Consider the following 240,520-nt stretch of genomic DNA (forward strand, 5'->3'; position numbering starts at 1 on the left):
TCCGAGCCTCGAGTTTAACAAACGCTTATCCGTTTATAATTGAGGCATGTTTCCTCAACCAGTCTTTCAATAATTAAGGAATGCGTCCTGTCGCGCCCTCGCGCGCCTTTCGTTTTTACAAATCTGTTTTTTCGGATAGTTGTTTTCAGCATGTTACCCATTTGAATGTTGTAATATATCATTTTCAAATCAGTGATTTCACAACTTGCTGTTTGTATTTGGCTTTCTATTTGGCTATCTACAAGGAAGTTACATTTAAATTTTCACCCAGACAATATTTATTCAAACTGATATTGATACGTAATGGCACGTACACAAAAACAGCGAAACAGAACTTACTGAATTTCGACTTTATACGCCCCTTTATCGATTCGCCTTTCCACTGAAATTATTGTCATCTAATTGTTAGACAATTATAGTCTAAAACTGAGGTCGTTATACAGGGGTATATAATCCGAAAGCAAATAAAAATCGCTCATTACCAGAACTCAGATTGCCCGATATAAGATCATAATCTTATTATATGAAATAAATAAATGTTCTGATTGTCATCGTAAATGTAGCCTTCCTTAAAAATTGAGCTTGTTGGCGGACAAAGGCGTTTAGTATAGCTAAAACACTATATTCTGCACTATATATATATATATAGTTGCTAGGGTAACCGCACGCCTCTTGGGGCCCTTTCTTTTACACAATTATAGGCTAATAATATCGAATTCTTCTTGTACATGAAATGTTAAAAGAGATAAACATCTACGAAATCAACAACAGTCAATAACATCTTCTATAGCATATGTAAATTGAATTTTTTTCCAAATAATTATCAACAATGTTATTGTATGGGTTTCTCGTTTTTTTTTTTAATATAAATTTATAATGTTAATAAGAACAAAAATATTTTTCATCTATAATAACTTTGCAGCATTCAAAAGTCTTGACTTCCATGTTTTTTTTTTTGTTTTAATATAATATGCTTCAGGCACTTTTGTCCTGAGATCTCATAGTAAATTTAAGAACACATCCGATCATTTTCTTATCAATTCTTAATTACTATCATAGGCTGCGTTCACATGAAAAATCTATTTTCCAAAAATCTAAAAATCTATTTGCGGTATCTTGTGATCACGGTCTGTGCCCTGAATATCCCACGGCGTAATTACGAGCAGCGCGAGCTAGTTACTTCCAAAGCTGTAATTAATTCTCGGCGCTGCCAGTAATTACGCCACAGGGTATTCAGGGCACAGACCGTGATCACAAGATACCGCAAATAGATTTTTAGAAAATAGATTTTTCATGTGAACGCAGCCATAGTTTTTCTCCAAATGTTAAACGGATCATTATTACCTCTTAATCCCGGCGACGTAGCTTGCACCGCATTTTCATCATAAGGGAGAATGCCTTTTTATACTTTCTGTCCATAAAAGCGTAGACGAGCGGGTTAACGGCTGACGAAGCACCGACCAAAATGCCACAAAAAGTTTGAATTATCGCAGCCACCTTGGACAAGTTGTCTACGTTCAGTCGTGCTGCAACTAACTGACAAATGAAATAGGGTCCCCACAAAACGCAAAACATCATCAAAGTCACAAACGCCATTTTTGCTACCTGAACATGAAGTTTCAGTCTCGCTGTCCATCCTACCGATGGTACTTTAGCTACATTTAAATTTGGTAGCACTCTTTTGGCTTCTTCTGATACTTTTTCTGCTGCGTTTGGAGTCTGGTGTTTTTCCAAAGTCGAATGTTGGTGTGACATGCAGTCCCCTTTTTTTGCCCGTTGATTTTGTCGAAGATGATTCTTTTTTGTCGAAATTGGATGGTTCAGTGTTGCCTTGTTTGGACGTTCCTTCTGCTTGCTGGCAATTTGTTCGCAGGGGATAAGTTCGAGACCATCCGAGATACGTTTTTTTCTTACATACGAAGGAGTAATTTTTGTTAGAGATGCTGCTCTCTTGTCCAAAGTGGATGTTTCCTTGTTGTCTTCATTTGTCTTTCCTTCTGATTCTACTGTCACTTGTTCGTAGGGCAAAAGTTCGGGACCATCCGAGATGGTACATATTGCTCTACCATACGAAGGAGCTTTTTTCATCGGAGATGATTCTTTCTTATTGAAATGTGATGGTTCCGTGTTGTCTTGTTTTGACTTTCCCTCTGATTGAGAGGAGCATACATGTAGTTTGAGCCCATCCGAGATGCGTTTTGCACTTACATTCGAAGGAGCCTCTTTTATCAGGGATGCCCATTTCTTTTCGAAATTAGATGGTTCCGAGTTGTCTTGTTTTGACGTTCCTTCTGATTCTACTGCCAGTTGTTCATATGAGATAATTTCGAGACCTTCCGAGCTGCGCTTTGCACTCTCTTGCGAAGTTGAGTTCTCTATATGGGATGATTGATCTCGCCTCTCTTGGACAAGCATTGTCTCCTCACAAACCGCAGCTGAGATACAATCTTCTTTTGCTTCTCTTTGTATTGCTGGATTTCTTTGCTCGTGTTGCTCGATGCGCGGCATCTCAACGTCAAGTTTAACTACGCCCCGTCCTTCTACAATGGGCTTATCTTGTACGTTTTTATGGCGTCTACCTTGGGCAGAGGGTTTGGTGCTCCAGACACTGACCTGACGGTCATGTTTTCGGGCGTGAAGAAAGATTGCAAGATAGCACGCGCAGGCTGATAGAAAACAGAGGGGAAAATGCACTATGCGAATCCATCGAATAGACCTCAGAAACACTTCCTCTGGTCTACACCATTTGTCTGGTGTCCAAGTGTTAGTTCCCACTAGCAGCAATGCCAATACTGACATGTACGCCCAAGAGAGCACTATATAAACGTTCAGCTTTCTTTGGCTAAATATTGCGGGATACACGTTGCCCCTACATATCTTTGTGTACCGTTCGAACGCAATCAGCATTAGGTGCATGAGGGATACGGAAACCAGCCATGAGTAGAGTGACAGTCTCCAAATGCAAAAATATTTCGTCGACAGGAGCTCTTCTAGGTAAACTATTATATAACTGTTTGGAGCACATTTTAAAAAAAGTGGCGGTAAACTTACCCCAGTTAGAGCATCTGCAATAGCCAAACTGAAGAAAATTGTATTTGTGCGGGTCTTCAGCCATTTGAACTTGACGTAGGAGATGATGACGAGTAGATTGAGGACTATTGCAGTCAAAGAAATCAAATTTCCAATCGTAGAGAAGGTGACACAAAACCAACTCCTTTCAAAGGAATTGGAAAATGAAACATTGTCATTCTCAAAAATTCCCGAATCATTCGTCACATTCTCCATATATTTATCCGTTTATATAAAACATAAAAGATCATCTATAGACGAATTGTCACCCGTTTAGAAAAAAAATATTCAGGATATACAAGTATCCGGTTGTTTTCTGATGTCTCTCCAAGACTACCAGTGCTTTTCTTTGCAATTCTCTCTTAACGCTAAGAGTGACGGACTTTTGCCATTGCTCTGAACGGCTGGCCAATGAAAAATCATGATGCAGCCATAGTTCTTGCGTCACAATAGTATAATCCTCTCTGTAGGCCGTTGGTTGTCATTCAAGTCGACTTCAGAGCTAGCTAGGGTATCGTCATTATTACTCTTATTATTATCACGAATAAGCCAGCTCATGTTGCAAATGCTCTTTACTTTTGACTTAATCCAATCCCGGATTACCGGGGTATGTCCTCAAACTTTTCAGAAGGCTTTAAACTTGATTAATCATTACACTTGGTTTTGTTCTAGAACCGCGTTTAAACTTTTTTAAACAAAGCCCATTGGGTCATTTCAAATTTTTGATTAAAATTATTTCAAAATTATTAAATTTGACTGCAACGTCGGTTAGTTGCTAAATGTATATTCCTGTATCAGAGTTATTCATATTTATCATTCTTATTGTACTGGATGGTTAACAATATTTACTCAAATGGAATTTAAATATCATGTTGAAGGGTGGTGACAGAAATGTCCAGACCCGTGGACTGTTTACCACTGAGATGTAGTATTTAAAACTCTTGATTGAATATTACCTCCCCCAAGGAGGTTATGTTTTCACCCCTGTTTGTATGTCTGTCATCAACATACCTCAAAAAGTTATGGACCGATTTTGATCAATTTTCAGGAACTGTCAGAAGTGGGCCAAGAAACAGATGATTAGTTCTTGGTGGTGATCCGGATCAATAATCAATCAGTAATCAATAATAATTTAAAAAAATTGCTGCCTTGGAGGAAGTCTGCGCTCTCGGTGTGCTTTTCTAGTTTTAACTTACATTCAATTTTAAACGAGACTAAGATTGTTTTTTTTTTTTTTTTTTTTTTTTTTTTTTTTTTTTTTTTTTTTTTTCAGTTAAGGATTAATTTAGTCTATTCGAAATATAACAAAATGACTTTTTATTTATAAGAACCTCCACGACTGAACACTAGAATGAAAGCTTGCCCTATTTTGTATGTTGTATTTAATTGGCTGTTAATTTTGCCACTTGCTCAGCAGAATAACACTTCATTGTTGATAATATTTTTCTGTGACGGACCCCATAAATTAATTGCACCTTCATATGCCGGGTTCATCAACCACGAATCGGAAATAATCATTAAATTTACACCCAACAAATGACGCAGGTCTTTGCTCTTTAACGCATAATTGTTTCCTCCGTACATTTAAGCTCTTTAGCACCTAGCTTGTGTTATATCGTCATATCCTCTCCATGATTATATTCTATTTCATCTTAACTGGACACTGTGCAGAACACGCCTGCTCAAGCCGTTTTTAGCCTGCTTTTGACAACCAGGGTATATACACTTTAAATAAAGTATCCCTTCTCTCCATCAAGTGATTGTAATTAAACCAGGAGATTTTTTTTTTTTTTTGAGATCTTTTTGGACTCCGCGCTGTCACGTTGTGCAGTCGTTATCCCTGGTGCCTGTTTCACAATAAACAAATAAATAAATAAATAAATAAATAAATAAATAAATAAATGAACTTAAGTCAGGTTCCCTGGAGAACAACTTAATTACCAACGTTACACGGTCACATGCGCGCATTTCAGTGGCGGATTTATGGGGGCTTTAGGGGGGTCCTGACCCCCCCCTCTTCGATTTCTGTTAACAATCACACCAATGTTCCCCCCTTAGAAATTTTGATTAGCTGAATCATAGTTCTTAACCGTACCAAATAGCACCGTTCGCCTTTTAAGATACCAAATTTTTTCGGGGCTCGCTGAAGGGCCCCGCACTCCACGCCAAAGGGAGGGGGGGCGAATGTCGGCTTCGCCGTCCGTCATTCCTAAAAACCGCGCCCCCCCCTTTCAAATAATCCTGGATCCGCCCCTGCACCTACTCTATCAGGAACAGTGTTACAACATTCTCATGGAAGTTGTAGTCAACTGAGTCAGGAGTTTTTTTTTTTTTTTTTTTTTTTTTTTTTTTTTTTTTTTTTTTTTTCTATGTGAAACTGTGGCCTGTTTTTCACACAAGGCACTCATATTCGAAATCCGTCTAATAATTGACTGATATGTTACTTTTAGATCTTGAACGACCAGAGTGCATATTGCATCAAGCACAATGAAAGCCCGATTTTCTGCCCTGTCGTAAGTCACGGCATCGTCCAGTATAATGTTGAAAAATTATCCGTTAAAAGAGTGACTAACTCTCTGTCTTAAAAGAGAGACCAAATCTATATCTTACATTTGAAGATATCTCAAAATGTACAGTAGTATAAAAACGCCACTTTATTTTAAATTGATCTATATTGTAGTAAAATAATCAGTGAAGAAAATTCTCGTCTTGAATAAAATATAAACCATATTCATTACTAACACAAAATTGAAACAAAATTTACATACAGCGTTAACTTTTTCTAAATGTGAATTCATCATAAATTTAGAGCAATCTAACAATATCCACCAAAAACATGAAACAAGCCATGTATATACAATAGTATTTTATTGAGCAAAATGTTTTTATAAAAACGAGAAAATTTATCAAACAAAATCCGAAGAAGCTCCACATCTTTTGCCAGACCTCCTCCATCCAATAACCATACACTACCCTGAGTGTGATAATATGGATATCTTCCTATAAGAGAAATATCTGAATGCACATCAATGGATGCTTATTAACTTTATACCAAGCAGGTGGCACATATGACAAGGTGTGACAGAACGGAATTAACACTAAAAGCAACATCTGGTGTATGATCAATCCAACTAAAATTACATTTTTTCCCTAGCATACAAACCAGAGGTCTGTAAGCTAACCTTTCCTATTGTCTCCCACGATTTGCCTGGTGTAGATGAGGCAGAAACTGAACTATTTTTCAATTATTGTATAATTTCGATATCATGAGATACGTGTAAGATACCCAACGTCTTGTGTGATTACACTAATTTTTGTACGGAATTCTGGCACCAAGGTGGAATAAAGCAAGAATCACTGAAGAAACGACAAATAATAAAAATCACCAATCACGTAATCATTATGATTTAGTTCCGCTTACAAAGGAGGTTAGTTTTCCTCAAGTCGACACAACAGAGAAAGCGCATACTTGACACATTTGTTGATTTTTTCTCAGAGGTACATGTGTACTAAACGACATCGTCATCATTGACTTTTCACAGAGTATGCGTCCCTTTGTACGGCCCAGTAAACATTATGACATTACACGTAGGGCGGTCTGTCATTTGTTCCGACATTTGAGAAATCAGTTTTGATTTTCATTTTACATCTCTCCCCCCCCCCCCCACCCCCCGCCCAATCTTCCCCCATGCTTGGCGTCTTGTGGTACAAAAATGTCGCTACATTCGAGTAACAATTTCATGGAGGTAAAAAGGCCAAAAAAAACTTAAGGTGTTTTTTAACCAAGTCATGACAGCCGTAACAGATTTTAACAGAAAGCAACGCTTTTCAGAAATCACTAAAATTGGGGTAAAATAGGCCAAAATTTCTTTTTTAATTATCAATTATGTTGAACAATTAATAAGATATTTTTTCTGTTTCTGTTCGTCTTTAGGAGTGAATTAAAGAGTTAAGTTTTTTAATATCTATCTTACCAAAAATGACAAATCGATTTTCATCTTACACAAAACGGTTTTTAGGGTCCACACACCGCATCAAGTTCTATCATTAATGTCTTAAATAAGTCCCCTATAAAAAAAGAACCCAGATAATAAATAAGCCATTGCTTTCCACGCCTTTTTGAACCCAGATTTTTTTCTTTTCGTCTCAAGTCACTGACAGTATATGTGACAGTCGTCTTTTACGGTACAACGCGAACAAGGTAGCCAGAATTAGTGTGCCACAGATATAGGGGTTTGACTTCAAGTCCAATATCATCAGCCGGAATAAAGGGGATCCCTGTTTTAGGACGAACTTTAGACTCTTTCTTTTCTTCTTCCCTCATGGCGGCCAGTTGTGAGGCACTCTGTGATCTCCTAGCCTTTTGTTCCGCGATCAGTTTGCCGTAGCCGTAATCTAGGCTTTCGTATAAAAGTTTTCTAGCTTGGTCGCTAAAGTAATCGCTGGTCGGAGCCTTGCGTTGCGATGTAGCGAACATGTCCAAACCTTTCCTAGGGTTCGCCCCGTCAAAGTACGGTGGTGAAGAAGACCAGTAAGTGCTGTCGTTAAGGGGTTTTCTGGCGTCCCCACGGGCGCCGACGGCGGGAGGGAGAATGAGGCGATCGCTGCTCTGTTTTTTGCTCCTTTTAACCACTACTTTTCTGTACGTCAGGTCCGGCATTGGTTTGTTTATAACCATGTATTTTCCCTTAGCTGAGTAACCGACGGGGTCGGGGTACTCGTGGAGATGCCAGCCGTACGTTTGGTTGGTAGTGACGGGGCTGTCTTCGCTCCAATAGTGGGGGCGTTGAAGAGGCATCGTGGCTTAGGTACTCTGGGAATGGCCGGAACTTTGAATATCACAGGCGCGAATATTAGCTACGGAGGGCCTACGACTGAACGCAGCACTGCACTCCGCAAATCTTACAACCTAAAAATAGAAAAAGAAAAAAAAGATTAACATAAAGCTAGTAAGAGTCAACTACTGAAGAGGCAATGCTTAAAAAATTGGAAGGACCTAAGTGCAAGTGTAATCTCTGCAACGTATATGGATAATGATAAATTTAAACTGAAATGATGGCCTTATTTTCCTGTTGTAATTTCAATCAACAGAAGTAGTTAGAAATAGTAGTGCTAAACATTGTATCATCATCTAACTGATTCTGTCGGTGAATAGCTACTCAGCTAATGTTTGTACTTTCATTCTTTCCGACATGAAATAAACTTTATTGTATTGTATTGTATTGTATTGTATTGTATTGTATTGTATTGTATTGTAAGAGACATCTTGCTCTAATAACTTTATGTTATTGACCTAAAATAATCCCATACAGCTTTAGCAGAGTGTTGACGGCTACTACATGTATTTCAAGGGAGGCATTCTGTTACAACTCCCATGGCTACATCATAATCGAATTTCTCGTTTTAATCAATACGGATTTGGATTCCCTGAAAGACATTACCTTAAATCACCACACAATGACCCTATGTTACATTGTGAAAAGTGCGAATCGGCTGTTTTTACCAGCAAGACTTCGACCACTTTATTAAAGTAATGATAAACCAGCCCAGAACTAATGAGCCTGATAAACATTGGCCTACGAATGTAAAACAAGGCTATTGACAGCGACATGCCCTAAGTTCTAGCACATGTAGCTGTGCAGGTGTGACAGGAATGGTAGTCCTAGGAATAAGAGTTCGGTGTCCCAGATGACAAGTACAGGTCAGACCCGTGGCCAGGAATTTCAAAAGGGGGACTTTTTTTCTGAAAAATTGGACCTTTTACCATGAAACCTTCACGTACCTAGATAAAATTTTACCCAGAGGAGACCTTTTTACATCAAAAGGTTTTTTTTTTCGAATCCCCCCCCCCCCGGCTACGGGCCGGACAGGTTAGTGTTAGTCTGAGTATTGGGGTTAGTATATGGGACGAATGTCACCTGTACAAAGTAATGGGAAGCTGACTACGGTTCCTAGCGGACTACCATTCCTGTTACACCGGTGCAGCTAACAATATGAAATCACATTAACCATAAATACAAGTTTGAGTGGCTGGTGGGCTTCTGCCTACACAGTTAAGCGTAATTGTCAGAGAGCTGAAGACGAGTCTCCTTCTACGGGACCTACATGTATCATGACCCCTCCCCCCCTCCCCCCCCTCCCCCCCCCCCCCCCCCCCCCCCCCCAATAAATAGGCCTGTGTTTGTTAAAGCATATCAGTGACATAAGAGCGATATTAGTTGGCTGATATTAATGTCACCCTGAAATCTCGGGCACACGCAGTGACAAGTGACATCAATTATAAATAAATATTGAGGAAGACCTCCCGTACGGGGGTAGAGGGGGGGCATCTGTAACGAGTAGGCCTACCTGTACAATGCCTGGAGCAGTGGTCTGAGCCTTGTAATTACCACAGTAATATGCAGTGTTTTCAAAGACTTAATGTTTGACTTGGACAAGGTTGAGAACCAGTAGGCCCTATATATTGTAGTCGGACACCAAGCCCGGCTGTTCTTACAGCGTTCTTATAACTCCAGTACAATATTATCCCAGCATGTTTACACAAGTCATGTATCTGTTTGGATGTCGGATGACCGTGAGTCTACCTGAATGTAACGAACCAATGTTTATAGTTATTTAACATTCTGTGTCCTTATACAGCTAGCACGGTAACATATATTATACCAAAGTTTTCACAGAGTTGTTTTTTTTACCTTATATGATGACGGACTTCTCAAGTTGACTTGTAGCGGCTGCTGCGTGTTGGATGGTCGTGCGGTTTCTAATTACGCCAAAAGGTATTAGGCAATTATTGGATTATAATGTTTAAATATTAAAAGGCTCTAACTTTTTTCATTACTATACTGTATAATAATGTGTATTTCAAACATTTTTATTGTTTACGTAAGGATATGTTGTAATTGAGATACACAACCATTTATATGTATTACAATATCAAAAATATTTATATTTTAAGACCTGTGGTAGTTAAAGACATATTACGCATGCGCTGGGGTTACTACCAACACAGAAGTTCCGCAGCATTCATTGCAGCTTTAAATAGGCTATTAAAATGTTTACTTAACGCTCGGGCTAAGCGAAAAGGGGGCCACTTTAACAATAACCATTAACTGTATATCTGTGACTTTTATACAAACTTAATACACTATTATGAAACAGCTACAAGTGTAGGAAAAACAAACCTCTCAGAAAAATCAAGCCGGACAGAGCGCACTGTTAGGCTATTCTGTATTTGCCAAGAAATCAATTTAAAATTCATGTACTTAAAAATTACTTGTTGTTATGGATAACTCTTAACAAACTCAAGGTTCGATCCAGAGGTGTGGCTCTGTTGAAATATTCCAATAAAGAGTATGTTAAGTGAATATAACATGACTCGGCCTACTAAATAGCGTAACGCCGTTTATCCCTTTTCATAAAACAACGTATCGGTTCACAGAGCAGCCCATTGGGAGTTGGGGGGGGGGGGGGGGTAGTGATTACAGTCTACGGGACATAAAATCATCAAACTACAAACGACCTTAAATAAAAATATTTATACATGTCTCACTGAAAAAGAGAGTCTGGCGAGTTGAACACCACGAATCACAGAGTAGCCTATAGGCCTAGGCCTAATGATTTCGTTTCATGAAGGACGAGGAAAAATCCTCATTCACAAGTCACGAGAATAGACACACCGAATGGAAAGCTTCACGTGTCACGCTAAATAATATCATGGTTTTCGTGGCTTTCACTGGTAACAAAAATACCTAATGGGACCCTCTTCATCAACTCCATTTAGCTAACTCGCTCTTTTATACCCATACAACTGTTACATTTATTTCTGCTGCAGAGTTCTGAATGTGCCTTCATAGGCCTACTACCTCTGCACCGTGTGTGAAAGGCCGTCAGTCTGGAAACGTTGCAGCACTTTTTGACTTCCCTCACAGGCGCGTCATGCAGGTGTATCCTCCAATCCAAAGGATACTGTACAAAATACTAAAACGGGGCTTTAATTTTTTTTTACTATATTTGATATTTTTAATAATTCATTGGTTGCACAATCAGCAAATTTTTGTGAAAAAAAATCCTCTTAGAAGTCGAATAAAAAGCATCGGTTCATGACATTATTATCTGTATCACTTTATGCATTGCAGGAATGACACTATTTTTGCCAGGAGAGTATACAATACTAATAAGGCATATAAGATATTTATCGATAGTGATTCCTACAGTAAGGGATATTATAACCCATTAACATACATGTGCTGGTACATTTACTAAGGATCTTTAACACATATAAACTGATGACAATTTTAATCAAAGCAAGGTGAAGTAAAGCAATTGTTAGAAAACAATACTTTTATTTTAACTGAAAGTGCCCATTACAATATGATTATGGCTCTTTCTAATTGATAACATATCTTTTAATTACCTCCTCCAAGAAGGTTATGTTTTCACTCCTGTTTGTTTGTTTGTGTGTTTTTCTGTCATCAACATAACTCAAAAAGTTATGGACCGATTTTGATGAAATTTTCAGGAACTGTCAGAAGTGGGCTAAGGAACAGATGATTAGTTTTTGGTGGTGATCCGGATCAATAATCAATCAAAAATCAATAATAATAAAAAATTGCTGCCTTGGCGGAGGTCTGCGCTCTCGGAGTGCTTTTCTAGTTCAGGTAATATGATTCTAACTCAGAATCCTAAATAACTGTACCAAATTTTGACATACCAGTTCAAAGTTGACAATAAAAACGCTTTGAATTGCAATTTTGTCGTGAAATCCCCATTATTATCATACACATAATTTAGCAAAAATTACATTTGAGTCTCTTACGAGATGCAAGATACAAATGTGTAATGATATATGTTGCTCCGATCTAGATTTGTTTCTGGACATGCAGTTGCTATTAAACTCGGTCTAAAATACGTGTTAAATGGATATTCACATGTACAATTACAAGTAATCACCAAATCACTGTCACCGGATACAAATGAGTAGGCCTATTGATGTATGTCGCTTCCGTTCGGTTGATTTAAAGAAAGATTTGTTTCTGGACACAGAAAGAAATAGGTTTTATAAAAGTCGAGCAAAATGCGTGTTGTGTGTGAGGTAAATGTAATACGCTGTCGCCTGAGCGATAAAGGCTAGTAGGCCCTATACAGTAGGCCTATAAGTCAAGCGAGTTTTTCTTTACATAGAACTGACGTCATCACTGAGTTTTCTGGAAGAGTAGGCCTATAGGGTTGCATTCACAACTAAAGTTGAACCGCGGACTAACAGATCCGCGGATATAATATGGCCGACCCACTTGAAAGCTTCCCGCGAAATCCCCACGATGTGTCTATTCAGGGTCTATTAGAATTTTATGCGGCAGGCTTTTAAGTGGGCCGACCATATTTGATCCTCGGATCTGTTAGTACGCGGATCAATTTGCTTTGAATGCACCCTAGGGCAACCATGCATAGGCTTTTTCATGTGATATTCTCTAAATTGAACAGAATAAAGTAATACATGTAATATAGAATAGTACTGTATAATGAGAGTATCAGTAAATTCCTATGGGGGTTATACTATTATATCGAGATCTAAAGACAACCAATGTTGACAATATAATATTCATTTTCACTTGTCACTGCATACAGTGCTCATATTTTAAGATATTTACAATACACACACGCACACGCACACGCACACACACGCACGCACACACACACACGGGCAAAGCTAAAAATGAAGACATCATCAAAGAAGTAACGGAAGAATCGGGGTATTTGGTATTGGCCCACGTTGTCTCGAAGGAAAAGATAACCTGTGCCCGAATGCTAATTAACTATTTAGTTGAAAATAAAAGATCGGAAGTGACCTCTTCATCAAGACTTTCTGAAGCGTGCCTTTCCGCGGGGTCAGGTTATTCGGAAGTCTCTCTCTCTCTTCTCTCTCTCTCTATCTCTCTCTCGTTTTGATATATATAAGAAGGGGAAATGCTGTAGCTGTGCCCAAGATATGGTAGAGACAACTAACGCATTCGTGGGACTCGGGGGGGGGGGGGGGGGGGGATATGTAGAATGTTGAACTTCCATAGGCAAAGATAACTTCAAAAATTAAAGTTAAAGGTTTCGAAGCACTGGGGGCAATATCATGGCGTGCAATACTCTTTTACAGCGGATTTTGATAGCATTTTCAACACTGTTTTTTATTTATCTTTGATCAGTGAATTTTTGTATATATCTTGCTAATTGTGTTTTAAGTGTTTTCATTATATTTGTGTAAAATCTACTAAATATGTCAAATGAAATTGAACTTTAAATGAATTCATTTTCTTAATTATTATTATAACAAATAGGAAAATATGATAAGAAACTGATTGTTCACCCAAACCCAATACAGAGGTGCATTTCACGAGTTCAAGTCTCAAAAAATGAAATTGAATGAATTTGAAGTAGTATCCAATTTTTTAAAACTTATATGTGAATAGAACAAAAATCCACGAATCCATATATTTAGAAACATGTCTGTGACCTCATTTGCACCTCTAAATTGGGTGTGTTACATCCACCTAACCGTAAAATCTATGCATTTTAATGTAACCATCTTTTAGCATAAGTTCCTATTAACATACGTAAACAAAAGACATGTTCATATATAAGGTGTGCAGGTGCAATGAACGTGAATGAATTTCTAATGCTTATTTCTTTTATTTAACAAATCACGCAAGGCTGCACTTCACTGCGCAAAAAGAACAGATCATGCGTCATCTTTAGCAGCGGTATTTGCTTTTCATTGAGGCAAGCAAGCATACTGAACGAGGGTTGGAAGGTGTACACTGTACATGAAATCCTCCAAAGAATAAATCTACTTATCATTTAATACAGCAATATGTTACCCTCTACCAGGGCGAGTGATAGATTTTTTACAGATATTCACAGATATGTCAGTTGAGTTGAGCCCTAAATGACCATCTATCTAGCTAGAGACATATCTGTGAATATCTGTAAAAAAATCTATCACTCGCCCTGGTAGAGGGTAGCCATATGTCACTGAAAAAGATTCTTATGACCTGTATATTTTAAAGTAATATATGAAAAACGTTTAATGACCCTTTTCCATTCAGAAAATATCAGTTTTTTACTCCCAAAAAGTACAACACGCCCGAGAAAGATAAAATTAAAAGAAAAATCGTGTTGCAAACCACACCGCAATCTTATTCACGAACACGTGCTCTCATAGAAGTAACAGGCGACAGACATTAATAGATACCAGTATGATACACTGGCGTGTCATTGAGTGCATTTACATATACCAGATGAGATGTTAGTTATGGGGTTTTATGTGATTTTTATTCACCGGGCTTTATACCATTACTGATGACAGGACAGCGCCACGCTCTGATACTAGTACAGTACGTCTATGCACGACTAATAGTACAAAATATATATATCTGATATTAGACCCCCTACAGGCCATTAGCCAGGGGGTATGAGAGGTTCGAAAGAACCTCCCTTTTTGTCAGGAAAAGGTTCATTCTTGGTAAAATTTGATCTAGGAACAGATAGGTTTCATTGTAAAAGGTTCACTTTTTCAGAAAAAGACACCCCCTTTTGAATTTGTTGGCTACGGGTCTGACCTAAAATACTATACAAAATCGCTTTCAACATTTTTGCATCAGACTACTACTATGCTAGTGCACCCTGTGGTCAGACAGTACAAAAAAGGCACAGAAAGACAGGCTGCTTATATGGAAGTTTTACGAGCACAGAAATATGGCACAACAATAAAAAATTGAAGGGCGAAAAATTCCACTATTATGCTCTGCAGAAAAGGATAAGGATTGGTCTATGCAGACTGTTCAGTAAGGAAATTGATCCCACTTGTCGTATCAGATAAAAATGTCATGTAGGGATTATCTTTTATATCACATGTTTTTAACATGCTGGTGTGAAAAAACATGACCTTTTCCTTTCTTCCCGTATAGTCTAGTAGAGAAAGCACTGTTGAATGAGAAGACGTGTCCCCGTGGTGCGTAAAGCATACAAAAAATTTTCAATTTTTCAAATGTGAACAGTAGTTGTGGGCATGAACAAAGTCTTGACAACATCGCAAAAATGCCTATGCCTATGACAAAATTTAATTTAATTTTTTTTCTCAACGATTTCTAAAATTTTGACATTACATATGTAATAACAGGGATATGGTAAGACAACAAAGTTCGACATGTAGCCTTAAATTCTCATTATTCTTATTTTAACATTTTCACCATGTCATATTTTGTCTGCCCACACATTTTCTTAGCTCTACATGTAGGCTATGTAGTTCTTCTAAAACATCTCCCTAAATGCTGCTCACACTTTATCTTTGATTAAAAAAAAGGGTCAATGGGTTTTGTCTTGAAGCATTTAAACACCACTTTATGCGTTTCAACTTCAAAAAAATGATAAAAATAATTTCTTGCACGAAATCAACGAATCGGTGCTACATTACGTACTTGACAATGAAACGGGTCGCACACGACTTGCTTCATTAGATATATGCACACGGGCACAATGTTTATGGTCAGAATGCGAAGTACACTGAACAATATACACAATGCAAGGTGGGCGAAATGGGGCACAGGCTACGGGGGCAGTTATTGTCCAGAACCGACCGCGCCGTTGGGGTTTTCTGCTCCTATTTTCCCGCTGGCTATTTTAGGGGAGGGTGATGTTAATGTTGGTTCAAGCTAAGATTGTTATAACACAAAGGAGTGAAATTGTGCATATTTATAGGTCCAATTTTACAGCGATTTTGAAATGGCTATTGTTGTGAAAAATGTCTGTGTGATTGCGGTAATTGATATGCAGTAGTTTGATATTACACTCTGCTGGATGATTTTTAGCTGTCGTTTGTGTTTCTGTCTTCTCATTCATCCCCCCCCCCCCCCCCCCCCCACACACACACCCAAACAAAATTTAAACTGGGAAAAGACGAGGAACCAGACACTGATAACTTATTTTCTTTTTCGTCATCAGGCTTCAGTTACGCTCCATCCGGCTAACGGGAAACAAGTTATACAAAAGCTTTAAAAAGCTAAAAAAAATCTTTATTTATTTATTAATTTTTCCATTCATATGTCAATCTCACAATCTGCTGCGTAAAATTCTAATAAACCGATTCATTAAATTAAGTTAATACTAATTTACATTATTGAACTTGACAGCTCCTAAGGCGCGGCTTTCTCTATGACATCATATAGTTACAAAGACTTCAACTTGAGACCAAACACGCATTTAAATCAACAAATCCAGATTAGCCAAAAGCAACATTACGCAAATAAATTCATTCCGTAATGTCCGCTGACCCAAATCAGGTACAATGATATTGGTCCAATACAATGGATATTGGTTTATATAAATAAAAGAAATAGTAAGGAGAGTTGTAATCATCTTCAATAGTTCATAACACACAAATATAGCTGTTGAACCCAGCGTATAAGTGAAAAGGAGGCCCGCTTAGGGGATGTGAGATTCCATTAAAATTGAGTTGAAGTTCTAAATAAAAACGCGCTTTATGTTTACGTTTTGTGCGTTTACGTTTAAATATGTATTTTGTTCTGTGTGATGATGATGTTAAGAATACTGGTATTAAATGTATAACTTAGCTTGGGTTTGCTTGGGTTTACCTTCATGAGATTACATACACCTGTCTGCGTTGAATGGACGGATATTATACAATATTCATATCAGTGACAAGTAACAATGCACTTACTTTTTTATGTGCTCAAGAAGAAATCTAGAGGGTATATAAATAAGGATGGAAAATGACAGCTGACATGAAAGGAAGAGTCTTTTGAAATTAAGTCGTGACCATAGCGTCTCTTATTTGCCCAATACACTGAGCCTCCAAAAGCTGACCCCGGGGGCACTACCACGCGCGGACCAAAGCCCGATAAGAAAACTGTGAAAACTTTGAGCCCAGTGTACGGAAACAAATGGTCCACACCGCTGATTGTATTTATATGTTGAATGTACACACGCTAGGGTCGGGGGCACCTCATTCTGATTCAAACCTGGTAACTTGCAGTCACAAGTACACTGTAGATCAGACCCGCCACTATATTGGGACCAAACGCGTCCTCATCGGTGGTCTTCAGCCTCGCTCAGCCCTCTTATCTGTCGAGAAAGACCTCCCAGCTGTTACGTACAGCTTCGCTGAGAGAACTCAATAATACACGTACCAGTGACCTGTCGTAATACGTGGAGAAAAAATGGCGCGCCGGAGCAGAGTGAGACTAACTTCGACTTTGCTTGTACTCCAAGCTCTCTTCATCATTCTATTCGCCGTGTTTGTTGATTATGACATTGATGCCGACGCTAAGTACCACCCCTACGTTAGCGACCCCTCGCTGTTTCATTTAAGCGACGCCAGTGCAGCGGCAAGAGATGGTGGCGGAAGTTCTCAAAATGACGGAGACAGCGTTACGTATAATGGTAAGAAGTCAAAAACTGGTTGGCATATACGGATGGTGTCGAACAGTGACGTTGCTGCCCCACCTACGTCCAACGCTGGCACGTCAAACGCAGGCGACGCGGCAACGGCGGAAACCGAAGACCGCGGTGTTAACGGCAGCGGCAGTGATGGAGAAAGGAAACGGCGGCAAATTAGTGCGCCTACATTCAAAAACGCAACGGCAAATGAAAGTGTTCCCTTGACAACAGAAAGTAAGAATTTTTATTTATTCATTCCTTAATAGCGCTTTATAAAAATCCTAACCAATTCTCTTCGGCGGATCATTAAAGATGTGTATGCATGGATTATTAAATCTGTGACCCACATGGAAAACGCCTAAAATAACAGCTTGAATATAGCTTAAAGCCAATCGCAATATGCATGAATAGATTAAATTGCCTGTCCTAATTTTTTAACGGCCTATAATATATGATACTCATCACTGTATTAATGCAGTGATACATAATAAAATTCTCTCTCTCTCTCTCTCTCTCTCTCTCTCTCTCTCTCTCTCTCTCTCTCTCTCTCTCTCTCTCTCTCTCTCTGGTCCTGTCCCATCGCCTTCTTCCATTTTCAGCCTATCCCCAACCTTCTTCCGTAGCTCCAACCTTCTTCCGTTTATACCACGAAGGAGCACACACACACACACACACACACACACACACACACACGCATCGAAGCAAACACAAATATTACATACAGACTGTAATTATTTCAAATACATGAAATCACACACGCACGCCCATCTATATGGTACGTAATATCAGCAAGGTGTGAAGTGTCCCCTAAGTTCTCCGCTAAGGTGACACATACTTGTGTTCACATGATCGATCAAGGATGACCAGAAACACATCATCGTACATGTACGAGCGAATAACAGTGAGGCAAGGGTACTCTTTACAAGAAGTTTAATGACGTGGTTTTTGTGCAAATATCATCACAGAATACGAACATGTACACAGCTCACGGATTGCCAGAGAAATAGTTGTGAAAATCTTATTAAAATCCCTCTGTCGTCTTAGTAGAAGTGAAGGCATTGGTTGAATGAAGACGGAAATGAGCACTATCTGATGTTTAAAACAGAGCCATCTAAACAGTGCCTTGGAAAAACATGTTTCCAGCAAACAATTTGGACAAAAAAAGAAAGAAAAAACTGGGGGGGGGGGTCTTGAGATAGAACCAGGATCAAGTGCACGGTGCGCCTGTTTATTTAATCCTTCAAGAGCATCTCCACTGCAGAGATAAGTGTACGTGAATATGCCTACTTACCCTTATTTGATAAGGACGGTTTGTGTAATAGATTAAAACACTCCAGGGCCGCTTTTCCGGCGAACACAGGGCTCATTCCCATTAAAACTGTCAGTCTAAGTAGATCGATCCAGCTCCGCCGGCACTTTTGCTGAATGCAATCAGTTTAGCAGATTGACACACCTCTTTTCGTTTCCAACGTTCTCGTATAATCGCTAGCTTTTCTGTATTCCACTCAGGCGTTTTAGCCTGTTAAACTGATTGCATTCAGTCAAAATACTCCTCGGAGTTGGATCGATCTACGTACACCGACAGTTTCAATGTGAATGAGCCCCTAGACCCGCTTTTCCTCAGCCACGCAAGTGATTACATTTCTCCAGACATTGATAAATCTAACGGCACGCGACTTGCCTGAATTAAAGTGACAGGTGAGGGAAAGACGGGAATTAGATTGTTTGCCTATGACAAAAACAGTACTGGAGCTGTCGCATTTGATGTGTAGGACCACTGAATAAGCTTCTTTCCCCTCCAGCTTAATACATGGTATGCCCATGTAATATATGAGGCCGACTGTACTGCTTTAGAGCTTTAGAAAACCATTCTCAGGGGGAGCAGTCAAAAGATGGGACAGACAAATGGCAGATCCGACTGTGGGGACGATAGGACACGTCCCTTCCCTCCTCACCAGGACTCAGCTCGAAAAAAAAAGAAAGTAAAAGAAAAACAGTTTTTCAAGTAAACAATACAAAAGCAATGTTTTTTATCTTTGTGACCCATATATTAAAGTCACAATATCCTTGTCTACTAATATTATATTTTCCTCGCCTTGTTTGGTTAAAATCCGTGCCCTTGTTCCCCTGCTCCCTTGTGCATGTGTGGGGATTTCTTTCATTCCTGTCCATTCGAGGATGTGCCAGATAAAATTGTGTTCTTCTGCTCATCTAACGCAATGACATTTACCTTCAGGTACCACTACAGACTGGAGGCAGTGGGTGTACTCTGACCCGAAAGCAAACAAGTTGAAGTCTTATTATCCAAGTAAGTCTGTAGCATGCTATGTTGATTGATATGTTATGAAGCTGTAGAGAAAGGGACGCATAAGTGATTGCAACAGATAAGTGGATACGGTAGCCTTTATTTATTTCATGTTTCCCAAGAAGACGACAATGTCATATCTTTATAGCCGAATAACTAAATTAAACGGACAAATAAAATTAAATTAAATTAAAAAACAAAAATAGAATGAAATAAAATAATACAATTGCAGCGTACATCCTATTGTATGCCCCCAAGTTTAACAACTTGATAATAACACTCAAAATGAAAAAAAAAATGAAATCACAGGTAGACATTTAAAGTATGTACATAAAAGTGTGACTACCCCCGTGGACGTCCTAGCGGACAAACTGCATGCACTGTATAAAAAGTGAAGATCATATATCAGGTACTATTCCTCGAGTCCATAGCGGGATTTTCTTATAACATTTGGTTAGATTCCAATGCACAGTGTGGGCCAGGATTCAGGAGTCAGTTTTATTATCAGATGAAAGTACTGTAGGGTTTCTTTACGGGGATTCAAAAAGCACTCGCCACTGTTGAAAAAAATTCCTTTCAGTTTCTGTGATATTGCAAATGTCAATAGGCATATTTTTGTCAATGATTTTGACCCCGTTTTTCATAAATAAATACGGGGTCAAAATCATTATGATTAAGTCAGAAAATTTGCACAGACACACCAAGCGTTGCCATGCAAATCATTTCGTTTTTGCTATCTTAAACGCCTTCAGTATAAGACACCTTGTCTATGAAATTCATAATTGTATAAAACCAGCCGTTCGGTTGTCCTTTGTGTTGATGCGGTCTAAACAGATTGGTCGTCGACCCTGGGTCTGGGGGTGAAAGATATTCGAAGAACTGGTGTCGATTGTAATAACGCCTAACACCTATAAAAAAGCGGTATTTTGGGCCGGCTCTATCGTGTCTTCATGTGTCTTGAGGCAAACTGCAATTATGATACTTCACTGATTTACTTCAGGCAGTATATGTAGGCGTTATAGTAAGAATACACGTGAACACACAATGGGAGTAATGAGACTTTGCATGTTTAACAGAGAAAGCATTGTAACGAACAAGTCAGATTGTGTCACAAAGGTGATATAAATGTCAGAGCAGTGCCGGTATGTCACACAAATACAACAATGTCACAGCTGAGAAATTATGATATAGAAAAAATACAGTTTTTTTCATTTTTGGGGGGCCAACCATGATATTATTTTAAATAAATTTAGTGTATTTTTCACGGAATATAATCGAAAATCCTCTGCGAGTTAAAGTCACCTGTATGTACAAATCTTCTGTATCAATTGTAAACGCACCATTGCTCTGGCAACCCGTCTTGCAAGTGACAAGACACTCATGGATATTTAGCAGTTTATGTAACTTCCGGTAACTCCGGAAGTCACATGGTGAATTTTATATTCATTCACTGTGTGTGCAGAGACCAAGAGGCACGTGTGTTGTGTGCGGTTGTGTGCTCTAGGCGTTGTCCGAAGTTGTCTGTCAGGGGGCCTTATATATGCCGTCTTCTTACATATGCTTCTTTTTATATACCTTATTATGCCACCGTCAGGCCGTTAAATGACTTTATATGCCACAATTGAACTGAATAAACTTTTGGAAAACTAATCATCTTTGTCATTGTTGCCATGCTATGAAAATATAAACAGTCGGTTACACATACTTTTATTAAACTGAGGTAAACAATGCGTGTTACCTTTACAAGTCCTATCTTAATCGTCCACATAACTGGAACTTCCTTTACCTCTTAACTGGAGGGTTAAGTGGCCTTCAACTCTCCTGCAGCCTTTGTCTTGAGAGTATCGAACGCACTCTCGCTGGCGATATTTATCTCAGGTAAAAACTCTACCTGTGCGTTATTTTCAAAGAGCAGCTCCTGCAGATCTGGGGGCACTAGATATAATCTTGACATCAGGTTTATAAAGGAGCTAGAGAAACAAAGGAAGAATTTTTCCTGCAAAGCTTTATAGAAATTTTAACACGGACTTGATCAAGCTTAGACCTCCAAACTAACAGGGTGACAAGGGCAATTTTCACAAACCCCGGTGTGAAAGGTGTATTAATGTGATCATATGTGTGGACAGACAGGTAAACCCCGCGACCACAGAGACATGAACACACAATGGGATGTAATGAGACTTTGCGTGTATAACAGAGAAACCATTGTAACGAACAAGTCAGATCGTGTTTTCCTTCGTCCAGAACAATGACAAGTCTCTTATTTGATCACGGATGACAGCAAAACAACATTGCGTTATAATATTTCATTTTGATTTACTTTTTTCAGTAGTTCTTACACAACACGTACATAACTTGGTACTTATGAAACCGGGAGATACCCACTTCTTTTAAGCATAAGGCTACAATTTTTTAATATTGATTTAAATCTCCTCCTTGAAAAATTGTATTATAACAGCGTGCTATAAAGATCTACTAAACAAAAATTTGATTGGCTAATTTGAGTACGGAATGAACTGGAGGCACTTGGCTTGTCATTAATTTTTCTCGAAAATATATCCGATAATTTGATACCGTCCTTGATAGAGTAAAGATTGAAAAATAATTTCACACAAACATTGACTGGAGAAATATCCACAAGGAGTAAAGGGCTTTGTACCAACATCTTGTTGATAATTTTACAGTGCAATTCTGTCTAAATAAGCTAATTTCACAGAAATAAAAGGAATTAATTGCCAAATTTAGAGTTTCATCACATAACCTAGCTGTAGAAACTGGAAGGTAAATAGACACAAATAAAAACTAAGAACCTCTAAACTTTGTATCTTAGATGACATCGAGGATGAATTTCATTTTATTCTTTTAAGAATTTAAAAATGTCTTTGCTACAGAACGACTAGGCAGAAATACATTAAAAAACTAATTACACAAAGCAAGGTGTTTTCAAGCTAATTAAATTGTTATCACTTAATGTTTCACAATTAAACAACCTACGAAAGAACTTAAAATGTGCATCGGAGCTAAGATTAACGATGAGTTTTTATCATTACTACTAGTAGTTGTATTGTTGTTGTTTTATGACTTTATATTTTTAAGGCATTTCATTCTAACGAGCCGTCGGGCGAAAGGGTTTAATAAATTGAATTGAATTGAATCTCACAAATAACATGGACCTCATATCGAATGATCAAATGTACACTCAAGTCATTCGAATTCACTATTTTATACTAGTTGGGATAACCATAATTAATGGTAGTTAAAGAATTGAACAGACTGGAAAATGGCTTCACACGGCTTCACGAGGATTTAGACCCCTCGGGTAAGAGATTTGAATGAGTATGAACTCAGGAGTCAGAAAAGTCATCTTACAGGTAGACAATGCAGTTCAGTTTGACAGCTTAACTCACTGCTTGGCTCTCTCCTCTGGTGGCTCGATTGTCGTCGTCGGACCACGTGACCACGTAGCTCATTAACTCCCAGGACGATGAAAAAGGACGTTTTTTAAAGCCCAAAATTTACAAAATGAGCTTTTAATTTGTGTATTTGGATAAAGTTATCGTTAGTTGGGCATGTTTTCTGAAGAATATGCTCCGTTCAGGGCATTCTGACGATCTGACGAGAAACCCCTAACCAACCCGTGAACGTTTTTGGCTGTTTTCACAGCTTTCTAGATTGACGAGATAAGTGAATCGCTTTCAAGTATATCTCACTCTCTGAGCAACTGATCGTTACGGAAATTCCACTAATTGTTGTTGGGAATGTGGACTACAGACGGATATCAGGGATTTTAGAGGAAATTGTTTGTTTAAAAGTTATCGTCTTTTGAAGTGAAAAACCCATTGAAATATGGGGTAATTTAACGTAAAAGACGATAAAATCAAAAGTAAATAGTTTAAAAGACAACTCCTGGGTATCCGATTGTAGTGCTTTCACCCGGCTTTATGAGGCAGTTTGAATCACTTGAATAGCTGTCTTGGTTATAGAGAAAATCTCAAAACCGAAAACGCCCTCCCCCCCAAACTGGCGGTATAGCGTCATCCGTTGGACACTGCACTCAATCTCTGTCTTTAATTGGCCTTTTATAAAAAATTATGAGCACAGGGCATTGTATCTATGCCTTTGGTCGTTTTACTACTAGTGGCCTTAAATGTCAACAGTTTTCACAAAATCATGAAATCCCCCAATTATTATGCAGTCTTTAACTTGTGGCACACGCACTATAGAATGCGATTTTAATAATAGTAACGATGATTTGAATAATAATACAATTTAAGTTCCTTTAGAAATGGACATAGTTTGAATTGATTGAAAATGAAGCAATAATATGTGCTCCTCATTGCATGATATTTTTGCAAGGGTTTTCTAAATTTGGCCTCAAATTTATATCGAAAATGAGCAAGCATTAAGTCAGTAAGTGACCCATCTCTTTTCCGCAGAAAATACAAGATTTTAGAAATGTTTTCTGGCTTCCTACATGTATATTGTTGCCATAGCAGAGAGTCAATTTATGGTATATGTTTCTAAAAACAATCCCAATTCACACTTCAAAAAGTCACTCGCCAAATAATCAAATTAGTGGTCGTGTAATAAATAACAACCGGTTCTTCAGTACAGCTGTTATTTTATTCTCAGTCGCTATAATGATAACTCAGTGGCAAATAATGTTCGCTCTGTTGATTTAAGAGCCCAGATTGAGTCCAGAGAGATTACACAGAAACAAATGCTATTACCATCAGGACTACGCAAGGAATATAACACATGTGTTCACTGGAATACGCAGCATTTGTTTTGGCTTCTAGCGTGTCGTTTCCAGGCGATCGTGAAGTAGGGATGGCTGACTCTCTGGAAATCCCGGATGTCCGATTGCGCACGACAAAAACATCAAAGCTGATGCCATCTACGAAAACGGGAGGCGGGTGTTTCTGAAGAAAAGCTGCAATTTCATCCTCAAAGTGCTCAAACAAACGTAAACCATCACTTAATCGGGGGACAGATTTTTTCAGTATAATTGGTAACATAACAGTTGTGTAATCTGCTTCTGCAGACGGTAGGACGCAATGTTCGCTACCGCCAATGACGTATTCCCAATCACCTCGCTGAAGCATATTGGGAATATCTGTCTCTTTGAACAACACGGCCATCACGTTGCAAACTTTGTTTACATCAAAACAACCCTCAATTCGTTGCTTAGGAATCATTTTTATAGTCAAATAGAACTGTAGGTTGACGAATTCAGTCAGGGGCAGAAAACCCCACACGTCATCGCCATGGCATTGCAACGATTGGCAGGATTTCTGAAATAAAAACAAATAAGGTACTTATCACTCATGGTGACTATATCCATTGCTTCTGTGAGGGTTTGGAAGTAAATACAAGTAGTAAACACTGGCGAAAACACAAGGGTTAAGCACATATATCTTACGTCTAATTTAGTTAAAACAATATATGGATTGAATATAGTATCCGACATCTCCCAATTTTTGTGTATGAAGGACAGTAATTGTATGTTTAATATGTCATATTACCTCATCCCAGCTTCCTTGGCAACATGATTCTCTCTTGAAATCTATAATGGCGGAGAATCCGATAGGTTCAAATGACTTACTGATTTTGACATCTAAAAAAATTAAGAAAACAAACAAATTGCCCCTGTTTCACAAGCTGTGATAATGCATAAACATGTGCCACGTAGAATAACATTACTGGAACACTGCGTTTCTTATATTGCCACGTTTCTTATGTTGGTAAGAGCCTTGTTTATTATGGGTTAAATAGGATCCCAATATAACATCCAGTTAAAAAGTCCATTTTTTGCTTGCCGTAAATTATATATTTGTCATTTCCCGTTAACCCTCATAAAATGGAAAAACATTTCTCAAAAGACCAAAAACCTTAAAACAGTTGCATGTGTAAAATATCGAAATTACCTACCTTTATCATCACACCTTTCGAATGTGATTGGAAAGTTGGACCGCGTTCGACACAACCAGCAGTATATGTTTCGTCCGAAATGCTCCCCCATGCTGTTCCGGTAATACGTCATAGACACTGGACCTGTGTGGCACAAATCTGACAGGTCGGCGTCGGCACCAGGAGGACATTTTTCGTCGTCGAAGACAGTCATGGGGTTATGACGCCCCCCGGGGCCAAAACATGGACGCCCCGGATAACGCTCGGGATTATCGAAGAATATCATGCAATCGGACGTCATCTGAATTTGGTTTAGAATTTCTGTAGTTGTTTTTGCATTCTGGAACGCTTCAGCTTGGTTACTGTCGCAAGCAATTTTCGGCGTCCATGCTTGATGGCTTTCGGCACGATGGCATACTGCACAGTACGCGTTCTTGAATGTCAAATTGGCCTTTGTTGACGAGACAGGGAGAAGAAGGCTCATGTCATTAGTGCTTCCTTTGAATTCACATTTATCCCGAACGGTCTTATCCGGCCATTGACTGGGACAAGTGGATATAACCCAATAATATTTACTGTAAACGTCCCAAACATCTCTAGTTCCCTGTAGCCAACATTCTGTATCATTTGGCTGCAGGTTAAGTCCTGTGACCTTGGTCTCATTGCAATAAAAACTGTAGGGAGAACAGCAATCGCCAAATATGTCACAAACATCGTCACAAAAACAAGTCACCTGAATGACACTGTCAGAGAACATATTCCCTGTTGTGGTGCAAAATGGCCTATTGACGGGGACAGGAAACAGAAAGTATTCTTTCACAGGACTTGCCATTGTTGATGAACCTTCCTCAATAAATGGTAAATCAGTTGTTATGTTGCGCAGAGGAAAATTGTTAATAACAGTTTGGGTACTTGGGAAATGGTTACTATCATTTGTTGCTTTTGTTACTGTGGTGGGTTCTCCACTTTTGTCCTTAGTGACTGTTCCATTCTCGAACTGTCCACTGACGTTGGTAAAATTTGTAGGGAGAAATAAATATGGAAACGCGACAGCAGTCGCGTTATTTACTCCTACAGTTACATTTAAGGTCTCCCTTTCCACGTCAATTTCAGATACTTTCCCCTGCGGAGAAACCCCTAAAGATGTGTTTAAATTAACAGCCCTCGTTTTTCTTGAAATTGCCACCGGCTTGCAAAATGCTGCATGATTCTTGAATCTTCTGGGTTGTAGGATATGCTGATCCCAATTAAGAAGCAAAAACACAAACAGTATTGATGAGGCGATCATGTTTGAATGCGTCTTCACTTTCTTGTATTCCTTGATGATTTTTGGGTGATCTTATATATTAACTCAGCATTTTCAGCAAACCAATCAGAAAACGACAGAGACCAAAGTTACTTGAACTTAATCGCTAACAAAGGCTTTGCGATTTCAGAGAACCGTTACTAGCATAAAAGAATGCTTAAAACCTGCAGTATAATTGAAACCCTTTTTGTTTGTACTCGCTTACATTAAGGTCATGCAGATTACACACTGATTTGCAGCATTTACTGATGCTCCAACAGGTGCACAGCTTGCGAAATACACTGTGTATTCTGTGTACTTATATATACAAAAAAATTAACCATTTGTAAAAATATATTTATACCGCATGAAAATTTGCAAATAAGTTCGATTTCAAAAACGCATTGAAATTTGTGGTTATAAATGTTTTAGAAGTGAATATTTTCAGATAATTTTGGAATAAAATGTTATTTCTTTGACAGCTAGCGGCCAAATTGGATCTGTCAAAACTACCAAACAGTAAAGGGATTTCGATTACCACATTTCTTTTGCATGGTTGGGCTGATAAACAGTTATCAACCAAGATCAAGGCCTTTTATATGCAAGTGTGTGTATTGGAATTGGCGGCCATCTTGTATATTTATATATACCCAAGGCTGCCAAAATGAAAACCAAGCTTAATTTGCTCTAGGGTCTCATTTGAGCCAGTCTATCTTCCGCTGGTGCCGGTGTAACGAAACTGGGGGTCTGTGTAACAGAAAGTTTGCCCTCCATTTAGTTATAATAGTTAGGGTTAGCCTGAGCTAAGTCGGTCAGAATGATAGGGCGATGCTTACCTGTACAAATGAAGGGGAAGCGGACTCTCTGTCATGGAGGACTCTCTGTTACGTAACACCGGTTTGCAGAACGATATTTTGCTGTTGTATATGTCCATAATAACGCAGCTTTTGTTGACATATCTTTCAACAGTCATCTCTGTACTTTCAATTTCTGAAAAACTCTCATTTGATAGCATTTAATTCCAAAGAAAACTTGTGAAAAAAAAAAAAAAAAACGTCCAAAACCCCTTTTAGTATGGGTATGCAGTACCTGTCCCGCACAGTGGCAGTGAGATATTCCTCTTCCAAAATGGCATGTTAAAGCAATGTATTCATGTATCATATCCTGGTCCCATAGCAATATGCTTAAGAGAATCGGTTGTTACATGCATGTATAGTGCATATATCTAGAAACAACCCCTTGAAGACCAAAAAAAATTCAGTTACTTTCTAATAAAAAATAAGAGGTCGTTTAGAGTGATAGTACAGTTAGGCTACATGGATATTGCCTTCCATGGAAAAAAAGATTTCCATAGTTTGTTGGATATCTGGAAACTGAATACTTGAAATGACCAATTTCAACTTCTTAATGTGTTTTTGTCCTAAGCTTGAGTCATAAAGACAAACAAAATCAACATTTTGGACACGCTGAGTTACGTTCTGAATGATTCGCCGGAATTGCTATTTGAGCTCTATCACCTGATGGTTAAAAAAACTAATTAGGAGAAAAGGAATACAATACAAAACAGCAAATATTAATATAAATATTTGGAAATAAACATTTGGAAATAAGCTATACCCCTGTATTTGATCTGCTGGTCTGTTAGTCTGTGGATTTTGAATGCAGCCTATGTGACCCCTTACTTTGATCCAAGTCAAGGGGAGAATGTAGGTTGGAGATTTTCTCTTAAAATAAAGGTCTTAGCTTTTTATTTCTATCACATTCATTTAATGTATCTTCAAAACATCTAATTATGCTTGAAACACAGCTCCAACTTCATCGTGTGACGTAATATTGGGGTTTTGGGGAGAAAAACACCATTTTAAACGTATGATATTTTCAGGTATGGTATTATAACACTTGAACAAAGTACTACAAAAGGGAGTCAGGGATTTTTCTTAAAGCCCCCGTCACACTTATTCGAAATCAGCATGAATCAAGCAGAACCAGCCGGAATGACTAAATTTAAAGATTCGTACTACATTCGGAAAGAAATTTCAAATTGACCTAAATTCTTGTAAGAATGTAGTTGGAATACTCAGAATGCGCTTGAATCCGCCTCAGAAAAATCCTCAGAAAAAACATTTTTTGTTCAAAATGTAAAAAGGTTATTCCGTTAAACGTTAGATACACATTTAATTAATAATTAGACATAAAAAAACCCAAATGATGTTTTTTAGAGATATTTAGGTACATTCCCCCCTTAAAGCTCATTAAGATTGGAAAGCACAGTATTGCATATGTTGATTGTGTTTGTTGCGCATTATAATAATGATTGTGACATCCCATTGTGTCCCCCAACAAACACGTTCTGCTGCCAAATCCGTCTGTATATGTTTAGTGTACTTACCTGTACATGTGTTGGTGTCTCTTTCCCCGGAATGCCCCTTGCATGATCTGAAACTAAATCTAAAAAATCAGCTCTGTGTGTGCGCGAGTGTGTGTGTGGTTCTGTGTGTGTGTTTGTGTGTCTGAGTGTGTGTGTGCGCTCGGGCGCGCGTGTGTGTGTGTGGAGCGTGTGTGTGAAGCGTGTGTGCACGCACGTGCGTGTGTGTATATGTGCATTGTGTGTGTGTGTGTGTGTGTGTGTGTGTTTACAAGGAAATGGAGTAATATGTGTATGTTCTGGACAAACATGGAATATAATAAAAAAATAACGTTCTGTGGTGGCTGGGGCTGGACCTTGTGCAATAATATCCATATACAGACACTTATTAACTGTTACTTTTCTCGGTGCTGCTACCTAATCGCCCGTACGTAATCGCATGTTTTATCATTTTCTTAAAATGAAGACACTGCAAGTTGTCATAAAAAGTTTCGCGGCATTTTAAATGGACCTGTTAGTCGAACATTGATATCTCTGGTGTGATTGTGATGTCAATGAGCGTTTCGGCTCGACCGGTCGTCTCATGACGTCAGGTAGACTATTTCAGGGTCTAGTAAGGTTCTGAAGGCGTCTCTGGTGAAAAAAGGACAACTCTTCGTGTTGTCAGTTCTGCTTGAGTAATAGTAAATCATCAGTGTTGTGTTTCATTCTTTAAAAAATAGGAATAATATCATAATGACGGCGTCTCTTAAATGTCAACAGCTTTCTCTAAATCATGAAATCACGCACTCATTAAGCAATCTTTAACTTGGGGCAGCTGCACTATACAATGCGATTTTAATAACAAAATACGAAATCGAAGACCTGTCAGGGAATTTGAATTGTGTCTGTCTGAATGTTTGCCAAGGTGATTTTATTTTATTTATTTACATCCATAAGTGACCTCTGCTCATGAGTTTTTAATTACTAGACAGTAGTGAGAACACAGTTGAGGCCATAGCAAATGTTTGGAAACTCACTTAAAAACACAGACAAAATAGACTGAATCAAAATCAAAATCCAGTATGTGATTTATTATGGTTACTTTGGAAAACCTTAGCAACAAGTACAGCTGTAGTTCCTTTAGAGATGGATGCAGTTTGAATTGATTGAGAAATCCAGCAATACTATGCGCTACTCATTGCTTGATTTGTTTTCCCCCTCATTATTCTTTTCTCTTTTTGCAAAAGGTTTCTACATTTTGCCTTGGATTTGCAACGGAAATGAGCAAGCCTTGAGACTGTAAGTGATCCATCTCTTTCCACAGAAAATGCCAGGTTTAGAATTGTTGTTGCCATTGAAACAAACGATATAGAGCCAATCAATAGTATATCTTTCAAAAAACAATCCATACTAAAAACAAAGAGTAACACTTTCTCGCCCCCCCCCCCAAAAAAAAAAAATTAGTGGCCTCTGCAATTTTATTCTCAGTCATTATAATGATAACTCGATGGCAAATTACGTTCATTCTGTTGCTATAAGAATCAGATTGAGTGCGGCAAAATTACACACACATAAATGCTAGTACCATCAGGATTACGAAGGGAATATGATACATGTATTCACTGGAATAGGCAGCATTTGTTTTGACTTCTAGCGTGTCCTTTCCAGGCGATTGTGAAGTAGGGATGGCTGACTCTCTAGAAATCCCGGATGTCCGATTGCTCACAACAAAAACGTCAAAACCGATACCGCTTACGAAAACAGGAGGAGGGTGTTTTTGAAGAAAAGCTGCAACTTCATCCTCAAAGTGCTCAAACAAACGTAAACCATCACTTAGTCGGGTGACAGGTTTTTTCAGTCTAATTGGTATCATAATAGCTGTGTAATTTAATCCCGCAGACGGCAGAACACAATGGAAGGAACCTCCAATGACGTATTCCCATGCCCTTTGCTGAAGCATCTTGGGGATATCTTTCTCTTTAAACAACACGTCGAACACGTAGCAAAGTTGACGTGCATCAAAAGAACCATCAATGTGTTGCTTAGGAATCAGTTTGATGGTCAAAAAGTACTGCAGATTGACGATTTCAGTCAGAGGCAGAAAACCCCACACATCGTTGCCATGGCATTGAAAAGATTGGCAGGATTTCTGAAATAAAAACAAATAAGGGGTTTGTCACTCACGGTGTCTGTTACAGTAGTTTCTGTACAGGGTTTGGTATTACGTACAAGCAAGGAGTTATAACAGATTTGATACAAGTAGTAAACACTGGCAAATACGCAAGGGTTAAGTATATAAATGTACGTCTTTTCTGATAGTTTCACATAATAGGATAACAACTGTTCACTTTGGCCAAAAAAAAAAAACAATTCCTGGGGAAAACAACAATTTTCCCATATTTACCAATGGTTCATTAATCCATTACTACATTCAAAGTTAGTGCCTGGTTTTTTTGTTTTTTTTTCTTTTTGTAATAATCTCTTAAGACAAGCACAGATTTCAGAATAACTGCTATAACTACCGTTTTTACTATAACAAGATACATTCACCATCCAGCGGATAGTTTGTTTATACCTATGTCATCAATGTCACGAGTATTGTCTCTAAAAACAATTTCCACACACATCAAAACCCGTATTTTTAATGTGCACCATTGATTTAATTTTGATTTTATATTATTGAATAATTTTTTTCTACAGGTGATATCAACTTCCATTTTATACCTGTATTATTGTAAATTTGAAACATAGATTATTATTATTATTTTTTTTATTATAATTATTATTATATCAACACATAAAATTCGATCGTTTGAATTTGAAACAAACATACTGAAGGTTTATTTAAATTAGTATATGGATTCATCATGGTATCTGACATCTTCAACTTAATTGCTGGTGAACTCCAATGCACTTCAAACAACAAAATTCAAGAATCAAAAATCACCAGAAGGACAGTTTGTATCTTTCATGTTCATATTACCTCATCCCAGCTTCCTTGGCAACATGATTCTCTCTTGAAATCTATAATGGCGGAGAAACCGGTCGGTTCAAATGATTTTCTCATTTTGTCATCTTAAAAAAAAGGGAAAAAAAGAAAAATAGTTCTTGTTACAGTAGCTGTGGATATACATGTACATGTACATGTTTCACGTACAATAACATAGGTAGAAAACTGCGTTTCCTATCATACCACGTGAGACAATATCCCATACACTTAATCGGTTTATTATGGAAACAACTTTCGCTGAGTGCAATCAGCTTGACTGAATGACACGAGCCCTCCTGGCGTTAAGAAGAAACAGAAAAAAACATCTCTTAAAAGAGTAATAAAACTTGACTAACAGTTGTAAAGGTAAAATATCAAAATGCCCCACCTTTATCATCACACCTTCGCAATCTAATCGGAGAACTGGACCGCGCTCGACACAACCAGCAGAATATATTGCGTCCGTAACGGTCCCCGACGCTGTTACGGTAATACGTCACAGATACTGGACCTGTGTGGCACAAATCAGTCAGTTTGACGTCGGCACCACGAGGGCACTTTCCGTCGTCGAGGCCAGTCATGGGGTCATGACTCCCCCCAGGGCCAATGCATGGACGCCCCGGATAACGCTTGGGATTATCAAAGAATATCATGCAATCGGACGTCATTTGAATTTGGTTTAGAATTTCTGTAGTTGTTTTTGCATTCTGGAACGCTTCAGCTTGGGTACTTTCGCAAGCAATTTTCGGTGTCCATGCTTGATGGCCTTCGACACGATGACATACTGCACAGTACGCGTTCTTAAATGTTAAATTGGCCTTTGTCGACGAGACAGGGAGAAGAAGGCTCATGTCATAAGTGCTCCCTCTGAATTCACATTTTTCCCGAACGGTCTTATCTGGCCATTGACTGGGACAAGTGGATATAACCCAATAGTATTTACTGTAAACGTCCCAAACATCTCTAGTTCCCTGTAACCAACATTCTGAATCATTTGGGTGCAGGGTAAGTCCTGTGACCTTGGTCTCATTGCAATAAAAACTGTAGGGAGAACAGCAATCGCCAAACACGTCACATACATCGTCACAAAAACAAGTAACTTGAATGACACTGTTAGACAACATATTCCCTGTTCTGGTGCAAAATGGTCTATTAACGGGGACAGGAAACAGAAAGTATTCTTTCATAGGACTTGCCATTGTTGATGAATCTGCCTCAATAAATGGTAAATCAAGTGTTATGTTGCGCAGAGGAAAATTGTTAGCAACAGTTTGGTTGCTTGGGAAATGGTTGCTATCATTTGTCGCTTTTGTTCCTGTGGTGGGTTCTCCAGTTTCGTTCTTCGTATCTGTCCTATTCTCGAACTGTCCACTGACGTTGGTAACATTTTTAGGGGGAAATAAAGATGGACACGCGGTAGTAGTCGCGTTTTTTACTCCTACATTTTCGTTTAGGGTCTCCTTTTCCACCTCGATTTCAGTTACTTTCCCCTGCGGTGAAGCCCCAAAAGATATGTTTGAATTAACAGCCCTCGTTTTTCTCGAAATTGCCAACAGCTTGCAAAATGCCGCATGATTCTTGAATCGTCTGGGTTGTAGGATATGCTGATCCCAATTAAGAAGTAAAAACACAAACAGCATTGATAAGGCGATCATGTTTGAATGCCTCGTCACTTTCTTGTATTCCTTGATGATTTTTGGATGATCTTATATGTTAACTCAGCTTTTTCAGCAAACCAATCAGAAAACGACAGACACCAAAGTTTCCTGAATCTAGTCACTAACAAATAGACTTTGTGGCTTCAGAGAAAGGTAACTGATATGAAAGTATGCTTAAAACCTGTAGCATAATTGAAACCTTTTTTGTTTGTGCTTTGTTACATAAATTCATTACATAATTCTTATTGATCTGCTGGTGCCGGCTTGAAGAACAGCTTTTTTTATTGGAGTCATGCCGTTGTATATGCCTTAAAGGTATACTGTGATGAAAAAAAGGGTTAAAACTGTCCATTAGGTGCCCAAAAGTCATTTTTGAGTAATGAAAAAAAAAGTTCTTACGTTTATTTAGTTTTTAAAGCCGATTTTATGCAGGTGTGAATGTAGTTTACGATACTCCCGCGTGGTGGCGCTTTGAGGCGAGTGACGTCACATGCGTCGAGGCTCAGAAAGCCATATTCGATTCAGCTATCCGCTTACCGTGTACTTACATTTACTCGATCGCTTTGTCTGAACTATTTTGTTAAAATGAACAGAGAACGAATTGAAGGATAGATACACAAAAGAAGATGAATTCCCTACGTGGTTATCATTTATTAACCAACAAAATACACCAAAACTATGTTAACAGTAAAGGTTTGGAAGCAGGGCAGCGAACATAGTTTTTCACACATGCCCATCTGTCGTGCGGCTGAACGTTCTTATCCCGACTGATAAGAGAAAGTTACCTAATACATGCAGGTGTGACAGCTAACATTATTTTTCACACCCGTGTAGTTTACCAGTGTCATTCCGGGAGAGCCAGGTCAGTGGACAAAAGGCCAAAGATATCGGACTGATAGCATCGGACACTACATTTCACACCTCTGCAACTTACCTCGCTACTTCCGCCTTACACGTGATCAGTGCAGCAGTATGTCGAGTAAAAATTTGATTCCACTATCATGTTAATATTAAAGTTTTCACTAACATAACCAAAAAATTCGACAACGTACCTCTGCTACGAACTTTTTTTGGGCTCTAGAAGCTACTCTCTTCTTCCTTTCGACGGCCGCATCATGCACACATCCTACAGGTAAGACTCTCGTCGGCAGCGCTCTGGCATTTACTGTCGCATTTTGGTACTCCGAAAAATCGAATATACTGGGTACAGCATCATCTTTTAGTTTTCTCCGTGCTTTTCCACCGCACAATTCAGCTCGCAGGTCACGTACGAAGCATCCCGGCTCGAAGTGGTCGCTACAGATTCTCGCGTGTTTTGACACTGTGCTGGGATTTTTTAACTTCAGAGAATTGAGCCAAATTTTACGTTTTGCGGCATCCGCAGGCAGGATATGATAGCACATGTCTTTCTTATCGTAACCTACATTACGGCACCCGGGAGCAACACAACTTTGCGGCATTTTGTTTTTCTGACACCTGGATGTTTAGTCACCTACTGCATAGTATATACTATTACTAGTACAGCTGTGGGAAGCTACTACCCAGGTTACGTCACTAGAAACTGACCAATCAGAATTTTCTCATCTAAATCTCATCTTTTCTCTCTAAAACTTAAAAAGAACAATTTTTTGACGTCGATTTATAGTTTTTATACTGTAAAAAAAGCAGTGAATGCTCTGTGTTCCTAGAGCACAGTAGGCCTTTAAAGTACGCAGCTTTCTTTGACTTATGTCTTTCAACAGCCATCTCTGAACTTTCAATTTCTGAAGAACTCTCTCATTTGAAAGCAAGGACCGGTATGTTTATGCACTGAGAATAAAATTGGAGTCATTTGACTCTCTAGTCAGAGTCCAGCACCCCTTGACTCTCACGGAGTTAAATTTACTCCTATATAAGGGTAAAATTACCCCACTGCCAGAGTCTTTAGACTCTCTTATCAGAGTCAATCACCCCCTGGCTCTCATGGAGTCAATCTGACTCTAAAATCAGAGTCAGACGGCGTGGAGAGAACAGTTTCATCATCCTCTATCAGTATAAACATTACTTTATTGGCCATAGTTGGTTTTATGCATGAACAAGTGGTTTTCTGTGTGTTTCTGCATACAGAACTCGTGCACTTATTACTGGCCCGGGCTTTCAGTTGCCCACACCCTTTATGTGATATGTTGGTATACAGGTCAGCAGGTTTTGTTTCCATGTTGTAGGTTTGACCCGCCAATGCATGTCACTGGGAGGCATGCTCACTCACTGATATATATATATATATATATGTCATGCTGTTTATTACCAGATTTGCAAATTGTTTGTTATTGCTCTGTTAACTTTTTGTGCGACCGGATGGCCTTCTGGTTAGAGTGCCCGCCTCTGGATCGGGAGGACGTGGGTTCTAATCCCACCGGCGGCAAACCGGTCTTTAATGTATGGTGCCTGCTGTCTCCCTGCTTGGCAATGTTGTTGCTGTTCTTTTTTTCATAATGAGCCAAGGAGTCAAAAATACTTTAATATGGGGTCATAGTGACTCTTTTGTAGAGATAAATCAAGGGATGAAGGGATGTGTGAATGGAGTCAATTGTGATCCTTCTGTGGGGTCTGAAATGGCGTTACTCCATCGGAGTCAACTTGACTCCTATTGGGAGTTATTTTAGGCACCACTGCTGGACTCCAAGTTTGGAGTCACCTGGACTCCGATTTTATTCTCAGTGTGTGATTCTCCGCTCAAAACCCTTTTTGCTAGTAATTTTTGCAGTTATGGTCACGAAGACAATCGCTGTTTTTATAATTAAAATTAAAATTGTCGCACTAAGTTATCCTCTTTCAAAAATAGCATTTTTATGAATGCATTCATCCAACACACCCTGTTCCCACAGGACTTTTATCTTAAAAGCGGTATTTGTTAAATATCGTGCATATATCTAAAAACAATCTCCTTAAATACAAAGTAAAAACAAATAAAATAAAAATTCATCGCAGAGATTTACATTTTGAATGATTCGCCTGAATTGCTATTTGAGCTTCTTTACCTGGGAGTAAAAAAGAACTGATTAGATGAAAATTTTAGGATAAACGAGAGACAAGACTGTTTATTGTACCAAAGTAACTTGCCTGTTGCATCCTATCGCACTTTAACCAGAACAATGGCGAGTTTTTGCCAATAAATCGCTTGATTGCACTCTGACTTGGATTTTAACACTTCACTTCTTCAAATTAAAGTGATATGCTTCCTTCTTTACACGAAAGAGGTTAAACACGAGCACTGCTTTCATAGGGGTTATACGCTTGAATTGTTGCCACCCTTTTGTGTCACAACCAAACTTGCTAACTTGATTGGGATTCGCCGAGACCACCCAAAGCCAAAGTGTAAAATTAATCTAAGTTTTGTGGAAGGGGAGTGGGATTTCACCGCTGTTTTCGTCTTATACGACGTCACGCAATTCTGACAGCTTCGTTTTAGGATGATTTCAGCGACCCCTCTTTCCAGACCCGCTCATATTTCGAGCTGAAATGGCACGATTCTCTAAGTAAAAGCTCTGGGCCGCGGATCATCTATACTGACTGCGCTCTCTGTTCTGAATGCGGCCTGAGTGACCGCTTAGCCTGATCCAAGTCAAAGCTCACTATGACTGAAAAACGCAAGAATCTAATTGTTGATTGTGTTGATTGCGCATCATAATAATGATTGTGACATCCCATTGTGTCCCCCAATACGCTCTCCTGCCAAAGCCGTCATGTTTTGTGTAATTACATGTGCTGGTGTCTCTTGTCTCTTTGCCCTTGCATGATCTGAAAATCTAAAAACATCAGGTGTCTTTGGTGAAAAGAGTAGGAGTAAATCATCAGCGTTGTGTTTCATTCTTTAAAAAAAGTAATGATATCATAATGACGGCGTCTCTTAAATGTCAACAGTTTTCTCAAAATCATGAAATCACGCATTCATTAAGCAATCTTTAACTTGGGGCAGATGCACTGAACAATGCGATTTTGATAACAAAATACAAAATCGAGGGTGATCTTTTTTTTATTTATTTACAACCATAAGTGACCTCTGCTTATGCGTTTTTAATTACTAGACGGAAGTGAGAACACAGTTGAGGCCATAGAACCCCATTTCCATAGATTTTTAGATCGATCCATCCCTGTGGGGAGTCTCACTAGATTACTGTCAGCTTGGCCGGCTTAAGCGTCTGTCCCGCCTACTAAAAGCTGTAAGGGGGTAATTAGCTATGGTGCCCGCTCGGCTGACTGCAATTTAGCGTGAACCCCCAGGGAGTTAGGTCGATCTAAATCTTAATCTCTAGATCGATCTAAAACTCTGGGAAAGCACCCATAAAAATTATTTTGAAACTCACTAAAAAGTCCTTTTTTGGCTGACGCAAATTACATATTCCAGTTAACCCTTATAAAATGTAAAAAAATAACATCTCTCAAATGACCAAAACCCTAAGGCAGTTACATGTGTAAAATATCAAAATGACCCACCTTCATCATCACACCTTTGGAATCTGATTGGAAAGTTCCCAGCGGGCAAATTATGTTGTTTTAACGTTGAAACAACGTTGAACCATAACGTTGATAATACGTTGGATTAACATTGGATTTGAAAGTTGACTCAACCTCAGATAACAACGTTGTATCAACGTCAGATAATAACATTGTATCAACCCCAGTTGTTAGACAACATTTTTGCATGAAAAGACATTAAAATGACCTGAAATGTTTTTATTTTTGGTACAAAACACAGGTACACAATTATAACGTACACCGTAAAAACATCCAAGTGCCTGCTTTGTCTGATTTTTTCAACGCATTTAGCTCCTAAGCATGTTTTGCACCTAAGCGTGGTACACCCTTTTAGCCTGGATGTGTTTAGCAGTAGGACATGTTTGGTGGCTAAATATATGTAGGGTATATACCTGTATGTATGGCCTTTAAGTTAAAATTTCCAAGGGTTTTATATATATATATATATATATATATATATATATATATATATATATATATATATATATATATATATATATATACACACACTGGACAAAAGAAGTGTCACCACCTAACTCAGAGTAATAAAAGTAGGCAGATCTTGGGTACTTATAATGCCTGGTCTACTTATAATGTGACTAATGAGTATAAAACCGCTATACCATGGAATTGTATTGTTGGTCTTGTACATGTACAGCAAATGTTATTCCTGTCTTCCTCCAATATGGCAAGATACAGGCAATTATCTAACGGTTATAGGTGCAAGTTATTAACCTGAAGAGGCGGAATATAAGCAATGTCAGAATATCGTTACAATTGAATTGTTCAGTCAGAACCGTGCAGAGGGTCTGATCTCGGTATAGAAACACTGGATCAAGAGACAAATTGCCTCTGATGGGTCGTCCAAGAAAAAATACTGGCCGTGAAGACCGACGACTGATTTTGATGTCCAGGTTGTCAAAGTTCGACACTGTTTGTCAGTTGACAACACAGTGGAACAATTTCACATATAAGAATGTGGCTAGGCGTCGGTTACATGCTCAGAGAGTGTACAGCAGGGTAGCAAGACTGAAACCTCTTATATCGTTACAAAACAGGCAACGTAGAGTTAACTAGGGTCAACAGGATCTTGAACTGGACAGTTCATGACAATTGGTCCTATATATATATTTTTTCTGATGAGTGTCGCTTTGGTCTGACCTCTGATGACAGACGGGTACTATGCTGGCAACGTGCTGGTAAAGCATTTGAACCACATGCACTTAATTTTCGAACCCGGAGCAGCATATTCGTCATGGTGTGGGGCTGCATCAGCATCCATGGCTTGGGCGAATTGATAGTGGTTAATGGAAACATGAATCACTAGAAATATATCGATGTTTTGGAGTCAGGCTTGCTACCATCTATTACTAACATGTTTGGTGACAGGAATTATCCATTTGTTGACCAGGATGACAATGCTCCTTGTCACAGGCCCAGAGCAGTTGATGATTGGTTTGACCAACAGGACATTCGCAGGGTGATGTGGCCTGCCCAGAGTCCGGATGCAAACATAATAGAAAATGTGTGGAATGATATGTCAAAACTTTTTACAAATGCCCGTCTAACCAGCAGAGAAACTCTGTTATATTCAGTGTTTCATGCTTGGGCCAGCATTAGCCATGAACGCATCAGACAATTATATGAAACCTTGCTTCGTAGACTGGCACCTATTATTAGGTCACGTGGCTATGCCACTAAGTACTAATTTTGGACTTGAAACTGCATATTTTGGTAGAATGTATATTTTGTTCTCATTTTGTGATTTTTTGTGAAATTTGATGTTAATAAAATGATACCAGGAGCATATCATTCCGCAGTCATTTATCTCCCCCATAGTATTGGCTCAGTAGGGGTGACACTTCTTTTGTCCAGTGTGTGTATATATATATAACAAAGTCACAGTCGTTGCTTAGCTATATATATATATATATAACAAAGTCACAGTCACCTCAACCTGTCTATCTATAACAGGGTACCGAGAACTGTCAACTTTATTAACTGCATTCCATCACATTTACAGCAAAGTATTCATCCTAGTGTTAGCTGACCTTGCAAGGAAATCAGTTTATTGGAATGTACAGGGTTGCTACTTAATATGGAATATTTTTTATCATTGTTATTTTTGGGTGCTGATTAATTTTTTGGCTTGAGTCATTAAAAAAATATGTCACTGAGTGATAAAAACATCCAGTCTTCTGTTGTGAGATATTTTGGTCAATGATATCAAATCTGACATAAGATGCCATTCAAAAGAAAGGAACACCCCCAGAAAACCATATCAACAGTTTGATGTCAGTATTAACTTTAAGATAAGATATTAAAGAAAATGATAGCCTCCGGACAGTGATATGTTACACAGTCAAAGAACTCACTACAGTAAATCATGAAAAGTCAGTAACTGCGAGTATGACCTCCAGCAGCCGCTTGCAGCGCCCTCATCCTACATGGCATACCCTGTGACACGTTTTTTAGAGTTTGGATGGGGATATCATTCCACGCAGTGATATTTGCCTGTTGCAGTTCATCACTATTTACCGGCCGATGACTATAGCTATTAATTCTGTGCGTTATTGTTGTCCCAAGTTTTTCAATTGGGTTCATATCTGGAGAGTTTGCAGGCCAGGGCAGTTGCTGAACCCATTGGTTTTGAAGAAAAACAGTGATTCTGCGGCCTCGATGTGGGGTTGCCCAGTCGTCCTGGTACACAAAGTTGTTCCTGAAGATGACTCTTACCAATCGAGGCATTGTTTGCCGTAGTATGTCTCTGTAGGAATCCTGGATGAGGTTGCCTCCTAGAAAAACCAACTGGTTCTGGACACCGACATGAAATGCGCCCCAAACTGAGACGTTACCATCCCCTGCTTGCACCCTAGGCAGTACACAATCATCGTTTTATGCCCGTCGTACACGTCGGTGGACACGGATTCGACCATCAACCCTAAAAAATCCATATCTGGCCTCATCACTGAAAACGACGTGATTCCAAGGTTTTGGCTGCAAATGCACGTGGTTCCCAGCCCATTGCAGACGTCGCTGTATATGACCTGCTGTTAACAGTGGTTTCCCTACTGGCCTTCGTGCAAAATAACCGGCTTTCAGTAATCTCTTGTTCACGAGGGACCTTGAAACGGGCGTTTGAATGACATTCTGCCTCTCTTTTCTGAGGACACTGGTTGTCTTTGTACGACCAGCACGGCGTCCTCTAAGGAGAAGGCGATCCTGTCTTTTTGGTGTGATACGCGGGCACCCTGGTCGAGGTATTGGAGAAGGTGCCCCTGTTGCAGCATTTCTTTGGAGGACTTTACAAACGGTTCCTGATAAATCTTGAATTACCTGGCAATGACTGTCCGTTTCTGGCCATTTTCTCTGAGAGCGAGAATCCCATAGTAAGCTGCGTTGCTTAGCTATCGAACCATATCTTCACTAAGGTACCTGTCAAGTTTCAGAGCGATCCCTTTGTTGCTTCTCTAAATACACTCCAAAATTTGACCAAACCCATGCGTTTTTATACTAGGGCAGAAATTGCCGAAAAGACCACCCCTCACATTTCTGACCACAGAACATGCAGCTGCATGCATCAATTGTTTCGAGAGTTGTGTGGTAATTAGGTAACACACCTGGCTACACATGGAGTGACACCTCAGTTTTGGATTTAAAGTAGTTAGAGAGAAATTAAATATTTTGAAGAAAATTTACTCGCCAAAAAATAATATTTCATATTAAGTGGTAACCCTGTATTTCTGAATAACAAGTTAAGAAAATTCACTAGTTCACTAAAGACACAAAACAACTGTCACATTTGCTTTAAACACTTTTTTATTATTTTGATAAAGTTAGTTACAGTATTGATAAACAAAGTATCACGTTTTCAACAATTAATATTTTAAATTACAATCCATGTCTGCAAGGTTGAGTCAATGACCAAAATACAACGTTGAGTCAACGTCACATTATGACGGTGTTTCGACATGGCTGGATCGACGTTGATTTTACGTTGAATTTAGGTAGATCAACGGCAATTCAACGTATCAACCTGTTTTCAACGTTGATCCAACGCGACTATGCCTGCTTGGAACAGACACCAAAGTTACTTGAACCTAATCGCTAACAAAGAAGCTTTGTGGCTTTAGAGAACCGTAATTAGCATAAAAGAACGCTTGGAACCTGCAGTATAATTGAAACCCCTTTTGTTCGTGCTTTCGTGCATAAAGTCATTCTATAATACTTATTGATTTGCAGTATTTACTGGTGCACCAACAAACGCAAAATGCGCAGCTTGACAAGTACAGTGTATATTATGTGTACTTGTATATCCAAAAAACTATATATGAATATATATTGATACCGCGTGATGTTCACTTGCAAATAGGTTCGATTTCAAAATGCATTGAAATTTGTGGTTATAAATTGTCTTAGATGTGAAATGATTCGATGTTTTTGGACAATTTTAGAACATAATGTTATTTTTTAGCGGCCAAATTGGATCTGTCAAAAGGTACCAAACAGTAAAAGGATTTGCATTAACACATTTCTTGTGCATGGTTGGCCTGATATAGAGGTATCAACAAATATCAAGGACCTTTTTTTTGCGAGCGCGTGTATTGAAATTGGCGGCCATCTTGTATATTTATATTTAACCAAGGCTGCCAAAATGAAAACCAAGCTTAATTTGCTCTAGGGTCCCATTTGAGCCAGTCTATCTTCCGCTGGTGCCGGTGTAACGAAACTGGGGGTCTGTGTAACAGAAAGTTTGTCCTCCATTTAGTTATAATAGTTAGGGTTAGCCTGACCTAAGTCGGTCAAAATGATAGGGCGATGCTTACCTGTACAAATGAATGGGAAGTGGACTCTATCATGGAGGACTCTCTGTCACCTTACACCTGCTTGCAGAGCGGTATTTTGAATGGAGTCATACCGTTGTATATGCCCATAATAACGCAGATTTCGTTGACATATCTTTCAACAGCAATCTCTGAACTTTCAATTTCTGAACACTCTCTCATTTGGGCGTTTCAATCCAAGGAAAACATGTTGATGGAAAAGATGTCGACCACCCCTTTTGATAGGTATTCAGTTGCTGACTTTTATTGCCCCACAGTGACAGTGAGATATCCCTCTTCCATTATTAAAAAGCATGTTAAAGCAATGTATTCATGTAACCTATCCTGGTCCCATATCAGTATGCTTAAGAGAGGCGATTGTTACATGCATGTATAGTGCATATCTCTAAAAACAACCCTTTGAAGACAAAAAGAAACACAGTTACTTTCAAATAAAAAATAGGCGGCCGTTTAGAGTGATTGTAAAGTTAGGCTAGATGAATATTGCCTTTCATGGAAAAAAAAAGATTTCCATAGTTTGTTGGATATCTGGGAACTGAGTTCTTGCAACGACCAATTTCCAATTCTAAAGGTGTTTGTTGTTCTAAGCTTGACACGTCAAAACAAAAAAAAAAATCAATTTTTTGACACACTGAGTTACGTTCAAAATGATTCGCCGGGATTGTTATTTAAGCTTCTTCGCCTGCTGGTAAAAAAGAACTAATAAGATTAGACTCTTAGGAGAAAACGAAACACGTCAATACAGGTAATGAGGCCTGTGGTATATTACAAAGCTGCACGCGGAGTTGTGTATTGGACCAAAGTAGCTAACATGCTGGATCCCATTGCACTTTAGCCAGAACAATGGCAGGTTTTAACCAATAAGTCACTTGATTGCACTCTGGCTTGGCTTTTAACACTTAACTTCTTGAAAGTCAAGTGATATGCTTTCTTCTTTTCACGAACATGAGCTGCGCAGTCAGAGGGCCTATACGCTTGAATATTATTGCCACTCGCATTGTGCCATGACCAACCTTGTTAACTTGTTTGGTCATACATCGTAGACAACCCAAAGTCAAAGTGTAAAGTTAATAAAGTTTTGTGGGATTTGAGGGAGAGTGTGATCTCACCCTTGTTCTCGTCTTATATGATGCCACGCAATTCTGTCAGCAACAAATTGGAAATCACACACTAGGATTCAAGTCTCATTTAATATTAAAAATTGAAAAAATAAGGAAAATTGAGTGACATATTATGGCCATTGATATCATACATATCAATATAAATATATTGTTGTTCGAAATAAAACAAAACACAGGAAGTAGCGGAATAATCGAATGTAGCAGCCGAGATGGCCCTCCTCCTCCTCCCGACTCCTCTGTCTTTTTCTCGACAACTGTTATAATCTCATCTTTTCTTTTTTTTCCGTCCCTGTATATGTACATGGAAGTTTTGCCGGCGTCCTGGTCGAAGTTTTCATCAAACCGGGCGTTCTTCCTGTTCACTACAACTTCATCGTGGCTGTAGAGGATGCTGTTCCTTATTTTAAAAGTAACAAAGAAATCAGTATTAAAGCATTCATCTTTTCCTTGCTGAATAGCTGTTCTCGTTTTGCTCCTCATTCAGTACAATAGGCCTATGTACAAATCACTCGATCATCTGGACCTAACATGACAATGATATTTCACACTGACGTGTGTTTCCGGCAGTTCATAAGCATTCAACTATATTCAACTTTGGTTAAGCGAAGTCAAAGATAAGACTAGGAACAGAAAGGGACCACTTCTTAATTGTGTTAGTTGCGAATTGACATTGCATTGTGTCAGCCAACACGCTCTGCTGTCAAGGCCGTCTTTGTATGTTAAGTGTACTTTCATGTGTCCGTGTTTCATTCACCAAAATTTACCCAGTCTTGTCCCCATATTGTTCAGCAACGAAATCTCCCATTCATATATATGAGCAGTGTGTGTGTGTGTGTGTGTGTGTGTGTGTGTGTGTGTTTACCAAGATATGGACAAGTGTTGTGAGTGTTATGGAAATGTGAGACATAAACAACCATAAAGAGAGATTCATCATCTTGTGGAGATATTTTCAAGAACAGGTATTTGGACATGACCTTGACCTCCAATTGACCTTGACCTCCACCCAGCTTCAGGTTTCACTTAGGGTCGTGTATCCCAAAGACTGAATTTGTTGATGCCATTGGACGACCATTTATTCTATTTTATTTATTTATTTATTTATTTATTTATTTATTTATTTATTTATTTATTAGTTAGGCATATTTATCTATTACTTCATTTATTCACTGATTTAGGCCCACTGAGTAGTTATGTAGTATTTTGGATATGGCTGGATTTAGAATTGTTCTTTGACATTGAGTAACTGTTTATTTAAAGATGCATACAAAGTCAATTTTTTGCCACAAAAATCAAACAAATGCCGGCATATAGTTTCAAACAGTATAATTAAGAGAATTACCAAAAGACGTTGTTAAATTTTTCCCGAAAAATGATAATTGAATGGATTTTTCTGCTAGCTTACTATCCTGTATATACATGGGGCAGAAAAGTAGGTCACATAGTACCGGTAGGTTAAATTTCTGACCACAAATGCAAAGAAAGGAGCAGTCTTAAGCTCTTTTATGGCTGATCAAGTGATTTATTCGGTTTATCCTTGGCATGTCGACTTTATTTGAGTAGTATAAGAATCTAGTAGAAGTGGTTTATATGTATTACTGGGAATCCACGCTCTACTGATGCTCGGTTCATATGTACCTTTAAGTTTCCAATTTTTGTAAAAGGGATTCTGTCCTATATATTTATGTCATCAATACATAGAGTGTGTCCACATAGTATAATTTATCATTCTTAAAAATAGGCCCTAATGTAGGCATTAAATTTGCCCTTTTCCTGTAGCGCAAAAAGAACACGAAACCTAGCAAAAAGGCTTAGATAACTTAGATAATATGTACTCTTTGTAGCGGGTGCAAAGGTTGTTGATCTAGTTTAACACGCCCCAATTCATTGCACATACACGTATTTGGGGTGATATGATACTTAATGAAACGGGCATAATTATAATAGACCTTGAAACTGAGACTTCTGCAAATGATCTCTCTCAGTCACGTTATATATGTGAAAAAGAACATTTAACTATAGTGGGGCACCTAAGGGTCAAAAATGATAAAACAAAAACTTAGCAGTATGGGCATGAAGTATTGACGACGATGATGGGAACAAGGTGCCCTTGAAAGCTCTGTCTATGGTCGCATCAAATTGGCATCTTGACGAGAGACAGAGAGAGAGAGAGAGAGAGAGGTAGAGGTTGAAAGAATAAGTCTTTTCAAATATTTTAAATATGATCGATATTCCTATAAGACTGTATTTTGTTAATTAAGTTAGATATGATTACAGCGAAAGGAGAACAGAGTAATTAACATATACATAAAAGATCGCATAAATTCCACAAAGATCATATTTTTATTATAAAATGTCAACCCGAATGCAATTTGCGGGTTCAGTGCCCATTCCTTGCACGTACCTACAACTGCTCATCAATCAAACAACACACATTTAGAAAACGATCCTTCTTGTCTTTCGCTGTCACCTGATATGCGATTGTGTCAAAGAAGAAAAAACTTTATTAACAAATCGGAAACTTATCGCACTAATACTCCAGTGCCTCACGTCTGTTTGGCTCGGACTTTGACCTGGATTCCGAGATACTTAGAATCTATTTATCATCGTACATGTCACTTCCATTGCTTATATTATCATCGAGGCGACTTTCTAGTAATCTTCACATCCCAGAATGGTCGAGAACCGATCTACAAAGTTCACAAAACGCAAATAATAACACTTCCCATCTTTGTGTTCTTCCAGCGCAGCATGATCTCCCACGTGTGAACCCATTCAAGGTAAATAAGTCCCGGATCAAATCACAATAATAGATTGCATAAGACAGATATCAATACACAACCGCTGTGTTAAGTTTTACATAAGCGATCAGGTTTTTAAAAAAGGCATTTATGTAATAAAGTACATGAAAATGATTGATGTGAAGGTTTATTTATGGGGGAATTACATAAAATACAAAATTTAGTAAAGAGGGATTTTTGTAGCAGGTGTGCAAAGACGTGATTTATGAGCACACACTTATTTTGTACCAATTGTTCATTGCCCCACCCCCCGACCTGCGGTAAATCTGGAACCTCTATAACATTCCCTTTTCATCGCATCATTTCTTATGTGCAGCATTTTAATTCTTACAGGCTAATTGAGCTCTTGACCAAATATAGTGATACGAGCCAATGCATAACAAGAAAGCGCATGTTTTTACAAGCATTACATCTTGAGTTATAATATCTGTAGTCCAATGGGGTTCTGTGCTATACGGGTCATTTCGCTAGCTTGATCCCGCTTTCCTCTCTAGAGGCGTGCAGGGAGAGGGCGTGTGCTAAAATACCGTGTTCTGATTGGTGAGACAAAGAAGGCGTGGGGTTGAATGTCGATTTTGATTGGACGTTACCGTGAGCGATTGGAGGGTGTGTCTCTTCCCTGCAAGGGTGCTGTAGAAAATGTCAACATAGGGCCTACGTGCACTTGGAGGAGTACGAGTGTAGTTTAGGTGGATGCCAATGTCAAACACGCACTGTTTCAAATACACATAAACCTCATTAAAATTAAATGAACATTCTGTGCACTAAATCGATCTTTCAGTTAACATTCGACCGGCATGTTAACAGTTTACATTGCACTGGCTGTGCAACCACCTTCATATCTGAGACTTCATCAATATGAACTCAGCTGTCAATCAGCACGTTTTAAATATATTTGTCTCGGGGTTATCAAAAAGAACGGCCTTCTCTGAACAGCAACAGACTAACAGGTGTTTGCTGGCATATATTACAGAACGTGCACTTTTATTCCAACACCCTCGACCTTAACATTCGTTAATCGAACAGTTGATGAATATTTGGCATTTTGGGTGTTATACTCATCTGACAGGCAAAAAGTGAGAAGAAATATAAACATATAACGGAGCGCCCGCACGCCGATCGCTTCCAGAGTTTCACCGCAACGTAGCTGCTTTCAAGGAGTACTGTTGTCGTACTTGATCCAAAAACGTAAACCAGGGTTACAAACAGACATGGGTGACAGTCAGCTGACAAGGGTCAAGCTGACCAGTGTCCTGCTGGTCTTGCAGGCTGTCTTCATTGTGTTGTTTGGAATATTTGTGGACTACGGCGATGATGCGAACGCAGTGATGTCAACCGGGAATGAAAACACGCCGAATTCTGTTAAGAGCTACTATCCAAGTAAGCGAGTTTTGATATTGAGGCTGTGGTTGTACGTGACATGAGTAGGGTTTATTTTCGACTAAAATGACGCAGGCATTGTTTGTACTTTTAATACTTAAGATGGTGGCGGTCACTTTTTTAGGCTGGTTGCAAAGACGATATTGTAGTGATCAGTTGATAATTAGATATCCTTCCCAGAGACTATCGTACTAACTTTGAATCAAACTATCTCCGATGGGATTCTCGCTTAATTGCAATTAACTCGGGCGGCTTAGACGTCTGTCACGCCTGTTGAGGCTGATAGGCGTAATTAACTATCGTTTATTGCGAGTATCTTATGCTTAAAATTCAATTTCTATACAAGGAACCGTCTGAAAGGTACCTGGATACGTCAGATTACGAGGACACCTTAAAACCTTCACACAATGCACAGTAGACGCCATTTTAGTGACTTTTAGGTGCATCTCATTTTACTAAGTCTACAGATAAGGTAATGCTATGGAAGTAGATAAGTTTTTTTAAGAAAATACTGATTAGCTAGGGTTTAAAACTTTGTATTTTTGGTGGGGGTCTGTCACCTTTATTTTTGCTGTACAATTATTTCTCATTCTCAATATTCGTCACGAGGTTAAATTAATGAAAATGGTGTTAAAAATACATGATTTATTTTTATACCTGCTTTTGCTATCTAAAGCACTCAGTTACTCCCTTGTTAATTACATAGTCATCTGTACATTAAGCCAATATGTATTATATTAGTCTTTCAGCTTATTAACAATTGCGGTATTCGTTTTTTCACAAGTATTTGATGCCTGTTCAACATGACAGTCTTTTTTAAATGGGAGGGCAGCAGCTGAAAGAACAAGTTTAACTCATTGATTGCAAGAGAAATTTGAAAATTGTCGTAAATTAGTTTGAACCTTTTTAATACAGACACAACCTAGTACGGGAACGCGTGGTGTAATAAACTATTAAATTATTGTTGAACTGTAATATATAAGATCTACGCCTTATGGTTATGTAATCAAGTTTTGCTCCGTTATACGCGCTATTACACACGGTATCGTTTACTAATGGTCCATTATAGTGAGTGAGAATGATCTCACCTTTTAGTACCTTGGTAATATCTCTATTAATATCATCCAATTAAATAAACAAAATGTGAACCATATACCAGAAAACGTAGTACTACTATACTCAACTGTTTGCATAGTATAGTAGCGACATTATACCCGCATGTGTTTGTCATTTAATATAATGCCGGTGGATATATGTAATTTGTTACTATGAGTTCACCCAGCATATTGCTGTATATTATATGAGAGTGTTTTTTATATGAAAATGAAGAAGACCAAAACTGTTAAGCTGATGAAATACAACGTTCAAGAGCGGAGTTCACGTGCAGAGGTCACTAGAGTTAACTTTGAATTCTACAGAAACTGATGAAAAAAATCTCATGAAAAAATCTCATTAGTGTTGAACGCGAGAAAGGGAGATCTGATTTCATTTTACACAGGAACAACCCTTGACTTGACACCTTTTGACACGGCACATGTACTCTATAAAGACAAACTTTCTGGTTTTATAAAGCGTTGTCGAGCTTCATTTTGCTTCCAAATATTTTGCAACCAAAGAAACCATGAATACGAATTTTGCAACCAAAATTCTGTATTGTATGTGTGTTGAATAAAAAATAATTTCCCGACTGTTAAGTAACTCAAATTTAAAGCGATTAGTTATGGAATATTTCATTTAATAACTTCAAAATTATGTTAAGATGGTTTCATGTTAAAAGGTGTCGTTATTTGTGAAATGCAGAGCGCCTTCAATGTGTTTCCATCTTCTTTTTTAACCTCTATTTTATCGTCCACACAAAAGTATTATTTCTGACCTCTTACGTGTGTATCAGCGGCAAAGGTATCAATCCTCGTGAGATCTGATATAAAAAGTAAGTTAAAAAGAGATTCGTATACGGACTTGCTTTTCAAAAAAGCTAGTTTGATGAATAGATGGTAACTGATCAGTTTGTTTGTGTGGACGAGCACAAGAGCAACAAAAGCTTGGAAATAACCCTCATCTAGAATTTCACGATGTCCTTTGTTGGACAAAGGTATAGTGTGTTTCCGTTCTTCTCTTCGAGGCCCCTCTATCGAATTTCTCATGTACTCTTTTTTTAACTGTGACATGTCGTACGCTCGTATTTTGGGATCTTAGTTGCGCTCAGTCCTTAAAACTTAATAACCTCTAACTTAATAAAAAACACCATGCACCTGCACGTTTTTTTTTTTTTTTTTTTTTTTTTTTTTTTTTTTACGGAACAATTATTTCTAACACTTTATCTTTTGCTCATTCGGCTACTTAATACTGCAGCAACAGTCTTTGTAGGTGAAACCACATTGTAAATAAGGACATGGCCCAAAAGTTCTGTAATGCAATACTATTCTAATCTACAAAATCTCTAAGTAAGACGACCTTCACAATCATAATACAAGTAGTAGTAAGTATTTAAAACTGCAGATCATCTAACACTGACGTAATTTTAAAATGCAAACAAATAACCATCACAATATCGTACTCAGGGCTTGCGATCTTCATTCGTGTGCTTGGTAATAACCGTTTCTTTAAGCCCCGCCAAACTCAGGGTGCTGCTGTCTTTCTAACGCTTACACCAACAGGGTACACTTACACGGGTATTTGTTCTTTTTAAAAAACGAGTATACCTCCTCAGCCACGCGGAGATCATTATCGTCATCATTATTATTATTATTATCCATATTTCGGCCCTATGGCATATAATATCTTCACCGTTTTATCGTTAAAGCTGCAGTGAGACCAGTACTTTGACACTGACCGTGAGTTGACCTACGCAAACTGCTTGCAAGGAAAACCCATTGCGAATGAAGCAATCTGGTTATTTGGTGACAAGCTTCCTACATGAATGAAAACTTGATCTAAAATGGTCGTGATGTGAATGCAGCCAAATGCAACATCCATGGAGAGAGTTGTAATATTGCTGTATTTTATTTTTATTTACTGTTGTGGTCTCCCAACCCCCACTTACTATACGCTGTAATATAAAAAATGCACTGAAACAAACAGGTCACCCCGCATTTTATTTATATTTTATTATTCTGCCAAGAATTTAGCTTTGATCTCTTGCGGAGAATCGAGTTGCCATTCACTAATGTCTTGACCTGGCGAATAAGTCAAATGACAAACAGACTCTATTAAATGGCATTGCGTTGCCAGGGAGGACAGCGAGTGAAAACGCTCAGTTTACTCTGAGGACAGTCAGGGAGACAAATTGTCACCACAAATATGTCCATAGATTTTAACGGAAAATTGTTTGGACATTCTTTCTCAGTCAATGTAGAAATTGAGAGAGCCGTGAAATGGGGACCGATGTCACAGTCAAAGGTCTTAGGTTTAAAACTCTTTGCGACTGGACCAATTAAATGATAGGCAAACCCAAGGGCACGTGCGAGCTAACGAGCCCAACCGCCAGCTTTACAGCTTTACAGGAGACTTTGCATAAGGCTTTGAATAGAACAGTTTCCGAACAAAATCAGTTTATAAAATAGATTTGTGATAGCCACGTTTGCAACATATAAAAACGCGTTAATCTGAACGCATGTCTGTTAATTAATTTTATAGGGCTGTTTTTAAAGAGCGTTCAAAAAGCGTATAACATTATCGATTCACAGTCTGTTGACTAAATTAACCACAGCATACATAGTGATGTCTCGCACTCCGTTGGCTTAAGTTTGTCATCTACACTCTGTTACTTTCCTATTAATCAAATGTCCTTCTGCTGAGCTGGTCACTTCCTTATATAATCCAGTTAACAATTTAACCCCGTTTATGTTCGTTATCCATTGAGCTCGTCGCTCTACATACATAAATAACCCTCATAACAACAACACAACTTTGTTGAGTTAAAGGGATAACAACTGTTCGTATGAGATTCACATTCCACAATAAATACAAATAAACAAATCACAGAAATATAATAAATTCTATTTTACCAGAAGAACGGCGGTTATAGATCGCAATTGTTTTGCTATCTGTGCTTGCCATCGGGCCAGATGACCTCCATAGATGGCTACCCTTTGTAATGATCTCCTTTTTGGTCAAAATGAACAGTTGTTATCTCTTTAAGCTTTGTTTTCTACAAAATCTTGTGTCGCGTTCCACGGTTTTAATGTAGTCACGACTAACACTTCAAGCACTGGACAGTTCGAGATCAGTGTCAGTAAATATATATAAATAATAATCATTATTAAGTATTACTGAAAACCGCTGTACAAAAACGTTTCAGTGCTGTTTTCTAATACTATTACATAAAAACCTAATTGAAAACTAAGTATAAGGAATAAACGCTTAAAGAGACAAAAATAGCCACAAATGTCTTTAATTCTTAAAATTATCATAATGCTTGATATGTTGTGAGAAAAAAAAATTGGTGCTGCGATTCTCTGTGCACATAACTTACTGGTAATTTGACGTAAATGACTGCACAAAGCTGGAGCCAAAAAAACATGTTTTTAATTCTTTTATGTAGAGAAAAAAGTGCCGCCTTTAAATGCTAAAAAAATTAGGTTTTATTGGGTGCCATCGCAGACGAAGCACTACGTAATCCTTTCTCCCCATTGCACAACTATTTGACATTTAAGTGGTGGGTTTCGTTTTCTTTTTTCACATTTATGGGTGTCGCATTCTGCCGCTAGTGGATCTAATGTCTCATTATATTTTGTCCTAATGCATACCATCGCTCTCTTTATTACTGAAGACGTCTTGTTGAATAGCATGGGTAATAGGGTGTATTTTAAATGGATGTACAAACTGTATAGCACTTAACATACACTGTTACATAAAGCTATGTAAAATGTTCTGTTCGACACGAACTACATGTATATAAATAAATAGTGATAAATTTTTGGCATTCATTTTGTTTAGACTTGTAAATATCATACAAAACTGCTTTCTGAATGGAGATTTAATTAATATTTTGTAATGTTAATACATAAATCAAAACACCAAAAATCAACACAAATACCAACTGTTTTTACTACATGTAGCTTCACATTATGTTAAAAGCTTTAAAACTGAATAAGAAAAATATAAATTCAGCACACGTCTTAAAATCTATGCCGAAATACATTTTGGCAAAATATGCGATCCACATGTACATTGCAAGACTTTAAACAGTGTTTTGACATTTAACGTGAAGTGTGTCACTTCCATGGGCTTACGGTTATCTAACATGGCATTTCCACTCTCATTTTCCATTCCCCATCTTACTGGTATGTCTGACTCCGCCCTCAAACGTGTAACTATATGCTGGCTCCACCGTTGCTGCTCTTCTCCATGTTAGTGCTAGCCTCCCAAACCCCTTTGTCCATAAAAAAACACGCAACATGAAGCTTGTATTATTATTATTATTGTTGTTGTTGTTGTTGTTATTATTATTGTTATTATACACGAGCCAAAAAACCCTCCGACAAAAAGTCTTCTACCCACACAAAGCTGTTTAATCACTTTCCCAGGCATAACCCTTCATACTGTTCACCTTGTCCTGATTTTCCCACTTGTTGGAGAAAGGTTGGATTGGGTTGAAATGCGTTAATTACGTGTAAAAGATAGATGCTTTGATCATGCTCCCCTTCAACCTCCAGATCTGGGCTAATGATGTTAAGACATTTTGTTTTTGTGGTGCTACTTCTAATTGAAACAGTAAGTTTAAACGTCTGCTATTTGCATCGCTTTGAAAACGTTTTTTCCTCCTCGTTTCACTTCGTATACAGCATGCTAGGTTTGCAAATGTCACAAATGTTTTTTAGTCGTCAGATGGACTAATACAGACAAAAACAGTGTTGCTTAATGAAATACAATATTTGGCAAATGCACATTTAATTCATTTCTTTTTCTTATTATCTTTCTCTTATTCCTTTTCTCTGATACTTTTATCTTCTCGGCAGATGGGTCTCTAATATGTTTGAATAAAAAGTGACACACAGTGTTTTGGAGTCATACTTCACTGAAAATTAACCATCATATAAAACTCACTATCCTGTTGAATCTCTGAGCGCTCCATATATCACTTCATGTCATTTACAGTGTCTGTTCTGAAGAGCGGGTGTTTTTTTAGGTGAAGAGTAAAATGAGAACGTTACTCGCAACTCGATCATCTTTCTCCTGAGTCGGGACAAAAAGAGCGGTGGCCCATGTGGAATATGTCTATTTGAAGAGACATTTCTTATATCGATGAAAAAAGGAAGGAATTTCAATGTGCCATTATAATCCCCTACAAGTCACGCTACGCATGAAGCATTTAACAAAAGAAAAATAATGTAATATGGCAACATGAAATTAAGTCAACATACGGCATCGTTGAAAACAAAATTGACCTCAAAATTAGGTGAGGGTAAAAGAGACCCAAGTATGATAGATCTATCCATTCCGTGCTCCTCTCCGTGACTCTCCCATTAAAATGAGACTTGTACTATTTCCATCCACTACCTTAAATATACTTTAAAATTCTCACTAATTTAATTTTTTTTTCTCTCTTTTCAGTGTTCCAGGATGTCCACGTTATGATTTTTGTGGGGTTTGGTTTTCTTATGACGTTTCTGAAGCGTTATGGTTTCGGTAGTATGGGCTTCAACTTCCTCCTCTCCGCCCTTGTGGTGCAGTGGCAGATTCTCATGGCGGGTTTCTTGCACATGGAGCATGGAAAAATCAAGATAGATGTAACAAGGTAAGGCTAAGGCCAGCCGGAGCGTCTCGGGTCAATACGCATCTGGCTGATAATTTGAGATTCAATCAACCTAGGTGGTCTAAATAAGAGCAGAACAATTGTGTCAGAGAAGACAGAAACGCATTCGATGAAGCTAAACGTACAATGATAAACGCAACTAACGCGATAAATAGTGTTATGGGTTGTGCTAATTGCATCTACCTGTTGGCTAAAGCGTGACTTTTTCTGAAACTGGAAATGTTACCAAAAGCATTATGAAACCAAAAACGTATGAAACCAGTTAGTGTATTTTGTTACTCGGATGGAATGGTGCGTCTAAATGCAATTATTGTATTTTACTTTTTGTCTCTGCAAATTTGTTTCTCTTTGTTTATCTGGCTATCTGGATTCTAAGACTAAAACCTAATGCACTGTATTGTAACCATTATATTATAAAGAGTACCAAATAATTTTCTCATTTCATCATTTTGCTCATCTTTCTCCTTTTTTTTACAAGTATGATAGCTGCAGACTTTGGTGCCGGCGCAGTACTTATTTCTTTTGGAGCAGTGCTGGGAAAAACAAGCCCTCTCCAGCTCGTCATCATGGCTTTCTTTGAGATCATCTTCTACTGCGTCAATGAAATGATCGGACTCACCTACTTCAAGGTAAAGACGATATCATTTTATGTATAACGTTTTCGAAAAAGATACTGTAATAATGTATCCTAATTAGCCGCTGCAGGGGATCCGCTTAAAAAATTACTAGTGAAATGAAATGTTTAAGTACATGCAAACTACTTGCTTATGCCTGCCAAAGTATCATCTCCGACCAGGAAGCATGCTTTTGAATTTGATCCCCTATCTAGCTATACAGTAAATTTAGTTAATAGAATTTCTGTAGTGTTAATTGGTTTTACAGGGAGTTACCGTTTGTTTCAAGGCATAACTGTAGAACTGCATGGGTCGTCATGGGCTAAAATTGTTTATTCTTGGAAATCTAACAATATCTTTTCTTTTTAATGGAAAGAATGTACAATAATACCTTTAAGACCGTGTAGACAGGCGAGCTAACTGCGAGGAAGTCAGTTTCACGTTAAATGCCTTTGAACTTCAAGGAGCACAGTGCGCGGTAGCAATTTTTTTCTTTATTAGAAATTCTATCCAATTTCGTTGGGGGGATTTACATTCCATAATTCCATTTTCTAGAACTTAATTTAAATCCTATATTAACACGTGTTCCAGGCGGTGGATATTGGAGGATCCATGTTCATCCATGCATTCGGAGCGTACTTTGGTTTGGCTGTGGCAAGGGTCTTATGGCGGGAAGACATAGAGGAGAGCGATAAGGAGGGATCCGTCTACCACTCAGATCTGTTCTCCATGATAGGTGAGTTTGGTGTCGTTCTGGTAGAGAGGAAGCTCCGTGGATAGTTTCTAATTTTACCGCCGCGGCGCCACAGTGCAATGATCATTGTAACACAAGTGCGCCCTCGCTTGAAAGAAAATATCATTAAAGCTCGCCGGTTGTTGTCCTTAATTCTTACATTAGTCCCCGCCTTCACATCTCCGATAATTCTCCTTGACCATGGCTACGTTCATGTATTATTTCTCCTTTTTAGTTTTCTGAATGGTGCATAATTTGATTTGTCATCATTCCTAAAACGGCCATCGTCTAAACACACGGTGGTACTAATCCATGCATCTTGTTTCTTCCAGGAACCATATTCCTGTGGATGTACTGGCCCAGTTTCAACGGCGCTCTGGCTCCAGGGGACGACCAACACCGCGCTGTGATCAACACATACCTCTCCCTGGCGGCCTGCTGTGTTGTCACTTTCGCCATATCCTCGGCGTTAGACGCTAAGGGGCGGATTAACATGGTGAGTGCGTACCAAAATTTTGCGTCGATGACGTGAAGAGGTAAAGTTGGATACGTTCCATATACACAAAGTCAAATCAGTTCTTAACGTCAAGGCAAAGTACAATGTCACAAACGCAGCTTTGGTTCAGCTTTGTGAAGGTCACTCTGTCAGAACTAGCAGGCTAGCAGAAATTTTAATTTTTTAAAATTTAATGAATACATTTGAAAGAACTTGATTTATTTAAAATGTATTTATTTACTGTGATGGCGAGATTAAGACTTCAACTTGTTTGCATTTAATCTTAATGTTTGACCGTATTTCTTCATTTTTTTAAATTAAAATTGCTTAGTTTGGTTTTTTTTTCCAAATTAGCCAGATTTATATATGGCTCTTTCCATTTGCAGTAAGATACAATCAATAACGAATTATCAAATCAGACTTGAAAGCAGGTTTTAATATTGTTACATTTTTGATAAAATAGAACTTCATATATAAAATCCACAGTAAGAAAATTGAACAAATCCTCAATATAGACAAATACATGCAGTCCTTAATTTGACAACTACAGGTGCACGTACAGAACGCTACTTTGGCGGGAGGTGTTGCCATAGGAACAAGTGCTGACCTTATGATTCGACCTTGGGGTGCAATGCTGGTGGGGACCTCTGCCGCCCTGATCTCAACTCTTGGCTTTACGTACCTCACGGTAGGTGAACTATTCCCGCCAGCAGTCCCTCTCTCTCTCTCTCTCTCTTTCTCTCTCTCTCTCTCTCTTCGAAGAGGAAGTTGTGAACGATACTAGGATACGTTTTGTTTATCTGAGTGCAGCACTGCATTGTTGATATTATAACATTTTCTCGGCCCAAGAATCCCACAAGACTAGCCAATCAATTAGAAGAAAATCAAGATTGGTTAAAGTAATCTCCATTGCAGCTTCTGTTAGGTCACAAAGAGAAAACAAACGGCACATAAAATGGCAACAATAGTATGTGCTAATAAATGTGGTAAAAGTGGCAAAACGTTTTTGCTGCATAGGTAAGATTTTTGCTCCAAAGAAACAAAACGGAATCCAATAAAAACATGTTTCAGTGAATATGTAATGTATGTCCATATTTGATATAAACCTCTCCTATACCAGCCGCTGTTGAGCTCCAAGGCTAAGGTTCACGACACATGTGGTGTGAACAACCTCCATGGGATGCCGGGAATATTGGCGGCCATTGCTGGGGCTATTCTAGCCGCCATTGCCAGCACCGATATCTACGGGCTCAGGTATGTAGTTCTCTCTCTCTCTCTCTCTCTCACTCTGCACCGAAAAAATAGACGAAAACCAATTTATTGTTTGGAAAATCCATCTTAAAATCTTATGGACCAAAAATGTGAAGTTCTACATTGTATGCCCTTGACGGTCTTTCTGCACACTTCAAATAGTAATTTAGTCATATCAAATGATGACCTCATTTTTAAGTTTTAGAAATGAATGTCGCACGATACAACAACGCTGTAATGACATTTTTCTTAAAAACAGAGGGCGTCGAATAAGTCTACTGATAACTAAAGACAGAATGATGCTACATGTACATGTAGAAAATGGGAATGATGCAGTAGCTTACCTAATCTGTATCCATTTACTCAAATACACTTCCAGTCTGTACCAGGTTTTCCCAGCCCGTTCCCCTGTAGAAAACTCCACCATGTTACAGGAGCTACAGGCGAGATTCAGCGAGATCGAAGCTGGTCTCGGTCGCACGGCAGGCGAGCAGGCCGGCTACCAGATGGCGACACTGGGCGTGACTTTGGGCATTGCTTTACTGGGAGGGACAATTACTGGTGAGTGCAATCTGAATCTGTGTCAAGTATATCATCTGTGTCAAAAAATCGTTTTATTATAATATTGTGGGCTGCCAGCAGCTGCATCATTGGTCAGCGTGGTTTCCTGATAGTGTTTTCATATCCGGAAAGGTCTATACCATCCCCACATACATCATAAGCCTAGCATGTCCAACAGTCTGAATTTGGAGTAGTTAATAGCAAATAATAGAATACTTTAAATATATTAAAAGAATGAATGCTGTCCATAAACGCCGCCCATTATAACCCTGTGGCTAAGAAGATCCGCCCTTCTATTTCGTTAAGAATTTTTGATACAACTACGTAAAGTCGCCATAAATATATATATATATATATATATATATATATATATATATATATTACAAGTACATGTACACAACTTTGATGCACCGATTACTGAAAATGGCGTAACGCGACTGTTATGACATTTTAACAAACCCCTCTCTCTTATTCATCCCGCAGGTTTTCTCCTACTGATCCCCTGTTTGGACCGCCCTGAGGGCGACCAACTGTTTGATGACGAGAAGTTCTGGGAAGTGCCAGAGGAGGGTTTCCAGAAATTGCCACTGTTTGACCCCAATTCCTCACACGGCGTCAACAGAGAGGAGCCAGCCATCAAGAACGGGGCAACAGAGGATACAAAGTTTTAGCTGAAAAGTTGTACATAATACTAAAAAACATCCGCTAACATGCATGTGTCAGTCTTGAGGCAGGAGGAAGGATGTTTCCAATCTTTGACCCCAATACCTCAAAGGGCGTCACCAAGAAAGACTCGATCACCAAGAACGATTCAACTGAATACATGGTTTTAGCTCGAAAGATAATCCATGAATATGGCGTTAAAATATACACGAGGACAAGTTACTTATCGCGATCGTGTTATTAATAATAAATAATCCACGAAAACCAAAGTAGTGAGTTTACGAAGAACGTGTTACATCTCAGAGATGCAGTGCATGGGGGATTAAAAAGGCACAGAACAGCTGAATTTTGTTCAACCCAATAACCGTGAATGCCCCTAAGAGCTTTTCATTAGAATACAAGCAGCTTATGTACATGCTTTCTATTATCATTAAACATTTATTTATGTATATACATGATATTGGTGTGAGGAAATGTTTTTAAAAACAATGAAATTGTATATTACAGACATATACAATTAAATGTCTGAAAACGCTTACTTGTATCGAATTTTTTTTTTTTTACAGGAATTTGATAGACTCAGAATCTACAATAATACAATGTAGAAATACTATGTTAACGGTTATGTTATTTGCATATAATGTATATACCACGTGCACAATAAATCATAAATATATAAATAAACCAGTATGAATCCAATAAACATGAATGTATTATTTTACATTTCTTACGTATTTTTAGAAAATTGGAACAAATAAAGCCGCAATGGTAAATTATAAATTATATACGGTACTATGACTAAGTCTCTTCGTTGCTTTTTGGTCAAATTTAGCCCCCTTCCCTGTTCTAACGTGAAAAACCTATTTAGCGGTAGTATTTCTAGTCTTTTGCCGTCGTTCTATGTCTGTCTAACAAAATAATAAAACGGTGTGGCATTTACTAAATTCTGAAAATTTTCCGAAATTTTAAGATTTATGAGAAAAGTATTGAAATACATATATTAATATATGTAAAAGCAATTCAAAACTGAAATATAAATCTTATTAATTATGCAATGAATATGCCTACATCCGTGTAATAGTTATGATGCATGCCATCTTCTTTACAATTTCTGTACGTTTACTGCCTATAACTTGGTTACCACGAGCCACATTCATGATATATACTAGGAATTTATTCTGTGATTTATAAAGGGTGTTATTTTTATCATCTTGTTTTTGTGAAAGCAACGCATACATCAGTACCCAGCGTATTCCATATACTTGTACTTACGACTAGCTGGTAACACAAATGAGTGAATGTCCAACGGACAATGTTGCTAATTATTCTATCTTGAAGGCTTACCTGTACGTTTTAGAAATGTGTAAATAATATCAGAATGTTTGGTAATTACACGAAATGGGCGTTTACGAACTCGAGCCTCTAGTTTGTGAGCACAAATAAATGCCCAAATTAACGATTCGAGCAACAAATTAGAATTAGTAGCCACGAGCACATATTGTTTGTGTGGTCCAACGCTGTGTTTATGGCTACTAATTTTACATTGAGGTTTTTAATTCGTGGCTGGAGTCGTTGATTTGGGCATTTGTGCTCCCAAATCTAAGGATCGCGTTTACCAAGCGACAATTATCGTTTGTGAGGCCTGCTGCACAAGGCACTGGAAGGTGACAGCTGCCCCCGGAACCTTAGACCCCATTCACACAGCTTTTAATCCGATCTATGAGGGGAGTCTCACTAGATTACTGTCAGCTTAGCCGGCTTAAGCGTCTGTCCCGCCTACTAAAAGCTGTAAGGGGGTAATTAACTACCGTGCGCGCTCGGCTGACATCAATTTGATGTGAACCCCCAGGGAATAAGGTCGATCTAGATGGATCGATCTAAATCTATGGGAATGCAGACTTAATGTCTCGGGTTGCACTGTGAGGCAAAGCACGTTCCCCGGTTTGATGGAAGGTGGGGCTGAAATGGTGTCACTCTTAACCAACAAAGATGTTCAGGCCCCCTATATACTCCATTCCGTATCTGCCACAACGCACGTCTCTATAGAACTACTTGAAAAACAGAGTGGGAAAACCTGTAATACGCCTCTAAATTAAAAGTATATATGTACTTAATTTAATTTGCTTTCCGCCCCTCCTACATAGTTTTTAAGTACTGCTGTGCATAAGACAAACAAAAAGTGAATATTTTGAAAGAGGAAATATTGTTACAATGATAATAAAAATATGTTGCTTGCAGTTAACAGTTTAGGAAAATGACATTTTGAGTCCTTGTGTATATCAGTATGGTACGTGTTATCAAGGTCCGTATTTTTACCTTCCCACTTATCCAGATGGGCTCTTTTGAAAATCTTCGTTCCTGTTTAGAACATCCTTATATCTTTGTTCAATCATTATTTCCGGAACTGTGTTATCTATTACATTTAGCCCATAGCTGCACAATTGGTATTTTAAAATATTTTTTAAATCTCTCTTAAAAGAGAGATCGAGATGAAATTGTGGGGAGGGACTTAGATGGAAAGATGAAAAGAGTGATTACATAATCTATTCATACGTTTCAGGTTAAAGCATTTAATTATAATTCAAATAATAGCTTTCACTAATTAATGCGACAGGTGTCAACGGCAGCATTGTTTGACTCGGTAAAAATCCCCATGGCTTAAAAGGAATACCTGATTATTATCTGGTACAAACTGTTTTTAAATACCGTCGTCTTCATTATGGGTGTCTAGATTCAAGTATTTTGGTCAAATAAAACTTACCCTGGAAAGAAAACACCTAGAGTCAAATACAACGATTGGTTCATAACAGCAATAAATCGTAATAAATGCAAAGTCTGTGTTAGTAAGTGCAAGTGACTGCTTTGTATAAATATCGGCCTAGACGACGGTGTCTCTCTGTTAAAAAAAAAAAACAAGTCTCTCCGCTTCCGCCGTCTCCGCTTGGACCAAATTCCTGACGTCACCGAAGATGAAGTTAACCACGTTGGTGCTGCTGGTCGCTGTTGGAATGGTCTTCAATGGTTTGGACTCCGTGGCTCTCACACCTGAAGGTATCATACAAGCTCTGATGGGCAAAACTCCCTACTGGAATGTAATGTTTGCTTTAGACAGCAGTGGCAGCATTGACTTCAGAGAATGGGAGTACGCAAAAGCAGCGGCAAGGGTGAGATTCACTGGTTTGGGTCATAAACGCAGCACTTAATTGCGTCGCCTGATTGTATATTAATAAATAAATTTACCATTTGCTCAGTACGTCATATGCTTTTTTTCAAGTAATTACTTTTTTAAAAATGCCAGGTGATAAAAACAAATATAGTTTAAATAGTCGAGCAATATAGAAGAATAGCTTTGCATTATCAAATTTGTATATGAAATGAGATTAAAGTGAATGAGTTTCGTGAAATGCATGTTCATTATATTAGAATTGACCAACATATGATATTTGACGTTCTTGTGCAATTCGCAAGAAAATAATTTTACTTAAATTTACAAAATTAAATCTTATTTCAGTACATCCTTGCCATCATCAACAACGTCCCAAAACCGAACAGTATAGACACAAACAAACACAAGTTTGGTCTGGTACGCTTCTCCAGCACGGAAACGACTACAGTCATCGTCAATCTGGGGAAACACCCGACGTTCGCCATGAACGATAAAAGTATTGCCGACCTAGCGAAAGTCGGTAAGTTGGACACATATAGGCCTAAATCCATGTAGCTCATGGCATGTACTTCACTATGAACTTGTTACACGCTTGCGTTTTCAAATACACATGTAGCCGCTTACAGATTCATTTATTTATACACAAAATCGTGGTGACATGGACGATGTAGAAACACACATGGACGAGAACACACACGCATTAACACGCGCTCAGGCACACGTACTCATACAGGCACATGAACTCGCGGAGACGCAAGCGCAGAAACACACTCAATTGTACAGACACACGCCCACAGACACAAACACATTTGCAGACACAATCACACATATATTCACGTGCAGACACGTATATACTATTTACATATAAATGACCAAACTTTTTTCATTGGAAATGATACCTACTACAAGATATGATATCGTGTTAAACGCCTTCCACCATCATTGTAGTCCTTTTTTTTCTGTTGGTGGATTCCGGTGGAAAATCATCTAGGCTACATTAGACCATCGATGGACCAACTTCAGTTAAGAAACCTTTGACATTTTTTTTAAACCCAAGTCATTTAATCACTGGACTAGTACCGCAAATCTGACATCAGTTTCAGAATACATTTTAGTAAACGCTTTCGTCGTGCAGACGTAGACAGCTTTACTGCTACTCCAGGATTTTATAAATTATGTATTTTCATTATATTATCAGGTTATTTGACGGATACATTCGAAGCTTTGACACTGTGTGAAACAGAGCTTGGTAACGAAGACCCACGGCTAGTCTGGCTGTTCACTGACGGATTATATACACAAGGGGGTAATGCGGGAGCAAAAGCGGGAGCCATGAAGGGAAAAGGTATGTGCTAAAACTAGGGTGAGACGAAGCCCTTGAATAACAAGACTAATGTGACATTGAAGCGGCATGATAGAGATTCGTTTATTTTAAAGTTATTTTGCTTTTGTGTATTTTTTTTAAAGTTATTTTGTTATTTTTGTTGTTATTTTAATTTTTGCTATTTGTATATCTATTTTCTACTGCATGAACAAACATCTGCGTTTCTATTTCAGGAATTGTCATTTGTGTGGCTGCCGTTGGCCTCCGTGCCCACATGGAAGTAATCAACAAAATGGCTTCGCCGATTAAAATCAACAACGCGACACAAAAATGCGTTCTAAATTACCAATCCTTTGCAGATTTGAAGTATGACGCGTAGAGTGCCCTGCAGAAAGTTTTATCATAATTACACCCCCCCCTGTGATTTCTAAATATGCAAATGCAATTGTTGTAAATTAGAATGCGTATTAATGTATGTAACTGTATATTGATGGTATAGATATGAACTTAAAATAAATGTTTTTTTTCGTATACACATCAGACCATGCAGAATTAAATAAAAACGGTTTTCGCATGGCTTTTCTTATTATGATATAATAAAAGGATTTTGATATCGGGGTTTGTTTTTGATTTTTTTTTTCGTACTTACTTTTCTTCTCTGGTCTTTTATTCTTTTTTTCATTCCTTTTTTTAAATTGTGTTATATTAGCAAGAATAAGTATAAGAATGGACCCTGCACAAACAATGGGCCCTGAGGCAAAGCAAAGCATAGTTCCAAGATGAAGATTTCACCCCAAAGACCTGGTTGAAAATTTTTAGATTTTTTCTATTGGTGATTTATCTTGGAATATAATACATATGCTCATCTAGACTAAGTGCGGGATTATCTAGAACCGATGAAGATCAAATTAAATGTCAGAAAGTCTAAAACAATTTTGCAGCAATAGCTATTTTGTGAAACTATAAAACAAGACACTCGAGTTGTATCTATTATTATTGCAATAAACAGTATGTACCACACTGATAACAAACGAATACAGAAATAAAATCTTTGTTAAGTCAAAGTTATGAAAACTTACATTTATTTCTAAAAACTTCTTACTGCACGTACCACAAATATGACTAAGATGACCCAGCGACTAATGGGCAAAGACTGAAATGGAGCACGAACACCAGTAAGTAATGCGAAACTTAGTGTGGCATGGTTACATCTCAAAATCTTGTTAGCTTTCACATCAATTGGCTATCAAAATTATACGGACTGACATGGAAATAATACTTACTTTTGACTTTTTTGTCTTATCCCTTTCTTTAACTTTAATTTTTCTTTTTTTTTTTTTTTTTGAAAAATGGTGAAAATACTACAATAAAATAAGCACGAAAGAATACACTTTCTTTGGATGCCTATATCAAATATACTAATGCAGAAATTAAGTATTTTATGAAATAATACCCTATTCATTTAAAAAGACTATAAAAACAATTGGATACATGTATAATCAATATACATGTAAAAATATGATTTTAACAAACAAGAAAATCTTGGACAGGGGCATGCTGAATACAAATTTTCTGCCAAAATGCAATTATTAACCTTCTCTCGGCTCCCTACTTAGATTAGTTTAACTGCCTGAAAAAAATATGCAGCAAGCATCATTTTCTGCAGGATGACCATTTTCCAACAATAACACTCAATTGCCTAATGGACTGTAGCTCAGCACAAAACACAACCAATACAAATCTGGACTGCTGCTTCTGTGTTACAAATCACCTGATGACACTTCATTCTGACACTAGAATGTGAAAAAGTTGTATGAAAAATACAATAAATAAATAAATAAATAAAAACTTTTGACTCAGACAAAACTGCCAGACAATATCTTATACCGATCCCAATTTTGAACTCTCAACTTATTGTGCAAAAGAGGGCAGCACTTGTCAAGACACAACCAGTTCTATCCCTGTCTACATCATCTAGTCCTCAGCTGCCATCAAACTTTGTATGTCTGTGACGGTCTGCTTTTGCTTCCGACACTGTTGGATTTTCCACTGTAGTATAAGAATGAGGAGGGGAAGTATGCAAATGCCACTGATTCCAGCCATAACGTAGGCCACGATGACCATAGGGGGCGTACCTGCTTCAGGTTTCACATACTGGCACTGTTGTGTGTTGGCTGAAATTGAATTGAAAAAATAATATGTATTAATTGAAATACATATCTTGTAGGTTATATTGTAACACGACATGAGAAAAATGTTTTACTAAATCTGTAAACAGTACAACAACAATTTTTTGGGGGATCCTTTTTTAATGGTTTTTGTCTAAATCTATAGACTTGCTCACAGCTGAACCTTTGAAGGAAGTATGGACCTTATTTTCATGAATATTCTTCAATATAAAAACTGACTGATAAATAACATGGCAAGGAATCCATGAAAATCTTACATCTTTTACTTCCTATAACAAATAAATACCAACACACCTGTGTTCACTGGACCATGTACTTTAGAAGGTGGAATTTCCTTAGTTCTTGGGTTGCATGTGGTTTCAGCAAACCCAACAGATTTATTTTCCCTGTCAAACACAATATAGTAGCCTTCTAATACCACAGCACCCAATACACTGCCTGAAAAGTTCATTGAGCAAATGGTTAATATCGTATAAAGTAAATTTGAAAAGAGGAAAAAAAATTTGTTCATTTTTTGTCAAACATTATGTAATTATTTTCAAATCTTTTTGTACCAAACACTATACAAAAGCAAAATAAATAAATAAATAAATAAAAGTCAGTTTAAACAGTGCAAATCCAGGATAAAAAGTCATCATCCCTGATAACCTTTAAAACATACCGGTGTTAGAGGGCGCCACTGAGAACTTGTAACATCCATCGCCTGGCAGGTTGTCAACTGCTCTTAGGTACATCTGGAATTAAGTAAAGATACTTTAGTATTTCAATGAACCTACATTTATACAGACCTAACATGGGGGAACTGCCAAACTTGCAGAACAGAGGGGAAAAAGTCTGCATGTCCACAGACCAAGTTATATCAAATTATCCAGGGCATGAAACAAAGCTTCCCAGTTGTAAAATTATTTTCGATGCAACAGATCCTACCTCACAAAAACCACGGTCCAATTTTCAATTAAACAATCAATTCACTGGGATTATCCTTCAAATTAAAAGATTTCTGGACAACTGAACCTGGCTAATTTAATTCCAATTAAAATTTTTGGGGTTACTAATTATTTTACTCAGATAAACGCTTTAAGTTTTAAATTCATTTCAATTAAAAATTTTGAGCTGCTAATTTTTTACCCGAACGAACAATGTAAGTTTTAAATTCAATGTATTCCTTTGAATATTACACAATTTTTAAGTTACCTGTGGTGAAATTGTCAGTACAATGGAGGAGTCCTGAGAATTGGCCAGAGCTAACGAGATAACAGGAAAAGATGACCAGGGCACCTGGTCATCAGTCCAGCACAACATTTTCTGGCCTGTCCAAAAATCTGGTGGAGGGAGGGGGTCTATGGGCTGAAAGAAAATTAACAAATTAGCATAGTTGAGTGAATGTTTTTAGTCATCCAGTTAAATTAGAATGAGAAATATGTATAACTCTGATACCAGGAAGTTGTTCATCAAGAAGTTGAGGGGAAAAAAAGACTGTCATTGTTTAGCCACATGAGCTTTTTAAGGACTGGATGTTTTATGACTGTAGTTTAGGCCACACTTAGAATCATATTTCCCTTTCATCATAAGTTTGACTACATCAACCAACATACTAAACACTTGGATAAAAAAAAAGGACACAATTTTTAGCTGTATGTTAGAAGAAAGAAACCTACTCAAGTTCCAAAAGTGGAGGCAGACAAAGGGAGATGCTCCAGTTTCCAACAGGTGGCTTCACTTACCTTCAGTTGTTCACTGATGACTTTCACCAGCTGGTGGTACACCTTGGTCGGGAGTCGAAGGTTGGTGGTCCCACTGTCTACTATAGTCTTATCCGTGTTATACTGGAATACAGAGAGAATTGGTAGATAGGAAAAATATCTCATAATAGACTTCTTTATTATAAAATAAACCAGGAAATTCAACAGCGTACACTGTATATGCTTAATGTCGTCTTAACTGTATTGTATTAAATAACACAGAGTAAAGGTTGAAAAATGAAAGAGGAAAAAACAGGAACTTAAGTTTTATCTATCATAAAGTTAACATAACTTAAAATGAACAATAAAAGAAATGAAATGATATAAAAATTAAACAAACATAAAAGAAAGAAATAAACATCTCGTAAAATGACCACCCATCAAGCTCCCCCCTACCTCCACACAAGCCATGCCCAGACTGGCGTTGTTGACCATGACGTCTGTGATGACCACTTCGTAGTACCACTCTCTGTGCATAGGAGCCCAGTAGAACTCTCCCCTGTACAGACCGTCGTCCACTCCACCTATAATCTAGGACCAAACATAAAAGTATGAAAAATACTCGAACATTTTAACTGGGAAAAAATTATCAATTTTTCAGATATATAATTTTGGAATCTTTAAAAATATATTTCTATGTAGCATTTTGTTGCTTTTACTGTATTGAATAGAAATACTTGGTACTAGTAGTCTGTTTTCACTTAATAAGAATGCAATAATTTTAAGAATTTAATATTAATTTGTTTGTGAAGCAAACAGCTGTGAAGTCAATTATCATTCTTTTAAACAGCAGAAAAACTTCTCGTGTCAATTCAACAAATTATTAGCCAAAAATTCTTTAAGAAAAAGAAAATGCACCATATGGAGTAAATTGATAACAGCAATGATTTATCCATTAAAAACAATATGAAAATCATTGTGCTATGAAAGACAAAATATAGTGAAAAAAGAGGGGGGGGGGGGGTGAGCAAAGAAATGCTGTTGCTGTTGTTAACATTCCTTCCATAACCAGTGTAAATAACTGGCTTCAAAAAATTGCAAAATGTCAATACATTTTGCTTGTTACCCAACTTAGACAATATCATATTTTAAGTTAGCCAATTATAACATTTTTGTCCTAAAGTAGGTTTGTCACAGAAACAGCTTTATAGAATAATGAGCATAATCAGACCTCATAAACGATAATTGCCATTTTTTAACATGAGCCTTAAATTTGGGAACACAAGGCACATATTAACAACTCTGGCTATGTATCAACTACCCCAACAAAGGCTTACTTGTCACAAGCTTATAATTAGTGTTTCATTACACAAACAATTTGGCCAGCTTCCACTGGAGTCTCTGACTGTATACATAGGCCCCCTACCAGTTCTTTTTATGTGTTTTCGATAATCTCTGGCTCAAACAGAATGTACGTTATAGGTAGATAAGCAGATAAACAGCTCGTAAAATGAAACGATGTGCTTGTGACAAATAATTTTATGTTGGGATATATATTTATGGCTGGTGTCGTTAATTTGGGCATTTGTGCATACAAATCTGAGTCTCAAGTAAGAAAATGTCTCAGTAATTTTCAAGGCCTGATACTAACCAGTGTTCCTCCCATTCCTTTCTCTTCTGTATCTTTGGACTCTATAGTGCTACACAGCTGCAGGGAGAACAGGTTCTGGATGCTGGCAGTGTTCTGCAGGATTAGGGAGTCAAAGAAGGGCTGCACTGAAGCATCAGGCTGAAAAATAAAATAAAAATTAAAAATAAATAAATAAATAAATAAATAAATAAATAAATAAATAAATAAATAAATAAATAATACAATTCATACACATAAATAATACAATTCATACACAATCATCTTTGCCTTTAGTATTCTGTCATCATAATGATTTTTTATTGAAGTATTAATTCATTACTTCTACTAAAATCAGATACTCTGAAGTCTGAACTGAGAAATAAGAAACATGATTCAAAACATGTAAACACCAATCACAAAAACTCATTTCAGCTTTCTCAACATTCAAGTTTCATCAATATACAAAAAAGATTATTAAGCATCCCTGAAATTCCGGCTTGCTACAGAACACATACCCGTGCTATATCTGCGTAAGCTAATCCCAGAATTCCCTGCCAGTTGGAGTCATTGATGAAGAATTTGTTGGAGTTGGTAATGAGAGCAAGGTTGGCTCTGGCTGTAATATTTGGCATACTTGGAAACTTGATGATGTCATTTCCCAGTGGCCCTCTCCAATGTCCCTGTGTATAGGGCACATAGACCTCTGTGCCATTCTCTTGATATGTGGAGGAACTGAAAAATTACATTTCATTTTATTGATTATAGGGCATTAGAGATGATGTTTTTACAAAGACTTTTGCTGGGAGCAAAAGATGTTGTTACTGTTATGCATCCACTGTAGATACTGTAACATTAATCATAGTTTGAACAATAAAATAAGGCTTGAATCACGACGACTAGAATTCTTTTTACGAAAAGCAACAGTTTATCCTTTATTTTGATTTGGAATCATTTTGATGACAGTCTCCCAGGAGATAATTTGCTTTTCTTTCTTTAACTCATTTTAAGCTGAGAACATCGGACTTTTTGAACGCAAATATGTATATGTTGACATACCAACCATGGTTTTCTAGAAATCATACCTTACCTTAATTTATCAAAATATTTGCTGATATCCGGGTGGGGAGCTGCTGCCACTGCAAAGTTACTGCTTCCTGTGTCTACCAACACATTTAACTAGAAACAAGTCAGCAAAACTGCCAAATGTACAGACAATAAACCATAAAATGAAGGACTGGCATACTATCCAATCAAAAAATTAAGAACTTACTTTGAGAAAGAGTCCATTCATTTTATTTAAAAACAAGGCAGCAAAGCTGTCAAATGTACAGACAAAAAGCAGGAAATAACAAAAAAGGCTACTGTCAATTCTGATGCAAAAGTACATAATGTTAAACTGCAAATTCAACATCAAATTTTAATTATGCTCAACAGGTAAAATACATCTGTGTCTGTACATAAAAACGGCATTTCTTTAAAATAATGGCCCGATTATGCTGATTTTTGAACTCAACCTGCGATTTTGCAGGAATGACCACTCCTGTGAGTTTAATGACAATTGGCCTATCTGTTTTTCTTATATTGTGTTTACAGTGTTGCATATATGCTGAAAAGTGAAAAAAAAGCATAACTACTTAAATAGTGGCCCGATCATGCCGATTTTTTAACTTGACCTGCATTATAGTAAGATCGATTACTCCTGTGAGTTTCATGACAACAGGCCCATCGGTTTTCCTTAAAATGTGTTTACAGTGTTGCATATATGCTGAAAAGTGAAAAAACAGCATAACTTCTACAATAATGGCCCGATCATGCTGATTTTTGAACTTGACCTGCATTTAATGAATATTCATCAGCTCTGTAAATAAACAGCCAAAAAGTAAAACTGCCTTCCACTTATCATGTTTATAATGAAAGTGCACGGTGTCGGCGCTGGCGACGACGGCGACGACAGACACAGGTGATGGCAATATGTACAGACACATCTGTACATATTTACTGTACTGTTTGAGAACAGTAAGTGACATGGTTTTTCTTAAATGGTCATCATGGGAGCAGTGCCCAAAATAGTTTTTTTTTCAAATTTTGATGCAATATTACATAATGTTTAACAGCATAATGATCATCAATTTTTAATAATAAAATATTAGTATCATGGATATTCAGAAAATGTGACTAGCAAAGGTCTTCAGGCCCATGGAACTTCCAAGTCACAACTTGAAAATGCCAGAATGTAAACAAGACAGCACTGTTCTGAAATGTTTTTTCTTTTTCGTTTTTAACAATTTTTTAAACATAAAACAAAATTAACAGGTTACTGCCATTTTTATACGGTCAACTAAGAAAATTGATGAGATGGGAAAAATATCAATACAACAGTGTTAAATGTCCAATTTCCTCCATTCTGAGATTCTGAACATAGTGAATGATTGAATCTGACAAACTGCAATGATATGAGTTTATTTCCATTTTTGACACTTTATTACACAATACACGATAACAAGTTTACCATCATTTTTACATAATCAAATAATAATAATGTTGTAAAGATGCAGGAAATGTCAACCAATCACTTTTACATGTCTTATTAGTAAAATAATGAGACTGTTAACATGCCTAAGAATTGAATCTGAGGAAATGTGATTACTCCTGTGAGTTTCATGACAACAGGCCTAATGGTTTTCCTTAAAATGTGTTTACAGAGTTGCATATATGCTGAAAAGTGAAAAAACAGCATAACTTCCACAATAATGGCCCGATCATGCTGATTTTCGAACTTGACCTGCGTTTTCTGAATATTCATCAGCTCTGTAAATAAAAAGCCAAAAGGTAAAACTGCCCTCCACTTATCGTGTTTACAAGGAAAGTGCACGGCGCCGGCGCCCGCGACGGCATCGGCATCGGCGACGACAGACGCAGGTGATGGCAATATGTACAGACACATCTGTGTCTGTACATAAAAAAAAAGAGTCTGATATTGCCCATCTATTCAAATTACTGTATTAATCAACATTTCTAAGACATAAAATTTGAACTTAGATCAACACTGCCCTACAGGGAGGAAAAAGTTAATTCAAACATACTGAAATAGAAGAGATAGATATATAATTGATTAACAAGTGGAGGTTTGTAAGTGAGTAGAATACTGAACTTACTTGCTGTGGTGGGGACCCAATGCTGACCTCTATATAGTACCCCTGGCCAGGTTGACCGGCTAAGTTATGGTCACTTGTTGTTCTGCCCACTACATTGCTCTCCCTCACTGCTTCATTCACAAGATGTCTACTTTTCCACAACTGAAGTTTAAATCCTTGTCCTGAGCTGCTGTGTCTTTTAACCAAAGATGATTCATCTTCAAATTCATTAGCTGGCTGAGAAATACTTGAGGAAATGTTTTCTGTGTGTACTAGCTTGATTTCATGCCATTTACTGTTAGCAGGTGAAATACTTTTCTTTGGTCTTTCAAGTTCTGTATCACCATGAAAATGTGAAATTTTGTCCTTCTTTGAGAAATACCTGCTGTCCGCGTTTGATTGAATGTCTTTAGATGAAGGTCTAGTTCTGTCTCCAATAGCTTCAAAGTGTTGTCTAAGTTGAGTTTTCATTAATGGACCATAGCTATTTTTATGCTTAAAATGAATTTGATGGCGATTATGCTTCTGATTATATAAAAACAATGAAAGACCGTCATGATATTGCAGCACCTGTTCAGAATTGACGTCTAATTCTTTTCTGTCAACATCAGCACCTGTATGAGCCATTATAGTGGGTTTATGTATTTTTTGCCTGTCATGTGTACTAGTATGGCGATGAGCTGCTTGAAATGAGTCCTGGGTGAACATAGGATGTAGAGATTCTTTGAACTTCACTGACTTTGAATTTCTTAAAAGAACCTGCTCAGAGTTGGTATCTGTCAGTGCTACAACTACTGTGTATAGTAAACATAAATACAAGCTCACAACATTTATCGTCCAGTGCCAGCGATCCATAGTGAATTTCAGTCCCATCAAAGTTGAACTTTTTTCATAAAATTATCACTTAATATTCCACACTGAACTTCACATTATAAACAGTATAAAAATTTGTACAGTTAATTATTAACTTTCCTATGTACAAGTAGAACGGTGTCTGCTTTCTTCCTTTCTTTGCCTAGAGTGTCTCGTTGCGCCAGTTCTCAGATTAAGTCCCACAGCATTGCCTAAAACAAAACTACATATTGTACTTGTCTAATAAACTTGCCTACACACTCTATGAATTACTTAGATCATGCTAATACTTCTGACACGTTTCTGCACAGAATGTAATAACTAAACTGATAAATTAATCATAAATTCATTCGTAATGTTTACAGTATGCTGAGCAATATGGTCAATATTTTAGTAGTAAGTTTATAGCTAAACGCTCACGTGAAGGGTGTACACAGAACTTAAGTCATGACTAAGAGCATTTGGAATAGACATTGACCTAGATGAGAATAACCCATTAAACCCGATATCAAACAGAATGTCGGGCAGTGATAACCATCTGCATTTCAGTGGCAACTTGACAATGTCGCCTTTCAGTGATCACGTTTAAGAAAAATCCCCTGACCACAGAATCAAAGATGTACATCTCACATCCATCTAAAACCCACATAATATTTAACTTACAAATACATCAAGCTATCGCGTTCTACGATAACAACTACGGATCACCTTTTATCAAATGACACCAGACTGCCGTCTCATCCTCTTTCATCTTTCGCTTGACACTACAAGGTTTAGGTCAAGGTCAAGGTTACACAGGTGCGCCGGAAAGACAAAAGAAAAATAAAATGAGAATTACTAATACCTAATTGGTATGATACCATCTCCATATTTTACTACATATATTGAGTGTGTATAAAGAAAATGGGTATTTTTGCTTTATAAATAAAAATAGAATGGATCTCTTTACAACGTGATCATGCAAATTAGAAAAGGTAGCAACAAGACAACAATATGGCGGACGGAGGGAATGCTACTGAATTCAAACAAATCAAGTAAACAAAAAGGTGGTATATTCATGCGCTGTATTTATGGTGTTAGCGCTTAACCACACAAATAATTTTATTAAACCGGAGCTCACTAAACAGGTTTGTACTAAGGTTTTACAGTTCTTAGAGTGAAATTTATAATGATGTTGGTCGTCTGCACTGTCGGTACTCTCTCCTGCAGAGCCAGCAGGTGTCTCCTGCTAACTCTCTCTCTCTCTCTGGAAATTCACTACCCGTGTATGATAAACTGCTGGGTAATATCAGCTTAAAATAACCTGGTGTAAAGTTAGGTTAAGTTAAGTATACTTTTCTATGTATTGAAAATTATCTTTCACACGGGAGAAATTAGTTGTCTTATTGTTTTTAATACACCTGGGTATCATAAGTCGATATTGTAGCAGTAGCAACTGGTATTGTAATAGCATTTGTTGCCCCAGAAGAGAAAATGTGAGTTAAATAGACTGCTGGGAAACTTGTTTTATTTACTAGTATGTAAGTTTCATTTATGAAAAATATCTCTATGGTCTTTCTATCTGTGTACAGTAATTGCATGTACATACAGTAGCTCATTATTAATGTTAAACCAGTCAACCTGTGCATTTACCCTGTAAAAGTTGTGTGACATAGAAGATCATTGGGTGAAATATTGAAACTACTTTACTTTGGCCAAAGAAAATGGAGTACTTGATTTTTTTAAATACCATTTTACTAGCTTATAACATATTCTGAGAAATAAAAGATTGAATCTCATTTCAGTGATTGAAGCAATAAAAGATGGCCTCTGCCACCATGGATGAGAGGCTGAAATGGTTGGAGACCCGCATTAACTCCTCACTCCGTCCTAAAAATGAAGATGTTAAGAATATGTTCATGAATGATGAAAACAGGTAAAAAGAGAATGTTGATGCCATGTGCACTAGATAGCATATGAATTGTGGAGTTATTCTCTTAATGTGTGAAATGTTGAGTTGTTTTGATTTTGAATTATCACTTTTTTAAATAGAATTTTTTATGCTGATGCATGAAGATTAACAGTGATATTGAAATATTTATTATTTTTTTACCCAGGCTTGCCTTCCATGAATTTATCAACAACGAAGATGTGAAGAGGTTATTTGTATTTGTGCGACCTCCTCGTCAGATTATCGCCTCCCTCCTGCCCCCACAGACTATGCACAACAAGTCCATTTTCTTCCTCAAAGCAGAGGGAGCCAAGCTCACCAAGGACAACATAAGTATGTACACTAGCTTTTAGACTTAATTTGATAAATAAAAAATTCTATTAAGCTTTGACTACAATTGGAAGCAATTGAATGACAATTAATTTGAATTTATTCTGACCCTTTTGTTTCAAGCATAGTACTAAGAAGTGTCCTACCTTGTCTTTTCTAGTCCTCCCCTAGGGCACCTATACTAGTAAAGGAATTTCCATCTCAATCTCTTTGGTTTCAGGGTCAGAAGTGTCCTACCTACATTGTTCTAGTCTTCCCTTAGAATGAATGGTGGAAGCAATTATAAAAGAACCCCTCTCGTCTCAGTCATTTTGTTTAAGGCACAGAGATGCCCTACCTGGACTGTTCTAGTCTGCTCATTACTTTGTTTTTAAATCTGTTGAACCCTATCTCACTGCTATTTGGTTGGGTTTCTTGTAAAACGGCACTTATAGGTTTATTATGGACAGCATTGACAAGGTGTTGGTGGAAGCAATTATTACCATAAAAGAATTCCTCTCATCTCCACCCCTTTGTTTCAGGCACAGAAGTGTCGTACCTGGACTGTTCCAGTCTGCCCCTAGAACACCTGGACATGACCATCAGAGAGGTCTACCTGCCCTTGCTGTGTGCTGACCAGACCCACGCCACGGCCAGTGGGGTCAGTGCGGACAAACTGATGGACATACTGCACAGACTGATGAACGCTGTGGAGGTGTCACAGGGACATGTGGATGTAGGCTTTATAGTGTGAATTGATGAATGTAAAGTTTTAATGGAGTTAATTTTTTGTGATTTAAAATTGTCGTCATGGCATTAAAATTACTAGATATCAACCTGGATATGGGAGAACACTGAAAACTCATAACTCATATTTTAACTACATGCAGCAGTGTATCTCTGCCATCCAGTAGCTAGAAATACTGGCAAATCATGCTGAGAGTAGAAAGTTGAGATTAAAAAATGCAATATGAGAAGCAGTTGAAAATTATAAAGCATTTCTATATACTCCTGTCTTCTGTTTAGTCTAACCAACTTCACTTATATTTAGGGAAAAATCGTCCTCCCTCTCCCGTCTATTGAAGTTCTGGCTGAGGCAGCAGCTAACCCCACCCGTAGAGGGGCAGTGCTCCATGTGCTAGAGTCCACTGTCATAGGATGGATAAAACAGATCAAGGTACAGTGGGAATCAGGCCATTTTATGTTAATTCAATGTATCTTACTCATTTGAAGCAACTGTGGTAAGGTCATAGGTGTTAAGATACTAGTGGGTAAGCACTTTGTAAATGATGCTGGGAGTATTTTCTTGTTATTTTACTGATCTCTGTTAGGTCATATTTATGGGGCTCTCTGTATAGTGTTAGACTGTGCTTAAGTACCTTCTACCAGGGCGACAGATAGATTTTTTACAGATGTTCACAGATATGTCTCTAGATAGATAGATAGATGGTTATTTTGGTCTGACTACGGGGGGGGGGGGGGGGGGGGGGGGGGGGGGGGGGGGGTCTGTCAGAGATATTTTCTGAAGTCTTCCAAATTATCTCTGCTGATCCAGTCTCCTTTTTTAACCGTCCTCCAACTAAAAAATTGTATATCTGTCAATGTAAAATTGTAGATTCTGACTGTTTTCTGGAAGACCCAGCAGGTGGTTTCCATCCCCCCCTGAAAACTAACCTCTCTGTATAATTCTAGGGTGTGCTAAAACACGATGCCATAGGTGATCTGAACAGACAGTATGGCAGCCAGCCAGGGCCACTGGACGAGGTGGACATGTGGAATAAAAGACTGGACAAACTGAAGTCCATCAACAATCAGCTGGACTCTCCTGTTGCCATAGATATTCTTCTGAATCTGGAGGAAGCAAACAGCACCTATGCACACTCATTTCATGGCGTCAGGAAGGAGATTTCAAAGGTATCGTCTTCAGAATTGTTGGAGGGAAATTAAATTATGTAATATTGTATTTGTATATATTTATGTCATTCTTAAATGTTGGACACTAAAAAAATGTTGTAAGTATAATGTGTATCAGAATTTAAGATTTTTAATAAATATAAAAATTTTCTGTTTAAATATTTGGTTGAAGAACACCATGGAAGACAACTTGAACTTTTGGCCATAGTTGGGATTTTTTCATTGCATAGATGAAAAAAAGATTTTTTTTGTGAAACAAATAAATTCTAAAATTACTTTCAGTAGGTTTACTACTTATAATAATTAAATTCTTAGTAAAAAGGACCTTCTCTGATTGTTGAGGGTGATTAAAAATTTAGCATTTTACGTCTTTATGAAATATGTTTTACAAAAGTTCTTTGTATCCCATTTCAGGCCCTGATAGACACAGAAGAAAATTTGATGTTTTTGAAGACTCTGACTCCTTGGTTTGAGGCACTTCATGAGGCTGTGGACCCCAAGGAGATGCTGAAGTTATTTCCTCCCCTCATCCACACCTTAATGCTAGTGTGGCAGAATTCAAGGTATGTGGAAGTTTGAAATCAATATGTTTAAAGCTTACCTGAAGAAAAATTACAAAGCTGACTTTTTTATCTATTTTATTCTAGCATTTACTTATTTATCATATTACCATTTCATATTTCAGTAGCAATTTCAATGGAACCGTTCTACAAACTATCTGTTAGGAAGCAAGATTCATAATTTTTGGACCCATACCTTTCTTCACTTACTGTTAACAACTAATCTGATACGAAATGGGAAATTTGAGAAAGTAAGGTTTTTAAACTGTCAACAGTTTGTGAAAAAAAGGTATGGATGTGAACTTATGTATCATATTTCTTTATAATATTGAAGGTTCAATGAAATTATTAAAATTATGCAATACCTGTCAATGTATTTTTGTTCAGTACTGGAACATTTTATTCTTTCCTGTAGGTATTACCATGCAGAAGACAAGTACCATAATATGCTGCGTCTGATCTCTAATGAAGTAGTTCACAGAGCCATGGCTATGGTGGGAGCTGATGTGCTACGGGAACCCTTGGAGGTCAGTTACACTGATGTACACTAACAGTAGTAGGTGTTTGTATTGATCTGTAACATTGCAGGTGTCTGTCAGTCAGGGATGAGGTTTTTCCAACTATTGGCGGATTTCCCACTTTTTGACTGCCAAAAATATCATATTTGAGGTCAGTGTAGATCTGCCATAAAAACTGGCAGTGGTGGTGGTGGTGGTAGTAGGGTTGGAAGGGGGGGGGGTTACGGGTACAGGGGGTAGGGGTAGGTCTGGACCCCACACCATACCATTTCACTTTCTCATCCTGGTCAGTGGCAGATCAGAGAAGGTACAGTGTCCCCTTCCACTTAGCTTCAGAGGTCCCCCTTGTCCATCCTATTCTGAAAAACAGTATAGCAAGTTAAACTAGAAAAAACTAAGTAAATTTTCTAACTGATGGCCCATGCATCACTAACAGTATCATTGTCCTTGTCTTATGTTTGACTTACTTTGCATAGCAAACATTGTTTAATGTCATTGAGCCCCCCACCCAAGTTATACAATTCCTTATGGCAAGTGATTTTCAAGAAACATACTAACTAGAGTGATTCTTCAGAATTATGATGTATTTCTAATATTTGTCAACTTATTTTCAGTCGTATTCCAAGCTTAAAGAAGCTCTACGTGTCTGTGCTGCCTACAGAGGAACTTATCTTGACTACAAAGACAAAGCAGATGAGATTAACACTAGGAATGTGGCTGAAAATGCTGAGAAAATGTAAGTGGTTCTCTTCTGGACTTTCTGTAAACTTAAATGGGTCATTTGAAATATCAAGTAATATAAGTGTATGTTGTGCGTAAGTCATTAGTCGTGATTCACATTGATAATTGTGGTCTGGAATTAAAATCCCCAAATGTTTTGATCTTCTTTCATTCAAATTGTTTTTTTTTTTTTACTTTTGTCCCATGGTATGAGTTCAGTAGTATTGGGAACAAAGAAACTGAAAATATAAGAATTGAATATTGGTATAAGATTGTTAAATTTCCCCTTGTCAGGATGTTTTATTAACTACATTTCATTGTTGTTTTATTCATTTTACTTTGATATTAGTTTCAACATATACTGTTCAATTAATACTAATCAATTTTAGAAGCATTGCAATTGTAAATAATTATTTACACATCACAAATACCACCTCAGTTGTGTGTGACTGATAACATTTAATGTCATATATTTCATGCATGTGTACAAATGTAAGTTGTTCATACATTATTATCACGTGTCACCACCCTGCCTATGTGTTGTTTCAGTATATGATCATTTTAAATATGCTGATCCTGTTGCTAAAAGTAAATGTTGTATGCTATTATCATAATTTTACAATAGGAAAAAAGAAGAGTGAGTAACTGTAATCATAGTAGATTTGAAGCTAACTGGATGGATTTGTGATCTTCTTTTTCTTGTTTGTCCCAAAGTGTACTTATGTTTTATCTTATATTTTTCTCTGTAAGTTCTATATTAAAATTCAGGGTACACTTTAGAATGACAACTGAGACTGTATCATTTATGTTTTAAAGTGTTTGTTGTTTGTCTTTCTGGAATTGTGTACAAGTGCAGTCTGAACTGGTTGGTGAATTGCAGAGTTTTTATGTTTTCTTTTGTGTTTGATCTGTTGAATATGTATAAGATATGGTAGTCATGATCAATTTTTATTCAGTTGATTTGATAATTTGCTTTAAAAATGGAAAAGGCCTACAATAGAGATATATCAGTGCATATCTTAGGAAAGGAATGCATTCAAGCATTCTCACACACACACACTCACACACATTGATAAATATTATTGATTTTACATCAGAAGTACGTCATTAACAAATCGTAATAAAACTTTAGGTACGTTCAGCATACTTAGTTATTGCACATACAGTTGTATGTACCATTTTCAGTATAAAGTAAATTGTCTCTTACAAGACTGATCATTTTCTTATATCCCAGATGCTTTCACCCTTCCTCAAATTGCTTTGGCAAGATGGCTGACTTGTCATAGGTTTGGCGAAGTATCAATCGATTGAAATTTTATACCTCACAGGTGGAAAAAAGTTTGGTTTCTTTAGAAACAATTAGCTCATTTAATCACCATTACTCCAGAGGCAATAAAAAGCCTATTTTAGAACAACATTTCTTATTTTATTTACTGAATATTACAGGATCAGACGGCCGACAGGAGAGATCTGGACCACCAAGCTGTACGGGCCGCATGCATACCAGCCCAAGTACGGACTGAGGCGACAGGAGACAGATGTCAGCACAGACGCCCCAGGGGAGGAGGAACTGTTCCTCAATTCACCCTGGCCACCTAGGAATGCGCCCTGTTTTGACTTATTGAATAGCTTCATGGAGAGGTATGGCTGTTGTGTGCTGTAACCTTAAAACTCACAAGTGCAGGTTAATCAGATATCTTCAGCATGACGGTAAAAAAGGAATTTAGTTGTTGGAGATTTAAATCTATTTCAGACATGCACAATTTTTTATCATTGAAAGTGTAGTTTGCAATATTTTTTACATCTTGTTGATTTTCTTAATATTTATCTTACTCTTCCCATTGGAAAAACCTATAAGGACCATTCTGCAAAATATTGTAATATTTCCCATTGATTTTCTCAAAGATTGTCAACTCAATAAAGTGTTGAAAAAATTAACAAAAAACCTCTTGATACCACTCACTTCTCTAGTCTAGAATTCATTTTTTTTAACCAAAGACTCATTCTTTTGGCTTTTACAGAATGCTTTGAAGTTCACAAAATTTGTGGGCCAACATCTTTTATATGACCAGTTGTCATAATATAGTATAAACCATACTGTTGATTTCAGATGCAATGATGTCCTCGAACTTGTTCAAACCACCAGACACTTTCGCCTCCTTGCTGATGCTGCAGAGATAGGGGGCGCTGGCAGTCACAGTCTTGATGCCCTTGTGCGCGAGATCCACTCAAACTACGCACGAGCGATGGACGATTTCTTTGCACATGTAGGGAATGTGCTGAGCGTGGATGGCACGCAGGCATTTGAGAAGGCTTTCTTTACATTTAGGACTGTTGTCAAGGTATTGTATGATATTTTCTCAGAGAATTCATACAAAAGTAATGGATTATAAAAATCAGTAGGCTTTGTATTTGTTATAATTTTCTTTTAGATTTAAAAGGTGAGTTGGTTGTGAATTTAAAATATTTTTTCTTGTTCAGTAATTAACTTTTTTTTCAGTAAATAACTGAGGGATAGAATGAAAGAAAGAGAGAGGGAACACCTTACACAGACAGGCCCGTTTTGAACAATAAAATAATAAGATGGTAATTAAGTAAAATATTTCAAAATTATTAATATTAAGTAGATTAATTTTATTATTTGTATATTTTAGGACTTAGAGAGAAAAATAGCTGGTATTCTGAGAATGAGTTTTCAGCAGTGTCCCACCATTGGGTCACAGCTGCGCCTCCTGGAGGTGTTTGAGGGAATTAGCTCCAGGGAGCTGGTACAGGTAGGTCAAAGGTCAAAGGTCAGGTGGGAAAGGTCATTCAGTACAAGTCTAATCCACAGACGTATGTCAAATTACCAAAGTGAGTTTTAGACACACTTGAATTAAATCCCTTTAAATTATTTGCCAGATTGTGTTTTCTTCTTGGTGTTAAGGAGTACTGTAGAGTCTTGTTATTTAGAAATTAGATTCAAATGTAGTCATTTAATATATTTATCTGTCTAGAAAAAATTGTAACAGTCTGAGAAGTCTGTAAATTGCAGAAAATTGATTGAGGGTCAGCTGAAAGATTTTCAAATTGAATTAAAACATGGAAGAGAAACTTATAAAGCCAATTTCTTAGCTTTTAGAATTTTGAGCATTGCAATTTCAATTTCAAATAAGTGCATTCTTACCTTGCTTTTTTATCTAGGCCAACTTAAAGGATAAGGACCAGCGTTTGGTACGATCCTTCACAGAGGAATTAATCCAAGTGCGGACTTTGTTTCAATTGAATGAGCGCAAGGCTCCATTACACAAGAACTTCCCGCCTGTGGTCAGTAAGCTGTTGTGGGTCTACGGTCTGAAGCAGAGGATACAGGTAATGGCTGGTCTGCCCTGGGTTGGATTTTATTGACCTGCTGAGCCACGCTCTCACGCTTATGCCGCTCTCTGCTCTTGCTGCCGCATTATTTTTTTTGTTTGTTTGTTTCAGTCTCAGTCAAATTGTCTTAATTTTTGCCAAACTTGAGTTCAATTTCTGTGTTAAGTGATCAGACATGGTTTTTTTGTCCAGTGCATATGAAAATTTGTTGACTGAAATTTTGATGCTTTTTTCAGCTTTGTTTATTTTTATCAGACCAGATGAAGATAAAGCTGGGTGGCTGAAACAAGTCATATGCACATATGTAATCAAATGTTTTGTGTTTGTGTATGTGCCCGTACATTGTGTGTGTGTGTGTGTGTGTGTGTGTGTGTGTGTGTGTGTGTGTGTGTGTGTGTGTGTGTGTGTGTGTGTGTGTGTGTGGATGTGTGTGTGTGTGTGTGTGTTTGTGTTATTGTCCATGTGTGTGTGCGTATGAGTGTGGATACAAATCATAATCTGGCCACATATTCGCATGTATATTTACTATGGAAATTAATGTCCCTGTTAAGCATGTTCTGTCTTTTAAAACTGTACTATGTCCATTATGTTCCATTGACTTCAGCGCTCCATTAATACCACGCTGCTTATGCTTGTATTGTCTACTAAACTCAACTTCATTGCTGTTCTATAATATTGGTTTCAATTTAGGGGCCTATGGATAAGATGAAGGAATTTGGTCTCAGTAGATTATCTGGGTCTGCCCTAGGATCTCTGGAACTGATCAATGTAAAACTATAGCTGGATGAAATGATTTTAAATTAACATTAATGTGACACTTTGTTTCATTTGGATAGAAACAAGCTATGGATTTATAATAGACTTTTTGTTTACTAGCATGTCACGCTGTGATCCTTAGGATATTAAACAAACAGAATCGTATCTTTGCATGTTATTTACTTTTACTGCTCTTAATTTGAGTAAAGTACTTACTGTACTTTATAGGCTAGGTGTTGAATTTAATCAAATATAGGTAGATATGAGCATGCTTACTAAAGTTGTTAAGGTACTAAAATTTACTCTGACTCACTAACACTGCTACACGGTTTTAACATGATTTTCAAGATTTTGATTGCACATATTTTAAAACAATGCATGGTTAGCCTATTGAATTTCGTTTCATCCTGGCAACATAGCACAAGACTTGTTTTTCTGTTGTTTTTTCATCATTGATATAATTCACACAATGCTGCAAATACCACATTTTACCTACAATGAAATGTTTTTAAAAGTAACAAATTTCATCTTTTAAAACAGTCACAGAATTTTAAATGGAATTGTCAGCACTTTTGCTGTATGCAGTGTTTTCAGTTTGGTTGAAGTATGTCTGTGAATGCACATTGCACTGTGTGTAGATGTCTATAATAAGGCCTATTCCTTAATAAGGTGTATTCATATGGGCTGAAATATAACATAACTTGGTAATAGTAGTCGTATTTCTACCAACCAATCTGTCCACTCAGGTGGTGTATTGCTGGGCTGGAGACAATCTGTTCACTACTGATTCCAACTGATCTTTTGTGTCAGATTGAATGGTACAGATCTACTATTATATTTCTGTCTATATGAGTACACTTTAGGAGTATATGTCACAGTTAAGCACAATGTTTCACATTAAAGCAATGTATTACCATATCAGCTTTCTATCTTCTGATCAAGGCATAAACATGTACACACACACACACACACACACACACACACACACACACACACACACACACACACACACACACACACGCAATCGTGAATGCACGCACACACACTCACACATCAGTGTTCACACATATGAGTCTTCACAGTTAAAAGGAGTGTGATGCAGTATCCACAGTGACTTGTATTTCATGCATTCACCAAATTTCGTGAAATCATTTTGAAAACTAAAATGATAAAAATTATGAGTCAACCTGTAATTTTCATTTATGGTATCCCCAGAGAATTCATAGCTGCCTTTTTATTTTTAGGATCCAATGGACAAAATGAAGCGTGTCAGTCCCCATTCTCTGCAGGGAGATGCAGGTTGGCAGCTAAGGGATGCCTTTTCCGAGGCCATGGGAGACCTTCAGAGGTGGGTTAGAGGCTATGCTGACAAGATAGGAGAGTTAGAAGCTATGAGAGAATGTGTAATAATAATAATTGCTGAAATACTTTAGCCAATGTTAATTTCATACTCGTCTATCTATTCCACAGTGCTGGTACTGGTATATTCTTAACAAAATTTGGAGGATGAAAAAGCTTCCTTTGTTACTATTACATCTTTACATGCACACATAAATTTAACACCTGCATTTCAGTCTAAATGTTAACACCACCAATGACAGAGTATTTTATAAATTGTTCAGTGTGATATTTTTTTGTGTGTAAATGTCTCTGATTTCATCATTAGGTTTGAGACGAAGATTGTTAAGGACTGGCAGGAAAACATAGCTGCAGAATTGACGGCAAGACTTAAACAGCCTCTCTTGGTAAGCCTGTTTAACTTTATACTTGTGTCAATCTGGATTGTCATAAAAATAATACTATAGGCACAAAGTAAGCATTAGAAACAAAATTGTAAAAACTTTCATTGTTTGCCTAGAAAAGTGGTAGAAGTTTAGAAATAAAAGAGAAGTGCATTGAAAATTTTGATCTCCCATTGAAAATGTTATTATTAGTACTGAATTTAAAATGCTATAATTCATTTTATAAACAGGTAGCAGAAGAATACGATGAAGAAACAGAAATCCGTCCTCAAGTTGTCCATGTTAACCTTGACCCCAAACTGCTTCTGCTGCTGCGCGAGATACATTACCTATCCCAGGAGCCTTTTCATCTCAAACTGCCTGCTCCTGCACGGGAACTTCTTAGAAATACCAACTCCAAGGAGCTCCGCGTGATTGCCACTAGACTGGAGACTATTGTGTCCAACTACAACACCGTCATGAAAAATATCACTGACTTTGAGAAGCCATTGTTTGAGAGGAAACTGGCCAAGATTGACAGTGTAAGTACCTGATGTAGTAACTGACTTAAATTTTTTGAATCTGCATCAATTTTCTTTTTTTTTTCCTTTTTAGTTTTCTGCACTTTTCTAATTATTTTTACCTTGAAACCAGTCTCTTTTTTAAAACTTAAATATGCATAGTTAAGTGTAAACAAAAGCCTTCTGAAGGCTTTAATAATAATAATAATTTTTTTTTCTTTTTTTTTTTTTTGAAAGATTTGCAAATAATTTTTAAAATTTTTAATTTCAATTATTTATTGATAGTTAGTGCTGAATATTTGATAATGCATATTTTTCCTCCAGTTATTTGAACAGGGTCTCTACCATTATACCTGGAAGACAGAGGAATCAGCAGACTTCATAGAGCAGGCCACAGCTCTGGTTTGCATGGACGTCCACCAGAACCTGGACATTGTCCAGACAAATTGCCACGATATTGCCACCATCACGAGTTCTTGGTCGCAAGGTGTTGTGGATGTGTTTGGATCACGTGATCCTGCGCGGAGTTATCACATGCATGAGCTGATTAGCATGCAGAAGTAAGGCTTGTTAGATATTTTTTTACAATTGAATTATATTTAGGTCATTTAGTATTTTAATTGTCTGCACAAAGTACTAGAGTAAATTAGATTGCAAATAAACAAATTCTTTTATTTAAGTCCATTTTTATTGAATGATGTCCTTTGTGTCAAAGGATGGACTTTATATTCTTTTAAATCAGCTTTAATTGAATTCACTTTTATTGGTTTAATTCCGTGGTAAAATCCCTCATTTGAATTTGATTTCATTTTATTGATATATTTAATTTTCTTGATATTAACTTTCAGTAAACTCATTGAAGACTTTGAGAGCCATGTCACCCCAGGAGGAAACAGAGTTCACAGCTTGCTGGAATCTTCATTTGTGGTACATACTTATACATATACATATACATATACATATACATATACATATATACATGTACATGTATATGACACACATGCAGGTCTTCTGGAAGACAGTCAGACTTTTTAAGTTTACATAGATGGGCATCAAATTTTTTCTGTTGCAAGATGGTAAAAAGTGGAGGATGGATCAACAAAGATAATTTGGAAGACTGTCAGAAAATATCTCTTGAACCGCTCCTGAATATTAAGCTGTTGATTGAAGAAAATTATTCTAATAATGTAACACAGCTGATGAAATTCTTCTCTAAAGAATTTGAATTTTAAAGTATTGTGTCTATTTCACTCCAGGCCGTGGAGATCAGTCAGGCGTCCCCAGCCTGGGAGGACTATGTTGACTATATTGATGCTATAGTCCTGGATGGTCTGAAGCAGTCCACACTGACTAGTCTACGCTCCATGCTGAATACCATTGTACAGGCCAATCTGTGTGAGGTATGCCACTCTCTCTCTCTCTCTCATTTTACTACTATAAAATTTTGTTTAAAAATCTTATCAGGTTTTGCTATAAATATAAGAAGACTCTCTAAATCAGTTGATGGTATTATTTTCTAGGGAGATGACATTGTGATTCCCATCCTCACCATCAGACTAGAGTTAATAGACAATGCAGTGGCATACAAACCTCCTCTTGACCAAACCACCTCTGATATCAGTGTACAGGAAACAGTGGAGAAGTGGTTGAATAGTTTCCTGGAGAGAGGCAAACTTGTCACCATGATGGGACCCAAGGTAAGGACTAGGTACCCTTCTGATATCAGGGGCCTCTAAAATAGTATACAAAATTAAAGTTAAGGCCCCTGTAGGATCTCACCTCTTCAGAAATATAACGTACTTTAGAAAAAAAATAAATTAGAGCAGTTTTGAATAGTTTTGACTTAGCCAATTTAAATTTTTATAAAAAATATTAAAGTATTTTTTATAAAAGTGAGATTCAGCACATGCTGTGATGTGTACTGTTGTATTTCAGGGCACATATCAGGACTACATAGAGGCTGATGTGGAGGTCCAACAACTGGTAGATGAGATCATCAAGGTCGTCAAGGACAATGCTGAGGAGTGCAAGGTGGGTTAAAGGTCAAGCTGACCATGTGTAGGGGGCCATGTTTGTACTTACAAAGGTTCTGTCTGAAATATGGCTTGTCACTGAGTCATGAGAGAGGGAATATTACGACAAGTTTGAAGGTTTCTCAGAACTTTATTTCTGTCTTACATCATTCTGGCAAGTTCGCCAATATGTGGAAGTGTGTGTGTGTGTATGTGTGAGTACATGTGTCAGAGGTTTTTTTAATCTTTATTTTAATTGGTATTGGGTAAGTGTAATACATGAATTTTAAACTGGATAATGTTGTGGAAAGTTATAAATCCTGTAGGGTTGTTTAAAAAAGTTTGAATTCAATTTTGATGCCTCTTTATTTTTGTCTTTACAGAAATTATACGAGCTATTTCAAGAATATGAATTCCTGTGGATCCAAGATGTGAACCAGACATTCCAAGATTTCTTGAGTGGAAAAATGTCACCCAATCCACTGAGAACATCTGCCAAAACTGAGGCAGCACGGCTCCGTGATGTGGCCAGCGCGAGGTCCAGTGCCTCAAGGTTGGTGACATCTGAAATAATCTCTGCGTACATGAATATGCACAAAGTTCAGAAGAAAGTGGAAGTCCTTTTGTTACTAAAACTACAGATTATATTTTTTCAGTTTTACTGAAGGTGTTTGTTATATGGTTTCTATTGAACTGAGAAAATGAAAAATTTGGCCATAAATGAAATAAATGAATAAATGTTGGTGAGCCAAGATATATGTGAATGTTTCAACAAGTTTGAGCATGCCAAGTCTTTTCAAGACCACGTGGTCTATTTATTACCTGACATAAATCTCACTATTTCATTACAACATTTTCAAAGGCAGTGATGAAGTATTTATCTTGTATCATGGTGTATTGCAGAGTGTCGTCAGCTAAGAGCAGCATTGAGGAGGCAGGTTTGATGGGCACAGCAGAGAAGACCTTCCTCACTCCCAAACAGACGCGAGAATCTGATCGCAAAGTGCCCTCTATTGATGAGTTTGATTCTGAGATAGATATTTATAGGGTGAGTTTATTTATAGTGTTGAGAGTTCAGTAAACTTCAGTCATGCCAACTATTCTGACTCTTTGAGGATGGTCATTATCTTTGGTATATTTACTCTATTTTGACTGAAATCTGTGTAATTTCTTTCATTTATTTCTAATCATCATTTAATTCTTTTTCCACAGAGTCAGTTCAAATTCATCATTGATAGTTCTTGTCATTTTATTTTATGAATTTAAAATGGACTCGTTATCTTACAAGTACATTCTATTTGATTTATAATGACCTCATACTATTATGAATCAATTTTATTTAATTTATTATTGTCTCATCCTCTTACAAGTCCCATTCTATTTGATATCTAGTGTGTGAGAGAGGAGATAAGCCAGCTTTTCTATTCTATTTGACTTCTCATTAACCTCATTCTATTTGCTCTGTAGCGTGCGCGGGACGAGATCAGCGAGCTCCAGGGTCACCAGGACGTGGGCTGGCTGAGGGTGGACCTGAAGCCCATCAAACAGGTCCTGACCACCTACGCCAGTAAGTGGATGTGGACCTTCACAAAGTACCTGTCTGACCAGGTGAGTGTTTTCAATGGGATTAGGATTGGTTAACTGATTTGAATAATATGAGTGAATGATTTTACCAAAACACATGATGGTATTTGTTGGGTATACTTAAAAGTATATTTGAAAGGTTTTAAAAAGTTATTTGGCTGGTTGTCAGATAATACATTTGTGTGAGGGGCAAACTGTGATGAATTTTTAAACAGTAATATCTAAAATAATTTTAAAAGTATAATTTTAAGAGATAACTACAGCAATTAGACATTGCATTATACTGGAAATTTTAAAAATCAGAAGAATGTAATTTTTTCAATTTCTGTTTCTTTGAAGTTCTTTATCTCTGACTTGACTATCTTGACTTGCTGCCTTTTGATAATTATATCCTGTCCAGCTTGAGATAATATATACTTATGATTTTTCCCTGGTGGAGAGGAAGGTCACAGTATAATCACTATACCTTGACTGTGTTTCCAGGTGACCAACATGTTGGAAGGACTGGACCAGTTCCTGAGGAGGACAGAGCCTGAGATTGAGAGCATCACTGGAGAGGAGAGAGATACTGCCTCCTTCATGAAAATGATGAGATTATTTAATGAGGTGTGTGTGTGTGTGTGTGTGTGTGTGTGTGTGTGACTCTGTGTGTGTGTGTGTGTGTGTGTGTGTGCATGCCCAGGCATGAGCAGAGACGAAGTATTAGAATATTATAGGAAATAAGATAGAGATACAGAGGTTTAAGTCTCTTAGAAATCTTATGTAAAATGTGTAACCTTGCACTTTTGAATAAGATGATTTGCAGGTCTGTTGCCAGAAATTTCACAAGGGGTGAGGGGGGAGGATATCTTTTATTTTGGAAAAAAATGGACCTTTTTAGTCTTAAATTGACCCAAGAAGAGACATTGCATAGAACTTCGATAAAATATTTGGATTGAAAGAGGGCCTTTTCAAGTCAAAAGAACAGCTCCTTCAACCTTCCTGTACCTAAATATACCCTATCTATGCACCTGCCATGCTTTATTATTTTATAACCAAACATCATTTCCTATGTTCAGGTGTCAGCCCAGCAACAGGAGATGGATGGGAAGTTTGCTGCCATGCACAGGACAGTGCTGCTGTTGAAGAAATATGGCCAGAAGCTGCCTGAGTCCACTCAGCTACTGTTCAATGCTGCCCCAGGCAGGTGGAACAACCTCAAGACTAAGGTGTCCCTGGCCAAACAGAGACTGGGTCCCAGGATTCAAGAGGAGTCAGAGAGGATTACCAAGGTTAGTTGTCCAGGCCCCAGTTTGACAAAAAAAAAAAAAAAAAAAAAAAAACTCAAGCCAGGTTCCCTGGCCAAGAACTTAATTACCAATGTAACATGGTCACATGTGCACATCTTGACCTATCAGGAACAGTGTTACAGCACTCGAGACTCATACATAAGAGCATATACTATCAAATAATAATTATCTTTAAAAAATAGCTCTTCTTATTTAACCATATATTACATTCATTTTACATAAAATAATATTAATGTATGTTCATGTTTCTTACAGGACCTTGCTGCATTTGGAGAGCGAGTAATGATGTTGAATGGAGAGCTGGAGAGTTCTGATGTCTACCAGAGAGACTGCAGTATAGGGGATGCCTGGACCATCATAGACAACTTTGTGAAGAGGCTTACTGTACTGGAGAATGAGGCACAGGTAAGATAGACAGCTATGTCAAGAGACTTACTGTACTAGAAAATGAGGCAAAGAATAAATAAAAGATAATTTGTTTTGTATGATGACTTGACAAAATGCTTCCTCTAAACTTGTTTGTTTGTTCTGTTATTTTTGTATCATTGCCAGCTGTCATTCTGGGAACATTTTAGAGTCTTGTGAAGTTAATTGCATATTATTCATAAAAACAAAATTGATTTTTGTTGCCTTGGATAGAACTGTTTTTTTTTTCTAATTCAATTATTAAAATATGTTCACAGGATCTGATTGAGTTACAAGACTTACTAGAGACATCAGTGGTCAACTTCTCAGTTCTTCCTCAGTGCCGGCATGAACTCAATAACCTCAAACATGTCTGGGAGACTGTCAGGTAGGGTTTTTAAGGCTCTAGTTTGGGTAAAGGTGATTATTTTGACTCTTGATTGAATTAAAAATGCTGGCACAACATGATATAACTTGCTGATTGTTTGATAAAATTTATGGAAAGAATCTTCTCATATATCAATATGAAAATTATTTTGCATTCAATTTCAGATTTATTATTTTATCCCTCCACCTCATTCTCCTTAATTCAACTTTAAATTTGAACAAATTAAAAAAATTGAAAGTCAAATTAGTTAAAAATACCACTTTTTTCTAATCTTTCAGAATCATAGATGAGCAGCAGAGTGACTGGAAGCGTCACAGATGGCAGAAGATGAACACTAAGTTCCTGAGAGAGGAGACAGGCAAGCAGATTGAGGTGGTCCGCGCCCTGCCAGAGGATATACAACCCTGGGATGTGTTCATGGGACTCCATGAGAGCATCACTACCATACAGGTCAGTTTTTACTTCACAATAATGGGGTATTACTTAGGCTATGTTCAGGTTAAAAGTTATCCTATTGGCAGAATCGATCTATCTCAGCAGGGATTCTTGCTGAGTTGCAGTCAGTGTAAACAGCTTAATTGTCTTGCATGAGAGCATCACCACCACTCAAGTGGTCTAGTATGTTTGATACATATTTAGTCCACAATAATGGGATATTTCTTAGCCTTGTCAGTAAACTATAACTGCTGATGCTTTGCTTGTATCATTAAGTTTCTAATAGTTAAGTGATCACATTCCAGGCATGTTTGCCCCTGATAGATGACCTCAGTAACCCCGCCATGAGGACGCGGCACTGGAAACAGCTGGTCCGCGTCACAGGAGGTGCCATCGCCATTGACAACGACACACTGAAGAGAATGACACTGGGGGAACTGCTGGGGCTGGGATTACAGAGTATGTGATAATAATAATAATAATAATAATAATGATAATAATAATAATAATAACAACAACAACAACAACATCAACAACAACAACAACAACAACATAGTAATGGTACTGGGAGAGCTGCCTCAACTATGGTTGCAGAGTACGTACAAACAATAATAAATTATAATTATAATAGTCTAAGATTTCATAGAAAACATAAACAGGATTCCAGAAGAGAGGTGTTTGCAAATTCAAAGTAAACCTCCACTGTTTTCAGAGCATGTTGATGATGTCCGTGCCATAGTCCAGAGAGCAGTGAAGGATCTCAGCATAGAGCAGTCACTGAAGACATATGAGGAGGTGTGGCTTAGCAAGCTGTTTGAACTACGGGCACATGTTCGTAACAAGACAGCAAGCACAGGGCAGGGGCAGGAGAAAGCTGAGGTAAAAGTTCTTGGTGCACAAATGATTGAGGTTGTGTAGATTCTGCCCTTGGATATATTTACTTTCATGTGTTTGAACTTGTAAGTTTTGTTCTTGTGCTTCTGTAATTCTAAGCTAGTGGCTGTGGGTTTTAACATTGTATATTTGTACTGAGTCACGTATTTGCTTGTTATTAAGGTTTGAATGTTAATTAGCTATGTGTGAAACTCATTTATAACATGTTATTTTTACAAATATTAGTAATCAACACTTATCCAACATCAAAAGTGTTATAAAATGTGCCTTAGCATTAGGCTAAAGTGAAGATGGTTAATGTGAAAAGTCTCATTTGAATGCAGTATATTATTTCATTTTCAGGACAACCACAGTGAGACTGCCTCTCAGGCAGAAACTGGCTCCCAGGCGCAGGGTCCCACCACCCTGGCCAGTAGAGGGCAGCAGGTGAGGGCCAACAGCAGAATCTCCAACCCCAGTACCTATGGCAAGAACAGAAGAGCAAGTGTTGGCTCACTGCCAGCATCCTTGGTCAATTTGGGAGAGGTATGTGCAGTTAATATGGAATGGCACTTAGTGCAATTTTTGAGTATGTATGTGAGTGAATCCAAACAAAAAATAGACAGACTTTAGAGGACTTTTTTTATCTCAACCTTCAACATTCAACTGAAATTTATTTTTTCAATGCTGTTTAATTGCTGTTTAAAGATAAATTTGTCGCTTGACTTAATCCCAACTTCTGTATTTATTGTGTCACTTTGAACTAGCTTTGAATATACGGTGTAAGAAAAAAATGTTCAGTAGCTACTATATTTGAATATCTTTATCCTCTAGGACACGGGTGTTCTTTACCTCCTCACCAACACCGATCCTATATTTGAGGAGCTGGAGGTTCACCAGGTGGCGCTGCAGACTATGCAGGGGAGCAGCGCGGCTGGCTCCTTCCTGGACGAGGTGATGAAGTGGCAGAAACGGCTACAGACCATCGAGGCGGTGCTGACCACATGGCTGGAAGTGCAGGAGAAATGGGTGGAATTAGAGGAGGTATGGAGATCATTTTATGTATTAGCCAATATTTTATTACGACCAACAGAGTTTTGTAAATAGCTTGAGAAATTTACCAGCCAATATTTGGTCTGCTGAAAGTACAGAATGATTGCATTTTTATGCTGCGGAAAATTAGATTTGGCATGAATACCCTGTATGGAATACCTTTAGATAAAGATTATTATTATTATTATTATTATTATTATTATTATTATTATTATTATTATTATTATTATTATTTATCCAGATCTACTCAGGAGCTGATATTAAGACCACTCTGTCCAATGATGCCTCTATGTTCTCAATCACAGACAGAGATTTCAGACTGTTGATGAGAGCCACTGAGAAAAACCCGAATGTACTGCAGTGCAGCTCTAGAAAAAGTAAGTGCATATATTTATGCTTGAGTAGGGGTGGAACATATGATTTTTACAGAGAGAGAGAGAGAGAGAGAGAGAGAGAGAGAGAGAGAGAGAGAGAGAGAGAGAGATAAAGAGAGAAAGAGAGAGGGGGGGGAAGCTGTTGAAATAAACTTTTTGCTGGTATGAAACATGTCGGTATAGCTTGGATACAAAGATAGCCATGATCCTGCCACCTCCCCTCTCTGTATCTTTAACTGATGAGGGCTTTGAAGAATAACCCAGGAACTAGAATATAATAAGTCATTAGTAAATAATAACATGGTATAATATGTGGCTAAACAGTTCATGAAAATGGCTGTGAACAGGGAGGAAACCATAGGTGCCTGCAACTTTTTAAAATCTAAAAAAAAAAAAAGAAACGCCTTGTGTTTAGACATTGATTTCATTCGTAAGTGTATAATTTTACAACTCCTCTGTGGTTACTTTGTTCTAGATATCCTGAGCATCTTAGAGAGAATGAATGGCAGTTTGGAGCACTGCAGGCGCTCTCTTCTTAACCACTTGGAGAGGAGACGACAGAAATTCCCAAGATTCTACTTCCTGTCCATGGAAGACGTCTTACACATTGTCTGCAATGGTAGGTGAAACTTTTTTATGACTTTACATTTCCAATTTTTCCTTTTGATATAGAAACTGAGGAAAATGTAGTAAAGTGTGTTAGTGAATTTTAATAAAAGTCTTTTGAAGATGATATTTCATTGTTGGAGTAGCATATTCCTCTGCTTTTCTACATTCATTTATTGATATACAAGTCAGTATGAATAAAAATATTCATCTCTTTTATAGGTTATGATATTAACCAAGTGAACCTGTATATCAACAAGTTGTTTGAGAATGTGGGCAGTCTGATGTTTGAGGAGGTGGAGGACAATGAAAAGTACAACTTCCAGATCACTGGACTGCAAAGTCTTCTGGGAGAGAAGCTGCCATTCAAACAGGTATGATCATACTGGACAGGTGGAAAATCCAAATAATTGTGTAATTTTAGGCAGTCAATCAGAGGAAATAAATTGGTGTGAAATGTGACTGAAAAGCTGTCAACTGTAACTGTTACAGTTCAGGATTGGATCATCTCATAATGGAACAAATCCATTAAGACCAGTCATGCATTGAACAGACCAATAAAGCCCAGGCATAAATTGAACAGATCCATGAAAACTAGGCATAAATTGAACAGATCATAAAGACCACTCACATTGTAAATTTAGCTGAGCAAATTAGCTGATCTTCTTTTCCAGCCCATCCATTGTGAAGGTCAGATAGAGAGCTGGTTGCCCAGCTTCCTGCAGGCCATCAAGACGGCCCTCCAGTACCAGATGGCACTGGCAACAGGGGTGGAAAAACCTCCCAAGGTGCGGGAGATACACAGCGCTGGAGCCAGGAGGGTCACTCTCCCGTCCAGAGATAAGGGGTCCAGAGGGAAAGGTAAGAGATTTAGGGAAAAAGGGATGGGGATAAGCTTTGTACCACACCCACACCTTTACTTTTTGTGGGAGATGTACTAAGCTATATCTAATAAAGTCATTCTAATGTCTATATGGAAGGGTAACAAAGATGAACTTTGGGGTGGGAGGAGTTTGGAAATGAAGGGTCCATGAGAGTCATACCACCACACTTAGACTCAAGGCAAAAGATTTTCACTTGAGCATGAGCAGCTTTTTATTAATTCCTGTAATCATAATTTCTGATGAGTTATATAACAGATACTGAGATTATTATACACTGTTTTTGTTCTGATTATAAAGTAAAAGCATCACTATAACTTCCTTGCTTGTTGTCTTGCAAATCACAGAAAAGCCCCCAAGCAGAAGCAACAGCCGCCAAGCCAGTCGCCAGGACAGTAAACATGGCACCAGACAGCATGAGGAGCACCATCATCACCGTGACAATCACCATGGTGACCAGCACCACCATGAGGGTGCCCACTCCAGGATCCTGGACCATGTGGCGGAGGTGGTTCATCTACTGACACAAACACAGCTCACTCAGCAGGTGGAGGAGGCACTGAAGGGGTTTGATGGAGGAAATAAACAGGCACTACAGGTGAGATGGCTACTAGTGCAACATTAATTACTTCATGGCTTAAAAAGATGTATTTTTCCCTCTATTTCTTGGGGGATGGTCAGTTGAGAGTCTCTTCAGTTATATGTGTTTTGAAGATGTGTATGCATAACATATGTATATATAAGTGGAAGAAAAATATGTAGAGAGAGAGAGAAAGCTATGATATGCTGTCCTCATGATAAAACTGACTACTGTACATTACAGGCCAGCCTGGATAAAGTGAACAGCAGTCTACAAGCCACCGTGATCATGTTGAAAGGAATAGAAGACGAGAAGGAAAAGCAGGCGAGAAAAGACAAATTTTCTGAAAGTGAAAGTAAGTTACATTCAATGCATTGACAGATAAAACTGAAAAGTATTTGTAATGGATATTTCTGTCTTGATCAGTGCAGCCAATAAACATGCTTTTGTTGATTCAGGTAACATTTACTGCTAAAGTAATGTTGGAGTATTGTAATTGCGCAGTAAATTCAAATGGCATGATTTGAATATTTCCTCAAAAAATTTTATAAGCTATATCCTTGAATATGTTGTTTCAAAAGATTTCAAAAGTTACATGTCAGAAAGCACATCTTTGTGAGTTTATTAACATCTTTTAGAAAAAAAATCTTAGAAAAAAAGAGGCATTTGAAAAGTTCAAGTAATCAAAATTACATCCAGTAGGCACAGGCTGTAAATAAGTATAATATAATATTTGCCAAATTTCCAGAACTTTCCCTCAGCCAGCGTGATAACAAAGAGAAGAGTGAGACAATGTCAGAGACCATGTCCTATCTGGGGAAAGGCAGCCTGGGTCACTCCTCTCTGAGAGGATCAAAGTATGACCTCAACATTGATAACCCCCAGACCCCTATCCCTGAGGAAGGAGGGGAGCACAGTGAAACAGCTGAGGGTAAGAAATGGCAGCATTTTTTGGATGATGTTCAGACTGCAGGCCTGTTTACACAAGGACTGGTTTGGACTGAATATGGACCTAACCACCACAGGATTTGACACAAATTGAATGAGTAGCTTTGTTATCGTTCAATTTATTCTAATTTTTTCAAACAGTAATGCACTTTTTTCTTGTTGAAGTAGAACTTGTTTTAACCTTGTTCTTTTGATACATGTGGATTTAGCTATAAATATTTGAGTTTATAGTACCTGAGGGTAATTAGTTGACATGATTTTGGCCTTGGTTTCAGTCCCCGTTGAGCCCCATACAGATGCACCAGTGGACACAATGAACTTGACTAACATGGACCTGATCATAGTGAAGAAGGAACAGGAGGAGGCTATAGAGGAGGAGATTGACCCCACTGAGCTGAAACTGATGCTGTTTCCAAGTCAGATACAGAAGATTAGCAGTCTCATCTCTCTCCTGGCAAGACAGAGGGATCTGTTAGAAAGGTGAGAGCCTTTCAGATTCAAACATCGTACCAGCTGGATTGATCCAAGTGATTGCACTTTGTGAGAATCTCCAGAAGAGTTAGATCGATCCAGCTAGAATGATGGATTTATCTGAACCCTCCCAAGCTCCAAAGGATCAACTGACCCTGAGAGTTGCTAATCTCATGCTATTAGCTTGAAAATTACTTTAGGATACTCTTAAGTTTTATTTCATTACTCTGATTGACAATTACAACACTGGTTGGGAGTTTCAACATTGATAAAGCTGGAAAACCTAGTGAAAATAGCTATCGCTGTGTTTGAATTAATTGCTTTTTTTCCCTCTTCTCCAGATTATCCAAGAAGGCTGAGAGCAGTAACACCAACATGATGGACAGCTTTGACTGGCAGTCCCAGCTGAGGTACACTTTTGAGGCAGAGGGAAGAAACATCAAAATACAGGTGAAAATCAAAGATATTTGAATAATAGAAGCTGTTCAGAAAAGGAAACAAATCATTGGGATGCAAAATGACTTTCAAATTGATTTTTTTAATATGTTTTAAGCTTACAATGGCTGACATCTAGTCTGTTTTATTAGCTAAGAGCTTTAGAATGATTTTTAAGAAAAAAATATATATTGTTATGTGAAACAGTTGAGGTCTTTCTTCTTGCCTGTAATCTTTGCCATAAAATGGAAAAATTATAAAATTGTGATTATTTGCATACATGGGATCCAACCATACAAAAGTTTTCATACTCAACAATCACGAAGCTTCCTTTTATCAACTTTTCACTGGCACAGGTCTGTTAAATCAATTCTAAGTAGTGTGCAACAGGTTTTATACTTTGAAGTCATTCACCACCATGCCTGTTAAATTTCCATGAATAAGTAAACAACTAACTAATTATTATATATTATTATTTTTCACCACTGGGTATCATATCAGCTCTGTTCCAAAAAATTTTGTAAGCTATATCAGCTCTATCTCTTATAACCTGATAATTTGCTGTTAACCATTCATTTGTTCCTTCCAGTGTCTTGACAGTGACTTTGAGTATGGCTATGAATACATGGGGTCAGCTCAGAGAGAGGTGGTCACCCCACTGTGTGAGAAAGCTTTCTTTACACTCAGTCAGGCAGTCAAAGCCAACATGGGGGGACTCTGCATGGGACCTGCAGTAAGTTATCATAATAATAATAATAATAATAATAATAATAATAACCACATTTAATAGTACAAGTACACTGGTTACAGAGGCTTTTTAACATTATATAGTAACAAGTATAATGCATGTGTTACAGATTTTTATGTACAGACACACTATGTACAATTAACTCCACCTTTCTCATGATCCTCCTATAACTGTATATAAATCTGTGTTTAGGCTAGTGGTAAACTAGAGACAGTTCATGAACTCAGCAGGTCACTGGGCAGACCTCTGTATACATTTAACTGTACAGCAGCCATGGACAGCTTCATGCTTCATGATATCTTCAGGGGATTTGCCACAACAGGTAAGTGAATGTGAATGTTAATGTGAAAAGGGCCCCAGTGGCAACACTTAGTAAAGGTGACATTGAGATTATTGGTCTGTTTACACAAGGACTAATTTGGATGGAAAATGGTCCTAACTATCACACAATCTACATTTTAGGAACATCATAACTGCAAGAATGATATTGATAATAATAATAATTGTATTGGTGTTTCAGGCTCTTGGATCTGTTTCAACAAGCTGACCATGTTGGACCCCACAGTACTAAGTGTGTGTGCCCAACTTCTCACCGCAGTCCATGATGCTCTGAGAGCCCAGAAAACAACCATCAACTTAGGGGCGGAGGAACTGCCACTCAATCCACAGGGGGCATGTTTTGCCTTGATTGACAGCTCCATCAAGGCAACAGCTGGTGTCCCGGAGAAGTTGATGTTGTTTAATTCAGCAGTGTCGGCATTGCCCAATGAGCTCCTGGATCAGTTCCGCACTGTGACCTTGACCAAGCCTGACCTGCGACTGGTTGTAGAGGTCATGCTCATCAGTCAAGGTGAATGGATGATGATCTCTCTGAACTTAATGCTGTTTTATGCTGTAGGAAATCATCTCTAATTCAGAAGTTTTGAAGTTAATGGCAGATATACAATATATTTTTTTCAATCTGGCAACTAAAATTACATAAGATAATTGAGTAGAAAGGAAAAAATAATATATGAAGTACTACCATATTACCAATGCGTAGGAGGTAAACCATTTGCTGAAATAAATGTGATTCTTACCTTATCCAGTGTATCACCTTACTAAATGTTCATATTAATACTAAATATTACCTTTCTTTCTGGTTCTTCCCCAGGTTTCACTCGAGCCAGAGAGCTGGCCCATAAGACAGTGCTGCTCTATGAGATGTGCAGCAAGCTGGTCGGCACCAACACCCCCATTAAAGACAACATCAAACTAGGTCAGTACAGGCCTGTCCAGACTGGGGATTACTTGGAACAGTTAATGGTCCAAAATGGGGTGTCAGATAAATGAAACTATGTGGAGTCCAATCATATGCCTTTGTTAGGCAATAAAAAAGTCAAATAAATAAATAAAATAGATAAATAATGAGTTCTGAAATTGCATCCATTTCTATGTAAAAGGTACCACACATAACCTTGTAGCCCCATTCTCTGATGAAGGAGACTTGGCATACATTGAAATATTATTATTAGTCGTAATACTTATTGTAACCGAGCATACAAAAATTATTGTTGGGATTCAGGGAGCTTTTTTGAATGGTTAAGAAAAAAAAGTCAGTCAATATAATACATTCTGTGTTTTAGGTACTGATGCCAATGAGGGCTCACATGGCTGGAGTTTGCAGACTTTGAAATATGTCGCCTCAGAAGCTGGAGCCATTCTAGACACCATGACTTGTATAGAGATGGAGGAAGAAGGTAGGGTGGATTTTCTAATTTTTAAAATTTTTTTCTTTTTCACATAAATAAAGGATTTTGTTTGTATTTTTATTAGTATTATCATGCAGTTGATACAAGTTATAAAGGTTATGTGCTCAGAAATTAAGATTGTAATGGCCTTGTTTTCAATATAGTTGTGTGCTGTATATATAGTGAATGTAGCAACTTAAAAAGTTGATTTTACATATAAAGATACGGAGAAAATTTGAAAATGATTGTTTTGAATTTTTATATTTCAGACAAGAAAAAATTTTTTGTCACTGGTAAATTATGTGTGCAGTAGGACTTTATTGTTTTAATTTTCAGTTTATTTTTTATTTACAAGTTTTGATTAGACCAAAGTGTGTAGTACATTTTAAGTTAACCTCTGATTATATCATATTTAGGTAAAGAGCACTGATGACTAAGAACAAAGACATTTTGTTTTAGAATTATAGCTGTGACAGTGTGTCTTAGTAATAAAGAATTAAGTCCTGTTCACATTTTGTTAAACGATTAACCTAGGAGTTACTTATTTAATTTGTCATGTGATACTTTAGACATCCTAATTGACCTTTGTGATATACTTCTATATCCTGCATTATTATAATTATTGTTATTTTAATCTTTGGGCACATAAATTTAATTCATTATTGTTTTAACATCTCAGTCCATAACCTTAGTTATCCTTCTTCCTGGCACTTACTGGTTTCCCTAATGAAAGTGATGAAAATGTGTTCAACTTGGGGTTTTGTTTAAAACCTGAAAACAAAATTAATAAATCTTAATGGAGCAGAGCACATGTTTATTTGTAGAATTAGTAGCACTGCACCAATAGAAATCATTTTTATGTGAAATGATGGTTATTGCAAATATGATTAAAGAACCATGCCACTTTGTTATGCTGTGGGATGTTTTGTAAAACATAGTAGTTTTAGATATGGACATTCCAAATATGTGAAGCCAAGCAGAATACGTTAGATATTTCTTTGAGATAGTTAGATAAATGATTTTTTCTCTCACTGGGGTTGTTTTTTGTTTCAATTAACAGAAAGAAATGAGGCAGAGCTTGCAGCAGAAGAGGTAGAACCTGAGAAACATGAAAAAGAGCAACAAGAAAAATGTAAGTCAAAAATTCTTGAGAGCATTTTTTGCAATAAATTAACATTTCTTTTTTCTATATATTTTTCGTTTTGTTCACTAGTAGATAATCTAGCAAAATTGCACTTTTTTAAACATGTCACTTTCATGTTTTTTTTGTTCAAATTTTATGCTTAAAAAAATAAGTTCCCTCTCATGTGTTTGAGTTCTACCCCCAAAAAAATTGTTCTTAAAATGTTTGAGTTTAAAGCTACAAGTCAGTGTCATCTTGTCAAGGCCATGTGATAAGAATCAAATTGCCATACCTCATAACTATACAACACATTTAGTCTCTAGAAACAATTTATTTTTCAGCACCATTTTACAATAGAAAATAGAAAATTCATGTGTCAATTTCATGTGTCTTCATTTAGCTCAAAAAGGTCAACTAGAAGTCCCGCAGAACTTGCGTAAAGATGAAGATGAGGCTCTGGTTACGTCCCTGCGCAATACGTTCATGCCAAGACTGCTCCAAAAAGATGCCAGCGTTTTCACAACTCTGGTGATTGATCTCTGGCCTAATGTTGACATCCCAATGGAATTCGGAGGATTGAGTAAAGCTGAGAGTGAAGCTGAACTGATGACATCACAGCAGGCACTGGCAGACTCGGTGCTGCCATCTAGGGCAGAGTCCAGGAAATCAGGGATCAAGTCGGCCCCAGGGTCTAAGCCAGCTTCCAGGGGTGGCAAGAAGAGTAGAGGAGACTCGTATAAGGAGTCAGGAGCCAAAGGTAGGAGTTCTGTCAGATATAATCACTGATTTTAATTGCAGCTCATTCAAGTCATAGTTGCTATGATTTGTAGAAAACAGTCGTAGTATAAAATTGTTTATGTTCGTTGGTTCAAAATTGAACATTATGATTTAAGAATTTTTGAAGGTTTATGGCAGAGAGTGTCCATTTTCTGATCAATGTCATGTTCAGTAGTTCTGAAAAAAAAAAAAAGATGAGAACTCTGACATACAAAAAATGATTTTTTTAAAGATGAGTAGTTACAACACAAATACATAACTGTTAGAAAAGACAAAGCAAATTGGTTCATGCTATTTTCCAGCATGAAAGACATAATGATTAAAACTATTTGGATGTTTGATTACATTACGACAAGTAGATTTCAGTCTAAATGGCAGAAAGCTTTTTCCGCCCACAATTTATTTATGCTTATCATAAAATCTTGGGCATGCTATAGATAAGTGTTTTTTATCAATCAGAAAGATTACCATTTTGATTACTATGTACTATTAGTAAAGCCATAATTATCTCATTTGAGTTTGGCATAAATGAAAGTGGCTTAAATGGCCAAATATCAATTATCCTAAATGTGTGTTTATATGGTGTACGCTGTATGCATATTGCATGTGTCCCCAATATCTCTAATGATTCTCTTACTACTTGGGTTAAAGAAGATACAAGTATTACAATGACACCTGTTTTTTTCTCTTTTTAATTTACACAACAATTGATGGTGAGTAAATGTGGAATGTGGTTATTTTATTTGGGATGTTTTTCTTTTCTTGTTATGTATATGATTTTTGAATATGTATGCATTTGTTGAAGGCTTATTTTTGGCATTGAATACTTACCTTTGTTATCTGTGAATATTATTGTAACAGTTGTTATATGTTCTGAGTATTATGTAGTTGTATTTTGTTTTCCCCGTTTTGAAATGAATGATTTTTATTTTTCAATAAAATCCATTCGAAAGCAGTATTTTGAATATTCATAACAATGCTTGATGTTGTTAAATTTGAAAGGGCATAGATAAAAACCAAACAAATTAATTTAGAGCTTTTTGTTTTTGTTGAAGAATTATATTATTGTGATATTTGCTATACTGGGTAGATTAGAGTTGAGATGCTTCAGAAAATATTAAGGCATAGCATTTCATAGTTGTTACCATAATATTGAATAGTTTTGTTGTTCATGTGAAAAATTAAGCATGACAGTAAAAATGTGTTGTTTGCATGGTGATAAAGTGCATGTAACTGACTTTTTGTCATGCTAAAATGATTTTTTTCTTAACCCCAAAGCAATTTTTAATTGAAGTTCCAAATAAGTGACAGTTTATTTATTTATTTATTTATTTATTTATTTATTTATTTATTTATTTATTTGACTGATAATTGTAGCTATGTTTGCATTTATATCAGGATGTTGGATGTTGGTCTTTTTTTTAATGTGTAATTTATAGTCATCATATTTTAGTTGATTCCATTTTTAATAGCTTTAGGGCATGTAAAATGATTATTATTATAATTGTTCCTAAATTATCCTGAAGTCACAAATTGTGAAAAGATGTATTTATTTTAACACAAGGTAACTGAGACAGAAAAAAGTCACCTGGTAAATTTGTTAGGAAGAATTCCTGAATTGGAATGGAAGCTTCGTAGTTTTAAAAAAAATCTATTTTGTTTATAACAGTTGCATAAAATGTACTTGAACAGTTTTGAATATCTGCAGCATTTCATCTTCTCACTGGCATACACATACTGTTATTTCAGACTCTGTCCCCATGAACACTCCTGTTGTTGGTATGGCCTCTGCTCTGGTGGGTAACTTTGCCTCCCTGTCTGAACCTGTAGAGAAGCAGCCATTGGAGGATATCAATGATGCCATTGCCGTGGCAACAGGGGATCTTGGCTTGATGCCAGGAACAGCGTTTCAAGCAAGAGTGGTGCAACTTTCTCACCTAAACACTGCACACCAAACGGTTAGTTTCTGAAATTGGGAAAGAAAGTGTCCGATAGAATTTTTTTTTCTGAGAATATCTTTAATTTACTTTGAATATGAAATTTAATGCATCTTGACTCATTGCTTTAACTTTGTATTTGCTAGGTTTGAAAATGAGTATGTACATATATTGTTGAATGCTAAATATTATTTGTGTTAGAAAAATGATCTTTATTCTAACAATCAAATTATTGAATGATACCTTTTTTTTTGCATTGACACAGTTGAATTTCTGTAATTTCTATTCTTTAGAGATAATGTATGGAGAGTCCAGGTTTCTCCAATATATCATGACAACATTATGATTCCAGATTATAGTGACAGGGCCTGCAGGTTGTGGTAAATCAGAATGTATCAAAACCTTTGCTGTGGCAGAGAGAGAACGAGGCAAGACCATCAGTATTCAGAGTATCTTTACCAAAGCTCTGGAATCTGAGGAGTTGCTGGGTTATGTGGACCCATACACCAAGTAAGAGCTGTGTTATAATACTGAAATAAAACATTATCTTAATTAATCATACACCACTAAAGTAAGTGTTCTGTTACAACTCTTAAATTTAAATTAAAATATGTTATAAAAATCCTATCCTTGCACTCATTTATTTATTTATTTATATATATATATATATATATATATATATATATATATATATATATATATATATATATATATATATATATATATATATATATATATATTTATTTATTTATTTATTTATTTATATCATTAGGGAGTGGAGAGATGGTCTTCTCCCAAGTCTCCTCAGGAAGTTCTGTATCCAATCTGCAGCCATGAATTACGACATGAACACCAAGCCAGTGATGAAGATGCTGCAGTTAGATGGAGAGGTGGGCAGTTTACATTAATTTTAGCCAAATGCTAAACATGTGCTTGTGACCAAAAAAATCTAATTTTTATTTATTTCTGATCGGATTTCGGATTTGATTTCCTAAGAAATGACCAAATGTAGGGTTTTATTCTGCATAAGATCTGAGCACAATCAATTTTTTTTAAATTTATTAAATCTTATCAACAGATCATATTAAATTTCATTTTATACTTTAAATTTGTACGTTTTATAATGACGATAAAATTATGATAATAATTATTGTTATAATATCTTCTGAACAGCTTGACCCAGTCCAGTTGGAGCTGATGGAAAGTATCCTGCACAATGATGGCGCCATTGTCCTGGGAAACAACGAGAGGGTCATCATGCCTGATAACCTTAGATTTATGTGGGAGGTAAGCTGTTAGGGTAATTACTATATATTTTAGTGGGGGAAAATTGTGAATTTTGCTGATACTGTATTTGTTTTATTTCTTTAAATTACAAGAATCCTATAGAGTGGTAGCATCAAAATTCAATGGCAGGACTCTCTATAGTTCTGTTAACTCATAGGTGGCATTTTTTTTTCAGTAGTTTGTGATAAAGATTTTTGCAGATGAAGGGGTTTTATTTGCTGTGTAAGGGTTTGATGACCTTGAATGCTTTTAGGGGGAAAATGTAGTCACATTTAACTAGGATAACTCAACAATATAATTTTTGGTTCATTTCCCTTCTAGGTTGACTCTCTCCATAATGTGAGCCCTAGCATTCTAGCCACTGTTGGGATATTGTGTATGACCAACCAGGACGTCGGCTGGAAGCTCATTCTGGCACAGTGGTTAGAGCACAGACCAGAAACGGATCGGGACTTGATCAAGAACTTCTGCGACAACTACATTCCTAAAATTCTGGAGTACTTGGGGCAGTGTACGAGTGCTCCCATGGAAGGGAAGAACGAGACAGGGATGCACTACACCAGGATGATTAGACAGACTGATGATAACATGATTACTACTTTGACAGGGTTGTTTGAGGTCAGTCTTAGGTCGCATTCAGATCAGTGGACTAACAAATCCATGAATCAAATATGGTCGACCTACTTTAAGTATTGTTGTGTAATTCAGTATTCAGTGTCTATTTGATGTTTCACATTTAATATCCAATTTTCAGGTTTTTAAGACATTTACATAATTTTGTATTGAAAATTGTTTACTATTTAATATGCAATAACTATGTACCCAATACCAAAGACCCTGAAATAAATGATAATAATTAAATCCTGAAACATTTTTCAACTTCAGACTTTGGTGGCCCCCTACACTGATCTCAGCGACGTGGAATATGAACGCTACTTCAACTTTGCCTGTATCTGGGCGTTTGCTGGCACTCTGGAGTATGAACACAGAGAGTCTTTCAACCTGTGGTGGAGACAGGAGTTTGAGAGTCACATTGACTATCCAGAAGATGGAACAGTAAGTTCTTTACCTCTCAGTTTTTTCTTCAAATTGAAAAAAAATTGTCACATTACATGGAGATGAACGATGATGCTATTTTTTACAAAAATATTTGATAATGTTTTTAATATTCAGGTATTTGACTACATGGTGGACAGCGAGAGTCACAAGTTCTGTAATGTAATGTTATGTATTAAATATTCAGGTATTTGACTACATGGTGGACAGTGAGAGTCACAAGTTCTGTAATGTAATGTTATATATTTCATATTCAGGTATTTGACTACATGGTGGACAGTGAGAGTCATGAGTTCTGTAAATGGGCAGACATCATACCTTCCTATACAGCCACTCCACATGTGGGTATTCCACCAGAGGCTTTTGTACACACTGTCACTACTGAGGTAAGGAATATGGGATTTTTTTCAAATCTAACAAAAGTTGTTATTTCCTTAAATATTGTTTTGTTTGATATTTCTATTTATTAATTGAAATTCTCTGATAGGGAGTTGGTTTAAGTCTTAAGGTTTTTTTGTATGCAATTTTATAGTAAATAAAGAGCTGATGTCCCCAAAAGGTGCTGTACCGTATTAATAAAATTTCAGACATTTATATGGCAGAAGTTTCAAGATTAGACAGCACTTAAAACAATCCTGACATTTTCTCCTGTGGATAACTGTATAGATTTTTCTTTTCCTTTTCCAGCAAATCTCCTATCTCCTTGGTCTGCTGTCAGATGTGGGCAAACCTGTCATGTTGGTTGGCAAAGACGGCTGTGGGAAATCAGCCATTGTGGCAGACAGGATCAGGACGGTGTGTTCTGGAGAAGTGGCAGAAGTTTTGGCACTGGCTGTCATAGCTAACAGGTGCTCTTGTTATTTCTTATGTCATTTTTTCAGTGTATCAGTATTGAAAGTCAAGTTCTTGGTGTTTAACACTTTGAGTTTGGGTTGAGATATGAGTCACAGTGCACGGTTTTAAAAAATATGCAAGCCTAAATTAAAGTACCTGCACAGTAATTGTTTTAGTGTGCAAGTTTGCATGCATTTGAACAAATATTTGTATACATGTTTGTACAGAGGTAATTGTGATATATATTTGTGATTGCATTTATGTACATTGTTACATGTATTTATGTGTGCACATTTTTACCAGTACTCAGTATTTGTGTATGTGTATTTTATAGGTTCACCAATGCCAAACTGCTGTACAGTCGTCTTGATGAGAGGTTGGAGTGGAAGCATGGCAGGACATACGTCCCCAAGGGAAACAAGAGACTCATGTGTCTGGTGGATGATCTCAACTTGGCACAGGTTAGTGCACATTGTTACAACAAAATGAGGAGCAAAAACTTATCAGAATATTCAGAGGAAATATAAAGTACAATGCTTTGATAATGATAAGGAATATAAAGAATATAAATTGTTTTATTTTTTGCATCATAAAATGTATTGATTCCTATATAAAAAGTGTTAAATTAAGTAAAAAAATACACGATTGAGGGCGGAATGCAAACATTCCTTAATTAAGAAAATCGCAACCTGCACTAAAAGCCAATCCTATTCACGAACAGGTGGACAAATACAGCAACCAATCAGCAGTCGAGCTGGTCCGACAGCACATTGACGATGGCGGGATGTACAATACAGAGTCACATGCATGGCGCTACATCAAGAACGTGACCTACGTGACCACGGTGAACCCACATCCCAGCGCCAGTGTGCCAAAGCTAAGCCAGAGACTGCTCAGACACTTCTGTGTGTTTGGCTGTCCTTATCCAGGGTGAGTACATAGGAACAGTTCAAAAAAGGAAAAACTTTTCTGAAGTATGTTTTTCAGTGTCTTGTGTCAAGATGGTATTTTAATTGGTATTTTTAAAAATGGTCAAAATACCATGCCTCATAGGTAATTGCTATGAAACTGTTTACTTTTTTCAGCAATTCAAAACATGATTCATAAAAGCAATTTTTGTGTCAAAGTTTTGTTTGTTAGAATCACTACAGCTTTGGAGTTTTTCAGTGGAGCTCATTATAAAAAGACAAGGCAAAGAACTGGAAAATGCATTTGTGTACTGTACTCTGAATTGATTGGAAATGAGAGATTATTATAGTAAAATCAGATGTCGAAACATTCCAGCCTTCTTTTTATATGATTTTATTTTTAATGCATGACCTACCTCATTATTTCTGATGCACCAATTGCATTGTTTCAGGAACCAAGAGCAGCACACTATCTTCAACACCCTGATGCATACCCACTTCATCACACCAGAGATGTCCAGTCTGGTCACCATCAGTGCCTCTGCTGCACACCACCTGGAGATCAATGACGAAAAGGTAGGGGGCGCTGGTTGTCAAGATAAGATGTTCAGTGATTCTTTTCTGATAGTTCTTTTATATCTAAGAGATAAATGATTTGATTGAAAATGTCATGTCAACAGTAATTGCTTTTTATATGATGGTTAAAAAATCTTCTAACTAAGCAAAAACAAAAAAAAGTTAAATTGTTGATTTTTACAGTCTTCTTCACACAAATGCTTGGTCTTAATTCATTTGTTCAGCTTTCAAAATCTTCAGTTCTGATGCACGCGCAGTTTTATTTATGTTTGTTCCACAACGGTTCAGTTTATTTTATGTGCAATAATTCACGAAATATATAGTAAGAGCAAGCAATAACTGACACCCTCTTATGTTTCACTCAGGAGACAGCCCGGGTAAGAGATATATCACTGGTACCGCATGCAGATGTTTTGCTTGTATTTGTTGGTTTATTACTAACCCAGTTTATTATACTTGATATAGTTTTGAAGCAGTTATTTTTGTTGTTAAATATTTGATTTTTTTTCTTTTCAAAATTTCATATGTTAAGGTTCATCTAAAATGGAATGATTGACCATGTAGGAGAGTTATATTTATTGCAATAATGCAATTTTGCTGTAATAAAGCTTTTTTCTTTGTTATCATATAATCTGCTAGGAGAGTTGCAACAGTTAAAATATTTTTATTATGCTTTATTATTCAGAAAATTAAGTTTGCAAACAAGTTTTCTTTACGTTTTTTTTTTCCATTTGAATAGATTCCTTGCTTGTTCAATTTAAAGCATGCATTTGGGATATTTTCCTCAAGGTTGTGGGCATTAATCCACTTTTGAAGCATATTTTGAAAATTTTTTTTCAAAACTTACAATTAGAAAACAGTGATAGGAGTATTTATATAGAAACAATTAGTTCAGATAAGAGTGTTGATGTTTGGTTTGACTGGAGTTGCTTCATTGGCTCAATATTATTAACAGAACTGGTGGCTCAGCTTTTTGATTGGAAGTGATGTTTTTTATTGCTTGTTTTCAAAAGCAGACTGAGGCAAGGGCACATAAATAATATTTGAAGCTTGGAGATAATTTGGCTTTCAGGAGATGTGAGAGGAAATGCTGGAAAATAATAGAGAGTGATTTATTGGAGCAATGAGTTAAGAAGTTGACCTGATAGTTGTTATAATTATTTTATTGTAAAGACAAGACTAACATCTTTTTGTCTTGTTGAGTTTTATTTTTGACAGTTAGGATTATATAATATATAACTGTTAATTCTGCAGCAAGTGATGGTTAACAAGTTTTGCCATTATTACTAAGAATATTGCCATAATAATTCAGGAATTTGATTGCTGTCACATCCATTACAGTGTCACATCTACCACATTGTCACATCCGTTACAGTGTCACATCTACCACATTGTCACATCCGTTACAGTGTCACATCCATTACAGTATCACATCTACCACATTGTCATTTTATAAGTGTCACATCCACTGCATTGTTACATTTATTATAGTGTCACATCTGTCACTTTGTCAGACTTTTCAAATATGCTTAATAGGATTCACAGTAGCCTTATATGGCAAAAGAGAAGAAAAATACTTAAATGAATCAGTATAAACAAAGTGAACAAGGGTTTATCAGTAATGCCAGTATGAGTTCAGAAACAAGAAACAATCATGTACTTTGAAGTTAGAATATATGTCAAATACATGTAGCATACACATATTCACTTTGTTGAAATACGCTCTTCACTATGGGTAAAGACACAGATATAAACTATGATCACTACCTTTTCTGTATTCTACTCAGGACGGGGGACGTGTTAAAATCTGTTTAACTGATTGTATTCAGCGAGAGTCCTCAGGTAGTTGAATCAAACCACGTAGAATGATAGCTTTATTGGAAATGAGCACTAAGTCTATGTGATAACTATGAGAACCACTTTGTGTTAACATTCTACCCTTAATGTGTTCCTACAGGTCCAGAATGTGATCAGAGAAGAAGAGGAAGCCTTGAAGAAACTGATAGCTCAAGTTGTGAAGGTTAATGTAGAACTCCAGGGTAAACTGAAGACCATGTTCCTGCCCACTTCACAGAGATGTCACTATATCTTCACCATGAAAGATCTCCTCACTGTGTTCAGGTAATTCATGAAAAACTTGTTACATCTGCTCACTGCATCGGGTAATTCAAGGAAATCTTGTCATATCTCCTCAGTGTGTTCAGGTAATCCTTAGAAATCATGTCGTGAACAGTAAAGACTCTATCTTTTCAATGGGAAAAATTGTGAATTTTATGGATACTGTATTTTTTAAAGTCATAAAATCTTAAAATTAGAACATTCCTGCTGAGTAGTAGCAACAAAACTGAAAAGCAGACCACCCAATAGATCTATTCTCTATGGTGAAGACAGCACAAATGCTGCATAGAAATAATTATTCCAACACTATTTATCTGAAAAATTGGTAATTTTTCCCCCACTAAAAAGATTTTTGAATTTATTAGAGAATCAATTAATCATTTGTTTGTTTGTTCATTCATCTCTCCCTCCTTCTCTCCAGAAACCTGTGTCTGTCCCTGCGTCCAGGCTGTAACAAGGACAGCTTACTACAGCTGTGGCAACACGAGTGTTCCTGGGTCTACGGTCAGCGTATGGGCACCGAGGTGGACAGAGAGAGGTACCAGACTGCGTTTGCCACTGCTGTCAGGAAGGAGTTCAGCAATGAAGATCAGGTAAGATGATTACGGAGAGTGTCTGTGACATTTGGACATTGGGGGAAACATTTTCAACAGCTTGTGTAGTTACTGATATTTTAGTTATTGAGATCAAGTGAAAAAATTGAAGTGGAGTAGAGTTGAAGTTGATACTTATTTTTGGACCTCATGTTATTGCTATCATGTTATTGATGTACCAAAGCCTATCAATATGTATCTTTACATTGCATTGTGCGATATTTGAAAAAAGATTGCATTTACACTTTCTGTTTAACATTTTCAGATCCAGCTCCTCCTAAAGAAAAAGAAGCCATTGTTCAGCAACCTTATAGAACAAGACAGTGGCATGGTGACAGCCGGAAACATCATTCAGAGGTCAGACGTCACTCCAGAGCAGTCCAAGACGGACATGTACGTGTCCAGTACAGATGAGAAGAGGCTGAAGTACCTGCTGGAACGCGGGGTGGAGGAGTACAATAAGGCATATCCTAGGATTAAGCTGCCTTTGTATAGAGTGAGTATGGAGGCGTGTCAGACAGGAATGACTTTGGACTGACAACCGGAATACGGGTCTTATGAATAGATTATGTTTTTTCAACTTTTAGAATTATAATTGTTCCCACTTATCTCAAATTTTCTTAAATAATTATGTTTTATGTAGTGGCAGAAACAAGGGGCACCCAGGGGAAATTATCAGGTTAAATTTAGGAGGAACGACTTACTGGCACCACTTTTATATTTGGTGGTATTGACTTAATTTTAGATTAACTTTAACAGTTTTGAACTATTAGAGGAACTGTTGCAAGATAGTGTGGTTGTGGGTTGTACTTATTAGACTTTCAAACATAGAATGGAAATAAAGATATCAACTTTCATTCTAGACTGTGATAGAACAAGTTTGCCGCCTGGCCCGTATTGTGGCGTCCCCACACGAAGTGGCGCACACAGTTCTGGTGGCAGATGGTGATCCCGGGCGGTGCACCATCATGGCGCGACTGGCGGCACACCTGAGTGGGTTCTCAGTTTTCTCCATCAACCCCAGCCCCATTGCCAGCCCTGTGGATTACAAGATGGATGTATTCAAGGGAGAGCTGTCTGCTGCCTATACTAAAGCTGGAGTCAGGGTGAGTGGGTACAGTGTTGTTTTGACTAAAATAGGGATGGAATGACCGTGTGTTATTTGTGCTTAACTCCCATGGAAGGTAAAGGTCACAATAAGATGCACTTGACCTTCTTTTATTCATGGGTGCCAACTCAATTATTCTATTTGATCATTTATAAAATCTATGATAATTCATGCAACTATCAAATTTCTTTGTGCCTTTTCTTGTTTTTTTCCTAGTATGCTCATAGTTGGAAGAGGTGCAGCTGACAGATATGCTGTTATGTGGGTAAAAAGCTATATGTGTGTCCATTGAATTGAATTTCAGTCTGAAAAGACCCTCTTTGCAATCCATGAGGAGGATCTCCTGGACGAGGACTTCATGGTATTCCTGACGGAGTTTGTTGTGAATGGCGCCATCAGTCACCTGTACTCCTACGAGGAGCAGACCACCATTATTAACTCCATCAGGACAGAGGTGACGCAGGCAGGGTTGACATACACCAGAGAGGTGGCCTGGGAGTTCTTCCTCAAGTGAGTACATCGGGTTAGACAGAATTGTGGTAATTACTTGATCTTTTTAATGGGATAGAATTGTGAATTTTACAGATACTGAATTTTTAAGGTCTAATTTCTTAATATTGGAACATTCTAATTGAGTAGTAACAGCAATATTAAAAAGCAGGCTACTCTATAGTTCTATTCCATGCAGTAAAAGCACCACAAATGCTACATAGAAATATAATTTTTGTGATTATAAAATTATATATTTTCGAAAGTTTGATGGTTTTTGCCCAGTGAAAAGATTGATTTCTTACTGAAGTCTATCCTGCATTATGAGATTTTTCACTGTCATGGATAAAAAGTGGTACGTACAGAAAATTTTATTTGCTGCATTATGGACTATGGAAAAAGAACCTGTCTAGCAATTTTTTTTTTACCTCCATTATTTCCTTGTCTACTAGAAAAACTTCCTTGTGTGTGTGTGTGTGTTGGGGGGGGGGGGGGGGGGGGGGCAAGTACCTCCATTAGATCAAGGCTTCTTAGGTAAATATCTTCATTTCACTGACTTCAGAACTGTGAGGAAGAACTTCAGAATCTGTCTGATAGCGTCAAGTGGTGGCCCCAATTTCCAACGTATCTGCCGTGAATACCCAGCTTTTACCAAGAATGTCAACTTCATCTGGTTTTCTCACTGGAGCAGGCAGCAGCTGGTCAACCATGCTAGCTATCATCTGAAAGGTAATTGTAGTGAGATATGCTAATTATAACAGTGTAAGCCATTATATGAACCTTTTATTGTATTTTAGTGTCAAGTCAGTTATATCATTATTATTATTAATTTTGTTGTTGTTGTTGTTGTTGCTGCTGTTATTGTTTTTTTTTTTTTGTTGTTGTTCTTCATCTTTCTCTAATTTTTTTTATAATTTAAAATTTCACCAACTTTCAAGATGTGAAATGGATGAACAAGATCCAGAAGGAGAACATAGCCCACATGCTGTCCTCCATGCATATTGCTATCCACCAGCAGGACGGCCAGGAGAAGGGATCTGGAGAATATAGACATATCACCAATACTACCTATGAGAAGTTTGTAGAGAGGTGAGTTCACTCTCTCCTTTTCATCACAGAAAGCATACAAAAAGTTTGTAGAGAAGTGAGTTCATAATGTCCTTTTCACCCCAGTAAGCATACTGCATACTTCGATCTCTCATCTGTTCTCTATAATACAAGGTTTGTAGATTGAGAGTTTTGTTGTCTAAATCCTTAATCTACATATATTCCAGGTCTATTTTACTTTATTTAATTTCTGAATCAAATTTATTATAATTTTAGACTATTTCAGATCTATTTTAGATTTTGAATTAGATCTATTACAAACCTACAGTATTCAAATTAATATATTACTCGAGTAAATTTGAAATTTTCATTTTTTTCCTCTATAGGTTTATATCAGTGGCCAATGCCAGACACAGTGAGATTGGTCATTCCCATGACATGGTTACCAAAGCTCTGGAGCAGATCCACAGAGAGAATACGCTGGCCACAAAACTTCACAAGCAGTTAGAACACGAGAAAATAGTTCTGGAGGAAAGAAAAGCAGTAAGTGGATATATATATTGGGTTTGATATTTGATGTTGTGAGAAAAATAGAATGTGGCTGTTAGATTCTTTACTTTGTGAAGATGGTAAACAAGTAGTTTGTTTTTGAATTAAGGGACTATAGTTGTGTTTTACCTAGTTTACTAGCTTAAATTTTATGTCATTTAAAAGTTGTAGCATGGTTTACTTGGCATGTAATAAAATATAAAGTTTAAGATTTAAAGGTATTTTTTCATTAATAACAATAACATGGTCTTCTTTTCCACCAGGGAACAATCAAGATATTATCTCAGATTGGCCAGGACACGGCTATCACAGAGCAGCAAGTCAAAATTGTCAAGTCACAGATGGAGAAGATACAGAAATTGAAAAAGGTACATTTAACTTTATATTTTGCAATGGAATGGTCAATCAAAACTGCATAGAAAATGTGTGGACAAACCAAAAACAACATTTCTTAATACCAAATATTAGTTAAAAACATTTTGCTTAACAAGATTAAAAGATTTTCATTGTTTTATAACCAACTTTCTCATGTAGCAGACAAATATCTTGTTTTAGCTACTTGACAATAAAATGGATACTATGGATAAAAGCAAATACACACAGGCCCCAAGTCTACAGAACAATTTATTTTTAAATAATGTACACTTGTATTTAAATGTCTGTTGTAAAAAATATGTATATGTAGATAACAACTTGATATATACTATATTAAAGTTGCAACAATTAAGTAAAATAAAGAGCACATTTTTATCTCCCAGTTGCTGCCAGAGTACCAGGTGGCCCATGAGAGGGCAGTGTACAAGGCTATTGCCATTGTTGGAGACACCAAGAAGATTGTTCAGGAGATGGACATGGAAAGTTTACATGAATTGAGAGCTATGCAGAAACCTATCATAGATATAGAGGACCTGATGGCTGCTATCATCATGATATGTAAGTATACTGCTATCTGATTTTGCTTTAATATGTTTCAGCATTTCTGGGGTTGCCAGCTATGTGGTTTCACATATTTTAGAATCTTTTTTGCCGTTTTTTTTTTTTTTTTTTTTTTTTTTTTTTTTTTTTTTGCCGTTTTTTTTTTGAGGGGGGTGGTGGATATTTTGCTTTCAGCCGTAAGGCATATAAGAGCAATAAGGTGTTGGTTATCTGATCATGAGACCTTTTATAAACTTTTATGTCATTGTAGTGTTTGTGAAATAGTTCTTATGAAATATCTTGTTGTTCCTCCCCCAGTGAAATCTCCATCAGCAGACTTAACCTGGCACAAGGGTGGGAAAAGACAGATGGCAAATCTGGAGAGGTAAGACTAAAAATTTTAGTTTTCAGATACTGTGGTAATTACAGATCTTTTTCATTTTTGAAAACTGTAATTTTTCACAAATGGAATTAAATTTTTCCTCATGTCTCAAAAGAGTGAAATGGGGTGCCTCTACTGCACTTGGAGCAGAAGTCATTTTAACTTCAAAGTAGACTCTCACATCATTTTCAATTATGATATAAATAATAGAAATATGATTATACATGAATTTATCCATATATTGATAAAGATTACTGCTTGTTTCCCCAGATTCACAGAAGAACTGATGTCATTTGATGACAACCAGCTGCCAGAGTCCACCCTCAACCTTGTGGAGCCGTACCTGAAGAAACCGTCCTTTGACCCTGAGACCATCTTGAAGAAAACTGCCACCAAGGCCTGTGCTTCTCTGTGTAAATGGGTGAGAGGGGTGGTCAGGTAAGTTTACTTGGTATTTAATGTGTAGATGTAACTAGACTAAGTATATACAGCTTACAGTTGTGAGAATAATCAAGTATAAAGAAAATTTTAAAATGTTAAAAAGTCAAATACAGAGGGTTTCAAAATGTTACTTCTTCCAGTTGGTGAATGTTATCGATATTGAAATATACTAGATTAATCTTGTGTCAATGTACTGCCAACCTTCTGCCCAATATCATCTCTCTATATTTGCTTTGGTCTTCTTTGTTTTGACTCTTTTTTAATCTCTTGGTGTTCTCTCTGATGTTTTCCTGGCCCAATTGTTGACAAGGGTAATCAATAAGTATTCAAACCGTTGTATTATCATATCCATGCAGGTACCACCGTATGATGTTGTCCAAGGTAAAGCCTCTCCATGCCAAGGTGGAGCAGACCACACAGGCTGTGGATAACGCAGAACAGAAGATGAACCAACTGGAGAACAAGAGAAAAGTGAGACAAGATGGGGTTTTTCTATAAATATGTGGATGCTTATTTGTATTATCTTTCAAGAATTGATGAATAAATGTGATGAAAAGTAATTGGTAAATCAAGCTGAAGGCCATTACATAGACTGCGCATGGTATCAAAGAGGATGAGGGGCTCTGTTATTTCTGATAAGATTTGCTCTCTTTTTACTTTTTTTTATTAATTTAAAACATAATCTATCAGAGTTTTCAGAAGTATTCACTTAGTTTGTTATCAAGTATGTTTTTAATTTTTATTTCAATAATTCTAACACATCTGGGTAAATTGTTTGCTGTCCATTCAGGCCCTAGATATCCGCCTGGCTGACCTGGCCAAAGGGTTTGAGGAGGCCACCATAGACAAGAATGACCAGGAGGAGAAAACCATTAAGATGGACAAGATGCTGGAGACGGCAGCAAGGCTCAGGAAGGTCTGTAGTTCTATGTTACTTGAGGCAGAGTCAGAAGGAGGTGTTTTAGAAAATTAATACTGTTTTTAAAGTGGAAGTGCTGTTCTATTTTTCTTAAACTTATGGCACTTGTATTGGGCACAACGTGCCACACAAGTAAATTTTGATACAAACCTCATGTTGGTTACAGTGTTTTTTTTTTAATTTTATGTAAATACCTTTAACTTTTTTAACTTTTTAAAACTTTTTTTTCATTGTATTTTGTTATTTTCTGGTTAAAATTTTTAAATACAATTAATAAATGTTTCAGATTTTGAAAAGAGAGCACTTACGCTGCCAGCAAATCCACGAGGGTCTACGCAGTAGACAGATCGCCATTCCTGGAGGGTCTGCCATTGCCTCCGCCTTCACGACCTACCTGGGCCCATACCACTACAACTTCCGCAGACTCATGTTGACTGTCCACTGGCCTAACTGCCTGAGAGAGAGGGGGATACCACTGGTCATTGACTCCATTGACCATCTCAGAGGTAGGGGCAGGCATAAGGCTATCTGTATTAATTTGTGAATGCACAGGCAACATGTTCAGATGTATTACTGTATGCTTGCATGCATTTGCACATATACACACACACGCACACACATATGCACACACACAAGCATAATTGAATTTTCAAATAAACTGACAAGAGATCTTCAAAATAGACAGGTGGAGGAGATGTGAGCATGTATATAAAATTTAATTGCTGAAAGTACCATTTTCTGAGTTATGAAATGTGTTATTTCAGGCCGTGTGATAGACTTCTCCATAGAAGGTCTGAAGACAGCAGCTGGGGCCTCAGGTTTGCCAGCCATTGAGGAGGAGGAGGAGTGTCTGGAGGAAGGCAAGGGACCAGAGGCTGAGGGAGAGGAGGAGGGGAATGAGGAACAGGTAGAGAGTGGAAGAAAATAGTTTCATTTTATGATATATTTTTAATTATGTGATACAAAATATGTCATTTATATGTCATATGTCATTTATATATACCCAAGGAAATAAGTGGTACATGCACTTAGGCGAAGGGAGAAGAGAAAGATATGAAGACCTAGTAAAAGATAATTCTGGTTTTACTCAGTTATTTTATGTCATTTCTCTTAACTTATTACATACACACATACGGACAACTTTTTATTTCTAGACTGACCCAGCTGTGGAAGGGGCTCTTCCTGAACAAGAGGGCGCCACTGTACAGCAAGGACAGGAGCAACAGGACAATGCTGGTAAACATCTTTGTCACCACATTCAGACAACGATAATTTAAAACCAATAATAGATGCTGCTTGTCTCATTACTCAATAAATTATTAATTTTTAAATTTTCTTTGGCCTTTTCACAGAAATATCATTCAGTTTTAGTGATCAATATAAACTAGTAGTCGGTATTATGACTTATGACTTTAACATTCAGTAGCCACACCACGTAAAAGCAGAGAAGGCTCGAGAGGACCCCAAGACACAGGAGACCAGCAACAACTGGCCAGGATCCAGGAGGAACATGAGAACGCCACGGAGCCGAGTGAGTCTGGGACAGACGGAGGTAGTATTCCACTGATAACTGCCCAGCAGTATAACCAGTATGTACGGAGTCTGGTGAAACTGTTGGTTGGGGAGAAGACGCTGTATGAGTGGATACGGAAAGGTGGGTCGTGGTGTGTTGGTTTACAACTTTTTTAGGTGTGAAATAAATTAGATTCCTTGTAACATGATTGTTAAAGCTTGTATATTTTGAAGAAAGGTGTTCCACAGGGGCGTAACCAGACCATTTAAAGTTGTACGCACAGATTTTGAAAATTCCCAGGTACGATTATATTCCGTGAAAAATACACTGAATTTATGGAGAATAATATCATGGTTGGCTCAAAAAATTGTACGCACAGTGCATCCGTGCGTATGCCTGGTTACGCCCCTGTTCCATTCTGTGAGAGTAAGAAAAAATTTCAGTTGTGTTAATGATATTGTATTTTTTTTCATTAACTTATTTATATTTCATCTATATTCAGCATAATGGTATGGCTGTCAGTGAATTTTAGTAAATTTCCCGCTTTTGTGATAACTTTCTTGCTTTTTTTCCATTTGACAATATGTAACTTCTTGTCTGGACCTTTCCAATTTAATGCAAATATCTGTATTCATAGTACTTGTAACTTAGTTTTATTGCATAAAATATATTTAAACCAGTCAGAAGATTCCCATTAAGTTATAAACCAACTCTACATTTCCCATTAGAATGATGATGTACAATTTTCGGCTTTCAGATTTCGGTCCTCGTCAGATCGAGAATGCAGCTATAGCTTACTCCTCGTGGCAGCGTCCCCCTATGCTTGTTGATCCCTATGGTGAGGGGATCTCCTGGCTGAAATGGCTGAATCGAAGTATGAACAAGAAAAAACTGATTATCCTGGATGTAGACACAAGGTATGTTTACAGTTACCATGACAACAGAAACCATGAAAAAACAAACATGGGAATTGATTCCTAAGTAGAGAAAGGGTTTGGCTGGATATGTGACTGCTTGTGATTATATTTTGAAAATAATTTTTTGAAAAAAAAATACTGTAGATATAAACTGATTTTAAAAATGGCATATAACTGATAGCTTTACTATAATTAATATAGATCTGTAATGTGTTGACCAACTTATCATGATTTACTAGAATATCATATGTAAACTTTAGCTATATAACCCAAGTAAGTATTAAATTTGTTAATGTTCTGTTGTGCCGTGTTTGTATTAATATTTGTCTGTCCATGTAATCATTTGTAAGCTGACAAAATTAAAGAACTAATTGACATATAAAGTTCCATTTGTCAATAGCCATAGAAAAAATTAACTTATATTTACCAGCCAATATTTTGTCTGCTATTAATTAAGAATTAATTGTTGATAATTGTTGATAATTGAATTTTCAGTTTAATCAGTAAGCTTTTGAAAAAACATGTAGTTAGAGGATTTTGACACAATTTAATTATTAATTTTTGATTTTATAATTTACTTTTTAACAAAGATGGTATGTATGTAGTTATCTTAGTTCATAGAGTACCTTAGTAATGTCTTATGTATTAGAAGGCAGTGTGTTAACTTTGTGCTGTTGGACATTGATTTATTATAGTTAAAATACATTTTTACAGATATTTGATATAGTAAGTTCAATATTTTTGACTGGATTATGACATGTTTTCATTGAAAACCCAGTCTGGTTCAATGAAGACATTTTATGAAGAAAACTAACTATGATAAGAAAAAGAAATTTTAACCAAATGTTACCACATTGCCTTCTGACAGCTTCGAGACAGAAGTCTCGTAGACAAACATCTTCTCAATAGAAACAGAGAGAGACCTATCGCCCTCATATCTTTTCTGTCTTCACCTGATTCTTATGTTAGCCAATCACGTTTGAGGCGGTCACGTCGTGCTGGAGCAGGAGTTTCCACTAGGCGCACTGCTACAGGAAATAAAAAGTAGAGCATTCTTTGATGTGTTTCTACACACACACACGCAATTAAAAAAAGAGAGAGAGAGAAATGCAGTTTGATCTTAAAGATATGATTTGAATGTTTTGCACATGGCGTATTGCACCAATTCATGTGTGGTTTAATTATAACTTTGAAGTGTTTTGTTGCCAGTAATTTATTTGAAAATACGAATGACAAAATGCATAGAATTGAAATCTGAATTTGTCATTTGTATACACCAGACCACACTGCTGACCATGTTGGCTTGTTAGTGATTTATGCATTCACCATGAGTTTTGAGGTGCCATCTTTTTAAAGTGGACTTATTTAATATTATATCTCCACGACTCCACCAATGATGGCACTTTTGATGTGATGATTTGCAAATTCAATTCAGTTTCACTTGTTACACAGATTTCTATTGGTTTCTTCCCCACAGTTTTGTGATATATATAGTGCCTCATGAGAACCTCTCCCCATCACCTTATGATACAACCCATCTCTTCTCTATCCAGTAGATGTGCCAATAGGTACTTTATTAAGTTAAAAAAGTTTCTTCCACACTGTGTTATTAAATATAGTGTCCCTCCTCCCTTCCTCATCCTAGCCTCTTGTTTCAACTTTATGAAAACCATTTAGTTTATCTATCCATTAGATATACCAAGAGATAATGAATTAAGTAAAAAAAAAAGATCTTTTAGTACATCTTCAACTCTCCCCCAGTCCCTCCATGAATTGTATGGTTTAGAACTCCATCTAGAATGGTATTTGCTTTCAGCTTGTGTATTCACCAACAGTACAATTAACGCCCAGTTCTGTGTGGTATTACGCACTGCACATTGAGTGTGATACCTTGTGTTTAATATTAACATGAAGACTGCTGACAAGAGATGTGTTCAAAATAACACCCTGCTATCTCAGGGACTAGAGAGACTTTCTTATTCCTTTGTTTTATTTTTATTCTTCCAATGCCACCTATAAGTCATTGAAATAAATTGAATTTAAATTCTAACAATAGAAAACAAGACTTTAGATTGATAACTGTTAAAATCATATTGTGAAAGTACCCCCCCCCCCAATACACACACACACACACACACACACACACACACACACACACACACACACACACACACACACACACGGAAGTGCAATAATAAAAAGATACAACCCAAAGAAACAGAAAGATTGAAGGCTACAGTGAACATTTCACATTTTAGTACGTATATCTAAAACATTTCATCATGGCTCCAGGTCCGACCCCCAGGTAATGGTGGCTATAGAGAAAGCTATAATGAAGGGACGGCCAGTACTTCTAGAGAACTGTGAGAACAACCTGGACAGTATGATCATGCCTCTGATCCACCACAGGAACACTGCCTATGAAAATGATGAAAATGAAGGTAAAGGTTTGGGCTCAAAGGCATATTTGATCTTTATGCAGCAAAATGTATATATAACATGATAATAGTAATTATATTCTTGGGAATTTTGTCAAAAAATGGCACAGTTTTGCTATATAGCCTAACATCTTCCATGCATCGATTTGCTCAATCATTAGTGCTCAATCACCTCTACAAAATGTATTCCATCTACCAGCACTTCCAGTTCATTGTTGCTGCTAATGTAAATTGTTGTTGCCACTGAAATACCATAAAACATGAGACATGATGAATAATTTGAACAAAGTTAGGGTGTTTCTGTAAATGTGTAGAACATACTCTGTTGTTTTAATGTTATTGTTCATCATCTTTTGTATACATTTAAGTAGTGGTACATATGAACTCAGATTTCTTTACAAATTCTTTTTCCCCCATCAGAGCCAAGGATGATCCGTTTTTGTGGCCGCCGTATCTTGTGCCACCCAGATTTCCGCCTCAATCTGGCAACACGTTCTCACAAGCCTCAGTTCAGTCCCCACGTCGCCTCCAGAACAACCCTCATCAATTATGGGATGTCTGGAGAGACACTGGTGGAGGACCTGCTGTCACGAGCCTTTGCACGGGTTCGACCAGAGTTGTACAAGGAGCGGAAGCTGGCGCTAAAGAATATTCATCGCCAAAAGGAGGTTCTGGATCGGATAATGGAGTACTCCAAGAGAGACATGCTGGGCCATGGAGACAGCTGGGACGAGAGAGAGGTGGAGTTTATTTCAGACGCACAGCAGAAGAAGACACAGGTAATAATTTTGATATTGTATCATGCTGTTTCATTTCTTCTCTATAGAAATACATATAGAAGCATAAAGTTGGTGTTTTTGTGGAATTGGTGATATTGATTGCAAACTTTAAGGTAATTTGTGATGGGAATTAAATTTTGTGGATTATTGGAATTGATATAATTTGAAGATTGCTAAATGATTAATAGGTGCCAGCAATATCTTGGAAGATTGATATGATTATCAACATCAAATTGCTTCTCATTAATCTTCTTATATATCTTTTTTTCTAAATCGCATACTACTTAGTATATCAAAGGTAATTTAGAATACTTCCACAATATCATTTGAATTTATCTTTCAGATGGCCCAAAAGCTCCATGAAACGCAACTTTTCCTTGAGGAACTGGACATGCTGAAAGACGAGCTGTTCCCTATTGCGCGAAGAGGTGCCATGCTGTACGCCATCTTGCGGAGCATGTCTGCGGTGCAGAGAGAATACCAATTCACTTTGCCGTCCTTCTTGGCTCTGTTTGATGAGGCTGTTGGTGGTGACTTCCCTGAGGAGTACTATGACGAGTCTGATGCAGAGGATGTGAGTTTATAAAAAAAACCTCTTAATCAGATTTTACAATGTTTTTTTTTCTCTAAATTTTCATCCCAAATAACCATTTACTACAATAAGAAAAAAATTAAAGAAAAAAATTAATCATAAATGTATTAATATCACAAATTCATGGCCTCACTAATGTTTAGTTTATCATGTTGCATAAAAGAACCTAAAAGAAGGTAAAGATGTTTTAAAAGGACCCTTTAAGGGAATTTGGGTGAACACGTATGAAAAAAAAAATGTTCTTGTTAAAAAAAATGCATAAATTATTTCTTTAGAGATTGAAGGATTTTGCATACAAGGCACCAATTTTAGCCCTTTATCAAAAACATGTGATACTGTATAGTCTTTAGAAATGATTTACTTTTTCCTTTATTATACAAAAGACAACAAAAAAATATAATTTCCTCAAATTTCTTCTGTTCCCCAGGACTATGATGATGAGGACAGCACAGTACAGGAACAGCAGGGGTACCGTGCAGGCAGTACCAGTACCAAGTCCCGTACCTCTCACAGACAGCCCAAGGAAGACCAGAGTGCCAAGGGCTCCCACTATGAACACAAGAGTGATGTGGATAGCACTGGGATGGGGGCACTCTCAGGTAAGTTGGAAACTCAGGGTACAACTCATTGATAGTTCATGATCTTACTGAGGTAAGCTGGAAAGTTGGGGTACCACTCCTGAATAGTTTAGGACCTTACTAATAAAGTAAGCTGGAAACTCAGGGTACAGCTCTGATTTTATTATTCATATACTGTCATTGAGGTAATCTGGAAAGTCAGGGAAAAACCCTTTGAGAGAAGAATGTACTGAGGGTCATATTTAATGTAGAATCTCGGGACAAAATATATGATACAGCACCCTACCTTTATAATTAATTCATGCCATAATGATGAGAAAGACTTTTGAGCCCCTTCCCTACCTTGGTTCTGTAAAATATGTCTACATACATGATACCTACTAACTGCAGGGCATTGCCAGCCACATGCTACTAACACTACTAACACAGCAGTGACAGAGGAGTATGAATATGAACAGGATTTTGAGGAAATCTCACAGAGTGGATGTAAAAGTTAGTTTAATTGTTTAGTTACATGATGTGGTTCAGATGATAGATATTGTGTTATGCTTAGTATATACATATACTGATATTGCCATGGATGTGAGAATGTTTCATGTAGACTTTAAATTGCTTTGTTTAGACTGCCTGGCTTGCTTCAAAGTGGAGGTGTTTATGGTTTAAAATTCCATTTTCCTTATGTGCCATTTTGACAGTTTTTGAAAACCAAATCAAGATTATTTCAATCTTTTAAATATATTTTATTTATTTGAAAATATACATTTAATTCTTTAAACGTTTAATCAAATCAAGATAATTTCTCATCATAATATCCCAGCCACTTGAAAAGAGATGAATATTTTCCTTTTTTTAGATTACCAAATCAAGATTATTTCATTTTTCAAAGTACTTTTTTCAAAATATTTCATTCTCTTGAAGACAAAAGCAGTAACATTTTTATTGGAAGTCACTCTTAAGTAAAGTTAGTGTAAATGTTGTGGTGTATAGTCAAGTTCTAATTGTTTGAAGGGGGGATGGGAAGTAACAGTTAGCAGTTAGGGTGAGAGTAGTAGAGCATGCAGACTTGCTTTAGGTGTTATTCTATGTACTTAGTCTAGTAACATTGAATTATACTTATGGCATTGACTTGCATTGCTAGATTTTCAGTGTAAATTATATAAAAAACAGTGTATGCATTGCATGACAGAAGTGTATTATACATACTACAGGTCCAGTTGGTAAAAAAATAAGTCGTTTGAAAAAAAGGCTTAACATGTTATCCATGCAACATCAGGTTTCAACCATTCATCAGTGAGTGAATCACCATGTGGCATAGGTAAAAACATGTTTAGTCTTATAAGAAACTATTTAGCTTTTTTACCATCTACACCCATTGATGAACCTATTTCATAACAGGTGTAGTTCTTCATGTAGATGTTGATGGAGTTTTACACTGTTTGACTTTGGCAATGTGTTTGTGTTGTATGGCTAGATTATAGTTCAATGCTACATTGTGTCACATCAGTGCTGCAGAAGTGAAATGCTTGTCACCTTTGGTGTCACAGTGGCTGATGTTGTGAATTGAATAGCTGTCAGGTTTTTGCACTTATGATTTTACACAAAGTGATTTGTGTTCTCGTGTAATCACAAACACGACAGAAGGGTTCAGCATTTTATTTGATGTGGTAAATGTTGAATCATTACTTTATAAACATAGTTGTTTTAATAAATGTAAGTTAGTACATATGGACACATTATTTTGCTTTCAGACAAGAAGACCCATGGCAAAGGTATAACCCTGGAGTCTTGATTTCTCCATGTTGTCTGAACTATGTATATTCTTTGTATTTTTCTGTTTTTGCAGTTCTGATATTTCCATCTGGGTTTCTTGGCAGTTTCTTGATGCTGTTGGTTTCTTTTGCAGTTCTTTTGCCAATTTAAAGCTTCAGCAATTCATTTATTCTATTTTATTTTCATTTATATAGTCAACAGACTTATCCTGACCTTGTTAGTATGTAAAGCCTAAATTTAACAAATACTGCATTTTCTTGTTTATTAGGCCTGTTTGACATGCTTCTCTTTCATCAAACTTAATATTAAGTTATGTAGATGTTTAATGTCTTTAATCTACTCTGAAATTTGAAAAAGGCAAACAAATCTATGTATTTAAGCTTTTATAACATAGGGTAATGGTGATACTGAATGAAATAGTTCATCTGTTAGTCCTTATGTAACATTTATCTATAAGTAATCCGGAACCAATTTATTTTTGAGTTTGTTTATGATGAATATTTAATTTTTCTTCTGAACAATGATAAGCAATGATTGCTTATTAACTAACTGTAACAAATCCTACTTAAGATTGTTTAAATTACATTTAATTGAAAAGCAAAACACTGAAGTTTAATCATTGTAAATGTACTGAAGTGCTGAGATTTTAGAAGTTTATCTAAAATAGACCTGTCGTGACCAGAGCTGGTTGTGCAGTGTTATGTTGTATCTAGAACACAATCTGGTGTGTCTCAACTAACACATTCCCCTGTGTGTTGTAGGTGGTGGGAGGTCTTCACGTGGAGACCTGGCTTATGAAGGGGATTTTGAAGATGAGCACAATGAAGGTAACACACAGCAAGAAGAGGAAGGTAAGACAATTAAAAATTCCCATTCAAAGCTGTTGTTTAAAATAAGAATTGTTATTTATTTATTTATTTATTTATTTTTTTTTTTTTTATTTTTTATTTTTTTTTTATGACACACTGAACAGTACAGATGAACACAGCTGCAGTTTCAAAAAATTAAGGTTTTTCTATTCAGTGAAGTACTTTTCTATTAACTTTAAATACGAAAATTTAAGAGACATGATCGTGTTGCAAAACTAGTATTTGCACTCAAAACCAACCTAGTGTACCTAATGAATTAGTGGAATTATCCATTATCACGAACAATCAAAGCGATACTTATTTTTAATATGAAATAATATAAATAAATCAGTTATTGATAAGTCAGTTGTATTTTATTATTGAAATATTAAACATTTCAAGGAGAGACTGACATCAATGATGACCCAGAGAAGCTGCCAGCCTGGGAGCTCCCCGACATACCTGACCTCCCCTCAGAGGGAGTGGACTATTCCAGTATGGCAGAAGATCAGGTGAAAACACTGGTGGATGCCGTCACCACCACACTGTACCAGCACATTAAACAGTGAGTTTTTTTATTTAATTTTATTTTGAAATTGATTGTTATATTTATTTATTTATTTATTTATTCGTTCATTGTTGAGGAATTGTGTTTCCATGATTTTGATAGAAATTCAAATTTTAGATTTTTAAAGATTTACTTTTTCCCCCAGTTAATTCAAAATAACATAGCTTTTATGATCTACAATTCTACTTCTTATTTCTGTCATTTTACTCAAACTAAAGTAAATGTTAAATAAGAAAGTAGTTGCATGCATTATGAATATTGTAGAGTTCAGCACATTTTACGCACTTTTGATTTCAGTATTTTTCAGAAAGTTGAATAAGACCAGAACATATCTTTGCTGTTTTTGTTTTCTTTAGTTTTAATTCTACATCCTATTGAAAATATCCCATATCTATTTCTAGGAGTCTGTATGATGAGCATGCCTTGCTGTTTGCCACCATGGTGACACTGAACATCCAGGTGGAGGGAGGGGCCGACTTTTCTGATGAAGAACTCTCTCTGCTTCTACAAGGTAACATATATTGGATCACTGTCTAATATAGGACATGATGGACATTTAAAAGAATTCATGCACTAGATTTGGTGTTTTGCAATTTGTTAAGTTACTGCAACAAAGATCAGGATATATATGAACTTAATTTGATTCAGTCTTTTAAGACATTTTTAGTCTGTTTTATGGGAGAGTGAGAGTTAGAAACATGTAAATTTTGTGTTAAGCCTATAGGTTTTATAGTATAAGACCAGAATTTAAGAACAAATTCATCTTTCTTCCTTTATTAATGCTATTTATTCCTATTGCGAACTAGGTAACCCAGGAATTGGCATGACCTTGACCTTGGCAGACTTTGAGTCCCAGGCATCAGATCCTGACTGGATAGCCAAGGACAGATGGGATGACATCCTGGCCATGTCAGTTCTCCCTGGGCCCCTGGACGCCATATGCTGCCACATTGCTGAGTTCTCTGAGGCGTGGAAGGCTTGGTATAACCTCCCTGAGCCGGAGACGGCTGCCATGCCCAACGACAAGAACGAGGGGGACACAGGTTGGTGTTAATATGTGCTAGGTTATGATGAAAATTTGCATTGAGTGATGTTTGAACAGTGAATTGATTTTTTTTTTCATATGCAAGTTTGGAAATAGATATCTCAGAAAACTGCACAGAAAAGCAGACAAGAATTGAAAAGATGGTTGAATGCTGCTTTAATTTGCATGTGGTTTTTAAACATGTTATACATCGAGTTATGAAAGTACATGTAGTAATTAATACCTTTCTGTAACTCCACAAAATTTCAATCCTCTGCATAGATATTAGTCCTATCGAGAAGGACTATTTTTATGAAAATGCTACAAGGTTGCCACAACCATTCAAAAAAATAAGTTATTATCCAAACTTTGAATTTTCATTCAGAAACCCAACCTCAGAAAAACACTGAGGAGGAAGATGACGGGATTCCAGAAGACCCAGACATACCCCTCACCGACTTCCATCGCATGCTGCTAGTACGCATGATGCGACCTGACCGCACCCCCGCTGCCATGGCAACCTATGTTAACAAGTACCTGGCTCCTCACCTCACAGCGGGACGGGAACCAAAGCTCAGTGATATCCAGAGACTGATGAAGGGTAATGAATACGGGCTGCTGGTTTTACTACCGCCAACTCCAGCATGCTCAGACCAGCACCCCACCTCTAGCCTGAATATGATTGAACACCCCAGAGAAACATTATTAAATATGGCCAAGGTAATAATAATAATAATGGATTAATAATAATAATAATAATAATAATAATAATAATAATAATAATAATAATAATAATAATGATAATGATAAACAGCATGTGGACATGCAATCAATATTTGTGACTTAAACTGGTTCACACTGTTTCATAAACATGAATTGCTTGGGGCTCATGTTGAAATGGGAAATTTAGCACAAACAGAAAGGCTAAAAACAAGGCTAAAAGATAATAACACAGCATAAGAAATTGTTTATACATCGCATCACTTCACTCATGTGATGGTACGATATTCCCAGTTATAGTAAATATATATTGGAGACCTGTTTCACTGGGCTACATTAATCCTATCTCAATGTTGTACCGATTTTTTTTCTTATATGAAAACACATTATCTCATATCATTATTGTACTAGTTATTATCTAACATGAGAGCACCTTTTCCTGTGTCCTCAGGTGGGTGGTATAGATGTGGAACACGTGGTTATGGGAGAGGGCTGTGAACACCAGGTTGAGAAAGCTCTAGAGGAAGGACAGAAGAAAGACTGCTGGATACTGATAGAGAACTTACACCTCTCACCTCAGAGCTTCTATAAACCACTGAAGAACCACCTGGCCAGACTGGCTAAAATGATAGGTGAGTTTGTGGAGACGAATTCAGGGACAGTGACTTTTATATTAGTCAGTAAATGAATCCATCAATAAATATATATTAAAAGAATAAATTTACTTGTGGTTGTCCAGAAAATTCTAAGACTCATTTCTTGTCCAGCATTTCTATCAGTTTCATTTATTGAACAAAATAGAAAGTAAAGTATTCAGTCAATTATGATTATTATTAAATTATTATTATTTAAGAAATGACTTAAGACCGAATAAAGTTAAAACAAAACCTTTCATCAATTATTATTATTATTATTATTATTATTATTATTATTATTATTATTATCACCAGCTACAGAAGAGAAGAACACCCTTGTGTGGATCACCTCAGAGCCATCCAGTCGTGTCCCTCCACAGCTGATCCAGTGTCTCCACACTCTATCCTGGCAGTTTGTAGGACCCCAGCTGGTGGAGACACCTAAGGAAGAGGAGACCATTGACCTCACCTTTAACTTTGGTTCTCTGAAGTCTGTTCTGCCTTCAGGTATGAACGGCAGCAAGCTCTCACACATAAGAATGATGTATTCAGGGGCGGATCCAGAGATATTTTCTGACAGTCTTCCAAATTATCTCTGTTGATCCATCCTCCATTTTTGACCGTCTTCTGACAGAAAAAATTAGATACCCGTCCATGTAAACTTGAAAATCTGACCGTCTTCCGGAAGACCCAGAAGACGGCCTAAATCCGCCCCTGGTATTGATGAAGATAAGTAAATGATAATAGAATTAACAAGAGCTAGTTTTTTATGGTGAATTGTGTAATTTCTTGGTGCTTTGTAGTTTATGTTGTATTGAAATGATCTGCAAGGTTTTAAAGGTTTATCTGTGACCAACCTTATGGATGAGAGAGAGAGAGAGAGAGAGAGAGAGAGAGAGAGAGAGAGAGGGAGGATTTATTTTATATTTTTATTTTCAATTTATCAGCAGCTGTCATCAATATGACTTCCTTAATTAAGAATCATAACCAGAAACCTTTCTCTTCCTCAGCCATAGCCTACGCCCTGAACACCACTCCCCTCAGTTACTGGGAGAGAGTAAAAACCTTCAGCCAGCCCCTCAAACTACTTATCTATGGGGTAGGGGTGATCCAGGGGGCTCTCCTGGCCAGGCAGACATTTGGCAGCCAGGGTCTGAGTCAGTGGAGTACGCTCAGCAAGACTCACATGGTGCAGGTGATTGATATGGTGGACGGGGCAGTGAGCAGGAAGAAGGACCCGTCTGTGGAGGAGCTGGGGCCAATTATATCTAAGGTTAGTCAGGTCATCAGTTTCATTAGAAAAAGTTAAGTCAGGCTCCCTGGCTAAGAACTTAATTACACTGTACTTACCTGGTCACATGCGATTTAAAATTTAACTGTATCTGGGCCCCTTAATATTTATTTGTTTTTGTCTTTTTTTCTTTGATGAGATTTGCACACTTAGACTGCTCTGTACTTTCCTAATGATATTTAACCTTCTATTTTTTCTTCCCCAGATGGTGTATGGCAATATTCTAGTCAATGCCTGGGACCAGGACTATAGCGCCGCCCTGGTGGCTGCTGTGATGAAGGGGCTCCAAGCTGGCGCCATCACCCTGGGAGACGTACAGATACCAATGCCTTCTGCTGGCACAGGTGGGGACTGTTGCCATGACAACTGTGGTCATGGCGACTGTGGTCATGACAACTGCCATTTTTATATTGATTATAATTCAGCTTTGTCACTTGACTTCTCTTCGTTAGGAGGAGTAGTTTGCTTGATGTACATATTATAGGGTTGTAAGGGATACAAATGTTGATTATTAAAATATGAGATAATGTGTTCATTGTGACCTTTTTATTAATTAATTTATTTATTAATTTATCTATTTATTATTTTGCAATTCCAGTACCACATTGTAAAGAAAATCAGTTTTAAATTACTCATTTCATATTCTCTTCTGTATAAGATATTAACAGAAGTCAGTCTTACACCCCACATCTATATAGTTTCTTATGCATGTAAATTATTGATTGCAGAACCCACAGACTATGGTACGTGGGTTGTGGAACAGATGAAAGAAGACAGCAACTCCCTTCAGGCACTCTCCCTGCATACTAGTGTGGAGAAGGAGTACAATGAATCCAGGTAAGATTTAGGACAAAAAAATTTAATATCAAACCAAGTAAAATAATAGAAAGAAAAAGGAAAACATTAATTGTGTATAGTAGCATGGTGCAACAGCAGTTTTGTAAATATGGGTTCACAAAGGAAAGAAAGCTCTGACTGTTGCATAAAGAAGGAATATATAACTATTTGTTTATCCCCTTATCTGTTTATTTATTTATTTATTTATTTATTTATTTATTTATTTATTTATTTATTTATTTAGTTTTCATTTTTTACCCAGAAGACTACTTACTTGTATTAAATGTTGTTGGGCAGTGTTTATTTATGCAATGAACAACCATTAAGTCATCACCACTTCTTATATTTTAGCGGCATTGAATTCCTCGACCACCTAGACAAACTATACGAGACACAAAACATGGACATCAGCTCCGACGTCACCCCAGCTAAAACAGTTGACACAATGAAGCTACGCAATGCTATTGACAAGTGCACAGAATCCATGCCGCCATTACTGATGCTTGGTGATGCGCCCCAGCAGGAGACAGACGAGGAGTATAGCTTCCCGTATCACTGGCCTAGTGTGGTCAGCCTGGCCAGTGCATCCAGTACTCTCATGCCGGAGTCCATTGGACACGTCCTACTGCAGGTACAGTGTATGGCTTGGTGACAGAAGGGATTGAGATTTAAAATAAATGCAGCTTAGTGTGGAAAACAAAAAGTGTAATTAAAAGAAAATAAGGAATAATGTTGTATTCACTGTTGAAGAGTTGAGTGTGTCAGACACAATATATGCTAGGAGGTCTTGGATTGGGGGAGCTTTCTATCTTCTGTTTCCCTATATAGTCCTATTTCATCCTATTTTCCACAATACTTTTCTTTCACCCTTTATGGTACAAGCAAAGCACTCGTGTTATACTGGCAATTTTTCTTTAATGTTTCAGGAATGCCAGTGGCTGAACTCCTTACTGTGTTACATCAGGCAGAATATCTATGACATCAGGAACTCTCTGGTGGGAGGTACCGAGTCCCTGCCTAACCCTCTCAAAGAGGCTGTCTTCTGCCTGCAGGAAGAGTATGTGCCAGTGACTTGGGTCCACCCCAACAAGCAGCCTTGTACTCATACTTTAGACTCCTGGCTCACAGGTACAGCAGTTATTTTTATTATAATCATCATGTTTTCCAGGAAAGAGACTTTTTGGGAGCCAAAAATATCATTGGTCTTAACCCCACACTATATTTTCTGTCTTAACTCCCCTTTGAGTGCAAGATTGATGTGTGCTCTTATAAAAGCTGTTTGGGATCTTGCCATTAAAAGGCAATAGACATTGCATCATGTTGACAATTTCTTTCATTTATTCCAAAATTTTATTATTCTTCTTCTTATTATTATTATTATTATTATTAACAGACTTGAGGAAGCATTACTCACAGCTCAATTCATGGGTCAAGTCTGGCATGGTGCCAACCTATGACAAAGAGGGTAATGTCAGTAATTCAGGAATAGCCAGAGGATCCTTGAATGTCCTATGGCTAGGAGGATTGGTGAAACCACAGGCGCTCTTCACTGCATTGAGGCAGGAAAAAGCTGTTGTCATGGAAACCACCATGGATGAGGTAGATATTTCAATGTCAATGTGAAGCAGTTCCATTCTGGATTTACAATGTTGTGAAAACGGGTGTTGCTTGGTTCAATTTTTTTCTTCAATATCAAAAAAGTGTAAAATTGCCATCTTAACAAACACGAAATGCTCTTTCTGGGCAAATTTAGGTATCTTTCTTCAACTGCCTTTGTTCTGATAACATGAAACTGGGCTTTTTTATGTAAGATTTTTTTTAAACTGTCAGTGTTATAATGTAGTATTTATTGTGATAATTATCTGGATTATCATCCAATCAGATCGCACTGAGTTGTGAAGTGCTGGAGGGTGCCGTTATAGAGCAGATGGAGGTACAAGACGAGGGCGGACTTTACATACGAGATCTACTGATGCAAGGTGCATGCTGGGATGGGGAAAATGGCAGCCTTGCTCCTGCCACGTAAGAGTTTTTATTCTTCTTGATAAGTTGATAAAGTAAATGTTACAAGGATTAGAGATGATGTTATGTAGTGTTATGTGATAATGATATTATCTATAATGACATCATAAAATAATATGATTTGGTAAGATATGTATAACACGAGTATGCATTCCTATTTATAGCAACAAACCACATTATATTTGCATCGGCCTTTATGTCATTTTACTATATTCTGTCATCTATTGAAATTATATTTATATTTTTCCCCTCCCAGGTCCTTCCTGTACCCCATGCCACTGATGTATGTGAAGCCAGTGATGAGATCAGAACTGGAGGAGATGAAGCAGCAGATCAGTCTGTATGATGTCCCAGTCTTCATGAACAGGGTAGGTGGGAGATATCACATAGCAGATCAGTCTGTACGATGTCCCAGGCTTCATGAACAGGGTAGGTGGGAGATATCACATAGCAGATCAGTCTGTATGATGTCCCAGTCTTCATGAACAGGGTAGGTGGGAGATATCACACAGCAGTTCAGTCTGTATGATGTCCCAGTCTTCATGAACAGGGTAGGTGGCAAATATCACACAGCAGTTCAGTCTGTATGATGTCCCAGTCTTCATGAACAGGGTAGGTGGTAGATATCACACAGCAGATCAGTCTGTATGATGTCCCAGTCTTCATGAACAGGGTAGGTGGCAGATATCACACAGCAGTTCAGTCTGTATGATGTCCCAGTCTTCATGAACAGGGTAGGTGGTAGATATCACACAGCAGATCAGTCTGTATGATGTCCCAGTCTTCATGAACAGGGTAGGTGGGAGATATCACATAGCAGATCAGTCTGTATGATGTCCCAGTCTTCATGAACAGGGTAGGTGGGAGATATCACACAGCAGATCAGTCTGTACGATGTCCCAGTCTTCATGAACAGGGTAGGTGGGAGATATCACATAGCAGATCAGTCTGTATGATGTCCCAGTCTTCATGAACAGGGTAGGTGGGAGATATCACACAGCAGATCAGTCTGTATGATGTCCCAGTCTTCATGAACAGGGTAGGTGGGAGATATCACATAGCAGATCAGTCTGTATGATGTCCCAGGCTTCATGAACAGGGTAGGTGGGAGATATCACATAGCAGATCAGTCTGTATGATGTCCCAGTCTTCATGAACAGCTGAGAAGAAGGCTGGGGTTTTAGTAGTATTTCTAGGGGAAGGGTTTTTTTTTTTTTGGGGGGGTGTACATTTATATAACTGGGTTATCAATCAAACGGGGGGCATATGAAAAGCAAGGTAATAGTCAAAGTTTGACATAATTTTTAACTCATGCTTTGTTGCTCAACATTTAATTTTTAACTTATGCTTTGTTGCTCAACATTTACCCTATTCAGAGGGACCATGGCCATGAGTAATTTCCAAAAACGTTAAAAGCATTCACAATTTTAAACCACAATTATTACTGTGAAATATATGATAAATGAACACTGAATTCTTTATGAATTTGTCCCATTCAATGATCTTATGATAAGAATATTTAATTGCTATATTTTGTTCTAACTCCAGGCCAGACAGGTGTGTGCCCTCACCCTACCTCTGGCCAGTAAAGATCCTGTGGAGACATGGCAGCTAGCCACCGTGGCCCTTATACTGGATCCAGGTATGACATGCATGAGTGGACACGTGTATACATGTCCACACACACACACACACATCAAAACAGTCGAAGAAATATATAAATTCAGGCTTGCACATTGACACCATAAAATTGGCATATTATGGTTATAATGATAAGATACTGTTAATCCTTTCTTGAAAATGGTAAATGCATGGTATCTTTTATGAATCATTATCCTCCTAATGTAATCTGTCAATTAGAAATGTGTTTCTACTGCTGTGTTTTTTAGGGGTCCCAGAGGATGCCCACCGTAAGCCTCGCAAGCATGCTGCAGTCAAAGCCATGCCGTATCACGTGGGTGATGCAGATGCAGCGCGTGCACTCAGCACACGCCAGGCTAACACAGCAGACCTCTTCGAAGGTGCAGAATCACAGATGGACGCTCGTATGTCTGCTCGATCCCGTTTGTCTGCACGTTCATACCACTCCCAGATGTCGTACCGCCCCATGTCACCCCGCGCCCCTCCACTTCCACCTGACCTGCAGATGCACAGGGAACAGGTAATGACGGAGGTGTCTGATGAGCCCGAGCAAAGTCCCAGAAGTCAAGCTGGTTCACAGCAAGGACAAAAACAACAGACAAATTTACCACAGAATAAGTTCCCCTCCAATGACTCATTGGGTAAGCAGTCTCAGAAATCTGTGGGCTCACGGAAAAAAGGTTCCCTGAACAGGCCACCTAGTGAGCAGTCAAGGAAATCAGTTGAGGGTGGTATTGCCACAGGACCTGAGTCAAGGCCACTGAGTCGCCACTCACGTGATGCAGAAGAGGGCGTCACAGAGGGCGCTCAGGGGCAGTCTCCAAAAGCGTCTCAAGCTGGCTCAGTGAAGGGCCAATCACCAAGGGCCTCTCAAGCTGGCTCAGTGAAGGGCCAATCACCAAGAGCCTCTCAAGCTGGCTCAGTGAAGGGCCAATCACCAGCAGCATCTCAAGCTGGCTCAGTGAAAGGGGAATCCCCCAGAGGAGGGTCACAGGCAGGGTCCGTCAAAGGTCAACCACAGGGGTCAGAAGGTCAAAGGTCACGTCGGCCTAGCCAGCAATCTGCCACTAAGGAAAGTGATGAGAACAAATCAGACTCTGAGAAACAGGCCAGTGCTGGAGAGTGATATGTCCATTCTGAGAGAGAAACTGATACAATTGGTCATTGAACTGTTGCATGAAATTTAATTCATCCTTGATGTTAAAAATGTATTTATTCTTTCAGTGTGGAGTATAACTGCATAATATAGCTCTCAGCATGACATTGCAATCGTGGAGATAATTTGATGATGAGTAAAGATTTACTTGCTATTTTAAAGTGGAACTTTTTCGAATTAATTTTATATTGATATATTACTGCTGAGGTGTCTCAGAAGGGAAACTGTATATTGTGTAAGATTTGTTTCACTAATATAACTTTTATACATGAAATACATGTATGTGTTCTACATAAGACATTCATGAAAACCCGTCCATGTATCTAGGCACACTGTGATATGTTAGGTAATTGTATATATAGGAGATGTACCTAATTTTACTTGAACTGAACTGCTGTTTTGTGTTGGGAACGTTTGTTCCAATGATCTTTTTGTCATTTGTTCATTGTGATTGACAATTTTTTGTGTAATTTTTAGAGGATCAATGTTATAAATTTTGATGAAAAATGTTTATTGTTGTTTATGGGTTTTAACTGAATAAGTATTATTTTATTATAATTCATTATTTGCCTTTTAACTGTATGCTAAATGCATATAATTGTTTTCATATTCAAATTTGATTGTAGATCAGTTTCCTTTTATTTTCTTAGTATTTTTAAATAAATTTTCTTTGAAAAGATTCTGGGCCATCGACAAGACCCAAGTTGACCTTGAAAACATTAAAAAGAATAATACTTGGACTTCATATTACAAGAATTTATTCCTCCCTCTGTCTCACATAAACAATTAAGCTAGAATGCTTAACAAATAAATAATAAATAACACGATGAGATTTCAGTAACACCTTATACAATATAAGTCAATATTCCTAATAACTGTAACGATGAAAGTGCAAATCTAATAAATACAGCTTCTAGGTTATTTTTATAACAAATCAACCAAACAGCTATTTTTTTATTTGCAGGTATCAATCTAGGACCTGTTGAAAATTGTGAAGCATTTTATATGGCACATCAGTTCATTTGTTTTCACCCTGACAATGACAAAGTTTTTTCTGTTTCTACGATCTTCCAAATCTAAGAATTTATTACATTTTCCCAGACATAACCAATTGTAGGTACTTAATATTATGGATATAATTTGACAAGAAAAGGATGTCTATTCATTCTACCTTATAAATGTTAACAAAATGAATCAAATTTCATACCAGTCCTTGAAATGAATTGGATATAGAAAATCAAAAGTATTCTATTACAACCTCAACAATGGTTTTAATATAAATAGTAGTAAAATTCACCAATATACCTCTTAGTATGCTGTGCTTTTTGAAAAGAATTTTTTTCTTTGTGGTCCTATCACCTAATTTTCACAGGGGTTCTTAAAACAGAAAATGGAGCTTTCTAGCTTGTCATACCCCAGATACCAATATGTACCTGTGAATTCTGAACACCACAATCAACAAGAATGTAACAGTGCGTGGCAATTTTCAATTTTCCCCTAAAACCTTTTACAGATGTGATATATTATTTGAAATGAGTATCTTTGCCAGCTCCCTCCAGAATACCTCCAACTCTTTTTTTCAGTGAAATAGACCCAAACTCCACAAAATCAAAACACTGACAATATCCGCAATTCTTCTACATGAAAATACAAATGGTTCATTTTCATCCTAAATGTTACAAAGTTCCCAGTGAGACTTGAAATGTTCAAATTTTTACTGATGAAAAACTATCAATGTGCTGTATTGTGATAATGATATTAATGATGTGTGGAGAATAAAATGGGTGAGAGAAGGCTTGTACATAGACCAACAACACTGCCATAAAACATGAAATTCCACCAAAAACACAACAATAGCACCTGTCACCAATGTTCATATCAATAATTATAATAAATGAAAAAAAAAATCTCCCAAATGACTACCCTCAATTCTGTTTCAGAATGTCGTGGAATTGCTCATGAAAAGAAATAATTACACATTCTAAAAACTAGTTCCCATTTCTGTTATTTTAAAATCTTAATTCCTTTTCCCTGAAGCTTCTATTTCAGTATGTTAAGATAGACAAGACGGCAGCAGCAGCAGATCGGGGTTTCATGTAAGAAGAAGACAAAAGCATAGGCAACCTTCTGTCACACTGTTGAACCAAAACTGGTTTAGATGTTAATCAAGTCACCAGACAGATGTACATATTAATCAGCCAGTGCTTTAATGGCAGGAAAGTTGAGGAAGCTTTCATCATTGAACACCTACCCCCACTCCAGCTCTCCTCTGTCTAATCATTTGCCTCTCTGTTATAAGGATGGATTAAAATGACTGGCATATATTCATTCTGCTGTCAGGTGACCAGTTATGAACTTTAACCTTCTAAATGTAAAACTTCCAGCACAAGGTGCCTAGAGCATACCAGACATTAATAAATTCTTATACATGAATGGAATTCTTCATTAGAACTACAAGGAATGAGTGATAAAAAAAAGAAGTACGTATAAAGATTTAAAGCTGAATTCAATTCACCATTTCAGAGGAGAACAATAATTTAAGTTGATAAGAGTATAGGCGTCGTATAGATGTCTTAATATATTTTTCAATCACCATAAAACTTGTGTTTCCTCCCATTTTTCTAAATACTCCTCTTCAGTACAATCAGATCAAGGTTATTTTTCACATCATCCCTCTCAAAAAACACAAATAAATAACGAAATAAAGAACAAGAAGGCTTTGACCTCTTCTGACAAAAGGTGACCTTGACCTTCAATGACTTATGCAGCCTGGCTGTTGTCAAAAGATATTGTTCCAAACCCGTTCTGTTTGCACCCATTCATCTCGACCGCACTTTGTGGGTTCGTACCATCTTGCTCATTCCGACTGTCAATACTATCCCTGCTTACTTCATGGTCATCGAGTTCATTTTTTAACTGTTCTTCATTCTCCAAGCAGTTTTTGGTACTGCCATTTTCACAAATGTCACTGTCACAACGACTATTTTCAAAGTCACCATTTTGTTCTCCCATCAGGTCATCTTTGGGTTCCTCTTTAACACCGTCTCTGTTGCAACTTCGTGCATCTTCATTTTCCTCGTCAAATGTTTTTTCCTTCATCCCGATCAGTTCCTCTGCAAACTCTGCCATGCCATATTGCTGTGCAATACGCAGGCCTTCATCGAAAAGGGTCTCCTGTACGAATTGTCTTGTTTTTTGTGGATTTGCCTTTGGTGGAACTCTGTAGAAATCATGTCTAGAAAAGTCCAGATCTTCTTCGTGTCCCTCGTGTTGAGGAGATGTGCTCCCACTTGGAATATTCGAAGAGTCTTCAAAAATATAAAATTTATTCAGTGAAATAGCTTTGTTCCTTGTATAATGATGGTAAAAAGGAAGATTGGATCTAAAGGGGCAGTGAAGTGACTTCACCTTCAGATGCTCAAAGTGTCAACAAACAGCCAGATGGGATTTATATATCTTTGGCACAATGGGCTTTCTTAATCAACGCCTCTACACAAAGACACCAAATACATTCAGTCTAAGTCAAAACTTGGTTTAGAAGACATAAAATTCTTTGACTGACAAATACTTCTAGGTAAAAATCTTCTGTCTTCTGATTCTTGTTTACGATAAGGTTGTCTAAAACATCCAGTAAAGTTAGGAAATATTTACCTGTGCCATCATCCTCCAATGATGTATTTCCATTAGTGGCTTTCTTTGTCATGTTATAACTGAAAAAAAAAAAAAAACATTTGTAAAATTATAGAAGTTTAGTTAATCATGCTTTTAGCATAAAAATAAATTTAGCACAATGCTTTTACAACTTTCTTCTCTTTTAAAGGATCCAAATTTCCATTTTTTAATGATCTGTTATAGACTAAAAAAACAAAATAACAGATATCAGTTACAAAATTTAATGTTCACTAACTGCTCAAAATAAAAAGAGATATTAAATAATGTTATTTTTAGTTTCTTTATTGATTTTTAATGGATATTTTGGTGTAAAATCATTAATATCTGAAAAAAAATGTCAGAACGACCCAGACTCTATGACTCACATTTGAGATCTCCGTTGTCGCCGTATAATTTCACTTTGTTCTGTCAGAAGTTGCAACTGCTTAGATGTTAGATTTTCTAACTCTGTTTGGAGTTCATGGATTCTTGGAAAATTTTCTTCATCTCGTGCCAACTGAATCTGTGTCTTTACTTCCTCTTGTTGCTGGGCAACTTCGTGAAGCTCCTGATTAATTTGCGTCATTCTCTCCTGAGAAGAAAGAAATGTGCTTAACAGTCAGATTCTAGCAGATATTAAAAGAACAAATACTTATTTTCTTTTAATTTTTTCCCACATGCATTTCTTAGTTCCAATTGGAATTTGAGTTAACATCAAACAACTGTTAAATTCACAGGCAGATTGAAAAATTATTATCACCATTTTTCAAGTTGCAAACATTTGTCAAGTTTTAGGGACCCAACAGTTGCCCGCGTCAGTCAAAAGAAAGACATTCTTGTATCATCATATTCATGACACCACATGAATGCACTCTCACTCATATTTGTGTTCAACTTTGCTCCTAGTATATAATTATGATCTTAGTATTTTCTTAACCATTATGATGACCTCTTAAGGCCCTTCCACATCAAGCATTCTGCCTTAGCATTTCTTCCTTAGTGCAGTTTTAAGAAATTTCTTAACAGTCTAACAGCCAAGTTATTGTGTATGAAAAATGCCTAAATAGAGTTTATGTGCTTGACACTTGCTGATTAATAAATAATTGATAGTTTCAGATAAATGATGCTTTGCTCATATTTCTACTGTGTTGAATAAAAAGTACTTGCTCCAGGTAAAACTTTCATGCAAAGAGCAGGAAACAAACTACTAAAACCCCCTTCAGTGCAATTTACATTATATAATCACTCAAACCAGAAAGATGGTATGCTAACACAGAATACTCAATGTGAAAAGGATTCAAAACATCTTTTTAAGTGCTCACTGACCTCTCTTTTGATTTGGTCTAATTCGGCCTTGACTGACTTGGAATTGAGATCGTGTTGACGGTGAAGAACGCCATCTATCCTCGGTTTCTTTAATGGACTCTCCCCTGGCATAACACCAGACCTTGAAAAAAAGTTTAAATGATTAAAATATACTGAAGAACCAGGCTGACAGAGGACCCACTCTCAATGAAACTATCATTCTCGATCCAACTCCGTGGGAACTCTCACTGAATGCAACTCCTCATTCTGGCATTGAGTAGAATACAGAAAAGCTGATGATTATATGAGTATTTTGAAAACAAGAGGAGGTAGCTTTATCTATTAATCTGATTGCATTCAGCGAGAGTCCCTGCAGAGTTGGATCAATCTGTGCAGAACAATAGTGTTATTGGGAATGGGTCCATATTTGCTGGAAGTGAGGCATCTCTCTGGATGGAAATGCGCTAGTTGGGATTGCTATGCTGCTTCTCTGGCGCAATGAATACTTGGAGTCGGGCACAAAACAAAAAGTTATGTAAACAATTAATATTTTTTTCCACAATGAATGAATAATGCAAATCTTCCCAATAATACGATTGTGCTTTAAAAGATCCAATAATAACTTTGAATTAAACGGTGCAAGTAAATTGATAACATTCTTTAGTGACAAATAAGAAAAATAAGAGGGGCTTTGCCTATAAAATCATATTATTTCAAACTGGGCAAATCCTTAAACCACAAATGAAAACACCCCTATCACCAAACCCTGCAACAAGTCTTATTATTTTCAGATAGTATTTATAAACATTCAGCCTTACTAAAATCACTCTAAATGCACACCCTTTTTCATGCAAAACTAAACCAAGCATATCCTTTAAACATCATAAATGGGGTAATATTCAGCTAAAAATTCCTTTAAAAAAATCCCACTAGAATTCGCCACCTGCAATGATTCAGCCAAGACCTTTTCCCAAAGAAAAAAAATAAATAAATCATTTCCTAACCAAAACAATCCAGCAGACAACATGCATTTCCCAACAATGAATGCATCTGTTTACCTGCTGAAGTCATTCCAGGGAATTTCAGGGGAACTATTGCTAAGGTCCCATGCAAATTTTCCCCTGGAAAGTTGAAAGTGTTTTTTCTTGGTATAAACTGTAAGACTGTGCAAGCACAAAAGAAGACACATGCAACTTTTGCATTCTTGAATAAAACATGGATATAGAACTATCAGACAACTCTTAAAAGGGATGAGCATATTTACAGGTGCTTTTTTTATTTAGAAATGTGGGATTCCATGTTGAAAAGTCATGTCTCATCTGGTGTTTCAATTGGAAATACGTGACTCAGCCACTGAGGCAGAGCAAATCAAAATACAGGGACGTCTCATGGCAAACTTGGTAATACGCTTCGCTGTTCAGAACCAACTTTCTATTCTTTTCTATTTCTCACCCACCTTCAGTCAAAGTGGAAAAATAACAGGTTTTACTTTAGCCAACAGGCATCGAAATATCCCTCATTATTTTTAATACGTCCTTGTTTAGATGAAACAATGTCATTGTGAAAATGGGTCAGTTTTTTTAGCAACTTACATACATACATAGTTCAGTTCATACAGGCACAGTCATTCACTGAGGTGTCCAGTCAAATATTTATGGGAATCTCTATAACTATACAGCTTAGCTAGATCTACGTAACCATGGTTGCAGTAGCCTTCACAATCCATTGCTCTGAAACTGCTCATTCTTATAGTGAGAAAAAAAATTGCTTTTCTGTGATATTTCCCTTCCATGATCCAAAACTTTCAACTGACAACATTCACAAAGAGTTCTAAACACAGTTACTTCTAAAAGCAATGATGAGCAATGGTCACCTGTGTGGTAATCATAAAACAAAAGCAGCGGTTTCAGACGTGCACTATACACTATACAGTGTGGAATTCTTCCTTCACTGGTTGCAGTGCATGCATGTGTTCTGTAGTGTCAGAGAACGAGAAAAACATTTCTGCTTGCATGTTCCTATACACTCGAGTATGCGTGAATGCACGTTTGTGTCTTTTAGTCTAAGAGCATGTGTACATAGTCTAGTAGGAAGACTTTGACCAAAAATTGAAGAATGACAGGAGCTTCTGTCTTAATCTCAAAAGAAGTACTGGAAATGTATTTATCAACATAGGGTATTTAAAATGCATTTCATTTATCAAAATTGGGTACAGAAATGTAGGCAACACAGCTGTCGTGAAGAACACACACTTTGCTACTGAGAAAAGCTCATTCAATGTGAAGACTACAGCAACCAATCAAAAACCATCTTACTTTGAGTACCTGGAATGGCCCTTAGAATATTGGTAGCCACTGTCTCTTACGACCTGGCGTGCGAGTGGGAACAAGTCCTCTCTTCGAGTTAACAGCGCAGGCATTAGCTTACATAATTGGGCTGCTCCCTCGTTCACTGAGATCTGGAAATGAAGAATGCTTGTTTGTAATAATTCCATAGTTTAACAGTATAAAATGTTATCACTCTATCTATTTTGCAGAATAAAAACTTTTAGTGTTTTTAGAAAGATTTCATAAAATAATCAAACTGATTATATTATCACTGAAAAAAAAGGCTGATAACATTTTTCCTCGCTTTCTCATTTATTTCTTACAGCTCATGATATCTTAAATGGACTTTCAGACACCAATACCCTGTTTAATAAGGCAAATTACAAATGAAATTAAATGGATCACGTACCTCGTGCAAGGACATGGGCTTGTCGTTCTTTCTCTTAGAATCGAAGCGCCCATAGATAGCAGCATACTTTCGTACCAGATCCATGCGGTCTGGATGACTGGGATCCATGTTTATCACCTCCTTAAAATAAATCATAGAAATAACGTCAATCCACCATTACACCTTATACATATTACTTCAAAGACATTGTATTGGAATGTCTGAAATGGTATGGAACATACTGCCGCTCAACTTGCATCAAATAGTGTCAAAAGATGGTTTTATAAAAGAACTGAAAACATATCTTTAAAAAAAATTAACAACTGAAGTTGTTTTAAGTGTAAATGTTATTTGAAAAGCATCCTTTAATTTGACTTTGTAACTATAGTTTTATAGCTTGTTTTTGATATTACAATATTTTAGCATTTCATTGTAAAATCTACTGAACTTTTAAGGATTTAAGTCTTTAAATTAATAAATATTTTTATTATTTTATTATTATTATTAGAAGAAGAAGAAACCACGAAGAAATGTCTATGTGGACTTGAGACCGGGGATCTGAGAACCAAGAAAAGAATCAAGAAAACCTTGGACTTCCAATCAGAAGTGAAACAAAAATGTCTGAATTTAGGCTATGACAAATATAGGTCATTATCAATTTAAGTATTGCAATGTTTAAATCTTATCTCAAAATAAAAATAACAAGGAAAATAAGTGGTGAGCTATTAATATGTTAAATTTGTCAGGTTAAAAAAGGACTAAAAACTGGATGGACAGAAGAAAAGCTGATAAATTCAATGTTTTCATTGCCTTTTTGCCTTTATTAAAAACCCTTTATGTTATTTTTTACAGGATAAAACATTCACACCTGTCATAAAAGGTTTAAAACAATGTGCTACAATTGGGCCAGCATAGATTCAATGCACAAATTCCAAAAAGAGTGAATCGAATATCTGTATTTAATATTTACCATATAAAAACAGTCTACCATTACCAAGGTCTCTCTCCATACAAAGGGTGGCTGCTGTGCTTTTTCATTTTTCTTTCTTTTATTTTTCTTTATTATTTTTATTATTTTATTATTATTTATTTATTTTTTTTTTTTTTTTTGCATTTATTATGTGAGATACTGTATTTTCCAGGAAGATCTATATACACTGCTCTATCTGCATATTAAACAAAGAGCTCCACAAGTTTTTATCTTCAAAATCACCCTCATACATTTTCATTTCATTTTTTTGCACTTCAACTCACTATCATGTCATGGCCAAATAAAGTAAATCTTAATCACGAGCAATTCTTCTCTTTAGTCTGCTTAAAAAATAAAGAGCTTATTACCATTCCGTCATAATCACACCACCCATAGACCAAGGCCATATAAGCTCAAATAAAAACCAAGCCAAAAATATCCCCGCACAGAAAGCCATATCATTCATTATTTCTCTCTCCTAACCATACTCCAGTCGTATCACTTTAAAGTGACGCAGTTTTGACGCACTGCTTTTGTGACTCATTTCCTGAGCCCACCCCCATAAAGAAGAAAAAAAACTCCACACTGCTGTTACATACAAATTTAATGTGTCTTACTTTCATCTTACTTTCTCTGTTGATATGTTTATACAGATCATCTGTGGAAATTTGATGAATCAATTCTCGTTTCTTTAATTCAATACAAAACAAATGGACTTCTGCAGATGTCACGAAAGGAATGTTTGGAGGTGGGGGGGGGGGTACTTAATTCCACTTCTTTCATTTTGCCACGTTGTCACTGTTATATAAAATGCTTTTAATTTGTTGGTCTACCACCCACATCAACAGTTCCTTAAAAATATTTGTATTTTGGAAAATCAATATTAAAAGTGAAACATAATACAACGGTACTGTACAACACACACATATTCATGCATGAATCAGAGTGCTTTTTATATGATAATCTTTTCTTATTAACTATCATCTGACAACAAATCCGGTAGATATCTACTAGATTATGCGTACCATGTCCAAGAAGTCACCTGTTATCTCATATAACTTCATGTTGCCACTACATGTATCAAGGAAGGTAGAACACCAGCAAACAACTTGTGAGATAATACACTGTCACTCAAGCAATATATGCCATGAACACCTCTCTCTCTGACACCCTTCAAGGCACATTTTGTGAGAGGGTGTCTGTTTATCACTTGACATACATACCATGAGAAAGTGCTAGTATTTCACGGAAAAACACCCCTTAAACTGAATAAAGTCTACATTTCCGCAGTCATGTAACATCTCTAGGTATGTATTTAAGCTTATTATGTCAGGGCTAATCAGCCACAGTCTTAGACTTGAGACAAATTGAGTCAAAAAACCCACCACCAGTTCTCTTAGTGCTATGAAATCTTTGGTAAATTGCTTTTATCAATTGTATGGTGATTTTTATTGTGTTCCTGTAAGTGTTTCAGTGTAAGTGTAAACACACCCTTTGAAATGATAAATTTGGAAAGCAGATGGGACGTGTGTCAAGAGTCGGCCATCTTGGTTCAGATCTACAATGCTCCACCCAGATAAACTCGTTCCCCTTTCTAGTGTTAAGTATTCTATTTTTACTACATGCAAATATTTAAGTTTCCAAGTCTATGGTGGAACCTCCGCATATAAAGTTATTTTTATTCCGGAATTTTTTGTTACTATTATTATTGGGTGCAAATATCAAAAGATAAAAAAATTCTTATGAAATTCATCAAACACCCTTAAAAAAAATTAATATTCAAAGTAATTATCTTCAAAAATAACAGAATGTTTTCGTCACAAGATCCCCCCCCCCCCCCCCCCCCCCCCCCACTACCTTTCAAGGCAAAAGCTAACAGAACTACACGGTTGTCATCATTCCTCATCTTCAGAAACTTCTCCATGAAATGAAGCAAAGGAAACAAAAGAGATACCAGTCTGACAGTGTAGTCTATAAAAGTCTTTTTAACAAGTAATGCACAAGTAATGCACCCTTTCCCCAATGCCTCGGTGTAAGTTTTCCTCAATTCCTATGGTCAGGTTTCAGTCATTTCCCTCTCCCCCACACTCCAACAATAATGGGTTCTTTGCATGGTCTGAACGAAGAAGTGGGCGGTGAGGAAAAAAATCAAATGTGGTTTTGTGCACTTTTTTTTGCAGTAGAACTATTGCTACCTTACACGCTTTTATCTGCTACCAAAAGTAATAGTGACTTTTAATTTTTTCCTTTTGTTTAAATGAAAATGATGAAATAATAAACTGTTGCAGAAACATTCAGTTATTCATAACGTTTCAGCTTATGGTAATGGCTTGAACATTTCAACCAGAAAAAATTAACAATTTTTCAAATACATAATTTAGGAATCATAAAAAATACATTTCTGTGAAGCATTTTATGAAAAAGAAATATTAGGTAGTCTGCTTTTCAATTTGTTGTTTCCACTCAATAGGAATGTTTTAATTTTATGACTTATTACTTGAAAAAATTAAGTTTCTATAAAATTCACAAATTTCCCAGTTGAAATTATTGAGTCAAAACCATATTGATAAATTTTATTTTCAAGAGTCTAGGATGAATCATGGTTTGTAATATTCTATTTAAACACTTACATATGAGGCAAAAAATGAATGTTTGCAGCTAAGTTTCAATGTGGATAAGTTATCAGATATTATTCATTAAGCACAAAGTCTTTTTTAAAAGTGTAAGCCTTCAGTTGGCATCTGTCCCTATATAGCAAGTCCTTTGCAGCTCCAAGTGCCTACTTTTTTAAACAGGAAGTTCTTAAAAACACACATTAAGAAAAAGAGAAAAAAGGGTTACAAATTATTTCCCACAGTTTTCCCTCCCTTTTTAGAAGTGGCTCTGCATGTGAATGAAGTGCTTTCTGCTTCTCAATTGGCTTTATATAAAATAAAGTGGGTCCACTCAATATCCCATTGCTTAAACAGTTCATATTTGTACAAATTTACTTTGATTTGATAAGAACCGTTTTGAATTATATTTGAAAATTAAAATTATTCTAGATGTGATGCAAGCTTCAAGGTGTTATATGAAACTAAATGCAGCTAAATTTACACCTCATTTCTAACCAGTTGATAAAAAAACTCTTACAAAGAGAACTATAATTTTCCAATTTCTCCTTTTATTAACCCTTTCCATATTCCAAAATGTATTTCCAACAAGCTGTGTACACAGGATTTCTAACCACCCTGACTAGAAACAACAAAATCAAATCAACTTAAAAAGCAAGCAATTCCCCCAGTGCAGATAAGCTGGGGTCACCATTACAACCATTTCACTTGATAACACGTTCCAGTGAAAAAAATCCCCACAGATTTCTTGGCATCAGAATAAGATTATTAAATTTTAATTCTGGATATTTATAACATATCAATAAGAAGGATGCTGCTAATATTCATTTTCGAAATTATTTGAAAATAGTGAAAAAGATAATGCAATAACATACTTAATGTAAAATGCTGTTTTGAGCCATTGCATAAATGCTCTGTTATGCACAATAAGTTAAAACAGCTGCATTTTGCAGGAAATTTTTTACAAAATTTTTTGAAGTTCTTTAGGTATTCAAACATAAACTACCTAGAGAAATGACTGACAGTTGCAAAGCATGGTGGGTAAATCAAAGGAATGAGAAAACATCATGTAAACAACATCATGTACTTTTTAAATATCGCAAAATCGTTTTTGCAATGATCTTGATAAAATTTGAGTGTAATAACTACAAAAACTGACAATTTTAACAATTCTCTAACAATTCCATTTCTAGAACTTCATTATCACTTCATTCAGATGGCCTCGAAACTTTAAGAATATGTTTTACATTTTTAATATCAACCTTTTGAAAATATTAAGTCTGTCAACGTGTCTCAAACTTGTAACAAAACTTTTGAATGATGCGATAAAATAATTGTCACCACTCCTATTAGGTAGATAGACTTCAAATGAATCTATTAAATTAACCTCATGTTCTTCGGGATAATCATATGTAAATAATGCATATATCTGACAAAGACTAAGTAAACTTCACTTAAACATTTTGGTACAATTCCTCTAATAAAAAAACTATGTTAACAAGATTATGGCTTATGTTATATAAATAAATTAAACATTTTACAATATAACTTTTGTCCCTTTTTCATCTTTGAAGGAAGACTCAATTTTCCATTATAAATATAAGACAAAGCCGTAATAACTACAAGTCATGACTGACAGCAGATCAAGATTTCAGAGTATCCCGAATTTCAGATCTTTGGAGAGTATGAGCATTATATTAAAGTCTCCATAACATCTAAATATGAAAAGGCAAAATTATCCTCTTGTTTACATGTGCTGAGTTTATATTCACAATTACCGTTATTTACATTACAGCGAATAATGATCATCATAAACCTTGGCCTTTGTTTCCATGCAAGCAATTATATGTACACTGTAATGCGCTATACCCAATTGTTCCCTCAAATAATATATATTGCCATAAAATTATTTCGTTTTCTAATTCATACACCTAATGTAAAGAATTAGTCACTTTACAGGAATAAAGTTTCTGTCAAAAGAATTTAACATTGTGTTTGTCTTAATCCAAACGTTTTAGTTCTTCTGCTGTAATACTAATTGCATACCAAGGAATGTATTAGTCTCTTCCTACTGCAAAATCATGAGTGCAACGGAGTTTTATTCAATATTTTGTTCATACGCCATTAATCATGGAAAAAGTTTCATAGGCAAAAAGATCCCTCAGTTTCTAAACACCAAAATAATAGAGTTCAGAATATACTTAAGCTTGTAACTTATGTGTAGCATATTAATCTAGTCATAATCAAAGAAGACTGCCATGATCTACTGTCACTTTTGCGTCGCCTACTGGTCTAGCGTAAAATGAGATGCGTCCCTAAGTCCCTAAAGCCAGATCCATGACAAACTTTTTTTCCATATATCGAAAAACTTCTCTCCAACTCTTTCATCTCAATGGCACACAATTTTGGGAGATCTTTTATGAGTCTGGAACATTTCATTTGATGAACTTCTTCCAGATATTTGGTGAAAAAAATCGAAACTATAAATTCTAAAATGAATAGTTTGGTCAACACAAAGTGGATTTTAAAGCCACAACCATGTGGTCTATTCGACTAATGCTTTTAATGATATCCAGCTTCTGTAACTGCAGAGAGCAATTTCTAAGAATGCCCATAGCATATAATAACTTATGTGCACCTTATTTCGAACACCAATCATAGGCTTCCATTGCTAAAACATCCACAGTTTCAACACCAATTACTTTTTGTTTAAGCATCGTCTGCGGCTGCAATAGTATCGTCTGAGCCTGCCATAACAGCAGAAGCAGTAGCACCACTTGTAGTATCAGCAACATCATACGAATCATTGTTACTGTCATGGCTACTGTCATTGTCAGCACTGTCATGTTCATTAGTATTATTAGCAATATTGCTATCATTGGTACTGTCCTGGGTGTCGTCATGACAATAATCTTCATTGACTTCGACAACATAATCATCCACTTTGACTGGATAGCCATCCCCACTATCAGTCGATGCCATTTGAACTTTCAATGGTTTCACAGTGGCAGATTTACGAAATGTCACCTCAGGATGGCGGGTCCGAAATCCCTCAAACCAATCATATCCTGCAATGCCATTACGAAAGGGATGGCTTCTCCCGCTGGCATCAGCAATTTCATAGGCCTTCCTCCTGACGTCTAGGCCTGACACGCCCTTACCCTGCTCTCTACTCTGCTGCATGTACTCCACAATGAGCTGCTCTTCCTCCATAGAGAGAATGGTGCGGGACGTCTTTGTTGTGCCCGTACGGTTGGCGTTATGCTTCCCATAAGGCAACTCAGGGTGACGGTTTTTAAACCCCTCGAACCAATCAGCGCCTGCAATACCATTGCTAAATGGGTGAGACCTACCGCTGTCTTCGGCCAACCTGTATGCCATTCGACGGCAGTCCATCCCTGTCACAGTCTTCCCCGAGGCTCTCTTTTGGAAACAATACTCAACAATCTGCATTTCTTCTTCTGGCATGAGAATCGTTCTAGGACCTGGTCTACAAGATGGCGGCAGCCTCCCAGCAATCCTCCGCTGAATGGCATCTCTAGGTATCCCATAAGCCTCGGATGCTTTACGGATGGACAGCTTTCCCGCTGCAATGGAGTCGCATGCAACTTCCATGGTTTCCTCGTTCCAGTGTCGCCGTGGTGATGGTTTCTAGGCAGCAAGAAGACGCTGAGTGTCACTTTACTACACACAAAATTCTAGATATTTGGATTATTCACAATTTTCTTAAACAAGCTTTTGACCTCTGTTTAGACATGTTGGACTTTACAAAATCAATATCTATCATTCAGTATTATCAAAATATATTAACAGACTCGCAACAGAAAGCAGAGACCAAAAAAACTTAGCACTCTGCTACATTAAACACTTAGCCTTACATATGGAATCTTAAATTCTGAGCGACTACCTTTATTTATTAACAGCGCATCATTATTATTCTTATTGTTTTAACATTTTTGGGCACTTGCCCTCTAGTGCTGCACACTGAGATGACCCAAACTATCGACTAACTCTTCACAGTATTACAATTACATATCAGCATCTTGTACCACCACAATTGTAGCAATAGGGATAATAATTTCAGTGAGCTAGTACTTACAATTGAAATGATCCAAGATTCATATTATCTTAATTTTAGGTTATTCAGAGGGTTGGTTAGAAATGAGATGTATTGCTGCATTTTATTTCGAATGTTTCTTTCATTTATTGAAATCTTTATTTGTTTGTCTTTTTTTAATTCATGCGTTTTAGCTGAATTTTGAATGTGGCTGTTAAGCGTGTTGTCTTTTAGTGTGTACCTTTTCATTTTTGTTCTTTTTTCCCTTTAGCAGTAGCCAGCATAAACTTCAATTTTCTGTTCATTTTTTTTTCTTTTTTTTTTTTTTTTTTTGTGACATCATTTCCATAGCCATAACATTTACATCAACCCTCATATCTTTACTCTTTTCAAACAAAAAAAAAGTTGACAGTAAACCTACCTCTATTTCCTTGTTAATCTGCTTTCTCATGTTCATTGGCTTTGGTTCAAACTGCGGTAAAGTTGGCACAAGTTTTTCTGCAGCCTCTGCGATAGCTGCAATTTGGCTTTCTACGAGAACAGGTGTCGGAATGGGAGAATCACTATTGCGTTTCAGATCAGCATCGTCCTGCAAAAACCAGAAAATTATCTTTTTGATATTCAAAAATAAAGTCAAATTAACAAATAAAGTATGTGCAAAAACAGTGCCAACAGCACATCTGGATGATACATTAGTGGCAAAAAGACAAGAGAAGCTGGGGAAAATATGTAAATAGAAAATGGACGAAAAGTGAAACAAACAAAAATAATATCAACAATTAACAGCAATTACATGGTCAGGAAATGACAGGCTGTTATAAAGTGATTTTGACAGCTTGATTATTTTCACCTTCAGCAGTTAAGCAAATAGCCCAATTTAATTCCTTTATGTCTAATTATCAACAAGCTTAAATATCTAGCAGAATTTTCACAATTCAATCAATCAAAAGCAGAATAAGTGAAAAGATGTTGCTGAAACAATAGGAAAGAATTTTGTGTGGTTTGACATGTAAAAAATTAATTTCTTTGAAATTCATGATAATCATACCTCTATGTTGAAATCATGATATTTCCTTTTTACACATTTCATGAATGTTTCAGTGCTATGAAGGTTAGATCGATAAAATTGTAAAAAGACATCAAATTTAAAATCCAGCAATATGGTTAGAACAAAAGTGATACAATCCTAAACTGAAACTGCACTTTAACTCCAAGTGACAGATGTTGTTTGGAGAAAGTATTGAAGAAGCTTTTGAGTGCAAAAATTCTCCTATCAATGACTTGCCATGTCACTTATTAGAGTGAGCAGAAAATACTGTTGTTACATATTACTAATTTTGGAAATTTACAAAACAATATTTTTTCAAAAGGTTTCACTTCATACCAGTTAAGTGTGACACATGAAAAAGGCTACAATATGCCTACTTTCTACCTTACCATGTATTCCAAAAAAAGAAGAGAGAATTTGTGTGCTTACAGACTTATATGAAAAAGGCGAAAACTTCCAGGTTCAGATAACACAGTAACAGTAACAAGTCAATATGAAAACCAACAGGCACCTAAAATGGCTTATGCAACAGCAAAAAGAGAAAGGAGAAAAAACAAACACACAACAATACCACGTCATAAAGCACAGCAAAACAAAACACAACAAACGCACACGCTACTGGATACCTGGGCTGTGAAGCATATCAGGGACTTTTTGACAACATTATTTAGTTGTTGTTCTACAGACATACACAAGGGACCCCGAAGATCACAGCTAACTCCCTGGAAATAAAACGCATGCAGGAAACATAACTGAGAGAAGAGAAGCAGGGAGGAGAGAGAACGGAACTTGTAGCAACCAACTTACACTTTCAGTTTGCAGCTGAGCTATCAACCTCACCGGCGCAATTAAGAGTTCTGAATTGCAATACAAGTGTTTGACTTTTTCTACCATCTCCAAAGTTTTGTTGTTTTTTTTTATTTTGCTCAGATGCTAGGTCCTGAAAGTGAAGTTGAGCTTTAAGATAAAAGTGGGTGCAAGACTTGAGAAGGGGGAAAGCGTAGGGGAAGGAGAAAGGGGAGGACAAAACAAAATGAAAACCCTTCATGAAATCTGCAATTTAAACTTCAATCAGGTTGTCTTTCCCGTTACGAAATGTTTGAACCCAACAATCCTGTCAATTATCTCATTTTCTTAAATCACAGATCCAAATATTAATTTATAGTATGTCATCTGAAAGACAATAAAAAGTTCTGCAGTTTTCACTCTAGTTTACAAAGTAAGTTTGTAAAGGTATACAGCATGCAGGAATACCATAAGACATTATGCTACGGGAACATAAATTCATAAATAAACAAAATATAACACAAAAATTCACTAACACAGCCACATAAAATCCTTCATACAGCTTAGGATTTTTCCAGAAAAACTGTCCTGAAGTCTATGAGCAAGCAGCCACTTGATAAGTCACAGGTGGCAGGGTTAATCTGATATCTGGTCATCTTCGGACCAATTTTAGGCCGATTTATGGTCTAAATTAGCCCTGGTCTGAATGCGGCTTCAGCCACTCACTCAAAACACACTCAGGTGACACTTACCTGATGATTGCTGTCTTCTCTTAAATTCAATACTGGCGATAGCCCCGCCCCTCCGCCAGACGGGCTTGGACTAAGAGAGTTGGTCGGCCTGGCTGGCTGAGGATTCCACGTTGGAGCCGTTACTACATTTGGTCCACTACTAGAGGGGTAAATGGCGGAGAGGCCACTTCGTACTGAGGTGGTCAAAGGGCTAGGTTGAGCTGAACCGCCCGAGGTCGGCGATGAACCTGTGTGGGGCTGCTGGAACAGGGCTAGAGGAATAGAAAAAAAAAAAAATTGTGCAATTCTAAAGATATACAAGAATCAAAGGCTGTATTCAGAACAGTGGACTAACTAGGTCAAATATGGCAAACCAACTAAAAAGCTCGCCATCTAATCAGCTAATAGACACTGAATAGATTCCCTGTGGGAAAGTATTCAAGCTGGTCAACCATATTTGATCTGCAGACTTGTTAGCCGCTGTTGTGAATGTGTCCAAAGAGACAATTTTTGGTAAAACATGCCAATTAAGTAATACATCAATCATTATGCCTTCTATTACTAAAATGAATGCTATTAATCACAGGATTTTACTCTGTAACATTTTTATCATTTAGGATGCAGTACCAGTTCATTTCACAATAACTGTGTACTACAAGAGATGGACACATTATTTGTTTATAAGATTCCTTCAGCCAAAACAAAGACATTTGCATAAGCTTTTTTTTTTTTTTTTTTTTTGAAACTCATTTTTTTTAATCAGTTATTGCCAAGAGGCCCTAGGTGGAAGACTAGAGTAAAATTTGCTTTCAAGTTTATTTTCACAATATAACCAATTATAACTACTTCAAAGCTACACAAATTGTACTTATACACGTCTTGCATTACCATCTCCTCTTGTGACCTCAACCTCAGAGCCATCTAGTGAGTAAAAAAATCTAACAACTAGGAGGACTAATCCTTGGGATGTTTTACCTGGATTTGCCACCCAGTCCTGTAGCGCCTTCTGTAACCTGCGTACATGCAGGGGTTTGCTGGCCATTCCAACGAGCGCCATGATCTCCAGAAACTCTTCCTCCCCCGCCTCGCACAGTTGCTGAACATCATCCCCTCCTACGATTAAAGAGAAAACATTTAGTATTGATGACAAAGGGCATTTTCAGAACAAGCGGAATGACAAATCTGCAGATCAAATATGGCCGACCCACTTGAAAGCTTATGCCAATCCCATAATAGTTACTGAACAGATTCGCCATATAATACGTTTTCAAGTGGATCAACTTTGGTTGTGAATGCGGCCAAAATGGCAATTGACTCTAAAGAGATTAAACATTTTTTTTTTACCTTGGAGGCATGAGATTTCTATCAATCAGGTAGAAATTATGTTTATTCTCTTAAGAAATGGTTTATTATTTTTACAATCATAACCCAAGAGACGATGGAAAACCTACACCACCATAGATGTAGTTATAGATCAGTCAAACCATTGCCAGACTGACAGAAATAATTAAGGTCTTGTTGTGGGGGATATTTACAAACACACATTTATGTCTTTAATTTACCACCATGGGAAAACAAACTGGGTCACACAATCACAAAATGAATAAGAAATAGAAGTTTGTCAATTTTTTCTTTATTTGAAAGTTGATAAAAATTTCGAGATTTCTATACAAATTCAGTGAAAATTATTTCTTACAATTAAGCCAACGTTCCTACACGAGTGACGAAACATCTGCTATAGCAGACGACAGCCTGTGTGGGTAGATAGTAGCAGGGAGGGGCAGGGCCAGGCCACATGTTATCATACATACGTACGTACATACTAGTCACTCAGGAACGAGCTGTACAACATGTGCTGCGGCCTAGAAAGGGATGTCACACAAGAATAAATATGTTACCCTGGTTACAAAATATATATTGTATGAGCCATGCGTGCTGTAACAAAGAATCGCAGCATCCAGGAACATATGTTTATTATACATTTATTGGGTTTGTATGACAGTGGTTTATAGGACATGTTATCTCAGAGAGTTTTTTTTGTTTATTTTAACTTATGCATTATGTTTCTTCAGAACAGTGTTTCTCTCTCTCTCTCTCTCTCTCTGTTTGCTTTCAGGTTACTCTCCCTTGTACATCCACTACTTACACACTGTTACACACATATATGTGGGGCATTCCGTGGTATTCGTTTTGCATTACGGACGGAATTTTGACACTTTAAAAATAAATTCTACAAGAACTATAATACATACATTGTTCAAATTTGGCAGGAATATTGATTAGTGCAAGCCTAAACTTGTGACCAAAAAACTTGAAATAACATCTATTAGTTTTTGAAAAATATTGGTTATTGATCACCATTACGGACGGAAAAAAATGGACAAGCATTTTTATTAATCAACTTCAACTTCAAAACTCTGCTCTGTTTGTGGCTTTTTAAAGATAAAACTGCTTTGACATGACAATTTCATTATTCTAGTTACTTGAAATGTAAAAGGTTAGTTAAAAAATTTTTTTTAGTTAGGAAATTTTTGAAGTTTAAAAAATCATGTCAGATTACGGACGGAAAATTACGGACGGAAAATTTGTCCACAGTGCAAAACTTACACAGAAGCCATTAAAAAAGTACAATTAATCATTTATTCATGGTAAAAGTTAACTTTTTACTAAATATGTACATAATAGGAAGTTATTTTTGATGTCAACTCAAATATTTTTGTGAGCTATTTCAAATTACAAAAACCAACTAAAGTCTACTCTTTCAGAAATAAGAGATCCCTTGTGTTCTCATATTGTCATTGTTTAAAATTCTGTGTTGAATGCTAATTCAGAAAAGCTACATTTTTAAGTCCTTTTTTTTCATGCTAAAGTTTAAACACTGTTTTTATTCTGACACATTAAGACCAACATAGAATTTGTATCTCTGGCATTGGTCCATCACAGGGAATGATACAGGTTTGATAATTTGGTCACTGGAAATCCATGCTCTGTCTTCTTGAGAAGGAAAGGCAAATAGTTTTTTTTACTTGTCCTTTGCTCAGAGAAAAGTTACTTCTATATCACCACCATCTATGAATGTAATTTGACCTAAATAAATTTTCTGAGGATATAGGATAATTTCAGGTAAGTGGCATGGTGCCGGAACAAAGGCATGGCCTCTAGTAATCTTTGATTAACTGCGGTCAGTAATTATCTTAACTGCTCATCTCCCAGGTATATGCAACTTGTATATGACAGGTAAGTGATCAAAAGCACATTTTATCTTCAAATTGCAATCAAAGTAACTAAAAATATCCAGGAGAAGCCATGATCATAAGTGATCCTTAATGCACAATTCAAATGCCACTAATTGACAAGTGAGACAGATGTTGACAAGTCTTGCCAGGTAAGAAAAAGCACTTTTTGACTTTAAATCCTGCATTTTTGAATAATCTTTTTTTTTAGAATAAATCTTTATTCAGGAAACAGTTCTTCTTTAGTTTTAAAATTCATAAATCAATTACTTGAGTATGCCACATGAAACCACTCAGTAGAAATGTTATAGCCAGGTAGCTATGCCTTTCCGTCCGTAATGCTAATTTTCCGTCCGTAATGATTTTTTAATTATGAAATTAATTTGTCTTCAAATATGTTAAAAAAAATTTTTTTTGGATATTTGGTAAACATAGGACTAGTATGAGGAGAATATGAAAGGAAATTTATTTCTGCCAAGTAGTCTTTAAAAAAACTTAAAAAATAGAGCCCAAATCATTACGGACGGAAAAAATGACTTTGGATTAATGATTAATTAACTATTTTTTAAAGATTTCACTTGATTTTTTATGTGTTTACCCCAAGGACTTGCTGTAATTTATGTCTCAATTGAAAGATATTGATTAAAATTTATTTTTAGTGTTATATGCAAAAAATAAAAAATTCCGTCCGTAATGCTAATTTTCACATTTTTCAAGTTTAATGCGCTATAAAATCATGAATTCAAAAAATACAGATAAATCTTTTACAAATTCTTATCCCCTGAAGTCTCTTCTTTCAGAAAATGCAACTTTTGATTGATTTTTGTGCATTTGAAAATTTTATGCCCAGGACACAAATACCACGGATTGGCCCATGTACATTTTTTCTTTAGATTCACCATTTCATTCAGTTAAACCAGATTAATTTCACCCTCACCCCTCCCCCTTGTCCTCAGTACATATCTGTGATAACTTAACATGTCTGTATACTGTGCCCCTACCGCTATTATAAGATAACTCAGGCTGCACAATGAAGCACGCATGGTAGAGAAGACAATTCACGTTATCAGTTGACGCACCCCCAGGTCAGGACAAGCAGTGGTTGTCAGTGCACCGAGCAGATAAGCTGTGGTCAGGAGCATGATGGGAGGTTTTCGGCACGAAAATTCTCTCTGTTGACTTAATACAAATTTTGCTGATATACATACATCACAAGTTTTATCACTCTTGATGATTGACTTTTATTGATAAAATTCATATTGTTTTTTCAATAATATTGAACCACACATCAGTTTTAACACGTCACCTGTTCCTCTTATCAAGAACATACAAGAAAAATTACTTCCTTGCTCCCAAAGGTTGGAGGTAATAGGAGGAGAGGGATTACACTGAGTTTATCATTAATGTAAAATGCCCCCCCCCCCTCTCCTGCCTTTTTCAAAGAATTGTCTTCTATGCTGCATGTACTTCATTGTCTTATATCTAACACCTGGCACAGACAAACAATAAGGATACTACAGTCACATGACAGACCCCACTGGCCCTTGGTCTTCAGGTGTGTGGCCCCCTTTCCTACAGGTCAAAGGACATTCTAAGTGCTTTTTCCCCCCATTCACTGCCATGCCCCCTACTGTACATGACTTCGACCATTTTCAAATTGTGCCGTATGCTAATGTGCATGGTAACATTTTGAGCGATAAACTTGCAAGAACAGGGGGATAATATCTGCTGTCCCTAATGAGCTAAGCTTAAATTGACAGCCTAAAGAAAAGGAAGGTTCCAGAAAAGGCTGACCTATCTTTCGCCTACACAGTCACAATAATTATGTTAATACCTGTAAATGCCTCACTACTTCACCTATGCGCGCGCGCATGTACATAGCACGTGCACACACACAAACACATCCTTACTATTAAGCCATAATTTTCCTATTTCTAATTATTACATATTAACAATGCTGTCAAGCCAGACCATAAATAAGAATTGACAAGAGCAATTTCAAGACCACTGCTTTAAATGTTCCACCTATTTTCATTAAAAAAAATCAGCTTGAGTAGACCGACATAAGTAAACATAACACAATAAAATGATTTAGTAGAAACATTTCAATTATTGATCACCTCTCTAGAAAATACAACACACTTTTTCTTTCAGCAAATGTGGAGTTTTGTATGTTTTTACTCGGCATTTCATTATTTACCACCCATATTATTACCCAGAACTAAGACAACACAGCCAGCTGCCACCATGAAGGCATGGCTTGATTTCAAATATTGATATTTGTTAGGGTTTTTTTACCCTCCATCTTCATCTCTCTCTGTCTTCACTCCAATTTCTGGTGTGTGTGTGTGTGTGTGTGAGAGAGAGAGAACATAAGAATTCTAGGCCAGAATGAAAACAACACTACTGGTGAAAAAAAAAATCAGAGCACCACAAAGGTATCCATATAACAAGGCAGTATACGAGTACAGAGTCTCTGCCACAGGGGTCATGTCAAGAGACCCCCTATGCAATTAAACTGTAATGTTTTGCCAAGGGGGTAATTTATGCTGTGGATGTGGCCAGCTAATCACTTCCAAACTCAGGGGTAATATCTACTAGAGCCCTGTTCACACTGGATTCGGTTGACACGAATCTGAATCAATCAAAACCGTTAATGATCAATCTTGGTTATTTCAATCAATAAGGGAATCAAATAGCTAACTATACTATATATGGCTCTCTCTTTCTTCACACTTTTCATGGAGCATTAAACGCCCACACTAGCTGTGAGGCAAGTAAATCAGTCTTGCACCCAATAAGCCATGGACGTCGGTTCAGATAAGAACTGCCTAGCCCCGTGTGAACGCGTCAACAGAAGACGGAGGCCTGCCTAATCACCCCGCAGCTCTGACACGGCTCATGAAATATTCACACTGGCGGTTGTTCCCTGGGTTGCGGAATACTCCCAGTTTAATATGACGCCAGTCAGGGATGAAAAATGGTGAAGAGTCTACACACTACAGATCTATAGAAAATAGTCAAACAGTGGGAACATATCTGACCATTTTATTTAGATGGTCAACATTTTTAATAAACCAATTGCCAATTTCCCCCCTCATAAATAAATAAATAAATAAACAAAGGGAAAATATTACTACAATATTTTATCATAATTTAAGTAATATTCTCCTTTTCTGCAGCTGAATTAGTTTATCTCTAAACTACTGGTGAACATCTGTAAAGACAGCAAAACCCATGTGCCACGTACAGCAATATAAGACAAAACCACCAGCAAGGACACAGAGAGATACAGAGAATGGGAAATAAAACCCACACCGCCCACAATCCATCTCCCCACAAACGTCATGAAATGAACAGCCAATGCAAGTCTTTTTATTAAAGCAGGCCGCAGAAATGTGGGTATGGCTTCCAAACATGGATGCTCTCAATAAAGGAGATTTTGGTTTTTGGGTTTGAGACACCTTACTGCGTTAATCAATATAATTACTGGCCTTCCTTGGGGACTGAGCAGATTTTGGCCATTCACTAGGAGTTTTGAAAACATGTATAGATCAAGAGCAACAAGAGGAAGCTCAGATTATTTCACTAATACCAGCATTTTACCCAAGTTTTAAGAGAGCTATCTTCCTCTTGGCTGCTGCCACTGATTGAACTTTCGCAGCACTGAGTTGCCTGATGTTCCTTCAGGTGACTTTTAAATCTAATGGATATTAAAATATAAAGGGGTGAAAATTTCTTTTAATAGCTGACACCCAAGAATGGTTATATACAGCTTTAAATTAATAGAAAATGTCAATGTGGTTAACCACCTAAAATAAGCTCTAGAACTTGTTTCACCAAGGACAGAATTATGTTCACAAATTAACATTTGAACTTTGGAGTTTGTCTGAGACAACAGAACAGCATAGTTGTTGCTTAAATTATTCATAATGCATAGTTTTAAATCCTACAGAGAACATGTCTCAGATATTATTTATCAGGAAATCTACAAGTATCCATGGGGACTGTTACACAAGGTGGGGGGGGGGGGGGGATTGAAATCTTCCTGCAGGCTTTTATTTATTTATTTATTATTTCATTTATTTATTTTTATTATTTATTTTTATTTATTTATTTATTTATTTATTCATTTTATCTTTTATTATTATTATTATTTTTGCAGCCAGCAAGTTCTTTTTTTTTCATGCACTGTTCAATACACTGGAGGCATACACAGACATAAGAATATTATACAAGTTTCCTTTTTTTATTCATTAATATCTATTAATTTATTTAAAAATGTTCTTGTTGGCTGGTTTGTCATTGATTTAAGTCAAAAGTTTATTCAGATCTTTTCAAAAGAAGTGATTGAGGAAAAAGCACTGCGAAAGGATTAATCACAGCAGCCGAAGACTGTCGTGACGCCAGGAAACCCGCCAGGAAATTCTCAAGGAAAGGTTACGGTTCGTCTTAACCAGAGAAACCATTGGTGTGGCCTTATTAGCCTCTACCCAGACCCAGAAGTGACATTCTAAGCCAGCGCTGACGCACAGTGGGGATATATTCATCCCACACCATCCTGGAGATAATCGATGCCTTCGTTCATCAGGGGGCCTCCTCAAAATATCCCTGGTTTCTGTTCCTCAGGGGGCAGCTCAATATAGCCGCCGTCTAGGTTGGCAGAGCCTCAAGTGAAAGCCAGGAGACCAGGAAGAGCTGAGTTATTTTAGACAAAACGCCAAATGATAGGGTCGTATCTGACACAGGACTGCCATTTTGAGGAGTAGGTGGGAGGAGAGGAGGGGGATGGGGGGGGGGGACGATGAATTATTATAATTTATAATTCACATTTACTAACATGAAAGTTGTTTCAATTCCCTCTGATAATGATAAAAATCTTTGTTTTCCATAGTTCACCTGGATGAGATAAACAAGGACACTTAAACCAATACAAAAAGTCCACAACTTTTCCACCTGAGTGGAGAGTATTGATCAAATACAGAAAATCACAGTGAAAAATATTCTCTCTCTCTCCCTCCCCCTCCCTATCTAGCTCTCTCTCTCTCTCTCTCTCTCTCTATATATATATATATACCACCCTCCTCCCCTCCCCCCTCTCTCTCTCATCTTTTCTTAGGTTTGCAGAAGATGAGGGCTCCTGAATGGTTTTATATTAATTTTAGATGCACAGACTATGGTTGGAATATACAGAAGACACAGGTTGCTTATTATCAATTCTATGCCACAGGAAGATGACAAAGGAGACACGACAGGGGGGATTGCGACTTTTACAGTTTTTATAGACGGATCTCAAATATGAAAGAAACAAACAGAATCTTAATTTTTGCAAATTCATGTCAACTAATCATTTTTTGACTCAACACAAACATATCTAGAACATGAAAAAAAATTAGCAATTTTACGCAAGGTTCCAAATCTGACAACCAAAAATTATAGCAAAAGTCTAGCAAAACTTTTGATAAGTACTACTAAATAGAAATGCTAGTGCAGATGCCTTTAAGGAGTTGTGTAATATACAGGACATGAAAGCTTATTCTAGAATGTCTGTAATTACTAATAGGTGAGTTTTTAATTACAAATGACTGACAACTAGAACCAAAACAATGAAGCGATCAATATATTTCAGTTTAATTTTTCACATCCGACCATATGTCACCATTTAAACATACCCTCTGTCTGAATTTTTTCATCAAAACAGAATTATAAACCTTGCTTTATTTTATGCTCTGTTATAAGACTTCAGGCTAACTTAGGCCATATTCACAACCAAAGTTGATCTGCAGACTTTGAGGCCATTCAGAATGAGAAGAGCCGAGTACTAGCTAGGCCATGGCCTAAATATGGTGGACCTACATGAAAGGAAGACAGCTTAATCCTGTAATGGTCTTTCCACCTCTCACACGCCTCCCCACATGTTGTTCCTCGACTGGTTGAATTTAGGCCGAGATTGAATTACTGTGCCCCTGCAGAGTCAGCGCGTGGGGAGGCACATGAGAGGCAGAGATACCATTACACGATTTAAGCGGTCTTCCTTTCATGTAGGTCCGCCATATTTAAGCCGTGGTCTAGCTAGCACTAGGCTCTTCTCATTCTGAATGGCCTCTTACAGACCTGTGGATCAAATATGGCCGACCTTACTGCATAATCCCCACGGGGCATCTATTCAGTGTGTATAAGGGGATTATGCAGCAAGTTTTCAAGTGGGTCAGCCATATTTGATCCACAGGTCTGTTAGTTCAAGATCAAATTGTATAGAATGCACCCTTAGATGATTCCCGCTGTGATTTATCTAATAACTAATAATTCAAAACCACCTTTCATTGTCTCTAGGAAAAATAATTCTTCTGATTATAAAGCACCCTCATGTCTCAGTGCAGAATGTAAAATACCTTTTAAAATTTCAACAGTCTATAGAACAGCTTTTGTGTTTTCAGAGAACATAACAAGAAAAAACAAAATGTGAACAGAATAGCAGATGAGATGGGGGAAGTCAGTGGTGATTTCTTGGTTACGGACAGATAAAAGTTCATCAGCATTTGAACTGAAAAGGAGCTGATGAGGCTTAGAAGTACACTGTCTCCAATTATTCGATCTGTATCGAAAAGTATCTATAATGAATGAATAAGTTTCTATGGTATAGGATAGCTGATTAAATACACAACTTGAATTCTGCGTTTTATTTTTCAGAAATACATAGTTAACATCAAGGGCAAATTGATATCATTGAACCAGAGATGGTCTAACTAAACAAGCAATAATTTTTTAATCTGAGGAACAAAGTGATATCTTTTTAGTAAAACTCCTCCTCTTCCTTACGCACAATTTTATGTCATAGAAAAGGAGGCAAATCATACCCCTGATTTGATCAAGGAACTGGGTAGAATGGCCCCCTCTCAGAGGGTTGTTGAGACAAATAAACACTGTACTAAGTGCACTGCACGGGTATTAAAGACCAAAGTCCTATATACGCTAGAAATAATTAACTTAACCAACAAAAAGCATAAAGAAAAAAAATTTGGATACTATAATTTTCGGGGAGAATAATTCTAAGTTGCGAGGTATATTATCCGTATCTCTCCTCCCATCTCCCTTTCTGCCAGTCACCTTTCTCTTTTCACATAAAAATCCAATACAATATGTTTGCTCAGCCCTGCCGTTTCCCCCACCCACCCATAGCAAAAACACCCTCAAATAGACGTCAGAGACTGTGGCCCCACCCAGCAACAAAATAACAGCCATTCTATAAGGATTCCCATATTATACAGGGTCCTGCCCTAAAGATAATGAACAGACAGAAAGAAACCTGTCTCTCTGAGGCAATTCCAGTTCTAGACGTCATAAATACACAGTCCAACCCTCATGATAAGACAGAGTGCCCCGTTGTCTGGATGGCAAATAGCAGTGCATTTTTTGTTGGTGAGATAAGGGGAGGGATTTGTGGAGAGGGTTTATTTTTAGACTCAATGTTCTCTCCAGTCCACCCACGACTATGAGCTAGCTTTATGTACAGGGTCAGACCATGGGTGTGGTGTCCTATATCTTAGAAAAACTATGTCCCCGATACGACACAAACTCCTTTATGGTATTTACTAGAATCGTATACATATAATACCTTTAACCATGGGTTGCCGTTTTAAGGTTGAAAACGAAAGATAAATTTAAACGTTATGCCCCCCCCCCCCAATAAAAAAACTCATTCCTTAGTCAGCTGCCATGGCTAATATCTCTAAGCTGTCTGCACTTTCTTTCAAGCACAGTCATGCAATTCAATAATAACTGATGTGTAAATACAATGAACTTCATAAGATTTTGAAAACTATTTTCTCTTTTTTAAAAATTCTATTAAATTAACTTACCTTTTGAGTTTATTCATTTAAGTATTAATTTGTAATACATGTGCAATTTATTGCTTTTAATATGAAAAAAAAAATCACCTGCCCACTGAAAATGTCTATTAAAATAAAATAAAACTTTTATTTCATTTGATATTAAATGAACAAGCATGGTTTGCAGGTATATATACCTGTAAAAAACAAAATTCCAATTAAATCCAAACATGCTGCCCAGCAGTCATTTAAGTTCAAACTTAAAATTTAGACCCCAAAAAATATCTTGGGGAAATGCACGTAAGCACAAGCAGCCATAAAGTTTCAATGACAGGAAAATCAGGGCAGGCTTTGCTAGTCGGCAGTGGGTGGGAATACTTCCTGTCAGAAAAAGGGTGTCAATTAGAGGGTATCTGGGTAAAATTTGACCAAAAAGAAAAGTTAACATGAATTCTAGCAACAAACCAATGGAGCTTATAACTTATAGCATTTCAAGAGGTGTTACGATTCATCTGTTACAAAAAAAAGATTGTTTCAACAACATAGATAGTGAATTATATAACATGGAGGTAATGAGAGGAGTGGCAGAAAATTCATATTTTGCAAGCCTGTCTCATTAAATAACAAAACTTTGCCATCTGTTCCTGGTAGTTTCATACATCAGTCAATGTAAACAAAATAGAGAGAGAGAGAGAGAGAGAGAGAGAGAGAGAGAGAGAGAGAGAGATGAGTGAGGTTTAGATATAGGGGAAAAGAAGAATTTATTTTCAACTAGTAAGGGTGTTCAAAACCCAGTTTTCTAATAAGACATAAAATATAAAATATACAACAGTCTGAAGAAGTTGGTGTCGGAACATATTAACTGATAATACATACATATCATGGCTTATTACGTGGCACGTGCTAAAATCAAGAATGTATACCAGAAATCAGAAAATTTTAGCCTGGAAATGTGAAGTTGACACACACAGTGATACTAATTATTGCACAAAAACTCCCTTCTTTAAATTAGTGCCACAAATAAGTTGGCATATCCCCAAACATCTCCAAATGTCATATGTGTGTGTCATCTTCAATGATCATACGTTGTGCTGTTCACCGAATTCACAACTAACAGAAATGTATCCTGGGTAAATCAGGTCTCAATGGCCGCTGTACAAGACAGACAGACAGAATACCCTTATCCCTAGCACCCTTATCAGATATACGCCATAACATAAACTCTTTTTCTCTCTCTCCACACACATATAGACGAATTAAAAAAATGAATTTTTCTTTGTGCAATAAATTATTTAACTCCAGCATATTGCAACGCTCCTCACTTGCATAACTTTTTTTGTTCAGAAATCAAAAAGGGAATGAACATATATCAAACCTACTTTTTGAAAGCTGAAAGAAGGATAGAGAAAAATCAGCCACAAGAATGATGCAATAAGAACTTCCAAAAACAAATACAAAGTGAAAACAATCACAAATGAAATCAATACGAATAACTGTCAAACATGCATAACATTTTTAGGCCCCAATCCCATATGCCACATAGATCTACTCAGATCGAACCAGCTCTGCAGGAACACTCGCTAAGTGCAATCAGCTTAACTGAATGACACACCCCCTCTTGTTTCTAACGGTCTACTTGTATCATCACCAGCTCTTTTGTATTCTACTCAGCGCCAGGAGATGGTGTGTCTGGGGTAGCGCTAACGCTCGCCAATTCAGCCAAATGCTAAAACTGACATAAATTGGCTAAAGAAAAAGGGCTTGATTTGACATGTTTTAGCCAAATTATAACCATTTTGGTAACAAATTGACAGAAATGTGGTGATTTCATAATTTTGGCTAAGCGAAAAAAATTGCTAGCGCTTCCCCAGTGTGTCATTGTCATTCAGTTAAACTGATTGCAATCAGCGAGAGTTCCCGCAGAGTTGGATCGAACTAGTCTACGACAGTGATTATGGGAATGGGATCTTACAAATTACTGCCATGACAGCCCCTAGCAAACTAGCACAGAATTCAACGGGCAATTATTTAGACCTTACACTAAAGCCAAGCTGACTATAAGTACATTCAAATCCCAGTGCATACATCTTTTACGTCAAAGTTGCCAGGGTGTTAATTGTCTCACCCACCCACCCAGAAACAGTTGGAGAGACTACACCAATATTACCCTTGGTCGTTTCCCTGACGTCAGTGCAGACTTTGCATGATGAGGGATATCAGTCGTGCAGTGCCAGTTTTAATATGCCTTGTTCGCACTATGTGATACCCGGAAGCTATGTCAGTCAATATTACACAGTCCCTTATAATATATATTATTCACAGGGGTTACCCCCCCCCCCCCCAACCGGGATTTGAGGTACAGGGAGTCCAAAATGTGAATCTGAAATTTAGTCATGGATTCACAAGGATTAAAACCCAAGAAAGCCCAAACAACTAACCCCAAAATTTTGCAAGCTGTCCAGCTGTCTTTGGAAATATTGGCAGTCTTTCGATGCCAATGACAATCAAAATGACGACTGGGTGGCTCTCTAGGGAAAGCTTTGACTATAAAATATATACAGATTATCTTTACCTATAAATTTCTCCTTCAACTTCTTTTTAAAAACTGAAAATTTATCTTTATCTTATTTAACCAACCAAAAAAAAAAATTTTCAGGCACATAGTTGTGTCTAATCTTAACTTTTGTGGACATAAAAGTTCGTGAAACTCATAAGGAATTCAGACTGCATTTTTAAATATGGGGCAATGTGATAAAAATGGATTACTATGGAGTCTTTATCTTAATCTTGTGCACTATCAGACCCTTCCTATTCTATTTTTAGACCTTGTTCTAAATTAAAATCTTAAAATATATTGAACAAACTAACACATGAACATGTAAAAAGCCAAAGTTTTTAGTGAACAACACCTTGTTGTTGGAGAAATTTTATTTAGGATGAAAAAATGCCCAACATTTTTAAACACAATCCCTGCATACAAAAATCTTTATCAGAATATATACAAAGTAAAAACTTTTAAAATGCGGGAATGAGGGCTGTCTCATTTACTGAATCATTCTAGCTATATACAAGGACGGTTTTTTAATGTTTCATAGAACTTTGTAACTAATTTTCCCCCTTATTCAGTTCTTATTATTGACAGAAAATTGTTTTGAATAATTAAATTAAAATGGAGAACCTCCTTTCCTCATGACCATACAAAAGATATCTTAAATTCAGTTTTGACTTGTGGCAGCAACAGTGGTGACCTGCCTTATGGTGGCAACATTAGGGAGGTAAAAACCAGGCAAACGGACTGACCTCGACCACCCAAGTAGTGACAAAAACCAGACTAAAACCAAATACATAAATAGAAAAGCAACTTTCTGCCCACCATTTCACCAGGCACACACACACATTCAGGTTATTCATAGGCCAGAGCTCCCTGTACTCAGATTGCCATTTATCATACCAGTCACCCTGACAAGTAATGATGTCAACCCCTCCCCCTCTCTCCTCCCCCCTCCCCCCAGGTCCTTGGTCCCTACGCTTGCCAATGGAGCACAATTAATATTTATGTATCATTAAATGTCACAATATGTATTTCATGTGCCCACATTGGCTACATGTCGCAGATACATCCATTATAATAATAATACTCCTGGAATATTAAACATGGCTGGTTATGAAAGGCCTGAGGCTGTGTCATTGAGGAAGACTGAAAATTTCTGTCACAGCCCTGTCATAAGAGAGTCCTTTGTTTCTCAGGGTAAAGAGATAATGTGATGAGAACAGTCATAATATAATTATCCTTGTCAATTCTAACTAATTGGTCAATTAATAACTAGAGGAAATATTTCTGAATTTCTGCACCTTTCTGTCATACTTTGTGTGTCCCCCAAAGATGACATGACAGACAAATTTGAAAAAATTCTTCAACTAAATAATTCTCAGTCAAATTTACCACATCCGTTTCTATCACGATAAATATTCAATACTGCCACAATGACAATACAATCCCATTTCTCCTTCTCATTCAGTAAAAAAAAGTATTACAACATGCCAAAGCTTTAAAAAAAAAACAAGACAATATGACTTCAATGCACTTAGAGATAAGGGTCACATAATCTTCTATAACCTCTGTTACAATCCCTATGCCGGACAATAAAACAATACCCGTCGTTTACGATACAGACATCACTCAGTGCTGTACCTGAATAGAATGACCTAGAATTCTTCAACCCGAGTTCCACGGGTCCATCAGTGAGTCATCCAACCTATCCTCATACCCGAGCCGTAGGTGGAAGTACCCTGGGTAACAGGGTGTTTGCTAATCCATCATGTTAGGGTTCAGAGGGTTGGCTCTGCCTCTCCAGACAGATGTACTTATTTAACTCTGGGGGCCTCGAAAGGGTGTTAGCCTTTACTTTAAGCACTATTTTGTATACTTTGGTCTGAGATACATTAGTTGTAGTCCAAATAAATGAAATATTGAGCCACTTTTATTAGGAAAAAGTTGTTGCTGATGTTTCAGGGCATTAGCCAGGGATTTCAAAGGAGAGGGGGGGGGGGTTATTTTCTAAAAAACCATAATGTACCGAGATCAAATTTTGCCAAGCACAGACCTTTTCCCAGCGAACAGGGCAGTTTCTTTCAACACCCCACCCCCCCACTAGTGGCCTGCTGACAAACTCTAATTAATGGACTAATTCTGTAGACTAAAATGTTTGATGTTTAAAGAATATTTACAAATTCAGTTCTTTTGTGAAAAAACCCTCAGAGACTAAAAAAGAAAAGAGTCTGCTTTGAAGAGATGCTGGAGCCAAACTCGGTAAACTAGGGGAGTTTGTGTCGACAACACAACCATCGCCATTTATTTTTCTTCCGATTTGAGACATTTCAAGACAGGACTTCTAACCTGGGCACAGGCCAAAAGGCTACACAAACTCCCTTTTTCTTTTGAAATCAGCCATTTATGGGGGGGGGGGGGGGGGGGGGCTAGTATACGAGAGCATTTTATAATTAGTCTCAAGTTGATTGCTTTGCAACATGCTGTGACCAATGAGTTATAAAAACAGTAGAATTACTTTCTCACTATGAAAATATATTTTGTATATTTGTATCACCAGTTCTAAACAACCGAAAATCCCAGTGAACAACTCTTCTGAGATTCTTAATTCTATTAGGTTTCGTGCAGCAAGACTTTCCTTGAATCTATATACAAGCAAACAGGGTTTGATTATTGTTTATACATCTGTAGTTAAATATACAGACATGATTTTTGTGGTATGGAAAAAGGTAGGAAGAAATAGCTCAGTGACCTTATGATGGGGGGGGGCATCTGAGATGAAAAACTGCCAAGCAGAAAATTTGATTTTTTTCAATTTAAAGCAGAAAACTTGTCCAAATGAAAATTTTGTGACATAAGATATGCTGAATCAGAGGAGATTTTTATGATGGGTATTTTGCCCCAATCTTAATATCATAACAATGGTTAAAATAATACAAATAATTGAATTTCCATTTCTGTTTAAAAGTTGCCTTCCTGGTTTGAGTGCAGTGCTAATCCTAAAAGGTAAAGGGAGTTATGGACAAGTGCCTGCTATAAAAGCCACTGGGCACCAGAAATACATGGGTGCAAGGGAGTTTCACGGTTGGGTTGATTAGGCGAGGTCTCAGATTTCACACTGTTGACCTGTGCTAGGAGTCAATAGGTCACATGTCTCGTGTGCCTAATCTCTCCCTCGGCCCCCCTCCCCCTTTCATCCACCCCTCTCCCGGATTTGACATAATTACTGGTTTACTTGTCCAGCACAAATGATTACTGTAGTCAAGCAACTGGACTGTAAGTCATACTCACTCAGAAATGCAAGTGACTTGCTCATGGATTACTTGTCCAACATAAATTGTACTGGATTGCCCCTCCCCCCCTCCCCCCCCCCCTCCCCCTCCCCACTCCCTCAATAGTTACACATTTTTTAAAGGAATGGGGCAAGCAAATTTTCAGACCTAGTTGACCAACCAAACCAGTGTCTAAAAAACACATTATACAAGTATCAGGCCCTACTTTCTCTTTCTCTCACTCTCTCGTATTCATGCACATACACATACAAAAAACCCCACTTCCTCTCTCTCTCTTTATCCTTCAACACAATAGGAGAGATATCAGGAGCAAAGTGGGTGGGTGTTGTCCAAAGTTGACTGTGTAAACTATATAAACAAGGCTATGACCTGTACAACAGCCAGCGTGTATCTCCATGCACAGAGACCACTAAGCCTGTTCACACAAATCATAACCTGGACCGATTCTATATCGGTCTTAAATTGGTCCAATTGGTAAAATGGTACAGGAAGTATCAGACACCCAAAGAGTCTATTATTCTACATATTTTGATCCAACTCAAAGTGGATTCTTGTTGAATGCAATCAGATTAACATGCATTGAGAAGAACAAAGAAAAGCTGGTGATTGTAAGCTTACATTCGTAACAACAGGTGTGTTATTCTAAGTGTCTCAAATAGGATCAAATATGGTTCCCACTTGAAAGAAAGCAGCATAATCCACTAACATCTCCCACAGGCACTGTCCTACCAGGGGCAGAGCAATTAAATATGGGCCTGGGTACGAAGTGGGTCCTGCCATATATGAGCTACACAGATAAATTTAATTGGGAATGGACCCTAAAACTGCACTGAGATCACAGTACTTATATACAATCAACTCTGTTGGAGATAAACTGCAACTCACTCAGGGATGAGACCAGTCCTCGCAGAAAAAGTAGGAAAATTAGCAGGGGATCCAGAGTACAAGATTCACAAGAATGACCCAAATGACCATGAAAAAGTTGGAATTCCGACAAAAGTCGGAAAAGTCTCATCAGTGTTCATGCACCAAGCTGGAATATTTTTAATGAATCCAGTGAACATACTGAATGAGACTGGCTGGGCCAGTAAGACCTGATATGATATAAACAGGCACATGGGGTAGCAAGGGTTCAGAGTATCACCCATCACCACAGTACAAATTACAGACACATTTGCCCTAAGGTCTTGGCCCTGGTGTTATCTGACCCAAAATTTTAGACAATCATCTCTGAAAATTATTGCAATCTTGCTGTAATCTTGGTACAATTCATGTCTGATTGTGAAAATGACCCTTAAGGGCATTGTGTAGTTGATTTTTCATTTGCAAGGAGGAAGAGCCATAATGATACAGGTGTGATATAAACCTGCTTTTCTATAAGATCACATTTTTATGAACTACCAGTTTTATTAAATTACTTAATGTATTAGATATTTAATTATCACTGAAGTGATGCTTGTGTGACCCAAGTGTTAAGAACAAAGAGCAATATTATCAGTAATGAAAATGGACAGTTTTTAAAAAATCCTGTAAATACAAGCACCGAAGGTGTGCAGCTCTATACGGGGGATCAAGGGGAGATTGGGGGGGGGGTATAAACACAAAATCCAAATACACAGATTTGGAAGACTTTCATGTCTAATATAACAACACTTATGCTCATTTCCCACATTCAAAACCATATTTGATCCACCAGTCTAACAGATCCATAGATCAAATATGGCCGACTCACTTGAAAGTTTACTGCATACTGACAATGGGAAATCTATTCAGTGTATATTAGGGGATGTTGTGGCAAGCTTTCAAGTGGGTCAGCCATATTTGATCTGTGGATCTGTTAGACTGCAGATCAACTTGTACCATCATTTTACCAAGTGCGTCTCGATAGTCCGAAGGCTCACAGGTCCAAAATATCATAACAGTTTCATCATTTTTTTTTTAAATAAGACGGTTTGTTGGTCCAACGGTTCTTCATTGAACATTTGAACCAACGAACCTTCAGGGTGCTGCTACGGCTCTATTTCGCCGCGACTCTGACGGCTTACCTTGAGCAATGAAGATATCAAAGTATTGGAGCAAATTGGCCCTCTGTAGAACTCTATATAGCTGGAGCTCTGACTGGCTGCTCGGCACCGTGGACGTCATCATAAGCCGTCCTTGATTGCACGCCTGTCCCTTTTGTAATAAATAAAGCTGAAATTAGAGGAAATTCATTTTTTGAAAACAGAAAATTTTAATAGACTTTTTCCTGCAAAAACAAAAAATACAGAAACTCAAACTGTTCTTCAATTTAAACTAGGCCTACACATATCCCAGATTTTAATTATTAATGTGCCATAGTCCTAAAATGGTTATGCAACATTTAAATAAATATTAAATGTTCTCATGTGCCAGGGGGATTGTGGATGTCACAAATAAATCATAAAGATAAATATCGCTTTCTCTCTGTTGGAAAATAGAATCAGTATTAAAATCAAAAGAAAATTTAATTCAAATGAAATATTTTTTCATTCAAAAAATCATTGACAAATAAATATTTGCCTCTTCCAATGATGAAGATTTTAAAATGCTGTTAGATATTTTCTGAGTATATCCAGGCAAAAAAAAAAAAAATGGAAACAACAATAATGACAATGTGGACACCCTTTTTAGACTACAAAAAACAGTTCATCGAACAGTCAAACACTGTTTATATGTCTGTTGATATGTATTTTTCTTCGTGTTTACATCGTGTGAGCCTATCCTGAATCTCGTTAAACAGCGCCCTCTGCTGGCTTCAATAATTCCCGGCTTTTCCTGTTAAAGTCTTCACGTAACTGTTAATTCATCTTCAATTACGATTCCTACTTTCACTCTTGAAAATGTAACTGACCCCTCAGTTCAACAAACTGTTGAATCTACAAATGTTAAAGAGACCTGCCTCCATAGCAAACCTAATAAAGAATCGACGTCACCCATCGATCGCTACATACATTGTGAGTGGCAAAATGGCCGGCCAAACTCCCCTTGTTTTTAAGCAAGGTTTGAATCACAAGAAGGTTGATACGACGCTGAAGACACTAAGATCGAGCTGCTGAACACCTAACTCACCTCTCCAAGTCTACCTGTGTAATCGTAAGAGCGACAGACCGTCCGTTAAGCCATCATTTCTGCTGACGAGAAATTTTCCCCCGCGTCGTGTCCGCTATTTGACCCCTGCGTTCGCTTTGTGCGTCTGTGGCTTTGCTGGGCCAAACAGCTGGCACTTTAACGTTAAATCCAACTCCCTCCCTTCAACAGCTTGCGTCTGGGCAGAGTCCTAGTTCTGTCTATCATACACGCTTACCTACAATACACGATGGTGGCTGGTCCGAATCATCGGATCCACAGCGGTGAAATCAACATTGAAAATTCCCCTCGCTCACACAAAGGAATTTCTGCTGGTAATACCATTTCCCCGACCCTCAGCACTTCGGTACGCGGGGTGGGGGCAACTGAGGGTAGATTTCCTAATATGGGTTAAGACTCGTGCGTCATAGGGCAGCCCGGGGAATGTGATTGGTTGCGAGCCCCACGTGAGGGCTGTTTCTCGTGAGGGGTGGGAGGCCAAATGATGACGTATTTTCCCCCTGGAGGGAGGAGTTGGATATAAGGCTCGTAGTCCGCATACTAATGCTTCGACTCGTCCAGCTGGCGCTACACGTTGGTAGTGCCAAGCTGAAGAATCGTAGGGGGGAGGTCACGGATAATATGAGACCAGACAGGTTTTTATTGAAAATTCAATTAAAAATTAACCCCGAGTTTCGATAACACCGGCCAAAATACCCGTAACTGCCTGATATGCGGCACGACTTACCCTGCTGATGGCGAGTTGCCAAGGAAGGCTGGGTGGTTTTTTATGTGTGCTGAGATCTTATAGCTATAAGGTTTTAATTCAGTTAAGACGCTGCCTGGCCATAAGCCTAGCCCAATATTTCAGGGGGGATACAATATAAACTGCTAACCACTTGACAGCCTTACAAGTTATCACTTTTCGTTAATTTGCCTTTGCTTTTCCTGTTTTTCTCCAGAATGACAAATTAACAGCGAAAAGGTGCTAAATGTGTATTTGTGTTAAATTTGTGTATTTTCTGTCTCTTTGGCTACTTTTACCTGAAATTACACACATTTGTTCGACAACTCGACTTCTCTGAAATTCTGAAATATTGAAAAAAAATAAACAACTTAGCAAGTAAAACTGAGTATGTTAAAAAAAATAACGTTCACACACTCGATTCCCCTGTCCAACATAAAAGTAATAATAATGACAAAATGCCGAACCATAAAACACACCGGCAAATAATGAACCATGTTAACATCAAACAAGGGGACGTTTGGAGCGTCCGCGATATCACGACTGGTATTCTGCGAAGCCGCGGCCCAGGGTGACTTTGCGTCTCAGGGCTTCCGTCCGGCAATCTGTCCTTCCGTCTTCCCACAGGAAAAGCGCCTTAAGTAGCGTCCTCGGCCCCGCACTAGTGCTGATATCTGCCGAAGCGTTTGGCAAGAAAACCCTACCACACTTGTATTGATTCCGACTTCGTTGAATTTTTTAAAAATTATAACCAATTGGAAGCAAAGGTTCTGAGACAATACTGTTCAAGAGATCAATGATTTATGATAGATTTTTGTCATTGCCGTGTACGAACATGCGGGCATTGTTCATGGAAGTTGGATGATGAGAAATTGAGAGGGAGAGAGAGGACTGAAAAGATGAATAAAGAAGGAGAGAAAGGGGGCCACAAGGACGCTCATACATATATGCATGATATGAAGCTATAAATGATATAAATTGCACCCCAGGCTTCTCAGTGTAATTAATTCCACTTCGTCATCCATGAGAGATGATTTCTGTGCCCTTGAAAAGGGAGGGGCGAACTGAGCACGTGAAGACTTACAAACCATCTGTGGCCGACCTCATTTTTAGGGATTGTTTTTGATTTTTATAACAGGTTTTGACTGCTTCTGCTTTCGCGTCCAGTGACACCAAAAGGAAAGGGGGAGAGAGAAGGAGGGGGTCGATTGGATCGTTCGTTGGTGGTCCGGGCATTTAATATGTTTTTTATAGTAGTGCATTGGGATCATTGTTTAATATATTACTCTTTAGCTTGTGGTTGCATCGAGTGTGACTATCACAGTGCGCTATGAATACTTTTTTTTAGATATATTTATAGTCTTTTCCTTTTTACAATTTAACTTTCTTGGTTATTATCATAAAATTATTCCGATTTTGCCTTTACGTGGAAAAGAATGGATAATGTTTTTTAAAAATAAGATCAAAGAAAATGGAACATAATATACAGTTTTATATGCTGTAAAAATGAAGACGAGGAGAAAAAATTCTATATGTATATTAAAGGACAAAATTGATATCTATAAGTCTTATGACACATTAATATAGTAAGCAATATTTTAGTAGAAAGAAATATATCAAACCAAGAAATGATGTGCAGGAAAGAAAAAGAATTTTTGTCTGGGCGGCGCAGATGTATACGTTTTTCTCCTAAATGAAAAATATAATCATACCTAATGTGCATATGAGAATATTGCTGGATGCATGACGTGATTTTATAACTTATTTTCCCTACTTGTGAACCATGTAATGCATTAAAGTGATTTCATCGATTATCAAATTAATGAAAACAATTCAACGGTGAACTGTGCACTATGGCAAATTTCCACTCAATTTCATTGAGAAAAGTCCTCAAATCCACTCCCTTGGTCTTCGATCCTCTAATGATATATTCTTCTCTGTGAGGAAATAAGAAGAAATTCAACAGACATCCGTGTAGAAGACAGTGAAGGTTACACTTGCCGATAGAGGGGCTCCTATCTCTTCCCACTGTTTACCCAGCATTCGAGGCCCTTACACCTGGAGGACTAACTTTAACCGAAAAACGGACGCAGGCTGACTAATATCAGGGGAAAAAAATCTCGGAAGTCAGGCGACGTCGGGTCATGTTCCTCGTCGACCAAAAAAATTACAACATCATCTGCTGAGTGTTGAATCTGTTCTTTGCCAGAAAAAGAATGCAAATATTTCATATTGATTAAAATCGATAAATAAATTGAACTTTTTTTGTTTATCTACTCCACTTTTTAATAGTCCTTAGTAAAGGTGGGCCGGGGGAGCAAGGGCTCATTTCGAGGAACCTGCTCCCGCATCAATGTGTCAACATGGGTTAACCCTGCCCCGTTTCAGAGGACGGAAATGACTGCTGATTTACGGAGAAAAAAGTATCACTTTTTGTTCTCAGATCACAAGGGTATACAACTAATTTTTGTGTGTGGGAGGTCGGGGGGGGGGGGGGGGGTCAGGCTTGGTGTCCTGCTTTATACAGTTATGACCAAGGATTTGAAAAAATGTGTGTGTGTGTGTGTGTGTGTGTTTGAGGGGGGGGGGGCACTCTCCCCCCCTTCCCAATTTCCTACGCCTTTGTATCTTATGATTCTTTCAATCTGTGGATTTTGAAATAAACGAATAGGGCAATGATATTGAAATGAAGTGAATTTGCCCTCAGTGATGCAAACACTTCGTATGGCATATGTAAAACATTTACTTTGAGTAATTTCAAAAATTGTGATACACGATCGCGCACGCTTTGAATGTGGTCGGATGGAAAAGAACCTAGATATACGGGTGTGTGAATGCATGGTAAATGTGTCTTTAATATGAGGAGTTAGTGAAATTACATTTTAAGAGAATTTTCCCGGCCACCTTTTATCTCTCTCCATATACATGTATGAACGAGTTATGATACATTCTGTTTGCGGAGCAAGGAATTGTGTTCAAGCGCAACAAACACAATTGCGTTCTGTTTCGGCTAGTAGACATTAAAGACATCATATTAAGGATTTTCACGCCAATATCTAATTTTCCACGGGAAAAAATCGCCTTCCCACGAATAATCTTCTCACCCTTCTCTGGGATTTGATTGGACAGTTTGTGCCTTTTTTCAATGAAAAGAATTTAGTTATTAATGACTCCCGAGTCATTTAAACCACCACTTTTCTCTGAAATTTCGGATGAAAAAATCGACATCAGGTGCTTTTATTATAGGGGTCTTAACTTATCACTTTTAATGTCTGGCTTGGGAGAAATAAGTAGTTTTGTAGGATATTTAGACATAAAAATGTCACTTTTTCAAACGCGTTCAGTAAAGCTTTAAGAAATTTATTACAATGAAAGAAATGTATTTTCCACATGCAAAAGTATTGATAACAAATCGTACCACTCGATTACAGACCTGCTTTCATCATTGACGTGCAGAAAGAATCTCGTGGTAATATTAAAGAAGATGATATTTGCTGTTCATGAGATGGGTTGGTTTATTTTATCTACTCAGTACAAAACCCGTAGCTGAATAATGACTAAACTTCTCAAATTTTGTTGTTATCTGCTATGTATAATTAACAACGTGAAATGCAATGAAAAGCCACCTACTATAATGCACTTAAAAATACAACAAAAAATTCTTAGCGTTCCCATGGCTATTTCATTAGAAAACTCTGGTTACGTGAAAATCCATCGCGGTCCCCTTTGTGGCCTATCTTGCTTCCTCGGTAATCTTCGGTCAGTTCCGTATGTAACCCACAGAATAAGAGAGTAAGAATAATACGAGTTACGAAATCGTCTGAGGGTACCTCTTTATGCGGGCAAAGGTTATGTAGAGTGGCACTAAATAGCCTGAGGTCTTTGCATTTTGCTTTTCCATATTATTATTATTATTATTATTATTATTATTATTATTATTATATTTTAACTGTTGTTATTGTTGCTGTTGGTGTTGTTATCATCGCTGAAGAGGGATTTTTATCACTGATGTATCTTTGAATTTTTCTACATGTTCAAAGACTCCACAAAGAGGAAGGAGATATACATGTAGATTAAGTATTGACTTCACAAATTTAAATCGTGTATACGCACGTTCTTGCTTCTCAGATGTTACAACAAAATGTATTAGAGTGTGCCTCGAGAAATACTAGATTAAGATGACTTTTTTATCGTCTTGTTTATATTTAATGTACGCAGTCGGTCAAATCCAATGTATAATCTATAACACTGTATCGCTTTGCCCTGACAATAATAAGAAATAAACTAACTAACTAACTAACTAACTAAGAACATGAGGCATGGCATTGAATATAGTTATGAGAGGAAACCTCATCCAGGCTGCATTGAGAGACCGTAGTATCAACGACACTGCCCGTAACGATTTTCGGGGATGCAATCGATGAAATCGGGAATGATTTTCCAAATGAAAATGTTCCACTTGTAGGAACCTTAATTTCTTTAAGACGCAAATCTAAGAAAGAGAGAGAAAAAAAAACAAGTTCTAGGTGAAGAATTTCCGACTGAAGCTAATTTGAAATCAACACGCCCAGTTCTAAAAACTCTTTACTTAACACCTGCTAGGTGATAATATGAACCCCCCTGGCTATTCGCTGTTTATACATTCGGCTTTAATTAAGCCACATCCACAATCAAGATTGATCCGCAGACTAACAGATCCACGGGTCAAATATGGCCGACCCACTTGAAAGCTTACCGCGTTATCCCCGCGGGAAATCTATTGAGTGTCTGTTAGTGGAATTTGCGACAAGCTTTCAAGTGGGTCAGCCATATTTGATCAGCGGATCTGTTTGTCCGCGGGTCAACTTGTCCTGAATGCGCCTTTAGTTAATAATCTCTTATTTCACTCTGGTTAGTAACAGTCGCACAATGTTGTTCTAATGGTTGATCGTATTTAGTCGTTTATGAATATATATATATATTTTTTTAATTTTTTGTATGTATATAAGGCAGGAAGGGTTAAGGTACCGGTTGTCTGCACATTTCATGAAATCTAAGCCCCAACAAGGAAGACTTCGTTAATTTTTAGAAAAATCCACCTACTGCTTCTAGACGGTTGTTATATCTTGGTGGGGGTGACCGTGTTCCTCTCAGCCTATAAGGAACGTTCTGGAATAAAAAAAAATACGTAGTTTTCGTTATGATGTAATCTTTTAAAGAGTGCGGGATTACCAGAGGAGGTAGAAAGGGTACACTTCCCTGAATTACTAATGCACAAAATATCTGGAGAAAATATGTAATTCATTATTCTTCCATATATATACGTATAGTACTTCCTTCTTTTTTGGAGCTATTGCTTAAAGTGTTTCTACAGAATGTACAACATTCCTTGAATATTGCAACCAAGAACAGGCATACCAGAACACGATTATGTTCAGGTTTTTCAACACTATTTATGCGGCGTAACGACTTTACTTGCAGACATGTACAGATATTTAAAAGGAAAGTCTTATAGTCATGAAAATTACAAATGTAATGTATGATCTATAGATTCCTTAATACAGATCCCGAAATTAACATAAAGGCACATATCAAAGTGAATGTTTTATTTTCCCAATTATCTTAGTATAAAGGCACAGATTTTGTTTAGCTACAGTGCTTGGTTTTGTCTTTCAGTTCAATCATCGCAATGTCACCAATTTCTCACGCATAAAATGCGAGTCCAACTCCAGGAAATCTAAGAAACCGCGTTTTTTCCCTTTCTTGCCCGCAACCGTATCTATACTTTTAGCTACAGCTGTAACATTCTAACACGTACAACGATTCTAATAAAAAATAGGCGTAGTTATTCCAGGTCAATTAAAAATATCAACATAAATGTCGACGAGAACTCACCGAATCACTTCTGTTGTTCAACAAAGAGCTTGCGCGCACGGACAGATCACGACAATCTCGCGTCCGGGGAGGAGGCAGCGGCGGCAGAGAAGGGTACGACCGTGGATTGGAGCTGTGTATCAACCCCGGTGGCGCAGGCAGAGAATGTACTGTGTGCGGCATATGTGGTGCTGTCTGCGCTAAAGAGGCGGTGTCGCTGTGGGACGTTCTTTCCGGGTAGGTCAACATGGAGTCAGCGCCTGAGGTGTAGGCAAGCATTGCTGTGGCATTAGATGTAGACGAACAGGCCACTCTCCCACAGAATCTGTGAAATTTCTGTAGTTAACCTGAGGAGCCTGCATGCAAAAAATATGACGTAAATTTTAGACATGCTAATTTAAGAAATATGAATGATTAACACAATTAGCACCTTACTCAAAAACTGCATGGTAGTAGCAAAATAAGAGATCCAAAGTGATACTACTATTCCGTATTTAACATTCAACCTTGTTCACTCTTTCTCTTGACCAATTTGTTTCTTTTGAAAAACACATCCCTACATGATTTTAATAGATAAGATATTTTTTATAATAAAATAAATTCAGATTAAACTTCGAAAATATCAGTAGTGAGTCCTGTGAACATTGACAGACAGTAATGAATACTTCGACATTAACTACAATTAACAGAGTATATCAGTAGAGCACTTTTATGATAAAAACAGTTATAAAAATCACCTGTATCAATCCAAGCAGATTAAGAGACGCCGTCCAAGTAGTCTCTGGGTTGGTGTGGACTTGTGATGACGAATTCCAGAAATGACAACTGATCTTGGTAGCTAGTGGCCTCACTACTATATAACCACCAGAGAACTCCTAGAGTCTCCAAAGACACCTGCGATTATGATCACTCCTCATCAGGGCCACTATGGGATATAAAGCCATCTTTAACAGGAAAACGCTTATGAGACAACGTCATGCAGCTTTGTGGCCTCGTCGTTAACTGTTTGTTAGGGTCGGAAGCAGGATAAGAGAAAGCAAAGCGTTCTGATACCAGCATGTAATTAACGCCGCCGGTCTAAGCACACGCACCTACCCCTTCAATTTTTCACGAGATTTTATTTTTCGAGTGCGACTTAGTGTCAGCACTGTATTTATTATTCATATTTTTCAACGCTTGCTGTATGTTGTAGCAGCGAGAATATTAGGTACATGTGTGTGAGTGTGTGTGTGTGTGTGTGTGTGTGTGTGAGAGAGAGAGAGAGAGAGAGAGAGAGAGAGAGAGAGAGAGAGAGAGAGAGAGGAGGGGGGGGGGGGGCGTCTCTTCCCACGAGCCTACAACTTAATAATGGCCACAGACCCATTCAATATGGACGAGAAACATTATAGACCAGCAGTGGCGTTATCTGACGTCTAAAACAAAGTGATCGCATCGCAATAGATTTTCTCCATAAGCTTGCTTTCACTTGCACATCTAACTTGCACCAAATGTGATAATAAGGGTTTATTGTACTCTTCTTGCAAAACATACATCAGATATTAATTGCATACATGTACTGTATAAAAAGATTGCATACATGGATCAAGAGATATGAAATATGTTAAAATTAAGCTATATTATGAAATATATAAATCTATTAAAAAAGGGAATCGTGAAATCGTAACATTGAAATGTCGCCTTGCCATTGCTTTGTAAGGAACGCAATAGGCAAATACAATGAAATAAGTAGTAATGATAACGAGAGCATTAAATTAAGATAATGAGAAAATTAAATCTACTACGAAGAAAAAGATCACGACGTTTCCACCTTGTCACAAGGTCTTCTTCAGGTGAACTGATATGAGTTGTCCCCGATGTCACGTGGTGCCATTCTGCGCAGTTCACCCGATGAAGACTTTGTGACAAGGTTAAAATGCTGTGATCTCCGTTGCCACGAAAGATCCAGAGCTTGATTTGATTTTTTCATTACTTTAGTATAATAAATCTGCGTGAATCAAAACATTGACATTCAGCATTTAATGTAACACTAACAGATAAGCTCTCTCTCTCTCTCTCTCTCTCTCTCTCTCTCTCTTATGAGACACCTCCGTTAAAGATAAAAATACTTTACTTCAAGTGATGGCTCGTCTGGTCTTATATACCCAGTGTCATGTTATTATTAAAATGCTGTCTTGACTTACACAGTGGATAACTATTCCATGAAACCACGTGATAAACAAACTCCAGTCCCTCCGATTGGTACAGGTAAACCCCGTTCTAAATTTTGACCCAATTACGTCTTGCCAACCCTAACCTTTTAGAATTTAATGGAGGGCGGGTTCTCTGTTACACGGACTCCAAGTTTCTTAACAAAGATGTGAGCGCGGACCTGGGAAATCACCGCCATCCCATATTGCTAGTATGTGAAAACTAGAATCTGAATGATATTCCCACGACCGACAATATACTGGTTGCTGTTGGTTACGTAAGTGCCCTCTGACGTCACTGACAGTTCACGTGGGGCAAATGGTCGTCATGCTGGTCGTGGGCGTGTCGTCATTAATGCGTTTAAACAAAGAAAAAAATGTGTTTAAATAGAAAAATAATAGGAAAACGGATCACACCCTCCCCCCCCCCCCTCCCACAACCATCTGAAAAAGTAGACTATGATTGTCATATCCATTATTTGATGTCTTTATCATTTTGCTGAATAATGATACTAGTAGGCTAAACAGTAGGCCTAATATATACTCGGGTAGGTTAGGGCATAAAAGTGGGAAAGTTTTAGCTGTCACCGTCAAAATCTAGGTAACGCGTTTGTAGAGAAGAAACAAAAAAATAACATATATGTATTGAACGGCCGACAGAAGTTAGACACCCCCTACCCACCGTTATAGCGCTACAGCATCCGTTTTATCGCCATTTTACATGTTCCCAATGTTTCAGCCCTTGAGAAGTGAGGCACATTTGCGAGCGCTCGTGCTCAACGCATCGTCTTTATTGGCCAAAAAGCGTAATACTACGCTAAATTGCACGCAGGGAAGCAGCGAATGGAAACCACATACGGGGTAATTTACTTGAAAGGTTTAGATGTCGCGTGCCGAACAAATACAAAGAGGGAGGAAAATAATGAACATTATAATTCTTAGATTTCTGAGCTACTTTCTTTTTTTATAAGTGCTCAAAAGTCCTTTGTTGAATAAAAAAAATTTGCATTAGCATTACTCAATATTTATTATATTATGTATTAGCAGGATTCTGCAGAGGCAAATATAATCACTCTGGTGTTAATTTATTGAAATGCATTTCACGTGATTACTGTGGGAAAACCTTTTTTGTTGCAATGTTGTTTATGAGAACTGGAAACAAAACGAAAACAAACGTGTATCTGCATTTTGTCATATTTTAGATGATACGTTCATAGGTCTTCATTCCTGAGTTGATTTTATTCAGCAATAATAGCGTGAATTACGTCAACAAAAGGGAATACATGAAATGTAATTTTTTTGCCGAGTCAAAGCTTTTAGAAGTGTTTTTAGTTAGCATTAAGCACCCCCCCCCCTTCCCCGTACTTCCCCACAACACGTCAATGATAATAATAACTATTCTAATGCTGGTACTGACTGATAAAATTATAAGACAGAAACTTATAGTAGTAGTTGAAAAGTGTAGCACATCGTAAGGAATATCACCCCCCCCCCCAAAAAAAAAAAAAAAAAAAATGATCTAAAATTAAGAAAAGGTGCTGACCACAAGAATATTTTTAGAGATAGGATATTTAGATAATTTTTCCATTCTATTCTACATTTGTTATTGGACACAAAACAGGCAAGTAAAATTTCAAAATACGCCATTAAATTCCCTACGTAATTACGTAATTTATACGTTAGCAGATGGTCCGATATACATACAACGACAAATGACGACACAAAATGACGACAAATAAGACAAGAAGGTGCAATCGAGTTTTTTTCATCGCTAAGATTTTTGTAAAAAAAATGGACTGTTTACTACATGTCGATCATCAGATGATTTATTGAGTAGCTTGATTGTACCTCCATCTCAAAGGATTGCCAGTTATTTGTTGAAGCATTGAAGTTTCAATACGTACATCAGGGAACTGCTGATTTATTCAAGAACTCGACACGAGTTCGTGAATGAACCCCCACACAAAGAGACTCTGTATTGTCCATACAAAGACGCACAAATTGCTCGCGAGATCTGCGGGCATTGCTAATAATCTTCTTCTCCATTGAATTCGAGGCTGTCACTGTTGCCAATGTTTTTCGTGCATAAGGGCCCTTGGGTAGGTGCTCTTCAAGATTTGAAACAAAACTCGAATGCGGGAGTAATGAAGGATTCGCCCTATTCGCCCGCTTTGTGTTTATATAACAGGTGGTTTTCGTGATAAAACAAAATGTAACGGACCAGATTATGTTTTGTTCTTTCGTGAACAAATCAAATAAGCTTTTTTAAATGTTAATATTTTGCAATGTTGTGCAGTTCTAAGAGAGATAGATTACATCATTTAAAGTTAACACATTTCCTTCTGAACTTGTAAAAACCACGACACGCAAACAAGATAATTAACGTTGCAAGAAGCGTCAGTCACAACAACGTAACCCAAAATAAAGTGCGAGTTTGGAAGACACCCCAAAAAGGCACATTTTTTGGACTCTGAAACTGGGTCCTGGTAAGTTTTTATATCTTACTAATTTGTTTAGACACCTCCGTACCCCTTCAAAATTTAATTCTACAACATTGTACATGGGTAAGAATTCCGGTCTATTAATTTTTTTCCGGTGAAACATAATTACATCGTTTCTAGTGTAGTGATGGTAAAAAGCAAATCATAGGTAACGGGAAAATCACGAAGAGAACACAGTCCTCCCTCAATGGATATCAGTCTTCATTATCATTAATTGTTTATAAATTAAGTAATTAATAAGTGACATCTTCATTAATATTCATCATAGGTTAATTGAATAATTAACTAACGAATGAATCAATTTACTCATCACCAGCAACAATCCAGCCAATTTCTGACATATCCTGAAATTTTCATTTAAATCCCTGAGTGACATTTTGCATAATGTTGTTTACAGACAAGCGGATTTAATTAATTAATTAATCAATGGATCATCACCAAAATCTTTTTTTTTTTTTTTTTTTTTTGTTTAACTCGGTCCACTCCCCACAGTTACTGAAAATGTCATCAAAATCCGTCCACAACAGTTTCCATAATGTTGCTAAAAGGAAAACAGATAAAAAGAACCAAGCACATAACCCCCTCGGCGGAGGAAGGTAAAAAGAGAGAGAGAGAAAAAAAACTGTTTACCATTTTCTAATTGTTTGTGAGATCTTTGTCAGTTTGGGTAATAATTACCTATAGTTAGCAGTTGCACTTTTTGACAGGTAAAATATAATTTCCTGCCCATTTTTCTTTGAGAGATTTTAACCGTGTTGTCTCTGATCGCTCACGACTCTTGGTTTATCAAGGGGCTATCAGGTTTTTCCTCTCGCGTCAAAAAATTATATCCCCAGCCTCTTGGTATTTGTTTTTTTAAAATCATATTTCTTGATACCTTATATAAGGAGCTGAAGTATAACCTCAGAAAGGTCAGCTGTGGAAGACTTATGCTTGTTGTGCTCGCTTAGTTCGTGTGTACTTTTATGGGGTTCGAGGATTGACAGAGGTTTTGACATTATCCCAGGAACCCCCCTTTCAGGTGACAGTCAGGGGTACATGTCAACATTTCCGTAGTAGACGTGTGAAAATTCAAAGAATTAAATCAATCTCATTGGTGCAAATCACGCACAAGGGTGTCGTTGTCATACAAGACCTCTAGCCCCAGACCAACATGAACAACATCATATGGACCAAAAAGTTTTCCCAACTTTACCCACGTACTTTGATTTTACCCACGTACTTAAATTTTCGAGGGCGTGTCAGACAATTAAGCTGATTACACTGACTGCGCCTTAGAGAAAATCCCCGCTGGGATAGATCGATCCTGCTAGTACGATTATTCTATTCTGAACACAGCCTTAGAAAAAGACAGGCCTTTACTGGTGACACTACTCTGTGAAAAAAGACAAATATCCCAATACACACAATCTAACACAGTAAAGCAATCAAGCTACAGCTCAAAACCAACTATACTCGAGTTGGTGGTAAATAATTTAGTCACAGTTGCCGCTAATAACAACGGCCATGTTAATTCTGCGACTTCACCGACGCTACCAGCACCAAACGCGTCGTGATAAAGATACCTCGTTAAATATATATAGCGTTGCCATTATGAACGCCGCTCCGTCTTTACGGCCATTATACTCGTTGAAATGTTCCGTGTAAATTCTGTGAAAAATTGTGAGAAATATTGGACGGAGAAGCGCCGTTTATTATTCCAAAAATTGGTGCTCTGCAATGTGGTTCCTGGCTTTAACCCGTCTCCCGTAGTTTGGCGTAACTGCGTCAACCGGAGATCGTACTCAAAGTGATATTCTAATGACTATTTTTCCTGGAATTCACTTAGCTGTTAATAATGTCGATTAGAATTTTCATAGTCCCGTCGTGAGAAACTTAACATAGACTTGCGAGAGGCGGGGTAAGGGTGGAGGTCTTTGTACCGTAGTTAAAAGTCTAAGCAATATTCAAAACCACCAATTGCATGATACGCTATACAGAAATAAGCATAGCAAAAAGCGCTGGATGTCGGACGGGAAGGTTCTTGCACCAAAAAGCTCAACTCAGCGATTTGAAATATGGAAATAATAAAAAATAATAAATCTTAAACCCACCCTGCGGATTTAGAGTTCGAAGCAGTGACCCTCTGGCGGAACTAATACAAAAATAAATATTCACCGAGCTTGGTGTTCAAAAGTGAAACAAAGGCAAATTTCAAAGTAGCACGCACATTTTCATCGTGAAAAACTTTTAATTGACATTACAAGTATTGGCTTCTGGTATCATAGCGCCATACTAACAAAGAATCCATAAATACCATGTAAAGGGCGTTACTTTCCTTACACAATGTCGGTTATTTGACTATCAACACAAAGATGTATTTGTAGGTAAATTTGTTTCAGTGATATATCATTTTAACAGTTCATAGAGTCCGATCATCTTTTGACCGTGTGCGTGAAGTATGGTTGTTGCACCCTCAGAATCCGAGGTATTTCTGTGGTGGCAAACGTTCACTGATATAGAGGGGCTTGTTTGTAACACACGTGTATTCAGGGTACTTCTTGGCCAGTAAAGTCCTTTCACATAGTAATTCCTTTTCTTCAGAAAACAAACCAAGTTGTCTTCAAAATACTCTTCGAGTTCATTTCATAGGATCGTGGTGTTCGCCTTTCATGAGATACATTCAAATGTTCATTTACAATAGTATTGGTCCATGCTTTTGTCTTTATAGATACTATCTCCTGAAAACAATCTATGAACTGCTAGGCTGCCTTCATTTATTACGGGAATCCGTCAAAATCTTCGTCGGCAATTTCTTTGGCGCTCTCCAGTTCCTGTTGTTCTCTCTCACGGCGTTCCTTTAATGATAAAATAAAAACCATTTTAATGCTTTAATTTAACAACTTAAGTTGTAAATTAAATTTTTATAATGGTTTTAAGTAAAATTAAAAATAAATTTATCGTATATAAGATACATCTTATCAATATGAATGTGCAATGTGTGTGGGATGGGAGTTTATTCTACTGGCCAAATTCCACTAATAGGTTTAGGAGAACAAGTCATATTGGATGTCAAAAATAAATTGTATTATGAACTGATATATTCTATTCACACTATAATAGTATTAATATTTAAGTCTAATTATAGTTTTGAACACCACTAACAGCCGCATCCTTTAAAAGTAGTCTCTCTCTCCCTCTCTCTCTCACACACACAGACACACACACACACACAGACACACACACACAGAAAGACACAAACATGCATAATAAATAATATTTAATTTATACATTCTATTTGAAATGCCACTGAATAAAGACATTCACAGTTTTTTATCAATGCATTTTACTAAATGGTGGTTCTATTCCCCTACTACTGTAAACCTTAAAACCACTCAAGTTTCAATTTTATTGAACTTGAAGTTAAATTCCCAACGCAACTGCACAAATCCCTTAAAACCCAGTTATACTTCATAACCATGTTCCCTATTACAGGTGCAAAACTTAAACAGCCTCCAACCCTGCCAGTGGTGAATATGACAGCCTTGCTCTACCAGACGGCCGCCACTGGTACTGGGTACAACTTCCTGTCCCCAAGACATCTTCCTAGCATGATCATTTAGGATACAAACACCAGTGATTAAATTCCGCATATTAAATCAACTCAGTGACGGGATCGGGGCAAGCGGGCAATGGAGCGTATAATGGTTTTGATGTTTTTACACCCCCTTTTGATACTACAGGCACATTTGGAGAAACTACCCTTAAGTTTTAATGTTCACCCAGTATATGGTCTATGTAGGGGTTGACAGTGACTGATGAGACGGAATATCAAATATAGCCAGCGGATAAGATTTTAAAATGCTTAATCAAACGATTTTATTTTACACGTATGCAGGGATGAGACTGTCATTTAGTGAAAAAGTTGGAAAATATAGCATGGAATGCAGGGGGCCGCCAAGGCTGATGAGATTTTTGGCTCCCTGTCATTAATCAGAAAAATCTCATCTGTGTATATGAGAAAAAGTTATCCCTTTTTCCAGTCATCATCATCAAAAATATATATATATCTGACATATGCAGGTCTGCTTGTAGTTTAAATGGGTAAATGTAGTGATCTGCAGAAACTAGAGTTCGGGGAAAAATACTAATGCATAGTGCATCTGCCAAAAGAAAAGAAAAAAATATTTCATCTCCAGGTCTTCCTTCTCTAAAAAAATGACTTACTCATGTTCAGTTCAACATCGACATGTTCCCGAGGCATCATAACCGTTTAACCCTTCCAACTTAGAACAAAACACTGGCATGACAGTGAACCTTATCTCCAAGTTGTGATACAGCCCCTGGTGCTTACATGGCCAACTCGCCCTCAGGTCTGTTCAGAGAAGGTGTACATGGAGAGGTCGCCCCCCAAGTCAGGGAAGACAGTGCAGCCACATTCTCACATAATTAATAAGGGTGAATATAGCTTCAAGAAGGACCACGGAACTGACCTGAGGGTCACGCTTTGTGTCTTTTATCTCCCAAAAAAATTCATTTTCTATGGTAAGAAAGTGATGCCGTTAAATATGAAAATATATCATCACACTTATATCACCTATTTCTTTAATTCTTATCTCCAGAATTTCTACAGACGAGGAGTTAAGGCCAAGACTGGGTTTTAGTTACATATCTTCAAATAAGCAGGATCATCCAGCTTTATAATGGGGATCATCCAAGAGGCTGTTTGCACTGTGTGATATCATACAAAACTAGAAAATATGCAAAGGTGAAACTTGCGTGTTCAGTGAAAGTAATTACAAAAGGCACAGGTAAAACAAGCTATCTATCTGTATATAACAATATACTAACATGAAACAAACAACATACCAAGCAGAAAAAAAAAATTTTTTTTTTCAACCAGAGTGCCAAAATGTCAAAAATTTAAATTCCAAAATAAAAGTTGTCAAATACAAAAACAAAGAATGATATGGAACTGACCCCCCTCCATAAAAATAAATAAATAAATAAATAAATAAATAAATAAATAAATAAATCAAGACTTTAAACATGATTGGTGTATATACGCTCTTATCATAGTTCTATATTAGTTTTTATTTGTTATTTTTTCAAATTTATTCTCAAATATAATTTTCTTAACTGCAGTTGTGCCATGGCCACTTATGTCAGTGACATGGACACAATAAAAGTTAATTACAGAGGAGTAGGTGCCTGGCCAGACAGGCAGGTAGTTAAGGAGGGTTATGCATAGTATAGTACCTTAGCAGAAGACACTCTGTCTGTCCATTTTTTTAACACTTTACAAATCTCCCATCCCCACACAACACCTGCACTACAGGTTGAACTTTCGATTATAAAATTTTAGCATTTTTCTTCCCCTCTGTTTCTCCCTGCCTCGGGCAGGTGACAGTTCACACCAGCTCAGCGTTTAACCTTTCGCCCCCTCTCCTCTGATAAAAACCTTCCCCGTTTCCTTCTGGGTTAAAGCATGGTGCAGTGGAGTGACACGACTCTCTGTGGCTGGGGGGCACAGCTGCAGCACTAGGGGGGAAGGCTGGATGCCACATAGGCATTTAGCTAGTGAGGCTCTTCTGGGGACTGGTTCACAAGAAATTCTTAGAATCTTAAGCTAAGACTGCTCAGATCAGTTAGCTGACTATCTAAGCCAACTTTACAATATTAGCCATAGGGCTCTTGATTGGTTTAAGGGTAAACAAAAGAAGAAAAAACTCATGATTTTCTTAGGGTAAATGGTATTTTCCCCCCATTTTAACCCAACCCTTGATCCACCATTCTGGGTACTTTTAAGAGTCCTTAAGTTAACATGTGTTTTAGTGATTATTTTTTTCAAATTCTGTCATCCCTTTGAGCTGACATTCAATGTATTTGACACACCTAAACGAGCTGCTGTCCCACTGAGGGTAAAAAAACCTTCAACATTATTGCTATTTGCTGTGATATGCTTAAGTGATTTTGTAAAAAAAAAAAAAAAAAGAAAAAAAAAAAAAAAAAAAACTAAAAAAAGTCCTTTCAAATACTTTGAGAAATGCACTTTAGTCAGCGTTATAGCAGAAGGCTATAAGTCTAAAAACCAAAAACTGAGTTTCGACTTTTTTGTGATTTTGTCTCCAGAAAAAAAAAAAAAAGAACTGGACCAAGGGTAATTTTAACAGGAATTGTATACAGTGTCATCATGGTAAAATCCATTCTGTTTGTGTTTCTGTGCAAAGCAAGTCTCTGTGGAGAAAAATATATTGCTAACAGTAGTCTCTAGCATACTGTCATGACATGATAGGAAACTGTAAATTTAAAATTCCACCTGGCGATTCCTTATTGATATAAGTAACTTTCAAATGCATGACAAAAGACCATGCCAAGAAAAATATCTTACTATGTCTCTGACTGCTGAAAACAGCTCATGATAATAATGCAAGTCATCAGCTCTTATTTTCAATTTTTTTCATGGACTTCTCTCCTGAAGAATTGTGTATATTTCTCCCTATTCAGGCCTCTTCCCTGCCCCAAAGCTTTGTGAGTTTAGTCACCCATAAAAATGCTACAACACAGCAGAGAGGGGTTGCCTTCAGCAATGCTTTCATGTTTTCCCTGGCTTTTTACAGTGCTCTCATAAAGACTGTTCACAAGAAGAAATCTTTAGACTGGAATTCAAACTTGTAACCAAATCTTTGCATCCAATTTCCAGTCCAGTATGGTCTCTGTGTAAACAGACAGTTATGTTCACAGTGCACAACATTTCTGAAATTTGCATTAGTTTGTTCTGTATAAAAACTGACATGGTGATTTCAACATAAAAATGGCTGATTTATGACAGATAAAAAGGAGGGGGAACTTGACTATGTAATGAGAGAGAGAGAGAGAGAGAGAGAGAGAGAGAGAGAGAGGGTAAGAATAAAATCTTTGTTTTAAGGAGTATTTCTTTGTGGTGTGTAAGATAAGACTTGGAGTGGAACCTGCACCTTGTACACAGTGTCCCTGACTGAGCCCATGAGACCAAGGTGACAATTCTAGTAGACCGAATAACACAAAATAAGGATAATGAATGTGGCCAAATACTTCAAGGTTCAAGACTGTAGGCATTCACTGCAAAGATGCCACACCATTTCCCCCACTTGTTTTAACCTACTTTTTTTTTCTCAAAGAAATCTATAATACACATTCTAAAACTGGACAGAGACAGGAATTAATAATGCAAAATTCAGTATGTTTCTTTTAAATAATTCAAATCACGAACCCATATGACATCAGGTCGTGTATTGTGACAATTTGCAAAAAAGATAATGGATGACTTGGGGTATTCTATCTCCTAATAAAAAAGACCTGTCCTTTATTCTATGTTACAGAACAGACAACAATCTCAGTAACCAGCAGATTGAGTTTGCACAGGTGATGACATAATCAATTATTCAATGGGTTTCAATAAAGATTAAGTTACTACCATTATATGAACAAGCGAGGATAAAAGAAAAAGCATCTCTGGGTTTTATGTACACACAGCCCATATGTATGACAGATCTCATAGTGGAGGTGCTCTATATACACACACACAGTGACAGGGTGAACTTGACACACAGCACTACACTGAAGGTTATAATGATTAAGATCATTAAGACAGAGCCAAGTCTGGGGGAAAGCAGTGTGTTCGTGTGTGTGCAGTGTGTGCGTGTGTGTGTGAAGGTGGGGAGAGGGTTTTGCCGGGATGAAAGACCCAACTTGTGTAAATTTATTCTCCTCATATTAAAAAAGTAGATTCAATTCTGCTGACAAAAAGAGCAAAATAGGGGTTTCAATAAAAAAAAAAATCACTCACTTTTAAATGCCATATAGCACTTACCAATACCGAAAACAGCTGCAGTATATAAATAGGGAAATTAGAAGTTTTATGTGTAGATTTCAAACCTGACCACTGGTTCAGATCTTTAATCTTCTATTTTCAAGGTGAGCCTTGAAAAAAGAGTAAGAAATCTTGTTTCTGCTGATTTTTACTACTTTTACATTTATTATCAAGCACTGGGAAGGGTGTGGTTAACTGGTGCATTTCACAAGTGCTAAAGCCATTACATTCCCACACCATAAACATCCTAACTTTGTTACTGTGCATCCTTTGAAGAAACCTAAAGGCAAGTAATATCTTAAAACTGACCATATCATTTGAAGTGTAGTAATCATTATAAGACAGATTATGCCTCTGTGGTAGCAAAACATTTAGGCATTAAAAAATCAATTTAAAAAAAAATGATGTTGTGAGCTATTTGAAATGCTGGGAGATGCCATATTGTCCATGACCTTGACCTTAGCCATATCTAGATAGCACAGCTACCTGGTTTCCAAGAACGGCCTCCACTTGACAATTATCACTTTAAAATCAGTCGAGGTAAAAACATTGTAAGTAGAACAAAATGCTTTGTGCAGTGCACGGATACAGCTGTTCCCTCTATGTAATCACTTCTCTTCCCTAACTCTGTTCCCATCATCAAATAGCACAGAATCTACACGTAAGACAAACCACCAGTATACACAGCGCTGACTCAGCCCAACTAATCAGAGGCCCTTCATTATGTATAAGTCACCTGACTGTCACAGCCATACATCGTCACCCTCACGTCTACCTCGCACAGGGCCCTGAACATGGATGGGGACAGATCACCGGATCCAGCGCTCCATGTGGCAACAGTTGTGTGTGAATATTTGATGGGGTGTACAGTGCACAGGTTTTCCCACTGTCACGACAAGGCGGGTTGAATCATGTATGATGTAGATCGTTGCCAAATTCACATGGAGGCGAAGGTGAGTAAGAGCTGAATAATTCACTGTTGGGTGCTTAACAACCTCCGAGCAAGTTCTAATACACTATAGGGGTGGTACTTTGCTTTGGGTGGTCCAAAGAAGGAAAAAAAATCTCAAATCAGTGATATAAAATTTCATATCTTATTTTTTCCCATTGTGAAAGCTGCAAAACTGCACCTCCATCCAATAACTTTTTTTGGGGTACAAAAAAGTTTCTTAATCAACTAATCACATCTTTAAATGTGACTTGAAGTCTCAAGCCTTCACCAAAGGACATTGATCACATGACAGTCTACGCCATGTCGAACTTTGATTTTGATTTTTTTCTTCCTTTTCCTCTGATTTTTGCTGACTCATTGTAACATAAAATCAGTTGCTGAAGACAGAAGCTAAAACCATACATGGCTCAACAGGGGTAACATTAAATCAGAAATAAAAAATTGAAATTGCTGCCTTCCAGTATGGATCCATACCAAGACAGAAAAAGGCCTATTCCTAGTCTCCTTGATTTTATTTCATTTCTCCACTTCACTGTCCTTGCATGTGAAATATACAAAACATCCTTATCTCATACAACAATGATCATGCAGATCTTTCTGCACCATTTAGTGAACCTTATATCTATAGTGGAATTCATCAACATTAGAACCAAGAATAAACCAGTGCCTTAACCAGTACAAGTCAGTCAATAAAATAAATATATCTACTACATGGTAATCTCTCTCTCTCTCTCTCACCCACCTCAAACTTGCATCATATAAAAATTGTGAGAAAAATAGATTTCCATCTTACCTCTGCAGATTCAAGGTCCTTGTTATAAGACTTTGGTGGAAAGCGCATGGCCTTGAAATAAGAAATACAACAGAAAGCAATGGTGAGAAAATCTGTCTCAACTAACACAATGACAAAGTCGGACACAACTCAATTCTATGCCCAGCACATTGTACATGTCAAAACCAGGAAAACACCTGGTAATCAGCTGGGAAAAAAGCAATCTATCCTATATCATTACAACGCTTAAAGACAAATTTTAATAAATCATTCCCGAGTTAGGAATTTGGATAACAAATGATGGAAATATATAACACAATCTTTTGATATATAATACAATGTTTAGTCATCTTTCCTTGTTCTTTGATTGCAATGACATTTAATCCCCAAGTCTGGCTGAATAAGTTTATCATTCAACAAAATTATTATTAATTGGAAATCTAACTTCATGTTAGGTGTTTGAAAAAATTCTTTTAATTTATTTTCAAGACAGACTTTCTCAACTCAAGATGTTTTTTTACCTTGACAGAATTATTGTGTATGTCTAAACAGAAGGCAATCCTCTGATGAAAGGCCATCATGGGCTCGCTAGTACTGTAAATGTCAATGTTCTCCTTAGACTGGACGTAGCCTTTATCGTGGTCTATCGTAGCTTCAATTACACCATCACGTATAGCCTGGAGAAGAAACAAATCAATAAAAACTAAACTAAAAATGAAGTTATCTGTGAACATTGTGTATACAGAACTATAATTTTACATCTTTATCGTGGTCAGTTTACAGCTTCATGTATAGTATTAGATGATGAATCAGTACATTTTGGTCAGCAGAAACAGAAAGATAAAGCAGCTCTAGCATAAATTTTATGAAACAGCTCCTGGCATACATTCCATACACCCGTGCATACTGGAGACAAATGTCACATGAGAACATATACCAACTCTGAATAAGGTACAAATCTTCAGTCAAATTTAAAATAACCTAATCATAGAAGGCATATATCAGGCAAATTTAAAACCCGAATCCTTCAAATAAATGTGAGGTTTGGAACCCCATCTTGCTCAAAGTTCCTGACCAAATTCAGTCTCTACAACAAACAAACAAAATCAATCAATTACCTTTGCCACAATGTATTCCGCATCCTCAGGGCTGTCCATCTGAAGTTTCTGTGCGATGTCGGTCAGGGAAATGCGAGAGTACGACACATTAATGCTTCTAACTCCAGTCTTGATGACGTTGTGGCGCAGGCGGATGATCAAGGTGTACGTTCCCTCAGCCTGGAATTTGGCTCCATACTCCTGCAGGACCTGGTTGAACTTAGCAAGGTTCCCTGTCCTCACAGCTGTAACATAAAGGGTGATTGGTTTAGTCATGGAAACAACAACAACAAAATACTTCATGAACTTCCCATGGTTTTTACAAAATGTTTAAAAAGAATTTAATTGCTTAAAAGGTAGTGGGGAGCAAACTTTACACAATAAAATTTAATATATTATTTTACTGACAGATCACATTAATTTTCATTTTATTTGTATATAAATATGGCAATAAATTATCATCTTATCTTATATTAACACTGACATATGTTCTTACACACCAGCTGTTTCTACACCAACTGATTATTTACCAGAAAACTTAACTTTTGCTATGTAATAACTGAAAATCTATTTCTTAAACATTTAAGTTCTGTCTGAGAAGTTGACTCTTTACCTTGAGTGAGTTGAAAGTATGGTGCCAGTGACTTCTTGAGTTCTTTGTGCCTAAATGTAGACCTATCAGGAATGTCTCCTAGTAGCAGCTCCACAGTCACTAGGAATTTATGAACCTGGGGGAAGAAAATTGTAAGAATGAACATAACACACCACTGTGATTTTTGGATAGAAGCCTCAGAAGGTCCGGAAATATAAAATGTAAAACTCAAACAATGGTACCCTAAGAATAAATTTCTTTAGTAAAACAAAGAAGAGCATAATTATCAAAGGATCATGCTAAATGCTAAAACACTCTATTTTTTTTCCTGTGGAAAATCTTTTGAGTTTAAAGCAGGCATTTTGTACCTTCTTTCTGCCAGTTTACTAGTAATCTAGCCTTGTTCACATTATATACTAGTCAATTTCATAGCAGTATTAAAAGTGTGGTGTGAATAAGTTTAATTATTCATTAAAGTATGTTGCTGTTAGAAACTTATCACATAAAGCTTTTTGTCCTGTCAACCTAGTTATGATTTCAACCTAGTCATATATTGTCAACCTATTCTTTTGCCACAGCCCAGGCATGCACTGTGAACCTAGTCCATGTGCCCTGACCCTAATTCACCTCCTCTCAGACAATGTGCCCAGTATTGTTGGAATACTCACAGTTTGTTTGAACCCTACAGCTGCGTGCTGGGGAGCCTTCCTGATAGCCTGGAGGAGGTTCTTGTGGGCCTCGGAGTATTCCAACTGCAGCGCCTTGATACGACCTGAAAACAACACAACTGTCTCTTAGATATTTAACACTGGTTTTATGACATAGGCAGATGAACTTAAAGTTGCAGTACAATACAATTTAAAACAATACAAGGCAGGTAATATTGAAATTTATGTAGCTATTTATTAATATCTATACTCTAAAGCAGACTTGTTTGGTGAGATTCTGACCTCGGTCAGGTAAAGAGACACAGTGCACAGCAAATAAAATGCTTGCAATGCAAACATAAATTACCCCCTTTTCCTTATTGTTTATTAGTATTATTTTTCATTTTAACCAAATTATCATTGATTTGGTATATTAAATGCATACTTTGTCTAAAAATAAAACAATGTGGTAAGGGACACACCAAATCCAGCTTGTCCTTCAATACACTCTTACCTAAGTAATACAGATACCTGGCCCACTCGTTATTAGAAGCACTCTCTGGAAAGGTAGACTTGGATACCAGTTTGTCTGCCTGATCGTACAAGTTACAGTGGAGATAGTTCCTCAACAGCAGGTTCTGCAGAGTGGCCTGACCCTCGTGGTCTCCTCGCAGAGTGGCTGTTCTCAGGCGCTGATGGAGAAAACTGGAAATCAAATTTGTTAAAGATAAAAATATATTTTGTGAAGATAATACTGTTTTTAAGGTCTGTTCACACCCGATGTATTTGGAGTGAAAATGAGCCTAAAATGCAACACCGGGTATGTAGAAATGCAGGCTTGAGGAGAGCTCTTCTTGCTCAAGGTGTTGCCTCAAACACAGCACACTATTTTTTAAATAGTAAAACAAGCATAAAAATGTTAGTAGGTGGAGAAGCCACAAACTATTCTATAAATAGGTAACCATTGAAAACAAACAACATTATGACAGTACAAGTTCACAGTTCGGACCTATTCACATTTCTGGCTCATATTTCGACCCTCAGAACAGAATGTGTCCCAGTAGGTTCAGTTACCTGTTCACTGACAGTGAAAAGACCCCCTTCTCCATGTCACTCCCAAAAACGCCCCACCCCCTCACCTTCTAATCCTCTCTAGCTGATTGGTGAGCTCATAAGCTCTGGAGTAATAGACATATCTCCACTGTCACTCTTTATAGCAGCCCCACCCCCTCACCTTCTAATCCTCTCCAACTGATTCGTGAGCTCATAAGCTCTGGAGTAATAGAAATATGACTTGGCACCCAGCAAATCCAGGGTCCTTCTGTTCTGGTTCAGGAGTTTCTTCATCAACAAGTCGGAACATTTGACAGCCTGGAAATAATAAATAAATTAATAATAATAATAATGAAGTCTGCATTTGCAATTTTCAAATAATTAGGAAGACAATTCACTCCTTGTAGATATGAAAACAAAATCGGTAAAACTAGTTTATTATATATTTACTTTTGTTGCTTGCAGTGTTAGACCCAATTTCCTCTTCACCAGTGATCAAAATATCTCAAAATTTACCAAAACTGGCAAAAAAAATCAACAAAATATTAATCAGCATCACTTTTAATGAGCCAGGTCAGAAATTCTTAACTAGCACTATTGGATTTTTATCATTTAATGAGGGTAGAAACAGGCAAAGTCATATATCAGTTGATGTTACATACTTTATCATATTTCTTGGTATCTATCAGATGTATGGTGACCAGGAGATGCAGGTATATGTCCACCTCAGGGAGGAGTTGGACCAGTGGACTCCTGGCTGACCGCAGTCTGAAGGGACTGGCAGTGCCACTGTCTGTGTCCATGGCCTGGAAGATGAAACAATTTATTGGATTTTAAATATAAAAGATTGGCCTGAAAGATAAAACAAATTATTCAGACAAGGAGGAAAATTTTGAGGTACTGATAGTCAGAAAGACCTGCACTGCAAGAAATCTGCTGGTCCTGCATTAAGTCAAAAAGCTATGGTCATATTTTGGTATTAGTTTTAGATCAGGCCAAAAATGAGGTGACTTAAAATGGATTAGGTTTGGGTGGTGATCCATTTGTTAATTATTAAATAATGAGAATTGATCTGCCTTGGTGGAGATCTGTGCTCTCTCAGTGCTTTTCTAGTGTTTCATTGTTTCAACCAAAAGAAAAAAAAAACATTACCTTGGCCAAGAAAAAATAGGATCAAGAAAAACTAGATATTACAATATTTATAAGACCAAATATGTGACTATAATATAATGATTATAAATGTAGTGACATACCTCATCCAGAAAAGACAGCAGATCAGCCTTGGCCTCAGAGGCAGCAGGGTAACAGCCTGTGATGGCCTTCCTCAGCACATTATGATTTAACTTTCTTCTTGTTGTCACCAGGGCCCGCACGACACGCATGACATAGCGTGGCTCCTTGGTTGACACCGCCTTGTCAATGTGCCTGATATGCTCTCTGATATCTGCAGGGAACAAAAACATCAACTTTCATTAAGGGGCAAATGATGCAGATTTGACACTGCCTTATAAACCAACTACAGTGAATATGTGACCTCTTAGTTCCCTAACTATTATCTCTGACAAGAGTCAAGGTAAGGGTGAATACATAGGGCTAAAAATAACACTAGATAGTTCATTAAAGAACGGACCAATTTTGGTGAGTACCTCAAATATTAGAAGCAACACTTGTCACTATTATTTTATTGTCAAACAACATAGAAAATCAACCTTGAAAACTTGAAAGACAACAAACTGCAGTGATCACAAATGACATCTTTGCGTTGATAAGCTTCAAATATCCAAAGTTTCTAAACTACCTTCTAATGTGAGCAAGTCTGGATCTTTAGGGGGCTCTTCTTTTTCCTTTTCTTCTTTATCATTCTTCTCTTTCTTTTCTTTGGAGACGTCTTTCATTTCTACGTCAGTGGACTTTGATTTGGATTCCGATTTCTTTTTCTCCATAGTTCTGTAAACCTCTTGTCTGGCTTGTTGAATTGCTAAACTGTTTTATTTCCTAGTTATCTTATTTTTCCAAAATTAACACTTTTTACGCTGCATGTGAATTTTGCCGGTCACCCTTTTCAAGATGGCTACCTACAGTAGTAGGACCGCAGCAATATAGATACAATAATTAAGTTTGAATGACCTAGAATATTTCTATGATTTGACTTTAAATATTTTAATCGATAATCCGAATTATTTTATCTCTGTTTTTACGTTAGCAAATGTTCTAAAAAGAATGGAAATATCTTAATACTTTTGACCAATGAAAACTCATATACATTCCAACCCGGCAAGATAAGCCAAGATGGCAGAGAGTAAGGGAGGTAGCATAGGAAAGATCTTACAAAAACGTGCAGCTCGCGCGAAAGAAAAGGTAATTATATTATTTAACACTCAGATCTAATAAAGTAAAGTCTAATATCTATTGGTGTGAAATATAAACATATATTTCCTTGAAATATGATAGATAGAGGTATGGGAATGTGGAATATTTTTGGTATTTAAAGATACTGCAGATGGAGTTTAACAAGTAGGAAGTAGGAGACATGAGATAGGAATATCCGATAAGGATTAACTTATAACGTGTACCCTGCGTTTATATCAACACTAGATATAGCATAGTGCATTTGTGTACTGTAATCATTGCTGTCGTGAGAAAGAGTTACTTAAGTTTGCTGGGAACTTACTTTAGGAAATTTATTGATTTAAATTAAGGTTACTGTTTAGCCTACGTTTATTCAGTGTACATGCTTGAATGACAGTGGGGTATTTCCACCTCCAGTAAATTGAAAAAAAATTACAGTTTTTAATACTATTCGAAGGTTTTGAAGTATAATGATTAAAACTGTAGAACAAATTGTGATCGGTAACACAAAATTTACACACCAAAGTGTAGCATACTATTGCATAACACTACATTGTGAATGAAATCATTAAATCAGAAGTAATAGGAATGTATTTGATGGAAATCATCAATATGAAGCTACCAAAGAAGTAAAACTATGGGATTTGGCAGAAATTGACAACATTTGATGCTAGGTGTCCATTTGGAAAGCAGGAATGCCACGTTTGGTCCTAGCACAAAGTCGAAACACACGGTTCAGTGAACATTTACAATTTCAGTTGGTTTAAGGCTAACAGGGCATGCTAAGAACTCAGTGCAAACATAGCTGGACTGTATTGAGCTCGGGCAGTCAGGTATTTTTCTTTGATAAGTGTATACAGTTATATATAATATCGTGACCAGTAGCAGTGTAAAGAATGACCACTGCTGGAATGTACTTAAAAGATGCTTTGATATCTGTCTCAGTGTTACATAGCCAGGTGTATGACTTTCTCTTAAATCTGTTATCTGTTAGCTTTTCCAGACAATAAATGGGCACTGTACTAGTAAGGTGATTAATTAAATTCCCTTTTTACTTCCTATTTTTAGACATTTGAAGGACACTAAAACAGGGTGGATATATTACACTGACCAAAGGATATCTAGTGGTCTGGTCAGATCTTACAAGTGACCCCCTCTCCCAAATCTAGTCTAGGGGCGGATCCAGAGATATTTTCTGACAGTCTTCCAAATTATCTTTGTTGATCCATCCACCATTTTGACCGTCTTCCGAGAGAAAACGTACGATACACATCAATGTAAACTTAAAAATCTGACCGTTTTCCGGAACACCCAGAAGACGGCCTAAATCCGCCCCTGCTAGTCAATCTTGTTAATTTGTACATTTTAGTTTAAATTTAGAGCTGTACTTGTTCATCCTCATTTTTCAGAAAATATTTCTACATCCATATTTCCCATATCAAATAGTAATTGAAAAAAAATCAATATCACTTAACTAACAGTAGATACAACTGCTGACCAACTGTTAAATGTCCTATTTTACATTCAAACTGCACTTGTTTGTTCACTCACTTTGCTGACAAGTAGTTAAATAGATCAGCAATTAAAAGACCAACAAGTGTTTGATGCACAGTTTTGATAGAACATCTGTTTCAGCGATGCAATTATTCATGATATTCACTGATTTCATGAGGTTGAATTCTGACTCAGTTATGTCCCAGTATTTGCTGTAAGCTATTACTGTATAAAAAGCAGTAAAATTCCCCAGTACACTCTGAAGTATATAAATCAAGACACGTTTACAAGCAAAATTTAGATTTATCTTATTTTGATAATGTTTAACATGTAACATGATTAAGTATCTACTAATGATTCAATTTGTACTAATAATCAGCTTGATGTACTAATGATTAGTCTTTATTAATGATTTATTATACTTGTACTCATAATTTAGTATATAACATGCACTGATAACTGCTTGTAAATACACCAGTCAGAGACCCTACCCAAACATGTAATTAAGCTTAATTTATATCTAGTGCATGCTTTTCCTTTTCTCCACCTTCAGTGACTGAGAATTTTAATTTCCAGATTAATAGACCCTGGTTTATTATACATCAGTACTTAAACTGTAGTGATTGAGTCATGAGTTCCATTATAGAAGTGAATCTCACTTTTTTTAGAAGCGAAATGACTAAACAAACATTTTTTTTTGAAAGAAATGGAAAAGTAGGTTATATAATACATAAAAGCAAAAGATGTTGTTTAATGGTTGAGACCTAGCTTGGTGATGTTGTTTGAATATTAATCATCTGCCTATGAGTATAATTCAGTTAGTGGGCGACAATACCTCTTAATTATACCTCATATTAAGCCTACTTCAGCCATATAGACCTAAATAATGGATGAGATGACACAGGTGATTGGTTTTCTAAGCTAATGGTCTGTGTCCATTCTGTTCAGGGAGTGGTATTACCAGCTGTTTATGAGCAAACATAAGAACATGTAAACAAATACATATATGATGTGATTAATTAGTTACAAAATTATTGAATTGGAATGGTATTGAAATAATTAGGAGAGTTGTCTATTAGGAAAGTATCTCTGGATAGTATGTTATTCTATGCAAAATAATGTGGGAAATTATTTCATCAGAATACAATATGCCTTGGAGAAACAACCTTTGGGGCTTAAATGTGCCCTAATAATAGGCTATCATGGGGGAGTTTTATTAATTAATCTTAAAAACGTGCCTAGAAAGCTGTAGGATCTTTGCTTGTGATGGTGTGATGACAAAATGCTAATCTGAAAGTTGCATTTATGCACATAATGAATGAATTGCTGGTATTTTTGAATATGATTTTGTAAGATTTGGTTGAAATATAACACTGATAGAAATAGAACAGGCTTGTACTCCCCCCCCCCCAAAAAAAAAAACAAACAAAAAAAAAAAAAAAAAAAAAAAAAAATATATATATATATATATATATATATATATATATATATATATATATACACAAATAAATAATTAAACCAAAGAATGATCATTATTTGCCACAACACAGCTGGTTTGCTAGGAGTAAGACACCTTTTAAAATTGCAAGGGTAGCATTTATATTAGTTTTAGCCAAGAATAGTTTTATTTACAATTTATCAAGCAGAAGTTTGACTGCAACCCCATGCTGTGAGTGTGTAAAACCTATGTCGTATCAGAGTAAAGTGGTTTCTTGTGAGTTTTGAGACTTGGGGTGATCTGAGTTCTCTGAATTGTCTTGACTGCCAACAGCACCTGAGTACTAGAACAGATTACATTGCCAATTATAATAACACACCAATGTGTAGACAATTAGATAATGGTCTTGTAATTGACTAAATTGTTACACACACACAGGCTTGATATTGATTTCATTATGTATGTGATACCATATAACTTGCTTACAGTTCTTAGAAATAATGAACATGAAATGTAAAGGCATTGTTTCGGAAAGTTTTGGTATGTTTTATTATCATGTGTCATAACAGAGTTTGGGACATTTGTACTAAGGTTGGTGCCTCAAATTAAGTTTTTTTCTAGCAGGATAAAAACTACAGTACATCGCATTATATTATAAATGTTAGGCTTCGTTCACATGCAATGTCTATTTTCTAATTTCTATTTTCTATTCGCGCTATCTTATGATCACGGTCTGTGGCCTGAATATCCCGCCGCGTAATTACTGGCAGCGCGAGCCAGTTACTTATAGTAACTTATAGTAACTGGCTCGCGCTGCCAGTAATTACGCCGCGGGATATTCAGGCCACAGACCGTGATCATAAGACATACCGCAAATAGAAAATAGAATTTAGAAAATAGACATTGCATGCGAATGAAGCCTTAGTCTCTCACTGTTTAGAATTGTATGATAAATAAATATGTAAAGCCGTGTTCTCACAAGATTGCTTGGAGCGATTGTTGATGTGTGGAGAAATAGGGTGTGTCATGGTAAAGGGTGTGAAGAGACCATATTCTGCTTCATATAGTGAAATCTCTGCCTAGTTGATCTGGGTAGGACATGACAGCAGTCTGTTTTGTAATCTAAGGTGATAATACTTGGAACACTTAGACATTTAGCTGCCTAGCACAGTGTCGGACAGAGGAATTATATCAGGTAAAACAAAGTGGTTTTCTGTATCAGAGTGACTATTTCATCAAGGAAAGAAGATGTAAAACAGTTAGTGAGGGTGTATGCTTAATCATCTCCCTGTACAACAGAAAGTGCATCTTAATACCATTAGAGTCAGATATGAGTGAAAATTTGAAAGGATTATTGAAATGTTTATGCTAATATCTGAATACCTCTGGTCCATCAATCATGTTGAAATGACATGGTTTTGTGGCTTTAGCATAGGAGCTGATGAAGTTCTTGTATTATAGATATATTATAGACACACATTATAATAATAATATGGGGTACTTCAATATTTTGAGGCTATTTTGATAAGACGTAAGCATTTGCATGTAGTACTTTCTCAGTTTGTTCCTTACTATAGTGTTGGCAGTTCTTTTGAATAACTTTTGCTGGAAATTTATGAATTCCTTTTCCTTACTAGTCCATTCACAGCTGTTATCTCTGGGTTAGTTAGTACAAGATAGGGTGAATTGTTTGTGATGATATGATACAATGACAACAGGGGATTGAAGTGAACAGTAATGAGAGTGAAGTTCAATAGCAGCAAAGGTCGTAGAATTCCCCACCCTTATCAGTACTGATACAATAGTAATTGCCATTATAATTACATAACTGTGTGGAAACATAACTGAAATTATTAAAGATGCCTTTTCTGGTACTTAGTGTCTATATTGTTAATGAACTTTCATTCTTTCGTCTTTGGAATGCCTGTTTCAAAATTGAAATCACATCAGGCAGATTAAAAAAAACAAAACAAAACAAAAAAACAGTCATTTGCATGTGTGTTCTTCCAATGTCATGTCTGCCAAAAATTGAAATCCGGGAATAAAAAATACAGTCATTTGCATGTGTGTTCTTCCAATTTCATGTCTGCAAAAAATTGAAATCCGGGAGAAGACTGCAGTATCATTGTTTTTGTGGAATTTAAACTCGTTAGCTGGAAGATTTTCAGCAATGTTATGGCTTGTGTTCAAGTGTGGTCCCAGAAAAATGCAAATATTGGAACTAAGATTTAGTCATTCAGGCACATGGCAGTCATGGGGGGTTTCTTTTGCTATAAACAGGTGTGTCTAGACTAGGTCTGCTTGGACCGAAAATCAGGCTAACTGTCACCATAACAGAACCAGCTTGGTGGTCCTGTGATTCAGATGTCTGAGGTGCAGTGGGGTTTCTTGTCTTATGACCCAACTTTGTTCTATAACCGGTGTAAATTTTTTCCAGTCTGAACAGACCACAGCAGTGGTGGCCCCTGGTGTTACATAATGGATTGTTACAGTAAAGCTGTAATCAGTAGTGTCTGGTATTGTGTAGGGTGTTAAGGCTGGGCAACCATGCTTTCTTCATCCTGAGATCTACAGTTACATTGGTATGTACTAGTACTGTCTGGAGGGGTTACAGCTATAATGATACTCCATGGTCAAGGCATTTTGTCAGTACAAAAAGAAAAGGGGAAAAAAAGGAAATCACAAAGCACTATGTCTCTAGTGTCCAAGTATATGTGATAGCCTTCTCTAGTACATGTCTCTTACCTTTTACTGTGCTGACTGGCAAAAACTGGAGTCTGGCTCATGGCCTGTAAATACAAAATTTCCCCACTTTCCATAATTATTAAACCCATAGCATTTACTCCCAGTTTACCCATTCAGAGTGACTCCTGAATTATCTTACTACAAATTTTATAGGCAGGCATTAAAATGTTATGTGATAATAAAATAACTGTCAGTCTTGTATTTTATATTGTCACATATATTTCTGGCTTTGTTACTGAGGAGTTTGTATAATATTTTATTAATTTATAATCTGATGAAACATTAGCTTTATTTTAAAAAAGTACTTTTTATTGTCCAAGAAAGGAAAAAATGATGCATTTTCACGTGGTTAGTCACCAAATTGATATATAGTATAGTTGGTTGCAGATCATAGATGTAGCAGTATTCACAATAATTATAGTAATAATGTTAAATGTTTGATTGTGACTCCATTAAGATTTAAAGTCTGAAGGCATTTCACTGAGTAATGGGTAGGAGTGGAGAAATAAGGGCAATGACACTGTAGTATATATATATACTGACCTGTATCTCTCTCTGTCATCAATATAGGTGTCAATTAGCAGTTATACTTGGGTCTCTTGTCAGTATCATCTCTCTCTCTCTCTCTCTCTTTCTCTCTCTCTCTCTCTCTCTGACTCCCTGGGAGAAAGTTTTATCTTGGGATTGGGTGCGTAGCAGAAAGAGAGAAAGAGCCAAAAAAAAAAATATTCAATTATATTATAATATGAAAAATTATGAAATTTAATGTTAATTTTCTGTGTGTGTGTGTCACATTTGTAGGTTGTCAGTGCAGCATCAGAATACTTCATTACAAATTATTGGTCATAGAATGAAGTGATTATTCTTATTAGATATAAAAGAAGACAGTAGAATAGAATATATAGAAATAGAATGATACAGTTCTCACTGTTCTGTGTTTAGTGCTACACCCTATACTTATATCTGGCTGCATGTGGCCTCTGTCTCCTCTTGTATAGCATGTTAGAGAGCAGTTAGTCATGTCGCCTGTCTGAGCCGTCTGAAGTGTTAAAAGGCGCATTCACACAGGCTCCCAATTTGGAGCTATACTATTTGGGTCTCCCTTCTTTCCTATGGTGACATCCTTATTTCCTGAGCTCAAGGCTCAAAGCAATGAGTCAGTTCTGTGATCAATTCCCTTGGATGAAGGGTTAAAAGATAATCAAATTAAATGTTTCAAAGGTTTCAAAAAGATGTTTTATCTCTTAAAATAGAACTCTCTAAAATACAACTTCAAAAAGTCAAAATTCTTTTCATGATGCTAAGCAAATGCCATGGAATGCCCTTAGAACATTCTATTTTCTTTATACAAGATACATCAGAAGACCTATTTTACTGATTTTGTCTCTTATTCTGTGAACACATTACAGTCACAAACTTGCTTGTATGCTGGTAACAGATTCTTCCTTTAATGTGATGTGTTATGTGATGTGTGATATTTATAATTAAGATGTACATTTCAGGTTCTACAAAATTTGGGCAAGGCAGACAAGACCACAGACGACTTACTGGACGGCCATGTGGAGAGGTTTGCTCGCCAGCAGGTAAATACAAGATGATACGTTTTATTAGAGTCAGTTAATTAATAAGAACAGGTAATTAATAGATAAAGGAATGAATTGGGTGCAGTGGGTAGTGCCAGTGACAAGGAAAACTGACTTGAATGTTGTCCTTTCATTTTGTATTGTTAGGTACAGGAATGTGTGAAGTCTTTTACAAATTCCATTATCAGAAGGAATTGTATCATGATCAAATTTGTATTAGTCTATTATGGGAGTTTTAAAAAACAATTTTCTAATAACTTGTGCATTTTTTCTTAAAACTTTTAGTCAAAATTAGTTTTTTTTCTGGATCTTTAGAAAAAAGGGTAAACTCAGATATTGTTGTTGTTGTTTTTTTTTTTGGCAGTATCAAGGGTGGCTTTCAATGGACCATTACTGAATGACACAGTTTTATACCCCACACCATGCTCAGTGCCATGTAACAAGGAGGCTCAATATTTCCATTTAATCTTCCTCTTCCACTATCACCCTTTCATGTTGACATATTATATCAAGTGTCCACCCTTTTCCTTCCTTTTATATGTAATCTATTATGGTAATTACTTGGAATTTTTAAGCACTTTATTTTTTTCAAATGTTTTTTTTTTCAAGATGTATCATTTTCAGGCACTCATGGCCCTGTACTTTCTGACACAAAGTTAGCCAACTTATCAAAACTTTTGAGTCAGTTTAATGCGTAACTAACAAAACTATTTTATGGAGGAAGATTATTATTTCACATTTTTCAATATTGTTGAACATTTACCATAGGGATGTAACTTCTCTTTGCTTGAATTTTGTTGACAGAGGCTGAAATATCACAATACTGGTAGTATCACATGAAGTAGTTTACTTTACTCACGCTATATCGTGTTACACACCGACAAAGAGACATTTTTTATTGGTATTTTAAACTCAGGAATCCAGGATTTGATTTCTGTAGTGTAGTAAGAGATAGGTCCTGCTTTGTGTTCAGGTTCATGTTACAGTTGGGCATGTTCACAACCAGGTTAACTTAGGGTGAAAATGAGATTTATTGATATCAAGCTGTGACAAGGCTACTATGTATCTTGATATACTGTAATTGGCCAATACATTTTAATGGCAATAATTAATCACTCTCCCCTAATATTTTTTGTCAGATAGTTTGTCGTTGTGAAAATAAGTCAGTGTTCCAAAATTTTGGAAAGAAGTGGATTTTTTGAAAGTACATTTTTGTGAGTGTCATAAAAGAAACCTTGATGAAGGAAAATATTAAAAAAAGAGAAGACTGAGGTGTTGTAAATTTTTAGATAATTACCCTTATAAGTTATCATATTATAATGTTATGTTGTCAGTTGACATCACTTAGTCAGCATCTTGTTTGATTTAGACCTGATGTGAACACACCTTCCCTTCATTTGGAATATGCAATCCTCTGATAACATAAACTGTGTATCTTATGTAGATCTTGTTTAATGAAGTGCCAAATAAACTGTGGAATTGTGTGTCATATGATATGTGCAACACACACACACACACACACACACACACACACACACACACACACACACACACACACACAAAACTACAAAAAAAAAAAAAAAGAAAGAAAAAAAGAAAGAAGAAAATCCTATCACCCTCCCCTCTGTTGGGAGGGATAGGATCCTCAATAAATAATACATTGTAAGACTGTAAGAAGAATTTGATTCTATCAGATTTTATCAGAAATGACTATAACGTCTTTTATGTTGATGTATTGATCTTGTGAAGAATTATATGTATAGGCTGTGTGTTTATGTACCTATGTTTATATTGTAGGCTACTGCTGCCAAACTACAAAAGGAGTTACGGAACTACTTCCAAGCTGCTAGAGGTATGTCTTTTACTGATGTCTGCACAGCAAACTTTTGAAGGTTCCCTGGGTTGCCATAGCATGCATGTGGAAACATAATCACAAATGGGCACTTGTTTTATGTACTAGTACAAACTTTTAGCTTTGCATTATGATTTAAATTCCGTATTATGTGTTGTCAGACAACCAAGGTTATGGAATTGAAGCTTTTATATCTACTGTGTTATAAAGATGAAGCAAGTATTTCAATAAGTATAGAATATAGTTTTGTTTTTTAAAAAAAGTGAAGATTCAAATCACTTGTTAGTATACATACAGTAGTAGCTGGTCCATGTGGTATACAAAATGTGGCTCAGTGCTGACATCTGTTGGCTATATTTTGTGTATAGACCAGTATTTATACTGGCCTCACTTCTGGGGGGAGAATTTGATAACTGTGTATTTTTATTCTGTTGTAGTTTCATGCTTTATATCTCACACAATTTTACTTTATTCCCATTATATATTTTTAATATTCAAAGTGCTGATGAAAGAAAGCAAACTTGTTTTAACATTAAAATGTTACTACTTCAAAATCCAATGTTGTAGAATATGTGGTGTGCTCTTCAAGATAATGTTGACGATTGGCAAAATTTTACATCCCATTTCCTTGTTCATTAAGAAGAAAAAAAATTTGAGACCTTTGTTTCAGTAAGCTTACAACAAGCATACAATCAAAAGCAAAAGTTGCAATTATCATGAAAAGTCTCTAATTTTACAGCTTAACTTAGACTGCTAAAATCCAATAGCTGACTACTGAAAACAGACTTTGCAGTATTGGTGAATTGATTTAAAAACACCTCTTTTTCAGTTATGTCCATGGCCAGTGAAACCTTAAGCACAGTGCTTCTGGAAATTTACGAAGACGAATGGTCAAAGAAAAATGAGATTAATGAATGTTATGTAGTAAGTGTTGGATAAAATAGATTTCTTTATTGCTCCTATGGTCATAAAATATGTATATTTTTTTGAATGTTGGAAAACATTGTTGAGACTCTTGTATCTATGGGAGATGTTACATTGGAGGAGGGAGGGGGGAGGCGGGGGGGGGGGGGAGATTAACGTCTAATCCCATAAGTACTAAATATGTTAAAAAATCAATAGAGCTCCATAAGTGAATTTAGTTTTAAGGTTTTCTCCACCTGTGTCCCTACATTGATTTGAAGCCCAAAACTGTCCTTAGACAGGATGGTTTGGTTCTGAATCTGGACAAGAGTTGAGATCTTAGAGAAAGCTCAATAAGATAAAGTTTTTGTAGGGGCCTTAATCTGCTCAAAACATTCCCTGTTTGAAATCTTTGATTCAAAAGTAGAAATGTGATTTTTTTTTTGTAATTTTTTCCTTTTTTTCTCCCCAACTTGCAGAGCCTTCAGATTATGTGGAAGGACTATGTAGAAAAACTAGAGCGTGAAGTGATCAACCCTCTCCAGTCTTATGTGGACAGGTTTCCTGAGATTAGAGTGAGTTAAACTCAGTGATTCCATTTTTTTTAATTGAACTTAAAAGAAAAAGTAAATGAAAATATGATTGTTTTGTTTTTAATACCTAAATTACTTAATTAAAGTACCTATAGGATTTTTCTCTCTGTCACTTTTACAACGTTAGTGGTAAGATGCATGTCACAATCACATCTCAACTTTGCACATCATTACTTTTTTGTTTATTTGATGAAACTTGTCTTTTAGACCAAAATATCTAAACGAGGGAGGAAATTGGTGGACTTTGATGGAGCTAGACACAATTATCAGGCCTTAGAGCAGGCAAAGAAGAGGGATGAAACCAAGATATATAAGGTGGAGTGTATTTTATTTTATTTTATTTTATTTTATTTTATTTTATTTTATTTTATTTTATGTTATTTTATTTTATTTTATTTTATTTTATTTTATTTTATTTTATTATAATAAATTGTGCAAGAAATGTTTTTCAGCAGCAGTTCAGAGGGGCTGGCATATATAAAGCGAAGTTAAAATTATTATTCTAATTTTATTGTGTGAGGTGAGAAATGCCCAGTGCTTTCATTGTTGATGTTCTCTTTCTCATGCACTTCAACTGACCTAAACTTGTGTTTTCAAGCAAATTATGATCCGTTTTCATTAGGCACGACAAGAGATGGAGGAGGCTCGCAGAATATACGAGGACTTGAATGTAGAGCTTCATGAAGAGTTGCCTTCTTTATATGATGGGTATGGAATAGGGCTGTCTTGAATTGGCCTGTCTTGATCAGTTTGATGTTTTCTGGGTAGATTTTTTAAAAAATGGCCAGTGTTTTTTTCCATATATAAAGTTTTGATAATATGAAAGATATTTAATTGTTAGAAGTTATCCCTCATGTAATCTGATGTGCAGCATTTTTTTTCTGTTGGGAGGGGGGGGGTTATATTAAAAAGCTACCAAGCGAACAGCAATATCATGACATTTACGTACCTCTTCAAGAAATTTAGTAATTGTTCATTGTGTTTATATTTCATACTTTGTATATGTTTTCATTTTCATTCTCCCCTGCCGTGTCCAGCCGTATTGATCAGTACTGTACCAATCTGCTGTCCTTGTCCAGTGCTGAAGCAATATTTCACAGGGAATGTGCAAAGGTAATGGGTCAGGTGTGCAGGAGTGATAGGTAATGGTTATGGGGAATACAAAATAAACCACTGAACTTGCAGAATTTACCAAAAATGGAAATAAGTATAAGTGATTTTTAATTAAAGTACTACTGTGTTAAAGAAGTTGACAAGTTTTGTTTGTCTAAATGTTTACTTGACTAACTTAGTATTTAAGATTGTCTAAAAGATGATAGAATTAAAAAAAAAAAAAAAACAACAACAGAAGATGAGAAATAAATAAAAAATTTAGCTCTTTAAATTATCATGACCATGTTTTTTATTTGTTTTATTTTTATTTTCTGTATGTGATTTGTTTCATTGTGTCCCAGATTGAAGATGATATCAGTGAGCACATAGAACACTTAGCAAAAGAAAATACCAAGGGCAGTTTTAAAGTAGAGCGGAAAACCACAACAAAAAGACTTCATGGAAGGTAATAGATACAGAGTATTATAATTTTTTATTTAAACCAAATTTTCTTAGCCTCCCAATTAAATTGATATAATATTTAATATCTTATTAATTTCACTGGATATGATATGCAAAAAAGAAAAAAGTAATATGTCTCTCAGGGTTGTCTTGAGGGTATGTGACATCTATTGTCTAATTTCAGAGAATCCAGTAGATCTAGTGAAGATGCATCAAGTGAGGAAATGAGTCGGCCCAGGCCAGTTCAAAAAGAGCAGCGCCAAGAAAAAAGTCAGTCTCAGTTTCATGTAGAATTGAGTGGCGGAGACAGAGAGAGTAATAAATCTGTTGAGTCAGAAGGCAGTAGTAGTAGGCAAAACCCAGGTGAAGTCGGGCCGCAGGAGTTAGCTGAACCTGATAGGCCACCCTCGCAAGCATCTGATAGATCAAGTAGGTGTAGTGTCTTGGTGTCCAGCGCCATCTATGCTGAATTTCAGTCCTGCTGGTTCATTTTCTGAATGTCACGTTATTCCATAAACAAAATTGGCAGCGCACAGATTCAGAGACGGAAGTGGCTGATCTGAAGTCAGAATAGAGTCCCAGACTTGTGCCCATTTCTGTCATATCTTTACCTTATTGCTGTGAAAGGCATATTTTCAAAGAAACTACATTTTCTTATTTATTTATGCTGTATACAGATCAAATTTAGTAGATTGGTGTGTGGAAACTGGGATAGCTCTTCATGTGTGGTTCTAAATAGGGATTGGTGGCTTGAAAAGACATTGTTTATGTGGTAATTCTCGGATGTGTGCTTTTTTTCCCTAGAATTTGATAGCACTTCTTACTCTTAACAGAGCACTGTTCATAAGATTATGGCTATCTTCTGGTTTTGGGCCACTTTCTTGGGATATTAATTCATTTCTAATTTTCTTGATAAAGAAGCACAGTGACTGTAGAAGTTACTGTTAGGAAAGTGAAGGGTTACTGGCTTTTCTTGGCCAGTTAGGCCTTATTGCAGCCCATGATGCCACATCTACCTCTTATTGCAGAACCATATACCAATCTACAGAATCCATCTTCTTCCTTTTGACTTGTTATCATTGTATATTTTTGAATAAGTTACTTTTCTTGGTGCACCAAAATTATTGCTGTAAATACTACTATTATAGAGACATTTCCATTATGCTCATAGCTTATACATCTTTTCATCTTAGAGAACTGCAAATTGTTATCTGAGCTTACTTTCAAGCTAAATTCTTCAAATTTTCTCCTTATTATCGTCTATTAGGCTTCATTCACATGCAATGTCTATTTTCTAAATTCTATTTTCTATTCGTGGTATGACTTATGATCACGGTCTGTGCCCTGAATATCCCGCGGCGTAATTACTGGCAGCGCGAGCCAGTTACTATAAGTTACTATAAGATACTGTCATTTTTTCCTTGGGCATAAGGCTGGGAAGTGAGAAATAAAAGAGAACTAACACATCAAATTAGTGGTTTGCATGTTGCCACATGCATGCTGTGGAGGACCTGTCAGAAGGGATGATTTTTGGGTGCCTTTTCGATGGTGATTTTATCGAAAAATAAAAGGAACAAAATGAGACTGAGGTTGCTTTGTTTTACAAACATGTACCTTGGGGGTTTTTGCTGGAGTTAAAAGTGCCTATTAAACTTTTGGAGACTATGTGTTCAGTTTGGTAAAAAGAAAATTGTACTGCTCAATGGAAAAAGAGTCCAATTTTGTATTTGATGATGTAAATCAGTCATTGTTTGGTTTTAGTAAAGCCAAATGTGAACATGACCTCAGTTTCGTTGCCATTTTCCAGAAACATCCCAATGAGTTTCAGAGGTTTCACTTGGAAATCACCTCTACGTTCTCAGCATGCTTCTGATATTTCCAGTAACTTCTGACCAAATACTGGACACAGCAGACTGGATTCATGCTGATATTGTAGAGGTCTCTTGTGGTCTCTGAAAGTCTTGGTGGGCATGACAGGCCCTTCAACTTATGTACTACACACACATACACACACAAAAAAAAATGTTCGGAAACAAAAATTTGTTTTTCAATAATTATAAAACTACCTAATGTAGTGGGAAAATCTTCATTGTATATAAAAAGTGTAACAACAAAATCTGGGTGCATTATCAATCAATATTTCTTGAAAATAATTGCCTTGACTCATATACGTGGTCATTTTATAATTGTTCAAAAAAATGATGTTTCCCGACTTTTTTTTGGTGAAATATATATACTGTGCATCACTGTATGTTAGACAACCTATATAAGAGTGTAGATAGTTAACAGTAGTCCTAGTGTTGGTCCAGCAGCATGTGGGTGTACTGTGGAGTATCATAGTATGGGGTAGGTACTGGCTTGGTGTGTGGTGGTAGCCTATTGTGCTGTGTTTGTAAACCGATTTCATGTCACTTCATGGCTTTGATAGGGTGTCAAAAAGCCCAAGATTGACAGATTTTACTTCCTCACTTTTTGATCAAAGAGGCTGGCCAAATTTGACAGGACATGTTTTATTAAGTTTATAGCAAAGAACTTGGTTAACTTAAAGTTACAAGTAAATATATATTTTTTTTCAAAAAATAATAAAAAATATAACTACTGCAATATTTCAATGTTTCACAAGACCCCATCATGGAATGAGGCTATATGTGTTGAAAACTTATTTTTTCTTCCAGTATATAATACAACTGATGAAATTCTTTGTTTGTGAACTCAATTTTTATACTTCACAAAAATAATTGCCAGTTGCATTGGCAAACCAGAATTGTTAGAAACTCAAAAAAATTGACACCAATGAAAGCGGTTTATAATGAGATATATGCAGTGCTGTTTATGTAGCCTTGTGAATTTAGCATGGTTGTTTGTGTTGCTTTAATTGTTTATTTGGAACCATGGGATTAAAATTTAGTAAATATCTTACACGATATGGCATACAGGAGGTACCTATAGTGGCTTGCTTTGTATGTTAGTAAATGTAGGACTCTTGCTTTATAGCTGCCAATATGTATTTCTGTCCTTATATTAAATAGACTTTGTTTTGTAATAAAATATATATTTTGTAATTGACATATTTGTAAATGTATGATAATTTGCTTTGATTCACCTTAAATTAGGTAATCCATATTATCCATTTATTTTCAAGCATGATGATATGAAAATCAGCAATTAGAAAAAACTAAAATTTGAAATTCAGTTGTCATCTATCATCTATATTTATATATTGTGCATTTGTGTCACTGTTGCTGAAATGATGAAATGTAGAAGTCAAATTGATGTCAAATTGTTTTTAAAACATGATGCTTATGCTGCAGAATAGCAGACCAAGGTAGAAAATATATTCAAAACATCAATATTAAGGAAAGGCATATTTATTTCAGGTACCTCAAAAGGATCTAAGCAGAGTGAGAGTAAAATGAATGGTCCCTCGTCAGAGAGAGAGGCAAGAGCTAACGGTCCCCGACAGAATGGCAGTGCGAACAGCACGATAGAGAGCGAATATGACACGGCGTATGAACCAACGTTACACTCTGATGAGACCTATGAACCAGTGAATGTTAATCGCAAAGTGAGAATAACTTCAGCTTTTGTTGAGACAAACATTTTACAATATCAGCCTTGACTTGATCTCTGTGCTTTGAATTGACATTGAAATGTTACGATAGAGTAAAGGGTTTTGGTGTAAGTCCGAGTCACTTTGGAGATGATTTCACATACTGTATAAATACAATGTTTCAATTCATATTTATATTTATATTTGGGTGCATGGTATGGTTGCCTCTTAGTGTTTCTCACTCAAAAGGAAATGGAAGATGTGACAAAATCATTATAAATGATTATTTATACTTTGTGTAATATATTATTTGGAAATCAATAAAGAAAAACTATTACAATTTCTGTACTAGACTCAAACGGTTTTCAACTGTCTCTCTCTCCTCCAGGCACCACTGTTTGTTAATTGCCATATGCTAACATCACACATAAAAGTTTCTTTCATTTAACTTGGCTGTATATTTGACTTGATATTTCCAGTCACATGATGAAGATGATGACCAATACATGGAATTAAGGGAGGAGCCGAGAGGGTTGTATGGCGTTGCTGCAGACGACCCGGAATGTTATCAAGTACCTCCGTCGAATTTGCCTCTCACAAAATTGCCTCCTGGTGTCTTGTATAGAGTAAGTTTAATAACACAGAAAACTATATAGACTTGTATAGAGTAAGTTGAACAATATAGAAAATTATATAGACTTGTATAGAGTTAGTTGAACAATATAGAAAACTGTAGTCTTGTATAGAGTTCTTTCTTTTGTGCTAAGGAAGTGGATATATTATGGCAATCGTGTTTTGATGAAAGAGTTTCATTCTTTATATCAGGGCTGCTGTGCAGTCACGGAAAAGAACAAAAAATGCTCTGTTGAAATATGCAAATAAATATGCACCTGTCATCAGTACAATAATTGTTTGAATAAATTGTACTCATTTATGTGAATATAACACAGCAGTTCGGAGAGCCAATGGTTGTGAATCACATTTGACATTACCGTAATGACTCAATATTTTCAATAGGGAAAAATTTGGAATTTTAAATGCTTGATAAGTCATTATGTTATTATATAATACAATTATAATAATATTTATTTATTTATAATATTTATTTTATCTCCAGGTTCAGGCTACTCACATTTACACGGGAGAGGATGTAGACGAGCTGACATTTGAAACGGGAGAAATAATCGATGTTGTTCCATTTGATGATCCTGAAGACCAGGATGAGGGATGGCTCATGGGAATCAAACAGTCCGATAAAACAAAAGGCGTGTTTCCTGCTAATTTCACCAAACCCATTTAGCCATCTTACCTCAACCAAGTGGAGACATACTGAAGAATACAGAAATAGGCTATAGACTAAGTCTGTTTGTAAATAAGAGATACATGATCTTTGTGTATTCCGTTGAAATCTAGGTGGCAATATTATTTTTAAAAAAAGCTGCTGTGTTATCTGTATCATTGCTGAACACTGTTGTGCCTATGGTTGTATATTCTCGCCTTTCAGAGATTCTTAAATAGAAATGCACAGTTTGTATGTATATAGAGCTATTTGGCTGTTCTTAGTGTTGAGAAACAGGGATTAGCAGGGTAGCTTATTTTAGGGTCTTTGTAACCTCTTTAGTTGACTGTTTTCAGATTTTGATACTGAATGTACATTGCACACAGCTGATGTTATGTTTTGTTGACATGTTCTCTTTGCACTTTTCTCAGTCTTGTGTTTGATTAAATTAAAATATATGTCAGTTGTATTGATCATTCTTCAGAGCTGTAAGTGTTTGATTCAAGTTTAAAGGAAAGGGCACTTGCACAGCTCCTTTTATCTACCAAACAGAGCTAATCCGAAATGTATCATTTAGTTTCTGAAGTGAAGCATGCCAAGTCCATTCTCTGAAAATGACACAAAATGAAAACGAGAAATCCATCCAAGTTGAATGTGCAATGTGTGTGTCAAGTTCCTAATGTTTAAAGTCTTGCATAATAAGCGGTGTTCATTTTTGGTAGTTCTGTGTTAAGCTTTACATGTAAGCAGCATTGTTTTTCTTCCAGTTTTAAACTGAGCCTTAATGTTGTTGAACAAATGCTTCCAGGTTAAGTTGTATGTGCAGCCTTCTGACACTTTTTCATACCAGTGCAAACATGACCTACGCAATTTTTTTTACAAATATGTGGATTAAAGAACAAGTTTGTATGTTGAAGGTAACTTCTATGTCTTTGTTGACATTGTTTATTTTGCAATATTGCATGTTTGTACATTCAGTTAATTTTGGATATTTTGTGTGAGCATTTGCTGAGTTTTATCTGGTGATTAAATTGGAAAAAATATCAAATCAGGTGGCGTAGGTAACATACTGAATGGTTCTTGGGGTGAAAGTACCCCCTTTGAATGTGATACTTTTTAGACAGGTAGAAGCTGTCTGAAAGCTTCCAATCTTAATTGTTTTGAATCATGAAAGAATCTAATCTTTGTGATTGATATTTGATTCTAATGCACAAATTAGTGGACAGCAGATGGAGAGAAGTAATGCAGTTAGTGATAAATATGTTTGATGAGAAGGCTTAAAATTTAGCATTAGATGGATCTGATGCCAGTGAGCAGAGATGAGAAACTGATTATAAATGATGTATTGCTGCACATCATGTGGGGTGAAAATTAAGGCAAGAACAACTGTGACATTCCACACGATGAGAGTAAGGATGAAATTTGTCAGTTTGCTAATGGATTTATATATGAGTGAAATTGCAAATTATGTAATCGATGCCATTAAGTTATATCTGATGGATCTGTAGAGAGGGGACATTGGCCAGAATGGATCAGGAAATCCTAGTTTGAGAAAAAGATGTAATGGCTTGGTTTGAATTCTCAAATTGTTATTGGTTCCTCACTGGATTCAGTGAGGTGTTTGAGGTAACATATGATAGTTTAAGTTAACAGGCAGCTCTGTTGAAAATACAGAACCACAAAGAATTTGGTGAAAAGAGTAAACGGTCTCTTTTGAGTCTAAACATTGTTTTTGACTCTGTGGGCTGACATTTGATTCTTAATCAAAGGGTCTAAACCACTTTGATTTCTTTGAGGAAGGATCTCAATGTCATGCTTCACAGATGAAAAATTTTAGTCTCTTTATAAAATATTTACTTTTTTACCATTTTTTTATCATTAAACAAGAGACAATGATAACCTCATTTCCATGCTGAGAAGGTTCAACGACATTTTCATTTAAACTATTAGTAAGGGCAACTAGTTAACATTTGACTCTTTATAGACAGGTTGTGATAAGGGTTCCTTCAGAAATATGTAGAAATGATGTGTAACAAAAAATATATTACTTAAGATTAAGATTCTTATGACATTAGGTCAGAATCAGAATCATGTGTTCATTCAAATTAAAAATTGCATTTTGTCTTTGTCTTATATGTAAACCAAACAATTGAGCGTTACTTAATCACATTTTTCAACTTTATTAAATTTTGTATTCTGACTTCTCAGTTATTATGAACAGGTGATGGGAAAAATTGTCACACTTATTTGCTGATACAAATATTTGATATTTTCATAATTATTGATATATATATATTCTGTAGATACGAGTGGCTTTTCATTTTAATAATGAAATTTTCTTTGTAGTATAATGATTGAAGTTTGAATATTGCATTATCAAAATGAAAAGTGTAGAGGTTGAGAGTTATATACATATTATATATATTGAAATTTGTATATTATGTACTATGTATAAATGGTATTGTTATATAGAAAATACATATAGCAAAATGAAGTCATCACATGTACGCAGAGTTGGAAGAATGGTGTGGAATGATGGTTATGAAAAGAACATTTTTACATGTGTTATTACTTTTTCCAGTTTGAATTGTATCCAAGTCCATTCTGCCTATGGGACCATTTTTATACTTGTCAATATTTGGCAAGAGGCATTATGATTATAATTTCTGTAAAAGAATATAATATGGTTTAGACAATTATGTGGAAATACCCTGAACATCTGTATAAAATTATTTACTTAAAAGGACATAAATGTTTGAAATTGGACAGATGTCATAGGTAGGAATGCAGACTTAATTAGATGTGACTTGTTTAAAGACTTGCCTGTCTAGGCAGTACATTTGTGTCACATGAAAATGTCAAACTTGAGTATATACAATGTGATAAGTTATTGTAGGTAAATTTGTTATCCAAGTCTCATTTAGATTTAAGTCACATAAGTTTCTTGATATTTTTAAAAAAGTAATTTGTTTTTCTTTATTCATGAATATAGAGGAAAATGTGAATGAGAGGCTTTGATTGTATTTGCACAAAGCTTAGATACAGTGATAAGTGTTGTGGAACCTTTGTTGCTAACCCTATAGTATAGCGTGCCTTTACATGTTTGTCTCGTCACAAAGTCAAGTCATGTTCACACACAGGACCAAGTTTGAACAGAAATTGACTTAAATGAAACATGTGATGCCGTCAGACAAGTAGCTTATCATAGTAGGCCGCATCAGCTCTTGGCCTTACTTTTATCTAGTATGAGAATGCAGGCTTTAGGAATCCCTGAACTCAATATGCAATATCTAGTATTTGTTGTTATGGTTTCAGAAATCCTTGCCTTAAGTTGTCGCCACAGGTATTAATTTGAATTTATCCACATGTGAGTCTGTTATATATATTTTTGTATTTATGCATAGCTTGTTGAAATGTGTGGTTCTATAGGGGGCAGGGGTGAATGTTTCTCTAAGATACAGTCATTGTTTGTATTAGCTTTGATATAAATATTATAGAATACTCATTGCTCTATGCCAATATCAAGTGTATCACTTTATCAGTGTATAGGCTTTTATATATCATTTTTCAAAAATGGAATATTTACACACAGTCATTTTAAATTAGTTATTTTTTCAAATGGTGAAGATTTCTGCTCACTGCTAGGAGTTAGCTGAATTCATTTAAGGCTTTGTAAAGCTTAAAGAAAAAGATCTAACCCAGTCTTGAACTTAATTCATCTTGTTTTGTATTCAAGTACTGTTGAAGGTGTTGATTGCAAAACATCTTAATCTGAAGTTGATTCCTTCACCAAGGTCCACAGTTTATGTTGCCAAGGGAACTCTTGATCACATGACTTTTGATTGGATGAGAAACTACAGTGTTGACCTCATATTCAAAAGAAAAAGCAACTTTGTAAAATATTATTTCGTTTGCTAAAACCCTTACAGTGTTCAACCTGAAACTTCAGTGGCCCTGAAAGGGGCATGGTGTAGAACATAAATAAAAGACAATGGTAATAATATATGATAGCATCTCAGTTGGGATGTGAATATTTACAACACATAAAACCTTTGTGACTGTTGAAAATGGGTATGATCTAGAAGGGGAAGAGGCTAGAATTGGAAATATGATTGTTTATATTTCAGTTGTTTGAACAATAAATAACTCCTAGTGTTATAAAAAAACGGTCTTTGTGCGTGTTTTTAAGTTTTCATTTGTATTTATTTATGGACATTATTTCTGCTTGCCACTTAATTCTAATGGATGTTTTCATGCAGTTCTTTTGATTAAAGAATTTTGAGGAATTGTGAAATACCTTGTAAAGCACTAAAGAAGTAGAAAAAAAATAGTAAACTAGCAAAGTATTGTGGAAAAGGCTACGGTTCCTAGCGGACTACCATTGTTGTAGTAGTTCTGAACCTTGTAAAGAAACCTTGCGTTTTGCGCTGTCTTCAACTTCAATTGCAATTTTTGCACAGGATTAAAATGTTTTTATCTACGGACACAGCGCGTATAAAAATGTAATAATTAACAATAGGTGGTAGCAGGTTTATTTGTTGGACAGTTATTCATGAAATTTATTTATTTGTTTTTTTTTTTATAGTTTTTCATTTTTTAAACATTTGAAATGAAGGTGTGTATTAACCCCCTTCCCCCCCCCCCCGGGCCTGAGGCCCTGCGCTAGTAAAATTTTCACATTGACGGTAGTACAAAATGCTGTTATGTTATATTCATTAGCGCACGGCCTTCGTTATTATCTGCATTATTTCTGCACATATGACAGCTTTGCTGCCTTGATTTTCTACTGTGTTATTTTTATCTCAAAATTTATGGCTAGTTTGTTTAATATCAAGCAACTTCTTTTTCACATTATAATCACTGCGTTCTAATCTCCTGCAAGATGCTGTGCAGATGACGTCACATGCAATTAACTTCATACAATGACTGACCAACACAAACTACTTATGACGCTATTTTGTTGTACAAAACGAAGATGTTTTGCAATCTGCTGGTACAAATCAGTGTGTGTGGATTAGATTAAATTCTATGGCAGTATAAAATGGAAGATAAAGCGCTTTTTCAGGGATTGGCCGCTCATCTCTGCTGTGAACAAGGCCGCCATAGCATTATGACGTAACGTTCAGACAACGTCACACACAGCTCATAGGAAACGTAAGCTCTTCTCTTACTTTTCTGCCATATTTGTGTTAACATACGTTTACAGTTAAATGTTTACAGTTGGGTTAAACTTTGTTATTTTCATGATGACGGCATTATTTTTTGAGCCATGAATACTGCTCTTATTATAGCTAAGAATGATGAAAATGAGTTTAATAATGAAGTGTATACGTCACAGAATTTCGTCGTTTACGTCACACAGCAACTGGAAAACACAACTGTATAATAACGTAACGAACAACGTTTTTGTCGTAACGCTCGCGACCGTTTTGTTTATTTTAGTTACTCAAATATTTCGTAAGGTTGGGAACTATTTTTTATTGTTTTATCAAGATGCTGCTATCAACTTGTGTACATAGTGAGTCTAACTGCAAGACAGACGGTGTGAAACGCAATGTTGCCTTTAAAGGCGATGCTGCGATGGAAGAAAAGGGCGCAGGAAAGATTAAAACAATGAAAATCACGAACAGATCAAGATCGGCCCCTGTGAAAAGAGCAGCCAGCGGTAAAGAAGAAAAGGGTGGGAATTCCTCAAACCCGAAACTCTGTTGGCAGAAAAAACGTAAAGGTTGGTTAAAGATAATATAATAATCAATTAGAAAAAAATGCTCTTGGTCCATAATTAAACAATTACTAAGGTAAGCTTTCTAATAATAATAATAATAATAATAATAATAATAATAATAATAATAATAATAAAAATGTTTATTTTTAACGAATGTTGTTGGATATTTAAATAATTTACACAAATTAATACTCTTTCTAAATGCATTAAGTAAAATCATATAATCAAAGTGTTTAAATGAATTAACATGATATTTGGTACAGTGTTCCAGAAAAGTCTCATTCAAATAAATTTTCTCATTATTGAACTCAGACCCATTCGAAAATGTCCCGACTTCTTTGGAAATCGCAGCAGACGAATTCAGTTCCGCCCGCAGCCCGGGCCTGTCAGCCACCAAACTCTTGACACGTGTCAATCACATGCTTCCCTCTGACCTCATTAGAATCGGGGCCAATGTCAAGTCTCGATGGCGGGAAAAATGGAAAGAGGAAAAGAAGCGACAACGCAGAGAACTGAGGGAGAAGCAACTGGTAAGTCAAAATTTCAACTCAATCATTATAAATAATTTCTACAAGTTTTTGTGACATTTTCGTCCAAAAATACAAGCTGGCTGGATAAATGGAAGAACGGTGCAATTAATGAACTGCAATTGCAACGGATATATAAAGTAAAGCTCAAAGGTTCAAGGTAAACTTGAATTAAAAATAAATGTGTAATAACATTTATTTAGAGGGTAAAAACCAAACATGTCCAATAGGCATTACAAGGAAAATTACAAGTTAAATAATTGGTAAACAAAAATTAACTTATTGTGAGAGGTTATATTTTATGTACTCCGAGGTCAATTGATGACCTTGGATGGCCTTGGATGACCTTGTTCGTCTCAGTAGCAATTTAGTAATAAGAACTTTTCCGAGCAGCAGTGGAGACTGATGGTGATAAAACTTGGATTTCTCTCCCCCCCCCCCCCCCCCCAAAAAAAAAAAAAAAAAAAAAAGTAAAAAAAAGGTCTCAAGTTCTGAGTATGTTTTTCTTATGTAAACAAAATATTATTGCAGCAGTTCAAACATTATGTACGTGGTGTTGCTTATCGCAAAAAAATGTAACATTTTATCGGAAGTCGTAATACACGAGAAAGAGAGAGAGAGACAGAGAGAGAGAGGATAAAGCGAGATAAAGTCATGCCTACAGAAAAAAAAGACAAGTTGCCCTCCGTTACAGAAGTCTTTTTTTTTTTCATGGCAACCCTCTTCATTCATATTAATCCCCATCATTTATTTGCATTGGGACTATAATGCACATTAATGTGGTATTTCAAATGTTCCTCCATCTCAGGTTTATTTGCTTTAAGATTGCGGGATACGTTAATAAACAGTCTGAAGCAGATGGCTAATAAAGGACATTTAATAGAATTGCCTTGCCATTCTACTTTACATTTCTGAATTGCCATTGACTTATAGAGGTGCCAGGATCGAGAGTATTATAAGACAGAAAAAGTCGTTGATGTTTTCCACTTTGTATTCTTGACTGCTCTGTGTTTAGTAGTGAAGTGCTGAATATGAATGGCGCTCGCCCGATAAAGATTATGTTTTCATGTAAGCAGAGCTTCAATTAATGTTTGTTTAATGTTATTGCCACTTGAGATTTGTGTTATTGCTACGGTAAAGAGTATGACAAGACTTAAGTCGTGTAAATATTTCCTTTCTTTCTCTCGAGTCCGTTTTATATGGCGAAAATCATTATAAATGTTCGTCACTTTAATCTCCTGAAAAAAGTCAGAAGTGGCAGAATTAGATTAATTTTGAAAGTTACAGGTTAATGTGAAATTTATGAAGACGGAGAGGGCAGCGCGTTTGTTGTGTAACCGATTAACTGGAGCCACACGAGGATTAATTACTGAATTAAGTGCGGTTTGATATTGTTCGGGACTAAAATTGCGTTGTCACGCAGCGTTGAGCAACAACATGGACGTCTTGCTGCTTCAGCTAGGGGTAATTATTCTCTCTCTCTCTCTCTCTCTCTCTCTGGTTTCGCACGAAATTGCTTTTGATTATTAAATGTTATCCAGCGAATACACGGGACGTAGACATTCACGGGGAAAAAAGATAATACATTCAGTGTCACTGAATTCTGCACAGTACTACGCCAGATTTCACGATATCTTAATATCTTAATATGTGAAAAGATGACAGATTGTCGGTGTTAATTGTATTTGTTTAATTTAAAACGACCTCTCGTCCCTGTAGACAAACAGATTCTTAACCCTTTAATCATATTCGACGTAATTCAGCCAGATCATAAATGATGCTCTGAATACGGTATTATCCTGTCAACGCAGTTATGGACGAGACTGATAAAGAATTTAATTAAATGATACTGAAGTTATGGACTTTAAAGACAGGTAGCATGTTTACCAAGGCAGTGTGAGAAGATCCGTTTAAAGACGCGCAATCCCTCATCTGCTGTATTTATCGGCCGTGTCCAGGAGCGACGCTCTCATTGCTCCAATAACAAACTGACAGTTAAACAGCACCTTTTTCTTTCGCGAAAACCATTTTTATACATTTTCTGGTGATAAAAGGTGCGTTTTATTTCCTTTCTTTCGTCGGATGTTTTGTTAAGAGGATAGTAATGATCAGAGTGTGAGGCGAACCGTCGATGAAGGCTGAATAATGCATACTCACGCGTCATATGCAGGCATGCGGCATTTGTCGTAACAGTCATTGTTTTCATCAAATGGGCGCTATTTCATTGAGATCTAGGCGGAGGGAATTTATTCAAACCACATAGCAGAAGGTCTGAACATTTTTACTTTGACCATTGATGTTTAAATTGGACAACAGTACGTCTGTGCCTGTAAATTCATTCTATTTATTTCAACCGACCTTTCATTAGGAACCTTGCAAACACGGCGAACATTAATGACGTTTTCACTTAATTTTTCAAAACAGAGCTCAAGGCCACACACGGATTTATTTCTAGAAATCTGAAATCATCGATAAATAGATCTACGAAGCTAGACTCTTCACATAATAAGATGCTGAAAATGTCTAAAATTTAATGTGAAAATCGGGTCTGAAGACAGCCAAGAACCTCACAAGTTTTTCTGACCTCGGATACAAAACAAATGTGTTTTGTGTGCGTGTTTTGACAAAAGAAGCGTGGCACGAATAACAAGGTTCCGTGGACTATTGACGTTACAATCTCATATACATTTAATAAGATAAGGACGCGTACGGAGCAGTCACAGGACATATTAGACATCACACGGGGTCGTAATACCGACAGATAATGACCAACACTTGAGATTCGATGGTTCAGGCCTATAGGTTTGAAGGATGCCGAACTTCTATGTCAAGACGAACAAGTCATACATTTGGGGCCTGGTAGACAATCCGCGACTGATAGCGCGTCTGTTTGAAGAAGATGACGACATTTTGGACGAGCGGTTCGATGATAAGAATGAATATAACACGGTAATACTAGGCTAAGTTACTAGGGTTTTATTGGGGTTTTATTGGTTTGATGCAATTCTTCACCGAACCCCGGGATCTGTTTTTCATTTCTTTGTTTTTTATTAGAAGTAGCAGGTATAGTATCGGAATATTTTCAAATGTTTTCACAGAGGAATCGATGGTTTGTATTGGTTTATTGGTTGTATTGGTTTATTGCTTGCAGTAGGCAAACATTGGGCCATCTGAAGGTGGCCTGTCGAAGTTATCATTTATATCCTATTTCTCCAAGATATCTGCTAAGGCATTTAGTCCCACGACTCCAGTCATTGATACAAAGTTATTCATTCTAATTCGAGAGACGAGTATTCCAAAAACAAACGAATATTTTTGCGTTTTCTTTTCATATATACTTTAAACAGGTTGCTATGAACAATGTCACCATGTATGATGTTTGTTTACCCATCCGATCTAGAAAAGCACCATTGTTAACTCATATTAGTACCGAAAGGTAGCTTTCCCGGAGTGAAAATGCGCTATTATGACGTGTTCCTGCAAGGCATGTTGTTAAAATAGCAGAGACAGGGGTTAAATGGGATTTACGACTTTTGGTGTTGGTGCAATTGTTTTTCTTATTTGAAATGTTTTCTTTTATTCTAGAATGCTTTAAAGCCGAAACGTGATGGCAAAACGGTAGGTTGAATTTTTTCCCCTGTTTTTTTTTTTTTTTTTTCCTGTTTGTCTCTCCTTCCTCCTTTCTTTTTTTTTCTCTATTTTTCACACTTTGAATTATGCGGTATTTTCTTCAAGCCGCGTCATAATCAGATGCTTGCCCGACATCTTCAGCCTTTAAGAAGCACAGGCTGGTATAGGACATATATCCATCGTATCTCTCATACAATCTTAAAGACAACAGTTTCAGCAGCTTGGTGATTAACTTTTTGTGTTTCATCACTTCTTGCAGCCTCTCCAGCGTTTCCGGCGAGCAGCACGTATTGTGAAGATGTTATGTGCCGTGAACATCGCCCTGAGCCGCTACGCTCTGGACGCCGGCCTTGACCTCTCCGCCTTCCGTAGTAACTTCTCCACGCGGCGGAAAGTTCAGAGGGACGAGGACGGGGCGGAGGTCGTGGAGGAGCTGAACTTTGACCCGGACGAATTTAAGTCGCATTATGAGGTAAGTTGTTGGTTTGTGTACTGGAAAAAAGGCGTGTAAAATGATTTTACCTGCTGCGTTTCCAAGAAGGTCTGCAGGTCGGAGAATAAATCTTATTTTTTCTGACATTTTGACAACTGAGGCCATTTTGGTGGCAAATACTTCTTTTCGGCCAAACATCGGATTTCCAAAATTAAGATTTATTTGCATTCCAAGTTTATATTATATTATATTGCACTGGAAGAAGAAAAAAAAAAAGATCTGGCACTGAGCACATTATTGACCAAGCCTCCCCCCTCCCCGTTTCCTCCAGCCCCCTTGGTCCACATTGATCTTCTTACTAACTTAGGCCGCATTCAGAACAGTAGACTAACTAGTCCGCGGGTCAAATATGGCGATCCACCAAAAAGCTAGCCGTCTAATCCGCTAATAGACATTGAATAGATTCCCCGTGGGGAAGTATTCAAGTAGGTCGGCTTGTTTGACCCTCGACTAGTTAGTTCACTGTTCTGAATGCGGCTTTAGCGTACGATTTTTCTGTTTTTATTTTTGGTCTAGTTTACGTGGCCCGAGAACGCTCGGCTTATTCTGGAAAAGAAGCCCTGGGAAAGAACAGACGACGACATCTACCAGATCCTGCGACTGATGCGGACATTGTCGTCCTTTAGGAAGTACACCCATGAAATGCAGGCGCTTATGGCGAAGACAGTGCGCTATGCCAAGTAAGTGGAAGTAACTTTGTTCTCAATGCCATTTTAAAGAAAGAAAATTTTACCAAATGGTTTGAGCAAAGAACGGTTCATCGAATCCATTGATGATGCTGGTATCGTATAGGATGTAGAATTTGTCCACAAAATGTAGACACCTTTGACACCGTACTTGCAAACCACATACTACTCATTTACAGATATGGAAGACACCGCGTCATCCTACGAAAGGGTCACATTGGATTCTCCTTCTACTTTATCTTCTCCGGAAGTGCCAGCGTCACCTTGGAACAGGCGGGCACCAGTATCTTCTCCAGACCCGTCGTCATACGCATGCAGAAAGGGGACTGCTTTGGGGTATGTGGGCGTACTTTATGGCCGCGATATTTGATATATTTTGTTAGCTGTTGTGCAACGGTTTTTTCACAAAGGCAGTGCCTTCTGATGCTTTTGGTCACGGTTCGGTGTGAAATAAAAAAAAAAACTGTCTGCGTTTTCAGCGTCATGCTGACTGTCACACTCACAAGAGTTGTTCAAAGTTCTTACCACGTGTAGATAACGAAAAACGTATTCCTGTAAGTCCAAAACACACTGTGATCTACCTGCTGATCTACCGGTCACTCTAGGCCGACTGCTCAGCACTTTCTGGTGGCGTTTCTTTATCTTCAAGGCCATTGGAACAATACCGCTTCTCTATTCTTACTTTTAAGAAGGTACTCTGATTATTCACCAGGCCTTAATACATAGCATAGTATTACACTACACATACGAAGCCATGCTATGTGACCGTGGCCATACGCGCTTTATTCGGTTTTAGCGATGCTTTTCGGTGAAATGCCAGTACTTTCTCACGGTATGTAATTATAAACTGCCACCCTTTTCCAGGGAGGCAGATATTATAGGCACTTTTTCTACCCGCCAGTGTTAGAAACTTGACCACATTTAGCCAGAGACATTATCTGTGAATATCAAGTGAAAACTCAATCTGTGCCTCTGGTAGAGGGTACTCTTGTGATATATGTCTTGAACGTCTCTCGCTGACGCTGGAGATGCTCTGGCACACATCGCTCGGGTGACAGTGTATTGTCTCACATAAAGCCTGATGTATAAGACTGGATTCCCATACTTAGATCGATCCATCTGGATCGACCTAACTCCCTGGGGGTCCACACTAAATTGCTATCAACTCAAGAGGCTTAAATGTCTGTCACGCCTACCGAATCAGCTAGGAGTAAAGATAATTACCCCCTAACAGTTTAACTAGGCGTGACATACGTTTAAGCCGTTTAGTTTGATAGCAATTTAGTGAGACTCCCCAGGGAGATAGATCGATCCAAATATCTGTGGTAATGATCCCTAAATCTCTTCAGGAAAAGGCCCTAGTGAAGGACGTGCCCCGCCTGGCCACGGTGGTCGTAGAGGAGGACATCGAGTGTATTGTGCTGGACAAGGGCGAGTTCATAGAACACGGACTGCTGGAACACATGGAAAAAGAGATGGCGATCACGGCGGACTTTCTCAAGTGAGTGGTATTGGAATATCCGTTCATGATTAGTTATAGATAGGGTAAGAGCGACGCGGGGTGGGGTGGGGGTGGTATAAGACATATGTAGGGAGAAGAAGAGAAATGGCGGAAAGGGTTTAGAATTTAAATCTGTTCAGAGAGAGAGAGAGAGAGAGAGAGAGAGAGAGAGAGCAGATATCTCTTTTATTTTGTTATCTCAATTTTCAAATCCAGGAATTCGGAGCTGTTTACCGGGTGGAAGCCGTGTGCGGTGGAGGAGTTGAGCCAGTACTGTATGGTGGTAGAGCACTTACACGACAGAGTGGTCGTCAAGGACGCACGGGAGAACGAGTTCCTTCTCTTCGTGACGAAGGTAGACTAGTCTTCTCACTCTCAAGGTCGTTACCATTTACGCATTACGTGAAAAACAAACTCGAAACAAAACAAAAGCATATGCGTGGACGCGTTGTTACTTTTTACCACGTCAGTGACACGCGTGAGCGCGCGCGCGCACACACACACACAAATGCACGCTAGCAAGCACGTGTTTAGCAAGAAGTTCACTGTGAGGTACTGTTGGTTACTAATCACTTAAATAGTAAACACATTTGGAAGAGGCCAATGAATTCTATTATATTCATCATTTATTTTAAAGGCGGTCCATTATCCTTTTGTTGCGCCACTGTTAATTGAAATGCTAATTTTCATTTACTTTATGTCAAAATTTATACGAATGGACCCCTGTAAACGTCGCCCTCCTCGTTATTCCAGGGAAGTTGCGACGTCCTGAAGCTGGTAGATCTGGCCAGGTGCAGGCAGTTCCAGAAGTTGGTCTACGGGAACGCCATGCCGCTGCAAGAGACGCCAGTGACGTTGGTCTCCACTCCCTCAGAACCTACCATGTACGACATCCTGCTGGAGACGCCGACAGCATCCGGAATTTATATTCCTACTAGTAAGTATCAAAGTGGTTGTTCAAATGCAAAATAAATGTGTGGTCTACTGTTGCGTTCAGGGGCTACTGTGTTTATTATGATTTTACTATATGGAAGAGAGTGTGTGTGTGTGGGGGGGGTGGGGGGGGGGGGGGCAAAAAGGGTGTCTTGAAAGAATGGGTAACCAATCTCAAAATTTGTTTCAAGCATTTTATTTAGTAAAGACCTCCTGATTCGCAATTTTTTTTATTTCGAAACTGATCAAAGGCAGACCTGTGCCAGACGTAATGTTACCTTCTGAACCCCTTTTTGGCATTGCGACATCACGCTGTTCCACAATTTGCACCCATTTTGCTCGTTTCCCATTTCGTAAAGGGATTCCTTTCGATAGCCCGAAGGTTCGTTAGTCCCAAGCTTCTTTGGCTTTTTGCATTTGTTGGGAGGTTCTCTGGCCAAAATAAACCTCGGGCTAAGATTTTACGTATCTATTTTCAGTTCAACAGCCAAATGAATCGCACACCAGTTTGAGGTCACGTGGCTCTCTGACGTCAGCATCGCTGACCACGCCGTCTCTCATGAAGCGCCCTCACCCCACCAGCCTATCAGACCGTCCTCAGCTGTGCTTGCTGCCGAGGTTGTCGGAGTGCAAGGATCTCAGCCAGCACTCAGGACTACTTCCGCCTCCAGAGACGAGCTCAGCGTCCCGATCTGTGAGACACCTAGCGGCACAGGAGAGCCAAAGGTGAGGTGGTGCTTAGCAAAGGTTCCTGAAAAGGTCAGACGCGGAGTACTCGCCCTTCTTGTGAGCATGCGTTTGACGACATTCGGTGTGATTGAGTTAAGCAAGACTCTTTCTTCAAGTCAGAACGCGCTTGTCGTCAATCTATGTGGCTGGGTTCTTACGGTAAGGCATCCTATATGTGGGCATGGTTTTACCCTCAATGTGGGTGACTGTCCGAGTCCGAAAAGATGCAGGCTTGCGAGGCGTTTTCTGTTTAAAATCTGGTCAATATGCGCGTAACTAGAACCAGAAGTAAGCGATAAATAACTGTTCTTAATGAGTCGAAGTAAACAGTTTCATTCAGTAATCATACATTCAAGCTTATGTCATTTATAGATTTATTTTAAAAAGATTTATATTAAAATACGGCAGGAAATATTGAAATTACCATATTTCAAGGTTTATTGCGGCAGTATGAATAATTATGGCCATTTTCATTGCCAGGGACAGCGGGTTTACCAGCGCACCGCCTGGCGTGTTCCTGCGGGTAGACACACTCAAACCCGGAGACTACTTTGTAAGTATCGTACAGACATACAGTGTGATGTAATTATTTCACTGTGGGTGTTTGAAGTAGAGGACTGATAGTGATTAAGTGCCAGTACATATGCTCTAGTTGTCGCTGTAAAGTCCCCCCTCCCCCCGTTAGTCGTTGCACATCATTTGACGGCATTACCCGCATGGCATCATGATCACTCAACTCACACACTTACAAATATGACATCTTTTCATCTGTTTCAGATGATTTTAGGTTTTGGATATTTTGTCGAAAAATAACCAAAAAAAAAAAAAAAAAAAATTGTTCATTTTTTTATTAAGACCAATCACAATTAATTTGTTTAATTATCATGGAATTGTTTGTGCTTATAGTTTTTTTTGTGCAACCCAGTAAGGCAGTTTATTGTTTCATTTTTTAGGGTCTCGAGTCTCTGACGAAGCCCACGTGTCACGTGTCAGTGGTCAGTAAAGGGACAACGGTCATTTTAGTTCCAAAGACAAAATTCCTAGAACTGGCCAACCCAAAAACTCTACAGAAACTCCAGAAAATCGAACACGTGTATCCGAGCGACGACGAGCTCTGTCGGAAATTTCTGGCCATAAATGAGTGGCAGAACTACAAGCACAAGCTCATGATATACCTGCTACAACAGATGCATCGGGCGAAGGCTCGAAATTTGATGCGCGAGACGACGCCGGACTTGACCGAATCCAGTGTTGGCGAGACGATAACCACGACCCCTTGGGCAGAAGGATCAGGTAAGGCGTGACGTCATCAGATGGTTCGGTGACGTCACTAAGAGAGGGATATCGTCAGCACAGACGTGGGCTCGCCTCAGTGAATTTTGAAAGTATAAAACTTGTTCTCAACAGTTACATTTTTTTGTCGGTGTTATCGTGCTTATCAGAATTGATGATATCTACGGTTATCAACATATGCAACTGTACAGTGTTCCTGACGTCTTTATATGCGCATGTTGAATATACGTTTACAAGAATAAGCACACATGCGCTCATTTTATTTCTAAGTGTTTTCCCTAGTATCACAATTTCATTAATTTTCAGGGGAGAAACCACCAAAATATTTCCCATTGACGACCATACTAAGAAATGCCTGCAAAACTGCATAAAGAAAATTACTCTGTGAAAAATTTCCCATCTCCATGGACAGCAGACACACTGACATAACTCCAAATGGCAAAAAAATATACTGTCATCAACTCCGCTGTCTTACCGGCATCACTTGAACATGTGCACCCCTCTGTTTGTAAACAAACCACTGCACCAGTAGTTTACACCCTACTCTGCTAGTTGATACCAAAATTAACCCTAGCAACACACAAGAAATGCCAGGAAAAAAATGGAAAAAAGCACTCATTTTTTCTCACTGAACTATATTCGACTATAACAGATGCTGATTGGCTGATTTGGAGGTTTCTGCCCTTCAAGATCTTAACATAATTCAATTTTTCTAATTTTTTCCCCAAAACATTTTCATTGGCTGCTTTACAATTCTACGTATAAGTATCGACGGCAGTTTTGAAATATTGCCCTTAAAAACTTTCCCCAGTTTGTGCACACGACTAAATACTCACTATCAGGGCTAATAAAATTATCAAACTAAAGGGCAAAGTTGAAACGTCTGCATACGGTTTACAACTGAATGTCTCGTCCATTCAAGGATTGCTCCAGCTTTTTTTTTATTACATTGCAAACAGCGGCTGATTTGAAGAAACTGACACTTAGACATGACGCTTAATCAACAATTAACATGGAAATTACCGTTTTTTTTTTGTCCATTTTAGGGCGAAGAATGTCAAGGTCTGCAGCGTGGTCCAGGAACTCTGACGCCATCTCGACTCCGACATCAGATAAAAAACAGTACAGCAGGTTAACTACGCCGGCACCCAGGCTTCACAGACACTCAAAATCTGCGGGTGGTACGCTGCAGAGTTTAAGGTCACAAGGTCAAGGTCAAGGTCAGATGCGACCTCCTTCCAAAAGTAGGGCCAAAACATGTGGCTTGTACAGGGTAGAGAAGAGTAACGTGTTTGCCCAAGGGAGCGAAGATAAACTGCAGCTTATTAATAAGATACATGTGCCTCTCAACATGAAGCGTTTGGCAAAGAGTGCCAGGTGAGGGAGACCTATGACGTCATGGTTTATGAGTGACATCATTTAATATTTAAGTGACTGACGTCATAGTGTCTATGTACGTATGGCTTGCGAAATTAGAAATTTGGCCTGATCACAATCAAGTCATACAAACTAGCATGTGACACTGAATGACGAAAATTACAAATTGTGGTCAGTATATGCATATCTGTACAATCTGATGTCAGTATGGCGTGAGGAAAACTGAATATAGATGATACAATAGAACTATTTTAACACATATTTACATTTGTTGGGCTACTTCGAGAAAACTTATGTTTCCAAAGGGATATCTGATGGATGAAAAAAAAGTCAGCCTCAACAAATTCTACAAAAAAATAATATGCAGATAAGATTTGTGTACCATACAACTTAAAACACGGTATTTTGTATTCCGTAAAAAGTTAATACAGAAGCACAGAGGCGTTTAAAACCTTGTCGTCAGTTAGACTTATGCTCTCTAATCGATGTCGAACGTCTGTAAAACGTCTGTAAAATGAATTTACTAGAACAAATTTGCAAGAATATTTACATCAATGGTAAGGGGTGACTGGAAATTTTACCTAAATCATCTAATCAAAATTTCTCAAATTGAATTTATTTTTTAAAAACCAAGTCTAACTCAGTTCAACATGGAGCAGGATGGAAAGTAGGTCATTAGAAGCGAAGGTATAGATATAGCCGATAGGGGGTGCGCGTGTCGTAGCGTAGCCCGAGATTCCAGTCACTCGAGTGTACACAAGCTCATTAGTGTATAAGGATAGAAACCATCACTGGATATCTAAACTCAGGCGAGAACCCAAATTGATTGCAATCCACAAAATTTAGCTGTGCACGTTATCTTCTAGCGACAGTCTAACTGTCTGTACATGTACATGTATATCTTTAGTATGAAAACACAAAAAAACATGGCACGAGATCACGTATGCGTCCTTATCCCAAGTTGCAAACCGACTTGGTATAATCTCACTTGAAAGCAGACAATATCGCCATGAATTCCCATCTGCCATGTAATTGGATTACGAAACGATTGCATGGTGTCTGCTTCCTGATTTCAAAGCCAAAGCGGTTTAAAGTTAGTGAAAATTCACTCTCCGTTCTGGGTGATTCGTCATCAATTCTGTGAAGAAGAGCAGCAGCCATATTGATTTGTTCACACATTAAAGCATGCAGATGAAGTATGGGATATACAGATTTCTTTAAGGTTATATACAGATGCATGAGGAGCAGATGCTGAGAAGACTAATTCTCATCAGAGGAAACGCTAAGGGGTATTTTGTCATGTGTGGGACAGATTGCTGCAGCATTGTTGTATAAATATCTCAGGATTTTCGTGGAAGCAACTTTCAATGCTGCAGGTGTATCTGGTGACATATTTGTCGTCTCACTAAAAACTGTCCAAATCGCATAGAATATCACTTTATTTAATATGAATATCTGCCAGTCTCTCTCTCTCTCTCTCTCTCTCTCACCAATCTTCAAACATCTTTAAGTATATGGTATGCGGGTTTTTCTGCTTAAATATGAATAAATATAATGACAATGATAATAAAACTCACGATGCACGATTTAACATTAATATACAGTAATGTAAGAGCATGGATGCAATGTAAGACCAATCAAATGTAATACTAGAAAATTAATTCCTATTCACTTTCTTATCTCAACTAAAGAATGCCCATTTTTCAATTGTGCCTTTGAGACCGTTTGTGTTTTCAGCATTCATTTGTCGATTTATAAATGTAACATCCGATCAATAATGGCAGTTACCCATCTTGTGTGATATTGAGATAAAATATACCGTTTAATAGACCATCTGAATTGTTTAATACAGAAATCGTGGGCGAACGCAATAATGATAAAAATGGAAATTACCTTTTGTCAAAGGAGCGAGAAAGTGTGTCCAGACAAACTGACCCAAACCGGTCTGGGCTGCGCAAACAGACGACCGTTGTCACAAAAATGGTGGTTCTATGAATGGAAGTCCAAGGTCCAATATTATATGGTTATTGCATACTTACTTTAACTGGAACAATGCATGTATATGGGACCAATGTCACCTGTACAAAGTAATGGGAAACAGACTACGGTGCTTATAGCCATCTGCCATTCCCGTTACTGTTAGGGGCGGCAAAACAGGTGTCTTCTTATGCGTATGTACTATTGCAGGAAGGGGAAACCACTTATCCACTAACAAACATAAAGTGCATGGAGACTGATATGACATCTCGTTGCAGGAGCGTTATATGAAGATTAAAATATCATATATAATGTATATTTAAGCATATATACAAAATATCTACTTATTTCATTGCATTACTTATGTATTTTTTTGGTCTCAGTCTTTGTAAAATGTGCTAAAACTAATATAGATAATTATTAAGATTATTACATGGACGAAGAGGTTTTGTTAAAATAAAGATATTGCCTTGTTGATTTATGGAAATGTGATCGCTCTGATTATGACAATTAAATGTAAACCGATTTTCTTTAAATGGTTCAGTTCCAACACGAACCTTGGCTAGCACCGGGGTTAAACTGCATGTATCACCATGGCAACGCAATTTAGAAGTGATGGTCCATTATCTGAGGAAATCACAACGCTAGGGGAGTCGCTGCCAATGCCGTCTCTTCATCTCGTACGCAGCTGAGAATCGGAAGCTCTCAACTCGTTTTAATCAGTTCACAAGGTTGATGTAATGAGATTAAGGCACCTTCTACAACCCACAGGGACAGCGGGAGAACTCGTTGCTTAGGTGTAAAGCGTCTGAGTCAGCAATTAAATTGGTCCCCACGGACGAAGGCAGGCCTATGCCATTAGCCGACTTCCGCTTCTAGTAGAGAATGCCAAGCAGCAGAAACTGCCGATTTTCTGCGCCATGATAATTCTTGACATGATTTGAGGCCCGTTCAAATTAGGAAGACTTTAGATGGACGTTGATAAAAATTAGGTCATCGCTAGACCGGATGTATTAAACGGGGAATTTGATGCCCAAGGCGTTACTTTGAAATCCTGTTCCATGCAAAGTAACTCTTTTACAACTAACACCTTGATATACCTGCTCATTCAACTTGGTCGTCAGATGACGGCTGTAAGGCCGATGTCCATTCCAAATCAGTCTTTGTCTGAGCACACCATGAAAAGCGTGCAATCATATTGGGACCGATTTAAAGTGCTCACATTATCTACTGTGAGGTGGCCCGGTGAAATCACTTCGTGTTGTAAGTATGCAGTCAGTCTTAGTGAGAGGGTTTATATGAATTAGTCCCAACTGATACGAGTGCAATATAATTTGATTCTTTTTACACTCATCACGCGAGTGAACGCATCTGACCGTTTTAAACGAGTTAAGAGCGCAGCTAACTTTGAAAGACAATGTTCATTGTTTAAGACGCTCTTGGTAGTTGCTAGTTTATGGATGTAAAAGCAGCAGGGTTAACTGACTTAGACGAAATATATTCTCGACCTGAACATACTGTTACAGCAAAAATGGACACTGACAGCGGTGGTACAGGAACATCCATTCTTTATTTTCTATATTGTCTGTCCAACTGACTAGTATCAAAAACCTAGAGAACATATAGAAACGCAAAAAAAAAAAAAACACGAAAGCCAGTCATATTTAAGTGGAATCTGCAGGATATCGAATGGAGATATTTTTTGGTTTAATGTTTTGTTAGCGTTCACAAATTTAAACATTACATAAATGGACAACACAACGTCGAGGGGGGGGGTCATTTTGGTTTTCACACAGCTGTATGTCGTGAATTACATTGTAAATATGAAAATGCCTTTTTGCTGTTGTTGACACATTGGTTCAGATGCTATGTCACAGATTTTGGAGTCAAACGTAAGATGTTACATTTCCTTTTCAGTTTAAACGGCATGATAATGCATTGTTAGCTTGTGGTAATAAACATCTCCCTTTATCTTTCCAGTGTCTTAAAATAAATAAAATGAATATCTAATACACCCAAGTACACAAATTTGAATTAGGATATTTCAATGAAAGATATTTATATACGTGATAACAACAAGTTGTAAAATATGTGTGCTCGTTTATCAACTAAAATTGAACCTTTCAAGAAAACTAGCAAATTGTCATTGTCAGAAATTTATCATCGCTCGTATGATGTAAACATGGTGGAAGAGCTTATAGCATTTTCTATAAACATATATAGTATAAGCATACCTCGGCTCAAAGCCATCTCCCCAAAGCGAGAGAACTGTCATTTCGTTACTGCAGTGGGACTAAGGCAATTATTCCAGCCAACAGTATGGTTTGCATGCAAGCTATTATAATGTTTAAATATCTCCATTGGATGATTTAACAGAGAGTGAATACTTCAAATACATAGTACTTGGGCAACACACATTTGGTTCTCCTCACAGAGAGACCATATTTCAATTGAACTAGAAGTAATGTAGTTATCTACTCCAAGCACAATTATTTACATGGGTGATTTGGTTTTATTGATTAGAATCACGAATTACCAAAGTTCATAATAAGACAGATACACAAATTAATGTTTTCAGCATTGCTCGGGGCTGGCAGTTGGGATGTTACTGTATAACTTAATATTCATACAATGAAATGCTTAAAACAAGCAGTACGGTTGAAAAATATCAATTTAAACAATACTTATCAATTCTTTGTCTGTATATTTGGCAAAAAGGAAATAAATGGTCAAAGCGATTCGTTGTCTGAGAAATTTTCAACTTGTTGTACTTATGTCTCAAAATTTTGTTCCAGGGTTTTTTCATGTAACAAAAATTTTACCAGGAGTGAAAACAAAATGACAACCTTTAAATAAGTGTAAAAGGTCACTCACAGCTATCGCCAAATATTACTATGAAGTCGTTGAAGACTCCCCGAAAATATGCCCAAATTATTCTTTCAGTGGCTAATCCTTGCAATTATCTACCGCATGTGACAAGCGGTCCACAAATGT

The 240,520-nt window shown here is 37.1% G+C and overlaps 11 protein-coding genes across 22 annotated transcripts; 6 read left to right on the forward strand and 5 right to left on the reverse strand.

Annotated features, from left to right (window-relative positions):
* Positions 1-5,918: 5,918 nt before the first annotated feature.
* Positions 5,919-9,847, reverse strand: LOC106177840 (uncharacterized). The gene is made up of 2 exons (XM_013560745.2): positions 9,762-9,847; positions 5,919-7,978 (listed from the first exon to the last, which is right to left on the reverse strand). The coding sequence occupies exon 2, from the start codon at positions 7,865-7,867 to the stop codon at positions 7,250-7,252; it is 618 nt and encodes a 205-aa protein (XP_013416199.2). The 5' UTR covers positions 7,868-7,978; positions 9,762-9,847; the 3' UTR covers positions 5,919-7,249.
* A 7,157-nt stretch (positions 9,848-17,004) lies between these two features.
* Positions 17,005-60,457, forward strand: LOC106152434 (ammonium transporter Rh type B). 2 transcript variants are annotated; one of them, XM_087017863.1, is made up of 10 exons: positions 17,005-17,745; positions 19,748-19,819; positions 55,222-55,405; positions 55,902-56,052; positions 56,629-56,773; positions 57,103-57,266; positions 57,817-57,954; positions 58,387-58,520; positions 58,897-59,078; positions 59,562-60,457. In XM_087017863.1, exons 1-10 carry the CDS (start codon positions 17,292-17,294, stop codon positions 59,747-59,749), a joined length of 1,812 nt encoding a protein of 603 aa, XP_086873989.1. In that variant the 5' UTR covers positions 17,005-17,291; the 3' UTR covers positions 59,750-60,457. The 2 variants fall into 2 exon arrangements, with proteins under 2 accessions (XP_086873989.1, XP_013381459.3); XM_013526005.3 differs by lacking the exons at positions 17,005-17,745; positions 19,748-19,819 and adding an exon at positions 48,199-48,666.
* Positions 24,418-29,631, reverse strand: LOC147760597 (uncharacterized). Of its 2 annotated transcripts, XM_087017865.1 has the most exons (5): positions 29,401-29,631; positions 27,848-28,001; positions 25,748-26,963; positions 25,342-25,433; positions 24,418-25,110 (listed from the first exon to the last, which is right to left on the reverse strand). In XM_087017865.1, exons 3-5 carry the CDS (start codon positions 26,556-26,558, stop codon positions 24,523-24,525), a joined length of 1,491 nt encoding a protein of 496 aa, XP_086873991.1. In that variant the 5' UTR covers positions 26,559-26,963; positions 27,848-28,001; positions 29,401-29,631; the 3' UTR covers positions 24,418-24,522. The 2 variants fall into 2 exon arrangements, with proteins under 2 accessions (XP_086873991.1, XP_086873990.1); XM_087017864.1 differs by lacking the exon at positions 27,848-28,001.
* A 2,173-nt stretch (positions 60,458-62,630) lies between the features above and the next one.
* On the forward strand, positions 62,631-64,849 carry LOC106177847 (uncharacterized). The gene is made up of 4 exons (XM_013560753.2): positions 62,631-62,905; positions 63,253-63,427; positions 64,106-64,252; positions 64,465-64,849. The coding sequence occupies exons 1-4, from the start codon at positions 62,711-62,713 to the stop codon at positions 64,608-64,610; spliced, it is 663 nt and encodes a 220-aa protein (XP_013416207.2). The 5' UTR covers positions 62,631-62,710; the 3' UTR covers positions 64,611-64,849.
* Positions 64,850-65,207: 358 nt separating this feature from the next.
* LOC106177850 (beta-secretase 1) lies at positions 65,208-74,604 on the reverse strand. Of its 2 annotated transcripts, none has more exons than XM_087017459.1 (11): positions 74,427-74,604; positions 72,888-73,930; positions 70,820-70,908; positions 70,248-70,464; positions 69,754-69,891; positions 68,559-68,693; positions 68,145-68,246; positions 67,615-67,767; positions 67,082-67,154; positions 66,715-66,858; positions 65,208-66,405 (listed from the first exon to the last, which is right to left on the reverse strand). In XM_087017459.1, exons 2-11 carry the CDS (start codon positions 73,737-73,739, stop codon positions 66,206-66,208), a joined length of 2,103 nt encoding a protein of 700 aa, XP_086873585.1. In that variant the 5' UTR covers positions 73,740-73,930; positions 74,427-74,604; the 3' UTR covers positions 65,208-66,205. The 2 variants fall into 2 exon arrangements, with proteins under 2 accessions (XP_086873585.1, XP_086873584.1); XM_087017458.1 differs by having other exon boundaries at positions 74,382-74,536.
* Positions 74,605-74,674: 70 nt separating this feature from the next.
* Positions 74,675-95,420, forward strand: LOC106177844 (uncharacterized). The gene is made up of 36 exons (XM_087017460.1): positions 74,675-74,845; positions 75,503-75,633; positions 75,815-75,981; positions 76,500-76,693; positions 77,009-77,134; positions 77,650-77,871; positions 78,286-78,434; positions 78,847-78,958; positions 79,564-79,685; positions 81,116-81,310; positions 81,780-82,011; positions 82,324-82,443; positions 82,853-83,020; positions 85,024-85,127; positions 85,446-85,524; positions 85,752-86,042; positions 86,346-86,581; positions 86,870-86,948; positions 87,278-87,421; positions 87,542-87,718; positions 87,957-88,052; positions 88,417-88,586; positions 88,937-89,081; positions 89,501-89,641; positions 90,101-90,223; positions 90,676-90,888; positions 91,162-91,311; positions 91,590-91,699; positions 91,978-92,149; positions 92,440-92,593; positions 92,847-93,013; positions 93,371-93,553; positions 93,842-94,051; positions 94,302-94,437; positions 94,910-95,053; positions 95,263-95,420. Exons 2-36 carry the CDS (start codon positions 75,521-75,523, stop codon positions 95,418-95,420), a joined length of 5,502 nt encoding a protein of 1,833 aa, XP_086873586.1. The 5' UTR covers positions 74,675-74,845; positions 75,503-75,520.
* Positions 95,421-95,712: 292 nt separating this feature from the next.
* Positions 95,713-137,732, forward strand: LOC106152436 (dynein axonemal heavy chain 17-like). The gene is made up of 68 exons (XM_087017461.1): positions 95,713-95,901; positions 96,269-96,519; positions 96,745-96,856; positions 97,250-97,432; positions 97,725-97,929; positions 98,262-98,370; positions 98,945-99,088; positions 99,296-99,425; positions 99,624-99,953; positions 100,257-100,361; positions 100,729-100,842; positions 101,103-101,126; positions 101,894-101,965; positions 102,357-102,713; positions 104,483-104,691; positions 105,023-105,180; positions 105,443-105,560; positions 105,844-105,957; positions 106,279-106,575; positions 106,843-107,013; positions 107,271-107,399; positions 107,701-107,861; positions 108,182-108,308; positions 108,569-108,777; positions 109,208-109,331; positions 109,697-109,708; positions 111,289-111,452; positions 111,871-112,042; positions 112,308-112,538; positions 112,906-113,148; positions 113,455-113,660; positions 114,202-114,368; positions 114,578-114,728; positions 115,073-115,229; positions 115,499-115,603; positions 115,994-116,168; positions 116,469-116,535; positions 116,803-116,970; positions 117,330-117,444; positions 117,764-117,889; positions 118,179-118,398; positions 118,657-118,799; positions 119,047-119,128; positions 119,316-119,546; positions 120,163-120,322; positions 121,292-121,366; positions 122,615-122,763; positions 123,181-123,539; positions 123,883-124,113; positions 124,559-124,730; positions 126,458-126,478; positions 127,241-127,330; positions 127,730-127,892; positions 128,297-128,406; positions 128,702-128,938; positions 129,305-129,639; positions 130,091-130,271; positions 130,590-130,781; positions 131,285-131,547; positions 131,771-131,909; positions 132,294-132,402; positions 132,754-133,033; positions 133,329-133,530; positions 133,796-134,001; positions 134,285-134,424; positions 134,681-134,792; positions 135,973-136,066; positions 136,314-137,732. Exons 1-68 carry the CDS (start codon positions 95,793-95,795, stop codon positions 137,189-137,191), a joined length of 11,895 nt encoding a protein of 3,964 aa, XP_086873587.1. The 5' UTR covers positions 95,713-95,792; the 3' UTR covers positions 137,192-137,732.
* A 230-nt stretch (positions 137,733-137,962) lies between these two features.
* LOC106152439 (uncharacterized) lies at positions 137,963-182,583 on the reverse strand. 8 transcript variants are annotated; one of them, XM_087017462.1, is made up of 14 exons: positions 182,422-182,580; positions 181,706-182,040; positions 180,914-180,979; positions 174,045-174,192; positions 156,072-156,209; positions 155,118-155,368; positions 152,953-153,120; positions 144,914-145,033; positions 144,493-144,635; positions 143,236-143,298; positions 142,199-142,319; positions 141,259-141,464; positions 140,873-140,931; positions 137,963-140,529 (listed from the first exon to the last, which is right to left on the reverse strand). In XM_087017462.1, the coding sequence occupies exons 2-14, from the start codon at positions 181,961-181,963 to the stop codon at positions 139,982-139,984; spliced, it is 2,289 nt and encodes a 762-aa protein (XP_086873588.1). In that variant the 5' UTR covers positions 181,964-182,040; positions 182,422-182,580; the 3' UTR covers positions 137,963-139,981. The 8 variants fall into 8 exon arrangements, with proteins under 8 accessions (XP_086873588.1, XP_013381465.2, XP_013381464.2 ...); XM_013526011.3 differs by lacking the exon at positions 143,236-143,298 and having other exon boundaries at positions 144,502-144,635; positions 182,422-182,583; XM_013526010.2 differs by lacking the exon at positions 143,236-143,298 and having other exon boundaries at positions 182,422-182,583.
* A 5,979-nt stretch (positions 182,584-188,562) lies between these two features.
* LOC106152435 (26S proteasome non-ATPase regulatory subunit 3-like) lies at positions 188,563-201,411 on the reverse strand. Its single transcript, XM_087017468.1, has 11 exons — positions 201,114-201,411; positions 200,569-200,759; positions 199,978-200,121; positions 199,497-199,633; positions 198,777-198,967; positions 198,284-198,387; positions 197,637-197,751; positions 197,045-197,268; positions 196,448-196,603; positions 195,948-195,998; positions 188,563-189,208 (listed from the first exon to the last, which is right to left on the reverse strand). The coding sequence occupies exons 1-11, from the start codon at positions 201,256-201,258 to the stop codon at positions 189,131-189,133; spliced, it is 1,536 nt and encodes a 511-aa protein (XP_086873594.1). The 5' UTR covers positions 201,259-201,411; the 3' UTR covers positions 188,563-189,130.
* A 94-nt stretch (positions 201,412-201,505) lies between these two features.
* On the forward strand, positions 201,506-222,821 carry LOC106159597 (myc box-dependent-interacting protein 1). Of its 2 annotated transcripts, none has more exons than XM_013535907.2 (13): positions 201,506-201,673; positions 208,844-208,924; positions 210,722-210,776; positions 211,606-211,700; positions 212,159-212,254; positions 212,480-212,587; positions 212,895-212,980; positions 213,310-213,385; positions 213,727-213,830; positions 214,011-214,255; positions 217,204-217,391; positions 217,856-218,002; positions 218,494-222,821. In XM_013535907.2, the coding sequence occupies exons 1-13, from the start codon at positions 201,605-201,607 to the stop codon at positions 218,674-218,676; spliced, it is 1,533 nt and encodes a 510-aa protein (XP_013391361.2). In that variant the 5' UTR covers positions 201,506-201,604; the 3' UTR covers positions 218,677-222,821. The 2 variants fall into 2 exon arrangements, with proteins under 2 accessions (XP_013391361.2, XP_013391363.2); XM_013535909.2 differs by having other exon boundaries at positions 214,011-214,096.
* A 1,327-nt stretch (positions 222,822-224,148) lies between these two features.
* On the forward strand, positions 224,149-235,861 carry LOC106159594 (cyclic nucleotide-binding domain-containing protein 2-like). Its single transcript, XM_087017054.1, has 13 exons — positions 224,149-224,383; positions 224,693-224,910; positions 228,493-228,525; positions 228,797-229,009; positions 229,547-229,710; positions 229,896-230,052; positions 231,066-231,217; positions 231,434-231,572; positions 231,971-232,154; positions 232,630-232,876; positions 233,360-233,432; positions 233,833-234,172; positions 235,219-235,861. The coding sequence occupies exons 1-13, from the start codon at positions 224,149-224,151 to the stop codon at positions 235,551-235,553; spliced, it is 2,490 nt and encodes an 829-aa protein (XP_086873180.1). The 3' UTR covers positions 235,554-235,861.
* Positions 235,862-240,520: the final 4,659 nt, after the last annotated feature.

This window comes from Lingula anatina, chromosome 7 (genome assembly GCF_051362555.1).
Source record: "Lingula anatina isolate TDL-2025a chromosome 7, LinAna3.0, whole genome shotgun sequence".
In the NCBI taxonomy this organism is placed as follows: domain Eukaryota; kingdom Metazoa; phylum Brachiopoda; class Lingulata; order Lingulida; family Lingulidae; genus Lingula; species Lingula anatina.

Coding starts and splice junctions, on each gene's coding strand:
- LOC106177840 (XM_013560745.2), bottom strand. CDS start 7,867: ATGCCTCTTCAACGCCCCCACTATTGGAGCGAAGACAGCCCCGTCACT.
- LOC106159594 (XM_087017054.1), top strand. CDS start 224,149: ATGCTGCTATCAACTTGTGTACATAGTGAGTCTAACTGCAAGACAGAC. Junction 224,384..224,692: donor TTGGCAGAAAAAACGTAAAG/GTTGGTTAAAGA, acceptor TATTGAACTCAG/ACCCATTCGAAAATGTCCCG. Junction 231,218..231,433: donor ATCACGGCGGACTTTCTCAA/GTGAGTGGTATT, acceptor TTTCAAATCCAG/GAATTCGGAGCTGTTTACCG.
- LOC106152435 (XM_087017468.1), bottom strand. CDS start 201,258: ATGGAGAAAAAGAAATCGGAATCCAAATCAAAGTCCACTGACGTAGAA. Junction 198,388..198,776: donor CAGGTATCTGTATTACTTAG/GTAAGAGTGTAT, acceptor TGTTGTTTTCAG/GTCGTATCAAGGCGCTGCAG. Junction 196,604..197,044: donor CGGAATACATTGTGGCAAAG/GTAATTGATTGA, acceptor TTTCTTCTCCAG/GCTATACGTGATGGTGTAAT.
- LOC106152439 (XM_087017462.1), bottom strand. CDS start 181,963: ATGCTTGCCTACACCTCAGGCGCTGACTCCATGTTGACCTACCCGGAA. Junction 180,980..181,705: donor TGAACAACAGAAGTGATTCG/GTGAGTTCTCGT, acceptor TTTTTATTCCAG/AACGTTCCTTATAGGCTGAG. Junction 142,320..143,235: donor CCCTGGAATGACTTCAGCAG/GTAAACAGATGC, acceptor CTTTTTTTCAAG/GTCTGGTGTTATGCCAGGGG.
- LOC106177847 (XM_013560753.2), top strand. CDS start 62,711: ATGAAGTTAACCACGTTGGTGCTGCTGGTCGCTGTTGGAATGGTCTTC. Junction 63,428..64,105: donor TGCCGACCTAGCGAAAGTCG/GTAAGTTGGACA, acceptor TTATATTATCAG/GTTATTTGACGGATACATTC. Junction 64,253..64,464: donor GGGAGCCATGAAGGGAAAAG/GTATGTGCTAAA, acceptor TTTCTATTTCAG/GAATTGTCATTTGTGTGGCT.
- LOC147760597 (XM_087017864.1), bottom strand. CDS start 26,558: ATGGCAAGTCCTGTGAAAGAATACTTTCTGTTTCCTGTCCCCGTCAAT. Junction 25,434..25,747: donor CGAAAGGTGTGATGATAAAG/GTAGGTAATTTC, acceptor TAATTTTTTTAG/ATGTCAAAATCAGTAAGTCA. Junction 25,111..25,341: donor GCCAAGGAAGCTGGGATGAG/GTAATATGACAT, acceptor TTTTTATTTCAG/AAATCCTGCCAATCGTTGCA.
- LOC106152434 (XM_087017863.1), top strand. CDS start 17,292: ATGGCGCGCCGGAGCAGAGTGAGACTAACTTCGACTTTGCTTGTACTC. Junction 17,746..19,747: donor TGTTCCCTTGACAACAGAAA/GTAAGAATTTTT, acceptor ATTTACCTTCAG/GTACCACTACAGACTGGAGG. Junction 19,820..55,221: donor GTTGAAGTCTTATTATCCAA/GTAAGTCTGTAG, acceptor CTCTCTTTTCAG/TGTTCCAGGATGTCCACGTT.
- LOC106177850 (XM_087017459.1), bottom strand. CDS start 73,739: ATGGGACTGAAATTCACTATGGATCGCTGGCACTGGACGATAAATGTT. Junction 69,892..70,247: donor CTTACGCAGATATAGCACGG/GTATGTGTTCTG, acceptor TTTATTTTTCAG/CCTGATGCTTCAGTGCAGCC. Junction 66,859..67,081: donor AGTGGCGCCCTCTAACACCG/GTATGTTTTAAA, acceptor TGAACTTTTCAG/GCAGTGTATTGGGTGCTGTG.
- LOC106177844 (XM_087017460.1), top strand. CDS start 75,521: ATGGCCTCTGCCACCATGGATGAGAGGCTGAAATGGTTGGAGACCCGC. Junction 77,135..77,649: donor GATGGATAAAACAGATCAAG/GTACAGTGGGAA, acceptor GTATAATTCTAG/GGTGTGCTAAAACACGATGC. Junction 93,554..93,841: donor CCTTGGTCAATTTGGGAGAG/GTATGTGCAGTT, acceptor TTTATCCTCTAG/GACACGGGTGTTCTTTACCT.
- LOC106159597 (XM_013535907.2), top strand. CDS start 201,605: ATGGCAGAGAGTAAGGGAGGTAGCATAGGAAAGATCTTACAAAAACGT. Junction 213,386..213,726: donor TTCACAGGGAATGTGCAAAG/GTAATGGGTCAG, acceptor ATTGTGTCCCAG/ATTGAAGATGATATCAGTGA. Junction 218,003..218,493: donor CTCCTGGTGTCTTGTATAGA/GTAAGTTTAATA, acceptor TTTTATCTCCAG/GTTCAGGCTACTCACATTTA.
- LOC106152436 (XM_087017461.1), top strand. CDS start 95,793: ATGGCACTGGCAACAGGGGTGGAAAAACCTCCCAAGGTGCGGGAGATA. Junction 95,902..96,268: donor TAAGGGGTCCAGAGGGAAAG/GTAAGAGATTTA, acceptor TGCAAATCACAG/AAAAGCCCCCAAGCAGAAGC. Junction 99,954..100,256: donor GGTCATGCTCATCAGTCAAG/GTGAATGGATGA, acceptor GTTCTTCCCCAG/GTTTCACTCGAGCCAGAGAG.